This window comes from Falco biarmicus, chromosome 14 (assembly GCF_023638135.1).
Source record: "Falco biarmicus isolate bFalBia1 chromosome 14, bFalBia1.pri, whole genome shotgun sequence".
In the NCBI taxonomy this organism is placed as follows: domain Eukaryota; kingdom Metazoa; phylum Chordata; class Aves; order Falconiformes; family Falconidae; genus Falco; species Falco biarmicus.
The window spans coordinates 23,047,540-23,305,029 of NC_079301.1; the positions used below are offsets into that span (position 1 = coordinate 23,047,540).

The 257,490-nt window shown below is 50.9% G+C and overlaps 11 protein-coding genes and 1 long non-coding RNA gene across 38 annotated transcripts; 2 read left to right on the forward strand and 10 right to left on the reverse strand.

The window, feature by feature from the left end:
* Positions 1 to 3,062: 3,062 nt before the first annotated feature.
* On the reverse strand, positions 3,063 to 47,023 carry LOC130158692 (H(+)/Cl(-) exchange transporter 5). Of its 19 annotated transcripts, none has more exons than XM_056359587.1 (15): positions 46,916 to 47,023; positions 46,276 to 46,335; positions 46,074 to 46,123; positions 29,486 to 29,635; positions 19,416 to 19,570; positions 17,055 to 17,154; positions 15,190 to 15,374; positions 14,457 to 14,579; positions 13,763 to 13,969; positions 12,720 to 12,800; positions 11,277 to 11,819; positions 9,822 to 10,008; positions 7,998 to 8,396; positions 5,182 to 5,398; positions 3,063 to 4,353 (listed from the first exon to the last, which is right to left on the reverse strand). In XM_056359587.1, exons 4-15 carry the CDS (start codon positions 29,616 to 29,618, stop codon positions 4,263 to 4,265), a joined length of 2,421 nt encoding a protein of 806 aa, XP_056215562.1. In that variant the 5' UTR covers positions 29,619 to 29,635; positions 46,074 to 46,123; positions 46,276 to 46,335; positions 46,916 to 47,023; the 3' UTR covers positions 3,063 to 4,262. The 19 variants fall into 19 exon arrangements, with proteins under 19 accessions (XP_056215562.1, XP_056215555.1, XP_056215558.1 ...); XM_056359580.1 differs by having other exon boundaries at positions 46,050 to 46,123; XM_056359583.1 differs by having other exon boundaries at positions 46,050 to 46,126.
* A 10,925-nt stretch (positions 47,024 to 57,948) lies between these two features.
* LOC130158865 (regulator of cell cycle RGCC-like) lies at positions 57,949 to 62,472 on the reverse strand. Of its 2 annotated transcripts, XM_056359958.1 has the most exons (6): positions 62,382 to 62,472; positions 62,182 to 62,204; positions 61,309 to 61,464; positions 60,706 to 60,786; positions 59,960 to 60,022; positions 57,949 to 58,624 (listed from the first exon to the last, which is right to left on the reverse strand). In XM_056359958.1, the coding sequence occupies exons 3-6, from the start codon at positions 61,460 to 61,462 to the stop codon at positions 58,617 to 58,619; spliced, it is 306 nt and encodes a 101-aa protein (XP_056215933.1). In that variant the 5' UTR covers positions 61,463 to 61,464; positions 62,182 to 62,204; positions 62,382 to 62,472; the 3' UTR covers positions 57,949 to 58,616. The 2 variants fall into 2 exon arrangements, with proteins under 2 accessions (XP_056215933.1, XP_056215932.1); XM_056359957.1 differs by lacking the exon at positions 62,382 to 62,472 and having other exon boundaries at positions 62,116 to 62,199.
* A 7,443-nt stretch (positions 62,473 to 69,915) lies between these two features.
* Positions 69,916 to 89,395, reverse strand: ARHGAP36 (Rho GTPase activating protein 36). Of its 2 annotated transcripts, none has more exons than XM_056360016.1 (11): positions 88,215 to 89,395; positions 84,242 to 84,398; positions 80,799 to 80,861; positions 79,348 to 79,604; positions 78,092 to 78,284; positions 77,556 to 77,611; positions 76,949 to 77,099; positions 74,703 to 74,851; positions 73,874 to 74,044; positions 72,053 to 72,150; positions 69,916 to 71,092 (listed from the first exon to the last, which is right to left on the reverse strand). In XM_056360016.1, the coding sequence occupies exons 2-11, from the start codon at positions 84,354 to 84,356 to the stop codon at positions 70,954 to 70,956; spliced, it is 1,392 nt and encodes a 463-aa protein (XP_056215991.1). In that variant the 5' UTR covers positions 84,357 to 84,398; positions 88,215 to 89,395; the 3' UTR covers positions 69,916 to 70,953. The 2 variants fall into 2 exon arrangements, with proteins under 2 accessions (XP_056215991.1, XP_056215990.1); XM_056360015.1 differs by lacking the exon at positions 88,215 to 89,395 and adding an exon at positions 87,473 to 87,627.
* A 3,615-nt stretch (positions 89,396 to 93,010) lies between these two features.
* Positions 93,011 to 143,144, reverse strand: ENOX2 (ecto-NOX disulfide-thiol exchanger 2). Of its 4 annotated transcripts, none has more exons than XM_056359439.1 (15): positions 143,030 to 143,144; positions 130,911 to 131,054; positions 126,955 to 127,086; positions 121,975 to 122,130; positions 117,262 to 117,468; positions 115,364 to 115,597; positions 114,546 to 114,758; positions 112,851 to 112,957; positions 105,313 to 105,427; positions 103,457 to 103,638; positions 101,386 to 101,493; positions 100,509 to 100,565; positions 99,212 to 99,320; positions 97,593 to 97,678; positions 93,011 to 93,612 (listed from the first exon to the last, which is right to left on the reverse strand). In XM_056359439.1, the coding sequence occupies exons 3-15, from the start codon at positions 127,049 to 127,051 to the stop codon at positions 93,481 to 93,483; spliced, it is 1,803 nt and encodes a 600-aa protein (XP_056215414.1). In that variant the 5' UTR covers positions 127,052 to 127,086; positions 130,911 to 131,054; positions 143,030 to 143,144; the 3' UTR covers positions 93,011 to 93,480. The 4 variants fall into 4 exon arrangements, with proteins under 4 accessions (XP_056215414.1, XP_056215413.1, XP_056215412.1 ...); XM_056359438.1 differs by having other exon boundaries at positions 143,035 to 143,105; XM_056359437.1 differs by lacking the exon at positions 143,030 to 143,144 and adding an exon at positions 141,254 to 141,276.
* Positions 143,145 to 144,875: 1,731 nt separating this feature from the next.
* On the reverse strand, positions 144,876 to 147,012 carry GPR119 (G protein-coupled receptor 119). Its single transcript, XM_056359844.1, has one exon. The coding sequence runs from the start codon at positions 147,010 to 147,012 to the stop codon at positions 146,032 to 146,034; it is 981 nt and encodes a 326-aa protein (XP_056215819.1). The 3' UTR covers positions 144,876 to 146,031.
* Positions 147,013 to 152,015: 5,003 nt separating this feature from the next.
* Positions 152,016 to 160,163, reverse strand: SLC25A14 (solute carrier family 25 member 14). The gene is made up of 9 exons (XM_056359896.1): positions 160,020 to 160,163; positions 159,803 to 159,950; positions 159,364 to 159,458; positions 157,695 to 157,780; positions 156,849 to 156,944; positions 154,955 to 155,079; positions 153,759 to 153,894; positions 153,275 to 153,355; positions 152,016 to 152,480 (listed from the first exon to the last, which is right to left on the reverse strand). The coding sequence occupies exons 1-9, from the start codon at positions 160,081 to 160,083 to the stop codon at positions 152,439 to 152,441; spliced, it is 873 nt and encodes a 290-aa protein (XP_056215871.1). The 5' UTR covers positions 160,084 to 160,163; the 3' UTR covers positions 152,016 to 152,438.
* A 446-nt stretch (positions 160,164 to 160,609) lies between these two features.
* On the reverse strand, positions 160,610 to 164,141 carry RBMX2 (RNA binding motif protein X-linked 2). 2 transcript variants are annotated; one of them, XM_056359357.1, is made up of 6 exons: positions 164,049 to 164,141; positions 163,846 to 163,961; positions 163,691 to 163,742; positions 163,493 to 163,622; positions 163,163 to 163,343; positions 160,610 to 161,550 (listed from the first exon to the last, which is right to left on the reverse strand). In XM_056359357.1, exons 1-6 carry the CDS (start codon positions 164,051 to 164,053, stop codon positions 161,108 to 161,110), a joined length of 927 nt encoding a protein of 308 aa, XP_056215332.1. In that variant the 5' UTR covers positions 164,054 to 164,141; the 3' UTR covers positions 160,610 to 161,107. The 2 variants fall into 2 exon arrangements, with proteins under 2 accessions (XP_056215332.1, XP_056215331.1); XM_056359356.1 differs by lacking the exon at positions 163,691 to 163,742 and having other exon boundaries at positions 163,493 to 163,689.
* Positions 164,142 to 164,202: 61 nt separating this feature from the next.
* Positions 164,203 to 168,459, reverse strand: RAB33A (RAB33A, member RAS oncogene family). The gene is made up of 2 exons (XM_056359358.1): positions 168,126 to 168,459; positions 164,203 to 164,714 (listed from the first exon to the last, which is right to left on the reverse strand). Exons 1-2 carry the CDS (start codon positions 168,345 to 168,347, stop codon positions 164,259 to 164,261), a joined length of 678 nt encoding a protein of 225 aa, XP_056215333.1. The 5' UTR covers positions 168,348 to 168,459; the 3' UTR covers positions 164,203 to 164,258.
* A 2,090-nt stretch (positions 168,460 to 170,549) lies between these two features.
* On the reverse strand, positions 170,550 to 175,816 carry MARS2 (methionyl-tRNA synthetase 2, mitochondrial). Its single transcript, XM_056359354.1, has one exon. The coding sequence runs from the start codon at positions 171,749 to 171,751 to the stop codon at positions 170,600 to 170,602; it is 1,152 nt and encodes a 383-aa protein (XP_056215329.1). The 5' UTR covers positions 171,752 to 175,816; the 3' UTR covers positions 170,550 to 170,599.
* A 580-nt stretch (positions 175,817 to 176,396) lies between these two features.
* Positions 176,397 to 195,100, forward strand: AIFM1 (apoptosis inducing factor mitochondria associated 1). Of its 3 annotated transcripts, none has more exons than XM_056359353.1 (17): positions 176,397 to 176,857; positions 179,377 to 179,504; positions 181,517 to 181,610; positions 182,589 to 182,618; positions 183,740 to 183,852; positions 183,984 to 184,114; positions 184,914 to 185,004; positions 185,753 to 185,837; positions 186,476 to 186,552; positions 187,721 to 187,829; positions 188,509 to 188,616; positions 189,390 to 189,478; positions 189,559 to 189,699; positions 190,247 to 190,389; positions 192,840 to 192,964; positions 193,523 to 193,719; positions 194,865 to 195,100. In XM_056359353.1, exons 1-17 carry the CDS (start codon positions 176,509 to 176,511, stop codon positions 194,934 to 194,936), a joined length of 2,082 nt encoding a protein of 693 aa, XP_056215328.1. In that variant the 5' UTR covers positions 176,397 to 176,508; the 3' UTR covers positions 194,937 to 195,100. The 3 variants fall into 3 exon arrangements, with proteins under 3 accessions (XP_056215328.1, XP_056215326.1, XP_056215327.1); XM_056359351.1 differs by lacking the exon at positions 179,377 to 179,504 and adding an exon at positions 178,355 to 178,497 and having other exon boundaries at positions 176,398 to 176,881; XM_056359352.1 differs by lacking the exon at positions 179,377 to 179,504 and adding an exon at positions 178,355 to 178,497 and having other exon boundaries at positions 176,399 to 176,857.
* Positions 195,101 to 210,828: 15,728 nt separating this feature from the next.
* On the reverse strand, positions 210,829 to 212,191 carry LOC130158768 (uncharacterized). The gene is made up of 2 exons (XR_008825488.1): positions 211,521 to 212,191; positions 210,829 to 210,986 (listed from the first exon to the last, which is right to left on the reverse strand). It is a non-coding gene; the product is annotated as an uncharacterized LOC130158768 (long non-coding RNA).
* A 12,495-nt stretch (positions 212,192 to 224,686) lies between these two features.
* Positions 224,687 to 228,544, forward strand: LOC130158993 (uncharacterized). Its single transcript, XM_056360138.1, has one exon. The coding sequence runs from the start codon at positions 225,764 to 225,766 to the stop codon at positions 228,326 to 228,328; it is 2,565 nt and encodes an 854-aa protein (XP_056216113.1). The 5' UTR covers positions 224,687 to 225,763; the 3' UTR covers positions 228,329 to 228,544.
* Positions 228,545 to 257,490: the final 28,946 nt, after the last annotated feature.

Sequence of the window (257,490 nt, forward strand, 5' to 3'; positions counted from 1 at the left end):
CATCCAGACTCCCAGATCTCACGCACCAAGGACACGCAGTTTGCCCCTTTATTTCCCCAAGCCCGATAAGCTGGAGGTACCAGGAAAAAAATAATTCCACTCACCAAGTGCCTGTAGCACAGGGCAGGCAGGAGCAGCCCAGCCCCTCGCTCGTTCCTGCCCATCCCTGGACATCCACACAAAGCCGGTAAAGCAAGTCCCAACCCACGCAGGAGCCCACCCCACACTGACACCCCTGGGAACCTGGCAGGGTGGAAAGGGATGGCGTTGGGCCCCCTTGCCCACTGCATTTCACAAAGGCAAAGTTCAGAGGATGGGAGCCTCGCCGTGGAGCGGCAGGGAAGATGAGGGGAGCAGCAGAGCACAGGTGAGAGCCCGCTGGCCCAGTACCTCCATAATAAAGCACCTCCTGCACTTTGCGTCCTGTTCGAACCCCAGCACTGGGTTGGGGGAAACGCCAAGTCAAGCACCCCAGGTCGCACCCTGCCCTGAAGAAGGGTGACAGCCAGAGCAGGCACCCAAACCTCTCCCCAGAAGGGTCCCCAATAACGTACTTCAAACTATGATATTGTAACACCCCCCCACCAGGTCCCTTCTTTTTCTGGCGAGGGTGAAGAGGAGGGTGCCCTACGGCCACTCGCACCGAGCATCGCCCCTGGGATTAGATTTTAGCAACAAATAAAAAGGGATTTCCAGGCGCCAGCGCCGGGATCGCAGGCTTGGGGCTCTTTATCAAGTGCATGGCTTGTCTCCAGCTCTGACTTGTACAACCAGCTGTTTGCTGAAGGGAAACCCCAGGGCTCCTCCTGGAGTCCCTCGGAAGGTAAAGCAATGGAAAAGCAAAAGCTGGACCAGGCAAAACCCTCCGAACTGCCCCGGGGAAGGGGAACCCCTTCCCAGCCAGCGCCCTTGGTTAGGGCCAACGGAGAAAAAGCTCCAGCTAAAAAACGAGTACAGTCTCTCTCCTGCACGGGACTTTTGATGAAAGAGTTGAACTTGTTTTTGTCAGAATTAAAGGAATTCAGTAAAAGCAGCCAGGGAGCAGTCAGGAGCTTCTGTCACCCCCATCCTGCTGGGGAGGGGAGGGCACTGGTCCCAGCATGGAGCTGCACTGCTGGACCCGCACAGCCCCCCCGTGCCCGGGCACAGCACAGCGCTGCTGTGGCCACTGCAGCGGGTAGTTCCACTGTGAATTTCCCTACACAGAGAACCACAGCTTAGAAACAAGGCTGGAGCTGAAATGAGCATTTCCTTACACAGACACCATCTATGTTGGTTCATGGGATCAGCAGGTTTTCACGTACAGGCAGCAAAGTCACACTCTGAGCTCCTATTTCCACTTTGACATGTACCAGACCTCCAGCTGTTAAAGCGTGCATCCCCATTTGCAGGAAAATTATCACTTTCCACATTAAAAAGCAGCAAGAGTGGAGAGATCAGCTCAGGCAAGAGGGAGAGGAAGGCCTTATACCATCGCACCGTTTCTCTTTTTCTTGCCCTTCGTGACCTTGTTTGGTTTGGCATCACGAGGACTATAAAACCCGGCTGCACCAAGGACCAAGCCTCTCTGAAGCCCAGCTCCACCAGGCTTTCCCGCAAAGCTAGGGGCCATTGTCCCATACTCTCAACCTTCCTTTGCAGGGTCTTCTCAGGCCAGCCTCCCAAGGACACCTCTCCCACGGCAAAAAAAAGGCACACGATAGGCACACCCGCACACCCGCGGCCGCTGCAAGCGGGGAGCTGCTGAGCAGGTGCTTGCTGCCCCGAGCTCCCGTTTCCAGCGCTCCCGTTTCCAGCGCTCCGACACACAGGCAGGCAGAGCAGCTGCGGTCCCTCTCTGCCGGTGTGCTCCCTGCCCTGCCGCTTCCCCGAGCGCCTCTGGGATAACCGGCCAGCCAGCTGCCATGCTCCAGCCTGCTCACGGGGTTCTCTTTCAGTACCTTTTGTCCTTAGCTTTGCACGGGGCTACTGCAGCCTTCCCCCAAGGGGAGGACCAGGCCCTCATGCATTGCAGATCTAACTGAAGCACAGACCATGTTTTCCAAGGTAGAGTCCTCCTGGGTACCATAAGGTAAGCAGAAAAGTAGAAAAGAAAAGCTTTGTTTTTCTGGTGTCCCAAGCATGCTGCAGGGAGGAGGAGCCTGCCTGCACAGGGCAGGCATCCCCTGGAAGGAGTCCCCGGGGAGGTGGAAGGAGGCAGCTTCGCAGCTTCTTCCCTGGACTTGGACCCAGACACACAGAGCATTCAAGCAGCAAAAGGGGGACAACCCTCTCCACAGAGGACAAAAAAGCACTTAAAGGCAAAGCATCTGCCACCAGCCACAGCAGAACACAAAGCATTTCAAATTGTGAGCAATGCTGTGATCTTTGTTTCAATCTCCTGCTGTAGAAATCCACCACAGACAAAGTCAAGGCATTTATTTTCTAAGCAGAAGGTATCTGATCCATTGGCAACACCCTGGTTTGATTCAGGTTTCAGCTATACAAGAATCCAAGACATCAGCACCTCACTGCCACGTAAAAGCAGTGGCAGCAGGCACTTGCTTTTGGATGGCTTTAGAAAATAAGCAAGCTGGCTTCTGATCCAAGTAGAGATGAAGCATTTTTTTTAATATTTGAGAAGTTTAAAATTGACCAAATTTCCAAGCAACCCTGGCCAGGAGTCCCTGCTCCCCCCCAGAGCAGGTTTATCACAGGCAGCAGCAGCAGCCTTGCACAACCCACCGCCCCCTGCCACCAAGCCTCCACCAGGCTCTGTTGGTGCCTCTGGCAGGGACGAGGGGAGTTGTTACCGTGGCCCCTGCGGCTGGGGCTGTGCAAAGCGCACCACCTGCTCAACTGCCAGAGGTCTGTCCGTCGGGAAGCAGTCAGAGCCCCCACTCCTTAATCCTCAGCCGTTTCTCACCAGCTTGGCTCCCTTCTGCAGCCTCGGTGGTGAGCGGGGGTGAGAGGGAGCTCTCCTGCCACCGAGGAGCCTCAGCCACGCACCGCAAAATGACGTCTGCTACAGACCGAAGCCACGATGAACATCAACCTCCAGAAGCATTCATATACCTTCAAAATTCCAGTCAACAGTCACAATTTTATTAACAGGAAAATAATTTGGTAAGATCTGGACAGGGACTTGAGGAGCACAGACAGGGCATGCGTTAGGGGCTGACAGTGGTCAGGAAGGGCTTTATTGCATAGTTGTTGGCAAAAGGAGACACCGAGCGGTGCACGTACGTAAAGTGGCAGTGCTGCCAATCCTAGAGCCAGGGTCCGGGCCTGAGTTGGGTGCGGGGCTGAGGAGAGGAGAAGGGAACAGCACACACATCCATGTAAACGTCCCGGGCACATGGCTCTCCAGGAGGACATCCTCAGCCACCTAAGACACTGCTGATTAAGGAAGAGGTCAGTTGTGCAATATCTAACACGATCAGAGTCTACTGGGAAGCGCGGTAAAGGTGGGGCAATAACTTAGGACTCAGCCTTTGTGATTTTAATTACATGCTCAAGGGAAATCAAGAAGAAATCCTTAGGGATATATCTAAAATAGGGATCTCTATGAGAATAGAACTGTTAACTCCTTCTGCCTCCTCCTCGGGGTTCTCCTGGCAAGGCAGCATCAGAGTAATTAAATACATTCACAGAAGATTAATCAAAATAAGCTTCTTCCCTATCAGAAACTGGGCCCAGTTTAAGGAGATCTGGTCTTCTCGGGGGTTTGGGTTTGTGGGGCTTTTTCCTTCTTTGCAGCAAAACATACTCAGCTAGAACATTTTTTTTCTGCTCCTCTATTTTGACTTTACAAGGTTCTTATCTTCACCAAGTGGCTAATTGGGAATACATCACCCCTGAGTTACAGCCACATCTTTCTGCCACCACCTGAATGCTGTGTGCAAAAATCATCCTCCTTCAAAATTTCTGAAGGTATAGACCTTGTCTTTTCCTCCACATGTTAGTAACAAGAGTTCAAATAAAATAAGAAGAGGAGATATAATTCTATAGCATTTTGCTTTTACTCCTTCATGGAATCTTTCCAACGCAACTTCACAAAAGCAACGTAAATATAGTCTTTTTTTTTCTTCTAAAAAGAAGATTATGTTCCACAGATTATGTAGTGCAATTGGTTATCTGGTAGAAAAAAAATTATCTTCAGCTCCATGGAAGAAAACGCTGAAAACAGTTCCATGGTCTCAATAAAAATAGGAAAGTATATCCAGGATCATCTATAATAAAGTTTCTTTTGTGTTGAACACACAATACCTACTAGTCTGCCTTTAATTGAAGAGTATAGAGTCTGGGTCCTGGTTAGCCAGCTGTGCAATGTGCTTTAATACATCCTTTTTGGTGATGATTCCAAGTAGCTTCCTGAAAATATGAAAACATGTTTTTTAGTGCATCAGCACCCACAGAAACTATCCTGGCTTAGCTTCACATATTTTAATGCCTTGCAGTTGCTGAAGAGCCTTTTCAGATCACAGTGCTGACACTCCACACAAAGTATGGTACTCGCAAGCCCCAACAGAGAGTCTAAAAAAGGTAAGGAGGTTATAACCAAAAGACAAATATTAATAATTATTAACACCCACCTTCTCTGAAAAGATCAACCTGAATGCCTAGTGCTGCATTTTCAGTCCTGGTACTCCCAATGAGCTTCAAAAAGGTGCCAAAAGGCACGCCAGGAACTAGGGCATTAAGCACGCCCCGTCTGCTGGGGAGTGATGCTGAGCAACGTGGCGCTCTCAGAAGCCAAAAAGATCAGCTGGTCCAACGCACCTCGGCAGGGAACAGGGAGAGAATTCCTGCTGGTGCCACGCTTCAGGGAACAGATCACTTGGTTTCTCTGTGCCCTCATTCCTTCCCACCTCACTTAACACACTCTTTCTGATCGACACCAAAGCAAGTTGTAGTTGTTACACAATAGACACGGCCAGATCTGGATCTGAGGAGACCACAAGCCCTTCCCATCAGTTCGAGAGACCCATCACCATATGGAGCTGTGACTTCACCTCACAGGCTTTATCTTACTGCTTCAACTGGAAGAGGCTCAGGGAGGTCACAACTGCTTTTTTCCAGATAACAATTGCTCCAGGTGATGCTCAGTGCTCTACACCTCAGAACTAGATGGAGAGGACGTTCTGACTCAGGTCTACATGCAACTGTGGGACCCCAGGGCTCTGCCTCCAGCATTCTTACCCGTTGTGAGTAACCAGGCACTGGCGCAATCCCAGCTTGCGGAATATATCCACGACGATTTCCATAGGTGTTTGGTCCGTCACTGTGAAAGGACTGAGGTCCAGGATGCTCCTGAGTTTCAGCATAGAGGGGGAACTTGGAGGCAGTGGAGGAGAGTGGTCAGTGAAATAAATAATTGAAGTGCTCACAATCCCATCCTGCTTCTTCCGGGCATTTTCTGGAAGAAGAAATATTTGATTAAATATCATCCCTCCTTTCCTTTTCCAAACTGAAGAGCATACCCTTTTCTCTCTCTGCCCACACTGAGACGGCCTTCAAAGTCCTTTCCTTCCCTTCACCTGCGCTGTTTCTCAAGGCAACCAATGACCCGAGGAGGGTGTAATCTGTTTCCATCCCACCTTTAATAACCACAGTGCAACCTCTAAGGTCTCCAAAACTTCACCCCAGGGTGAGATCAGCATACGCCTTCCCCAATGTCGAGGCTGCCACGCATCTCAGCGTTTTGCTCTGGCTGTGTAAATGCAAGTTCTGGAGATCTTTAACCTCCCAGTTTTAAGAGGAGGTATTTAAAATGCTTCACACTTCTATCAATCACCGATTTGGGTTCTGTGCAGAGTAGCTAATGAAGTATTTTTAAGCACTTAATGTACTGGCACATGGTCCCTGACCCTAGAAAACAAGTACTTGCCATTACTCAGATATTTACACTAGTGCATCACCCAAACTGCCTGTCTAGCAGGAATGTATCAGCCACATTGCAGCTTCGATCTGTGATTCACATTCCGAGACTCACTGGGGAAGGGGCTAGGCCTGGCAGCCCAAACACCAGACTGGATATTCAGAGCTGGCCATCAAAAGCAAAATCCCATCCTGTGCATATCTTAGGGAAAAGATTACTCTTAATGAGTTCCTGGAGATTCAGAATTACACAAATGCAAGAATTTATGGTCATACCACAAAGCAGCCTTACAGAAGGAAGGCAATGCACACAATCTGACAGTACCCCTTTTTTTTGTTTCATTCCATATTGTCATAAGCATTTGGCCAGATACTTATCAGAAGGAGAGCAACGTCCACATGCTTCAAAAGATGCACTGCACATCCTAGAACTACACTGAAAACTTACCTTGAGAGGGAACTCATGGGGTTGATTCACTGCTGCAGGAAACAGTTATAAGAGCTACTCTAGCTCTGCCACGGGACAAAGCTAGCTCAGGACCAGGCCTTCACACCACCTCTACAGAAAGTCGTAAAGCTTGGGCTAAGACAGTGCATTCAGCCATGTGCTGGAGAATATGCCACAGAGCTCATGTGTCTTCAATCCTCCACGATGACGCTGGTCCCACGATTGCTTTCTGCTTTTGCCAAGGAAGCTGCCACCCCTGGCCCAGGCAGTGTGCTCTCTCCCACTCCCTCACACCAGCGCCTGCGTGCCCTCCCCGAGAGCCAGAAGGGGGGACTGACCTGCAAGAAGCTAACCAAGCAGGGAGGGAAGGTGTGTTTTCAGCTGCCTCAGTTCCCCATCCAGCTCACCACAGGGCTTGCAGGAACGTTGCTGGGTGCCAGCGTAAGGAAGTGCGTGAGCAGCTCCAGCTCACCCCGCTCAGCGTGGATGCTCGGAGCCTGGGCTGCGGCTGGACACAAACCACACTGACTCAACTTGCACCAGAGCGTGGGGCTTGGTACCCCACGGCCAATCTTCGCTCCAGCGCAGGCATAACTTTTAAGGACTTACATGCCCACGTACCCCTCAACCCTAACACAGATTTCTCCTGCTTTACCAAGAGAAGACATACTGTCTTGCTCAAGCCAGCAAGAGACCAGAATTTCTACTTGGGTCTCGTGCTGGGAAACAGCTCTTGCAGGTTTCTAAGGAATTTGAGAGCAAGAAGAACTTAAATGTGCCCTGAGCTGTAACGTGGAAAAGTATCTCCAAAGCAGCTCTGCTCACATCACAGATGGAAACTGCATCTGAGGGATGCCAGCACAGAGTTCACCGAGTCCTGCCGGTACTGCACACCGCCTGCCCCACAGCCACCAACACGGGAGCACAAGTGAAAGACCAGGCTGGCTTTGTGTGGCGAAGAGAGATGGAAGACTAACACCAGTATTGATATTTATAGGTTTGACAGCACCACATCAGTAGTGACCCAACATTCAGTACACAGACCAACCAGACTTTTTTCCTTAATGAAATAAAAGAAGGTTTGAGACATTAACAGTTAAGAAAGCTTTCCATGCCCAGTCATCCACAAAGTCAGGAAGGTTCAGTAAGCCTCACGCTTCACAGCCGTGCCTTAAGGTTAATGAATTCAGCAGAGCCACACTAATTGAACTGAGCAAACCATCCTGTCCTCCTCAGTCCATGCATGCAGACCCCATACTGTTCAGGGATGGAGATGCAGGCACCAGTAAGCATTGTCACCATCACTACTAGGGGTATTCCAACTCATGAAGTAAATTACAACTAGTGCCATTTAAAGCCTCTGATGGCATAGAATCATGGAATCATTTAGGTTGCACAAGACCTTTAAGATCATCAAGTCCAACCATTAACCCAGCACTGCCAAGGCCACCACTAAACCATCTCCTTAAGTGCCACATCTAGAAGTCTTTTAAATCCCTGCAGGGGTGGCGAGTCCATCACTTCCCTGGGCAGCCTGTTCTTGTGCTCGACACCCTTCTGGTCAAGAAATTTTTCCTAATATCCAGTCTAAACCTTCCCTGGCGCAACTTGTGGCTGTTTTCTCTCAAGTAACAAGCAATAGGACAAGAGGAGAGACCTTCACTTATCTGTGCAGTATGTTGCCTCTTACCAATTGAAATGATGAGGTCTCTCCTGAGGACAAATCCAACAAGCCTTTGGGACTCCCGTGACACCACCACCGGATAGCCACTGTATGTGGTTTCATTGATGATGGTCTCGACGTCTTCTACGGTCATGCTGTCCTGAGTAATGACAGTCAGAGGAGGATCGTTCCTCCGTGGCCTCATTACATCCATTGCAAGTGTCTTGTGTGAGAACTCCTCCTTGGCTTCCAAGAATGGGTATCCATTGAGGCGAATGTGGGCATCATAAATCCCTTCCCGCCCAATGGCATCAGCCACCCACTTGCTGGTCATGGCTGCTGCCATCAGAGGAACAATGTATTCCAGTCCACCAGTGAGCTCAAACATAATGACCACTAGTGACACAGTCATTCGGGTAACGCCACCTGCAAACAGAACACAGGAAGACAGACAGCATCAACAGGCAGTTCTGAGGGTTTCCAGGCTGGAGAGCTCTTCTGAGGTTTGCTACAGCCGTCTCCTGCCAACGTATCTAGAGAAGGTCTTGTATCAGCACAAGGTTGTGCTGTTGACTCCCACATCACATTCAGCATCACAGTGGGAGCCAAGCACTTGTGGAGCAGAACACGGTACTGAAACTGTCTGCTCCTTCCACGGAATATCATGCCATGGGCTGGCTTACAATGGTTCGTCACATGGTTTTGATAGTTCTTTCCCTGAACTCAGAAGCAACCTTAAAAGACAGCTAACTTCCATCTCGTGTTACTTAGCAAGCTGCAAAATAGCCTGGCCATGCCATAGAAGGCTCTTACACATACCTCCATAGGCAGATTTATGAAATGTGACCTCTGACAGGCTGTACACAAAAGGCAAGTGTCATCCTGACACCGCTGGTTACCAGCGCTAATTCCCCTAACAGCAAGCCCTTCAGACAACTTACCTTTCAGGTTTACTGGCTTTCAGCCAGACATTTTGACTACTGTTCATTACACTTTTGTAGGTTTTCAACACTAACATAGTTCAGGCATTTCAAGAGAAAATAGATGAGCCTTCCTAAATATTACTTACTTTTTTTTTTTTATAACAGCATTTTATCTCAGTGTATTTTAATTATGCTTTTGAGATTCAAGTCCCAAAGCTACTCCCAAATATTTCAGAGTAGTTTTTCTCCAATAACCATCTCCTAAAGGGGCACATACCCTTCAGCACTGTCCAGTGGTAAAGAGAGCAGTTAATGAAGTGGAACCATATTCATTTTTCATTAATTACATGCAAACAAGAAGGTGCATCCCCTTAAAAAAGGCCAAAGATGGGCTTTGGTAGCATGCTTTCATTGTTCCTGAAACGAGAGTTTCCTGATACAGTAAAGTCATCCCTTAAGAGTTAAGCATATTATTCCGTGGAGGAGAGGACAGGGAATTACAGTGAAAGTGAAGTTCAGTCACGTGCACTCAATTTCTCAAATTCAGCCAAGCAGAACAAGCGTTACCAGAAAGCAGCGTGCTTGAAAGAAGTGTTACTTCGTAAGATTTAAGGCCAGAACAGGAAGCAAAGTGAATTAAAACCCCACAGGAAAACCTGAAGTCCCTGGCCAGTCTCATTTGTTCTAGCTGCCTACTGAGGAGGCTCCCCACTGAAACCTGTCATGTCCAACGATAAGTTGGTGTTGGCAAAAGAACGCAAACAGGATGTGGAACACATTGTGCGTTCTACTACTGAGTTTCCTGCTCTTGAGACGAAGCCAGCTTCTACTGCTGCAAGACCAGCAGTGGCGTTTCACTACGACAGTCCTTTACGTGGCCAACCAAGACCCAAACCACAGCTTGGGCTTCAAAAGACATCTTGCTTACCTAGACACGCTGCAGCCCCAACCATCGCATAGAGGCCAGGAGTGATGCAATCAGCTCCTTGACTGCACCAGCCGCTGAAGATGGCCCAGTCGTGGTGGTAATAGGCCAGCTGCTCCACCGCTACGCCGAGCAACCTGCCTGCTATAGCACCCACCGCCATGCTGGGGATGAAGAGACCTGAAGGCACCTGTGAAAACATGCAGCAGTAAACACACCCTTTCTCAGATATTTCAAAAGACGAGTGACAACAGTTCAAAACTGGACTGAGTTAGAAGTTAAGCTGAAGTTAAAATTGGCAAGGATGCCTTGCTCTGTCACCTCTGTCGTTCCTGCACCCTCATGCTTCAACAGTTTGAATTTACTTCTTTCTGAGCAGGAGAAAGAGCCACACAAGAGGGTAGCGTGGAACAGAACAACCTTTTTTTAAAAGCTTATATCCCAAGAGAATATAACACAAGAGGGTAGCGTGGAACAGAACCACCTTTTTTTAAAAGCTTATTTCCCAAGAGAATATAACAAAGCTTTGCCTGCACACCGCTAACACTCCCCTGGTGCCTTTCCAACCACAGCAGTACATGTTTATTGCAGGCATAGGATTTTCCCGCACTACTGGCTTCCCGTACTGGGAATGGAATCATCTTTCTTCCCTGGCAGAAATTCAGACTCCACCTTGAAAGTGCAGAATTAGCACACACAGCGCAAGTGACACCCAGCAGAGCCACTGCCAGCAAGTTTCACCTCTGCACTTCAGCTGTTCCAGGACTCCAAAAGTTCCTGTTCTTTGAAGTCAGAATCCTCCCCCCTTTCCTTTACACATTTGTCACACAGCTTTCCCACACGTGCATCTTTCACACAGACGGGATGATTGCCTTTGAATGTCAGCAACCACCTCATGGCAACAATGATGCCCAAACCTCTGTGGTGGGGTCACCTTTCTGGATGGACCACTGGAGGACTGGGGGGCAGGGGGAGATGCTCACCCCATGCTGAACACGAAGGCACTGACCCCACTGCAGGAAAGCTCAGGCCTAGGCACTATGTCTTCAGCTGGGAAGGCTGCCCCCAAACAAGTTCAAAACCATCTGACCAAGGAACAGCTATGATAAGGAACCATTTACAACTTAAGATACTTCGCAATTAGCTATTGCACATATATCAAAAAGGCTTAAGGCAGGACAATTCAGAAGCATTCTGTGTCTGGAAAACGGGACACAAATTCCTGAGACGCCAGCTTCAGCAACTGCATCTGGTTCTCACACCCAAGCTAAAAGGTTTCTATTGCCCTCAGTTACAAGCAACAGAACAAATAATTGCAGTCTGTCACCTTACCTTGGCCCCTTCTTAACAGGGCTTGGGGAGGAAAACATGTTTGTTTATTGAGCAAATAAAATTCTAAGACCTGGGGTTCCTGCAACGGATGAGAAGAACATGAGCTCCTTTACAGGTAATTCTCACCTTCATGCCAAAGGTGAAGATCGTGATGAAGACTTTCATTATAAGGGCCAAAGCCAGCTGCCACATAGCAGTGTAAACTCCTGGGCCAGCAGCTCGGTCTGGCAGGTCATCCCCTTTGGTGCTGTTGAAATCATTCACATACTCGCAGAGCTTGGATGAGTCCAAAATCCCACAGTCATTGAAGAGCTCAGAAATTAGCTCGCTGGTGCTCATTCTGGTGTACTCATTGGGGAAGGCCAGAATGGCTGTGATCGCAGTCACCACAAAGACCTCCAGCACAGGGTATTTACCAAGCTTGGTCATCTTGCGTCGCCTGCACCAGGCAATGTTGCTGCGAATGAAGAAAGCTCCCCAAAGCCCACCAAATATTCCCAAAAGAATGAAGGGCACAAGCTCTAGGAGATGCCATGGCATGTGAAACTCCACATAGAAGAGAACCAGGCGACTGTTCCCAAAAGGGTTGATGGAGCGCAGCGTAAACGCAGCGACCAGAGCAGCAAAGAAGGAGCGCCACAGCGTCTTGAGAGGAAAGTAGTAACTGACCTAAAAAGGAAAAACAAAGCAGGTTGTCACTTTAACACTTGTCACCACACCAATCGCTGCGCAGTAACAAAATCACCACCGCACAAAGTAGAAGCCAGGACTGAAACTGATGTGCGCCAGCTACACACCCTCCTCTCCAGCCAAGCACCCCAGGCTTTATTTTGAGCTCCCATCCACTGTGGACCGCAACAGCCAGGATGGGTTCCTGGCCTGCACACTTCCGATGCAGCAAGTGCCCTTTATGATACCTGAAGTGGAGACGACTTACTCTGATAATAAAAGCTGTTACAAATCAGCTGTGAGCTGAACCCAGAGAACTATTTGCCTTGCATGCTCTGCAAGGCCCAGAAGCACCAAACAACAATTCTTGCCATAGCTGCCACCATAACTATTACTCAGCTGAGCAAAACCATCCCATTCCTCCTCTGAGCTAAGCCCTGAAGCAAGCAGCAGTGATCCATTTCATGTCCGAATCAAAAGAACAAGGATTAGAAGTTCCTTGGGAAGAAAAGGGGTTTGATAAGCCAGACAGGTTTGTCCCCAGGTACCCGGGGACACAGCTGTCAGGACAAAGTGGGTGTACAGAAAACATGACAAGAGGCTGTGGCTGTGAGCAGTCAGTGTTGCCGAGCATGGACAGACCTGGGGAAACCAACAGGTTTATTGCAAAGGTACGGATAGACATTATCCAAAATAAACTCTCCAGTAGTCGTAAGGATTACCTGTAACCCCAATAAGCTTTTAGGATGCTTGGCCTTGTAAATACACCACCAATCAGTATTCAACAGGGTCTCCTTTCCACACCCAAGCAGTTATGAGTGGACTGTATTTTTAAACCAGCAGGATCAGTTCTTGCAATAAAACAGCTCGTCAAGAGCTAACAGAAAATGCTGATGTTACCTCTTCCAGGCTAAAGAGCACTCCTCCGATCGGTGCACCAAAAGCTACAGACACACCAGCAGCTGCAGCTGCTGATAAAACCTAAGGGAGGAACCAAAGACAGTCAGACATTTTCAGCCCCCCCGCAACCTTCCTCCTTTTATTGATTGTCTTTACCTAAATTTGTACAATTTTTATCTCCAGTGAGTGCACAGTAAGCCAGGGTCTGACCTGTTTTAAAGGCAGCAGGGAAAAGGTGGAGCAAGCCAGTTCCCTAGGGAGAAGGGCTGCAAGTAGCTACATAGTGTTTCAACAGTCTCAACCCCAAATTAGTAGAAGAGGCATCGCTGGCAATTACCTTCTTCTGTTTCAGCTGATTTCATGCTATATGCTTTCAGCTTATATAAAACATCAGTAAACCAGAAAAGCAGTAATTTCACCTCCCAGAACACACTGACTTTCCCACATTTGCCTGTCTCCTGTTCATACGATTTCTCAGAACAGAGTAACACAGGGCAACTAGAGGTGCTGTGGGGCCACCCCAAACCCTGCCAGCCCACTGCATGGATTCTGATTTGGTTTACCAGAAGGTAAACTGGCCAATGTGGTACTACGCATCCCACACCGATCGTTATCCAGTGACTTGTCCAGAGAAAAGCTTTACGGCACTGTGACAAAACACTCATGGGCTTCATGTTAGACATTAGCTTGGTTCTTACACTACACCCATTGCTGCTTCCCTGAAGGCAAAGCCCTTCGTTCTACTCCTACGGTCCCTCAAACAGTCCCAACAAAACTCATGGAGGTGCGCAGCAAACAAACAAGTGTGGCAGAACTGGGTCTGCAGCAGGTTAGTGCCAGTGAACGCTCCCATCACAAATGAGATGATGACCTGCGCTGGGGTGTCACTTTCTAACTGAGATGGCTTTTACTCCAACAAGGTGTTACGCTGAGACACACCAAGAATATGCCAAACCAGAACAATTTCCACCCAGGGCAAAGCACCAGACCCACCGCTCTCCCCCAGACCTCAGTGGTTTGACAGCATCACTGTCTCTCCGTACCTCTCTGCGCTTCGCTTCATTCTTCCTGTATTTGGTGAAGAGATGACACAAGATGTTTCCACAGCAGCAGGCAACGTGCACCAAGGGCCCCTCTTTGCCCAGGCTCAGCCCAGAGGACACTGCCAACACTAAGGTGATGGTTTTGATGATCAGCGTCCACTTGCCCAGGTAGCCTCTAATGATGAAACCACTTAAGATAGTTTTGATCTGGAAGTCAAGCACACAAAGCTCTACAGGCCTTCATTCAAGCCCTGGTCAGAGCTCCTTTTTTACTACACGGTCCTAATCCTGCCCCCAACTTTCTCCTACAGCTTTCAGAATCCCTCTCCAGCTATCAAAAGTAACGTAGAGTCAGTAAAAACATCCCTCCATGCAAAGGCTGCCATTTGAGTCCCTCCTTCAGGGCCACTAACCCTGCTGAAGAAAAATCTGAGGCTAGCTTTTGTAGCCTTACACAGGCAGTGTGCTTTTGTTCATACCTCCTGCAGTAAATGCCAAAACATTGTGGTTTTTAAAGGGATTGCACAGAGACTTAAGTACTAGACATGTTTCAGGAATAGCTTGGGAAAAAACCCATATATTAAGCCACCATCTGAAGTGCAAGAAACTACTATTCCACAGCAGGCATGCATAGTCTTTGGATGGTGGATCTACCCCACCTTAAAAAACTCAGCCCACTTTCATTCTCACTCACCTCTGGGATCCCTGAGCCACAGGCATAAGGAGCAAACCCCTTCACAAGTAACACAGCAAGAAGGGAGAATAACAACGCCCAGATAACGTACATGAAGTAGTTGAGAATATATGCAAAAGCCCCCTGAAACGCAGAGAAAGTCACCCACTTTAGATAATTTCAACTGACATCACATCAGATCTGCACACTGAAGCAAGCCCACAGAAACAGCAGGTAATCTCACATACAGTTATCAGCCAAAAATGAAGAGAACTACAGTTAAGTCTGAGGTTTCAAGGACAAACTACATTTCCTGGGTTACAGGAACATAAACCAATCATCTCTCCAAAGCCCATTGTATAAAACAGCAAACAAGGTACACGAGTAGCTTGGTACTGGGACAAATTTTGTCCCAGTCAAGCTGGCTGCTCCACTGGACAGAGCTGCCAAAAACACAAGACTTGAGCTCATCTGGCATTCCTCTAAAACGCTCATGGGCAAAATATCCTCCAAGCAGCAAGTCTCAGACACGTGACTAAAACAGTGCACTTGAAAATGTGTCAGTTTTGCTTACCCCCTCCAAGGAAAACTCAAACAAGTAACTTAGGTGTTGATTTACACCCTTGGAAGCCCCCAATGATGAACGATAAACCACTGAACCACTTAGAGCCTGTACTTCTGGTACTAGCAAGGGATGATACAGGCTGGGTAAACAGGAGATTCAGCAGCAAAACCAGCTGTAGGGACACATCACCTCTCCATGGCCAAGGATCAGTTGGGACCAGCTCTTCCACTCAGGACACTTGTCTCTGTCTGTAAAGGTTGTGTTTGATTTCCAGCAGCAGTGCTCGTGGTTAAACCAGAAGCCTGCTAAACACACTCCTTCTTTCAAATCTGTCATCCAGTGGGCAGAAATGTCTATCAGACCCGCTAAGGAACCTAGTTTAAAGAAGGAAAAAAAAAAAAAAAAGAAAATTTAATAATCGCTTTTATTCAGACTCAAACATCTGAAGGTTACAGTCTGCCCTACTAATTTTTGACTTGCCTACCAACAAATAGAGCAGTACTGATATTTTTGCCTACAGTTAACTTTTATTCTACAGAGAGCTAAATGGGAAGATTTGCTTAAATGTACACATATTGAAAAGAGCAGATCAGGAAACAAAGCATGCCTAGTAATATTCCGAAGGTTGACCATCACAAACTGTTCAAATCCACCCTACATCACTAGAAATTATCTGTTCTTAGTTACGCTGAAAGAGCACTTACTAAACAGCACAGCAAGCAGGTGGTGGAATCACCATCCTTGCAGGTGTTTAAAAAAAATGCGTAGATGCCGTGCTTAGGGACATGGTTTAGCAATGGACTTGGCAGTGCTGGGTTAACTGTTGGACCTGATGATCTCAAAGGTCTTTTCCAACCTAAATGATTTTATGATTTTAAGTAGCCTGAGAGGCAGAGAGGGGCATGCTGCATTTCTGGAGGACGCAGACAAAACATGTCACCAGTCTCCAGCACAAGAGCTGGAATCCAGGAGTTACATTAACAATGGCAAGACTGTGACACGAATAACTTTGAACTTGAAGAAAACATTTCCAATTCCAATTTAAAATAAATTCTAAAAAAAAAATAAATAAAAAAGGGGAAGTTACAACTGTGCCAAGTGAAACAACGCAAGCAGTGAGCCAGTACAGAAAGTAATTCAGATTTTAAAAGAGGAATGATCAAGCAGTTTCTTATTTTTCTGTTCAGAATAACTCCTACAATCCCCAAAGATAAATGCTGCAGTCGGCACTGTTCTTAACTGAAATGCCACATCAACACAGAGGCCAGGAACAGAGACCTCTGATCTGTAGAGACAAGAGCTAGCACGAGCTCCAGAGGTAACAATAATCAGTTAGCAAATCTTCCAAGTTAATGAAAAACTGGCTAGCAGCTTTCCTATGTAAATATTAACAGAAGATTTAATTTCATTCCTTGTGATGAACGTTCAGATGCTTTCTGTCGGGAAGTTCCGTATGCAACTGATTTACTTCTGCTGCACTGGGTCCAAAGTTTGCCTCTGAAGTAATTTAAAAGGTCTCAGCCAGCCAGCCTCTGAAAGAAGCCTGACTCCCCAAGAAACGTCTCTCACTTTTTCTAAGTACAGTAGGAAAAAGAAAAGAGGAGGAAGAAAATCTTGCTAGCAGTCCTCAGCATTAACTTCTCTAGTGCCAACAAAGAGCATTCAGCAAAGATGATGTACAGCATGACACACTCCTCTGACCCAGCATTTTGATCAGCTCTGCTTTGAATTTTTTTTTTTTTTTTTTTTTTTTTTTTTTTTTTTTTTTGAGCTTTGTACCAGCAGCAGATCCAGAGCAGTGTCCAGGACAGCTCTAAGTCTCAGTTTTGTATCTGGGTATTTACACAAACACAGCCTCAAAGAATTTAAAAAATAATTCTCATAAATTTCAAAGCAGTGGCAGAGCCATCAACCTCAGTGCAGCCCCTCACACAGCCCTTGCTCCAGGGCCAAAATTTCCTGCTCCAGCGATCTGCCAGGGTTTGTGGGAGGAATTGATACTGATGCTGCAGTGCAGAACCAGGACTCAGTTTCAAATGGAGGTTTGCTCTTACCTGCCAACAACCCAATGAGAAGCATCAACAACCAGCCAGAAAAGGCATCGCTCACGCTGTGTATCAGTGCCCAGGTGGACTCTTTACTTCTACTGGTGATCTAGGGAAGTTTTTTCGAAAAAGAAAACAAACAAAACCAATCCCTTAAGATGTCAATCTATGTTGGTGTAAATGCTCTAAAAACTACATGGGGATGCTGTTAGTGGAAGATTAGCCCCTTATGTTTAAAGTAACAGCTATCGTGGCGTTCTGCTTTGAGGGGCAAGTGAAAAAAGTATCAGGCAGCGGCTGCTGTTACAGCTGGTAAAGTAAATGCAGCTCTGGTTAGATGTACAAGAACTGATCAAAGATACTTCCCTCTTTCCCAGTAAAAAAGAAAACATTCAAGTAATGCTTTCCTCCTAGCTGTCTTCTCCATCAAAACAACCCCAACAAACCAAAGACAAAACTCATCCCTTTATCTTTTAAAGCCATTACTTGTTAGCAATGCCAGGTTACCAATATCCTGATGCCACAAGCAAATCTGAACACTGAAGAAAGCGTGCAAGCACTTTGCCCCCAGCAGTTTATCAATACCGCCTGGTGGGTATTGACACCCACCAACCGTGACAGCAAACAGAAGCTGTCGCCAGCATTTCTTAGTCTCCAGTGACTGTCTCAACACCCGTAATACAAACCCGGCATGGCTTTGAGCAGAAGAGACTCTGCCAAGCGCTGCTCAGCCAGACATGAGGTGGGACACAGGTTTAATACCAACACAGAGGAACAGTCAGGCTGGGAACCAGGCTATACTGGTGGCACTGGAAGGCGGGACTGGGAGCCATCCGAGACGCCCCAGGAGGGTGAGCTTCTCAGGGGCGCTGGTCCCGTCTGCCTGCGCCTGGCAGGGACAGCTGAAGCCTGTCAGTCTCACTGCTCCTGACAGGCAGACAAAAGGGTGACAGAACAGCTACTGTGTGCCCTGATCACTCTGGCTGCCTCTCCCAAGGGAAACATTCCAGTACACCACTATTATTTCCCAGATAAAAAGGCACATTGATGCAAATAACTAATACTAAATGAGGAATAAATAAAGTAAGAACACTTTCTGCCTGAACAAGCATAATCTGTTTTTTTCTCTGGATTTTTGTCTTTCAAATGCCATACTAGAACTGCTACTGAATCAAGGCAGGGGTTGGGGTGGGTGCCAAAATTATTTCCTTTATATTTCTGTTTTTGGACCAACCCTACATCTCTTTGGCCAGCAGTAACTTCTGCCTTGACCCAATTTCAACTTCTTTCAATAAATACAGACATGGTCTTTTTATACAAGCATCTCTGCAGACAGGAAATAGATTGTCCTGTTCCACACTGATGGGCATCATCTTTGTATACATGCATGTGCGCATGGGGGCATATGTGTGAGATGGTTTTTGGGTTTGTACTCTTAATCCACAGACAGGAATAGTTTTTTGGGCAAGAGGTAGTGAAGGCACGCAGCCCTTAATTGGGTCTGTACTAGCCTAAGTTTAGGCATTTTTCTATATTGTATGTACTCACAACACAGAGCAGGGACTGTGTTCAGTTTGTGCACCATTATTGAGACCCAAGTTGTTTTGTAAGGCTCAGGAAAAAAAGAAAAAAAATAATCGAAGAATATTTTGGCAAGCAAATAGACAAGTTGAGTTCAGTCATCACCCTACAAGACTTCTGCCGGCAAGGGTTTCTTGTAAATCAGGAGCATGCTGGGGACAGTGGTACTTTATTTAAAGCATCCCTTGCTTTCCAAGCAGATTCCTTTAATTGCAGAGTGCACTGAAGTCCTGGGAACAAATTCTGAATGAATTGCACGTAGTTTTCTCAAACACGCAGCACAAAAAAATTCCAGTAGAAAGAACATCATTCACAAGTGCAATTGCATGAGCAGAAAAAGAGCCTGTTTCTTTATCAATAAAGATCTTTAGTAAATCTTTAGCAATGTAATTCTTCCAGATAACGCATGCACCTTACATGAGTAGGACTGCAAGTTTTGCTATGCTTCAGTCTCCAGCAAATTTAACATGACCTAAGAAACTGTGCCATTAAGGCATTTAAGACATGCACCAGAAATCCACTGAAGCTTTTTTTAAATAAAAAAAAATAATTCAAAACCTTCAGAAGAGAAGCAGCAATTGATAAACTGCAACACGTTCAGTTTAGTGTTCCTTTTCCTCAAACTAAAGTTCCTGTGGAGAGGCTCTCTGTTCCTATCCCAAGGGCAATCCTTCCGTCCCAGCTGTGTCTCTAGTGTGCCTCCCTAGCCTAGCAATCAGAACTGAGATTAGCTCCAGCAGGTTAATTATTCTGTCTTCTATGCCAGCAAGGAGTAGTAGGAAATTTTACCTCTCTGTGCCTGTCCCGGTCCCTGGACTTCTCTCGCACCCAATCTATAGTGTTAAAATCTTCATAGGTGCCCACACCAGGAAGAGGTTCCTCCAGGAAATCCATCATTGTGCTTGTGCCATTCATCCCTCCTCCATTATATGAGGAAAATCCTGGTGGAGGAGGAAGGGGGAAAATTGAGCATTTCTTAGTTTTCCCCCTTTTTAGAAAAAAAACCCAACCAACAAACATACATCACCAAAACACTAACTTAGGGGGAAAACCACAGATTTCAGTGGAAGCTGAGAACTAATGAGCTCTTCCTTGAGCTAAATAGTGCAAGCAAGCCTCCTAGGGATGACCTGGGCAGCACAGGGATGTCCTTCCCCAGCTTCAGCAGTTCTCGTAGAGATGAGGTCATTCCTGGAACTGTTCAGGAACCAAAGTAAATCAACACCAGCATCTAGATATTAACTTCTCCCCTAAATCCAGGACTTGCCATGATATTTTGCCACTTGAGGAAAGCAGAGGGGAGAGGGAGAGAAGGTGAATATTGAGACCCGCAGCAGAGCTGATCGGAGTCCCAGGTGGATCTAGCAAAGGCAAAAGCAGGAAGGGCTATGGATGGGAGCAGCAGATGGGGCAAGCAAAGCATCTGACCCCCCATCACTGGTGGAGGGGCCAGGAGAGGAGGGCTAGAAAAGCAGAAAGAAAAGCAGTACCAAGTGGGGGCTTGGAAGGTATCAAATCGGGGCTCACAGCCTCAGGAGAAACAAACTCAGCCAAACCACTTGAACTTCTGTCTAACCTGCTCCAGCCCATGGAAAACAATGCTTAGTGTGGATGTACATTCCCAAAATTTTGGTCACATGACAGTCTCTTCAGTTAGAGGCACAGACTGAGGGTGTGAGGCAGGGTCATGCAGGAGCCTACAGAAAACTGTTAACCTACAGCACAACGAGGGCTGGCCAGGTCCATCTGAAGGCCACGCTCCCTAGCAAAGCCTCCAAAGCATCATTCCCCCTGCTTCCACCATCCTCCTCCAAGAAAATAAAATCCATTAATCACAGAATCATTGAATGATTTAGGTTGAAAGGTACCTTTAAAGATCATCTAGTCCAACCTCCTCTAGTCCTGAACCCCAGTGTAGAAAATGGGTCAGATCTACTGAATTAATGTTCTCTCCATGTCCCCAGGAGCCCAGTTTACAGCCAGTTCCCAGCCGAGCTGATGTTCAGCCCCTGCCTCCTTCCAGTCCATCTGTCTGCTGTGCTAGCTCCCCACTGCAGCACCCAGTTGCACTCCAGGACCCCAAAGGAGCAGGTGGCTGAGCAGCAGAGCTCAGCCTGCCCTTGTGGCATCTGAAGCAGAAGCCTTGGACCCCAGTGGATGTTACCTGTCCTGCAAAATAGGCATTTAAAACTCCTCCACTTGGAAAACTTCCACAAATCTGTTCCTGTTTTCATGTAGTCCTAGAACAAAACATTGAGCATCTTTGATCTGAAAAGATGGTTTAAAACCCCCATTCATGTAACACTGATTCCTTGGGCTCCTTTAAAAACAGGTTTTCTAAAGCCCCTTACAAGCAGTTTGAGGAAGGTGTTGAAATGCATTGAGGGAAAAACATAACAAAAGGTCTTTTAAACCTTATCCAAGGAAATAAAGCCATTTTCTTGACAGATTAATTGACATGGAACAAGTTTTTTCTGTGCAATTCAGCCCCAGCTTCATTCCTTTGCTTGTGCAAGCACTGAGACTCCTGCTCCAAGTCAACACCACCAGAATCCTTCAGTAATTACTCCATGTATTTTTCTTTTAAGCCACTGAATACTCAAAGGGCAAAAATTATCCAGGTTACTCCAAGAAACAAATTTCAGTAGAGGTGAAAGGTGCCCTGCAGTCTATTACCCACTATGCAAAAGCATCCTCAGAACACATACGTCACACTACCTTACACGCTGAATACTAGTTCTGAAACTCCCTTAAGAAGCACTTCATGCTACTGTCACTCCCAGAGGTGCCCTCAACAGCCCTAGCACTTCCTAAACGGAGATTACACCTTCTACAGGCTATCTGGGTTTTGGGGTTTTTTTCCACTTCTCAAAGCACACTGAAGGGAAATCACCATTACAAAAGCTCACGAATCAGAGAGGGCTGCTGAGAGCTGCTAGCTGACAGTCTCCTCCTTTGCAGGACCTGAGCAGCTCTGCACATCAGCCTTCCCATGCTGACACAGCCAAGACCCAAACCAAGCTCAGGTGAAGACCTCCTTTTCTGTTATAAGCAAACTGGAGTCAGTTTTCTAAATTGAGCCCAGCTGATTACAAACGCCTATTCTGGAGTTGTCTGATACCCACCAAGCTACACAAACATCTTTAGCAGACTTGGTCGCCACTATTTGTACTTTGACAGCTCTACAAGAAGCCAGCAGTGACCTACCAGACTAGCTGCTGTGCACAATCCTTCCGTTTAAGAAATGGAGGAGGAAAGGATGTGACCAGTGTACGTGAAGGAGGGAAGGATGCAACTGATAACCCCTCTTTTTGCACCTGCAGCCTGCCTCTACTTTCAGCGTCTGGGAAGGTAACACAACAGTGAGACACAGTCGCTGTACTCCGCATTTGGAGGGGGCAGAGAATGGAGCTGTGCAACAAGCTGTAAAGCAGTAGGGTGTTGCACAGATGAACTCCCTGACATCCCAGCTCTGAAGACCATTTTAAAATAATAGTCTTGTACAACACATATTGCTGGTTGGAAAAAGGAGAAGAGTAAGGTGCTGCCAGCCAGCTCACATGCAAGTCGAGCAGTCTCAGTAAGCGGTTGCCAGCCAGCAACAAACCAAAGAGAAGTGGATACAGAAGATATACCAGAAGGCAGTAAGAGACCGAAGTCCTCTGTAGCCCATTTCTCACCTGAGTTGCAAACCCCAGCCTTACATAATCACCCATCAATGAGATCAGGGTCATTCCTTGCTCACTCTTCTGGAATAACTGCCCAGACCAGCAAGTTTTAGCTGTCCTGGGAACACACTCCCAGCTCAGAGCTGCCACAGAGCAACATGAACAAGACCTCAAGGGCACACACTGCCCCACAATGCAAGAGGGGCTGCAGGTCTTGTCATCCTCAGCAATACCCTGATATACAGCACCAAAATCCCACAGGTACCAACCCGCATGATCCCATCTGTACCACAACCACGGGATCTCGTGATGAGGCCAAGCACAGAAGGAATGGTCTGACTTGACTTACACACTCAGGACCAGCCAGGTGCAGTTTGGAGACTGATCCTGCTCTCCAGACACCGACCCGTCCAGCCCAGCCTGCCGCCCCTGCAGCAGCAGGGTTTGTGTTAGGAAACCAGAACCCCAAGGTCTCCAGCCATGCACAGCACTTTCACAGCAGCAGATAAGCTGTCCATTTGGCAGAAGACAATAAAAAAAGCGTTCTTTTTTCCCAAATATAAGATGGCTGACAGCCATAAATATTTATCAAGATCCTATTTCCTGCCTCAGCTTGTTGCAAATCAAGGATTCTAGGATAACCAGATAGGAATAAAGGAAGAAAATGAGCTCAATAATGCCTTGCCAAAACACAATCAAGATGATTGTACAGATCTCTAAATCAGTATTTAACACCTACAGGCAGCAAGTTAAATGCAACTCTGTTAAGAGAAGCACAGTTCATTTTGAAAACACAGATTTGTTAGCATTTTGATCACCTCTTCTCCCCAAAATGGGTTAATGCTCCACTTCAGAGAGTCTGCCTGGCTTGGAGGAAAAAAAAAAAAAAAAAAAAAAAAAAGCCTTGCTCGTTAAAGCTACAGGCATCTGTCTGTCATTTGCAACACAGTACACCCCCAGGATTTGGTTAATTGTCCTGCCCGTACAGCAAGACAACAGCACCAGCACCTGGAAGAGGTCTGCCTGCACGCTGCTTCCCTTGCTCCAGCAAATCTGGAGCAAGAAGGGTTTTGCAGACAAAAGGAAGCCTGGCAGCGAACAACCAACCATGACACGGCACAAACCCCGCAGACCACCCCGGCTGTCGCCCTGCCCAGCCACCCCTCCACCCCAGCAGCTCCAGAGCCACCACCGTCGCAACACGCGCCCGCAGCCAGACACGGTCCCCCCCGCCCCCCCGGGGGGGGTGTCTCCTCACCCTGGCTCAGCCGCTCCTCCGCCCGCGGGGGCACCCCGGGGACCCGGCGGCCCCATGGCAGCGCACCGAGGGCCGGCAGCCGCTCCCCTCGCGGCGCCGCTGGCCGCAGCCCGTTCCTCCGCGCCGGGCGAAGCGGGGCCCGCAGCGCCGGGCCCTCCCCGCACCCCGCGTGTCGTCACCCGGCGTCACGCGCCGGCCGCTGCAGCAGCCGCGGCGCCCCGCTGGAGGGGCCGGCAGGCGAGGCCAGAGCGAGCTGGCTGCACCCAGCGACCGGGACTGCCGGCGCGCCCGGAACGGAGGCTGCGCCTCGGAGCTGCTCAGGCAGCACGTTTTATCTGGCAAAATATATTCCCCGGGAGTAAAATCTGCCCCTTTGCTGCGCAGCACGGCCTCGGTATTGCAGGCAGCCGAAGCTGACTGAGCAAGGGCTTTAGGATGGAGAACAACTTGATGCCGATGCAGTTTGCCCTCATAAGCGCTACAAGTCGGGCAGGTTAAGGCTGTGTGCCCAGACCTCCAGATCCCCTTCACCCTGACACGCCAACCCCAAAGATACGGCAAACTCCACACTGGGCCACCTCCCCCACAGTCTGTCAGTGGAGGGACGCCCCAGACTCGAGCACCCAGGTAACCATGCCAGACCAGGGATGCTCTGGTACATGCTCTGCTCTGCAGCCGCATGTTTTCAAAGGTCTGGACCAAGTCAAGCATCGCCACAGGAAAACATGCATTTAGCAATGGAGTTTCCTGACGGTGGCGGGTCAGTTACAGATGTACCAAAATAAACCCTTTTTCCACCAAGCTGACATTTTGCTTGCTAAATAGCTGATAGCAATGCTCCTTACTCGCTGTCTTTCCAGGAGGCAGGCAGGCAGGCACTGGAATTTTCTTGTCCTCTCTGCACAGGCAATACTTCAGAGCACTCTCCCCAACCCCCCAGGGCCCCAGGAGCACTCTTTATCTTGCCGTTCAATATACATAAGAGCTCAAAGGGGTTGATGATTAAGTTCTTCTGGCTTCAATTTGCTAGCGATAGCTTGTCATTTAAACGTCGTCTGGCAAGTCTGAAACACTACACCCTAGCAAGCGTTGACTTTGGTCTCACCTGATATGCTGGCTGGAGGCTGCTGGGTTTCTGTCTGCAGGTCAAGGAGGAAGGCTGGTGAAGAACCAAACCAAGGGAGATATCTGCCAGCTCAGGGATTGATCTCAAGGGTTGGCCATTCAGCACTTTAACGGGTGGGTCAATTAGTCTAACCTGCCAGAGGTGCAGCAGTTTAGTGAAATCCCCTGGCTAGCAAACCAAGCAAAGGTATTTAATCCTTCAAGAGCAGCAGCCAGCTGGGCATCCCCAATATTGCAGCTAGCTACACTGCATGGAGCAAGTGTGTCTGGAGAGCATAGACAAGGACAAGGCTAGCGGATAAAAACAAAAACCCGTATGACACCCAAGCTTCAATAAACCCTGCTGCACCTTTGGGCATTATTTGCTACCGTTGCAATTCTCAATTCTAGCCCTTAGAGATCAAAAAGAAAAAACCTTCTTAAAACCTACAGCAAAAAGGAGACTTTCCAGTCCCGGAAACATTTTTATGTCTTCTTGTAAAAGAAGCGGGGAACACAGTCCTGCCTTTGCTCCCTGCAATTTAAAGCACATCCAGAGACTGCCATGATCCCAGGCATCACATTTTGTTCCTCCCGAGCCCAGTGTCTGCCTCACCGCTGCAAAAAGCGGAGAAAGGGTCACTAAAGAAAAGCACAAAATAAGTCAGCATCACTGCCTAACTTATACACCCAACCAGAACTACTTTGACCTGTTCAGAGAAAACCATTTTTATTTTAATAGTTGCAGAAAGGGATATCAAGGAATGAGAAATCAGTACAACTTACCTCATAACGAACTACTTGACACAAGCAACCCCTTGTCTAGGGGATCTTACAGCTGTTCCAATAGATTTTGCTAAAGGAATCAGGCCTTGTAAATTTTGTATTTCTCCCAAAAAATAAAAAAAATCAACAGGACTGAGACATAATCTAACTGACCATGTATTTGTGTATCCATGAAATTTTGGGCAGAATTTTCTTTAGAAGGTCTTAAGCAAATTAAGCTCTTGGCGAGTAACAGGGAAAGTTTTCCCACAGAAAAGCAACTGGCTAAAGATGCAGGATTTTTAAGGGATAAATTCCTATGTTTTCAAAACAGGAGGAAGGTGACAGTGGAATCCCATTCATTTCTGCTTGTACTAACTATTCAACATATTTCTAAGTGATCTGGAGAAGTGGTGGCTACAGTTACAGTAACATGTGCTGTGTAACCAGCATCTCTTCGGCTGGCTTCGAAGGACTACAGCTGGGCTACAAGAGAGCAGAAGAAAGTCAATGCCAAAGCAAGGCATACAGGGAGGAGGAAAAGACAGCAGCTGCAAACAATGTCATGCTTAAAGTGTGTCCAACTTAAAAATTCAGGTGCCTATGGATAATGCTCTGCAAGCCACTGATCAATACTTGACAGCAGTCAACAAAGAAATTTGTTTTGTTTTTTAAACCCCTTAAACTAAGAAGCAGAAAAGACTTAGTGCTGTACCAATGCACTTTGAACATCACGCATAGTTCTGGTCACCTTTACTGTGGCACAGAAAGGAGGCAATGCCAATAAGACAAGACAACTTCTGGGAAGCATGACTGTATCCTTAAAAAGACTGCGCCACCCTATCAACCCTTCGGCAAAGATTAAAATCTACACTTTGACAACATTTTTGAGAAAGCGCTACTAAGATTCACTGGCTGCCGGCTGTAACACCGCTACCTTAGTACCAAGACTACAAGGAAAACTAGAAAAGTATCAGGGGATTTTATTAAAAAGTCAAGTCTGATTCCCAAGCACAACTTAACAGTGTATGTGTGTGTGTGGAAATAAATTAAATCGAGGAAAGTCTTATCTGTCACTTTTGTTGGCAAAATGCTTAAGTCCAAACCAGAGAAGATAAGAGAGAATGCACTACTCTCTGAATTTTCAGTAACACACAACAGCGGAGTAGCAACCCTGAAACATCACTGCACTCCATTTCAAACCATTTTGACTGAAACAAGCTTGAAGCATTCAGCACATCTACATTTTGGCTCAAGCTCTTGAAGAGCTCCAGCCTTTGGGAAGCAGGTGCATTCTTGCAAGTACCAATTAGGAACAAAGTTTCATAGTCAGTCTAGATCTTAGGGGAAGGTATTTTTCAACACAAGCACGCTGCGCTCCAGGCAGCAGGCAAGGCTGGCTCCCACTGGAGACCTGACACAGCACGAAAGTGCTGTCACTCATTAGTCAGGGATGCGTAAGGGAAGCACGGAGCAGCACTGGCTGCCAAACGCACTCCAGATTTACAAGTCTACCAAGCAGCAGGGTGATGTTTCCTCCTCTGGTCACTTGACAGGATCTATAAGCTCCAGTTGTGGCTGGTTTTTCAATCTGAGATGCTACCAGTCTTGTGGGAGAATTTGACAGTCTTGGAGAAGGCGGTAAGGGAGGGCCAGGTTCTGGTTGCAAAAGGATATCATTAATGCACTTCCGTCTGACAACACACCAGACAGCAAAAACAGCAAGTCCCAGCCAGAGGTTTGCAGCCGGCTCCACCACAGAAGAACCTCAGTTACCACCTTTCGAGCTCCAGTTAAGCCTGTACCACCACATCTTCAGGTTGCATGACTGGCACCCAAGCATTTGCCAGCAAACATTTCGTGAAGTCAACAGGGGAAATTTGTAGAGTGAACTGAAACCAGTATTTGGGCAAGCAACTCTTTCCCCTTTTAGATTTTTCTCTTTTATTTCTGTGTCAACCCCTCTGCTCCACACTTGAGCATCCTGCTGACAGAAGTGCCTCTTTCAGGGGAGCTGCTCCTCTGCCACCCGGTTCAGGGCAGCCCCCCCGATGCACCGCTGCCACCATTGCTCCACGCCGCACATGCCAGCAGGGCAGACCCCCACTTTTTTCATGTACATAGCCACAGGTCCTCAAACACCCTGAGCAGAGATGGGAAAAGCCTATTTAAGCAAGGAGGGAAACAACCAAGTGCTGTTGCAGGCCAGCAGCAAAACTAAACTCAGCTTGAGCTACCCACCGCTGCTTCTAAGCTCCACAGAATAATAATTTCCTTACAAGATGTTAAAGAATTCAGCTGCTTCTCTCTAAATATTAAACATGAGCACACATTTAACTTCGGACAGCTGATACCCTAACGGCTATAGAAAAAGCAGTTCTCACCAGCTGGTAAAACAACATGAATTTACAATTCCATTACCAACATGCACAATGTGTGTGCTTCTATGTACCTAATTCTGCAGACACTAGTAATTAATCAATCTTCAGAAGTAAATTGGGCCACAAGCCATTATTTCAAGCTCTGCATGAGGAGTTTTGAAGTGGACTCCCAGACGTGCCCAGTTCTAAAAGTCACTTCTACCGCCAGGTCAGGCTGGAGCGAGCACACTGCCCGATGTCAGCACCACAGCCCACCCTGACATAGCAGCCACTCTGTTTCACATTAGATGGAACCTAGCAAACACCACAGTCTGGGCATAAATCCTGTACACATCCTCTTTGTGCACAGACAGAGTTTTTTTAACCATAAACCAATGCCTATCACTCAGACTTAGTGCAACGACCACAAAAACAGCGATACTTCCTCCACTTCAGCCTGAAAGTGGTGAGAGGGCCCAAGCCAAGTAGAAAACAATCGCATGCTCCCTATAGGATCTCCCGCAGCATTAGAGCTGATGGTTTCAGCTACTGACAGGTGACATTTGAGGAAGTCTGACTTCATTTGCACTACCTAGAAGCAGACCACATAGCTGAGAAGCAAACCAGAAGGATTTCTTTTTATTTTTTGCCCTACAGTAAACTGGGGTAGGGGACAAGCAGCATAAGGTGACTTATAGGAAGTCATGGCAACTTGCAGTATGCTGCCCAAAATGACATATTTTTGCTTTTAAACTAACTTACGATAATTCCCAGAAGACAAAAATCAGACAGATCTTGCTTGTCCAGTGCCAAAGTCACTGCAGCAAATCGGCAAAACCGTGCACAGACATCTCTCCCCCACTAATTTCAGAACTTTAGGCTCAGACTAGAGGAGGCAGCAACAGACTGTCCCTGGACAGACGACTGGTAGCAGGAGAGGCACCTCAGGCTGTGTGCGAGCTTAGCACCAAACCCTTTTGTGTTGTTCCATTTTGAGATTCTCTACACAACGGAAAATCTCTAAAATTATAGGTAAAGATGAAGGGAAGGGAAGGGAAGGAGAAAGTCTCTACTTTATCACAAACCCCTAGGAATTGCTTTGCACTGTCATCCTTGCCTGTTGCATTGATGATACCTCCCTCCCTCATGGCAAAGCCAGCTCTTCCCTATGGCAGCTATTTTGGAAAACTCCAGAAAGGACTATCCAGAAACCCTAAAAGTGAAGCAGTGGAAGCGGATATGCTACGTTTAACAGCAAAGTAACGACACAGACTGCGAAGAGAGCAGTCTTCCCCCCTGACAGGTTACTGGATGCACACAGCCTGAGATCAGGCAGCTCAGTTGCTAGAGACAGACAAGCAGTGCCTCTCCACCACAACAAAGCCACTCACATGCTTCTTGCTACTGCCATTTATTTTAAGGACATTTTCTACTTTGCACAGAACACACACCACCCACCAGCCTCCATTACAAAACAACACTGGAAGCCAAATGTGGCACATCAGCAAGCGTTCAGCTGTTCTGCTGAAGTCTATTCAGGGATGCAATGCTGTGCAGAATCCTGCAAGCTATTCACATTGGTGCTGTGAAATGCAAGACCCATCCTAGGCAGAGACCAGTGGGACCCACTCAGAAAATATTAACATGAAATCCTAACAAAAGCCATTACAAAAAACTGAAAGCAGAAAGATGCATGGGTATTACCTCCCATCTCCCTGTCGAGTGGTGGGTCATCGTCTGCCATGGAGAAGTCCAGAGAGGCTCCTGCTATTTCCAGCATATCTTCATCACTAGTGCTGCTCTGGAAACTCCCCCGTCGATAGCCTTTCTGATCCATGGCCAGAGCTTCCAAACCTGAGAGCGAAAGGAAATTTTTTAGAGCACAAGTATGAAGATGAAAACTCATTTTCTAAGCCAACTGTACTGATGCCTGCACTTGACACTTTGTCCTAAAGACCAGGAGGCCACACTGCTCTTCCCTTGCGAAGGAGAAATGCAGCAAAACCGCCTGAAGTTCAGGCCAAAACTGGATGCTTACAATTCCAAGTAAATCTCTTGCACTAGATTTCATATTGCCACATGCCAGAAACAAGCACTGGGTCCCAGTATGACATCTGAACTCAACAGGAAAGACAAACAGACACGACAGCAATAAGGTGCCCAAGTTCTTAAAAAAGAACAAGTGTTGAAAACTTTGTGTGGCCAAGCCAAGCCCCACAGAGGAAAATCCTTCTGTAATCAGGGATCCTACACACACGCACTCTCTACTCCTTAGTCCACTGCCTGCTGGAAAAGGACTCAAACTGGGTTTTGAATTATTGGCTGCCAGCCACAAGACGAGCTTGATCAAGGCTATGAGACACACAAACTACAAGCAACTACCCCAAAACCAAGGAACAGCCCCATCTCAGCTGCCCATAGCTCAGGTGCACTGTCCCAGTTCACCCACTACCACTGCCTGTGCTCCAGTGATCCAACTACGACCTCTAACACAAGAGCAGTCCAAATGCCTCAGATAATGTTTTTCTCTATAGAAAGCCAATTATATTTCTATGTTATTGGTCTAAAAAGCCTCTCAAAGCACTTCTATTTTCCCCTTTCTATTTCCCACGAGGACTGTGAATCAATTTCTATCTGCTGATCACTACCAGACAGAGCAATCGGAAATCCACTCTAACAGCAGGCAGAAAATGACTCGGGTCAACACCATGTTCGACAAGGCAGGTGCCATCCACTGATGTATTTTTAAAATAATCTCCATGTGTGCTTTCAACAGGTTTGCAATTACTTCTTTTTCTTCTTTTTTTGGTCCTTTCACCTCCCATGATATCCTTGCATTTGCTGCTAAAGCACTGTGCAAACCGATCATGGAGGAAGGATCCTCACAGCAGAGATGCAGCTATGATGCTCTCCAGATGTGCCAAGTTCACCTACCTGCCCTTCTCCAAAACACAGGCAACTACCAAAACAATCCAAGTGAATGATGATTCTTATCCACCCACACATGAAGCTGCAAAATGCAATCTGGAAGAGTGCTACTAAACTTCATAAATTATCTGAAGTACCCTTGACTTGCTGCCAGACCTAGCCATCTCAAGGAGCTGCCCATACCAGACCACAATATAAAACCCATCATCTCTCCTCCTCTTCTCCAGGATGGCAGGAACTACAAAAGCACAAGCTCTGAAAGCATAAAAATAAACTGAACTGAAAGAAAATATCGAGGTCTCAGCCTCAAAAATAGCTCTTACAACCTGAAAGCAGGGATCTTTTCATCTTAACAAGAAGATAGGCTGTGTTTGCTTTTCTCTTGCAAACATACGTATTTTTCAAGAGAATTAGAGGAACCAAATATGCAGCTCAGCCTTATTTCAGGAAGGGAAAAAGCCAGCCAGCACTTGCAAACAGTACGAATTACACACACTGCAGAAAACACTTCCTATTACAAAAAAAAAAAAAAAAAAAAAAGAGCCACACCACACAAAAAAACCCTCAACCTTGGCATTTTACAAAGTGATGCACTGGGCTCTTCCATGAGCCTTACTCTGTGGAGCAAATGTTTCTTAACTTTTAAGCTCTGTTTACTCATTAAACTAGTGCAGAACACACCAGTAAAGAAAGCGCTGAGCACTGGCCAAGGGGAACCGGGTGCTTCAGGAAGGCGCGTGAGCTGCTGCACGCCACCCTGCCAGCAGCGATGCTTTTAGCACGCTCTGAAAGCACAAAGACTGCGTGGGCTGCAGTCCTCCATCAGCATGCAGGGAGGACTGAAGGCAGGAGAAACTGAGGAGTACAAAGCAATTATTTGCCAACTAACCATAAAAATAACTAAATTTCATTAGTGCTGTAGTGCACTTCCACTAAGCTGCTTCCAGGGAGCACAGTGGATGCCAGCTCCCAGCCCTTGAGGCTGGGACAACCCCTTCACCCTGGCAAAGAACTGAAGAAACTCTGCTCGTGTCTCACAGGGCCTGTCTGCAGCATAATATGGTTTTATAGGTATTTTACAGTAAGACTCATGTGTGTGTATATGTGGGAGGGGAGGTTTAAAATACGTTTGCATTCACATTTTTGCTTTGCACAAAAAGTGTAAATTCATAGCCCTGCCAGTCTGTTCCTCAGCCAACATGACACTGCCAGCACAGGCAGCCAACAAGTCCCTGTTTGAAGAGCAGAAACTGGAGCAATGTTACCTCCTGGCCCCCCAACCCATCCCTAAGTTTGTTCTCATTTACAGTTTTAAAAACCAAAACCAAAGCAACAAGCACAGTACCCTCCAGTCACAGAAGAGACCAGGTAACACCCAGCATGTACGCAGCACAAAAAGGACACAGATGATGGTAATTCTGCACTTGCTTCTCCCCCAAGTCCTACAGCAATCTCTGGAGACACGGGTTTAAGTCCCTTTTTCTAACAAGAACGCTCCCTCTATGGGCGAGCAATGCCTTTCCAGGTTAAACTATGAGCACAAAGAGAAAAAAAAAAAAAAAAAAAGACTGTTCCCATGCTTATCTATGTTGTTAATTTACCACAATACATCAGGCAACAGCTGCTCCTTTCCTACCAGGCCACAGGTGCCGCCCAGACCATCCCCGCAGCAGGCGTACGTACCAAAGGGCTCCTGATGCACCCAACGCTTTCCGGGGGGAGAAGCCATCATCCTCCAGTTGCTCCCATTCACCTCCTCTGCCTGTCTCTGTCCCTGCTCGTCTTTCCCATCGCAGCCAGGCAAAGGGAAGCAACGAAGCAAAACCCGACCCAGGGGTCGGCCCCGACGGCTGGGAGTGACTCAGATGACAGCACTCACAACCAGGAAGCCAGAGCACCCGGCTGCCAGCCTGCCCAGCAAACCCAGCCCAGCCTCTGCCGCGACGCCGGCTGCAGCCCTCAAAGCCCTTTTCAGTCAGCACCAGACGTTGCAGCTCCTCATGCTTCGACATCACCAGTACACCCAGCAAATCTGCTCCCCCAGCCGCAGCACCCGGCCTCGTGCCAGCATAGTCACCCCTTCCTTGCTGTAAGGAGTGGGACCAGCAAGCCATGGCACTGGTGAGCTCCGGCACTGCCACCACCACCCCGCACCGAGCCCTGGGCGAGCAAGGCATGGGCTCAGACCAGCCCTTCCAGCGTGCAGCTTCAACGCTTTCCAAGACAGAGCGCAGTAAAAGTTCCCACAGCATTTTTGTCCCCGCCGGCAGATGGGAGGCTTGGCTGCGGCTCCACCAGCACCACAAGGACATTGCACCAGAATGGGACTTCAAAACAGGCAAGGAGCATCCCTGACCTGCTGCCTTCACGAGTCCTGCCTGCTGCGGGGGAAGGAGCGAGCTTACCACCTAGCGACTGTTCCATGTGAAAACCCAAGGTCACAGGACTGCCTTCCCCCCACCCCGCAAGATCAGCAAATCTAAGCGGTACTTTGGTAGTTCAGGACACTTCTTCCTCCCTGTCCCCACAGCATCTCTTCACAGGAGCAGGCACATCCCCTCCCATGATTACCAGTGGTATTACCACGATTTCAGTGGCACAGAAATAAGAAAAAAAAAAAAAATAGAGTAAGCCAATTGTAACTGAAAAACCAAAGGAAAGGAGAGAAAAATATATCATTTAGCTGTTATGTCAATGCTCCTGGCACCTAGCTGGGAGCTAGCAGAGCAGGGCTTTCCTGCAGCATCCTCATCCAGAGGCTCACAGTGCCATTAAAAAAAACAAACAAACATTTCCAGAGCAGAGGGGGTTACTCCACAACAGAGAAATTTCAGTCTACTGTAAACTAAGTGAGGTGGTTTGGATTTTGCTGTATTCCGGCCCACGACACATGTAATCCTACCAGGCCCAGGCTTGATGTGCAGAATTCAAGTGGACGGCACAAGGGCTGGACACTGACCTTAATCAAGGAGGAAAAAAAACCCCCAACCACCACACAACACCAAAAAAACCCAAACCACCCCCAAAAAAACCCCAACTGTCTGTAATTTCTTCTTTAACGGCTCAAAATCAAACCAACGTGCATTCAAAACTGGAGGCAGCAACCTCGGAGGAGCTCCATGTGTGCTGCTCGTGCTTCCCCCAGCTACACATACTGATGAAAAGGCAACGCCGGGCAGCAGCTCCCGATGAAGGCAGGGTACAGCGGAGGTGACTGTGAAGGCCTGCTGTAACACACAGCCTCCCAGCCGTACAGGATGACTGGAACCGAGAAGCCCTGTACACAGCTGCAGTGCCAAATCAAATACCCCAGGGAGAAGGGCAAGACCTGTCATTATACAGTGACTAAAAAGCCGAATGACTTGCAGCAGGAGGATTTGGGGCACCCGAGGTGCTGCCACACCAGGCTGCCCCGCCGAGCCCCTCGTCAGCACTCGGAGCACATGAGAGGGATTTTACCACCACTGTACAAAGTACAAACAGCACAAGGCAAGAGGAACTCTCCACTTTTAAGTATTTCCTGGCAAGAATAGCATCCTTTGAGGCCTAGAAGGTCTGCCCTCATGTGAAAACAAATCAGGGTTCAGATCCCAGCGGAACCCTTAAAAGTATAATTTCATAGCTGTAAAGAAGCGACTATGCTTTTCCAAGCCATTCCTTTCTCGTTCCCTGTGCCATCTGAAGTGACTACAAGCAATCTCGCCTTCTGCACAGATGAAGCTACAGAAACAGGTGAGCTGAGAACAGAGGGTGTTGTGGTTTTTACACCATCCAAGTTCCCTTCAGGTGCAGTATGTGGCATACAAGTATCTTCAAAGGAAAATGAATGTCGCTGTTCCCAATGGCCTGGTTTCACAAACAGCACATAAATCACTTAAGGGTTTAGTGGCTCAATTAATTATCAACGTGCCTTTTGCATTTTAAGCATATGATCATGAAAGCATTTATTTACCTACTTGCCCTGCTTGCAGACAGCTGCTTCATTCTTGAGCATCAGTCCACTTCTCCCGCTCCCCTCCTCTCCCCATCGGAGAGGGCAGCTCCCTTCCTGGGGTGCCCGAGGAGTCAGCACTGGAGCAGGAGCCTGGAGAAGCCCTTTTGGCCTGCAGCAAGCAGCTTGGAGCGACGACAGGGAGTGGTCCCAGTGCAAGGCTGACTAGAGCAGCAGGGATCTGCCGCTCCACCCCACAGCTCCACAAAGCATCTCCTCCTCAGCAGCCACTTGATCAAAGGCAAACAAACACCAGGCGAGCTGTTTGCGTTAGGTAAGGACTGTATGGCTGGACTGAAACAATAGATGGTTTTAGAGAAACTGGGAAACCTACCAACACAAGCTGAACACAAACACTTGAATTGTTTTAGTGCTTGTTTAGGGTTCTTTTGTTCTTCTTTGGCACATGCTCACACGGGCCCCAGGCAAATGATATTCCATGTTCCAGTCTGACATCCTTCCAGCAAGGTAACGCACACCATCATGTTTCACCAGGTAACACCACATCGCAGCGTACGAATCCTGCGATGTTTCCTTGGCACTTTTGTATGTCAGGCTGATACAGCATGTTAATGGACTCACCACCACAGGATGCTCATTCATTGACAGACACAGACACTTAGAGCTGAGGTCCTTAAGTCTGCATTAGTATCACCTCTTCATGAATAATTCGTCATTCCACATAGCTTAAGCCACTCAGCCCTGCAAAGTGGAAAACTCAAGTGGAGGCAAAACATCAATCACCGCTGATTTCATCTTCAGCTCATGAGTAACTGCACTTGGCTTCTGAATAAAACCTTGTTTCTGGAAGTGTTGCTAATAGAATCGCATATACTTGCCAGGAAAAGCGTATCTCCAGAAGCAAGATGTTCCAGTGTTTTATTTATTAGATTAGCAATGACCCACAATCATCCACCGCTGATTAAAGAAATGGTTTAGCTGCTGCAGATGCTTTACATAAAAGGGATTTCTAAAAATAATAAGAAAAAAAAGCAGCAGCCCATTTCTCCTGCTTTACCAGGAATTTCCACAGCTCACCTCAGGGAAGCAAAACATACTCATATGGCACACTGCAGGAAAGCTCCTTGGGTTTGTCACAAAGGCAGCTCAGGGCAGATTTTTTTGGGTTTGTTTTCCTGGAGGAGGAAGAGGAAAGAGGCCTTCAGCTGCATGCTCTCTTTCCTGGAATTTTCCACACAATACACATGAAAACACTTAACACCTACAATGCAAGAAGTCTTAATGGCTTTGAACTGTTCAGGTCACTGAAGAAATCACAATTTATTTCCAGCAGATCCAATGAGAACAGGGTGCTGTGTCTTGTGAAGATAAAGACCTCATTACTCAGATCATAATCAAGCGAGTGCTGAGCTGTTCCATCCCCACTTCTAATTTACAACTACATTTCCCCATCGGTACCTGGAAGGCATACACCTCAGTAAAGGCCTTGTACAACTTTCCAAAACTAATATTTTTGAGGCAAGTTTTGACAGCCGTCATAGGCACACACGCTGTGCATGCTGCTCCCAGTCCCTGGGTACATGCACAGTGAAACAAAAATCAAGTAGGAACGTGCTTTCCAAGTGCTTTGGGGAGAAAAAAGAACAGCAAGACACAGTGGCATGGGAACTCTGGAAACATCTGGCTTCCCGATGAGAGAACAAAGGCTGAGGATATCCAAAGTGCCTGCCTTGTTAGTGTTACTACAGAGCCTGAGCCAGCCCAGCCGCCACACATGGACCTCATGGGTTGCACAGGAGGCGAGATGGAAAAAAAGCAGAGAGAAGCCAAAGTCCTGGGGAAGATCTGCTCCTGAGAGCCACCCCATGAACAAAAGGCTTTAAGGAAACAGCTGATTCTCACTCCTGCACTGTTCTTTCCTTTCTGACAAAGCCCACTGTCGCATCCTGCGGTACTGACAAGCAGAAAGATATTATGAGCCAAGGTCATGCAGGCAGACCTTAGACCAGGAGCCAACAGCCGCAGGGCTGTATCCCCATCCTGCAAAGCATCTTGTGGTTTCAGCTAAGTAATATTATGTGCTGTGGTGTCTACATCCTTATAGCAGACCTTACAGCAGCCTTCCAATACCTAAAGGGGGCCAACAAGAAAGCTGCAGAGGGACTTTTTACAAAGGCATGTAGTGACAGGACAAGGGGCAATGGCTTTACACTAAACATGGGTTGATTTAGGTTAGGTACAAGGCAGAAGTTCTTCACCATGAGGGTGGTGAGACATTGGCCCAGGCTGCCCAGAGCAGCTGTGGGTGCCCCATCCCTGGCAGTGTCCAAGGCCAGGCTGGACGGGGTTTTGAGCAACCTGGTCCAGAGGAAGGTGTCCCTGCCCACGGCAGGGTTTGGAACTAGATGGTCTTTAATTTTCCTTCCAACCCAAACCGTTCTATCATCCATGAAACAGGAGAAAAGCTTATTTACTTCTTGCAGGAAGTTGTTGGTTTTGAACTACTTGCATGAAGAGTACCTTGGGTCCAGGCTAGCGGCACGGGTAATTCACACTGCACGCGTTCACTCAAAACAGCCCTCTTGGTGAAGAGAAAGAAATTCCAAAAGAACTGCTGTGTTCACGCTCCCCATCCTAAAACCGCACTGGGAGCTTTTCCACTGCCACAGCCATACCCCCAGGCATGACTTGAAGCAGGTACCAACAGAGACGAGCTGCTCTGGCAGCACGAAGTGGCAAGCGCACAACTGCAACCAAAAGCACTGCCAGCCCTGTACAAGACCGGTGCCAGTCCTCCAAAAGCTAAAAGCAGCGTTGTTTAGCACAAGTTCAGCTCAGCTGTCACTGGCAGCATCAGTAAATCACAGCTCACTATTAGAAACTTATTTTCTTTGGTTACTTCCTCTCAGTTATCTGCTGCATCAATTGGCTCCTCCAGGAAACATCATTCTCCCTCCCTCTTCACGGGCGTGCTCCAGTTCTTTGCAATATTAATCACATCAGGTATAGCTAAGGAATTGTGTTAAAACAAGCCAAGTCACATTGAAGAGTCAGCAAACAAGACTGTTTACAACATTACTGGACTTGCCAATTGTTAGGTTGCTAAATCACCTCTGGCAAACCAGGTCCTGTTTTGGATAGGGACAAATTCCCATTAAAAACTTCTTATATTGACATGGGACAGCAACAAGGAAAGCTCTTGCACAGAGAGGAGTTATCAGCAAGTTTCAGTGCCCCAAAGTGATGCACAGACCAGGGGAAGCAAATGCACCAATATCAGGCACCAACACGTACACAGGATTCACGTTTCCTACAAATTCAGCAGGGAAACAGGTTTCTAAGCAGTCACTGGCAAGGCAGTGTTAACTCCCCAGTCAACACAGATCCCTTCTTACCTTCAGGGCCTTTCCTGTTATTTGAAGGGGAATTCAGAAGCAGAAGCAGTCCTACAACTGCTTGCAGGTTGAAAGCAGGTTACATTTCCAACAGATAGCATCTTTTCAGTGTTCTACACCACTACTTCCTAACAGCCAAGAAGCAGTTATTCCTGGTAATTATCAACATGCAACCACAGCTCTCAAACCAACCCACCAACCCCTAAAGCAGTAAACTCCCGTTTAATCATCTTCGTTGATAATTGCCTTTGTTTTTGTTGATACTGCCTTTGTTTTTTCCTACAGTGGACTACAACTACAAGCTGGGTCATACAGGTTCTGGCTGTTGGAAGCAAACAGCTGCGTGGGAGACAGGAACAGACAGGAAAGCCGGTACACCAGCATACTGGAGATGCAGAGCCAGGCATGCCACCCCTGCCTGCAGACACCCAAGGATGACTGTCGGAAGATGCATGCAGCCAGGCTGACCCCGAAGTCCCTCTGAACAGCCATGCTGCTCTTCTCTGGTGGTTTGATTTTTTTTCCCGTTTCGCTTGAGCAGGTATCTGTGACGCTTCAGATAACTGGCTATTCAGAGAGACAGACTATACCTTGGACTTCCCAATACCCACTCCTGTTTCCACAGTTACGTGCTGCTTCTCTCTTCTTCCAGGCTAGACACCTCTGCCTCCGACCCCTGGAGGCATGCCCAACACGAGCCAGCTGGCGTTCAGGAGAGGACCAGCAGCAAGGCCAGCCTGGGTCCTGCACAATCGCCATCCACATTACCAAACAACATTTCGATATGCATCCCTCTTGTGATGCTGACCATGGGCTGCAGACAGATCTCAGGACCAGGCTCATGTCCTAGTCACCCAGCTTTCTCCAGAGGGTTTGCTTTTTTAATCCCCTTGTACAGTATCACCCCTATTGTCGCTTTACTCAATTTTCCAATCAAAGCAGCCTGACTGATGTGTTTACTGGGATGACAGACATTTCAGTGCTTTTCTCCAGCAACCCCTGCCTTTTTTAAGATGCTTCAACATACAGAAACGCAGTAAGTGCCGAGATGCAAGTCAGACCATCTTGCTTTTGCTGGGTTGATTTTTTCTTCTCCTTCTAAACTTTTTGTAATTTCCATTTTAAATTCCAGTTAAAAATCCACAGTCTTAGCTCAGACACCTCTTCCCAAGAGCTTCTTCACAAATGCTTCTCGCTTCTTTTCAGGTTAATGTTTTGACAAAAAGCAGCCTAACTTGAAAATGCAAAACACCAAATTTACAGACTGTTTGTGATTGTGCCATGCAACAGACAGTTAAAGGGATTTTGCTACTGGCTTTTAAGCTTTCTGTATTTTCCAGACTAAATTCAGTTATTTACAGCAGTTTCCATGCTGAAACACAACCAACAGTTTCTCTGCCATTACCACCCTCTTTGGAAATTCACGATGGTGAAAATGGTTGACTAGCACAGTTCTGCATAGGAGTACCAGCTGAGCTAGGGCCTTGTTTTTAAAACATACCTGTGTAGCTGGTAAGCAATGACTCCAAAGTGTCTACAGGCCATTCTCAGTTTAGCAAATCTTCAACAACAGAGCCAGATGTCACTCCATTTATCCAGTCTTCCCAACTCAAGTGGGAAGAGCGTGAAGTGGGATTAACACATGACCCAGCATGAAACAGCCAGAATAGATGCAGGTGGTTTTCATTACGGAGACTGCTTCAGCATTCAGAACAGACCTGACACAGTTTTCATCCAGAAAACATCAAAAACTTGGATGAAGACTCTAAAGCCACCTCCTGCCAAAATCTTTAGTCTTAAAATGGATCACAAGCAAAGCTGTCCTCACAGCCAACTCCTTCCCTAGGGGAGCTCTGGGAAGCAGCATATCTCTGTGGGCCCCGTTTTCGTTAAGGAGGCAGGCTTCTTCTTGGATGGCAGTTTCCAAGGTGAGATGGCCACAGACTGTGCTCAAGGAGCTATGGCCAAAGTCCACACCCACAAGAAGTGGAGTTAGGGGCTCCCAAGACACACGGCAGCGAAGTCACTGAAGCGGCCAAAGGCTGTAGGACCTCCCTCCATCCTCTCCCCATGATGGGATCCACAGGGACCAGTCCCACGACCTGCAGCTTCGGTCCAGCATGGCACAACCTGCAGCAGTTCACAGCAGCGTACCAAGCACAGCACATCCACCCCAAAAGCCAGTGGAAAAATAACCTGGATGCAAGATGAGAAGATCTTAATACAGAACAGTCTTCAAGGCAGTATGAAAAACAGCAGTACTGGCCAAATATGGTTTTTACAAAAAGTGTTCTTTCCACTTTATAGTAGGGAAGCACACAGAGTACACATGCCAGCTTCATTTAAACCCAGACACCCTTCAAGGCTCAGTAGCATTTCCGCAATGAGATTCCTGATATTGTTGTGAGGAGATCCCAGGAACTCATCTAGCAAGAGGCTTGTATTCTCTCCCCCATTCCCAAAAATATATCATTACATGGTCACCCAAGCAGCATAGCTCCTCAAACCTCACTCAGCCAGTGCTCTACAGTCATATTCACCCATGGATGACAGCAGCACCCACAGACACCCAGCACACACACACGGGTCCCCCACACCACACAACACTCCAGACAGTTTCACACGTCACGCAGAACCACTTGCCAGACAGCAGTGTTTTTAAATACTGTTGGGGTAAACACAAAAGGACAAGGCAAATGAGAAAATAAGTCAATTTAATAAAGGTATAGATAATTTTCTACTTCCCAACTAAAACAAGTTACTGCAGCCACAGAACTAGTGTGTTGTAAACTCATTTCCACTTTTCAGGTTAAAAATGTAACTCCTCATAGCCACACACTATTCATACACCATAATCAGTAGCTGTGTGACACTAACACAGAGGATCTTTACTTTTGGATTACATGACTTACAATCATCCTACTCTTTCCACATGTGTTACATTTAGTTATTCTACTGAAATTCAAAAAAGGACAAGATTTTGCTGTTACAGAACTGAAGTCCTTCAGATCTAATGGAGAAAGCTTATGCCCAAAACTGTATCAGACAAAAAAAAAAAAAAAGCCAGATAACTACTGATGAAATATCATCTCTCCTCAAACACCACCACTTTTTTCTTCCCCTTTTCCTTTCATTTTTCTCCCCCTCACCCCCCACCCAATAGTAAGGACCATCATGGCTAAAATATCAAGATTTCAACAAATATTTATAATTATATTTTACAGTCCAGCTTAGTTTCAAGCTTGCATAAAGCTTCAGCTAGAAACCTGTCATTTCATACTCTTCTTAAGTGCCAAGTACTGTATCTCTTCCAGCAGAGCAACTCATCTTTTTTTGTTTGTTTTATGAGACACTTCACAGCACACCCCAAGATGCAAACATCACACAAATGTGATATTGGATTAAGACATATTTTGGGGAGACTGCAGTTTTGCTTCTTGCTTGACAAGGTAGAAAACACCCAAATTACTGAAATATAGGCTACAACGAACCTAACAGGGGATTTTCTAAGGCACAAAGAGAATGTAAAGCACTCAACTTGCACAAAATCTTCAGTGAGAAAAGCCTCCTTAAAGCCTCCCTGTCCCGATGGTAAAGGGGTTACGGGAGGAGAACCAAAGCCCTGGCAAGAACTACTGCCAAGTTTCCCCAGGGAGGTGGCATTAATAATCCAAAGAGATGCTGCCAAATTGCAGCAAGAATTACAGCTGGTACACACTGAATGCTATGAAGCAGCCAGGCCCCAAGCGTTGTGCACGCAAGTTACCTTTCCAGCATCTCCCTCTTCACAAAATCCACCTGAGCTGCTTGGCACACATGATGCAGCTGATTTTATGTATTTTTGTCAAAGCAATGGATTTCATCCTGCTCACAGAGTCCTCCTCAGACTGACTGTTTATTTGACCCAAAGTATACACACTCTTTCTGTATACAGTCTCTAGATATTTAAAAAACCAGACATTTCTGAAGAGGGGCACAATAAAAATGGCATTTTGGAAGTACTGAATTGCAGCCCAACAGGTCTGAAAGCCATTGCATGGAACCACAACAAGCTAGCACACAAACAACAGGGCAAACTGGTTGACTGCAATATTGAAGCACCTCTTGGGACTCTCTGAATTTCTACAGATAGTTCAGCTTCCTACAAAACCAGGACACACATTCAATAGCTCACCTTCTACCCTCCAACAGCAGAAGCCACAACGTTTTGGTGTCAAAGTGTTCTGTAGCTACCCACAATAACAGCACTCTCAAAATACAATGAGGTTCTTCCTTTGGGAAAAGTGCAATTTGGCTAGAGAGCAAAGCACCTATGGCCACTGAAATAAGCAGTCTGGACCCTCTACTTAGTTTCCAGCCAGGTTTTCAAGTTTTCCTTTAGGAGTCGAGCCTCTGTGGTGGCACACCGACCTCATCCACAGCAGGCAGAGTCACCATGATGGCTTCAGACCCTCTGTGAATAGATACCTTCTATGCTCATCGTTGTAAAGTGTTCCGGAAAATGCAACTGCATATATATTTCATCAGGAACTGTTCTAACGTATTGTCCTGCAGCACCTAGGAGATCACAGACCCTGCATACCCACACACAAAGGATTTTCCCTTTATCAATAATGGTCCTTACAGTCACAAAGAACAACAGAAATGGACTGCCACTGACTGCAGCAGTATCTCTTTTATTTAAACTTTTTTAAAAAGTTATATTGTAGCAAGTGTCATTAAAAAAGAAAAAAAAATCCAAAGTAATTTTACATATCCTGTGTAGGTCTCACTACAGTACTTAAACTTCTTGAGAATTTTCTGCTTAAAACAAAAACCAATGAAAAGGCAAAAGGACTATAAAATGAAAATCAGGGGCATGATTAAGACCTCCCACCCCCCAAAAAGCCACCAGATGTCTCTATCTGACCAAAGCAGTCATCTGGATTGCCCAAGTGTGCCTGTAGGGTCCCTTTGTCCGAATAAAACACATATACATCCACTACAGATAAATCCAAAGTTCAGTCAGTTGGCTGCTGAAGTTTGACTGAAAGAGCCACACAGAGACAGAGAGCTTCCGCAGCAGCCTGCTCTGCCCGGGAGACAACCTGATTCTGCCCTACAGCACGACTACTTCTTTCTTCTCCAGATTGCAACAGCATGCTGCGACAGTCAGCCTCCCTGGAGACAGTCTCACCCATTCCTCAGCCCTGCGAAACAAATGGCTGCTGCGGAAATCCCTGAAGGTTCCACCCCGAGGATGCAGGGACACACAGTCAACATCCCACCTTCCACAACAGAGCCATGCAGAAAAGGAATGACTATAAAACACCCCCAGCGTCACCACAAGCCCCAAAATGCTAGTTTTGGTGTTTCCACAGCACTCTGGAGTATCTGAGTATTGGCCTCAAGCCAAAAGCACAACACAAACAGCTGCAGCGTGACAGTAACGGGTACGCAGCACCACACAAGTCCAAATTATCTGGCTTTGTAGCTTCTCCTATCAAGCAGGGATGCACCCAGGGTTACCTGGCTCTGCCTTCTGATGCTGCCCAAGCTACACCAAGGAGATGGGTGAGCTACCACACTTGAGAGACTCATCCAAGAAAGAGTCTTTCAAAACCAGAGCTTGCAGTCCTTCACAAACAACTGCACATGAAACTGTGCTGCATAGCCAAGAGTGACTTGTTATTCCAGAAGGAATAATTAAAAGCATGATGCAAGATGCACATAAATATTCAAACCCACGCTGTCAGTTCTGCACCCAGACTTGAATCTAAACTCCTGGATAAACCCGCTGGATGAGTCTAAGACCAGATGATTGTAATGTCAGCCACCACCAGCCCTTGCCCGGCTGCGCACGCAATCTGGGATGCCAGCCACCTGGCTGGACTTCACCCGACCAAATGACCTGTGATAGTACATGAATGAGCACTACTTCTGTGTAAGCATGCTCAAGGTGAGGAATTTTGAGGGGCAGGTTTGCCTTCCTTCACTAGTGACCAGATCCAGCTGCAGACACAGCTGGTGCCACCTTCCACATCAAGGATGGAAGAAGAAAATGAGGAACCGTGACAGAGGGAAAGACATGTATGGGTGTTGGGGAAGGAGGAGGTAGATGAAGACAGAAGCAGGGCAAAAGAGCAGAAGCAGCAGGCAAGGCTTCAGAACCTATGGAGCTGCAGCAAGCACCTCAGTCTGAGGAGGCGATGCCGCCATCACCACACAGGCACATCCTCGAAAATGCAATTCCCAGGTAAAAAAGGAAAATTTGTATACATTACCCAGCACTTAAAACCCTCATACCAAATCTAGGAGGCAGCCGCACAAACCTAGGTGCTGCAGGTTTCCAGGCATCTCAGCAGCAGGACACCCTCCACAAGCACTAAACCACCTACCACCACCCCATGCCAGAGCCACTTCCCCTCTGCACCGTCGGCTTTTCCTGATTTTTGCTGAACTTCACTGCCAACAGCTCGCATGACAGTAACAACTGCCAACCTAAGAGCTCACTCCATGATTCCTCGCATTAAACCAGTTGATCATGAAGCACAGCTCTTCATCCAGAACACAAGTGACTCCATGTTCTAATTGCACGCTGCAACATGACAACTGCACAATCAGCTTCTTGCCTTGCCAAGACATCTAAAGCCAAAAGAATAATGTATCATTAACTGATATTTCCTGAAAGAATGGTGTTACAGCCACATTTCTTACTCAATTACGAGCTTCAAGGCTTTTTTTTTTTTAAGAAAAACAACACCCAAACAAGAAACCGGATCAAACACAAATCAGACAATGACTGCAGGAAAGTATTTAGATGAAAGAAAATCTTGCCTCACAGTGTTACCCAGTCCCGAAGTGCAGTGGGGATGGCAAGAGCACATGGCAGCAGAAAGCAGCAGCACGGCTGTATGGCAAGGGACATGAGAGAAAAGTACATCTGTGTGGCACAAATTCCCAAGAACCTCCTACAAAACATGTCAGGAGAAGAGAAATAAGCTTCAGTGGTTTTGGGCCCATGGTGATTTTCTAACTTCTGCAGCTTTCTGGCAGCTGAAGATCATGACTTACTGAGTCCACAGGGAGACCAAAGGAAATTTGCCATTATGTTTTCAAGTGTGTGCAGTGCACAGGGTGGGTTAGAAGGTGCAGGTACAACACAGCTCTATTAAAAAACCACTTTTGGTTAGGTGCCCCTCCCAGACCATTTTGGCTTCTACAGTTTAAGGGAGAACAACTGTTAGTGTCAAGGCCACAAAATCTTGGCAAACCAAAACCAAACCTCAAAAGATATTTTGGTACAACCAAGTTTAAGGTCATATACCAAAGACCTTCAGCTATCACTGAGCAGACAGTGGGAGGCCATTTCAGAAAGGAGCAGCTCAGCAAGGCTCCAGCTTGGGCTGGGAAAATGACAATTTGGCCATTGCGTCCCAAAGCATTAAAAACAATTTGCTCTTTTATACAACCATAATTAATTTAAGCCATATTTTAAAAACAAAAAAATAATACTGGTTTTGAGTTCTTCTGGGAACAAAGGGAGTCAGAGGCATAGCACTGTCTGCCAGTGTCCCGGCTGCCTCCCAGGTGCTAGCACTCACAGTCCTGCCCCACAGCCACCCAGAACAGAACCACCAACACCTGGGAAACTACAAAGTGTGCATTTCACAAACACCTGCTCTGCAGAAGTGTAAAAAGTTAAATCATTCCTTTCGTTCTGGCTGCAAAACAAAACTGATTAATTCAAGATTAATGAAGGCTTTAAAACTTGGGCAAATGAAAGCTCACAACATCCAGAAGCTGGTAACGCACACTGTATTAAGGATTCCCAGGCTCCGGCCACCCTAATTCTTGCACCACCTATTCCTAAAGGTGGACGGAAAGAAAAGTAGGTGGCATGCCCGCAGCAGCTCATTGCATTGCTGTATGCTGCCCAGTCCCAGTTCTCTGCATTTCGCACCAGCGCTCACCCACAGGAGAGGTCAATCGCGATTACGAGAGGATCATTTACCCATCCAACAAGCGGCATCGGTACCTTCGCCCAAGGCTCAGCTGTTCCTGCCTTCACTCCGAAGCTTCTTAGAGCTGCTGGAAGAGAAAGAGTGACTTGCTCGGGCGAGGAAGCTCAGGCAGGACACACAGCCTTCCCAGCACCACGCTGCGGGGGGAAGCCCCGGCCCTGTGCCCCAGGCGTGCCAGGCACCGCACTCCTGCCAAGCGCATGGGGAACAACCTGCCTGGCACAGGTGATGTAAGATGAAACACTGCACAGGTCAAGAAAACCATCAGAAGGTTATCTGTCAAAACAAGATAGGAATTGGTTACCTATGAAGAAGAACGTAAAAGACCAGGCCTGGAGGCAGGGCCTGAGTCTGCTGAACCTAGCGACAAACCATGACGTTTGGCAGGAACAGTAAAACCCTTCGAGCTTTAAGTGAACCACCCTCATTATATGCTAATTTTAATAGAAAAAACACAGCTCCTGGTCGAAGGCCACCCGCCTCTAGGAGCGCCCCCCCCCCCCCCCGACCGGCGGTACCTTTGACCTACGGGAGGCGGGCGGTACCAAGAACATGGAAGGGGTGCGGAGGCACCTACACAAACCCCGTGGGCACTGCCCGCCCTGCGCACATTTGTAAAATAAACAAATACCCGGGCTCGGGTATGCCCGGACACTTCCTCCCCCGGGGCAGCCCCCACCGCGGCCCGGCCCGGGACGACACGGGGCCCCGGGAATTCTCCGGGATTCTCCTCAGCGTCCCATGCCGGCCCTGCCCAAAGCTCCCGGTTCCCAGCCGCGACGCCGCGTCCCTCCCCACCCTGAGACGGGCGCTGCGGCCCAGCCGCTCGGCCCTAGCCCCTGCCCCCGGCCCGCACCTCGGCCGCCTGGGCCGCTCCGCCGCCGCTGAGGCCGAGCCTGGCGCCGGCCGCCCCGCGCCGCTGCACTGCGCGCTGGGAGGCCCCGCCCACCGGCCGCGGGCCGGGCAGGGCTCGTGCGCAGGCGCACTGCCGCGCGGGTGAAGCCCAGACACCCTTTGCCGGCGCCATCTTGAGTGTGGGCGCCGGGCTCTTAAAGCAGTATGCTCCCTGTTCTGCAAGGGCGGGGGGAAGCGAGGGGAGAGGGTCCCTGCGTGAGGCCACAGCGCGTATCGCACCTCCCCCCTGCCCCTGTCCCCATTGCTGGCACGTCGCACCGCAGACACCCCCATTGTTGATCCCCCTATCGCTGAGCCCCCATCACTGACCCCCCCTATCATGGACCCCCCCATCGCTGCTCTGCCCTCTGCCTCCACCTCGAGCCCCACTGGGACCCCCCATGCTGACATTCTTGGGGAAATGGTGGACCGAACCTAAACTCCTCTTGTTTTTCCCCAAGCTCAGCTCTCCCAACACCATGCAGGCCTGGGCTGGGACATCCCCGCTGCCAAACTGTGTCGGGGGGCGTTTTTCATCCAGCCTTAACAGTCAGCATCCCTCCCTCCCTTGCCTGCGGTCGGGGCACACAGAGTTTTTCTCCCTAAATGCTTCCAACTGAAGGACAAATCCCTACATGCGGTGGGGCAGTTCCCAGCCCCCAAAGTGCCGCTGTGCTGGGATGCCAGTGGGAAAATGTTCAGGGGAAAGGCAAAATTCTCCAGCCCCAGGAATACTTTTTCCCTCTCAATTCACTAAATAGGTACAAAGGATGTCAGCGCTTGCTGTGACCCACGGGCAGCCCATCCCTCGGGACCGGCTCGCTCACCTCCGTGCCCCCGCCCTGCTGAAGGGCAGCCAGCCGGCACTCGGGGGGGTCCCTCGGGGTAGAAGATGTGTAAAATGAAATAAAGGTGGATGTAAAGCAAAGGCTCAATGTCAGCTTTTTACCTCCAGGTCTGCTTCTGGCTTGTGGTGTGGACTGTGGCCACTGACGACAACCTCTGGGCCCCTGGCCAGGGCAGAACTGGGGGCTGGGGGCTCTCCCTGCCCCCCCAGACGGGCTCCATCCCTCCTCTCCTCCAAAGCACACAAGTCTGGAGGTGAAAAGGCAGCCCTAAAAAACCCAGCATCCCTCCGCTTCCACCCACCCCTGCCCCACTAGGTGGGTACCTCAGGGCTCAGGGAGCTAAACCCAGCTCCCCCCCAGCCCAGACCCCCCGGGCTCTCCCGGGACGCTCCCCGTGATCCCCCTTCCACCCTTGTACCAAACCGGGCGCACGGTCGGAGCGGAGCGCTGGGCTGCTGTGTGAGCCGGGGCAAGGAGAGCCGCCGTGCCTCAGTTTCCTTTCTCCCACCTGTCCCCATGGGCCAAGCACCTTGACGAGGACTCAAGGGCAGCGGATTCTCCGAGGACACACACACACACCCCGGCACACGAGCACCCTCAGCAGCACCGAGCTCCTGGGAGCAGCCGCCGCGGCGGTTATGGGTGGTGCCCCCAGCAGATGCCAGCCCCCCGCCCGCAGCCCTGCCACCGGCGCCCACCTCCCAGTCGGGCACCAGTCCCGCCAGCGCGCTGGGGACAGGCAGGGGTGCTGGCAGCGCTAGAGGGCAGCAGCGGTGCGGGAGGAGCCCCGGCCAGGCAGAGTCCGCCACCAGTCGACAGCATCTTGCTGGAGCATCCCTGTTACCCCTCGGTGCCCTTGGACGTGTCTTCCCCTCCTCCCACGGAGGCTGGCTCAGAGCCTGGCTGGTTTCTTCTCTGAGCCTGGAAGCGTGGCCGGTCCCTGCCAGGAGCCAGGGCAGCAGAGCACGGAGCGGTGCTGAGGGCACGGCTGGGTGGTGCTGCTGGAAGGGGAGCAGGACCCTGCCCCATTCCTGGCCAGAGGCCTGGGGGAGGCCGCCCTGCGGGCGCGGGGGACCCCAGCCTCTGGCTCATCCTTGTCCTGGGAGCAGAGGTTCACCTGGCTGGGAAGTCGCTGCAAGCTCCCAGCTCCTGCTCAGGACAGAGATGCACAGATGGGTTTGCCTCCCCAAGGAATGTCTCCTCCAAGGGCATGTGGGAAGATGGCTCTGCAGCTCATCATGGAAAGGCTTCACCTGGTGCCCAGCGCCCTGGCACCCCCGGACCACCCGCGTCCCACCAGGAGAGGCAGCAAAGAGGGTACATGTCATGGTGAGGCTGGCGACACTCCTGTTTTCAGAATGTGGGTGAAGAGGTACCTTATTTTTACCATAACAGCGATGCTAGAAGGTTACACCGCAATCATGCTACAGAAGCGAAACACCTTTAGAAGAGGAAGACCCTGCCACAAGTCCTGATGAGGTAAACCCCTGGCTTCACCTGCTCATCTCTGTCATCACCTGGCTCGGCTGGGCTCCCCCAGGGATTTGGGCCCAGAACTGAGAACCAGCTCCTCTGGCCTCAGCCCCAGGCAGCTCTGCTGGGCGCAGCCAGCCCCACCACATCCTGGTGCATGGTGCGGTGCTCCCACCCTTCAGCTATGCACCGAGCTGAGACGTGCTCCCAGTGCCCCCCCCTGCCTCCCTGGGAGCAGGGGCTGCTGGATTTTGCCTTCCATCTTTCTCCCCACTGTGCTCAGGGCATGGGGGCTGATGGAGCGGGCAGGTGGGCAGCAGGTTCCTCCCCAGGCATGGCAAGTACCCATCCTCTGCCCAGAGGTGCGGCACACACAGCAGCAAAGGGGTCTCTCCTACCCTGCACGCTAGTTTGGCCCTTTCTGGTTCCCTTCTCCAGGTGTGGGAAATGCCATGCACCTCACAGAGGTCCTTGCCCCCAGCACTGCCATGTCCAGCTCCAGCAGGGCTGACAGCCCCACCATTTTCCCATTAAATGAATGTCTTCCACCCCCACCCCCGACCCCTGGAAAATCACCACTTATTTTCTCAGTTGCATAGCATGCAAAAGGCTTGAAAGAACCAGAAATAAACAGGATAGGGAAGTGCAACTGGGAAACCTCGGCAGAAAGCACTTTCTGTGAAGCAGTGGTCTTTGGAAGGGGGGAACAGGACTGTGGGGCTGGAGAGAGAGGGCTCTGCTCTGCTCCACGGCTGTCCTGCTCAGCCCAATAGTGACAACCACTGCTGCGGTGACTGGGCTGCTCCATGGGGAAACTTTAGGAAGAGAAACCTGGACCTGGAGGTATTTGCAGACACTCCACGGGCAGAGCTGCCAGGACCGGGAAGGCAGACCCCATCCCCGATTTCCTGCCAATTGTTTTCTATGCTGCTTGCCCAGAAGCTTCATCAGAAGAAAGAAGAATATCGCCCTGGCTGAATGTGAAAGTCAGACACATCATGTGAAGGCAACAACAGCCCCGGGGCCGCCTGCCTTGTCCCCAGCCTGCCAGGAAGTCGCTGGGTTCAGGGAAACAGGAAGCCCCGAAATAGCAGAAGCTGGAAACATGTGGTGGGTGGGAGCAGAGCTGGGAGCATCCAGCATCCCACCACCTCATCTGCACAGCCCCTGGTTTGCCCCTTGGCATAATTTTGGGATGAGCCCACTGCCCTTTGCCTCTCCTGCCACTACAGTTTCCTCATCCACCCACCTCATCCCAGCAGACCCCAGTCCGGAAGACTGGGTGCTCCGGGACCTGTCCCTGCACCCAAAGAGAGGTCCCAGTAATGGGCGCAGCTTGCAGAAGGCATGGCCTTGTCCTGCTGCTAACAGAGAGCTCAGCCCCATACCCTCCCGGGGTGGCAAGAAAAACAGAGGTGATCCTCAGAAAGCAAGCAACCAGCTTCTTGTCCAACCCTACCTGTAACCAAGCAGGGAAGGAGCCGCTGCCCCTGTGTGCTGACCTGGAGGGAGCAGTAGGACCTAGAGCCAGGTCTGAGCCCACTGCTCAGAGAGCGAGCAGGAGGGAGGGGGTGCTCTGGTCCACAGGAGGCTGCAGGGAGGATGCTGCTCCCTCATCCACCTGCTATTTACACTCAGTGGCTACTGGCGATATCCACCCAGCATTGGCCTTCCAAGTACAGCCAGCACGGAGCTGGGAAACAACAGATAGCAAGGAACACCCCACCCCACCCCCACCCCCCCAAACACAAATAAATATCATAGCAAAATGGGAAAAGAGTTGAACTTTAAAATCTAAACATGCCCTACAGCAGTAGGATGGGCAGGACAGGACACCAAAACTCATGAGACACAGTGAGGAAAGGAGCGTGTGGCTGGGCATCATGTTAACGAAACCATAAAGAATTACAGGGAGGTGTGAGGGGGAAGATATTTCAAGTCCAAAGATCATTGCATGACTGGACTGCTAGCTAGAAAATCAGGGGTGATTATGTCGAAGAGGGTTATTTGCAGGCTTAGCTTCCCGCTTGAATGCAGGCTTGGTGCGGAGGAATGGTGACACAGGGCTGGACCCTCCTGGTACTAGTTTAATTCGTTTAATTATGAGGTTAATGCTGGCTAAGCCAGCAGGGAGCCCCAGCCCCGATCAGCTGTGTTCCTCTGCTCTCCCCTCAGCTCGCCCCAAGCTGGGCCAGTCTCAGCAACGTCAGCCCTTTGGAAATGGAGCTCCGACCCCGCAGCCCAGGGCTGCCCAGCGCTGCTGCTGGTGGGGGCTGCAGGAGGGCAGCTCCTAACAACCCGAGGGGAAGGCTGCAGGAGAAAGCCCAGAGAGGCAGGACAACCTTTCCCCGCTGCTATCCCGTGCCTCAGACGTGCTCTGCCGCTGAATGAAATACCACCGGCTGAGAGGCACGTGAGGCTCGTCCGTTCCCAGTCCCCGCGGACCGCCAGCAGCCAGCGCCTGTCCGAGCAGAGCAGAACAATCCCGGGAAGTGACCCGGGGAGGCGAGGGGACAGGATGCCGCGCTGGCCGCCACTGCCAGCATTGTCTATTTGGATACCTGGGGGATGAAGTCAGAGCCCAGCTCCCTGCGGAGGAGCAGGTGGTGGGGGTGGCGTGGGGAACAGCAGCCAGGGGAAAAAATCACTAAACCCCTCTGATCGCTGGCACCCGCCTCGGTCTCCACTTCGGTGAAACCTCAGCAAGGACCTGGAGGAACTTGTCTGCTCTCATCCAGGGGTGCTGGCATCCCTGGGGGGAAGCACCCACTCCCCACTGACCCACGCTGTGGAGCTCTCCTGTTCTCTGGACAATAGGGGGGTCACACAGACATTCCTTGGGGGCTTTTTCAGGAGTCAGAAAGAGTAGTTAGTTGCACCACTGCTAAGGAAATCTCACAGCCTTGTTCTGCAGCCCGATCTGAAGACACAAGCCTGCCAGCTACCCTGGACAAACCTGGCCCACTGCCGGTTCCGTAGCTCTTAAAGATAGTGTGCTGTCTCCATGGACTGCCAGTCTACTGCTGACCTTCCCAGGGGTTCCCCCACGGCACCCAGAGGTGGGGAGCATCCTTGGGGCACTGGTGGTGGAAATCAGCACGGAGGATGTAAAACAGGAGCAAGACCCCCAGCTCTCGTTGCCACCAAGTACTCCCTGCAGCCCGGAGGGACACAGTTTGCTGCAGGGATGGATTTGAGCACTGAAAGGGTTCACACTGAGGCAGTCCCTCAGGCACTGGTTGGAGCCAGGCTGCAGCTCACAGACCTTAACACATCCTGAATGATGGTCCAGCAGAGACTCGCTCCTCTTGGAGAAGACCCTGCTGAGGGCTGGTGAAGCTGGGGACTCCATGGGGGCTGTACAGGATGGAGAGGCATGCTCAACCTGGCTCTCTGAACAGCCAGTACAGGACAGAGACCTCCCTCCATCCCATCTCATCGCAACTTGGCTAACTTCATCCTTGCACCATTCTTCTGTGGGGGTAGCCTGAGCCCATCATGGCTCCTGAAGCCCCTAACCTCTTACCTGGCCTATAAGGGCCGTGTTGCCATGTTCCAGACACTCTCAGTCAGGATCTGGGGCTGCTCAGCTGAACTACAGCTCTCCCTGCAGCCCTGTGCCAGCCAGCCTCTCTCCATCCTGCTGTTCCCTCCAGCAGCCAGACTGGCCACCCTGGGGACTCCCCCAGCACAACCATGACCTGGAACAGCCCAAGTCTCCTTTGTTGTCATGGGATCCCACCATGGTTTCACATCCCTCCATGGCATCACAGCTGAAGTCCGCTGTTTCTTTGCTGGAAGCTGTGGGCAAGGACAGTAGAGAGGTGGGGGATGGGACCAGTGACACGGGGCTGTGTCACCCCTTTCAGGTCTGGGAAGGAAGTTTGTTTCTGGGCAGTAGTTTCAACAGAGAGGAGCCGTGAAAGCCTGCGTGCGTTCCTGCCTTGCCTAAGTGCGGCCCTCCCTTGGAGGAGGCAAAGCCACCCCACGTAATGCAGCGCGTGTCTCCCGTCCGTGGTGGCTGAATGCAAGAACCCATGTTTCAAGAGCTGAGAGATGGCTGGGTTTGTTATGTCAGGGGGCAGGCAGGGTCACTGTGTCCATCCTTCCTTGGTCCCCAAAATCAAGATGCCCCCAGAGCCTGTGTCTAGCTGCACTGGCAAAGTGGTGAAAGGCAGCAGAGGGGAGCCAGTTGATGTTTGGGGCATCGGGGATCTGCACCCCCAAGGAAAACATCTTAAGCTCTCCTCTGTGGTCCTGCTGGTCCTCTGTCCCCTTGCAGGCATCACCAGGGCTGTTCTCGGGCAGGGATTCGGGTGGTGGAGACTTTGGTCTTCCCAGGTCCTGCACTGATACCTGCTTTGCTACCTCCCACAGGCAGGACCCCAGTCGGTCCAATCGCAGGTCAAAGCCCAGGCTGGGGACAGCAGCCCCCAGGCAGGCGGACAGGGCAGGGAGGGAAGGGCTCAAGAGCTGAGCTGCTCAGCACAGCTGGGGACTGTCTCACATAAACCCATCAGGAGGAGGACCAGCTGATGAGGACCCAGAGCCAGCATCATGGCCAGGTCCCAGAGACCATGCTCCTGCCTGCTCACCCCAGGATGGTACCTCCACAGGTGCTCCCCTTGCTGCTGCTGGCCGACCAGCCCCTGGGGGCCAGGCACCCTCAAAGCAGCACGGGATGAGCTGGCATCTGGGTGGGCAAGGGGTGATAAGCCAGGCTTTTGGAGGGGAAACGTGACCTATGATGAGAGCTGTGCCTGCCCCCATGCAGCTCTCCAGCTCAAGCTAAAAACCATGCTGGAAAATAGGCTTGTAAGTCAGGACCTGAAAGGGCTCCACTTCTCCCTTTCCCATAAATGTGGAAAGATCCCCCAAAAAACATGAGAGGGCTTGTTGAGAAAAAAAGGCAGCAGCAGACGGCATCCCCAGCATTAGTTTATCTCCCAAAATAGATACAGGCTGTTGCATTACCACGGCCAGACTGTCTGGGCAGCCAGGGACTTCCCTCCCGCAGAAGGATGTGGTCCCTCTCTGAAGCAGTGTGCCACAGATGCCCCGCGCACGCAGCCCCGGGCAGCACCACACCAGTGTCCTGGCTGCCGGAGGGGATCGCACCGGCTGGAGCTGCCGGCGCTCAGCAGTCCGGAGAGGACCAAAAAGCCACAGTCACATGGGGATGAAGGAGAACTTTTGGTGGGACGACTGAGGTTCTGATCTAAATCTTTCTGCAGTTAGAAATTGAGCCCTTCCTCCTACTGTGTTTTAAGCTCAGCGAGAGCAGCAGCTCCTTGTTGTGGTGTTTTGGTGGAGGAATACCTCGCCTTGTATGCCTTTCTCCAAGCTGACCTGGTCAGCAGGGTGTGATGAAGGAAATACAACCTAGAATTTTTTTAGGGGAACTTTGGTAACTCTTCTTACTCCCACAGAGATCCCTCCAGGTGGGAGCAACTTCATCAAGGAACATCAAGCCTGGGTAGGCTGAGGGAGCATGTCCAGCTCCCCCAGCCTCCAACACAGCCAGAAGCCCTGACATTCTCACGTTTGTCCTGCCTCCCCACAAGCCTGGGGGGATGCCTCCAGCCAGCCAAAGGCACCCCATCCCTTCTTCCTGCAGATTCTAGAAAGGGGAAAAGCAAGAGGGCCTGTGAATACAGTGGGACACAGACATCATCTACCCTCTGTAGGTGGTGGTCCCTACGGCAGTGGCCACCAAGGGAGGGTGCTGGCTGCCCTCCATGCAGCAAGGCAGGGGGATGGCTGGTGGCCAGCCAGCCCCATGTGGTTACAGGTCACCTCTGCTAGAGCTCTCACCTCCTGGCTGTTCAGGTCCCCGACACGCCAGGAGATGTGCTCCTCTGCAAGCTGGCATCGCAGCCGGAGCTGAATGCCACCAGCCTGGAGGAGGGGGCTTGCTGAAGACCCTGTGAAAAAAGTGTATGGGACCCACTGCTGGAGCAATAACCACCGTGATCTCCAGAAAACCTGGCTTTGCATCTGAACTTGAAGGAAAAGATGTAGGCAGGAGGCCTGTGCAGTTGCCTCGGTGCTGGTTAGCCACTTCCCGTCCCTCAGTAGCTCCACATGTGCTGCTCTTGCTTCTAAGAAAACAAGCAAGCCCTCAGCAGGCAGCAGCCTGCAGGGTGGTGAATGTGTGGCTGGAAGTGGTGGCAGCTTTGCAGGTGGCCCCGTGCAGGCACCGCGTGCCTCCTCCAGCCTGGCTAGGGCTGGGGTTCTCCGCTATGGCAGGCTGGGGGGCTGCAGTCTGCTTTTCCTGCCTGCACCCCAACCAGCCGGGACCAGCAGCTCCCAGATGATTCTGGGGGCTCCAGCATCCCCTGGGCAGCGCTGCTCAGGGGCTGACCATCGCCGGCTCCTCCAGCACCCTCAGCTCCTAGTGCCTCCAGAGGGTTGGTTCCCACTTTGGCAGATCCAAAGCACACTCAAGACTCTGCAGAGCACAACAGAGTCCAGCCCAGCCCTGCTGCTCCCAGGGCTCCTTGGCCCTGATCCAGCCTCCTCTGAGCTGCCGCAGGAAGAGGGGCCACAGGGAGGAACTGGTGTGTTGCTGGACGTGCCTGTTCACACTGATTATTTTTGCAGCACCTCCACTGCACGTGCATGCAACTCCCCACTGACTGTCTCCATCAGCCTCAGCCCTCCCTGCTCTTGGGTTTTCAGCCACCCCCGGAGCATGGCCAGGAGGCAGTGGTCCTCAAGGGCTGCAAAATGGCTCTTGGACAACCGTCCCACCATGGGCCAGAGGATGCCGTAGCCCCCATCTCAGTACCACCCCGCCACCCAGGAGTGTTCCCAACCCCTGCCCAGGGTCTCCAGGAAAAAAAGTCCCACATCCTGTCCCAGCAGAGAACCTGCCAGAGCCCCTGTGCCCAAAAGAGTCTGCTTACAGCGATGTGCACGAGTCTGTCCTGGGGAGCTAGGCTGAGCATCACCATTGCTGCTGTTGTTGGTGCAGGCTGGGCAGGACAGTGCTGGTATTAGGTCCCATGTCACCTTGTCACCCACACATAGCACCAGCACTGTGGAGCACCCAGCACCAGCCAAAGCAGATGCTGACAGCTATATCACTGGGTGCAGGAGGTACCACGAGCCTTGGAGAGGATCCTGTGCAACATGGGACAGCTTGGCCTCGTGGTGCTGGCAGCACCCATGTAGCCTGCCTGATTCCAGGGGCTGGAGGAAACACATGTTGGAACCCAAACCCCTCTCCTGGCAACGCTCACAACAAACAACCTCTCTGAAGCTTCAAGTCTGTTACTTTGCTGCAGGGGCGTATCAGCCACAGCAGATTTGGGACTTGAAAGTATTTATATCTGCAGCTGCTTAGTAACGTTTGCAGACACTGCACGGTTGTAAACTGGCACGCGGTGCCCAGGGAAGGTGATGCCATGGGACTCCACAGCCCAACACCAAGCATCGTCATGACCCAGACAGAGACCGTGCTGTTGGGTGGGTTGGGGGTGGTCTGTTAAAAATCCCCATCCCACACAGGCTGGTAAGGGGCTTGTGACACCCAGAGGCAGAAAGGGACCATGGGTGGAACAAATACCAGAGTCAGAAGTAGACTGCGAGGGCAAAAAGCCTTCATGCAATGACTCAGAAGGGAAAAAACATCCCGAGTGGTTGGCGTGGCTGCCATTACCAATGTGCATAGCAGGGACAGTCCCCACAGCTCCTGCTGCCTCAGCCCCATTGATGTGGGCTGAGCCTCCCCACAGAGCAGGGTCCTCCAGCCCCCATATCACAGCCAAGCATCATGGGCAGAGCTCCGAGCATCACTGCCACCCCTGGCCGCACCACACAGCTCTCGCCCCCATCTTCTGGCTGCCCCTTGACGGGGCCACCGGGTCTTTTTGGGAGCAGATCTACAGCCACGTCACACAGCACGGGGAGAGCGACAGCGGAAGTGTCCCCATGCATGATCTGCCCTGCACAGGGCTCTGCTGGGCTGCTCAGAAGCCCCCACCACTCTCCTGTCCTCCCTCCTGAGCACTTGAGTTTGCAGGATTAATGTGTGTTCAGCAGATTTCTGCAACAGCACTAAAACCCAGGCTGGCAGATTAGATGACCAACATCCTCCTGACCAGCACCCCATAGACCAAGGGGTGAGGGGAGAAGCTAAAACCCTCGTTTCCTGCTTAGACAGTTACAACAGAGCCGCACGCACGTGGCCCTGACCCACGTGGGCAGCACTGCCAGCCCAGAGACGTGCAGAGCCCCAGGTTCCTCCACTCTCCTGATCTCCCAGTCATCCCACTGCTCACGGGGCAGCTTCCAGGGAGGGCAAACCCCAGGGGTGAACTGAGCATCCATCCCAACTGCCAAACCTCACTCCAAGCTCAGCTGCCCCCAGCTTGATCTCGTATCTAGGCTGTTCCCCCATCAACAGCACCTTCTGCCTGCCCCACCAAGCCACCCACCTGGCAGGGACCCTGCAAGGCAGGGAGCCCCCCCAGCCCACCCGAGGCAGAGGGCTGCAAACCCACACCCCCTGTGGACTTGTTCCAGGGGGTTGCCTACCCCTCTTCAGGCAGACAAATGTTTAATTTGCTCCCCTGAGGCCTCTCCCCCCTCTCTGATGCCCAACCCTGGTGCCCGGCAGCTGCAGGGAAGAGAGGAGCCCACAGGAAAAGCCTGGACACACACACAGAGACAAGCGCAAAGCCTTAAAATCCTGTTCATAAAAACACACCCCCTCTGTACAGTGCACAGCATCCTTTTTACAGTATTTACCGTAGCAGCCGAGGCAGAGGCACTCCGGCGCAGGCAGGGCCTTATTTGCGGCTCCCCGTGCAAAGCAAAGGGCCAGCAGCGACAGTCACCACCTGCAACAGATGCTACTGTGGGAACAGTCTTTTCTGACACAGGAGGGGACACCAAGCTCTCACTGATGTACTGCAAGCTGATCTTCCCTAAACTCACCAAGGGTTTCTCCTCTGGCTTCAACAGCGGCATGGATACCCCCTCCAAAACCCCCCAAACCCACTCAGTCACAAGCGCTGCCAGCCCCCCTCAGAGGGCAGAGCCTGGTGCCCTCACTGAGAGCTCTTCTCATCTCAGCGCTGGCAGAGTCCGGCCCCGCATGCGGGAGCAGAGCAAGTCCCAGCCACCGTCTCAGCCCAGCTGCCGGTCCCATCACCGGATCAGTCCCCACATGTGGCTGGCACTGCCCTTCCCCGGCACGGAGCAGCGTGGCACAGGAAAGCTGTCACCCATGCCGGCGGCAGGTGGCAGGGGCACAGAAGCAGAGGGTGCATCAGGGAGGCATGGAGCTCATCTGCTGCGGGTCCTCCTCCCCAAACTTGCTACCAAAACCACATCTCACATCTCTGCAGAGCAATCAATGGGGAAAAAAAAAAAAAAGGAAAAAAAAATAATTGGTCAGATGACTGCTGGGGGGGAGGAGGGCTGTACAGTGCACTGGAACCCCCCCCGCCCCAGGCACCACCAGCAGCAGGGTTAGAGCAGAAATCTTCTGGGGGACTCTGGCCCCCTTCCTGCTCCGCTCCTGCCCAGCATGGCTTGGCATCAGCAGAAGCAACGTTCCCACCAGCCACCTCATTTTGGACACTCGAAAGGGAAGGGAACAGATACTGAGAACTGCCTGGGGGAAGTATTTAGTTTTTTTTTTTTTAAATCAAGTTCTCTCTGCCTCCAGCCTGTCACCCAGGGACCCCTCTGAAAGGGAAGTCTGGCCTCTGCCTCAGTTTTCCCAGAAAAGAAGCTACTGGGGACCAGACAACCTCACAGGACTGCAGAGCTGCCTGGGTAAAGCTGCCAGAGATGCCCAGCATAGCAACACCACCTTCCCTAGGAGTACCCACAGCCAAGCCCTCCACCAGGAGAAAAACATCTGCAGGAGACCACAACCTGTCTGTGCTCCCCGAGGGCTGGAATTCCCTTCTCTGCCACTGCACAGGCAGTCTGAAGCAGTTCTCACTCCACAGATGCAGAAGTCTCACTCCGAGACCTGCCCGGTGCCAACACACCCCAAGGGGCACCTCCACGGGCACGCGTTCGGTGGTACTGATTGAGTCTGAACCCTCACTTTCCTCCCGCCAAATGGGACATTTCCACAGGGCTGATTTTTTCCACACTGGGATACACCACAAGGAAAAATACTCTTTTCCTGCTGCTCACCTTCCCACCCTGCAAGAAAAGCTTTTGAGCAGCAGCTGGAGGAATGCTGTAGGCAGAGGGCCACAAGCATCCATACATCTTCCCAAAAACATCAATAGCTCTGCAGGTTGCGCTGTTTGGCCACCTTTCTTGCAGGCCTTTTGCAGGACCGACCTGGCCTCCACATCCCCCATCCCTTCCACCAGGACAGCACCACCAGCTCCACTTCACCAGCTTGGGGAAACTGAGGCACCAGAGAGGGAATTCACTCAAGCAATGGGATTTCTGCCCCAGCTGAAAGAGCTTCAAGAGGGATGGGGGTGTGATATCCAGATAAGCCCCTCGCCAAAAGAAAAGACAGAAGGATTCCACTCTTGCAGCCAAACCTGGGCTCTAAGCCCCTGCAGTGGGAGCCCCAGCTAGGAGGGGTGGTAGGCCAGGCTCTGCTGAGCCAGAGGCAATGGAAAAGCCCCAGGCCGGGTGTTCTGCCACACTGGATGCAGCCTGGGGCTCGGGAAGCACCAGGATCAGAGCTGTGTACTTACCCTCCAGCACTTTATCCAGATCTGCAATGAACTCCTCCAGCTCCTGTGTGTCACCGAGTTTAGCTGGCAGAAAGGCACACACTGTCAGGTCTCATTTGCAAGAAAAAAGATCCCTACCCCTTGCTTCTAACTTCTAACCACAATTGCTCCAGCTGCCTGCTGTTTCTGTCCCAGCCAGGTGCTGTCTGGGAGCAACAGAGGGTGGCTGGGGCTGAGCTGCATGTGCAACAGGGGCAGATCACTGCACAGCTCAGGAATAACCTCAGTCAAACACCCCCGAGCACAGTGTCCCCCAGGGTCGAAGCATCTCCATGGGATTACAGCCCACACTTGCACCCAGCTGCTGAAGGCGTCAAAAGAGCAGCACTGAAGCTTTCCAAGCAGTTGCCCAGCCCCCACCTGGATCTGGAGTCCCACACTCACATGGGGCTTAAGGGCAGCTGTAGCGTCACCCACCCCCACGTCCGCCAGGGCAGGGGGCTGGAAGTTACAGGGCAGAGGAGCAAGGGGTTTCACCAAGGATGCTGCTTGAGGGCAGCTTTGGCAAGAAAACAAGCCAATCCAACCTCATACTTTTTCCAGGATCCAGCCAGGACCCCAGGGCTCATTCCCACCTCCAAATCCTGGAGGGTCCCATTGGCACCCCCCAACCCCCGCCCGCAGGCGGCCCATCACTGCTGAGCCGAGCCAGGCATGCAGAAGGAAGCCCCGGGAAGCAGCCCTGGGGACAGCTCTCTCAGCCTCACCTTTGGAGGAGCAAGCATTGGCAGGGGTGTTGAGGTCCTCCTCACTGGAGTTGAGACTGCTTCTCGGGGACGTGCTGGTACCTGCGCATGCAAAGCATTACTCACTGCCCACAGCCACAGGCACCTTATAAACAAGTTATAGAACCAGGGACCCATCATGTGGGTGGCATAGGGTCCCTGATCCACCCTGGCTCTTGGCCAGCCCATCTGTTCTTCCCCTGCTGCAAGGAATGCTTGGAAAAAGGGAACTAGAGCTTCTCTGCCAGGCCAAACAGCACCGGGGTTGCCTGGGCATGGCCATGGGGACTCCTCGGGGTTAGAGCGAAGTGGCTCCCTTTGAGCCCCCAGTTATCTCAAGCCTTGTGCAGCCCTGCAGCAGCCAACCCAGCAGGAGCCCCTGCACATGCTGGGCCAGGATCCAGGGGTCATCACCTCATGCTACTCATCCAGCCCGCAAGAGATGAGTCAGGTGGGCAACTGCAAGGCCGGATCAGCTAGAAACTCAGTGGTTTACCATGGAGGAATGCCAGAGCTCCCAAAGCAACTCCATCCGCACGGACACTGTCCTCCCAAAGGGCTCCTCATTCCCCAGCCCCAACTCACTCTCCAGCTCATCAATGCCGCTGTCGTACACACTGTGTCCCGCTTTCTTCTTCAGCTCCTCCAAGTGCTGCTCGTATTGACATGCAGTGCCTCTGTCAAAGTCCTCCATCACCTCGTCAAACTCCCGCAGCAGGTCACTGAGCTCATCAGCCATTGCTGGGGGCAAGAAGCCAGTGGAGGGAGGCGTTGGGGGCACACACCAGGCAGGCAGCCCCAGAAAAAGCCTCTCGGGAGCAGAACCAGGCTGGGGCCGGGGCAGCCCCCTTGCCACCTCCCTGCAGGCAGGCTGCCAGTGCCCACTCCGTGCGGGGCTGACATCGCCCCCGAGCCCCCCGCAGAGCTCTGAACCTCCTCCCCCGCCCCTCGGGCAGCTGGGCCATCCTTCCAGCGCATCCCACAGCCCAGCAGGGGCCCAGCCCAGTAAGAGCTGGTCCGAAGCAAGGCAAGGGTCTCGACCCAGCTTCTGCCCCTGCCTTCAGGCGAGGTGCGGTAGGGCTGCCCGGGGGTCCCGGCCCATCCCCGGCCCCGGGATGAGCCGCCTGCTCCGGCCCCGAGGGAGGTACCAGCAGGGTCGGCGGCGGGGAGAGGGCCAGGGCCGGCCCCGAGCACCCCCGAGCCCCCGGCTCCGCGGAGTGGGCCGGCCGATGCGAAGGCAGGGAACGAGCCCGGGAGCGGCGGGCAGCACATGGCGGGCGGGGGGGGTCACCCCGGCAGCCGCCACCTCCGTCCCGCGGGCGGCAAACCCCGTCCTGCTCCCGGGGACCTCCCGACGGGAGCCCCGCCGGCACGGCACGGCACGGCACTCACCGGCGAGCGGGGAGCTCCGGCACGGCGGGGGGCTCCGGGGAGGCACGGCACGGCTCCAGCACTCACCGGCGGGCGGGGGGCTCCGGGGAGGCACGGCTCGGCAGTCAGCGGGGGGCTCCGGGGAGGCTCGGCACGGCTCGGCACTCAGCGGCGGGCAGGGGGCTCCGGCACGGCGGCGGGCTCCGGGGAGGCTCGGCACGGCACGGCACGGCTCGGTACTCAGCGGCGGGCGGGGGGCTCCGGGGAGGCTCGGCACGGCACGGCACGGCACGGCACGGCTCGGCACTCAGCGGCGGGCAGGGGGCTCCGGCACGGCGGCGGGCTCCGGGGAGGCTCGGCACGGCACGGCTCGGTACTCAGCGGGGGGCTCCGGGGAGGCTCGGCACGGCACGGCACGGCTCGGCACTCAGCGGCGGGCCCGGGCGCGGCGGTTTTAGCGCCGGTGCGGGCGGCGGGCGGGACGCTCTGTGGGCGCCACCCCTCGCGGCGGGACGCGCGTCCCTGCGGGGGTGCCAGGGGGGTGCCCCGTGGGACCCGTCCCCGCCGCCTCCGCGGGCCGCCCCCTGCCACTCCGGGCCGCCCCCCCGCCCCGTCCGAGGGCTGCCCTGGAGCCGCGGGGTGCGGGTGGCCGGGGCGTCCGCTGTCCCCCGCGGGACCGGGACCGGGACCGGCCCTCCGCCCCGCGCGGTGCAGCCCGTCCCCACGCTCCGGGGGGGCTGGGTGATGCGCGGGGCCTGGGGTCAGCGGGCGGGGACGTTCGGCCCGTGGAGCCAAACCCCTTCCACACATAGCAGCCGAGGGGAGCTCTCCCGAGAGGGAAAGCCTCCTGCACACCCCTCCAGCCCACCCCTCCCTCCCCCCCCCGGCGCTGCTCTCTCTGTCCCCAGGCTGAGTATGTTCTCGAGATCTTCGGGTTTCCTCCCGGTGCCCTGTTTCCTCCCCTGCATCCATCCATCCACCCACCCAGCACCTGAAGCCCCCCGGATGAGGTTTCTGCTTGTGTTCACTTTCCTTCAGCTGAGCTTTGCCTCCTCTCGGAGTTCCCCTCTCCTTCACCTCCTTCATGCTTCCCACTGTCATGGGCTCTGCCATGGATTTTTTTCTCCCATGTTTTAGCCACTTGGATGTCGGCTCACCCAAGGTGGGCACAGCTGCACAGTATCACTCTGTCATCCAAAATCACTCCCACCTTTGTGTCTTCTGCTGAGGCCTCCCCTCCTCATCACAGAGCTTGAGACAAGAGGCCCCAGACAAGTTACTTCTCCACACTGACGAGCTGTACCTCTTCTGCCTGGCCATGAATAAAAAGCCAGCGGATCTGTGGCAGTGACTGTCCGGGTGGCAAGGAGGAGGGCGACGCAAGCAGATGCTCCTCACTCTCATCTCCTGGCTTGGAAAAGGCAGATTCCAGCTGCACTTGCTTTTTATGGAGCCCCTAACTGCCAAAAATATCTTCAGACCATCTCAAGTATTTATTTGATTTTTTTGGTAGAGGGATGTGCCTATTAAAGATAGCTGTATGGAAAGCCTCAGGTGTTTTAAGCCCTGTTCAGATTTAAGGACCAATATGTAATGAGGGAGCTGACAGCTGGTTTGTGCTCTCCAGGTTTAGGATGGTGGGTGGTTTCTCTCGGCAGGCAGTTTCAATCCACACTGCCTTGGTGGATTCAGGAGCCCACCACGAGCTCTGCCTGCCTTTTGCCAGTGCTGCATCAGCCCAAGCAAGCATCCTCCGAGTGGGTGAGTGGGCAGGGGGAGACTACAGCGTCTGGAGGACACAGGGGCACTCATGTGCTTTCTAGCTGTGCTGGCCCAGGGTTTTCTTTAGCTCTTACTCTTCCTAGCACCTAACCACCAGTGAATGCTGACACCTTGGTAGCTCCAGGAGTGAGCTTCGTTCCTTCAGCTTTAGTAGCGAGTTCTCGAGTCAAGAGGTCTGTGTCTGGGCAACACTCTACAACATGCTCCCATGACTGACCGCTGCAGCGAGCACCACCGCTCAGCCCAGCACCAAGTGATTCCAGCACCGACAGCTGGTGAACAAAGGGGCCCTCCACCGATAAACACTCGCCTCACCTCAGCTGTCTTGGAGAACAAATACTGGAACGTCAGCCAGAGACCTTGGCCTGGCAATCCTGAGCTGTGCTGGGGACACTTCAATCTTTCCCCCAGAGTGGGGAAGGCATGCGCTGACCCTTGCCATTAGCTGCTGGCTTGTGCATGGGGACAGCATCCCCTCATGGGGTTTCAATTTCATAGAACAGAATCATAGAATTGTTTAGGTTGGAAAAGACCTTTAATATCACCGAGTCCAACCCTTAACCCAGCGCTGCCAAGCCCACCACTAAACCACATCCCTAAGTGGCACATCTACACATCTTTCAAATCCCTCCGGGGTGGTGACTCCACCACTTCCCTGGGCAGCCTGTTCCAGGGCTTGACAACCCTTTCAGTGAAGAAATTTTTCCTAATACCCAATTTTAACAAAACCTGGCTGCCTGCGTGTACTCCCATAGGTACAGGAGGCCAGGCATTACCAGGGAGAAAGGTCTAGTTATTATGTTATTGCAGATGGGAAGTACCTTTACTGTTCATCTCCATTTATTTCATGTTCTGGCTAACCATACCGATTGACCGATGCCAGCAGCATTTGGCAGCATCCCTTGGTTTTCCCAGGTCGGGGTGGTGCAGAACATGATCTCACCCCTTGCGATGCAGGACCTAGATTTAGCAGACATTGCATGTCTGATGGCAGCTGAGATGCCATCAGGAAGCAGTGGTATCAGAGCAAGCTGACCCACCATAGTGGGAGGGACCCAGCTCTGGTTTGTCATGCCTTGGTCTGGGGTTTTCCACCATGACTGGCACAGCCCAGCCCAGCAAGGGCTGGGAACCCCCAGTAACCCCCAGTATTATCTGTCAGGTGTGTCTGATACCTTTCTTCTCTGGATTTAACCCTTTGGGCAGTTTCTCTGCTCTCAAAAATGCAAATAAAGCAAAGCTTTGCTTAGAAGTGGAGTAACTTACTTTGAGTCATTTATGTTCTTTCAGTTTACCATGGGAACTTGAGTGGATAAAGTGTTACGTGATGCCATTCAATGTGTTTATGCATGTATATATCCTAATCAGCGGTCTAAGAGAGACACATGGGATAAAAAAAAGAAAAAAGATCCTACTTTCTTTGCTGTTGACTGTAAAATCGCTCACTTGCTCATGAATCTGAGTAACTGGTCCTCCTGCTGCAAGATACTTCCTGTTGTATCCTTTACCCTCCTTAAGACCTCTAAGCTTGGCTCTAGCTGTAAAAACAGCTCCAGTGCTGAGTGGCCTGAGGTGGTTTCGGTGGTGGTGGTGCCAACAACCAGCCTTTAACCGCCCTGCACTGGCACTGGGGGTCTAGAAACATCGACAGGCACTTTCAGATTATTTCAAAAGGCGCAGTCATGGAGGCTTGCAGGTTCAGCTTGGGGAGAAGGGGAGAAGAGCCCAACAATAAATCTGAAGCATAACAAAAGCTAACCAGCTTTTTCACAGCAGCTCTGGAGTGATGTTAATGCTTCATAAATGATGGTGCTTTGCAACTGATTTGTAAAGTGGGGGTTATTTTGTGAGGCTGAAATAAAACAAGCTGTAAGCAAATACTCATGCATGACAGGCAGTGACAGCCCATGTGCTTCTGAGAGAGAAAAAAGTCTCGTACTGCTCAGAGGAGGCTGCTGCGAGAGCGCGGCGGCGGCTGCTGCCGGGCTGCCCTCAAGTGGAGTTTTTTGCAATATCCCATTGGCAGTGACAGCCGCCCTTGAGCAGTTTTCAACTCTTGCGATGCAGTGGTAGAAAGACCCACAGTGATTTTTGTATTCTCTATGGTAAATGGAGGAAAAGAGCATGCTTCCCAGCGAGCCCCCAGTGTCCCCAGTGCCCACCACCACGCCGCTGCGAAAGTAAACTTCAAAGGGACTTTTTTTTTGCAAAGCAAAGCAAATAGCTGCCTGGTATTTCAGCATCCTTGTCCCGTTCAGATTATTGCAAGCTGGTTGGTGATTCGATGTGTAGTGGTATTTCTGAACTTCTTCCCACCACCCAGCGGGAATGGTATAAAACAGAGTGTAATTGGGGAATGGATGGATAAGGCTCACCGGGTGCAGTGGGTGACAAGCCATCCTGGAGACACCTGTCCTACATGTGTGTTGTATGTTGGATCCCTTGGGGTGTAAAACACAGAGTCCAGTGAGAAACTGGAGGGCAGCCAGCCCGGCTGGCAGGAAGCCTTCATAGGGGTGACCTGATGCTCTTGTATGTGCCTGTTGTAACATTCAATGGTGACCACAAACCTTTCAGTCACTTTTTAAATCCTTGTGTGGCTTCCAAGGGGGCAACACACACAGACAGCCCAACACTATAGTCCTGTGTAGACCTGTTGACCACTGCCCCCTCCCATCCCCAAATGTGGCATAGCTCTGCGGTGCGTATCACCCAGTAGGTGCTATGGTTTGGTGTTCTGCTGGTATCAGAGTTCCTGTGGTATCCACTATAATCGCTCAGGGCTTAGTTCTTAAGGACAGGTATATGGCAAAAGCAGTGGGAGAACAAATTAAAGCTCAGAGGAATCAAGGGAGAGAAGCCAAAGTGACGTTGGTGGCATTAATCAATGCTGCAGTCGCTCTCAGAGTGACTTACTGTGGCAATGGGGAATGTGGAAATGTTCACTCGGCTTGGGATTTTCTTTTTTGATACTGAAAAATTTGATCAAAACCATGAGATGTGTGGACTTCTCACCATTGACCTCTGTGCCGGATCTGTTGCTCTTGGTAGAAACAAGTCAAAGCTACACCTAGAAGCAGGGGCATCAGGTAGAGCTCTGGCTGGGACAAGGCATGAAGCACTTCGCTGGGTTTGTGTTCTGCTTGAGATCTTAATGTCAGCCTTGATGCTTCTGGCTTCCTCCTGTATGAGCAGGCCAGTGGCTGCAGCTGCTGAAATGTTTGGGCAGCAAAGTGCTCGTCATGTTCTAACAATGCGCTAAAGACGAGGGATGAAGGTTTGTGCCATCTCTATCCTCTGCCTGTGGCCATCAGTTCTCTTCAGTCCCCAAGGAATCCAACATACAACACACTTGTAGGACAGGTGTCTCCTGGATGGCCTGTCACCCACTGCACCCAGTGAGCCTTATCCATCCATTCTCTGTGCACCCAGGACTCCAACACTTCATGTCCTCCCATGATGACAAAGAAGCTGATGTGCAGCCCAGGTTTCAGGTTGGCAAAATGATTTGAGTGCCCTTTTGTCCACGTGAAGACACAAAGATTACTTGCTTTTTCTTGGTTTAAAATTCTTGGTGAACATTTGTAGCAACTCCTCCCAGCCTGAGGATCTGCCCCCTTCCCAGTGCTCCCCCACAGTGGGGACACAGAAAGATCCACCATCAAGTTGTGACCAAGAGTTACCAGAACATCTTGTCCTCGTTCGCGCGTTACTGTTAACGGACTGAAGCCGTTACCACTAACAGGAGATAACTAGTGACATGGGAACAGTAAGATCAACACCAGCTGTTGACTGAGAGCGGGGTCGTGCAGACATGCCAGAGGCTTCTAGGAAGAAATATGGAAGGTATCCCAGAGGGTCTGCTCTTGCAGATCCTGCAGCCTGTCCTGCACAGAGCAGCCACTGCCTCCTTGGATATGGCGTTGGTTACACAGAGGGTGCTCGAGTATGCTGGTGACCTCAGAAACCTTCAGTGGTCTTATGGTATCCTGAGTTTATCCACTCCTGCAGACTCCAAAGCACTGTTCGTTTCTGGAGCTTATCAGTTCTTGGGAGGCTTTTACCAGCTATCTCTCAGCACACACTTCTCTCTTCATGCTGTTCTCCAGGAACTACCTCTCCACCCATCCCAACTGTACCCATCCACAGGGAAGGGACCTTTACAAAATAAGAGCTCAGCCCTGAGCAGCACAGTTGAGAAGGTGCAGTACCTCCAGACAGGCACCATCCACCAGACAGATGCAGCTGAGCCTACGTTGGAACCCCTCCTCCCTCTCAGGCTGAGGGGCACAGCGAGGCTCAAGCATTTGTTAATAATCTTATTGATGCTACATGGCACAGGCCAAAGCTGTGACACTGTTAGGGTAGCGAGGCACACGAGCCAAGCCACGGCCACAGCCCTGCTCCAACTGCCCAGGCAACACATGCTGTCGGAGCCTGCATCTCAGGCCAGACTCTGACCTGCATCCCCCCTCCCCTGGACGGAGCTGGTACCCAGCCCCGAGCAGCACCCGCCGCTCCCCCACGCAGGAGCATCCTGCCAGCCCAAAGCTTCCCAGGGCGCCGGTCCCAGCTGCGATCCCCCATTCCACCTCTCATGGACTGACTCTGGATGTGAACGTAGGAAAACCCACATGGAGCGAACCACTGATGGAGCTTCCGTCCTCCTTTAAACACCCCAGTTCCTCCTTGTCCTCCCTGAGCCACAGTTCTGCCAAACGCTCCAGCTTGGTTTTGTTTTCAAGAATACTTTTTCATTTTTCAGCCACTCTGGGGAGGCAAAGGGCTGTCAAGTCCTTCAGCTTCTACTCAACATGCCAGTGTAAACAGAAACATTTTAAATCACAAGAAAAAAACCCAACTATGCCCACATGTCAGCGTATGGCAGCTGTGATGAGGAGCTCATAGCAACAGGCTGGGAACTTATGCAGACATGAATTTCAATCAGTCCTCTGCTAAGGTTGAGGTTGGGGGAGTTTCAGAGTCATACATGAAACAGGACAATTAAATCTATCGTGGAACAGACATTTCTATCACACGTGAGAAACCCTGCTGTCTAATACAACCCAAAGTGACAGACAGATGGAGACCTACAGAGCAACAAAAGGAAGCAACTACAAAGCCAAACCCTGCCTGCCCTGAATTATAAAGCCAGACATTTTTGCCACGATTCATGGAGAACAAACACTGTTGTAATCATCAGTGTGTATCTCATCGTTTCTCCAGAATAAAGTCATGGATTTACAGCCAATGTCAGGTAATCCAAAGAAGAGGAGCTGTGACACCAGATCCATCTGCCCCAAACACTAAAAAGTCCTGGTTTAGCTCATTCCTGTCTTCTTTCTGCCCAGCTGCTTGCCAGCATTAACCGCCTTCCTTTCTTACCTGTCTGCCCTGGTTTTCTACACCAGTACTGCTCTGGGCACCAGTTCTCCTCCCATCACATTCCTTACCAGCTTCCTACCCACCTGCCCTCTTCTCGGCTCTCCAACTGCATTTCCTTGGAAGTAAGATCTAAACTGTGAATGTGACCATTGACATGTCAAGACAAGAATATAAATTACATCATCTCAGAAGACAGATGAAAGGCAAAAAGACATTGCATGCAAAATTCACAGATGCCTCTTTTGCTGTCCCTTTGCCTTTGACTTCCCCCTCCACGAACGCTGTTGACCCTGCACCGTGCTGGCTGTGGCTCACTGTGCCAGCCTAGCCCACCGGAGCTGCCTGTGGATGGCTGCCAGAGCATCCCTCCCTGTGCCGCTGCTTCACCCAGAGACAACCCAGCCCACAGGGGTTACCGAGTAAGGGGCAGCCAGGCCACGTCCGGCAGAGTAAAGGGAAAGAAAACAACAGAAAATATTTGCTGATAACTTTCATTCTGCCAGATCAGCTAAAAACATATATTTGCATGTAACCGGCAGTGAATTCCAGCGCCTGAGCAGCAGGAATACCCCAAACCGGACAGTTCTCAGCCAAAGATCATGAAAAGATGCTGTAATCTGTAAAATATATTAGGTCTACTTACTGAACATTAACTCGAGGAAAACAGAAGTTTATAATCTTCAGAGATTATTGCTCCCTCTTACTACACCAGCCATACGTTTTGGGTTCAATACAGTGTTTTCTGTCTATAAAATGAGTGGTTTGAAACCTGGGTTCAAGCAAAGCAGCAAGCTGTGAATCTGGAGGTGGCAGGCCAGGGTCTTTGCAACGATGGTGCTGTTGCTTTGGCTCCAAGAGAGCTTTCCCTCCGCACGAGCCTGGGATAAAACACCACGCAGTAACAGGGATCCCAAAGCACCAAGGGCACAAAGCTGAACTGCACTTTCCACCCTCACTGCCCTGCTAAGAGGCACCATCCCGTGCTGTCTCAGGCCAGGCTCCTCCCTGCCAGCACAGGGGGTCCCAGCCCCAGGCTGCTGCTGTCCCCTGCTGTCCCCGTAAGCAGCCAGCCCCACCAGCGCCCAGCGGACGCCTGGAGGGATGCCAGCTGGAGGTCATTTTAGAACTCCGAGTCCTGTCTGCTGAGCATGGCACGAGCCATTGGACACCTGCTTGCTGCTCCCCAGTCTGCACCAGTTCACTGTCCCAGTGCACGGGCTGGCGGTCATTCGGAGGGGAGAGGCTGTCCTCCCCAGGCTGGGGCAGAAACCTCAGGGCCCGAAGCGCAGTGAAGCGGAGGAGGGCACTGCGGCACCTCAGCCCTGCAGGCAGGCTGCGGCCCACGGCTGTCTGGTGCTCCCAGAGCACGCTTGCCTCGGCACACCGCTGCCCACACAGCCGGGCCTGCACAGCCACTGCACAAGCACACCGATTTATTGGTTGCCATCTAGCAACAAACCCACGTGTGGAAAGCTTTTCTGCTGGCAACCCACAAACGCCTCTCCAGTGGTGGGTCTGCCTGCACCAGAACCACTTGGCACATCTACTGGTAGCAAAAGATGCTCCCACAGACGTTCATACTCCTTTCACTTCTCCACTCCTCCAAAGCAAGATAGAGGGCTTCTTTTTTACTGGGGAGAGGTTGCCCGGATTTGTCTGCAGAAGGCAGTGTGAGGACCTGGCCCAGCCTTGCTAGATGCCGATGTCCAGGTTTAGGAATGAGATGCTGCTGTACAGCTCTGATGAGACCGAGCTGCTCTCCAGGGTGCGGGTCCAACCAGGCAGTGCAGATGGAGCATGCTCCTCTGTTGAATCCTCACTCTCTGTGCTCCTAAGAAAACAAAAAAAGAGAGAGATGCTGTTTGCAAACTGCTTCTGTTGCCAACTGCACACCTGAATGGCCTCTAGCAGCCAGCTCAAAGATTTGCCAACTCTTTGGACAGTCCAAAAGGAATGTAGAGACAGACAAGGAACAGTAGCATAGATGACTCGTAAAGTCTGTGATCCAGGAAACCATTTCACACCGGACAGCCCATGTTTGCAGAAGGAGTCAGCAGCTCTACAAGGAGATCGAAGGCTGCCAGACGTGTCGTGCTTCAGACCACAGGGGAACAAAATACCTCCAGTGTTATGTGCCATGGTCGTGGACCCAGATTATGGGACACATGGCCTTTTTACCCAACTTTCTTTAATCACAGGGAAAGGCATGAACACAGATTCTGAGCCTCTGTGGGTCGATCCCACCTTGCCACCAAAAGCAGATGCACAGACATAGCTGGCAGTCACACGCAGACACATGCGCACACAGGATAGGCAAAATCCCCACAGAAGCGCCGACAACACCAAGGGTGGTGAAAATTTGGAGAAAGCTGGTGATGGAGCTGAAAATGGAGCAGGCATCAGTGTGCAATCCTGAGAGGCTGGAGCAGCAGAGGAGTCTGGGGTAAGTACGCACACAGAAAGATGTGCACAGCGCCGGAGCCCTGATACAGGGCAGATTTGGGTAAAGGAGAGAGCGTGGCACAGGCTGGGGAGGAAAAAAGGAGAACAGGGAGCTCCAAGGGACGGAAAAGGTGGGGTGTTTCAGCTGTTAGGTGTTAGCACAGAAAGTGAAGGATTTTAGCCAGGGAGCTCATGACCGAAAGTGATAGCAGGAACAGGGAAGACGGGCAGAACGATCAGCAGGATCTGTCCATCGCTTGCCAGCAACGCGGTGAGCGTTGCTGCAGGTGGGCTTTGCCCCCGTGCCGCGAGATGCCCTCCAGCAGCACTGTGCCTCGCGGGGACTTACGGCACGGCGTTGAACTTCCTGCGCAGAAGGTAGTCAATGACATCGGGGTCAGTCTGAAACAGCCTCCTTAGGACGCCACATTGCATTTCTGGAGAGACCTGGGAGGGATACAGAGACATGCTCACTCGTGCCATCTCCTCCTCTCTGGAGGAAGATGAACAGAGGCAGCCAAGGACAGCAAAAGGACTCCAGGTCAATTGTGCTCACAGACCCTTCGTGCTGGTGCCGTGTCCCACACACCTGCCAGGAGGCTGAGCAGGATCTTAGCCCCTGCTTTTCCCACACTAACCCCGCTCCTTTGGCTGCCTGCAGACAATTGCTACAAGGCTTGTTGGGGACCTGAAATGTCACATTCCCATAGACCTGTAGGAAATGGACAATTCTCGGGAATTTTCCCAGGTCCTCTCCTAAAACCAGGGCCAGGAGGATTGCTCAGTGTATGCTGCTGCTGATCCAGGGGGGTTCTGCCAGGGTTTCAAACACAGCCTCCGCTGGGTTGTCCACAAGAAGAGCAGCCACTTGAGCTATATGACTGCCTGCCGCCCACCTACATCGCATCCCTGGGGGACTGCTTCAGAGTGCCCGAGCCCACATGAAGCATCAGTGGCCCTCGCGCCAGCACCTTGCTGTGCACCCTCAGCGGCTCTCCCACTCAACCACCATACCTGCCTCTGAGCAACCCTGCCTGCGCTCAGGTACCGCACTGCACAGCGCTTGCCCTTTCCACGAGCATCTCCCAGAGCGGCAAAGGGAAGCGCAGAGCCTGGAGAGGCGACCCCAGTCTGCCATGCCTCCCTGGCACCCGTGCTGCAGCAGGGCAGAGTGCAGAGTGCAACAGCGAAGGCTTGAAGCCCAGCTGGACAACCATGCAGAGCAAGATTCTGCCAGGAGAAAACACAGGGGGTCTGTAGGAGGTTGGAGAGAGGATAAAGCCAGACCCTTCCCAGAGGTGCCTAAGCACAGACCGAGCTGCAGCAGGGATGAGCTGCAGCAGAAACACTTCTGACAAGGAGAAAATTCTTCCCCCGAGGCTGGTGCAGCCCTGGGGCAGGATGCAGAGAGGTCACAGTCTCCATCCCTGGAAATAAGCAAACCCCAGCTGGATGTAGCTCTGATCTAACTTTGAATTGAGCCCTGATCTGGTTGGCCTGGAGGTCCCAGAGCTCTCTGTCCATATGAACCTTTACCTGACCCTAAAAGATGCTTTTGGGAACCCCAGGTCGATGCATCCCCTAGGACAGGATAAGCCCTCCCTGCCTCGCACTGATGGTCTGAGTCACCCGCTGAAGAGTAGACCTGAAGCGATCCCATCCTTCGCTGCCCTCACTAGCTCTCCCCACTGTGCTCTCCCTCACTAGCTCTCCCCATATCTGCCTAAGGCTGTGGCATCTCCACCCCAACACCACTGCCTTCCAGCTCCTTCCCTTTTCCAGGATCTCCTGTTTTCTCCTGTTCTTCCCCCTCCCTCCCCTCACTGGGACTTTAGGGAAGAAACAGCACTGAGGTACCACTCCTGCAGTTGCTGTTGGCCAGCTGATTCCTGTCCCAAATGAGGCCAGTCAGGCATCACTGGGGTGAAAAGCGACAAGAGGGAACCTGTTCATGGCGTGACCCTCAGCTCTGCCTTTACGATGCCAGTAACAAGCCATCCCAAAGTAACAATTACACCTGCCATGAGGAATGAATCACATCTTCATAAGCTAACTTGATTAATCTGCTGCTAAGTGGGGCTGTGAATTCATCCTTCCTCCTGCTGCCATTAGGAGAGTTCAGAGAGGAAGGCAGGGTCTAGAGAAGCTGCCCTGAGAAAGCCTCACCTACCATGAACAAGGTCTGGTAGTGCTCAATCAGCTTCTGGAGTACCAGTATGATGGCAGCACTGTCTTCAAAGTTCACGGCACCAGCGTCTTTCTCTCCAGGCTTCTCCTTCTGCAGGATGTTGGGACCAAAGACTGTGGCCAAGTTTGAAACTGTCATTTTATTCCCAGGAATCTAGCAAGCAAACATAAAAGGAAATTGCAGATTATAGATGCACCGGCATCCCAGGATAGCCTCACCCACCCCAGGACAGGAACACAAGCTGCTGAGTGAGGCCAGGGTGTTGATCTGGGTCCCATTTGGTCCTCTCTGAGCTGGTGGCAAGGCCAGCGTGAAGGGTTGTGGTGCTGGAGCACACGCTCATCCCCTCCATGCATCAGGGTCTCCATTCCCATCTACCTTGCTTTCACAACCCCCACAAAAAGGTAACAATCAATATTTCTGTATCATCTTACAATATGGGACAAAGACAGTCTCTGAATCATGGAAAGACTTGGAGCTTGAATTGTCCAGAGAAGTCAAAATCAGCCCTGATGCACAATCCTAAGTCCTTCATGAAAGATGGATGTGGAAAACCAGAATTATTCCACCAAAAATGCCCCTTGTGCTGCCTACGGACACACAGCCAGGTCTCTCTGGGGTTACTGCAACTCAGAAAAATCACTCAGCTGGTCCAAGAGCAATGCAGATCTGGCAAGGACAAGGGGATTTATCAGCAAATTGGTTTTGCCAAAGGATTCACCCAGGCTTTCAAAAAGCCCTGCTTGGTTTAAACCAACGAAGTCTGAGCGATCCCTTCTTCATGCAGTCGACCAGTTTGGGCCAGCCTTACCTCCTGACCATCAGGGCCCCAGGAGCTCTCGGCGTGCCGGGCCACCTCGCTGAGGAACCGCAGGAGCCGGTGCAGCGTGTCGCTGTGGCAGGGGGGCAGCAGGAAGAGCAGCAGCTGGAGGGTGGCCAGCTGCGCCGGACCCTGCATGGCTAGGCAGAGAGCAGCCCGTTAATTAACGTGGTTCCCAGCCCACTAGGCACTTCCAGCTGGACAGCCCTCATTTACATCCACAGTAACGAGCTCTGAAGGGAGCCAGACTGGTGTCTTACCCCTTATCCCATCCATGCAGGGAGCATATAATTAATCCCACTGCTGTCAAGTGGTTTTGGCAAAGAAGGGTGGTGAGGAAGGATCTGGGAGCCAAATGTTTGAAAAATTTTACGTGGTGTGGTGTGAATTTTCATGGATTCACCCTAGAATCCACACGCGGTCCAGGGCCATTCAGCCTTTTTATTAACAGTATCAGCAAGGGGAAAAAGTCACCTCTCTGCAGTGACAGTGACACCGAGCTGGCAAGGGAGAAGGACAGGGGGACAGCAAACAGCCAGCCAGCCAAGGCTGGAGAAAGTACCTAAAAACATAACAAGGAGGGTATGACGCAAGGGGGACGTTCAAAGCTCTGTGTGATGGATGGCTGTGAGGAAGGAGCAGCGGATGGGGGGTGCATGGTCCCATATCCTGCTTGGTGCTGGCTGCGCGGGGGGCTCCTCAGGTCACTTCTATAAGGAGAACTGGCAAGATCTTCTGGTTCAGGATCACAAAGCCAGTGTGAGCTGAAGATCTGCTCAGATCACACACGCTGGCAGCAGCAAGAAAGCAGGTGATGGCACTTAGCCTGTAATGGAGCATGTAACTAAACCGCAGCCCTGCAACCTGCTGAAGGCCGTGCCCAGCACACAGCTGGGTGGGCTCAAACCACAGCTGGGCAAGCAGATGGAAGAGAAATCCACTCCAGGCTATAAAACATTAACAAGACTTCAGGCTCAGGTTACTTGAAGACCACCAGGAGGTGGAATATTGGAGAAAACAGCACTAAAGTTTTTACACAATCCTCTAAGAGATCCCGGCTGCTCCTGGAAATGGGATAGTGGTCCAGAACAACCTGGCTCTAGCCACAGGTGCTCGCCCTGATGTTAAGCCTGGAAGACACGGCTGTAGCCTGTATGCATCACTCCAAAAAAAGATGTATTTCAGTACTGTGAATATTCTGCAGTTCTGCTTGGCTTTGGGGGGCAAACAGCAATGATCTTTATTAACTTTCTCATCCCACATGAAGCCCATCTTTATCTAAAGTAACACCAGTTTCCACTGGGAAGGCATACAGAAGGTAATTCACTTGACAGTTCCCAGCCATTTGCTTTACCCTGTGCCCTAAAAGTCCTTGTATATGACAAAGGTGTATCATTTATTCTCCTGTATTTTAGGATGCAGACTTGTATGAGAGATACTGTCACTTCATATGCAGCAAGAGATGAAAATACAAACAGAAGTAACAGCTTAGCAGATCTGGACAAGGGTTAGAGGCTGCTGACCCATAGGGAGAACACGTGACATTGCTGGGGAAGGGTGAAAGGTGGGACTGGCAGTGACCCTGACCCTTGCAGGGGCTGACTGCAGGCCCAGGGACAGTGCTGCAGGGCAGCAACCCAGGTCCTGCCACTCCTTCACTGCCACCCGCGGTGACTTCAGCAAGGACAGGCTGGCTTACGCTCCTGCTTTGCAGCGCAGGTGTGCTGTATGCTCAAATACCTGAGCCTGGGGGCAGATTTGCCTTATACATTCCCTTAAATCCCTGTACACCTCTGCTCCCCCCACCCACATGCCCCGTCTTCCTCCCTGGCATGGCACACAGCCATCAGCAAGCCCACTGGTGTGGAGCTGCTCATTTTTGACGTGGAAGCGGGGATTCAAGGATCTGAAGAATCAAATCTGAGGAGAGAAGGATGGCAAAAGGGAAGCAAAGACATGGTGAAGGAGACTAAGGTAAAGTGATGCTGGAAGCTGTGAAGACTGCTTAAAAACTCAGTCACCTGAAATATGGATGGCAGGGGGACCTGGGCAGAGGATTTGCAAAGATGCCTGTACAGGCAGTGCAAACTGCTGGGCTGAGCTCCTGCGCAGCACGCCAAATTGTGCTGAGACCTGGTACTTGCATAAGAAGAAAATTCCCTTTGTTTTTTTTTTTCCTTACAAACCCAAGTGTGATGGGTGGGTGGTGCAGAGTGAGTCTCTGCCAGGGTACTCACAGGCTGTGCTGAGGAAGGCTGCATAGAGCTCTCTGGGTATCAGTGAATCTGGCATGTCCCGAAGAAACTCTTTCAGCAGAGCAGCCACATCATGAACACTTTGATGCTCATCCAAGAAAACATCCACCCCTCGGTCAAACTCCTCCCTCAGCTTAAAGATGGAAGAAATAAGAATAAAAGCAACAGTCAGTTCTTCCTCTTTATATGACTCATGCTGCCAGGATCTGTCCCTGTACAGAGCTACTGCAAAGGCAGGACACAAGGGCTGGCTACTTCTGACATCCCTCCGACTCAGGGCACCCCCAAGAAAAGGCACACCAGAGCCCAGCAGCCTCCTGCTGCCTTGAGGATGGGCCATGGGACCAGAAGGAGCCCCTGGCTCTGAATGGCCAACCAGGGCGTGGAAGCTTGGCTAATGGCAGCTTGGAGAGATGAAGCCTGCTCCCTGTGGCTGGGAGAAGGACCCAGCAGCGGGTTAAGGCTATCTGTGATCCAGCATGTGCCTGTGATATCTTAGACCTCTCCGCACCAATGTCTGCTTTATTCATTCCCCACCCACACATGCATCTGCCCTTCGCATGCAGTACTGCCACAGAGGATGCTTCACCTGCTGAACTCTTTTCTTGGAACTCCCAACCCGGAAGATGCCCACCGTGTGGAGACCTGGGGGACAGACAGGTTAGTGCGCTCGTTCCCACAGCCCCCTGCCACCCCGACCAGCTCTGGGAGCACCTCAGCATCATGGAAGTGGTTCTCTTGCACTGCAAGGCAGCGTGTCCTTCCCTGCTTCTGGCAGAGGGGTTAAAAAGAAAGGTTTCAGAGCTGTAAGGTTTTCGGGGGCTACCTGTGGGCCAGGGAGATCTCATCCGTGCAGACACTCTGAGCTGGGTGCTGTGTTGCAGGGGGAGTTAAGGCCAGAGCACTCCAGGAGATGGGTCGCTGACACGCAGTGACATTCACTTCTCAGCCCAGATGCTGCACCCAGCCCGGCAGACTCTCCCCGGTGGCTTTTCGGGAGTGTGCCCTGCCCCAGGACTCGTCTGCCTCCTCCGTCTCGGGAGCAGCTGGGCTGGAATCCCCAGGAGGGGTTTTACCGACCTACCGCGGGACACGCGGTCCGGCTGGAGGGGCATGCGCATTTACCGTGCGTCTCAATGTGTTTGCAACATCTGTCCACAATCCGCGGGACCTGCCAGGTGATGGGGTTGAGGCTCAACATCTTTTTCTTGCCCAGGCTTCTCTGTGGGTCCAGCTCGTGGGGGTGTGACAACTGCAGCGCCTCCAGCAGCTTGGAAGCGTCTCTCAGGTCAGTGATGGAGTCCACGGACATGGCCCCCTGAGGTGGAGCAGAGGTGATTCTCAGGGTGGCAGGAACTACCCTACAAGATCCCAGTACACCGTCAATGCTGTGACCTCAGGAGTTTGTGGGAAGTGGAGGCATCACCTCTGAACAAATGCTGAGGTCTACAGAGCCTGTCTGGGGTTGCAGGAGAACCACAGAGATGCCTTCCATCTCCCAAGTGCTCATTTAAGTGCACTGCTCCTGGTGGGAGGTGTTCCTAAATGCAGCCTTCCCACTGAGGCAGCCCCTACACCACGTGCAGTCATGGGGAAAGAGCAAATTTCCCCACATCTTTCACCTCTGACTGCACAACATGCTACACTGAGTTACCTGTTCTGGAGCTGCTTTACACCAGGGGTTACAGGCACTTCGCAAGAGGCAGGCGTGGGTCTCTGCTCCAGAGAGATGAGGCAAACCAAACCCAGCCCAATACCCACCTCCTCTTGCAGGAAACAGGACTAAGGCCAGGAGGGTGGCCAGGCTGCCCGGGCACACCGCCTTCCACCCGCTTTGATGCAAGGCTAGTCAATGCAGAGCAGCTGGGCCGCACAGCCACTGGCCCCACAGCAACGAGGGGTCCGTCCCTGCCACGTGGCCAGGGAGCCAACATGGCCACCACCAATGGCAGCAACTTCTGGTGGGAATTTCACAAGTGCGAGGCCCCATCTCCAACTGCAACATTGCCAAAAACGTGACATTGTTTCATGGAAAAGTCATAGCTGTTCACAGTGCTTCTCACCAAGATGTAATGCAACAAAGGAGTAGAAAAATCCCTGCCACTGATGAATGTCCTCCTATCCCTCTCTGCCTTTGGCTGCCTGGCCACGTCCTTCTGGTAACCTTGGCTCCGTAAGAGCTGAGCTAGTAAAGAGTGTCCCACGCCTCGCCACCCAACTCTTGGGGGAAGCAGGGACACCCCATTTCCCTGAGGGCAGGCTGGGACCAACCCAGCGCACAGCACTGATAACTCACATTCATCAAGAACAGACCCTGCCGAGGTCGGAGCCTCCCCCAGCCTGCAGCACCATCACAGTGCAGCCCACTTTTCCAATCGTACCCTTCGCTGGCTCCAGGAGCTGTTGTCAAGAAGAGTTGGGGAAAGCGGCTCCTCCGGGAAGACCCCACAGGGTACCAGGCCACAGCTCCTGCCCACTGGGGACTTCTTCTGCCTCTGAGCCCGAAACCTTGTCACTGTCTCTTCCACCTCCAGGCACAGCCGGCGACTCTTCTTCACTGCGTCCTGCAGTTGCCTGTAGGCACGGTCATTGGTGATGACCTGGAAGAGCGGGATCCCGAAGGTCTGAGGAGAGCAGTCTAGGGAAGAACATGGCAGAAATAAGAAAGTATCACTAGCAGGGAAAAGGGAGGGGGAGCTGCACTAGCACAGCTCAACTGCCAGGGGCACGCGTGCATGCCTGGATAAAGTGATTGACCAACAGAAGGGAGTACCAGGATACTGTAAAGGTACCGCCAGCAGGAGAGTGAAAAGGACAATAAAATCCTCTTCAGAGTTTATAAAGAGTTTCAGAGAGTATAAAACCAATTCAATGCATGACAAGGAGATCTGTAGCTTGAATCTGGGACAGCAGTCCTGTAACTACCAGTGTCCTTGCATGCTCTGTCCCCTCCTGCTCCCTTCTCCAGCTCCCCAGGAGTGCCTGGGCAGGTGGGAAGAGCATCTCCAGTGACCCTGGGCAAACCCAAAGGAGAGCTGCTGCCCTGGAAAGCTGCAGGACACTGTGTGGTGGGACTCAGGGTGCAGTGCCATCAGAGAGCTGAGCAGCGAGGGCATGGTGTGGGAGACAGTGTCCTGGAGGAAGGGGAAGGAGGTGCAGGGGAGCTGGGAAGGCAGCAGGAAAACTGGCCTCCATCAACATGCTTGTTGCAACCTGTCCCAGTTTTTCCTGAACTTCCCTTCCTTGTATTGGTTACAGCCTCACAAAGATGCCATAGCATCTATGAAGTGGAAACTTCATAAAGGAGATGCAAAGAGAGCTCTCCTTACTTCCAGCCTCCCCACCACCCTGGGCCAAGTGGGTTTGCAACTGAAGTACAAGCCACAAATCCAATTAGTAAAATATCAGACTGCTGCTCAATAATTTCCTTAAGTGAACTTTGTACAAAATTAGTAAGGGCTCATTCCCAGCTGGCTGTGCTCTACAGTTCTGGTTTTCCCAGGTTTGTGGCTGATGTCCTTCAAGGGACAATAAAACAGAACTCAAAGTAGCAAGACCAGGGCTAAAACAGGCAGGCAGAAATATTCACGTGTGTGCATCTTTACAAATGCATGTTCATGTGCACACATATTTTGTCCACACGCACACGCATCTCTTCCAGACTCCCTCAGGCTCATGCACGTACTGTTACAGCCCATGCTGGAGAACTGCAGAACAACACGGGACAAAGCACCTGGCTGAATTCAGGGACCTCCCAGCTCAGCTTCATCAAAAATCACCAATTCTGTTTGAGAGCAGGGACCAAAACCTGGGGAAAAGGGAGGCTGCTCACCTTTCTTATCCTTGGAAAAGCTCTCCAGTTTCTGGCGGATAGATTTACTGCCTTTAGGTCCAACTATGAGGAGAAAAGAAAGCAAAGGTCCTCCATCATCAGGCTGTTTTAGCACGGTCTCCCCTTAAAGACATTTACCTTTCTGTACACTTGTGAGCGGAGCATGGCCACAGGCAGCTCCCGTGGGCAGAGGGACACTGGGGGCCTGAGGTGGCCATGGACCAGAGAGGGATGAGGCCATGAGGCCACATGGGATGGCATGGGATGGCATGGTGGGTATCACCTACCTGGGGGAAACAGCCCCAGAGATGGGCCACCATCCTCTCCAAGCGGAGGAGGGGACCCCTCCAAGCTCAGGCACCTGGACCCCATGGCACCAAACCGTAGCCATGGGTTAAAGACACCCCAGCTGTGGGACTCACCCCACGTGCCTCAGACCACAGCCCTGTAAACCTCTCTCCATCAGGGCTTACTGATGCCTTGCTATCCAGATGTGCAATCCGGCAATGCAGAAAACTGCAGGTCAGAGCATATGAACCATCAGCGGGGCAGCAAATTAACTGGGATTACAAAATGGAGAACACATGAAAGAGCAGCAGAAAACCTTCAGCTGTCCAAAGGCTGTAGCTTAAAACTGTTCTGGCCACCTTTAAATTCTACATACATGTTATACACGACTGTATTAATTATGATGTCCTAGAAATGACTCAGAAAGCTACCCTAATTTATCCTCAGAAGTCTGGTCTTGACACTGGAAAAAGGCATGCAGCCCCAGAAAAGCTTTTGCCAATGTTTTACAGAGCACAGACAAATAAAGTCAGACAAAACACACATCGCCAGATATCCTGCAGTGGGCCGAGAGAGGCAAGCCCTGCTCCTAATTATTCCCCACGTTGCGCTTCCAGAGACAGCAGCTCAGCAGCAATGAATTGAAAAACGAATTCACTGCCCACCCTAAATCCTTCCAAGAGACATCGCCCCTGTTCTGGCTTGTGCTCCTTACTCCTGAGGAATTCTTTTCCTAGAAACAGCTTATACAATTGTTTGGGTTATTTTTGTAAGATTAAGAAGAAAGCTATGAAAGTTGGTATGAGCAACACGTGCATAAATCACATTAACTATTCTGCAGCGCCATATGTGTTGTTTCATTCAAATGACCAGATAGCGGGAAGATGAACAACAACCTGGAGACAAAACCCACTCAGTCAAGGAAACAAAAGGCCAGCAAAACGCTGCTGTTAGGAGGGGTGACACAACGTGCTGAGGCTGAGCATCTGCTTAACTCTCCACTCCTAAAGCTGTGCAGATGTTCCTAAGGGAAACAAACCACAAGGCAGGAGATAAAAGAAATTGTCAGGATCCCCCGTCCAGAAGCCCAAGCTGATATCTCCCTCACAGAGGAACGCATATGATCCACTACAAACCTAGGAGACAAGGACAACTTCTTTTCACCAATGCATGACAGCAAGCCTGGTGCTGTGCATCCTTCAAAGATTTCATCTTTCCTGGTCATCTCCTGCTCGAACTGCAGACTTGGCCAAAATGAGATGTGACCCATGACTTGTTTGCTCTGTAGCCCAGGAGGGTCATCTTGAAGGAGGCTGTTTGCTGTAAGGGCTGAGATGCTGGAGAAGTTTGTTGGGATTGAATGAGGTAAGGACTGATGGAAGGAAGAGAGGATACTGAGGCTGAAGGTTGCCCCAAAGGATGGTTGGCAAGGGGAAGCATACCCTGTGATCCTCATTGTCTAGGTATCTGGAGATACAAGGATCAAAAGAGGTGCTGAACACCTTTTCCTCGCGGAAAAATCATCACAACTGTGCAATGGCTGTTCATTAAAGGCGGCAGGAATTTCTTATGGGGAGATGCTGGGGAGCAAGTACAGACAGGTGGATGGACCCAAAGGGAGACTGCGCAGCCCAGATTCAGGCATTTCCAAACATTATGAACTTCCCTTTAAAACGCTGGGACAAGAAAATGGTGTTTCAGGCAGAATAGTTTCATAGCTAATGCTCAGCATCTCACATCGACTCCCAGCCAGCTAACTGCCAAAACAGCAATTAGCAGGTAGAAATCTAAAGGATATAAAGATGGACAAAAGGAAGGAGGGATTCCCTGACAGCAGCTGTTTCCTTCAAAAAACAAGTGAGCATGAGAGTCATGTCCAAAATACACAGAAGGATGAGATCAGAACTTTGCAGTCCCCTGCACTTACCCGCAGGAAGAGAGGAGCCATCAGACAAAATGCAGCACATTTAACAGCAAGGAAGGAAATATGTTTTGGGGGTTTTTTTGGTTGTTTTTTTTTTTTTTTTTTTTGCATTGCGCTCTTCCCTAGAGAAGCTACTGCTGCAGGATAACACTGAAAATGGGATCACAACAGTTCAAAATAGAAAAAAAAATTAAAAGGAACCAGGATGTTTGTGGTCAGATAAAGGCAGCCTGTTGTGGCTGGTGCTGGAGCCCTAGAGCAACTGGGAGTTTCGTGACGAGAGGGAAGCCATCTCTCTTTTACTCTTCTTGAAGCCATTTCACTGCATGAAGCCTTCCAGATATTAAGAGAGGAAGCCATACTCGGATAGCACCCTGAGTAAGTACTTGCTGCCCAGTATGAGGTTGAATTTGGGCGTTAGGAAACGCTCCTTCCCTGGGATATGTCCCCAGAGGCATGGGGGGCTCCATGCTTGGGCTGGAGATGCTTCAGCTCCCTTTGCACCCGCACTGCTGGTACCACTCAAGCCTAGGGCTGCTGAGCCGCAGGCATCTCCTGCCCTGCTGGCATGCCAGAATACACCCCAGGACAGAGGAGCCATTTCAAGGTGGCCTGTCCACTCTTGATTTTACTCCCATGAGTAAATGTGGGAAGGATTCAGCTGATCCCCAACTCATTGCACTTGCCTGGTTAGATGTGTAGGCATCGGGGGAGACAGGCAGCTGTGGGAACCCTGAGAATGCCTATGTGTCTGTGTAGGCTAGGACAGAGAAGCGCAGTCCCTGTGGAGCTTCTATATTTATCTGCCCATTAATTTCAGTAGCACGTCTTCTAGCCTTGCATAAACCCCACCCCAGCATCAGGACTTTGTGCTGGACATGAACCCAAAACGCAAAGTTTGTCCCATCCCAACGGCATTAAGATAGTCCCAGCAGAAGGCCTTGCCAAATCATATTTAATCTGGTTTGGATTAGGGGGATCAGAGGCAGGCAACAGGCAAGGTCACATTCTCACACTCCTATGGACACACACACCCTCCTCAGAAGGCCAAATAGGCCTTCGAGGCTCAGACCAAAGCAGGGAACAAAAAATAAATTGGACCAAAATGTGTTTCAAATGTCTTTCCATAAACATCGCCCTGTGTTATGAAGTGTGGGCGTGGGGATGAGTAGCAGTAACAGCTCAGCCCCGAGCCCTCCCGCACCAGCAGCCACCCTCTCCCATCCTCTACCTTTAGCCAGGCTGACATCTCCAACAAGCAGCTTCTCCTGCAGCTGGTAGAGAGCAATCTCTTGCAGACTGGCTCTTTCCAACTCCGAAAGGCTGTGCAGGGGCACAGGCTGCATTTTGGTGTTCTGTCCTGGCAGAAGGGCTCAGATAAATGTCCTCTGTAAAACATATGTATGAAAATAAAAGAATCGCACATCACAGAGATGCCTGCTTTAGGAGAGAAGCTGCTGAAAATGCCACAGGGTGTCTGCAAGTGCCGGAGACACTTGCCCCTCCTTCACCTCTCCCAAGAGCCAGCTGATCAGCAGGTGCCCCAACCACAGCATCTCCCTTTGACCATCCACGCAAAGGCCTTGGAGGCATCAGGGAGTACATGAGGGACCTCAGCCCTGGATGCCAAAACCTCACAGGCTCCCTGAGGCACCTGTGCTTGGCAGAGAGTTTCCTTCCTTCTGATTCTAGCTGCCATCAGTTTTCACATGAAACCCAACACCATCAGGTTCACGTACACAAGACAGGACACATCCTGGTTAGCCAGAGTAGGGACTGTGGTCCTGATGCTGGGACTTGGCCATTCTTCACCACGGGAATATAGTTCCTGGCTGGCATCAGCCTCAAGACCACATTCCATATGACCAAAGTCAGGATGGAGACAAGCCCGACCATCTCCTTACCAAACCTGGAAGGTACAACATGTTCCAAAACACAACAAAAACCCGTGTGAGAGGACCAAAGCCAGCAGCGCTTTGTCCTGCTTGGTCTGACACTATCTAACACGCTTCTCTTCCCACCTGGGAGCTCCTCAGCAAACAACAACCCACGGAGCCAGGGGCTCCATCCCAACATGTCCTCACCTTGTGCCCGCAGACCTAACCTTCAGCTGCAGCTACAGGCAGCTCTGTTGGGATTGACTCCGGATACATTCAGACTTAAACTTTCATCATCCCCCTGCCCCACTAAGAAGTGGCACCCGGCAAAAAGCCCGTCCTGGCTGCTGGGACAGCCTGAGCATTTTGCAGCTCCCTCCAGACACCCACCTCGCTTCACCCCTGCCATCCAATGATCTCCACCAAGTCAGGGGGCCCAAGGCTTTTGGCATTAACAGCTCCTGGCAGCCCATCTTCATACAAATCAGCTGAACTCTGCTTCTGGCCAGCCCCCGACTGCAGCTCAATGCAAGCAAAACCATGGGCTCTGGGTGGAAAGGGCTTGGGACAAGATGCCAGACTCGGACTGGTCTTGGGAGGATGCTGTGCAGATGTGCGCCCCTCCTCTCCTTCACCCACATCCCACCATGTGCTGGATGCTGAGGCGCAAGGGATAACTGCGGAGTGGTGGCCTCCTGAGAGAGCCTTGGCTGTTCAGTGTGGGGACACGGGGGCTGCGCGCTCGCTGCCGCTCCCTCTCTGCTCCTGCAGCGTGCTCACCGGGCCGGAGGGGCTGGGCAGCTGCTTCCCACGCTGCAAGGAGGTGGGTGTAGCAGCTTTGCTCCAGTGTGAGTGAAGAGAAGACAGCTTTGGGGGTTTGGATTTTTTCAGTGATAAGAACCTTCTAAAAACTAAAAAGCAGCACACAACCCACTAAACGAGACTTACAGCCCCCTTTTATTCACAAGCTTTTCTTCTCTGCCTCCCCCCCCCCCCCATTTTAAATTGGTTTATTTCTTATTTTAACACCTAACACTAGGCTTCATCTCTTGTAAGACTTCCAGCACCAACCAGTGCTTGCCAAAACCTCACCAACACCTGTACCCCTAGCACAGGCTGGACTGCAGCCCACAGCCCTTTGTGGGTCACAGCCAGATGCCGAATGCCCCATCCCATCTCCTGCATCCTTGGGGAGCTCTCCCTGTTGCCTGCAGCCTCCTGGAGATGCCACGCAGGGCCACTGCACCCAGCTCCTCACCTTGCACTAACCTGGGTGCCCCCAGCCTCCCGCGACACCTCGCTGGCACCCAGCAAACCCTGCCATGGTCCAAATAGCAAAAAGCAGCAGTAAACAGAAGAAAGGACTGAGGTTATGAGCGTGTGCACAGAGTACAGGCTGCGAAAGGAGCCTTCCCAAAGAAAGCTTTAAGGCAATAATGAAAAACAAACACGTGGAAATCTCCTAGAGCCAGCTGTGACAAGGCAGCCTCACAGGCTCTTGTACCAGCCTTCAGCGCAGCCCTGCCTGCCCACCTCCACCCCCTGTGCCCGGGGCAGTGTTTCTTTTGGCCAGGTTTCCAATATCTAAAGATACTTAGAGTTATTTAAATTTTTTAAAAAAAGAAAAAAGTTACACACTACCCAGTGGGGCACACCAAAAAAGGAATTCAGCTAAAGACAAAGATATTCTTGAAATGTTTGATGTTTATTACAAAAATTACGTGCCTCAGCACAGACGTGGTGACAAATGTGAGATGCAGCACAGCCAAGCTGCCTGGCACAGCTCAGCACCTCAGGGTGATTACCTGTGCAGGTGCCTACAACTGCCTCATACACTGGACTCAGGGGTAAACCACCCAGGAAAAGCTGGTGCAATTCCACTTACATGGCAGCTAATTCTGCAGGCAGCTTGATGCAGCACCGACCCCTACCCAGAGCCTCCCAGTCAGGGGATGCATTAGCAAAGGGGCCAGAAAATCACAATACCGTTGAGTTTTAGGTGAGGCACAGCCCACAGAGGCATTCATGTCTTGTTTTAAAAGGTGGGTGTTTTTTTTTTTTTTTCATTATTAAATTATTAAAAAACACCAGGAGCTGTTCTTTAGGCTCTGCAGCTTGTTTGGCCACCCCTCAGCCTTCTGCCCCTCCACGTGCTCCCTCCAAGGCAAGCTCAGCAGTCAGCCTTGAAAGTCATACATGGTTGTTTATAACTTTCATCCCACAAGAAAAAAAGTGTGTGGAAGGAAGAAGCAGCCCTTTAGGAATGTATTTTATTTACTGTCTCAACGGGGCTGCATGCAAGAGGCCAGTCTTAAAGTAAAGTAAGTAACTGGTGCTACCAAGCTTTGAAAACAGAGATGCTCGGCCAGGAGCTCCCCTGGGATGGCAGCCGGGGTGCAAGAAGGGGGTGCAGATAAAACATCGGCTTTGATGGGCAAGAACATCTCCCCTCGCCAGCAACAGCTCATGCGTTTCTGCCATGCCCAGAAATGAGGGATGAGCAGACGCGGTGGCCGAGCAGGAGCCTCCCAGCAGCGCGGGATGGACAGATGAGTCCCCAAGACAGACACACTGAAGGGAATTACCTTCCTGCAGGCGAAGCTCGCAGCCGCCACAGATCCCACATCCACAGCCCCTGCCCGAGTGGGAGGGACAGAGCCGAGTCACCGAGGATGCAGCTGCCCTGGGTCAGGGCGGAGGAAACCCGATTAGGAGAGGGAGCAGAACAGAGGGAGAGCAGGAGGGCAAGCTGCTGCTTATCTGGCCCTACCCATAAGGGCTGTGAGAACAGCCCCATAAAGCACCCTCACCGGCTTTCTGACAAACTCCTGCTTCATCTGTTAACTCCAAAAACCCTGGCCTTACTTGTTGCAGCAAGCATGTATTTCTGCTCATGGGAGCAGCTAGGCCACCGACACCTCCGACCACCCCGAGGGCAGCCCCGCAGAGCCCCGCATGGCAGCGCGGTGGGCGGCAGGACAGCCCCTCCGGCCGGGCACTGGTGCTCCGCGCGAGGGGCACGCCGGTACACAGTAGGGGCAAAAAAACAGAGTACTGCAAATCCTCTCGTCGAGGGGGATGCTGTAGAAGGAATCTCACTAACTCGAAAACAAAAATAAAATGCCTTTCGCTGGGAGTGTTAACACAGCACTTCCTCTCCGCAATGACTTTCCCCGCTTATTTTTAGGACCAGGGCTTATTTAAGGAGATCTCATGGGAAAAGCCCAGTCCAGCTGCCCCTTCCATTCCCAAGGAGCTGCAGTTGCTCCCCCATTTTCAGCACCGAAGTTAACCTCTTCCCAGCTAGAACAAAGGGCTGACATTTACCTTCCTTCCTCCTCACAGCACAGCCAGGAGCAGCGCAGGCTCCCTTCTCTTCCTTCAAGGTGATGGTTTTCAGAGCAGTGTCTTGCGCAGCCCCGAAGAGCTGGTGGGGGAACCTTCCCTGCCTGCTGGCAGGAGGAGAAGCAGAGAAGTGACAGAGAGGAGATGCTGCAGCTGAACACAGCTGAGGGGAGGAGAGGGGTGATGAGAACATGAAATTTCTGCCAAAAAAAACGAGAGCCAGAAACGCTGTGTGGAGAGAGAGAGAGAGAGCAGGGTTAGATGGGAAGGAGCAGCACTTCCCACGCCTGACAGTGTTTGTGCCTTGGCAGGGCATCGATCATGGCTCAGTTGATCTCCTCTGTCCCCATGCTTTCCCCTCTCCTACCTACCAGTAACTAGGACACCTACCAAAGCATCAGCTGTTCTGCCAGGTGAAACCTGGAAAGGAAATTTGCTGCCTGGGTGCTGGTCAATGAGGGCCCGTGGATGGTCTTCACGTTGGCTGCCCAGGCAGACCCCCCAGCTGCCCCATCACAGCACCTTCACAAGGACCGAGTCTCCAGGGCGGGCAGGCACGGGCAGGCTGGGCCAGGCACACGGCTGCGCTCCGCACCCATGATGGGCCTGAGGGGCTGCAGGGGTCCCCCGCAAAGCTCTGCTGTTAAAGTGCCCACAGACCCGACAGGACAGCTACCGTCTCGCACAACGTGCTGTACGTGGAGGGCTAGACCCCAGAGAGACTTACAAATCTACGGCAACCCACAAGCCACCCAAAACTGGCACCTCCTTGCGCATTAACACGCCGATGAGCACCTTGGGGACCGCAGCTGGGCTCGTGGTCCATGACGTGGTGATGGCAGCGGTGCCACAACATGTTCCCTGGGCAGAGCCGTGCTGCCCCAGCTCTGCCCCAGTCCCACTGCAGGAAGCCGAGCTGAGGACATGGCGCAGAACCCCGGGAAGCCATCCAGCGCCTGCTCTGCGGGGGCCCACGTGCAGTACAGAAGTGGGTGACCGCCCGCATGAGGTTTAATGAAGGACCATCCCTGCACCCGTGCCCAAAGAGAGGGGAAACATCTGCAGCCCCTGCTTTCACTCCAGGTTTGCCCGCTAAGATGCACAGCTGGTCACAGCAGGTCACAGCACCGGGGTGACAGGCCTCATCTGGGGCTTGTCTCGCTGCTGCTGCTACTAATGGGACAGCTTTCCTCTTAGCAAAGGGCCCCCCAGCCCCCTCGCCCCCTCCGGAGGACTCAGCTGACAGTGCCCCAGCGCCAGGCAGTCCTGAACGGCATGCCCATCCACTGGTGGCCCTCCTGTCCCCCATGGGATTGCTAACACCAGCTTCCATGCAGCAATTCAAACCTCGGGATGTTCAGATGTGCTCACCGATGAGCGCGAGGAGATTCCTGGCTCACTCCTGGCCATCCACAGGCTCCCCTTTAAACCAGACATCTGCCGTTCCGTTGGGACCCAGCTCTGCCACTGCCCGAGGGAGCTCTGCATCTCCCGAGGGAGCAGGCACCGGCTGCCACCAGCCAACTCGCTTCCCTCCCCGCAGCAGCTGCGCCTTGAGAGGCCACAGCCAGGCTGGCAGCCCCCTCCAGCACAGCCCCTGCGCGGGAAGCCCCTCTGCAGGCTGCTGCACCTCTGTGGAGGCTGCGCGGTTCCCACTCCCTCCGTGCATCGCCTCACTGCCCGTCTGTGCCAGCAAGTATAAACTGGTGTTACCCACCCCAAAACCCACCATAAGCATCAGCCTCCACCTGCTTTGAAGAGGGAAGGAGGAGGTCTCGGACCTTGCAGTCGCTGCCCATTGCATCTGAAGAGGCTGCAGAGGAAGCAGGGAGCATTTTGCAGCCATTTGCTATGGATGCCCTGCTGGCCCAATGTTTGTGAATGCCCTTGAAACATACTACGACAGTGCAGCCCCACGTTGGTAGAGGACTTGGGGTGGTGCACCCCCTTTCCTGCAGCAGGCAATGTAAGCTAGGTGAGAAAAAGGAAGCAGCAGGGACAAGATTTGCCCATAAAAAATGTTTATTCCTTAAAAATACAACGTTCACCTGCAGTGACACTATTCAGAACATTTCTTTAGAAGGGTTTTCATCTGCTTCCAGTGTAGCAAGTGCCAGGAGCAAGGAGGGCAGGCAGCCTGGTTCCGACAGACAGGTTTTATCACCTGTTCCTGTTGCCTGCACCCAAGCCTGGAGGGCCCTCACCAGCTGCTCCAGCTCCAGGAGGCACCCACTGCCAGGGCTCTCCCTGGAGGCAGGGAGGGTTTGATTACCTGCACCAGCATGTCCCTTCCATCCTCGCTGTCCAGGGAGCCCATCTGTAGAACAGGTTTCTCCTGGTGGCAAAGAGCACAGGGCGGTTCGGGGAAACCTCAGTCCCTCTGGAAGGGCACTGGTAAAGAAAGCTTGGAGAGGGGAAGGAGCAGGACCCAGGACTCCTCTGGCCCTTGCTTTTACAGCAGGGAGCCATCGTTCTGTAGGTCCCAGCTCCACTCCCTTCCGCTGCCCCACAGAACAACCTGCCTGCTCCACCATGACACTGCAGAAGACCGTCTCGGCCACACCAGCTCCCACAGGACGGGCCTTTTGCTGGCCAAGATGGCCTTTCCCAGTTACCCCTTCCACCCTGCAGCTGATACTCTGGAGGACTGGAGCATCATGAGTCCTTCTGCTGCATGAGCTTTCACGTTTTAGGTTAAATCCAGGCACCATGCCTCGTTCGCCCAGCTGATCTCCTCTGGATGCAGAGTCCAAGGTACATGCCTTTCCTGACTCCTCTGTGCTCTGACCATGTCTGACCTCTCCGCTCTAAAAGTCTCATTTTCTGAAGTTTCTTTCCTCATTTTCCAAAGGAGAGGTCTCTGCCGAACACAGACTGCTACCCTGTCCCCTCTCCACCTGGCTGGACTGAAGGGACAGGGCAATGGCAATGAGTTCCTGCAGGCACATCTCCTCCACAACCACCCCAACTTCCCGCTGCCCTTGCAGAACAGGTATGGGGCTCTGCAACTGGAACCAACAATGATGAGGACAATGGTTCATCTAGGCTGCAGGAGCTGCCAAGGTTAAGTCAGCTTACGCCCCATGTCAAACCACTTCCATAAAGAACAGATGGGTCATTCTGATACCAGACTCCTCTGAGAGGAACAGAAGGCCCAATACGCAGAGTGGACCTGCTGCGTCCCTGGGGCCTGGGTTAAAGATGTGAAGGGACAGCTGCCTACCCTGGTACAGCCCTCAGATTATTATCCATTATTGAATTTTCCAGCAGACGGCAGTGAAGTTGCAAGAAGCCCAAGGGCAATCAAGAGAGACTTCAGGGCACTGGGACAACTGGTTAAGGGATCAGGAGCACAAGTGGTGTTCTCCTCTATCCTTCCAGTTGCAGGGAAGGATGAGAGGAGAAACAGGAACACCCAGCAGATCAATACCTGCCTCCAAGCCTGGTGTAACCAGAATTTTTGGGTTTTTTGATCATGGATTGGTCTACATAACAGAAAGGCTGCTGGTGACAGATGGGGTACATCTGTCTCAAAGGGGGAAAAGGATCCTTGTGCAGGACTTAGCAGGGCTCACTGAAAGCCCTGAAAAGGAACGGCATGAAACCAGGCCTGCCAGAGATAAGCCAGGGGGTGGCACACCAGTGTTGGAGGGACAGTGCACTAGTGAGGTCCTCCACTCTGCTCCACAATATGCTGAGTACACTGGAGCACATACGAAATGTCCCTGCACTAACACGCGCAGCACCGTAGCCATCTCACTGGAGGCAGGGGATGGAGATCCACACAGCAGCAAAGACACAAGGGTTGTTGATGTGCTAGAAACTGTGGAAGTGTCTGAGAACAGTCACATAGGAATTAGGGCTTCTCCCCCAAAAAGGTGGCGAGATCAATAGTCCAACTGACATGCATCGACACCAATGCACACAGCACCAGCAACAAACAGGAGGAGCTGGAAGCCACTGTGCAGCTGACAAACTATGATATAGTTGCCACCACAGAAACACAGTGGGATGACCCACACAACTGCAGTGCTACAGTGGATGGCTATAAACTCTTCAGAAGGGACAGGCAAGGAGGCAGAGGTGGTGGAGTAGTCCTGTGTGTTTGGGAGAGTTTTGACTGTCTAGAGCTTGACAGTCCAGTTGGCAGCCGGTCACACATGGTGTTCCCCAGGGCTTGGTACTGGGGACGGTTCTCTTTAATATCTTTATCAGTGATCTGGACACTGGATGGAGCGCACCCTCAGTAAGTTTGCAGAGGACACCAGGCTAGGCAGGAGTGTTGATCTGCTGGAGGGCAGGAAGGCTCTACAGAGCGATCTGATCAGGTTGGACTAACAGGCTGAGGCATTTTACCCTACAGCTTACTAACCTGCTGCAGAGAGTTGGGGAGGAGGCTGCCATTTACTGAGAACATGAGGAACAGCCTTTAGGAAGATCCAGCAGGAGAAAAGTCTGTGCTGCTTGTAGCGCTTCTTGAAGTTCAGTCTCCAAAGCAAAGTGGGTGGAGAAATTTGGTGGTAAGCCATCACTAAAACAGGGGTTGGATGTAGGCTCCCTGCTCCACCCAAATCAATGGAAAACTAAATAACCTTCCCATGTAAAAAATTATTTACAGACTGACTCTATGATGCACAGACCACCAGTGGCCCTGCCATAATCAAACACGGCTCCTAGAGACACTGCCTTCATCTTAGCTTAACTGTTAAACCATTAGTAGAGAAAACAGCATGAAAAAGAACCAACTGTTTGGCTTAGAGAACTCTGAGCCACCCAAATCTGTTTAAACATACCCGGTTTTAATCATAGAAATGTCTAAAAAAATTGCTTCCCCCCCGTGCTTTTGGTGGTTCTAGAAACCAGAAAATGCATCTTTGTTGTTGCTTCAGAGGACAGTCTATGGCTGTTCCTACCAGCAAAAAGAAGGTGCAGGATGAGAAATTTGGGCACACAAAACACATACAACATTAGCAAAACATACAGTCAACACACTGTGCTTAAAAATATCAGACATGAACTTCTTTCACAAAATATATTGAACAGCACTTGCCTGTTAACAAATAACTGATCAAAGAAGCTACAGAACTTGAAGTTTCTTCCAGTGCTGCTCTGGACTTAGTTTCACTTACATCTTACACCACCCAAGTCCGTGATGCGTGCAAGATAATCATCACAAACAGAGGAAAGAGGCATCCCAGGTTTTCTTGATGTACATATCTTGCTGCTGCTTTCAGTGTTAAGTCAAAGCTCAAGTCATTTTCAATCCATCAAAGCCACAAAACTTCCACCTTTTCTCTAGACTGGCCCCAACCCCACTCAGCTCCTGCCTGAACGTGTTCTGGAGTCGAGTCATGAGAACTTCCACTTCTGCAGTGCAAATCTGTGAAAACAAAAGGAAAGCTTCACTAAAAATGAACTCTTTTGGTTATGGAAGCCCTGTAATGACTGGCGATATTCAAGCTCAAACACATTTAATTGCTAAAGTACACCACGGCTTTCCCTAGACACACTGTCCAAACACGGTGATAACCTTGGGGCGGCATGAATTGTGCTACTGTCACTTTTTGGGCCAAGATGGCTGCAGACGTAACACTAGAAACAAGGGTAAAAGGACTGTCCTTGTTTTTTCCACTGTGAAATGCAAGATAAAGAATTAAAAACTCCCAAGCATTTAAGTAACTGAACACTGAGTACTTTTACCACTGCTTCAAGAACAGAATTCTCAGTTACTAGGTATAGAAATTAGGGACAGAGGGAATTTACATTCACGTTCTGAACAGTCACAAGCCTTCCTGTACAGCGCAGCTACCATGCCCCTAACAGCACAGGAGTTGCTCAAACAGAGCTAAGACACAAGATCTGGACAATACATCGCTGCAGAAAAAAAACTAAACGGAGAAGATGGACAGATTTGCTAGAGGAGGTCAGACTAAAGGCTTGTCAAGCCAGACTCTTGTTTCAGAGAGTGACCCATGGTGGAGGATGATCCACCCAATTCCTGTCCTGAACCAGACCAGAGGGTTGGCACAGCCCCAGGGATGTCACCCTGCCGCTGTTCAAGATGACTGGTGTGGCACCTTTCTTCAGGGAGCGCTCTCTGTGGTAGCTTTTTAAGCTTCTGTAACACTGCAAGAGGTAGGAAGCATAACGTGTTACACCATTATCTCATACAACTGAATCTTACTTCTAAAAACATTGACAAAATTACATGTTTTCTCAACACTGAGCTGCAACTAAAGCCTCTGTAGTGTTTTGGTGGGGTTGAAGCAGGGCATGTGCCTGCCAGCATCTTTACCCAGTCACACACCAGCTATAGAATCTCCATCAAAAGTCACACATCGGCAGGAAGGCCTGTAAATTTGACTGCTCAGGCATATACTACATACAATTAAAGTTCAGCATGTGAATAAACTTTAAGATGCTGCACACTAACAGTTACAGGACATATAAAGAGCACAAGGACCATGTCCACCTTATATTCAATTGCCTGCAACGGTTTTCTTATGGCAGCAGAAAAATTAAAACCTTATTTATTATACTCACAAGAATTCACGATTGCTTCTGCTGTGCATTTGAGACTGCTTTGACATGTGTTCAGAGCTTTCCCTGCACAATAAACTCATCTACCTCCTGGTTAGGTAGAGCATCAGGATGTATTTTTGAATAAGAACATTGATATTTTCCAAGAACGCAGCACAATGTAACATCTTCTGTTGACCTACCACAGTCACTGTCTCTTATTTTTAATTCCCTTTACAGTCTGCAGAGTTTTTGTAGCTCTGGACTTGCAGCACTGTGCGTTTCCAAGGACTGTACTTTAAGCTAGGTGTGTACTGATTGCATACCTCAGCAGTGCTTCCTTCCTGCTGGTTTCGTTTTCACCCCTGCCACGGTGGATTCAGCTTGAACGTTCTGTAATGTCCAGCCTGATCCCACTTCACTGTCTCCAATACAATGCATCACTGGATTTTCCAGAAGATAATCTTGAGTCACTGCCCCTACCATGCTTCCAAACTGATGTTCCACTCTGACCTTCCCAAGGCAGCATTACATTGCTCTTTTGATTCACGTACTTTCTGTGTATGCCAGCACGAATTACAGTTTTGAGCTAGCACTTAGCCAGGGAGAAAAGATTTTTACTTCCAAAGCACAGGGTACCATTTACCACTGGGAAGACAACATACACAGAGAGGAGAATGTTCACTCTTAAGCCCTCATTAGTGCACAGGTGCATTCCTCTGAAAGCCCTTTGGCAGTAATTGCAGGTCCACAGTTTTCAAAGTGTGCCCAACGTGACAAAGATCAAAAGCATCTGCTTTGCAAGAAGGATTTGCATTTGGTGGATGCACTTTTGTCATCGTGCTGTTCTGGTATCAGGCAAAAACAACAGTCCACATTTTGACAGAGGCAGAGAAAGAGCACAAGCTCACGCCGGCACTAAGTCTGGTAAGGCAGAGGTCCAACCTAAGACATGAAACAGAGTGGACACCCTGGGAGAAACATCACCTACACTGCCCGGCACCCGCGATGCCCAGAGTGTTGCAGACGGTTTCTGTAAGGACTGTTTCATGGCTTCAAACCACCCTCTATTTTAATTTCTGCACTGTCTGCTGGCCTTCTTGGTGAGAATGGTGGGCAGGGAACAGGGAAAAAACATTCCTCTTCCTCTCCTGCTGGCAGCATCAAAAAACCTGGTTCGGCTTTCAAGTGCTCCTCCTGAACTTCTACCTCACCTCAAGCCCAAAGATCTGCTAGACATTATAAGCAACACTCCTAGCTAATACCTAGCTCCTGCAATAACCAAGAGGGAGAGAACAGAGCTAAGATGCAACCTGGAGAAGAAATGGGAAGACCTCCTTTCAAAAGACCAGGCACAAAAGACCTGGGCAAGTCAGCAGCCTGCTGTGTTTACCTGAGTGTCAGCAAACAATAAAAAGACCAGATGCCATTGCAGAGATTAAAGGATATACTTTTCACAGGGCTTTTCTGCCAAGCTTATTGTAGAAACTTCTAGTAGCCCTTTTCTGTGCTGTAGATTCCAGAGAGGAAGTGTCAGAAGTCAGATCAATGATACAATGGCATTTCCTTAGGAGTTCTAAAGAAAAATAAAGGCAGCTGTTTGCAAAACAAATTCAGAACTAGAATGAGAAGACAGATTATTAGATGTCTTTAAAAGGCTGGAGTGAGCCTGGAAAACACAGGCCAGAGAGTTGCTCTTTCTTTGAATGGGGTAAAATAAACAGTAAGTTATAAACAAAAGCAGCTGAAAAAGAAGAAATGATTCCCACACTGTAAGTAAGACTCCTGTTCCTGGGACACTTTGAGGAAGACAACTGAAGAACAGTATAGTAGAGGAGCAAGACGTAACTTCCTTGAACATTCAATAGCCTTTGCACAGTTCCTCCCCGTTTACTCTGAACAGGAGTCTGAAGCCAGCAATACACAGAAATACTGCAGGGAACAGCAGCTTCTGGTTGTACTAAGGAAAATGCACGAGCACTGCTTTTTTTTATTATTGCCCTTCTTGACCCCTGCATGCAGGGCTTGATCCCTCCACTTAGCACAGACCCCTGTAAGCAGGGACTGTGATTCAGTGTTTGTGCTTTTGTAGTGTAAGGCCCTTGCACAGCACCCTCCTAAAAATTACTTCACTGACAGTATCAAAACAGAGACAGAAAAGGCTCAGTGAAGGGCCACAAGATCAGAGATACTGAAAAACTTTGCTCAGAGACACAAAAACAATATGACTGTCCAGTTTAGAGAGAATATATAAACAGTGGCATGGCAGATGTAAGATAATAAACAGTATGCAAGAGGTGGGTTGTTTGCTCTTTTCCTTAGAGGTCATAAGGATAAGGCAAACAGAGGCAGCAAACTTAAAACAGAATAAACAAAAATATGTTTTAGATGGAGATTGTAAAGATGGAATTCACTGCTGCAGAACACAGCTACTACCATCAAAGTGTTCTTGAATTACAAGCATGAATATCTGCAGTAAGAACATCATCCTCTACTCTGTATTTAGGTTAACATAAAGTTGCATAAGGGCTAAGCCAGAAGCTGGGCTGCTTTGAGAACCCTGATCTAGTGAAAGAGGTCCCCTGCCTACAGCAGGGGGTGGACTAGGTGATCTTTAAAGGTCCCTCCCAATGCAACCCATTCTGTAACTCTAAGTTCACCCCCTCCCTTGTCCTCTCCCAGCAAATTATTGCAGTTAATCGACACCAGTTATTAGTGTCCAACTCCAGCACCATTCCCAGGGAGCTCCCTCCCAGCCACAGAGCGGACACACCTGGGGCACAAACATATCGCCCAGGCTGGCTCAGGGAACTGGAAGTGCCGGTACGTCGGTACACCTACTTTGCTGTCCAGACGCTGCAGGTAGGAACAGATGTACTCTATGCTTGCTCCAAATGGGTGCACATGAAGAAATGTTGAAATTATTCCTGGGGAAAGGAACACATCAAACATTATTTCATGAGACGAACCAGCTGAGAACACCAGCTCTCTGCTACAGCTGGCTCAGCACAGAGGGACCTAATTGAGCATTTTTGGTTGTAAGTACAGTGAGGTTTGGCTCGTAGTCTGTAAAGGAAACAACAGGTAACCAACACAGCTGGTTAGTGCTTAAAACAGACCTCACCACTCTCACTCCTCGCTGAGTACTGGTAACACGCCCAGTGATGAACCACACAGATTACCATACCTGTAGGGAAGCAAGGCCCAAGGAGAGGGAAAGCAGAGCTCTCCTCCAGCTATACTATCAAAGGTCAAGGAGCAGGAACTGACAGAAGGCAAATGGGGAAAGCAGCAGTGGCACGTGTGTCCCACCCCAGCAGTTTTGCAGCACTCAGCTAAACAGAGCAAACCACATTTGCACCCTGTCATGAAGAGGGTCCTTTCCAGCTCATGGCCAGCACTGCATATCAAAAAGGCTGACTTGCATTTCTGACCATCACCTGCAGAAAAAGGTGTTCCCCAAAGTCTCCTCCTTCCCAATGCAGAAACCAGCCCATGACCTGGCACAAACAGATCCACCTGCACAACAATAAATGATTTATTGTTATTCTCAAATCAGATGTAGAGGGATGGCTAAGGAGAACTTGGCTGAGTGACAATGAACTAAAGAAAATGCCTTGTCCCACCCAGCAAGGCAAGGACTTCTGTTTCTCCTTTGCAATGCTCCAGAAAATCCTCAACTACCCAGTGCTTTGGGCCAAAAAGTTGTAGCATGCCACATTAGGTTATTTTTCAATATTACTAGGAATAGGCAAGGGGAGAGGAAATAAAAAGGGTAGCAGACACACCTGTGCTGTAAATCAGAGGTCACCAATCCCTTTGTGAGCACCACTTGAAAATGCTGGCAATATTTCTCATTCCGTTGAGCCTGGACTTCTCTCCCTGCCACCTTTCTCCAACCCCTCATTCCTCTCTGGCTATATCTTCTAACACTAGTTGAGCTTATCTGCTGGGGATCCGCAGCACACCACGCCTGACCTAACGGTGTGCCTTACTGCTGTGTGGGTCCACAAGTGCCATCCACACTGTAAGGTGCTGCAGCACTCGAGGTGATTAAAGTCTTTGAGCCTTTGACGCTGCTTAGGATCCTGTAAGGTCAATTAGGCTCTAACTGAATGAAGACAGACCCTCTAACTTACTACCTTCAGCGATGCCTCCCAGAACAGCAACTTGCACTCCAATACATGCTGACCTGGACTGTCACTACACACAAGCCCACTTCACACGTGTGTGGTTTTGACTGAAAGGGGTACAGCACAAGATTTCCACATGGGCAATACATTAGGTGAAATCCTGACCCCTGCACAGCTTGAGGCTTTCCTTGGTTCCAGGACTCCTGCCTCCATTGGCATGACCAAAGGAACAAGGGGTGTCCAGAGGGAGCTGTGAGGCCACCTTGAAGTAAGTCCCACTCAGTTCAGGTCTCCAGCATTGTCACCAAGCCCATCGAAAGAACTTACCAACTAACAGAACTTCTCGTTCAGATTTCACAGGACTATTGCTCAACGTCTTCTCAGCTGGACACTCCTTCTCCTGGCTGCATGCACAAACTCTGGATGTACTGCTCTCCTGCAAAAAAACCACAGGGCCTGTTCCACGCACCAACGGCACAGCAGGCACTCTTACACATCAAGCAGCAGCCCAGTCAGACTTGACAGAGTCTGTATCTTTGTTTTCCCATTTCTGTGAGTCACTGCATTCATCGCATTGCTGTATCTACTGTTTATTTTGCAAAATGCTTCCAACAAGGCACAGCTGTGTTCATGCTGCTGTGACTGAATTATCAAGTTATATTAAAAGCCCACAAAGTTAAGTAAGATGCAACAAAGATGCTGATAAACACACTTTATCAGCCCTGTTTGCTGGTATGACGTCTGCTCTAGAAGGGCTTTATTATAAATAATAAAAGAAAACACAGACTAGAAAGCAAGCCTTACAGTGACTAATTCAGATGCAGATGCTTATTTTTCAGATGCCTAAACGGAGGCAATATGATCAACTAAGTGGCCAACGGCTGCAAAGAGTTTAGGATCAGAATGTCCTTGACCAGAGTTTGTGGTACTGAATTAAAACAAAATTTTGCATAATTTATTATCCCAAGAAAAAACACAAGACTGGCAGTGATGTAAAGACTTGGTGGGTGCACTAAAAGCAGTACTTTCTTTTATTCCCGAGTTTTATGCAAAATCCCAGTGGTCTGAGAGCTACAGACAGTTATAATTGGAAATAGCCTCCAGTCACCAGGACTGAACTTGGGCCAGTAACAGAGACAGAATTAAATGAGCCCTTTGGTTCACTTAGCTTCTTATGCCAGTGCAGTTCTCAACTACACAGGACTGAACCTCTGCAGTCCTGGCCTAAGCAGGCTATAATTTGCTTCTACAGGAGATAAAGGTCTGCACTGTGGAAATGGAACTAGCTTCAGGCTAGCACAGGGACCACAGTTCAGCCAGCAGCGTTATACTGGAAATGCACTGCCTACTTTCTCTTGGAAGTCCAACAGATACTTTTGAAGGCTAGTTGAAATAACAGTGCAACAAATTATCTTTCACACCAACACCTACTGTTCTTCCAGCCACATGTTGCTAGCAATGGATAACTTGATGATTTTAATTTGTACTTAAGGACAGCCTGTATGTAGCATGCTTAGAGACTTCACAACAAACCAAACTTTAAGAGATTGCTCATTTTACAATGAGGTGTCATTACTTCCCCCAGTAAGAATTCTGAGTGAAGCAGCAGAAAATAACCACTTACATTCCCTTGACCATCAATTGCATCTCTCTCCTTGTCCTCTTCATCTGCTATGCTTTGCTATATATAGGTAAAGAAAAGGAAAGATTACTGATGATAGTCTGTTATTTCTGTTCCTTGATATCAGGCACTGAAGCTCCTGCGCTGAAGATTACTGGAATACAAAGCCAGTTTTAGTAACTAGAAAGACATTATCTTCCCTAGCTCGTGGCACAAAACGATGGGGCTACAGATTGAAAATCTGAGACAAGACCTAGCACTTGGCACTACGGTCCTCAGTGGGAAGTGCCACATAATGTTCCTTGTCTATCCCATATAATTGTGTCTGTGCTATAGAGAGGACCACGCAAGTTTAGATTCCTACACGTATCCACAATCAAGAGACACAGTGGATCACACCTGAGAAGAAACAGTATGCATTTCTGTTCAGAATAAATCCAACAAGCATAAAAATATTACAGCACTGACAATAGTGTTTTATGGAGATCAAATCAAAACACCATCCCTAAAATGCAAGTCTAAAAATTAATGTTTGATAATTGAGACATTTTTTCTTATCATTTAAAGCTCAGGTTACAGAAAAGCACATTATAAGTACTGTATACTATAAATGAAAGTTAATCTTTTATTTATACAGTTGCTTACGTAGATTGTCTCACTGGTACATGAAGCAATCAGCAAGTTCATTACTGACACACATCCTCCAATTTGGCAGGTACTTTTTTCTAGCTTTCCAAAGACAACTGCTCCTAAGACAGTGTTAGGCATCTTCTACAAGAGTGCAGAAGGACAGAGGTCCATCACTGCGCTCGTGACGGACCACAAAATCTAAGGAGTACATTTACTACTGAGAATATGGAAGCACTGGGATGGCACGTACCTGCTCCTTCAGGCTTTCTAATAATGTTTCCATTTTTACTTTTTCTTCTCTCACTTTTTCTAACTCAGCTTCTCTCTTTTTGTATTCATCTTGCACTTTCAAAAGATGCTGGAACAGAAAAGATAAACTCAGTTCTTAACCACCTTTTACCTCCTACTATTTAAGGAATATAAAATAAATAAGGGCTTTTTCATGAAGACGGATCATATTCAGAACAATTAAAAGATTGTGCATAACAAGCAGAAATTGTTTCTACAATGTACCTTAGAAATGTCTTTGCCTGTAAGCATACAAAAAAAGCATGACTTTGCAAACATGGGGCAGTAATTCCATCATCAACAAACCTTCATTGTCCCTGAAATAACACGTGTTGTGCACTAGACTGTGGGCCTGACCCCTGTTGAAGCCAATTCCTCCTCTCCCCCACTCTGGTTCACACTATGGCCGTACCATCAGGACACGAGAAATAGCAGCACAGACACAAGTGACCTGGAGAAGTCACTTTAAAGTCCTCCTACATCTCCAGCCCCACATTAATACAGAGGTGTCTTGCAATTTAAGAAAATACTCTGAAACAGCTACTAGTAAGGAGATTTTCACTATTATTTGCACAAGTCCACGCTGCAGAAAAATGTGATGACTGCTCCTTGCCCTGGGCATCAGCCCAGTGGGGCAAGGTGCTTGCGACAAACACCACAGCAAGCTGTGTGATCCCTTGAGTAGCAAAGCTCAGGAGAAAGGCTGGGCAGGGAATCACAACCCACACCTCAGAGGTGAGCAGAATGAAATTCTAAGGCCCAACCCCGTGCCTATCAACAAGAACCAAGCCGTGGTTGTGGATGTAACAGTCTGCTTTCAGAGCAAATTTGTACTCCTGAATGCGTCCACAGGGAAAGCAGATGAGTACAAAACCCTAACTGAACAAACCAACACAGGCAACAGAGGGAAAATATGATTCATCTCCCAGTAGAGGCAGAAGAAAACAGTGCTCAAACTGCTAACAGCACTGGGCCTCTCAGAAACAGGCAAGATCAAGTCACCAGGAAGAGAAAAGCTTAAACGCTAATATGGTAAAGGCACTAGCCTAGCAGCTTTCCTAAATCAAATGAAGATACATATATATCTATTTCAGTGAATGCTTTCTTCATGCTTAAAACATCCCCATTCAGTTGTTTACTTTAGTATTTTCCTCCCTCAACTAGAAAAAAAGAGAAGAAGAAAAAATATTCATGTTATTCCTTAATAGTTACAAACAAATAGCATCTTTTTTCACCAAGGCAGTTCCCTCCAGAGTATTCTCCCAGCACCATTCATCCTGGCAGCAGTGTAAATAGAAACTTGACCTGCCTGACACCTGCAAAACGGGAAATCTGTTGTCCTGCAATTCCTGCCATTTCCTCCTGCACTGAAGATGGAGACTACAGTAGGCTTTTCCTGCCAGCTCCAACATCACAAACACCAGTGCCATCATATTCATCCAAAGGATAACCACAGCCTTCACAGCATTGCTGCAGGTTCTTATTTTAACAAGATGCTTACGTGAACTATTATATGCTCCATGTGCTTGGCTATCAGTTTGGCTTAATATCTCAAGGGCTACTGTTAAGGTTTACGAGGACCCAAGCCACTCAACATTCAGCACAGGGAAATCCCAAACAAGAAGGTAAGCCCTACACATTTCCATGAAAATAAAAGCCCAGTGAAGTTCAGAAAAGGTGTCAAAGCAAGCCTGGCATTTCCCGCTTTCTTGCTTATGCTGGTAACCAGGATCTCACATGGTTATGGAGCTGGTAAGCACAGACACAGTATTTGGGGAGTCACAGTGTGGTCAAGCAAAGAGCACACAAGGAATCCATAAACTACAGATTAGTTCCATGTGACTTATGAGTTCATACACAATCACTGTTTTGAATGGTTGGTTGGCTGGCTTTTTTTTGGCAACACTGGAAGTGATAGAAAGTTGCACCCATTTGCACTGAAAACCAAAAAACCTTTGTTTGTGTTTCTGCTCCACATCACAGCCCATCTGCCTTGGAAGCAAGGCCATAACTATATAAAAGTCTGGGCCCACCTTCTGCATCCCCTGCAGAGCCTGCTGGAGAAGCTTCATCTGCTGTTCCTTGGTTGTGTCTTCATCCCTGCTCGCTTTGCCTTGCTCCTGCTTTAGAAGTTCCACCTCATTCCGGTAGGCATCCAGTTGCCAGCGCAGACTGTCATTTTCTTCTTTCAGTGCTTCCACCTGTGATACCAGCGCTGAAGAAGAAGGCAGGTAGGGATCAAAAGTCAAAGAACTGCGGGAAAGTCGTCCTTGGGTGCTCTCCCTCAGCACCCAGTTACAAATCCAGAGTACCAAAATGAATTCTCCCGACGACCGTTTGCAGTATCTGTTTAGAAAACAAGCTCCTCTGGACAAACAGCAACACTCAGTAGCGAATGCAGTTAAGTTGGAAGGAAAAAAAAAAGCCGCAAAAGAACATATTGGGGTGAAATGACCATGCTGGCAAGGAAGCAGGTTTCCTAACCAGCAAAGCTGAAAGACTCTGGGACAGGCTCCACTGGCACCTTCATCTAGAAGAATGTCTCCATCAGGTCATGGGTTGAAACACCTGCATCAGTCTGGTGTCTATACACGGCTTGATGAATCCAGGAATGAGATTATCTAACACGACAGCTTCAAAGAGAGCTTCAGCAGGTTTCAAAACATACCCATGATGTGGAGAGCATAGCTTAACATCCCATAGCCTTGCTTGCTGTTAACCTTTGGTACTTGGGCCATGGCCAAAGCATGTGAAAGTTATGTTTGCCTGGGAATGGCACACTGTACTTGGAAGACAGGGAAGACAGACAAGACACGCTGCATGGGAAGAAGGTGGGGTTTGGGTGGGTTTTATCTAATCATCCCTGCTCATTCTCCCAGCCAGTGAGTATGTGTTGGATCCCACTCTGCACAGCTACACATTTCACAAAGAAAGAACAGTTAGCAATATTCAGCAGATGAAAAACTGCTTTCCTCATACCAGAAAAACAAGGTGGGAATGAATTAACTCCTTAGAATGGATCTGGACAAAAAAAAAAAAGACAGATTCCAGGGTGAACCCCTGCTCCTTATGACTGCAAAGAATGGAAATTTTGCCTGGTCATTTGGTCATTGCGTCTGCTCTTTGCTGCCATTCATCATCTGGCCGCAAAGAGCAGGGTCAGGCAAGAGTCTCTAAGCTTCTACTACAGCTGAAAGAGATGCACATGCAAACATGCTTGTACACTGCACTGGCAAGTTTAGGAACAGTGAGGGGGATGTGGGACCACCATCAGGCAAGAAAAGCCTTCCAATGACAGCTGATAAACAGCCCATGGCAGTGGGAAATGTACCTGAACATCACTGAAACACTCACACAGTTAACAAGATTTGTGCCTGTTTGCCAGTGAAATGCTCAGAGCACCACTGAAACCCAGCACTTTTGAGGTGGGGACCTGCTGCTGTGTAAATGTGTCCCCAGTGCTGGGCAGACATCAGCGGTGCACTGAAATGGGACACCTCAGGTCAACAGTGGTGTAGCTGCAAAAGCAGGGCACTCTGCACAGAGCAGCTGTGCAGATGAGCTCAGCTGAGCACCACTGCGCCTGTGCCGTTACCTGCACACGTGGCAGGGAGCTTACAGCTCCTCCACGTGCACCTCCATGAACGCCATGTGTCTCGCTAGGGACTAGCTTTAGACACAGCTTTAGGTTACCCTCACCATCGCAGGGAGGAGTGACAAACACTGGCTACAGAACCAGACACCGAGAGGAAAACAACTCCAGGTAACCGCAGTTGATTTTGCTCTGCCTGTGACAATGCTGGGGTACAAAACAGTCAGAATGAGGCTTCTGAAAGAAACCACTGAAGAGACAAGTACTTTGTTTATGAGCTGTAAAAAGTGATTTTACCTGATTCTTCTGTTTCTTTCATCTCTGATGGATCTTCTATTTCTTCGTCAGACATTTCCATTTCTTCCTCTCTTCGAATACCCATTAGTTCATCATTATGAATGTTACGAATTTCCTAAGGTTCAGAAAGTAGAGTGTTTTTTTAAAATACAGATTACAAGGAACAGATTGGTTGGGTAAAAAGATGCCGAAATCTAAGTCTGCAAAACACGACTCCATGATACAAGGAAGGGGAAACAATTAAAAAAAAATAAATTAGCACAGACTTAGATCAAAGACAATATCCAGCATGAGTCAATCTGTCAGTGCTACTGGTTTTACTGACTCTTCCATCTCCCTTTTACTCTTTCCCCCAGGGCAGGCACCCAGCCTTGTCCACAGTGTAGCTTCTCGGTGAACCCTCTCCCCACATCTGCCCTGCCTGACATCCACGCGCCTGTCCTACATTCAGCTGCTGAACCTGGTAAGCTCCACTGGACCACTACCTCATGTCTCCTTGCTCCTTGCATCTAGATCAGTAACCCACTGCCACCACAAACTGCTGTCAGTGCCACCCCCAGCTCCACACACCCAAGGGCGGTACCACTCTTACCCTTCCCTGATGCCATTCTGCCCTGCCTCTTCCCTGCTGGGCTCCTACCCCACACTCTCCAGCTCAGCGCCCGCGATGCGTGCACCCACCGAGTGGGTTCAGCCATCGCAGACACATATGCCTGACTGAAGTCAGCCCAGCTGCGTGAGCTGTGAGAAATTGTGCTAAGCCGTGCCTTCTCAGGAGCTAACAGTGCCAGCCTGAGCTGGGACTAGACCAAACTAGAACGGCTACAGCTGCACCCCTGCGCTTACACCAAGGGGGTGTTTGACTACGAGTCCATCACTTGACACTACAAACACCTGTAACCCCCCGCAAGCCCACTGAGCTCTCCTGAATGGCAGAGGCTGCACAGCAGTGATCTCCCTTGAGCAGGGATGCCTCTCAGGGTGACCCATCAAGGCTGAGGGACCCTTTACCCAGCATCTAATATCTATAACAAGTTAAATGACATTTTACATTATGTCTAAAAGTATACTATAAGCTAGCAACACTTTTAATGTATATCTACATATCCAGCTATAGCTGAATTATGAGGTGTGTAGTAAGTAGTAGAGCGTTTGACTGCTGTCTAACCGCTGTCAAACTGCCACTGTCAAACTGCTGTTTAATTACAATTCAATTATTGCTTAATTGCCATTTGGTTACCATTTAATTATTCAATCATTGATTAATTATCATTTGATCATCATTTAATCATCAATAAAACCCTTTTAGTTAACCTCACAACAATGACTTCTCTTAATAATTCACCTGCGACAGCACCTGCACCGGTGATGTCCCCTCCCGACCCACGTAGCTGCTAGGTGACACGTCTCCCTGGCATTTCCTTCTCCTGCCACACAACATATCCTGCACCTTCCAAGCACTGGCCTACATGGCAGCTGGTACGACCCCACACACCTCTCTTGCCCCACTGCAGCATGACCATACCCATGACCCACCGTGCTGCCCAGTCCATTCCTCTCAGCTCCATGCCTCCTCCATGCAGCTGCACAGCTACAACAAAACCTACCAGACAGAGGTCATGCCAGTTAGAAGCAAAAATTGTGAGTACGCAGACAGAGGCCAAAGACAGCCCAGCCACCTCCCGACTCTTACAAATTCTGGTGCGCTTTGAAGCTTCTCTCCCTCTGTGCCAATCACTGGCACTTAGCCTCCACCACAGGGACTCTCCCTCTGGCTGCTGGGTTCCTCTCCACTCTCGGCCAGAGCCTTGGCTCACATTAGGGATCAGAAAGGAACAGGGATGCTACCTCCTATGCTAGTCCCTGAGCTACCGCAGCTCCTGCCTGTGTGCGTTGTTCTGCTCCATTCACCTCGTCCAGGCAGAGCCAGCCAGCCTCCCCTGCTCCTCCAGACAAGATCCCCTGCCACAGCCAGCTCACACTGGGCAAAGGCAGAGCTCTGCACAGACACGCATCAGCCTGTTTGCAAGGCAAGGAAACACCTAGTGCAGCCTCTCCATCCTCTCTGCAGAGCAGGACAAGCAACATTCAGAAACCAACGGTCAGTTACTCGAGGAGATGGAGATGTCAAGAATACTTACTAGAGGCTAGCACAGGCAGCCAAGTGTCCCTACCCGCTGTCAATTTACCACAACTTCACTTGGATTATACCACCCCAGAAACAACCATAGGATAAAAGATATAGAAGATTTACTTATGAAATAAAATTAATGTCCACCTCTTACTCTAATGGCCTGAAACTTTCAAAAACTCTGCTGGCCAGCACCAAGCACACATCCAACAATCCCCCAAACAGAGATAACAACCATTCTTTCAGCTTGGATGGACAGCTTGGGGACAGTGACGTGGAACAGGCAAGAACAAGGCAGGTCCCAGTGTGATGGGCAGCACTGGCTACACTTGCAAAGCAACTGCTGCCTGCCCTAAAATAATCCATAAAACAGCAGCTGGGTTGAAGATCAAAGGAAAATCTTCCCACTGTCTTTAACTGACCCAGTACAACAGCCGAAAGCCTAAAGCATCCTTGAAGCTGGAGAAGGCTGTGCAGAGCACAGCACCCAGCGGGGCCAGGCTTGGCCGGGCTGCACAGCAGCTATACCACAGTTCACCAGCACCCTGACTGCGCCCAAGGGGGAACCCTGGATGGGAGAGGAAAAAGCATCTGAGAAGCCAAATAGTGGAATGAGGCCCTTCCTAAGCTAGGAACATGCTGGCCGATAGCTACCGTATCACCAGGTCTCAAGCTTCCGTGGCTTCTTAAGGAGCTGCCTGCAGCTACAGGACATGCTGGCACTGCCTGGGAAAACCACCTTAAGTCATCACTGATAAAAATAAAACCCTGGCCTAACCTAACAACTCCCCAACACATCCCCATTCCCTGAGTTGCCCACCAGGCTTTCCTCCAATGCAGGGACCCACAGGATTAAATTCTGCCCAAAGCTGTACCAAGAAGATGCATCTTGTGGGTCCACCTTCATTTAAGAGAAGACCCTATGCTGGGGGAGACCATCAGGCTGAGCTGAGCAGCAAGTACTCCTGGAAGAGGCATCACCAATGGTCTCACAGCTTCTTCCCACCGGGAGAACTTACCTTGGAACAAAAGACAGCTCCAAATGGAGAGAGTGCTCCCACCCCAGTCACGGTAAGCAATCTCAATAAGCAGGATAGAGCACGAGCACTAGGGCTCTAAGCAGAGGTATGGTCTGAATCAGACTCCACCTGGTTTATCAGGTATAAAACAAAACTTTACCTACTACAAAAGGTTTGATTCAGTGGGATTTGGGAAGTCCCAGAAGTGCAGTTTCATGCAGAGATCACAGCCTGAAACTTCCCGCAAAGACAAAATCATTTAGAGTTTTCCAACATGGAGAATGATCACCTATACTTTATGAGAAGGCCACTGGCTGGGTATTATACAACCCTACAGATATTTTCAGGCTGCAGCTATATAGGAAGGCAGCCTGCATATACCCAACCGAGGGGTGATCACAGATCACCAGCCTGTCAGCTTTGCCCAGATTTACTTTTGATGTTAAATAATCTTAAAGGTGAAAGACAACTTCTGGCTTTGCTGGGATAGACTTGTTTTCCAAGTCTGTAATACGGAACTCAACACCTGAGAAAAAACACTGAACCACAGGAAGATTTACACTGATTAGACAGAATATTACACAGAAGCTTCACCTATGGGCAGACACACCACGTAGGAATTTTCCCAGTTACTGAGAGACTCCTGGTGCTGGCTACAACGGGGCTCCCCAGCTGAAGTGTGGGCATGGATGATGTCAAGGTGGCGAGTGGTGGTTGATCCTTTTCTTAGTCTCAGCAACGCTCTGCAGTAATGATCCGATTCTTTGCCCCTACTGCTCTTTTATCATATCGTGCATAATAACTAGTACTGTTTCCTTTTATCATAGTGCTTGCTGGTTTTCTTTTATTGTAGTGTAATATAATAAACTGCATTTATTCTTGTATTTGATTTGGAATTCATTTTTGCTTAGCATCCAGTCAATCAGCAAGACAGCCAGGGCAAGGGGCACTGTTTTTTAAACTAAAAAAGGGCACATTTAGCCGAAACATAAAGAAGAAATTATTTATTATGAGAGTGGTGAGACACTGGAACAGGTTGACCAGAGAAGTTGTGGATGCCCCATCCCTGGAAGTGTTCAGGGTCAGGTCAGGTTGAGGTTGCTAAAAGCCCCATCCATCTAGTGAAAGATGTCCCTGCCCAGGTAAGGGGTGTTGGCCTAAATGGTCTTTGAAGGTCCTTCCCAACCCAAACCCTTCTGTGATTCTGTGGCTCTATGTATAAGCAGTCTGGAAGTCAAATCTCATAAGTAGCCACATGAAAGTTCCTGACATATAACCTAGCAGAACCAAACAGAAAACTCTGTCTGCAAAGCAGAAACGTGATGAAGTTCAATGTTCTTTATTGCTATATCATGAAGGTAAAGAAAGCAAAGCTCATATAGCTCTTATACGTGACCTCTTTCTCTACAGAAAGAATGACACATGTACAATCTCTTTCCAGAAAATCAGTTTCTCCTGTCTATAAATCACGTTCTCATCTCAAATCTGTCATTTATGCCTTTGCAGGTGAGATCTATGGACAAGAGGTTTAATCAGCTACTTGATGTACTTTTTTGTTGGCTAACACTACACATGCATTGGAATATTAATGCATCATCATTTCAATAAAGATTAATGTTAACATACACTAGATAATGATAATGTACATCACCAACATTTTGCACTAACATACAAGCGTGCTGAATTAATTACTGTTTCACCAAAAGCAACCCAACCCTATAAGACCCCCTCCTACACGGAAGTATATGGTGATCTGCTTCTTTCATTTCCATGCACTGAATGAGACAACCCTATGTCTTTCACAGAATAATACGCCTCAGAATAAGATTTCTTTTTAGACACTTGTTATTACAGGCTCAGTTAAAAAAAGATGTTAGCCTTAATCATATTAAAATACCAATCCAAAATAATGTTTTCAGAGGTGTTTTAAGCAAACCTCCTCTGCTTCACACTGGGACAAGACCAGGAGGATCCACGTAGGTCTCAGGAGACACAGTGCCTAGCACTGCAAGAGGAAATGGTGAAAACATAAAGACACCCCCAGAGCTATCATAAGTAATGCTCTGGGAGCTTGGTGTTCTTGCAGAGTCATGGCTACCTAAAGAAATCACTAGACACATCTAACATTTTCATTACCCAATACAGATGTATTGGAAATTGAATAGTTTAAAATATTTCCATGCCATTTCGTCTTCCTGTTCTGAGCATTGTCAGAAAAGAAATGATGATGGAAGTCATTTCTTCCAGATGCATGAGGATACCCCACGTGGCACTGATATACTGCACAGGCAACTTCAGTCTAACCTATCCCTCAAATCCCCAGTAGAAATCTGTGTACATGCCTGATGGAATGGCATAATGTGGGGATTTGGGTAGAATATATGTGCTGTCTGCTCTGAGGCTCTACTTTTGAGGCAGACATCTGCTTACTGCAGAGTAGGGATCTGAGAAAGAGTAGCTGAGCAGGATTTCAGCATCATGTTGAAAGATTAACTGAACAAGATGCTGTGGTTGAAAGCTCATCTCGCTCTTCATTTGCTACTCTACAGCTTGCATGTCAGAATCCTTTTTCCTAGGAATAAACAAGCCCTTCAGAAAACACTAGCCTTTTACCACTGCTTTCACCTAGGTGGGTGTCATGAAGGATGTCCAGACTTTCAGCTCTAACCTACACAGACACCGGCACGCTCCTGCACAGTGGTTGTGTGCTAGAAGGACTGAGTGCAATCCACAACTGGAAGCCAAAAACTGGTCTTCCAGAGAATTACTGGGCAACATCAGGCAAACACTTCTTCAGTCAGTGCCTTCCCTTTCCCCATCTCAAGATGGTACATTCACTACTGGCTGCACAGGGCTCTGGAAAGCCACACAACGAGGTCCAACAGTCGGCAACCTTTGCTTTCCAAGTAAGGGTACTGAAACAAAGAAAAAAATCCAAAGCTATCAGGCAGAGTAGGGTTTCTCGCCCAAACGTGACTAATTGACAGTGCATGCAGACAAGACCCTCTCAGCTGTTTACACATCTGTCACGGGAACACTTAGACAACAGTGCCAAATGCCCAACTCCTTTCCAGTCCCTCAACCACAGCATCCAAATTGATAATTCCCAGCATGGCTTTGCTGAACACTGGCAACCCACTGGAAACCTTCTTAAGGTTATACTGAGATGGAAAAGCATCTGCTTTGCTTGATTTCTGACATACAAATGACAGGGTCAGCTCCAAACTGCTAGTGTTTCTGCAGTGAATAAAGAATATTTCCAAACGCAGCAGTGTCTCCCTGGATTAGGTTAAAAGGCAGGTATTTTTCACAGTGGTTCTTTTCTACACTTTAGATCTGGGTCCTACTACTTTGGGGAAGTCTTTATTGTCAGTGGTAAAAACGGATTCAAGCTCCAGCCTACTTTAAAAGCTCAATTAGCAAGAAAAATACCATTTCTTGCTCTTCCCTTCAAGACTATTCATACCTCAGGGTGACAATACTTCTGTTACCATTTTGAGCACTAAAGTTCCCAGGGAAGGGACACAGAAGTGAGACTCCAGGGGAGACTAGCTCTGACTAGGAGACCCACCACGGGGCTCTTCTGCTACTCTTGGTAGCCCTCCACGTGGTCAGGAGCACAGCTATCTCCTCCCTTCTTCCTCAGGCCAGACAAACATGAAGATGGGCTGCGCTGCCAGATGCAGCCAAGCAGTGTGACATCCCTACTATGCAGGCAACAGAAGGCAGCATGCATTTCATCACAGATTCCAGTACAAACATCTCCCAAAAGCATCACTTTCCCAAGAGACAGCCTTTCTTTACCTTAGCTTTCTTTTTTCTGACATTGTGCCTGACTGCAATAAGATTTGATAAGATCAGATAAGGGACTGAGAACTATTCTTCCTCTCGAAGGAAGAGTGGTTTGAGTGACATGCCTTCTTCCATCAACCCCATCCTCTTCGCCACCTTTAAATCCTGGATTTTGCTAGTGTTGTTGCTGCATGGGATACATACACAAATATGAGAACATCCTCCCTCAACTCCATCAATAAAAACGTGATAAAATAGATCTCTGATGATGCTTAGGGTTTGTTGGTTGGATGTGGGGTTTTTTAACATCTTTTTAGAAATCCCTTGGCTTTAACATTAAAAACAGCAGAAAACAGAACAATAATTATTACTGTACACAACTTCAATCAGTATACACAACTCAATGTATTGCTACTAGTAACACTAATACCAAGAAAATTTATTACCTGTAATACAAGAGACGCCTTCAGTAATTCCCATCTTACACTGTGAATTAAGGTGGTGTTATGCACGTGAGCATTGTGCAAACTTAACATCAATATCCTGACAAGAAAGAGACTGTGCTGGAGGATCTAACACAATAAAAAATTACCAACCTCTGCTTGTTTGCACCACACGCTGATGTTCTTACGCTGAGCTTTCGTGAAATGGTCCCAAGCCTTTTGTTTGGAGGCAGAATGGTACACGGCCACTATCTGCTCGACTGTAGTATCAAATCAGCAGTCAAATCAGGCCAGAATATCATCCAGAGAGGGCGAACAAGAGGAGTAAAGGAGTAAAAAAGTGGAATCAGGCAGGTGGTTTAGCTAACCTTTTCTTATAACACTGTACTGTGCTGAAGCTATGCTCAGGAAAGGGACTCTGTGGCTGGAAAGAAGAGAGTGGACCTCATCAGGCCAGTGTCAAAACGCTCACAGAGTAACGATCAACTGGGAAAACAGCATCTGCTCTTAAGTGGAAAAAATGCAGGCACATGTTGTGCTGAAAAAAAATATTCAAATAACTGCACAAGGCTGCCTAGGAGTGTAACAAGTACACCCAGGTAGCACTTGCTCTCTTAAGTGGGATGATTAAGTACAAATGTGAAAGCTGGCACTTTGGATGTTCTTCTGCCCAGCGGGTGCAGTCCCAAAACAGTGCCTCAGCCTGAGCATGGCCACATCCTGCCTGCATGCACTACAGAAGAAGGATTCTGGCATCAGGTATCAACTTTTTTTGTTCCTGAGATTTATTCCTTCTATTTCTCTAGAAAATTTGCAGAGGTTTTTGGAAATACAAAGTGCCTCTCCTTGGATGAGAGCTAATCCTACAGCAGAAAGCACATCTACCTGTGGTTTTTTTTTAAAATGCTTTTGATGTTGTAGTAGGCATCATTCTTAGGAAACAAAATCAGCTTTCTGCTACTCAGATTAATCTAAGAGTGGCTGAGATCAACAGCTGTTTTACAGAGTGGAGTTGCATGCTACTGTCTATTACTACTTACTCTGCAGTGCTTACTGTATTTCGCTCTGGACCGTGTGCCCATATTTTTTACCATCAATTGAATTTAATAATAATAAAAAAATAATCAAGTATCAAACAAATAACAGCCAAAACTATTGAATATAAAACCAAAAGTTAAGAATGTTCACAACCTAGCCAAGGGGCTCAAGGAGACTTAGTGCAATTGTGGAAAAGATACCCTGAAAGGTACTCTAAAAAAAAAAGTTAAAAATAATTCAGACTTACTAAAGGATGTGTAAGAGGCAATGAGTGTTTGAGGAAAAGTCACATCCTAGAACTAATACAGCCCATGCCTCTTCCTTGATTTCATGGTTTAATAAAGTACTAGGATTTGAAAGACCCAGATTCAAAATGCTGTTCTGCAACAGGTTTTCATCTGTGACTGAGAACTGGGTGTTAGGAACACTGCTACATCCTACCTTTGGCGAGTAAATCCTGTACACTTCGCTGAGGCACCAGATTACCAGGAACTTACCTTGTCTGTACATAGAAGTGGAGCTGAAAAGATGACGGAACTACTAACAGACTATAATTAAAAGAGGGAAAAAAATTAAGAATTCATATTCTCCTCCCCTCCACCCCATGCGAACTCTTACTCCAGTAAAAAGTACCACAAGAAACTTCTGCCAAGTTAATGATATATGCTTATAAATTAACTGTAGCTGCACAGAAGTGATTGCTACTTCTTTTCCTGGAACCCTTTCAACAAGGCCTCTCCAGACTCTAGAAATTAAGTGTCTTCCCTACAACAACAGACAACCAACATTCAGCCCAGAAGCACTACTCACACTGAACCAGAATCCCTGAGAGAGCAAGTTTGAATTTCTCTTTAGCTTCTTCCATCTCTTTCTCATGAGCTGCTTTCTCATTCACCAGTCTGCGAATGTGGCTGTTGGCCGACTGGATCATGGAGTAGAAGTTGTTGGCGGTCCTCCTGTTCACTTCTCCACGCTCTATCCAGGTCAGCAAGGTCTGGATGGCTTCTGAGAACTTTGTGTCATCTGCAGCAAGAAAGGACACCTTTACACCAAGAAGTGCAGGGTCACTTGTGCAGCTTTCAGACCCCTTCCCTAGCACTGCTGAAGAGCTCTTTCAAGGTCAACTTACTTCAGGCAGCTAATCACAGTTCTTGAAAGCACAGCGTTATCTGAATACAAGGCTATACAAACGAAGGTAAGTCTAATGTCAAGCTGAGGTGCAACAAGAGGAGGACCAGCTGCTAGAAACCTGCTGGAAAACTTCGTATGCCTATTCAGATGCATTCCTTCATGAAACAAAATAGCCTACAGCTTCAAAAGAATGAGGCCATACAGGGGTCTTAGGCTTCAAAGAAGGTCTTAGGACTTAACACTAGCCCTTTTAACATGAACAAAAGTGGTTTGGAAGAAACTGTTGTACTCAAGTATGTTTTTACAAAAAACACAATTCTGAAAAAAAGAGATGGCTAGGAGAGCTGCTGTGCGCAGGCTGCGCACTCAGTCTGAATGGGCTCTGCAAGGTCTGGATGGCACTGTCATTTCAGTTCAGCAAGACAACCACTGGAGAATCCAAATCTCTGTCCCTGCATCCACGCAGAAGAGTGGCTGTGACCTACAGAACAACTTACCTTTCAGTTTCTCAGCAATAATGCTGCACTCATGGTCGGAGTAATGGACGACAGGAGGTGGGGAGGGTGGGCGGAAGCGCTCCTCTTCCAGCCTCCTGCGATGGCGCTCCTCTCTTGCCAGCATCCGCTGCTTACATTCCCACTCATACAGATCATCCCGAGCCTGAGCAAAATCTACATGCAGGCGCCCAGTATCCTTCTTGTCAGTGCTGGAGCCCAGCCTGATGCGATAGCCTGGCAGTGATGACAACAGTGTTCAGACAAGACAGGTGACTCACCCTGGGCTCCAGCCACCCACCAGTGCCCATCTCATTCCTACAGAGCCAGAAAGCTCCTAATCAGAAGAGTTTCACGCACAGAGAGTGATGCTGGAAAAGGAGACATTGTTAGGGGGTCTGCTGCTATCTGCCTGTGTTTTGCACATGCTAGGCAAGATCTTACATGTATTGTTCCTCTTCTAAACACTAGCAGGTACTGGGTCTCAAGTAGCAACTGTTTAACTTCACATAACCTCTCAGGCTGTGGGACTATGCCCAGCTGTTCACATGGGGAAGGCAGAACTGCTTTAGGTTCTTCCACATTTTCAAACTCCAGAAGCTGGGGATAGGAAGAGGGGCATGAGACATGAGGTGCAGCAAAGACGGCAGCAGGTAGATGGTTGTAATCTTCGGAAAGCCCCCATCATCCAGTGGGAGCAGGAATAAGGTTGGCAAATGTGCCTGTCCAATGTACGGAAACTCTTCTCACCAACATGGTTTGCAGGACTCCTTTCCTGGAGTTTCACAACAAACATGCTAGAAGGTTCTCCTTTATGATTAAGAAAAGCACAGGTGGGATATATGGAAGAAAATATGAACTACAGAGAGACTTGGTACAAAGAACAAACCCAGAAGCAATGCCTGCATGTGGAAAACACTAACGCCTGTGCGTATGACCATGGCTTTGAGCAGGAGAAGCTATAAGCAGAGAACGCCTGCAGCTAAAGAGGCTGTACTGGCTATGTAGAAGCGGCAACCACAGAGACATACAGCTAACGGGGCACTGCAAGTCTAACTGACTTCCACAGTCTCTGGAATGAAACACAATGTTTACAGTCAGTCAAAACAGACTACAGAAAAGTTTCCACTACTTTAAACAGCAATCTTATCTTATCTTGACAATCTCATCTCTGGGGAAAGAGTACAAGCTTTGGAGGCAGTACCCTGGTTTATTAATATACTGAAAGAACACATTTGGAAGGGATTCTAGCATGGAAATAGGAAGTACGACTGTATTTTTCTAGAATGGTAGAGTGAGGTGGAAAGCCCAGGCTGCTCAGGGCAGATGTAACCAGCAGAGCAAATGTGGGCTTGGCTGGAAACGCACAGTCTGCCAGCTACACAGTCTGTGAACACCATCTATGTGGTCTCTCACCTCCATGAAACAAACCTCTTAAAACCCTACAGATGCAGAGCAGGGGCTCCCTAGGCAAAAGAAGCCCAGGTGTCTCAGCTCTGATGACTAAAAGAGAGAGAAAAAAGTACTGATAGAAGTCAAGCAGACTATCCAATTAACAAGCAATTGAGAGCAACTGCAAATTTTGATAGGACTCTTAAGCACTATCTACATAATCTGCTGGACATTTATCCAGGTAAGATGAGGATGGACACTGACTGTACCTCATCCCAGTATTTTGTAGAGGTTTGCAGTACCCAAGGTCATAAAGCATTATTATATTTCCTATCAAGAGCAGTTCTCATGTATTCAAGCAGAAATGCAATAGCAGCAGAAAAAGAGGCAAACTGACACGTTACTCAAGTCTTCCAATTACAACAAAGCCTATTATTGCAACTACAAAGAAGTCACTACATCTCTGTCCCAGAATTTTAAGCTGCCACCTGAGACAGAAATTCACCTACCAGAAAGATAAAGTGCCTTGTCCACCATGAACTCCTCAGCAAAGCGGATATGACAGAAATTCTTCTTACTCTTCCGAATAGCTATGACTTCCCCGCACTGCTCAAACACCTCCATAATGATCTGCTCTGTTCCGTTTTCCGGCAGTCCTCCAACAAACACTGTCTTACACCCTGGAGGCCTCTCTCTTGTTGCTGGAGGAGGAAGATCTGAAGAGAGCAAGAGAAGACAGATCAGGTTAGTTTTTGGTTTGTCACCACGATTCCTTTCATTTGCCCACCCCTCCTGAGATGACCACACCTTCTTGGCTTCCTTCAAACATATACCCAGCCACACCGCGTTCGACTTCACCAAGCAGCACATCTATAGCACTGCTGAGGTACTATACAAGAATAAGTATGTTTACCAGCCTGTTTCCAAACAAAAGGTCTCAAAGCCTGAAGCCCTCCAAACACTCTCCCTAGCACAAGCAAGCCCCTTGAGCTCCTGTTGTAGAACATGAGCAGCACCAGGACCTCAAAACTTTATCATGGGAGGTGCTACACAAGCACAGCTTAAAGGATTGTCCTAACATAAAGAATACATAGAAAACATATAGCGAGGATCCTAAAGGGTAAAAAACTATACAGCAGTCTGTAAAGGGTACAAAAATGTTACTGTTAAGGGAAGGTCATGAACCAAATTTAGACTAAAAGATATTACAGAAGGAAGAGATGAAGGAAATAGTATAGCACCAAGAGGTATAGAAAGAATTAACGTGGTTTTTTACCTGTATGGCTAAAATGAACCACAGAACACAAAAGCAGGCTGAAAGCTAAGCCTAGTTTGCCAGAAGCAGGTTGCCGAGTACACTCACTTCCCCACCTGGTAACCCTACAGCACACAAAAGAGACTGCATGAGACAGCTGTGATGTGGAGAAGTGTTTTTCCAGTACCAAACTCATTTCATGCCCAGGTGCCCACCTGGCAAGTGCAGTGAAACCCTCCCCAACTCAGCACATGAAGGCTGAGAAGGATTATGCACTTGTTACCTGGTGTCTTCTAACATTTGGAAAATCCTAAATTAATTTCAGTGCTGAGATCCATTGCTCCAGTTAAGTTCACAGAACTATACTACTTAAACATCTATTTAACAAAACAGCTGTATTACATTCTTTTAATTCTTTGGCATATTTCCAGCAAAGTTCTTACAAAAGCAATTAGGAGGTTTATTTTCTTTTTGTTTGGAAATGGCTCCTTTTGGTTCCCACACCGAGCCTGACCACTGACTTGCTACAGCCTTATGAAACAACAGCCTTAACCTTTTCTGTAAACCCCAATTCTGCGCCAACAGTTGCTTTTAATGTCCTACTCTTACTTTACAAGAACGGAAGCTGCAAGGCAGTACCCAGCCAGGAGCTCATCCAGTCCAGTGCCAGCTCATAGCAAGGGCCTCCAGGAACGACTCACAAGCTCTGTGAGATGCTGAGGTTCCCCTCTCAGAGTAACACTGACCACAACTGCTAGGTTTTCCCCAAGAACCTGAAATCCAAGTTTAATTCTCTTTCCAGTACACCTTCATAATCTTATCAAATATTCCCTCTGTCTACTTTGCTATCAATATGCATTTTTCTTGGAAACTTCCTAATTTACCAGCCCTGATCACGCCTCAAGAGCCATCCCCGCAGTCTAACATTTATTTGTACTGAACAGTTTTGCACAGATCGTGTCTCAGATCATAGGTTAGGTCTGTCATAAGTACATAAAACACAAGATAACAGCTGTAACAGAAGGTGCTGAACCCACGCTATCTGCATTTTGCAAAAAACAGGTTTTTAAGTTGAAGGGTTGTCAAACACTGGAACAGGCTGCCCAGAGAAGTGGTGGAGTCACCACCCCTGGAGGGATTTGAAAGACTAGTAGATGTGGCACTTAGGGATGTGGTTTAGCGGTGGGCTTGGCAGCGCTGGGTTAACAGTTGGACTCGATCCTAAAGAGCTTTTCCAATCTAAACCATTCTATGATTCTTTAAGTCTTTAGCAAAATAATGGCAATAGGAGTTCTTGTAAAGTTTTCTGCTAGGCTGGCTCAGAGGAAGAGAAATACCTCCCCTGGCAAATATCCCTGACAGATATTTACCAGGAATTAACGTTTCAGACTACATCTGTTCACAAGGCCACACTAAAGGAGGGATTAAAACAGCAGGAGAACCAGAAGAGGACAAAAGTCCCAGGAAAACAGGACCAAGCACATTCCATGCAGTCAAGGACAGAAATGCATAGGCCTGGATGAAGTCGAAGAGCCAGTCTGTTACAAGAAGGGAAGGTTACAAGGAGGGACAGTTCTTCAAAGTAGATAAACCATTACTACAAGCAATCCACAGCACCAAGAAATGCTAGCAGCCCTGATGAATGAGAAACAGAGAGTATGGAGAGTTACAAACACAGGAGAAGGGGAGCGGAAGACATGCATGCAGGAGCACCCTGGTGCAAGTTCCGCCTACACAGCATATGCAGACCTCAGGCTGAAAAACTACCGTGTGGCTAGAAGAAATTGAGAACACATACCTCGAAAGCTGTGTCCAATTGTTTCTGTGTTTGTTATTTATCCGCATGGAGATGCACTCTTGTTACATGTTTGGAGGCCAGGAAAGGACTAACAGTGCATCTTCCTTCTAACACAGCATGCAGAATTCTTGAACTGGCTTGTCAATGAGTATTTAATTTTTTAAAAACGCAACAAAAAAACCCAACCCCAAAACTGTTTCCAGGACAAAAAGAAAAATGGAGAAGCAACTGCACTTGCTTCAGTTAGGAACCTAAACAAGAGTACTTAAACCTGCTGAAGCAGGACACATAACAAAATTGTTGGAAGAAAAATGGGCAACCTCCAAATGAAGTAGGCATGGCTATGTGCAGGAAGGACCAAAATTAGCCGTAGAGCTTTGTGGGTCAATTGTGAGACAGTGAAAAGAAGAATACCATAGATAAAATCAGAAATTACTTGGACCACAGTGCGCTTAAGGAGAGAATTTGGCTAAGACTAGAAATTTTTACATATTTTTAAGTATTATTTTAGAGTATTTTTAATGTTCTAAAACAGGGGTCCTCAAACTATGGCCCGCGGGCCGGATATGCACCACCCCCCCTGGTTCCTCAATCTGGCCCCCGGTATTTACAGAACCTCCCGCCCTCCCTTGCCCGCCCCAAGCAAGGGGTTGGGGGGGGGGGGGGGGGAACCAAGCAGCTGCAGATGACTGCCCACCCCTTCATCCGCGTGCCGGCCCCCTGGTTAAAAAGTTTGAGGACCCCTGTTCTAAAAAGACATTGCTATGGTATGCTTCATGTGCTATGAAGAACTCTATGACACTAAGTTTCTCAGATAAAAGCTGAAGAACAAATGCATTGATAACGATGTTGCAAATGACAAGTCAATGCATTTCATCAGGTAGTTCTTAAGCCAATAAGACGTGACACTTGAAATCCAAGGGGCAGTAATTTATAAACATTGCAGACACCATCTAGGACTAAAACAAACAATCTTGATGGAGCAACTACAAGTCGATATGCTTTAACTGAAATGAAAAGCTAAAAAAGCAATGCTTTTGCTGTGGGTTTTGTAACTGAAGATGCTTTTATTTCATAGCAGCAACCTTAAGAAATTAAAGAACTGGTCTGAAAAGTTCTAAGGACTCAAATTTAATCAAAGCTTCCAATAAATAAGCTGGAGCCTGTATGTCAAAGAAAAAAAAAAAAAAAAAAAGGCCTCACCCTGCAAGCCTAACTGGATGAGTAGTCACTCAAAACCAGATTTCAGAAATACATACGCAGAGTCTGCAAGAAACAGGGAAGGAACTGATTACCATAGAAATGTACAGGTTTGAGGCAGAAAGAGTGAGGGCAAAGTAAGATTTGACCAAAAAACGTAACCAAGACAATCTAGAATCTTTTAATGGAAATTAATACAAGTACCAGTAAGCTCCTCAACCAGAAAAATCCCAAACTAACACAAAGAACTGGAACAGACTGGATGCGAAGTACATAACTGATAAATATCTGTTCTAACAGCAATGGCTAAAGATACCCTCCAAACCCTTCCACACCTACATTTTGTTAGCTATTTCATCATCTTCATCTTTCCCTGCACAAGCCCAGCCAACTGACAGGTACCAATGGTTTTCCCCGCTGTTTTATTTTATTATGAAAGTGAGGAGAAAGGGTCAGTCAGCTAGTTTGAAGGGAATAATTGTTTCTTGCTACAGCCTGGTGAGCCCTGACTGTCTGTTTCTTAAAGTTTTCTTACTTCCAACTGCCTCTGCTCTCCTGCCATCACATTCCACAAAACCCAGAGCATGCCCATCTCTCAGCATGGACCACACTGGCTGATCCAGTGCTCTTACTTCCAAGAGCTCACTGTCTTTGAAGTCTTAGATAACATATGCAAGAATCACACTGTGAAGATTAGAGCTGAAATATCTAGAGACTTGATATGCTTTCTTCCCCAGTCCTTATCAATCTAACAACTGAAAAGGCTATTTACAGAAACGGCAGACATTCAGTGACAAGAACTTTTCCTATTGTCACCTGCTTGCTGCATCTCATCATAGTGCTCACCGCACAGCTGCTATGTCCAGGCAATGTAATGGCTCTTCTCTTACATACAGGTTTTGTAGAAAAAATATACACACACAGTATTCCTATGTAGACAGACAGAAACAGGACAAAACAGACAGTTACGTGGGTTAGGTGGGAAGAGAGTGCAGCTTTTGCAGTGAATGATCTCCTTCACAGCAGGCATGTCTGGTGGGATGGGAGGTGGGACTATCCCCAAGCCTGGCATCATGGGGTTGATCGGAGGGATTCCAGTCATCATTCCAAGAGCAGGATCAAAATCTAAATGGCAGAAAGAATAAGGGAGTCAGGTAGTGGTTTGGACTCATACAGTAACCGTTTACTCAGACAGAAAATACAGTAGTCCCCCCACACGTGTCAGTGAAAATTAGCTGAATAAAGAACAATCAAGAGAGAACATTAGTGTTCATTGCGCCTTAGATCACTAGAACGTCACTAGATCTGTGCCCTGACAACAACTTTTTAAACACCAGTTCATTGTGGTTGCCTCAACCAAATAAATTTTCCCTGTTCAAATAAACTACTGCCTTTTCCACTCTGTGGACACCATCTCCCATCTAGTATCAAAACCTTCCCCAGTGAGGTTTATCCACAAAGAAGTGTGGCATATGGAAACTAATGAAACCAAACTGGGTTAGGTTTTAAGTACTTTAGTAGTGCAGACAGCTTAAGTGCATCACCTTGCAAACTAGACAACTGTACCAATTTCAGCAGCTAAGAACATGTCAGAATAATACTGGGTAAAACATACGCAGAAGAGAAGCATTTAAGGAAACACTTTTTCCTGCACCTTACCCTGATTAAATTGTTCCTAGGCTTTAGTCAGCACTCTGACTATATCCAAGTAGCATTTTGCTTTAGTTTTACTTGGCATTGGAAGCAAAATCCAAAAAGAGCAAAATCAAACAGAGCCGTCAAAGGAGGGGTATTTTACCCATTCAGAAGTTGTGAACCCTGAGGAAGCAATACCTTTAAGCAACTCAAATGGGAACGGTACGACTAGATGCCTTATGGAGAAGGCTCATGGGTTTGAGAATGTCAGCAGCTGAGCTGTGAAGCCAACCAGTACCAGAAGGGCCAGCTGGTACTACCAGTGTGAGATCTTGGAAAGAACTCCCTCCTGCAAGCACATGACATCCTCTCTACCCTCTAGCACCACAAGTCTTTTTACAGCAGCAGCAGCTCTGAAGACCCAGGCAATCCCAAAATACCACAGGACACTACCACAGAATACACACTCCTGAGCACTACAGTCTTTGAATCTGGCTGCCTGTTTCAGATGTACACAGATAAAATTAATCTTGCAAGGTACAGACAAACTTACAAATAGGCAGAACTGAGTGGTACAGAGGCAACATTTTCGTTTTGTCCTAAGCTGGCATCATTTCAGATGCTATTCATATCCCTAAGGCTACATTTTTACATTCGTCTCTTCACAGCCACTACTTACAGTAATTCAGATGCAAGACAGCTTTCAGTGCCCAGACTGGATGTTTGGGTTTGGTAGCTGAACTTTATTTTCCTTTGTATTTTGAAATATTTTACTTGGACTACATTTCTATACAGTTTATGTATGTTGTTTTGCTGGCCTAATTTGGATTTCCTTGCACTTGGTACATATGGACGGCCACAGTAAAAACACAGATCTGAAGCAAATGCTCTGCCAGGAAACAAGCATTTCAGAGGAACGTGCAAGAAATCTTCTTGTAGCCAACTGTGAAATATGGATGTAGGAATACATGTGAACTGTATCTTTATCCATGGCCAGCTGATGCTGGGATGGCCTGGTCTATGACATCTGGCTTGGAAAGCATGACATTAAAGCTGCACATTTATGTTCCTTAGTAGATTTCAGAGATGATACCGTCAAAAAGATCAGGCAGACATCACTGTTTTCAGCTTTTTTAAATAGTATTTTCACTTACCTTAAAAAGATTTAAATACGGTGCAATTTAAATTACTGCTCCCTATGATGGTGCTACATGACTCCCCAGAATGCACTGCGCACAGATTTCCAGAAGAAGTGGGTTGTGCGGAGTGACAAGGGCTGGCCTCAGTGACTGAGGCTATACCTGTACAACTGCTGTCTTGAGACACAGAGGTGGGCCTTGACTCACAGATTTGGACCAGGGAAGAGAGGATGGGGAGAGGCAACCCCATCCCAGATCCCTGCATATTCACATATTGCCAATTTGAAGTTCAACATAAAGGTCACCTCATGGATGGCTGTGACCTTCAATGACAAAACTCACTGAAGATACGAGACAGCTGAAGAAAAATTGCAGGACTTAGTCCTAAGCAAACAACAACCTGATCCAACCTGAGATGAGGGTATTGCCACAGAAGTGCAACAAGCACAGGACAGCCCATTTCCCGAAGGGCTAGAAGAACACTTACCAAAACCAGCATCCTGGCCTCCAACTTACTAATACATCTTTTGGATTTCCTAGGTTTAGGCTGGGATGCCTATTACTTCCCTCCCTTTTGGCAACACCTGTGCCAGCAAACTCAATCCCAGCTGTGAAGCATTAGACTTGTCTCACCAATGCTGCTGGACTGGGCCAGCCAGCCCCTGGGCACGCAGCAGGTACCACAGGGACGTGAAGGACCCCCCTAAGCAGCACAGAAGTCACTCCAGGACACCAGCTCTCCACAGCCTGTGCCCTGCTACACACAGGCTTGGTATTCTCCTGTTAAAGCACTCTTGAGATAGTAAAGCAACTCTTCAGTTTCTTGGAGCTGTACCCCAAAACACCAGCAGGGAGCAATCTGGACCTTGCCCAGTGGTGCCTATCAATTGAAACTGGAAGAAGAGGAATAGCCAAAGCTCTCACTGCTGAGACAGCACAGAGGATGGGAGATACACAGAGCACACGGCATCTGCTGGAAAACACAGAGACCATTCAAAACGTCTATGTGTTAAGAGTCCAAGATCCCATTTGAATTGCCAGCATAGTCTGATATAGGTACACCCAAGAGATCAAGAGTACGACCTCAGCACTGGCAGCAAGAGGGGCAAAACAAGGTGCATTTCAGCCACCTCCCCACCATCCTTGACAGTGTGGTGGCTGTTCTTCCTGTCCCTACAGCCAGTGCCAGGGGCCGCATGTCAAGGACAGGCAAGTGAACCCACTGCTACAATTTTTGCAAGCCTCTAAATTCAGTCCCTTCACATTTTATAATTCTTCATGCTAATGACAGCAGTCTCACCTTGTCCTGGTAATTTGTTGCTGCTTCCAGGTTAGCCGACAGCAACGTGCATGGATGCTAATTATAGAAAATCCTTAATGTGGGTAACAGAGGAGCTTGGGGAATCCGAGAGAGGGGACAGCTTTCTAAAAGCGTGAACAGATACAATTATTAGAAGCAAAAGAACTAGCAGGGCAATGAACTATCTTCTCACAACGAAAGGTAGAAAGTGCATGTGCAAGCAAGGGCAAACAGAACATGTGTCTGCTGGATTTGTGGTGAGCATTGCTGTTTTATGGCTCAAACCAGCAATGTGCAAGACAACTTGCCAGCTTGCAGAGAGACCTGCTTCTTCTGTTAAGAAGCTGAGCCCATGGCTACAGGCCAGCATCCAAGAGGCTTAAAAAGCAGATTCAGAAGAGCCACTCTCCGTTTTTAAGAAGAAAAAAAGAAGAAAAAAGTCCTCAAGGACTCTAGAGTTGAAAAACATCAGGCCTGCCAGGTACTTTTTGATGAAAGCTATGAAAACCTTTTTTACACAAAGCTTGGATGGAGCAAAAGGTGCTGTGCATTCATTTTAGACCCAAGGTCCTCTAAAGCATCTCACAACTATATACTTTACTTCCTCCGTAGGGAACAGAAATTGGTTGATGAATTCTTCAGCATTTTTAGAACTTTTTTTTTTACTGTGACCCAAAACTTTAGTCCCACCTAGCTTTCAGCAAAGATGATCCACACAGCACATCAAGCTTCCCTTACCTCTCATCTTTAATAAATACTATAGATATGTCTGGTCTGAACTTCAGATCATCACAGTGCTTGGGAACTGATCCATATTCACCAGAGCATCCTGCTTTCTTATAGCTTTATCAGAATGGTTTAGAAAAAACAGTGCTTTTAAGTTGTTTGTGTTGGGTGCAGACCTCCTGATCTCAAAAGGATCAAAACAATCACTCAGAAGCCTTCCCCTAGTCTTACAGCAGGGAATGGGAGGCTCGCTTCAAACTTGTGTGTTCTCCTAGGATGTTTTTATTTGACAGAAGCATATAAACAGAAGAATGACACTAAAAAAACACCCCTACAGGAAAGATAAATGTGAAACAAGGCCTAGGGGACAGAATAGTACAGCCTGCAAAACTTAGAGCAAGTTAAGTGATGCTGTTAGTTAAATATAGTATCAGCTGCACAGCAAACTATCTGCTCTGTGCCAGAAGAGCAGAAATAGGACTGTGGAGTGCTGCCAATGCAGAGACTCTCTCCCCAGGTGAGCAGACAATTATTCAGGCAGGAGACAGCATCCTTCTCAAGCACTTAATGCAGTAAAGCACAGAGTAATTTCATTCCAGGAGTTTGATCCTGCACTACTGAGAAACCAGGTACAGCAGAGCTCTTTTCCTACAGGAGCTCTTTAATAAATCCTGGATAGGATGACTCACCCATGCACATGTACTCTGGACTACAAGGTGTTCAGTTCTGGAGCAGAATCGTCCATTAATTTCTGCCATATCCATTTTACTGCCCTATTGCTTTCTCCTTCATCTCTCTCCCACACTTCCTCTTAAGCAGTTCCAGTTCAGCTTAGAATGATGTGTTACTTGGTATCACTGGTTTCCTGAGCTCTCCGTGGGACCTTCCTTCCGTTAGTCCACTGCAGAGTATATCTAGAGGTACCTCACAATAATCATTGTTTGCATCAAAAAACATGTATTCTCATTTTCTATTAAATCAGTTTTAAACCACTGGTCTCTAAATAAATCACTTGCAGACACTAATGCATTTCAAACACAGCTTATTAGTGGTTTTTATATGCAGTAGGCATTTATCTAACTCAACTGAAACAGATTCTTCCCCAAGACACCCTTGAAAGAAAAGCCAAGTCTAGATGAGCTCACATACCAGGCAGGAGGGGTTGTCCTGTCATCCCCATGGGAGCCATCCCCAGATTGTTCATTGCAGTGGCCCAGGCAGTCGGGTCTGACATTGGCAAGCCCATCAGAATGGAGTCAAGGCTTAGATTTCTGCTACCATCTGCCAAGAGGAAAAAAGTGATTACAAGCTTAGTGCGTATCCCAACTCTTCTGCAGGGCATACGAGGCCCAGTGAGGCTCTACAGCATCAACATCCAAAACCAGATTTGAACCTAACACACAAGAAAGGCAAATGAAAGAAAAAAACCCCACCAACCAAAAAAAAAAATAAAAATCAGTGCTGCCCTTCTTGAGCAGACGACATTTTACAGAAGCAAGGTCTATGAAAACACTGCTTTCCAAGAGCATCTAAATTACAGTTGATCCACTACAATGCACAGCTCTAAGGGGCCTTTAAGAAACATAGATTAAAGAGGAGGAATCAAAGTATACTCCTTACAAGACATTTATGAACTAGGGACAAACATTCAGCAAGCATGAATTGTCATAACTGCACTGAATTTAACAGAGATGGCCAGACTGTTCCAGCAGAGAGTACTTCCATTGCCATTTAAAGACATTTCGCTTTCATGCTAAAAAGGGAAAGAAAGCAAAGTACATCACCATGCTGCTGACAGCAGCAGTACCAGTGTGATTTGTTCAAGGTCCAGCAGTTACCTGGCAGTCCAGGTAGAATCATTGACATTGTATAAACATGTGGCTTAATTAAACACTCAGACCTTCAGTGATTTAGCTGGGTCAACCATGCCTTTAGCTGGTTAATCCCATCACCACCAAGACATATGCTTGTTCTTTTTGTTTGCACAGGTTTAACTAGAGATGCTCAAATGCAAAAAAAATATATCTGATTTCAAAAAGGAAAAAAAAATATGCTTAGCACAAAATTAGCTCTGTACGGGGGGGGAAAAAAAAAGAAAAAAACACCACCAAAACACAAACCCCACACAACCTTTTTGTCTTGTGGAAAAACACAGAATGACTCATCCAGTTCAAAAAAGCCAACAACCAGCACCCAGGGCATTCTGTGCATTCAGACCAGATATAAGGAAGACACTTTTTATGACGAGGGTAGTAAAACACTGGCAAGGGTTGTTCAGAGAGGTTGTCAATACCCCATCCCTGGAAACATTCAAGGTCAGGTTGGATGGGGCTCTGAGCAACCTGATCTAGTTGAAGAAGTCCCTGCTCATGGCAGGGGGGTTGGACTAGGTAGACTACACCTTTAAAGGTCCCTTCCAAATCAAACTATTCTGTGATTTCCCTCAGTTGTGTTTCAATCAGCTTTTGCAACCTATGGCCCTCCTCTCCTGAACAAAATACAAAACTGGGACAGCTCAGCATTTAACTCATTTGTTTCAGGAGATCTGGGACAAGCCTGAACTTTAGTTATCACCATTCATCTGTCAGTGTCAGACCATACAGGCTACCAGGTCAGGCACAAAGAGAGAGAAACAGAGGATACAGGAGAAATGAGATCACTGAGTTTGTAGTGGCTAGTTTAAAGGAAAGAAATGAAATCAAAGATGAAAAAGGAAGCACCGACATAGAAGCCAAAATATGCAGAGAAAGGCAGCAATGCAGTGAGATCACAGATCATCACACTGCACAAGAGTGAAAAGCTGAGAGCTCCCTCACTGTCCCATAAGCATCTATCCAGAAGACACTGCACTGGGATGGCACGCAAAACAGTGCTTCACCTACCTATCCCAAGCATACCTGGACTATTCCAGTCCAGAACCATACGTATTATTGAACAAATAATCAACAAATTCAAGTTGTGCAAGGTCCTGGTCTCACATCTCTGCATCCAGGTGTCCAAAAAAACCAACATTTGGATTTCATGATGACAGTGTGGGCAGCCAAAGGTTGTGCCAGAACAACCCACAGCCCTCTGCAAGCCTGCTCTGATGGCAGAAATCCTGACAGCTGGATCAGGGCACTGAAAGCTGCCCTGTTACAGTGCACTGCACAGCTCAGCCTGAAGAACTTGGATATTCACAGTTTCCAAGAGTAATGATCAGATTTTGATGCTTAAAAAGCAGATCTGCACCGAAACAATCCAGTACAGGAGAGATGCAGGTGGTCTGTGTATCCACCATGCACAAGACAAACTTACAACATTTAAGGACCTCCAGGTGTATAAAGGAAACATGCAAAATAATGAAAGGAACAAGATATACCCCTGACTCCATCCACTTCCAACAGTCCTAGACTCCTCCTTTGGGACGGGTAGGTTTAGCCCCTGGGACTGTCACATTATCTGTACTCGCAAGCTGACTTAAGTCTCCCATCAGTTGTGATGCATCTCATAGCACAGAGCCAAAACCCACCACCTTCTTCCCAGAGGAAGAATGGAGGTATCCTCCTCCACCTGCTCCTCTGAGCCAGCCCCACATCTGCTTCATACACCATCTCCAGGAACAGTACCCAAGCACAAGGTACAATTACCTTGAAGGCAAGGTACTAACATACCATCAGTAGGTTACCCGAATCCCAAGGGGAACACTCAGGCTATCATGCCTCCAAGGGACCCCTGACATTCAATATCTTCTTGGTACAGAACAGAGAGATCACAATTGTGTAGTACATTACACTACACATCACAAAACCAGAGTCACAGTTACGTCTTGTTCCACAGTTGGACAAAGTCTCTACAAGGAGATGAGAACGCGATATTGTTGCCAACTGTGTGACAGAGACAACAGGAACAAGTCCTTCTTTGGCTGCAAGGAGGTATCTTAGGGTAGTTCATCTTAGTTGAATCAAGAAATGAGGCTGCAGAAGAGTGATCACAGCAGAGACTGGTAACCAAAAAAACCTTATCAGAGTTAATCTAGATAGAAAAATAGAGAGCCGTTGCAAAAAAAAAAATTCTCAAGAGATTATAAAGGAGAGAATTCAGTCAAACACAATGAGAAGGGGAAGGACAGGGAAGGAGACACACTAGAAGGACAGGATAAGCGCTCAGTCAGGAGGTTAAGCTCCACACTCCCAGTGGAGCTCTCCTGTGCTCTACCAGCATTTCAAAATCATCCTTAAACTGTGCTGGACTATTATCTGTAAAGTTCCAGATTTTTCTTCAAGTTTCCTTTAAAGTATTTTTCTCTTCAGGGAAACAGAATTGGACAATTACATTTCAATCTCTCTTTCCGCAACTATACGCTTTGCACATCACCTCCCCTCAGCAAGATGGCACCTCTACCTCTGGTCCAGTCTAGACCTCCTCCTCCTCCTGCACCTGGCACCTCTCTACAGAAAAGTTACACAACTAATTCCCACAGACTGCTATCTACACGAGGTACTTAACATCTCATCTTCATGGCTTGAGCAGATGCCATGTTTCCACAGTCACCCTGGTGGGATTGTGGTTTTCAATCACAATAAAATCTGCAAACACACTTTTCAGTCTGTTTCTTTCCCAATCAGTCTGTGAGAAATACAAGGAAAATTTCTTAGATACCAGCTTCAGTAAGGCTCCTAGATCTGGTATTACAACATCATAAGCTATTATGGCTCATTTAACAATTTGATGTTTAAGATGTCATAAAATCAATGTCTCCAGTCACTCAGGCTGATCTGCCTTATTAAGCTTTTCGTTATGGTCATGATTTTAGTATTGAGGTATCGTCCAATTAGAAGAAAAGGATAAATCAACTGGGACAGATATAGAGAGATTCCATAATGACTAAAAAAAATAATACAGAAGTTGCTTTTGTTTTGCACAGAAACAACAACGAGCACTCACCCAAAGCCACACAAGCATGGAACTGCAAACACCAGCCTGACTGCAAGCGGTACCAAACCAGAGCTTCACTTCCATCTGTCCACCTTCTGCATTAACACCTCGGCACAGCAGCTGGTTTCGGTCTATGCTTACATGGATGCCTTCTCTATGGCCAGCTGCAGAGCTGCTACTTGGCTCACCTGCAGGAGCATTTGCTCTCTTCCTCTTCTTGCCCGGATCACTTCCATTCTTGGCTGGGCTTTCTGACACCCGCAAGCCAGCAGCGCTGCCAAGCTGCAGAGATTCGTTGCTGTTGCCAGGATCAAAGGACAGATGGTTTAAGCCTAAAAGAGAAAAATACACTCAGAAACTTTCTTTAAATTCGTTTGCGATGCTTCGGGATCACAGCAATAAGACAAACGCCCAGTCGAAGGTACAAGATGCCCTGCAGGTCCCTGATGGATCCCAGGAAGGATTCTGATGGAGACACCAAGGCCCAAACAGGCCCAGGAAGACCAGAATTAGGTTTCAAAAACAGTGCAACCTTTAAAATATTCACTAACTATAAAACACACTGAAATATCAAGTAACCAATAGCCTGAATATGACTCAAAAATTACTTACCTGATTACTCAAAGGTTTTTGTTCCCTAGAAGTTTTGAGGTTTTCCTTTCATTCACAAACATTCCCATCCCTACACAGGGCAAACCTTCCTCTAGACACAGTGCAGTGTCATGGTTTCTATTCTCGAGGATTACACTTCCAAGAACTTGTTAACAAACATGGTTGCTGTGTACAGCTGTAAATAGACAAGAGTGGACACGGAGAGCCTGAAGGGACTCTTCTCTTAGCTACTGAAAGGTGAGAACACAAGAAGCAGCCAAAAAAATAAGTACTATTCGGCTGGCAACAACAATAGTCACGCCCGACTATGCAAGATGCCTACAATGCTGTTTCTTAAATACCCCAAAGTTAAAATATCACTGAGGTCATGAGGGCTCAGGAAAACAAATCTCAAATGCAGCAGGTTAAAAATAGAAAGAGACCATGCGCAGCAAAGAAATAGAGAGCGCAGAAAAGAAGCTATTATAAGTTTTACCTCTATTATTATCCAGCTGACGGAAAAGGCAACGCTAAACTTCAAAGTGTGTTTTCCCATGCTTGGGCGTAGGGAAGGATGCTGACAAGCAGCAATACAGCCAGACACTTGTACTGCCAGGCCTGAAACCGATAGATGTCCTACCCTGGATGAAGATGACATGCCACGCAGACATTCAGCATTAACCTACACCTGAACATTTATGCACACCACCACTCAGGTGTTTACTTTCTAACCCACTGAAGAGCAAAGGCAGCTACTCACTCCAATTATCTCCATCATCAGTTTGAGCTGGGACACAATTACGCTCTATGGTATAGGAGTACTTGGATGCTGCATCTGCTCTAATGACTGTGCTGGAGAGGGAAGCAGCTGTCTCCAGCAGAGCTGAGCTAACAAGAAATGAAAAACTACTTGTGTTCTTTAAAAAAAAATATTTATTAATGTATTTAAAAAAAAACAAAACAAAACACAGATTCCTTAGCTACTGGATAAACGCTAGGGTCTACAGGATGCAAAGGAAGTTCTCGCAGCTGTACAGCCAAGCACCCCTACCAGTTAGGTCATGAGTTAAGCCATAAGAAATGGCCGGAACTGACAGAACAGTTCATGCCAGTCCAGAGGGGAGGCAGCACCGCCCCGAGCTGCCCAACACTCCCCACACACCTGTGCCAGCCCTGGAGACCTCCTGTGATCTGATTCTGCTCATGCTCCAGGCAGAAACTAAAGCAGCTCCAGGCAGAAACTAAAGCAGCTCCAGGCAGAAACTAAAGCAGCTCCAGGCAGAAACTAAAGCAGCTCCAGGCAGAAACTAAAGCAGCTCCTGGGAAGCGGGTGATGTTCTGCTAGGATTAGTACTGCTCACAGGAGCTGCTGTGCATGCCTGAGGACCAACAGCAGAGCCTGGAAAGCACCCTCCAAAATGACTACTGCAAGTTTGAATCGGGACCAGTTGCCTCAAAGGATGAAGTTCACCACATACAAGAGGATGAGGTGGGCATGAGTAGCAATCTGACAAGGAACATGGAGACTTCAGTTCACCTTGTTATCGGCCAGCACCCCGAGCTGAGCAGCAGGTCAGGAATAACTGGGTCCCCACCCACAAAGTTGACTTTTTGTCCTAGTTTCAGCTGGGCTAGTTAATCTTCATAGTACCCAGTACGGGGCTATGTTTCGGATTTAGGATAAGAATGATACAAAATTATTTAAAGATAAAAAGAGAGAATTTAAAAAAGAGGCTGTTAATAACTCTTACAGTAAAACAGTTAACAAGACATGGCCTTGGGAGAAGGAATAGATCCCAGAAAAAACCTCAAGCTAAGAAATGACAAGCTCAAGGAAAACCAAACAGTTAATGAGAACAGAAAACTACTTCGACTACACGTGAACTACCCTAGTTAGCATACTAGAAGATCCACCCTCAGCAGAGTCCCCTACTAACAAAGCCCCTTCCCCACAGAACATGCATGGTGAAAGAATACTCTACATGGAAGCTTGTAAGAACCCATGAGAATTAAGTGCAACTAAACATACTTGTAAACAATTGTTCAAAGTGTATGAAATGTTTCACCATGTGTTAAGAGGTGTGCTAGCTTTCTGGATTTACCACCTAGCACCCACTCCTGTGCAGACATGCTTCTAAGCTAGGGGTTTTTTTGTTGTTTGTTTTTTTGGTTTAGGGTTTTAAGTTTTCTGATCTTGGATGAAAACAAAGATCCAGAGCTCTGCAGTTAGATGGTTGTCTGCTCTTCTTGACTGACATTTTGTGGGCCTACAACTCTTCCAAGATCATGTGAACTTTGACACCTTAAAGCCAGCCACTGAAAACTCGTACAAGCCACATGTTGCAGCATTCCTGCATATTCTCTTTGCAAAGAACACTGCTGTCCCACACACCTCTGAAGAACAGTAAGAAATGGTTTGCTAGCACTTGGACCAAGGCTTCAACTGCCAGCTTATGAAGCTGAGTTTTAGTTTGCTACTTAATAGGCAGCAAATATAAAGAATGCTAAACAGGCGTAATACGATCACAGTGCACCATGCCAGGAATGCAACCTGCTGCTGCAGTCCATGCAAGCCATGGGCAAGAGTCCTGCTGAAAGCTCCCATGAGCTTTATCAAGTTATGCCATCAAAAAGAGATGCACTCACGATGGCTGCAACACTGACAGACAGGAGAAATCGAACAACAACCTGAACATGTCATACAGCTGGAGCTTTCAGAGCCACATGTAGACATTGGAAAGAGACAGATCTCACATGACAACTGCAGAACAAAAAGCAAGACTCTTACCCAACGGTCACAGAAGGGGATTCAACCAACAAGTGACGATGTTGCAGCAGAGGACAGGGTCACCCTAAGCTCCCTTTAGAGGGGGAAGAACAGTTACCCACACAGCCAACAGCTATCTGCATATCCACAGTTCAGAGCACAATTCCTCTCACCTAGGAACACCTCAAATCAAACTGTATTTGGTCACAGGAATCATGCCACTGGCTGCTGGTGACACTCTTCATTCACTACAGACAAAAGTACAGCCGGCCAGCTCAGACTTGCTACCTCAGGGAGAAATGAATCCCACACCTACAGTCAGGCACCTCACAACAGCAAAGCTGCTGAAGGACATACCAGCTGTGATGCACGATGTAGAGCTTATCAGCCCCAGACTTCTACCTGCTTGATATGAATGTCAGTAGGATACAACACTGCCAGTAATGTTCCAATTGCTCACCAAGAAATGCAAAGCACAATCCATGGGGCAAGAAATACACATGGCAAAAATGACAAAGAATTACCCCTGGTGTCATTCTTTGATAAAGAGGGAAAGCTGAGCAGAATATTTTGGATCACATTACAATATCTTGCACTCCATCAATTAACTTTTGTGTTCAAAATAGACTGGAAACTACTCTGAATATCACTAGCAGGTTCAAAACTATCTCAAAGTAAAACTCTGCTCAAGTATTCAGATCAGAACAGAGAGGCGAGTGGGAACTTGCTGGGAAACCCAACCATTCTCTTCTCTAAAAGCAATTCACAGACTTTCTCACTGGAAGGGGTCTCTAGCAATCATCTAGTCCAGCCCCCCACTCAAAATAGTGCCAGCTCCTGCAGCTTGCTCAGCACTGTCCCATTGGGTCCCAAACGACTCCAAGGACAGACTCCACCACCTCTCCAGGCAATCTGTTCCAGTGCTTAACCACCTTACCAGCAAGCAAAGTTTTATCATGCTTAGTTGAATTTCCTGTGTTTTGATGTGTGCCCTTTAAGCTTTCACGGGGCCCCTCTGAGAAAACTCTGGCTTCATCTTTTTCACACTTTTCCATCAACGTGCATTTGAACACACTGATAAGACTCCCCCTGCCCCAACTCCAAGCCTTCTCTTCTCCCAGTTAAACAATTCCAGCTGCCTCAGCCTCTAATTAGCAGATACCCTAACCCCTTCATCACACTAATTACCCTTCATCAGGCTCACTCCAGAACGTCTGTGACTCGTACTGGGGAGGCAGAACCGGACACAGCAGTACTGGTATGACCTCACCGGTGCCGAGGGGAAGGATCCCCTCCCTCGGCCTGCTGGCAGCGCTCAACCTAATGCAGCCCAGGATGCTGCCGGCCTCCTTTGCCGCCAGGCTAAATTGTTGACTCGTGTTCAACTTATGTGAACCAGAACACTGAAGACTTTTTCCACAAAGCTTCTTTTCAGCAGTTTGTTCTCAGCATGTACCAGCACATGGAGATCATTCCTCTCCAGCATGGGGGACTGTCACCGTAGGAACTAAAGGTAACAGTAACATCAGAAGTTCAGTGGTGTATTTTTTTGAAGGAAAGTCAGGGGAAGTCTAGTATGAGATCAATGACTACCTAGAGGATGCGCTCAGTTCAGCATTACTTCAACAAAAGCAGTTCTACCTACCAATGCGCATGCACTACCTGTGAGAGATGTGGGCAAAACCCAGCAAAAGCATCATGAAGACAACCAGAGTCACCCCTGGGATAACAGCCTGTGGACTTGGCTCAAGCCACTTCATGAACATCCCACTTCCAAAAAATTTATTATTTATGGGCTCTCCATTAAATGTAATCAGATATGGTCTCTAACAGATGCAACGCATGATCCTCTGACGTGAATGCAGCAACATTTTTTTGTGCTGGTACAAATTCATGGTGTCAGATTAAATGCTCAAAGGTGACCACACAGGGTGTGATTAAGGCACCAGTACCAGGAATCCAGATCCAGGTTCACTGTCTCATCAAGCCATGGCTTAGGCCATCCTACTTGAGAGACCACACCAAGATCAGCAAAGAGGTCAGAGCTAAAACCCTCATTCTGCTCCCACTGGAGGATTTGGACTTGTTTTCAACCTCAAGCCATGTAACCACAGTCATGTCTTACATACCAATACTAAAACAGCCACACCAGTAAGCAAGGGCACAAGAATATACACAAAACCAAAAATTATATTGCTCTCAGATTTCCAGAATAAGCAACTGACTTTCTTCTAGCCTTTTTTCCAACTGATACCTCACAGGCCAACGATGCACTTTGACACAGTGCTGAGACACCAAAGTCTTTCCCGTGATTCTCTGCATTAGGATCTAAGACAAAGCTAAAATGGACTGCTTCAAAATAAAGCTTTGTGTCTGAAAACATTACCAAACTGCGGGGGGAAGGAAGAAACTTTGCATCCCTGCCGTGAAACTTAATTTCAATTTACAGGTTGGGGTTTTTTTATTCCAAGCCAACTATTTCTCAACACAAGAACTGGTTTAGAGCTACCCTTCTCATTCCATAGACTCCTCCACAGTGCCTAAACCTCTTCAAAAGGTAGAAATACGACTTTCTTGATTGTAAAGCTAATACTCTGCATTTACAACTTCACTGCAGCATGCAGAACACATGGTACAAGTGCTTTGGAAGAAAAACCCGCTGCTGTCCTTATACAGCCTTGGACTAGAATTCCACAAGTCAGAAACAGTCACAATTTATAGAAAATGGAAGTTGATGAGATCATGAACTGCAACATACTTTTCTTTGCAGGCACAGGCTTGAAATTGAGTAGCTCCTTCACAAGCCAAAACCAAAAACTGATGTATTTTCTGGGTAGTGTTGTCTAGAAACAGTGCTAGAGAGGATGCAGTTACTCTTAGTCTACTCAGACAAGAGATCCTGGTAGCTCCTCCAAAAAGGACTTCCAGGATTCCAAGACCTACTTCCACACGCACTTTTCCTTGTTTTGCTCCAGGCTCTGTGAGCAGAGAAAGCCAGGAGCTATTGCCAAGTGTCACCAAGTTGCCTTCCTCTCAAAAACCTGTTATTTACTTAATTGCGTAAGTCCAGACCTCTGCAAAGGTAACATGGAAAGCATAAAAGTCCCTGTGCAGAGCTGCCTGTCCCAGGAGCCTGCCCACAGCCAGGAACAAGGCACCTGTCAGCTACGAGCCCGAAGGCTCTGGGTGGAGGCACCCACACCACTTGGAGCAGGCAGCCTTGCCCTTGCCTGAGGGCCTCCAGGGCCCACCGAGACAGGATGAGCTACCATCCACAGGCACATTATGGCACACTCAGTATGGAGAAGCAAAACATCTTGGGAAAGCTTTACTCTCACTTCCCCAAGATGGAGAAAGAATAAATGACCCATGAAAGAAAAGGGTAGTACTGAAAAGCTGGCAACAGAAGCAATAAAAAAAACCTAGGCACCTTGTTCACTGCTCTCCTGCAGTTTGCTCCAAGAATTAAACCAAGCCAGAGAAAAGACTTACAATGCGTTTTAGAGTAAGAAAGCCCTCATTATGTCAGCTTTTCCACCCTGCAACTGCTGCATGCCATGGACAGCAGCCACCTTCAGAACAGATTGCCTCTCTTCTACCATTTCAGCAACCTAACGTTCAGCTTGAGCTCCAACCACATCCCACCAGATACACAGAATGTACACAGAAGAAAGCTGAAGCTGCAGAAAAGCTTCTTCCCTGGGTACAAAGCAGGATAAAAGCTGACAGAATCAGCCAGTAAAATTGTGAGGCACAAACATTTTTCCTTTGCGCTGCCCTTAACAAAGCATCCTTGGCCATTTTGAGCTGGTCCACTCAAGAACGAATGGATCGCCAGCACAAGAGCAAGACTCAAGAGTTTTACTCAGTTTTACTGTAGTCCACCAGGAAAGCAAGAAATGAGATTTCTGCATTTGCAGTGAAGTACTATGCAGAAGAAAAGGGGAGGGAGGAGGAGAAAAATTAGTGCTTTCAGCGAGCCTCAGACCAGTGTCAGAATTTCTAGAGAGCCCTACATGGCACAGGCGTTAGCGTGCCTCCAAGCACACCCAGTATGTATGTATCTCCATGGATTTTCAGAAAAGTGAATTTTTAGGAGCAAGATAACCAGGAGCTGCCATAATGCAGTGACTAACAAACTAAAAATTAAAAAAAAAAATCAACTTGGACTAGAAGATTCCTCACTAGAAAAATGGACTGGGGAAAAAAGTGAAGATGCTTAAAGATGAGCAGAAAATTACTATCAGCAAGTCTTCTCACACAACAGCAGCAGGTTCCTGCAGGTGGTCTTCACTTCTGAAAATAGATGCCGAGTTGTGTCTTATGGGAAGACATGCAGCAGTTTCCCACTGTCCTAAATAGCATTAACAATGCACCGCCCCGCCTGTCCCTTTGGGTAAGTATTGATTTGGGTCTGTGCTGACGCTATATATGGCTGTAGCTTTCACAGCACACATTTAAAAAGGGCCTGGATAGAGATAGGAGAGATCTCAATGTTCCAGGCATAAATCAAGGGAAGTATCTACCATCACTGGGTCCCATGCCAGACCCTGGGCGGGACTTCATTTTCCAACCACCAGTTCCTGCTAACAGAGCTTGGTCATTTGCTGTAACGAACAGTGAAAAACAAGAAATCACAAATACTCAACAACATGAACTGAAAAGCACAGGTTTACAGATCACTCCTATTGCCAAGAGCTGAACATGCTGACAACACTTCTACCCAAGACAGAGGTTTGTGCAGCTCACTGTGCAAGGCTACGATTGTACATGAAAACAGCCCCCAAACAGGGCTTCCACTTCAAGATCTTTGTAAAATCTTCCCTACTGGGTTTACTAATGTTCAATCAAATGACAACAGGAGCTTTGACTGCAAGCCTAGCACTGCTTCAAAGGCAAGCAAACCAGCTCGCCCAGGGCCAAGCAAGTGAACCGCATGCTCTGACAGCAACCTCGCGCTGCAGCTGGTCAGACATTTGAATGGTTTTCTTGACATCCAACTATTTAATAAGAAGCAGGTACACTAATCTCTGCCCCATAACTCAAAGAAAAAAAAACAACTAGCAACAGGTACTCTGACACTTTCACATGCCTAAAAGCATTTTAATGATAGACTTAAAAAGCCCATGTAGATTACGCCTGCTCATCAAACTTTCTTACCCAGCATCAAGAGGAACTTAAGAAATGGGCTGACACAGGCTTTACTATAAATATGGATTTACCTTTTGCCAACGTTGGCAAATATATGAAGTATTGCTCAGCCTGAACAGGCGTCCCTCTTTTTTTGTGTTCAGAAATGCAATTTAGAAATAAACTGGATTCCAGGATACAATCTGCCATCTGATTACACAGTAATCATTTTAAAAATCTAAAGAAATGCACTTTAGGAGAAACCCAAAGTACACAGCATCTGCAGTAATCAATTAGAAAACAGCAAGAAAGGGAAAGGGAAAAGATACCAAGGCTTTGAAGTGACACTTTGATACCAACCAACATTTGCTTTCCAAGACTAGTTCCCAGGTTCAAAAACTACTGCTGGCCTCGTGCATGCTTGTCTACTGTACTACTGCCTTAAGCATCATGGTTAGAGCTTTAAAACTCTTTTTTTTGATCTAGAAGCCAGCTAGGCACACTGATGAGACCAGCAGGCTTTTGACAGTTACTTCTGTCAACTCCATATAATCCTGTATGCTAACAACACTAACAAGACATTATCAGAGAAATGCACTTTCAAGAAAAGCACACAAAACATGTACTTTACCTGCATACTGCATGAGAAACATGGCAAGATGATGATCATATTTCAGTATTTCAGCCAGTTTTCCCACTGCTCCCAGCTTTATTTGTTTAAAAGATGGGAGTCCAGGGTTGAGCTCTCACACTCAGTGCAAGTCCATACAAGAATCCAAGCACAAAAGGAAAGTTGGGTTGTAATGACAGTAAAATTACCACTGCACTGCCACGTGGGTTGGAAGTGACAACCCAGACGTTGAGAGCATGGGTTGGGACTGGAGCTGGCAACCGGTGGCTGCACGTGTCACTATCAGTCTCCAGTAACTGACGCTGATGGGCGGATGGGGGACAGAGGTGGAGAAGCGATTAGCAGCAAGTATATCTGAGTTTGCAAGGGATTTTATACATCAATGCTTTTAAGCACTGGTGCAGTTAAATAAACCCTGTTTGAATGCCTGAGATTAGCTGCCTTTGCAGAGAAAGATTAAGTTCTAGTAATCCTTGATGGTAAGAGGCACATCCCTCACTTTCTTCTTGTACTCACAAGAAATACTAACTTCAGACAAGTTAATTATTCTAGGAGGGCACTGTAAAGAGAAAAGAGGGGAAAAAACCCACACCAAAAAGAAAGAGACACACACAGAGTCCCTTTCTTCTTTGACCCTAAAAACAAGGCATTCAGGAATACCAAAGGACTATTTGCAATGCTTTCAAGCGAATGCATATTTTCACATATATCCACAGCAACAAAACCAGAGACTTGATCAAGTCATGTATGACCTGTGCTGTTTAGTTACCACTGTAACCCAAAACAAAGGAAAAATATTATTACCTGTGTGTGTATGCACATATGTGTGTATGCTGGCACAGACACACAACCCTTGTTGCTTCCCACAGGCAGTCCTCACCAGCCACCCTAGCCATCACACCAAACTACTAAATATTCCACGTAGTGCTCTGGGGATGCTCACATGGCTCTGTGAAACCACCTTCCCTCTCAACACAGCATTTCTAAATTGTTTTGCATTAACACTGGAATTTACAGGGGACAAGCAGCTTGTCCTCCATCGCCTGGGGTGCAGAGCAGGTGACTCCAGGCTCAGAGGGGACATGCCCCACTCCATGCAGCTCATCAGTCACATCCCTCCCCATCCTAACCTCACTCACTGCACCCCCAAAGGGCAACACATGCTACTGCATAGCAAATGCTCAAAAGCTCACATTTTCAAAAATACATTTTTGAAAGGCTAGGAGAAGAAATCTGTCAGGCAAAGGGACACAGGCTAATGGCACAGAGCTACGGGCGGTGTGGGGTGGGAATTAAAAATAAAAAAAAAAAGAGGAAGAAAAAAAGCAGTGGTGAGGGAGAAGAGCAAAGTCCCAAAGACAAGTCCAGCACAGCCAGCAATCAGGACCATTCAAAAATCCTAGTGCAAAAACCTGGACACAGAAGTGAGTGCTGCTCCCCAGACAAGAGCCTCGCAGAAGGGCAGCACCAGCACAAGGACCTGAACAGCTTCATCCTGGCCAAGAGCAGAGCAGTAGGAAGGCACTGCTTTGGGATGGACACATTGGCACCAGAAGAATGTCTACAGAAAAATTGAGGATTAGGGGAGAAATCTCACACCATCTTCGGAAGGTGCACAGAATGCCTCTCTAGCAACACCTTATCTTTGAAATTACTCTGAGATTGAAATTCACCCCTTCTACAAGCTCAAGTCACCCATAACAAAAACATGACCTTAAACTAAGAAACCTGACCTTACAGTGGCTCTGACAGAGCTTTCAACAACTCTGTATAGGGGGCTCTTTAATTAGATATTATGAAATCCCCTCAAAGTAAACACTAAGAAACAGAAAAATCAATGAGTCAGCTTCCACAGCAGAGAAAAGGTGAAAAGCCACAGTATGAAGGCATGCAAGTTTGCTGGGCAAACTCCTCCCCCAGGCTGTCTTAGCATTTTACCAGTCATCTCACAGCTCTGCTGCAATGGTCTGCAAGCTCGAAAATATGGTGCCTAATTATTGCAGCTGTGCAAGTGAAGTACGGAGGAGTCAAAGTGTATGGACTAACACATTTGTGTGAAAAACACGTGGCAGTAAAGAACAAAAGCATTTCTACTCAGCATGATCTGAATATACATTGCTGTTAATGCCTGGACTTCACACACACGACCAAAATAATTAAGGCAGTAAGAAACACACAAATATAAAGAAACTTAAGAAACCAAATAAATGCGTGTATGCATACATATATGAATCATAGTCAAAGGATCCCTATGGAGTGGGGCTGTGGGAGAGTTACAGCCCACTGGTAGCTGTGGTTACTGGTATGAGTGTGCACGAACCTAACAGTGCTTCCTACGTACGGTCTGGCTGTAGCAGAACAGATCCAGCACAAGCTGAATTACACGAGTGGGCACAGCCAAGACTGCCCAGTGTTCAGAAGAGAACTCAACCAGTTACACCCAACTAGTTACACACAGGAGGCAAGAAGCTGCTGCCACCTTCAACCACCCCCCTTGCAAACCAACCACTTTGGAGCATCAGAAGAGGCCTAAAAGTCAGTTCAATAATTTCTTCAAATGCAACAAATTTCTCCCTCCCCCTTGTACTACCTTGGTGACATTTTAACTACCGCTGAACCCAAAAGGTAGCCTGGTGACTTTCCACACAGAGTAAGTCTTTTAGAACAGCTTCCCCACCGCCCACAGGGCCAGCAGCACACTAGGGACGCCACCACCAGCTCTCCCGATGCCCTCCAGACTGCTATAAGGCTGTTGTTAATGTAAGGACCCCCCGCTGGCGAGGGCCACCCGCGCCATACAGGCCTAACCGCGCCGACCGGGAGGCCAACACCTCGGCCACCCTCCCTAGAGGCCGGCTGGGCCTGGCGCGGCGGGGCGGCCCGGAAGGAGAGCCGGCAGGCCCGGCCGGCCCGGCGATCCAGCGCCACGGGCCGCCGCAGCCTGAGAAGCGGAGGAGGCCGAGAGCTAGCACCGCTGCCGCCCCCCCTCCGCTCTGCAAACGGGGGCCTGGCCGGAGAGGCCCCGCCGCCCCTGGCCCCATCCGCAGCCGTGCCTCACTCCCCACAGCCTCCCGCGGCGCGCAACCTAGGCCGGCCCCGAGCCGCCGCTCGGCCGCTCCCACTGGGGCTGTCCGCAGGCGGGAGCGGGACCCCCCGGCCCGGCCCGGCCCGGCCCGGCCCGCACTCACCTCACCGCCCGGCCCGGCCCGGCCCGCCGCGGCCGCCCCGCACATGCGCACCGCCCACCAGCTTCCGCGTGCTCCGCTGCGCCCGCCCATTGGCTGCCACCTCACCGGGAGGCGGGGCGCTGCGCGCACGGCGCGACGGGACGGTGGCGGCGTCCGCAGGCGCGGAGGCGGAGGGGCGCGTTGTGTGGCCTTGGCCCCGCAGCCGTTCCCCGCCTGCCTCCGGGCCCGCCGTGTGCACGGCAGCGTTGTCCTCCCGTCCCCCGGCGCCACGTGGGCCCTCTGCAGCCCCCAGCGCTCTCGGGGCGCCGCCGGCCGCCCGCCCCCGGGCGAGCGCAGCACCGCGGTCTCGGGCGGGCGGGATTGCCCCGGCGAGGGCCCTGCCAGGGGAAGCAGCCCGGCAGCCCCGACCCCCCACGGGTCGGTAGGAACAGAGACAGCCTGTCAGGAATGCCGTTTATTCCGGTGAAGGACAGCAAGTGGGGGAAGGGCTCCTTGTCTTTCCCTCTTTCTCCCTTGTGGCAGGATTAATTCGTCATTCCTCGCCCCGTGGCCTCACATGTGCCCACTCATTCCTCGCCCCGTGGCCTCACATGTGCCCACTCGTGTCCAGCCACGCTCCGGCAGCTCCCCAGAGCGCCTGGCCTGGGTGCCCAGTACCCACAGATACGCACAGCAGCAGTGGCGGAGCAGGGGGACGTGGTCTCTGGGACAAAAGATGGAAGCCGGCACGGTCTCACAAGGAGGGGCTGCTGTGCTGTCCCGGTGGGATCTGGAGGTGTCTTCCAGGAATGGAGCCCCAACTACTCCAGCCTGTGAGCACCCCCCTCGAGGGAGACGCACAGGTCAGCACGAGAGTGCAGATGCTTAGCAAGGGACCCTCCACTGTTCAGGGAGGTGCTCTGCTTCCAGCTGCACTGTGTCTTCCAGCTGCACATAAGCTTGGCAGAAGTGTCTCCTTTCCCATCCAAGCCACCTCCCTGTGTCTCTGTGGCACCAAGAAGGCTGCCTGAGCCCCTCTGTGGAGTGGGATGTCATGGTCACTACAGGCCAACACAGCCAGTGCTCCGGCTTCTGTTGCTCACGCTGTTCCAGATCTGCAGCCTCACCCAGTTCTGTGCTTGGGCACAAACACTGCCGATGGCTGGCCCCACTCCAGGGCCGTGGGTGACAGAATCACAGCAGAGGCAGCAGTCAGCAAGCTCAGGAAGTGGCAAGAGGCCCACATGGAAAACGTCTCTGTTCACACTGGATACCCACCTGCGACGCTCACTGCAGAAAGCATGCTGGAGGGAGGCAGAGGACGGCTTTGGCGTGATCAGAAGTAAGGATGGCTTGGCTTTGAAAAACAACATCGGGTGGAGCTCAGGCTCCACTGAGAACAGGCAGCAAGCAGCTCATCATATAGACAGATACTGTGTTGATCCCCAGAACTGAATCAGACTGTATCCACCTCCTAGATCCACCTACGAGGTGTCAGCCCACCCACAGAGCCAGAACTGCTCTGTAGAGGCCTCCTCTCAGGCTCATTCCATGCTGTGCAGCTAGGAACAGCATTTGCCATGTGATATTTGGTCTCAGGCCTTTCCCAGGCAGAGGTGAATGCTACAGAGGACCTTTTTTAAGGGCATTTTTATTTTTGCCTCTTACTCTAGGATGGGGAAGGCCTCAGGACCAAGGCAGGTTCTGGACACATACTGGATATGGCCTTGAGCCTTCATGTCTACCAGTGGGGCAAATGACAGAGGTGGAAACAACTGCTATTTTATGCATAGCAGCCTCATTTTCAGATTAGGGTATCTTCTCAGATAATAAACCTCTTTTAAATGACATTTTCTTGCCATGTGGATTAAATGGACATAATTTTATGAGAAGCAATTAAATATCATCATAGCCTCTGGCAAGGTCAGCAGTCTGGCCACCAATGCTATGTGGCAGGGCATGCAGACGTGTGCTCCTGGGATGAGTTGGTGTGTAGGGACCCTTGCAGTCCCAAATCCAGCCCTACAGCCCTGATAGGACAAAGCAACCCTCCTGCATGGGGCTTTCCCTGGCTCTGAGGCAGCCGTTCCTCCAGCTCCTTTGCCACAGCTCGGCATTCAGCCAGTCACTCATTAACTCACTTTACAGCCCAGGCCAAACAGCAACAGCTCAGTCTGTGCTGCCCTGCACCTCTCCCTGGTGTGCAGTGTCTGCAGCTGCTCTGCGCTTGCCATGCTAGCTCCTGGGCAGACACGGCAGCAGCCGAGGAACAGCAGGAGCCCTCTGTGTGGTCCCAGTGGCACGGCAGCAAGCTCAGACCCCTACCCCCTGCCTCTGCCTTGGGTGGGCACAACCCAGAGTGGGGACGACCCTGCCACCTCTCTGGCTGCAGGTTTGACTGCAGCAGGAGACAGGTTTAGGGGGTGGCTCAGCCAGCAGCTGTAGGATCATGAGTTTGATTTAGGAAGGGCAGTGACTGGGAGCGCTTGTGGTCCCAGATGGATTTAGGACTTGTGCACACCTCCCAGCCTCCGCCACCTGGGCCAGGAGCCAAAGGTGACAGAGCCAGTGCTGTGTGAGCAGCCCTGCCCCAGGTGCCTGGGGCTCATCACCTGGAGAGCTGGCACTGTGGGCAGAGGGGAGGGCAGGTGGATCCCAGGGCTGGGCAGGGGAAGCCAGGCAGTGACAGGTAAAGGATCTCAGCCTGTGGAATGAGTGCTGAGGGCTTGGTCCCAAGAGGCAGAAGGCTGCTCTTGCCAAGGCTCTCCAGGCAAAAACCTAATGTGTGCCACACACCTGCAATTTGGGGTGCCTGGGGCTGGTGCAAAACAGGCTGTGCTGTGCCCCTGTGAGGCTGTGGGCTGGCTGGAATTTGGCCACGCTGATGTCTGGGAGTTAGCATCCAGGTAGGTTCCACCCTGTCTGTGGTCTCCTCCACAGCTTGTGGGCCCCGAGTTCATGGTCGCAATGCAGGAGATAAGCTGGAAAGCTTGGAAAGCTGGTGGCAGCCGCTCCTTACCGTGTCAGTCCTGAAGCTGCAGGCAGGACACAGTGGGGAGAGGTTTGGTGCCTCTGCCAGGGAAACAGCGGCCGTTCCCCAGGTGAAAGAGAACTCTTCTTTTCACACCTGCAGCCAGCTGGGAGAGCTGCAGCCGCACGTCCTTCTGCCAGCAGGAGTAGAGCAGGGGGTTCAGGAGAGAGTTGCAGAGTCCCAGCAGCCAGAGGTAGTTCTCAATGACTTTGTAGGGGAAGCACTCAGTGCAGACAGTTTGCACGATGCTGGCAATGAAGAATGGCAACCAGGAGAGCGTGAAGCACCCGATGAGCACAGCCACGGTTCGCATGGCCTTCATGTCGCTGGTGGTGCGGGATGGGGGGCAGCTGCGCGCCAGCCCTGCATGCTCCACTTCCTGGATGTGCTGCACGTGCACCGAGGCAATTTTCAGCATGTCGCAGTAGAGATAAATGAAGAGAAAGAGCGCTGGGAAGAAGCCGACGCAGAAGACGGTGAGCATGTAGGTGGGGTGGAAGACCCCGAAGAAGGAGCACTTCCCATCAGCAGAGACCTTCTGAAAACCTGGGGAGAGGACTGGGAGGAAGCCGATGATGGCAGCGAGCAGCCAGAGCCCCACCAAGCGCACTCCGACCCGCAGGCCTGTCACCAGCTGGAAATAGTGGAAAGGCTTCCTGATTGCCAGGTGCCTGTCACATGCAACCAGAATCAGGGATAGGATAGAGGCAGCAGAAGAGGAGGTCACAAAAGCCATTCTCAGGACGCAGAAGATCTGGGGTCGATATAAGGGCTGGGAAAACTCATCCATGACCAGACCCATGACTGTAAAGCCAACCATGGCATCCGCAACAGCAAGATTAAGGACAAAATAGAGCCCCTTGAAGCCGCTCTTCTGGATGAGGCGAAGGAGCGCAACAGCCACCAGTGCATTGGCAGTGATGATGAGCGAGGCCAGCACAGCGAGGATGGCTCCCAGGGCCGAGCTAGCCATGGCTGTCCCCTGTGGGGCACAGCCTAAGGATGACGTGTCCCCAGCACGATTCAAGGGCATCCCTCACCTGGGGTTTCGTGGCATGTACAGCTCAGTAGCCAGGCAGCAGCGAGTGCAGCCCCTCACCCTCCAGGTGATGCAGCAAAAGCACGGGGTGTAGCGGTGTCCCTCCAGGTGGGGAGCAGAGCTCTCCTGAGCAGCTGCCTGCCGGAAGGGATGGGCGCACTCACAGCACCCGTCGTGCCCACAGAGGTCCCTCCCCTCCAGCCACGTTTCCAGACAACCCTGGAGCAGGGGTTGAGCAGCAAGCACCTGAGCAGGAAGCTGCCAGGATGGCACACGGGGTGGTGGCCATCCCCCAGCCGAGCACCAAGGAGCCAAGCAGAGGCAGTTCCCTGCTTTGGCACGGGTGCTGGAAATAGGGAACAAGCAAAGAGGGCTCCCAGCTCCCAGCCCCATGGGCATGTGTAGGTGCACAGCTCATGGGGCTCCTGCAGCGTCACTGCCAGACCCAGGGCAGCCTCTTCCCGCAGAGACCAAGGGAACAACACTGATCCCTTGTCAGAGCAGCAGCCATAAAGGTGACCTGGTTACAATGGGGAAAAGTACTGACAAAGCGATGTCTGCTGAAGGAGAAAATGTTTGCCAGCTTGGGCACCCAGCGCGTCCTTGGCAGGTGCAGGTGGGAGACTGCAGTGCCCTTGGTAAGTGCAGCCGGGAGCCCAGGGCATCCCCCAATAAGCCCAAAACAAGGAAACTGCCATAACCTACAATGGGGCCTCCTAAGCAAGCAGAAGCCAGCAACAGATGTTCCAGGAGGAGGTGTCCTCTGCCCACTCACAGACCCACATAAAAGTAACTACCCACCTACCCCAAACGAGCCCCTCTCTCCTGAGAGCTCCCCCTGCGTGAATTTCTCTGCCCAATCTTCCAGACTGGCTGGGATGCCTGGCTGCGGCCAGGCTCTAAGATTGCAGATCATCTCCAGAGAGAAACTTCATCCATCATCGACTGACCTCACTCCTGGGAGCAGTTTAATGAACCGTACCATAATACTTTGAATGAAATACATATACTTGCTACTAATACTAAAATAAATAAATAATTATATATACACGTACTTGCTTTACTAATCATAATTGTATTTACCTTACTAAAAGTAACTTGTAATGAAGAAATTCACAGCAACAAAGCCTCCGTCCTTGTGTATTACAGAATCCTACGAACCCAATGTCATGCCCTTTACGCTCCCACAGGTAGGTCACCCTCCAGACTGTGACCACAACTGCTCCATCCCTTTAAACAAAGTGCCACAAGCCACCTCTCCTGCCTCATGAGCCGGAAAAAAATCAGAGCTGCCTGGAAACGGGGCAGGTTCAAGCCTTCCTCTGTCAAACAGTAACCTGAGGAGCGCAGGTGGATGGGGAGAGGCTGAGAGCAGGGCCAGGGCACGACATGGGCATTGCACTGGGGAGGAAAGATGCAGCAGACACAGGAATTGTGGCTGCTGTGGATGCAGCTGTGGAGTGGGGAAGCCCCTGGGATGTACCCTGGGTCTGCACCACGGGTGGCCATAGGAAGGGCTCTGGTGGCCTTACACCCTTACAACTCCTCCTGTTTTGTTTGCCCAGGGAGACATTTGGGGAGCAAGTCCAAACCCCATGGTATAAGACTGAGGTGGAGGGGAGGTTAGGCAGAGAGGAGTGGCAGGACAGCTGGGGAGTAAAGCACAAATACAAAATGGAATCGGTGCCTTCCTGTTAGCACATCCTTGCCCCGTCCCATACATAACGGTGCAGTAGCTCACCATGACAGGGCAGTCCTCTGCAGCAGCTCCTCTGTCCTACTCACCAGAACAAGTATTCTCACAGGACCATTGCTCAGCAGCAGCCATGTCCAAGTTGCGAGACCACAGCTGGTTCAGCAGCCATCATGGGCAGCAACTCCTCCTTCCCACCATGTCACTTCATATTTCTACTCCACCATGCCCCTCTGCAGCAGCTCATGCTGCCTGCTTTTGCAGTTACAATGCTGAATACTTCAAATCATGACCTTTATTAGACCCCAACAGACATTGCCCTTTTATCCTGCATCAGTTTAGCTGCTTTGATGGCTTTCATAAAGGACTTAACATCAAAAGCCTTCTGAAAACCCAAACAGGCTAGATTAACTCCATCGTCCTGGTCCACGCACTTGCTGACTCCTTCAGAAACCTCCCAGCAGATTTGAAGTCTGGATTACTCCTCTTCTTCATCTGTCAGCCATTGGCCCTTCCAGCACACCACAGTCATCTATGCCTCAAGTCTTCATTAGACTTTCTACCAGTATGGCAAAGACATCGCGGTCACTGGCTGGTGGTTGCCTGAAAAAAACCCTTTCAAACCCTGTCCACACTTTTTGACGCTTCTGTAATGCGGGGAGAACTTCAAGGAAGAGGCTAAAGGGAAGAGCTTTGGCCTTTTCATCCTTGGGTCCCCTGACAATTTGGGGTGCAGGCCCAGCTCCGTGCTTACGCTCACTGAACACCCTGTCCTACCACCTCCTCTGCCCATGTTTCAGCTTGAGACTTACCCCCAAGCCTCCCAATCAGATATCTCCAACAGAGAAAGCCCTCTGAGCTCTTCTAAGTAAAACCAGGCAACCTTCAGCTTGTCTACTACAGTCTTTGCTTTTTTGAGTGGTCCTTTCATTCCTCAACTGCCCACCAGCCCCAAGGACTCCCTGGAAGGCTTCTCCTTTCTGTCTGAAAGAGGACATACCCTCAGATTTGGGATTTTATCTTGGTAAGTGGGTGCCCACCGTCCCTTTTTCAGTTTTTATGTGGATTTTTTTATATTTAAGGTATTTTTATGTGCCATTTTTATATTTAAGGTATCAGGGACCACGCAGATTTCTACTTTCCACGTTTGGGTATGACTTGTTTTCCAGGGTGCCTTGAATACCATCTCAGAGTTAAACCACATGGACCTTTCTGTGGGTGCCTGGGGAAGGTCCCTTCCAGTGTCCATCTTCCACGGGATATATATTTACCCTGTAGACTGCACACTCTAACATCCATGCCTACACTGCCTTCACACTGCTTGCAATCACTTTTTCAGCTGCTGAAGGTTGCCAGATGTTAATGGCTTCGGGGCACAAACAGAGCCCACGCCACTGACACTGGGGCAGCACTGGCTACAGAAGCTGGGGCACCACTGCCACCTGGGACAGGATCTGCGTCCTGCTCAGCTACACTCTCACACGTTACTTGGCACGGCACAGAAAAAGTTAGAAACAGGTAAGCCTGAGCGCATGAGACAAACAGATGTTTAGGGAACGCTTCTGGGAAGGACATCCCGAGGCAATGAGCCTCTTTGGAACGCACCAGGACTCCAGCAGGGCTCCCCCCTCGGACAAGTGGTTACAATGCCGTTTACGGGCTGGGATTTTAGTTTTTTAAAAACACCTAGCAAAATAGTAATCTACCAACTGAGAAACCTGAAGTGACTCAGCTTTTCCTTCCCTGTCAGCTGCAAAGGTGAGCTGCTCTTGGGATGAAGGAAATGCCTGGCACGGCACCAAGGTGTGCTCACAACCAGCCACCGCCTCCCTGTCACATCCGCAGAGATCACCATCGCCACACGTTTACTTGCAGTTTCTATTGACAAAGTAAGGCAGAGTGACATGTGGCAACATTTATGACAGCCAGCGCAATCAAAGCTCAGGTAAGGGACATCTCCAGGGTCTGGGGTCCACTTGGGCAAGCAGAAGAAACATCCCCAAAGCCACACAAGGGAGCTGATCCAATGGGAGGAAGAAGAGGGGAAAGAAGAGCCCCTCGCCAGCACCTTACAGCTGAGAAATGCACACAGTGAAGTGGCAGTCGTCACACTCTTCCAGCATTGCTGGGGAGCTCCCTGTAGCAGCCTGAAGAACACTGGGAGGATAGGAACTGCAAATACCAAAGAACTGTCAGGGGATTGCTCCAAAAATTAAGAGCGGCAGCAACATCCCATGGAGCTGCACAGAAGAAATGGCTCCAGTACTAAAGTTATAGAAACACTGAAGAAAACCAAAAGAATGTAATGAACTGCAGTTAAAATACATCTCTCAAATAGACTCATATTCATCCACCACATATTTATTTATGCTGTAATATTTAGAAATCCTCTTCCAGAGTGAAGCCAGGTGAGGCATATTAACCTTGTCCACTTTAAATCCACTGCTCCCGGTTTCTGGTAGCTTGTAAGCATAGCTTAACTCTGAAAATGATTGTCGCAGCCTACTGACCTGTGGCCCTGTAGCAATACCTCTGTTCAAGGCATGATTTAAGTTCAAGAGTTTATTTGAATCACTTTCCTTATGCACGTAGCTGGTAAAGGCAGCTATGGCTTTGCAAAACCACAGCGAATAATTATCTCTAATTTGTCTGGGCTGGATTTGGCTGAATTTTCCCTGTGCAATCTGCAGAAGAAACGTCAGCTTATGGCACTCCCAGGCAGGACGTGCTGCTGTGTGTCACAAGGGACCTTCATCCAAGCTAAAGCCACCCCACAAAGGAGTAGGAACATAAAAGCTGTTTGCTTTCGTAGCCATAACATTTAAAGAAACAAAAAAACAGAAGAGGATGACCAAAATGTCTCCTTAATGTTCTGCTTAGCACCCACAATGTTAGAGCCACCATTTTAATGTAGTGGGACACCCGAGTTCAGCTTTACATCACCTCAATTTAAAAATAATAGAAGCAAAAATAATATAAGTATTAAGGTTAAGAGACTGAAGTTTTACAAAACTGAGCTGAGAGTGCAACACCATAATTTTCTGATACTAAAAAACTGTGTTTTAGAAACATTTCTATTGTAATGAATCTTAAAGAGTGCTTTTATACACAGGTAGATCTATTTGGAGAAAAAAAGATCTATGTAGTGTGCTGAAAAAATAGCTTCTGTTCTCTCCAAGGACAGACACACTATCTGCTCTGGAATATACCTGCAGCAAATCTGCACAAACACAAACTCAAGTAATCCAGTCAATAAATAATTTAATGAGATTACAGTTCTGCAAGAAAACATGACAGCACCCCTTCCCAGCCTCCAGCCTCACCCTGCAGGCATGGCAGGAAAATGCACACAAGCCAAACAAACCACAGCTGCACCAAAAGGCCACTGGAATGCACAGGTCTTCACAGAAGATATTGCTTCAGGCCCAGAAACTTGCACATTAATACTTGCCTCTGTGTGAAAAAACATGCGGCACCTGCCATCAGTCTCCCAGTTATACTTCAGCCAGATCATGCTCCAGGGACCATGCATTTGGGCGAGGGGGAGAGCCCAGACCCACATGTACCAAAACATCAAAACATGGGGATAGTGAAATGAAGAGGAAGGCTGCAGCAAAGCTCTCTGCTGCAAGTCCTGAAGATGACGCTCATGAAATGGAGGCAGCTGTCAGAATGGAAGTCGCTTCAACTGCTCGTATGTGATAAAAAACTGAAAGGAACGTCAAGGAATTGGGCCAAACACCTAAGGCAGCTGCACCTGGCCTCCCAACATGACCAGGCTGTGCCTGGCAGGGTAAGGCAAGGCAGGGAGAGCATCAGCACAGTACAGCTGAAGACCAATGTGGGGATGTCTCTCCTCCAGACAGCATAAACTGATCCACACAGGTAGAAGAGAGCACTGTGGGACAAGAGCTACCAGGAGAGGTAAGAGACAGACCCAGAAATAGGCCCAGGCTTGCCTAGACCACTGAGAAAGCGAGGTGGCTCTAGCCCCAGACTGGGTCTTCTTTAAAATAAATTATGTGCACAGTTTCAGAGGCCAAGAAGGATCTAGTACAGCAACGCAGCAGTGCTGGTTCTGCAGAGCAGGTCAGCACCTGTCTCAGTGCAGCAGAACATTCCCCAGGCTTCCAACAGGAGCCAATCCAGAAATCGCAGCACCTCCAGGAGCTCAGGCCAAAGGGAAAGTCTCAAATGAAGCACTTGAGAGCACTCACTTTACAGCAGACCACCCATGCTGCTGCACTGGAAGTCCCTGCACCGGCCACCTACGGAGTTGTTAGAAGCAGCAGTCACAATCAGTGGCATTGTTTGGCACTTGAGCCATCAGCAGCCACATCACAGCATATGGCTGTCCAAGCAGCACAGGGAGTCTGCTTTGGGCTGCCACAGGCAAGACAAAGGGGTGCCCCATCAGCGTGTTGGCTCTGCTCTTTGCTTTACAGTTTGGTTTTCCCCTGCCTGTCCATACCCACGACTCTCCAGCAGCACACTGAAGGATACAATGATGTTCCAGGGACCAAGCCGAAGCCAGTTGGGCCAGAAACCTTTATAGAGTGCAAAGAAGCCCTCACTCTTCCACGTCTGTGAGGAGAGAAGAGACATATCAATTGTGAGACACACCAGGCCCACGCTCTGCCCATCTCCCTAATGCCACACGTGATATAATGGGACCTTTAGCACTGCTGCAGTAAGCAGGCTGACCGGCAGAGATGCAGTTAAGTTGCATGAAGTGTGACTTACAATATATGAACCTAATCAAACTGCATCACTGACAAAGTTTTGTCCCAGGAGGTTGGTAGGATGCTCAAGCTGATGGTGACCTCAAGGGAGTGACTCTAGGCCCTGCTCTGGCTTGTCTGAAACATGCACTGACAAGCACGTTCTGTCACTGTAGAATCTAAATGCTCTTATCAGTGGCGTATGGTGCTGGAATCTGGCCAGCCTCCTAAAGCCAGGGATTTGTCCACCTCTCTCACCTCCTTACCTTCACAAGGCCATCCAGAGTGCCCTTATAGAGCTCCGTACTGCCCACTATTGCCCGCTGGTTCATCATCCGTGTCCGCACTACGTCCACAGGGTTGGAGGCAATGGCCCCAGCCAGTCCACATGTAAAACTGGAGCTACGCATACACGAAAACAGGAGAGAGGAACAGCTCTGAACATGGCCATTCTGGCTCGGACAGGCCTTGACATAAGCACAGGAGAGTATCTTTTGCTGAGCTTTATGAAAGGCATTTAGCATAAGCATTAGCTGCACTACCTGTTCCCACCCAGAAAACAGGCAGAGGCAGGAACCATCCACCTCAGGACCCCAGAGAGCTAGGGGAAGGAAAACGCTCAGCTTTTTCAAATTAAGACCCTCATCAGAGCCCACTGCTGGATCTCTGTAGGTGCTGTCAAGGTGACACAGACCTGAAGGCAGCCTCTTAGAAGCGCACATCCTTCCCACCAGAGCAAACATTTCTTTGGGGCAGGGAAGGAGGGAGGAACACAAAAGGCAGCAAAAGGGAGCATGCAGCTGCCAGTCTCCTCCCTCCACGTATGGTCTAGTGCTTGTCACCTTCAGCCCACCACAGGCAAACCCAACAGAAGCACCCCAGCTCCTCCAGTTAAAGTGTCTGTCAGAAGAATAGGAAAATGTAGGTGAAAAAAGACTTTGGGAGGTCTCTAACCTAACCCCTGCTCAAAGCAGGCTGACTTAAAAACCTGGTCAGATTGCTCAGGGTCTTGTTAGCTTTGCAAGTCTTGATTCATCTCACAAAGCTCTTACAGCAATGGCTGCAAGCAAACAGTGTCTGTACAGGTGAGGACCTAGGACCAGAGCAGCTCTTTCAATTGATTGCTACAGCTAGTCACACGCCTGGAGCTCCTGCCTTGTTCATACCAGGGCACAGACATGGACAAACAGCATTTCTGGTCATAAGTGAGCTGAAATCAAGCTGACATTTCATGTCACCGAAGGATTTCTGCCAGGCTCCTTCTCCAGAAAGGTCTCCCTGGGTATATTTGCTGGTCATTCTGAGCTGCTCCAGTCAATGTAGCAGATCCCTCAGAAGTACCAAGCCTATTCTCTGCAGCTCCCGAGTGCTTGCTCTGTAAACAGGTCTCACCCCAAATCCCACCTTGCTACACACACCCCTGCCAAGCCTGGAGGGTGCAGCAGCTGTAGCAGATACTCACACGAAGTGGGCAAAGATGGTGTCACCCATCAGGCCTGACAGAATTAAGTGCTTCTTGGTGATGTCGTAGACTGGCAGCTCCACCCCCACCACGATGGCAGCTCTCTGAGCTGTTGGGACAACACCCTGCAGAGCACAAACATCAGCTGCTAGTGCAAGCTGCTGCCTGGGGATTGCTGGTGTAATATATGCCCACAGCTTCCTCTTAGGGGCCTTTCGCTGACAATCTACCTTATATCCTCCTTGTCCTGTCTCGCAGCTGCAGCTTTTCAGGTAGACCAGCTCCCCATCTCCCAACTTGACTCCAAATCTAAGGAAGATTCCTCCACCTTGGCAGCGTTACTCCAGCTAGATTAATTACATGCTGCTGCTCTCCCCCCAGCCACTAGCACACAGGAATCAGGTTATAATCCACTCATCTTCCCCCACTGAATAGTACCCACTAATGTCAATATCAGAAAAGACTGCACGACGAGAACAGCAGCTGTTTGGGACTGGCCCTTCAGCGTGGCTGAATTATGAGCCAGCACACCAGGATAGCCAGCTTTCTCACCGCACAGAACCAAAGCAATTGTAAGAAGTCAAAGTACCTTTTCAGCCTTGTGGCTCCTGCCATCCCCGTCCCACCGTGCTACTGACAGTACCTGACAGTCTCCTCCGGGGTTCCTGCCTAACATAATCCTGGCACAGCCAGCTCAGACATCCCCCCAAGGTGAGTGCTAGAACTGGTGAGCACAAATGTCTTTCCCTCAACACGGTGGAAGACCGGAGGGACGAGACAGTGGTTGTCCCAGACCAGAGAGCAGTAAGGCTAGCTTGATCACTGGAACCCATCTCTAGACTGATCTTTCTCTGCACCATGTCCTGCCTGCAGCACACATCAGCAAAATAGGTTTAATTTCTTTTCTAGTCTCTCTTCCCCTCTGGTGTGTCTTTGCCTAGAGAGCAGAAATAATCTCAAAGTAAATATTGTGTCAACACTGGCAGTTGATTGATGACTCCCCCCCGTCCCACACAGGACACTAACAGCTATCTTTCTGTAAAAGATTTCAGTGACCTTAAGAAGGAGAAATTGGACTGTTGCTTAGAAAAGAACATTGGGATTCTGTAGCTCCCATACCCGAGCTTGCGACTCAGCAGACTGCTGGTTAACTGAATGTATGGAAGACTTGTGACCTTGTGACAGAAGGACACAAGTTCTCTAACAAAAGCCAAAGAACCACTGCTAAAATCCATCCAAATGGTAAAGCTTGCACATGGCTTAACTCTTCAAGCCCAAGAGCCTTACACCACTAGCCTCCCCAACACCCACCACTCTGTCCTACTCTTTGCATGCTCAGAGGGCAAGTTTCAAGGGGTCTAACATGGGGCAGGTGGAGACACAGGGCAAACCTGTCCCTTTGGACCTTCAGAAAGTTACTGTATGTCCTTAGTGTTGCCCAGGTTACTTGGAAGAGTTCCTCTTCCCCCACGTGAGGAGGTGCTCAGCCACTCATATTCAGAGGTAGGTAAACTCCCCTGCTCACTCTGTGTGCGATGTCACCTCCAACTGACTCCAAGATACATCAGGCTGAGCGTCCTTCCTAAGGCAGGCCACTGAGAGGATCCAGCCCCAGACACTCGTCCGTTCAAGGCACACACATGTATCTGAAACTTTACACACACCAGCTTCAGTCCTGGAAACCAGGTCTGCCTGGCTCAGTGCTGATGCCACCATAGCACAGACTCCATCTCCACCACAGACATGCTTCTGTTTGTCCAATAACCAGAAGCGGAACTTTGCTACTACCCTTGGTTGACAGTTCTCTTCCAGAGCTGCACCTGGGTGTGGCAAATGAGTTGAGGAAACCATTAGTTCTGCTACTAGTGGGGGGGTTCCAGCAACTGGTGCTTACCCTCCAGAGGCCTCGGGTACCCTCTTGTTGGTAGATGTCTATGAAGCTGCCAATCATGCCACCCTGGAATAAACTGCCTTGAGCCTGCATTCGAATCTGAAAGAAATGTGAGAGTCAGAGGGACGACATCAGTGCCAGGGCGGCAGAGATGCCAGCTCAGTGGACCTCTTGATAGAAAGAGCAACTCAGAGCAGACACTGCTATCCGTATGCCCTCTCCCTGCAAACTGTGTGGCAAATGATGATGCCAGGCAAGGAGCAGGGACAGCAACAGGGCGGAAGCACAGTACTAAACCCAGAAAAGACAACAGAAGTGATGGGCAAGACCTTCCCACTCTGACAGCAGTCTGAGAGGGTTAACTACAGAAGGAGAAGCAAGGGAAGGTTCTCCACACTCTCTTTGCTCAGAGCAGAGCTCCCTTGACCCCAGTAAGCCTGCAGCAGGGAATGGAGGGGACCAGGTGATCCCCACTGGGCTCTGGTCACTCCGCATAGCAGGTAGGACTCAGCAGCAGTATCAGCAAAGCACAGCACCGTGACTAAAAGGAGGTCTGAAGAATAGCTGGTAGCACCCCACTCACATTTCCCAGTTAAGGTAACACAGCCTCCACCCCCTGCCATAACAGATTTCATGATCTTTAAGAGCTGCATTTTAAAAAATCTGTTTATTGCTCTGGGCTTCTACTCCCACTCATAAAAACCTCAAATCAGCAGAACTGATGCCAGCAGTGGCTGAGAGAGCACCTCACTGCAGCGGGGAGAGAGGCATCTTCACTGGAAAGCAGCAGCTTCTACATGTCAAATCACAGCCAGCCAGGAGCTGTTTCTGGCCAGAGATGCTTCTTACCTTCAGCACATCTGTTGGATTGGCAAGTGCCGAGGAGATCACCCCTGAAACCACTCCACAGATTACATTGATTAGCAACGTTTCATCTGCAACCAAGAAAAGAAAGTCAGATCCTAAAGATCTAAAGAGAAGGTGCATGGGTTATACTAAACAAGCGAGAAGCTCTGGGAAGAGTAGAGAAGCTCGGTTTGCAAATCACATGGTGAAGCGGCATGGGCAGAGGCTGGCCAGCTACCATTAGCTCATGGCAGATCTGTCCCCACACCTGCCAGAGACAGAAAGCCATAGCTGAAACACTCAGCAACACATTCTCAGGGAGAAGCGGGTCTTACTGGTGAGTCTAGCTGATCAGACAAGGAAAAGACTGTGATACGTGAAAATTTTGAACAATTATCTGAGATTTCAGTGTCCAGTGATACATTTCTCATGATGGAGACAAGCTAAGATAAAGGGAGACAACCCGACAGTTTTCAAGGCAACATGATACCAATTTGTTTTGATCTGGAGCCCCAGCTGGCTGCACTCAGAATATGCAGCCACTTTGAGAAAACTGAGAATACGCAACCCAGGCAGAGAAAGTTAGACGCAATTAGTTCCAGGGAGCAGGCGGAATAATCCAAGGCTTCCAGACCCAGTATTAGGGTGATGGTTATGTTGGGAAAAGGCACAGCCCTTTGCTGGTACTGACCACAGCACTTCCCAGAGGAGACCAGGCCACTGGCTGCCCCAGGCCTGTAGGGAAACAAACATTCAGACAATGGTACTCACAACTGGAAACACTGCAACAGCAAGTGAGGAGAGACATGCTGCCCAGCGTACATGCACAGCACCATGCACAGGGAGAGGTGTTAGTAGAGAACAGAGCAGGCCCTGGAAGGAAGCTCTAGTGTGCTGCACTCCCCAGTCCTCTCGCTGGTCTGCTGACCGGCCCACCCATCTCACTCTCCCAGGCTGGAACGGCGTTGCAACATTTACTCATGTCACACCAGGGTTTAAAACCACACGTGTAGATCTTGATGCTCCTTCAGTGAACACGTACCAGACTTCTGCTGCTCCATTCTCTAAGCAAGAGCCGCAGAGGCCCTCACCACCAGAGGTGCACAGGTCAAGAGCGTTGATGGTATCCCATCTCTGTGGTTAGAGCCAAAGCTAAAAAGCTGGACAGTACAATTCCTGTCCAGCCATGCTGAGTTCAGGCACAATGACTCAAAGGCTCCAGCACAAAGACAAGACAGACTCGCTACTGAAGCTTTCAATCTATGTAACACATCTAATGTACAGATGGGATGTGATATCTTCCCTGAGGCTAACCAGAAAAGAGAGCCAAGCTCAGGGCAGCGACACCTTATTTTTTTTCCTCTGAGGCTGCAAAACAGAGATAACAGTTGGGGAAAGAAAGACCTGGCTAGCAGGGGAAGGTGTCTGGCTACGGACTGTGGGCAGTGCCAGGCACAGTGGGAGTCACATCTGTATCGAAACCCAGCCTTGTTACTGTACAAGCAAAACCATGGTGTGACGCAACAAGAACTCCTGTTTCTGCGGTAATCTATAGCTGGGAAGGACAGAGAAAAGAATGAGCAGAACGGCACAGCACAGAGAACATGAGATTTCACACTGCACCTCTGGTGAGACAAGAGGTGCCTGCGCTGACACATTTACTGGCACTGACCTTCCATGCGATCTACAAAGAGCCGCTTCAAGCTCTGGTAAATGCCAATCTTTATGGTGCCGTAAGACGCTTGCCTCAGCAACGCGGGGGCAATCCTGAGAGGGGGAACAAATGAAACTGTTGAGCCCCGCCAGCACGGCAGCCCCCCTTGCAGGCCCGGCACAGATCCCTCCTCATCACCCCCCGGTCCGCAGGGGACAGCTCGGTCAGGCGCTCAGGACAACCACCCCGAGCAGCACCTCGGGATGCCCCCCACGCCCCCTCAGCGCGGGGGGCTGGCACCCACGCAGCCCTTGGCCTTGCCGCGCAAGTCCTCGCCCCCCCCTCGGGAAAGCCGGGAGTCTCCGGGCTGCGTGGCAGAACGGCCGCCCCGGCCCCCTCCCTCCCTGCGGGGCCCAGGGCCGGCCGGGGCCGGGGCCGGGGCGGGCCCGGCGCTTACCCCGAGTAGAGGGCGCGGCCGCCCTCCTCACGGCAGATGCGGAAGAGCGCGTGGAACATGCCGCGGTAGCGGACCTCGCGGAAGCGCGCATCGGCGCTCTGGCCCTGCACCTGCAGGCGCGTCTTGGTGAGGTCCACGGGGAAGGTGCCTGCGGGGAGAGCGGCCGTCAGCGCCCCGCCGGGCCCGCCCCGCCGCCCCGTGCCCCCCGCCGCCTCACCGAACTCGGCCACGATGGAGGCGAGCCCGCCGTACACGAAGGGTTTCCAGTTCAGCGCGGACATGGCATGGCGGAGCGGGGCCGGCGCGCCCCGGGCCGGACACCTGCCTCGCCGCCGTGCGCCGACCCGGAACCGGAACCGCAGCGCCGGCGCCCCCTGGTGGCGCGCACCGCCCCCCCGCCGGTATACCCCGCCGCACGGCCGCCGGGCGCTGCCACCCCGGGGGTAGCGGCAGCAGTGCGGGCACTGGGCTCCGCGCCTGCGGACGACGGGGTCGGGACCCGGCCCCAGGGCAGCCCCCGCAGCCCCCCGCCAGCCTCCAGGGGCTGCTCCCCACGGCCCCGGGGGCAAGTCCCCCTCCGCCCCCTCGAGAAAGCGACATCGACTCCCCCCCCCGACCACCATCAGTCCTTGCAGCAACCCCATCTGGCTAAAAACCACCCGCCACCCCGGCCGCCACGCAGCCCCCTTTCCTCACCAACCCCCCGCCGTGGTTTTCGGGTCAAACCAGCCCGAACGAAGCGTTTGGGGAACCACGCGCCATCTGCCATCACCGAGAGGTGGAAACACCATGCCCAGGGCACGCTGCTAAACAGGTAACTTTTTATTAAGAAGCATTTAAAAAAATCCACAACAAACAAAAACGAGTAAATCACCCTGACACGGCAGCACAGCTCACCAGGTCCATCGCAGAAGCCAGGAGACATGCTGGGATTGACTCAAGACCCAAAGGTGGGAGGCCAACAAGGCACTCGCCGGTATCTCCCTGCAGTGCAAGAGCGGAACACCCCCACCATGACTGATGGGACAGGGTGGTTTTGGGAAGGAGACGTCCTGCCGCTCCCAGCTTCAAGCCACAGCAGTGTCCCAGCAACCCTGCGAGCCCAACACTGCATGGAGGCAACAAAACTCACACCCTGGTGCACAGCATGGGCAGTGAGGACAGCCCCATCCAAGGATGGAACAAGAAATCCCACGGAAGCTGCAGGAGGCGAACAGTCCAGCCATGGTGCCCACCAAGAGGCACAGGGATGCTCCAAGTGGGATTCTGGGCAGGCTTGGGGCCTCTCCCGGCCCCCAAGAGTACTCAGCAGCGGCTGGAGCCTCTCACAGAGCCCCGCTCCCTGTGCTTGGGATGGGGCTCTCTGGCACTGCGCTCCCAGGATCTGCCTCCTTCGGGACACTCTTCTCGCCAGCTGCTGTGCCCCCCGCCCTTCCTACCAGCCTCCTCTCTCTTCTCCCTCTCTTCCCACAAACCACTTTGTCCCCTCTGGTTCTGGCAGCTCTTTTCCCCTCTTCTCTCAGAAGGCCTCTGGTGCCTCCGCTCTTCATCTTCTCGCTGCATCTTGCTCACAGGCTTTCTCTCAGAGCCCTTCCAGGGCTGCTGGCTCCCACTGGCGTAGCGATCATAGGCAGGGTCCTCCTTCTCCTTCTTAATCTTGATTCTGGGATGTGCCTCCTCTGCGGACACCACCCTCTTCACAGCCTGTGAGCTCTGCTTGCGCTGCTCCTGTCTGCTTTTCTCCTTATCTGAAATACAAGGTTTGTCTTTTGGGATGGACAGTCCTGCAAGCACCACCTCAGCTTGCCACCCTCCACCCAAGCCTCACAGCCTGTTTCCCCCCCTCAGAGAGATCCTATCTCGCTTCCAACCCTAACACTTTCCTCCTCCAGCTTCAGCCATTCATCTTTAACATTCACATCATCTTCCTCCCAGCCAGGCTGCCCTTGTGCACTTCAACACAGCCCCGAGTATTGAACACCTTCCTTTCATTCTCTTTCCTCAGTAACACCCACACAGTAAGAACATCGTGATCCATCCACCCTATGGAAATCCTCTTCTCCAGATCCAATGATTCTTTTCCCTCTTCACTCTGTTCCCTCTCTCATTTTTGTGCATCTCTTCAGCACTTTGGAGCAACAACTTATCCCCACCCTTAGTTTTGTTGCCAATTTTCTTTCCTCCAACCCTCCTCTCAAACCAGGACCCTAGCTGTACTGGCAGGCCCCACCACCCCATGCTAAGTACCCATCCATCCTGTGTCCTCCACGCACAGTGCCGAGCTCCTCTCAACAAAGCACAGTCAAGACAGGTCTCAAACCCCAATGGCACAAGGGCTCAGTTGTAGCTCCAAATACCTGCTGCTAATCCCCACTCGTCACAGGCAGAGCCCAGGCTGCAGGAGGGATGGTTGCTCTGCATGCCATGCAGTGAGCTCCAAGCTGATTTCAGAACAGACCCCCCCCACCCCACCTAACTGGCTCATCCTGGGATTTACAACCCATCTTGTCAGCAAGCCATAGTAAGCAGCTCCTACTGCAAGTCACTGCTTCTATCACCCTTTTGGCTCTGACTAGTGCAACTTTCCAAGATCTCTGCTACACAGGTGGAAAAAACCCTGTCTTCTTAAAAATCCATCAGTATAGCTGCACAGGCTGGTCCTTTAAACAGCACATTCCAAGACCACTTTGGATATATTTTACAGCTTTATGTTTTCTTCTGAAAGATGTAGAGCAACAAATCCTGCTGCATCCGCTGAGAACATGAGATATTCAGGCACTCAGATTGTTTATTTTATGCTGCACTTTTAGGTCTGCCTTTCACAGAATCATGCAGTTGGGGTTGGAAGGGACCTTTAAGGGTCACCTAGTCCAAGGCCCTACTGACCTCCTCTGCCTTTAGTTTCCAAAGAATCTCATCTAGACCAGCCTGGTTTACGTTCTATTCAATTTGCATAGGCCACATGATGGTCATTGCATCATCTACAGTGCTCTACTCCTCCAGCAGCATCATCCAGATTTTCAGACTAAGTGATACTTTTCCTAAGCCTTCCCTCTTCCCATTTACCCACAACACTGCTCCCCCCCTGCAGCCTGGCAGGCTTTTTTCCAGGAAAAGTGCTACTGTCTGCAAGATACAGCTCTTCAGAGGCTGGGGAAGGATATTCATGGATAAGGGCTAAACACAGGCACTCAGATACCCCCCAGGAGATCACAAAGTAAAGTCTGGTCAATAGGACTGTGGCTCTTTTCAAGAGCACACCTGTCCTTGGCACTCCCCTGAGCAAATGGCCCCTGCAAGGCAGAGGGCTCTGCGCAGACACTCCCACCTAGGATCAAGACTAGCAGGAACACACCTCACCTTTTTGCTTTTTTATGGGCACATCATCATCTTCCGACAAGGAATCGGATGACGTATGAGGTGGCGTTTTAACTCCACAACCCTTTGCATGCAGGGCTTTTGTCACATCATCCAAGTCATCGGACTCTTTGGGGGGGCGATAGTTGGCCACGTGGTCCACTCGAATCGTCCTTCCTTTGATCTACAAGAGGAGTCATGCTGTTATCAATGGCACACACCAACCTCCTGCAGGCTGCCAGCAGCCCACGCAATTGGGGCTCCCATTTGATGTGAGGCAGCACCTGGGGAGTCACAGCAGGCAGGACTTGCATCCCAGGCTGCTTCGCTCACCTTGATCCCATTGAAGTTATCAACTGCCAGAATGGTGCTCCTCTGGTCCTCATAGCACAGAAAGCAAAAGCCTTTGGACTTTCCAGTCTTCTTGTCCCGCACCAGGTTAATGTTGACAACCTCCCCGTACCTGCAACACACTCTTAGCACCCGAGGCAGCGGCAGGGGCACATCGGGCCGGGGGGCTGCGGTACTTACTGCGAAAACACACAGATGACATCCCCCTCCGTCAGCTCGTAGTGCAGCCCACCTGCGGGGAGAGGGTGAGGAGGGAAGGGGGCCCCGGCCCCGGCCAGGCCCAGGCCCAGGCCTGGCCACGGCCCCACCACCCCGCGCGCCGGCCCGGCCCGTACCGACGAAGATCCAGGCGCTGTCCTTGTACTCCGCGTGCCACGAGACCGCCTCCTGCACGCCCAGCTCCGCCTCCCGCGCGTTCAGCTCGTTGATCAGCTTCACCTTCGTCAGGGGGCTGAGGGCGAGGGCACCGTCAGCACCGGGAGGGCCGCGGCCGGACCCACCGGCCGGCCTCCCCTCCCTCCGCGTCCCTCAGACCTACTTCATAGCGGCGGGGCACGCTGCGCGTGCGCGCGGCTCCGCGCATGCGCGCCACGCTCCGCCCCTCCCCCCAGCCGAGCCGAGCCGAGCCGAGCCGAGCGTTCCGGACGGAGCCGAGCCGGGCCGAGCCGCGCAAAGCAACACCCAGAGCTGACTGGAGCCGCAGAGACTTTATTGGGGTGACCGTGACAGAGGCCGGCGGGAGCCCCGCTCAGCACGGGCAGGAGTTTTTACCGCTGGCGTTGTGCGTTGGCTCCAGCCTGCGGGCCTGGCCCGGCCACCCCTCCAGGTCCCGGCAGGGCAGTGACCGCTGGGCCTTCAGCCGGCAGGCCAGACACATGAAAATGGCATCTACGTTCTGGCTCTCCTTAGGGTCCTTGGCCGAGGTCTCAAATAAAAGCATGTTGTGAGCGTCAGCAAACTTCAGGGCCATGCTGGATGGCACTTGGATCAGGTCTTTCAAGTCACACTTATTCCCAACAAGCACCCTGGGGACAAGGGGGGGCACTGCGTGCCCGTTGCACTCCTCGATCCATGTCTTGAGGTTGGTGAAGGAGGTCATCTTTGTGACATCATAAACGAAGACGACAGCATGCACGTTGCGGTAGTAGTGCTCTACCATGCTCTTCCGAAACCTCTCCTGGCCAGCTGTGTCCCACACTTGCACCTAGGAAACAAGAAAGAAGGCTGCAGGAGCACCCACCCCGGGGCAGGGCCTGCTGCGTGAGGCGCGGGCTGGCTTCTCCAGTTCCCTGCAGGAAGATGCAGGGGGGCTTCTGGCTGCTCTGTCTCTGATAGCGGTGCCACTGCCCTCAGGCAGGGTGCAGGCAAGGTGAGCCTTGCAGAGAGAGGCAATCTCTTATTAGACAAACCTGGATCCACAGATGAGTTCCACAAGCTTTTGGGCCTAAACTGACAGTGCCCAAGGCTGTGTGTGGCAGTGCATGTGCCTGTGTGATGCAACCAAGCAAGCCCACCTTATCTAGCAAGAGAGATCATGTCAGCACTTTCATTCAGGGAGCACTGCTCCAGCTTCTCATCCTCATCCCAATGTACTTTAACCACCATCCCCACCACAGAAACAAAACACACAAAGCGCTTCTCATTTCACAAACATTCTTAAGCCAGATCAGGACATTTGTCCACCTAATCCTACACCATATGAGAGAGCCCTGACTATTACACAGTGGTATGTACAGAGAAGTCAGGGCAAAGAGAAGATGAGGAGGGGGAGGAACCCTTTGTGTGAGAGAGCAGCAGGAAGGCACAATGTTCTATGTGGCGATGGGTGAGAAGCCAAATGAGGGCTGGTGGGTGAAGATTAAAGAGCAGACCGGTATGGGTGATATTTTAGGGGGTGTCTGCTATAGGCCACCTGACCAGGAAGAACAAGCAGATGAGGCGCTCCATAGACAGAGAGGAGCAGCCTCACATTTGCAGGCCCTGGTCCTCATGGAGGACTTGAACAACCCTTACAGCTGCTGGAAGGACAATGCAGCAGGGCACAAGCAATCCAGGAGGTTCATGGAAAACACTGATGGCCACTTCCCAACCCAGGTGACAGAGGAGACAAGCTCCTGGCCTGGATGAGCAGACAGCGAGGTGGACTGGAAACTGGCTGAATGTCTGGGCCTAGAAAGTTGTGATCAGAGACAAAGTCTAGTTGAACACTGGTAACTAACTAGCAATGTACCCAAGGGGTCAATAGTGGAGCCAGTCCTGTTCAACACCTTCATTTGTGATCGGGATGGCAGGACAGACTGCACCCTCAGCAAGCGTTCCATGACACCACTCTGGGAGGAGCATGGCTAGGATGAGGGATGGTTGTGCTGCCATCCAGAGGAACCTCAACAGGCTGGAGAAATGCACTAACAGGAAAGTCATGAAGCTCAACACAGAAACGCCAAGTCCTGCCCCTGGGGAGGAACAACTCCAGGCACCAGTGTGTGCTGGGGACCACCCAGCTGGAAAGCAGCTTTGCAGAAAAAGGACTTGGGGGCCCTGATGGACACCAGGCTGAACACGAGCCAGCAGCATGCCCTTGCAGCAAGGGCGGTGAATGGTATCCTGGGCTGCATTAAACAAAGTATTGCCAGCAGGCCAAAGGAGGTGATGCATCCTCTTTATTCAGTGCTGGTGAGGCTGCACCTGGAGTGCTGTGTTCAGTTCTGGGCTTCCCGGTACAGAAGAGGCATGGACTGGAGAGAGTCTAGTGAAGGGCCACAAAAATGATGAAGGAACTGGAGTGTCTCTCGTATTGGTGAAAGACTGAGAGAGCTAGGACTATTGAGCCTGAAGAAGAGAAGGCTCGGGGTGGAGGGAAATCTTACCAATGTGTATAGATACCTGAAGGGAGACTACAAAGAGGATGGAGCCTGGCTCTTTTCAGTGGTGCCCAATGCCAAGACCAGAGGCCATGGGCACACACTGAAACACAGCAGGTTGCCTCCAAACATCAGGAAACACCTCTCACTGTGAGGACGACCAAGGACTGGCACAGGCTGCCCAGGGAGGCTGTGGAGCCTCCATCCTTAGAGATATTCAAAAGCCATCAAGCCATGGTCCTGGGCACTCAGCTCTGGATTGCCCTGCTTCAGCAGGGAGGCTGGAGCAACTTACTTCCAGAGGTGCCTTCCAACCCACACTTCACTGTTAGTCTGTGACTCTACAAGTTCTAGTGGCCCTTGTAGGTAACGTCTTGAAGCCTGGAACTGACAATTTCCAAACAAGTGTCTGAAGTTAATCCAAATCATCCTGTATCCCACAGAGACAGTGCCTGCCCCAGAGTCTTTCAGAGTGGAAAAAAATGCTGGCAAGGAAGAGCTGTTCCTCACTCATTTCCCTGCTGGTCTCTCCTGGGCTCTTCCACCTGAGCACAGCAGGAGAAGGAGGGCACTTCTCCCAGTGATCACCTCCCCTCCTGGATGTGTGGTCCCAGGAAAAGGCCAATTTGCTGCACTGCCTCCCACTCCTGCCTGCTGGAGCACAAATAATATCTAAAGGTAGCAAGCCTGGCAACCTTTTCAGACCAGTGGCAGTAAGACAGGCTTCATGCCAGCCTGCACAACAGCTTACAATAACATACCTGTGTGCTGTTGGATAGGGCTGGGGAAGGCGGCGGGGTGGTGGAGGGGTGAGTGTGTGTGTGTGTGTGGAGTTGAGCACCTCTCCTCTTACAGGAGAGAGAGAGAATAACGTTCATGGGCAGTTTAAAAGCACAACGGAAGTTCTTACCCATCAACAGTCGCTCTAATTCCATTATGATTAGTCCCTCAACTTTTGATCACCCATCTGTCAGCAAAATAACAATATTTGCTTCTTCTGGCAGTCAGTCTTGCATACAGATGGCTGTAAGTGCTGATCCACCTAACCGGGGAGGCCAAACTCAGTTGCAGACTGTCTCCCCAGGCCGCTTCCTACCAGCTGCTGTTGATCTGCAGATTTACTCTGACATATCAGCCAGCTCTTCATTTTGGGCTGATGCATTTCTTAGAGGTGTCATGCTGGCCTTTGCACAACAAATTCATCCTACTCTAGTTCTGCTGAAATAGCACCCTCCCAGTACTCGCTGACAGCATTTCTCAGCGTTAATATCACAGCTGCCAAGCCCGCTGCAACCAGCTCATGCAAGCTCCCAGCCTTCCAGTGCAGCCACTGCCAGCCTACCACCATCTGCTCCCCTGAAAATGCATTGGTTTCTGCATGCAGCTCCTTCGCCCAGCTCCCCTGCAGCTTTGCCTCTTACAGCCCAGCTCCTGAAGCTGGAGGCCACCCTGATGCTTTCAGGACCCGGTTATGTTGGGAGAGCAGGAAGACAGCAGCGTTTCACCCCAAACTATCGTTTCAGGCTACCTGCAGGCTCCAGCAAACCCCATAAATAGCGACAGTGCAGCAGCGACGGGTTAAGAAAGCGTCTCTGCAGCACGGGGACCAGAAGCCTCCCCCGGTTCCCCACCCTCGGCGTGAGCTGGAGACAGAAAAGCTGCCGAGAGGCGCTGGCAGGGGCTGGGGCTGGGGCAGGGGCAGGGGCAGGCTGCCTTGGCTACCCAGGCCCGCTGCGGGTGCTGCCGCGGCCCACCTTTATACGCTCCCCCTCGATCTCCACCGTCTTCTCGCGGAAGTCCACGCCGATGGTGGCCTCGGTCTTGTCGGGGAAGGTGCCCCCGCAGAAGCGGAAAGTCAGGCACGTCTTGCCCACGTTGGAGTCTCCGATCACGATGATCTTAAAGATGCGGGTCTGCACGTAGGGCTCCAGCGAGGAGTCGGGGCCCGGCGGCCGCCCGCCGCCGCCCGCCGCCATCCCGCGCCGCCGCCGCCCTCACCGCCTCATGGGGCCGCACCGCCCCGCGCCCCGGCACCGGCACCGGCACGGCCCCGCCCCGCGCCCCGGCACCGGCACGGCCCCGCCCCGCGGCACAACGCCACCTGCTGTCCCCGACGGGCCCTGGGCTGCGGGGACCCGCCGGGGCACGGGGGGGGGTGACACGGCCATGGGCTCGGCACCGCAGCCTGCGGGCACAGACTGGCCCCGCAGGCGGGCAGGGATCGGGCTCCTCCCGGGAGGGCCGAGGCCAGCCCGAGGGCGCTGGTGGGAGCAATGCGGGGCGGGACCCGGCACCGGGGGACACGAGCGCCCACACGCCCAAAGTCGGGCTCTGCCAGTGCGCTCGCTGCCACCGCGATGTGCGACTCCGGGGCCACTCTCGGGCTCCTGCCGTATGCCGTGGGGGCACGCCGGCGTGCAGAGCAGCCCCGTGCGGGCAGCGCGTGGGTACTCTGGCACCGATGGGGCTGCCCGCGCTGGCAGCGGGATGCGCAGCAGCTCCTGCTTCGAGATGAGTTGGGCCTCCACTCCCGGCTGCCCGGGGCTGCGATGGCGCTGCCGCCTGCTGCTGCCAGCACCAGACATGATGGGGAACAGGATGGGGTCTCTCTCTTGTCCCTGTCCCTCATGGGTGGAGCAGGGCAGCAGGTGCCTCTGCCTGCACTGGGAGCCAGCACCCACGGCACAAGGGCATGGTGGCCTGTAGTGTGAAACATGCACGCAGGCGGGAGGGGGTACCAGGGTAACACCACCCAGGGGAGGAGGATTACCCCCGCAGGAAGGGACTGAGGGGGCCGTCTTTCTTCTCGTGGGCAACCTCAAACAGTCCAGCCAGCATGCTGCCAGCACAGGATAGGCATCGAGGAGAACCAGAAGAGCAACACGAGGGAGAAGCGGCACATTCTGCCCTTCACTGTGTCTGCAGAACCTCACAGAGCTCCGAGGGGGCCCGTGCTGCTCCTGCTGCCCCTGGTGACACAGCCCCCCAAAACTGCCTCCTGATACAAGAGGACTCCTACAGTGCAGGCACTTGATAGGAACTGGAGCAGCCAAAAGCTGGGAAGGATTTACCAGAGGTCCCCACATAGTCACAACTGCCCCAGGGTACCAGGGCCCAGCTGCCTCCTTCCAGCAGCACTGAAATGAAACAAAGAGGATGCAATAAATCATGCAGCAGGTGGAAAAGCCTCATAAAGCTGAGTTTGGGCCTGAAACAGATCCTCCCTTCCCAGTTTTTGCTCGTCTGCAGGTCTACACAGCTGAGTGAGACCACCCATTCAACTGCTGAACCACCCTGGGTCACTGGAGCACCTCCAGCATAAAGAGCAGTCACACAGAAGGGATCCTCTCCAAGGCACACATAGACATCAGCTGGACTAAAGTTTTGGCCCACAAAGGAAGCTCACCTGATGGACCCGACAGATCCATTTGGACTGTCCCCCAAAGACGTTACCAGGAAACCATTTCTGACTGTCCCCAGCTACTTCTGGCCTGGCCAAAACCCCACGGGGCGAAGTTGAGACCAGGACAGCAGCTGCAGAACTGCTGCTCAGCCCTTTCTCTGTGGGATTAGGAACACTGAGAAGGCCCTTGAAAGAAAGACCCTGTCCTTCCTCAGGGGTGGTTTGATCCTACTGGAGACTCAGCCTTGAAGGGTAGGGAGGGATCGCAAGCAGGCAAGCTCGGGAGCTGCTGTCTCTGGAAGAGACTGCTAAGCAGACTGGCTGCCACATTCATGTTTAAAATGCTTTCAGTAGAGCACCTGACGCACTCCTTATATCAGAAAAGACAAGGTAAAGGGGCCAGGAAGGAAGGTAGGAGACAGGCAAGATGGCTCTCTATTACAGAGCTGCATGATAAATATTTGCCTCAGCCACTTTTTATATCCCGTAAAATACATCAGGGAAAAAAAGCAGCAATATTAAAATCCTAGGCTGTGTCTTCAGTTCATTCTGTTACCAGCTTAACTAATTAGGTGTTACCCAAGCTTTCCTAGCTCTTAGCCCCGCACATGCAACCAATCTGCCCCAGTGTGTATGTGTCCCACATCAGGCAGAGACCTACAATGGTCACCTAGGCAGGACAGCACAGCCCTGCCCAGTCCAGTCCAGTCTTCCACTCACTCACTTCATACTACTACTGAGAGATGGGAGGAACATGCTTTTAACAAAGACAACATTTTCTGGGAGTTCCCAGAGGCTTTTATTTACAGAAGCTGTTGTCAGAGACTACAGCTTCTTGGTTTCTATCTGCTGCTGTCTTGGCTTCTCTACTCTGTGAAATAAGATGCCGGTGTCAGGTCCAAGCTGTCTGCCTTCAAAGGGACATAGCTTCCCACTGTAGCGTGGCAGAAATGTCAAACTTGAGAGATCTCTCTCTTCTGGCTCAACACCCAGCCTGGAAAGCAACCTGTCTGCAGTGTGTGGGATCACGGGCTGGAGGAGAGTCCCATAGACACGCAGACATTCCAGCGTAATGTGGATGATGGTGTCAAGCCACAGCTGCTCTGCAGGGTCTTTTCGGTTGAGTTTCCAAGGCCTGTGTCTCTGGAAGAAACTGTTGGTCTGCCTTACACACAGGGCAATACATTCTAAAGCCTTGTAGATCTGGAAACCTTCAAAATAACTAGCCACCTGCAGAGGCAGGGAAGCCACAGATGCCACGAACTCATAGTCTTCAGCAGAAGCCCTGCCCATGCCTTTTGTCTCCCTGTAATCCAAGACATTTGGAAAACAAGACTGTGAGAAACAAGGGTAAGTGTTGCTGGGGTTAATGCTGAGGGCCGTTGACCGATTCAGAAGCCCCCCAAGTGCATCTGCCAGTTCTGAATTCACTAGCTTAACAACCTTCTCATCATAATAGTCACAATCCCGTTCAGGGACACCCTGCCTTAGCAGGAAGTACCTAAATCCATCTACTGTGTACTGTCTGATACAAGCAAAAGGATCAATCACGTTGCCCAGGCTTTTGGACATCTTCTGCCCATGGACAGTCCAGTGGGAGTGCACAAAGATTCGCTCAGGGGGAGCCAGCCCTGCTGCTATCAGCAGCGCTGGCCAGTAGACAGCGTGAAACTTGAGGATGTCCTTGCCCACAACATGGTGTGCAGCAGGCCACCACTCGCCGTGTGTCTCGGGGTAGCCCACCACGCTCAGATAGTTCACCAAGGCATCTACCCATACATAAATAGTTTGTGTTGAGTCACTGGGGACAGGGATACCCCACTGCAGCCGGCTTCTCTCACGAGAGACAGACAAGTCTGGCAAGTCCTCTTCCAGCCAGTGAAGCACGAGCTGGTAGAAAGGGTCAGGGGAAATGGTGCGTGGGTTATCCCGGAGCCAATTCCGCAATGGATCCTGGAACGCTGAGAGCCTGAACATATAATTCTCCTCTTTGGTCCAGTGCACCTGAGAAGGTAGGAGAGAAAAGAATTACAGCCCAAATGCTCTGCAAAGTTTTACAATCTGAATACAGCATTCTCAGCGTGGAGTTTGTCACATGCTCCCTCTGCATTTGGGTGTGCTCCCTGCCATGTGTAAAGCCCCCGGGATCTTTCTGTGACTAGCTGAAACTTCCTCTCCTCAGACACCACCTCACTGGGCTCCCCAGGACTCAGGCATTTGGGATGGCTCATCACTCTGCTTTTAAAGATGCTTATTCCCCAGGGAAAGCAATATCTTTCTACCTGCCAGATTTATCTTTCAGCAGGCAAGAATTAGGGAGACGAGAATACACCTTCGTAAGGATTTTTTTTGCAGTAATAGTAGAAAATAATAAAAAGACAAAATGATAATTGTTAATTACTGCCTTACTAACAATCCTGGTGCATGCCTTTGCTTTTCTTCTAGGTGCTGTGCTCCTCTTTTTCCTCTTTTGAAGCATCAGTGCATCTTAGTTACTAACTTTGGTAGCCTATAATCATGTTAATGTACTGGCAGCACTTCTCCCATACATTCAAATTCATTAAACAACACATTTAGCTACATTAATGAAAAATTTCTGCATAGATATGGTATAAGTGAGCTGTGTAAAGGCACTCAAGAGATCTATGGCTAGGTCAAGAATTCTTACCTTTTAAAGCTAAATAAGGCTCTAAGATAAGAAAGTTTAGGCTTTGGCATCACGCAGGAGAGTTTCAGTGTCTGACACTGAACCCAGTAACTTCTGACCGAGCCAGAAAGCACTTCACTCTCAACAAAAGCAGTAAAGAGCCTACCTCACCTCAAGCTGAGATGCCCTAAGGAATAGTTAGTCCTAATGGTACAACACTGCTTTACAATGTAGTTTAATTTATCTAATTTCAGTAGCAGCCAGTAGCAAATACCACCTTTGCTTACTTGATTAGAAGGTCACCCCAAAAGAAATACTCTTCTCTACACAAATCATAAACAAGTTAGACAAAAATGTTTTGGTCCCACCCCCTAAATTCTTTGTTTTTCTGTAACCTTTTTCAGTCTCTGGGTACCAGCTCTCAGGGTTCTGTCCCGTAGTAATGCTTCACACAGAGCCAGTGCCAGTGCCATGTCCTCCCTCCAACATGCCCTTTTACACAATCCAGTGATCCTTTTGGTAACAAGTCAGGACACAAAAGCCAACTCAAAGTGGGATCTGCAATTTTGTCCAAAACTCTGACCAAGTCTGGTGTTTAGCTCTGAAGAGCTCACGTTGCGTCATCTGCTCAGTGACAAGAGCTGGGCTACCTATCAGCTAGCCACCTGCAGGAAAGGTGGTTCACAAGTGAGTAGAAAACTCCTCAGTGGGAAGGGCAAAAGAGACTAGAAATAGGCTGTCTCCTGAGAGCTAGTAAGTTAGAACTTGGAGCATACAGACAGGTTGATAAAGGGCAGAGTAATTATAACAACCTGCAAACCCATTGTCTTCATTCAGGGCTTGCCTGTGAACAGTTACTGGAATATCTGCTCTGCAGAGAAATCTGTGAGCCATCTCTCCTGACCTTCAAACAGGCCTGACCTTAGGAGCCCAGCCTCCTACTCACAGCAGTTACCTGTGGGGTTAGAACAGGTTACTCAGGGATTTAGCCAGGCATGTCTTGAAAACCTCTAAGGATGCAGGACTGCAGAACCTCCCCAGGCAGCCTGTTCTGCTGCCTGGCTCTCATGGGAAAGAAGTTTCTCTGTAAATCCAGTCTAAGCCTCTCGAGTTTCAACTTAAGCCCATTTTCTCATCCTCCTGCCATGTACCATTAAAAGAACCTGGCTCCATCTCCTTGATGACCTCCTCGTAGCTATTGGGGAGCTTCTGCCACTAGGGCCTCCCAAAATTTTGTCTTCTCTATGGATGAAGAAGCCGGTTCCCTCAGCCTCTCCCCAAAAGGCAAGTGCTCCAGCATCCTAACCATCATGGTGGCCCTCCACTGAACTTCTTCCAGTTTCTAAACTGTTTCCTGTATTGCGGGCTGGAAAACTGGATGCAGAAACTAGACATGCTCATTAGAGTGCTGAGCAGAGGGGGACAATCACATCCCTTGAACAGGCATTGCTCCTGTTCATATAGCTCAGGATTATTCCGCTGGCTGGCTTTGCTGCCTCATGGTTCAGCTTCTTCACCAACCTCCCCAGGGCTTTCTCAGTATGCTCTGTGGACAGTTAGTTCCCAGCTCGTTTCCTCACTGGAAAGAGAATTCCTGCAGCGCCACATGCACCAACTGTCTCCTGGCTGGACCTGAGCAATGACTTCAACAAATACAGCTCCCCTTCCAGTGAATACAGAACAGTGCAGTTCCTGGTCCCGCAAAGGAGCATCTGCTCACTCTACAGGTAAACTAATCCACCTCTCCACACCAGAATGAATCCATAAAATGAGAGCAGCAAAGGTGGGGTGGGCCCTCCACCTCTCTCCAGCCCCACAGCCTGCTCACAGCAGGGCTGGCACCAGCCAAGGTGACTGGAGCTTTACCCAGCCAAGACTGGACACCCCAAGGCTGGGGCTCCCCCACATTGCTGGGGACCTGCTCCATGACTGCACCACCCTCCTGGGGGAAGAGCTTATCCTAATGCTCAGCCTGACTGCGCAGCACAGCTTGTGGCAGCATTACTTTGGTCTAGCACCTGGCACCCCCGACAAGCATAGGGCTTTGGGCTCTTTGTAACTGCCCTGTGCATAGGTGCAGTCTGCTATTAGCTTGTCCCTTCGCATCCTGTCTGCCAAATTAAACTGGTGCAGTTCCCTCTACCTCTTGTAGGCCTGCGCTCCATACCCTGACCACATTGGGGGTTTGCTCCTCTCTAGCTTCTCTGCACATTAAAGGACACAAAAGCACATAAGCAGAGTGAAGAAGGGAGATGATTTTCTACAAAACAGACTCTGATCTCTCTGGGTTCAAGGAAGTCCTGAAGAACATCATTTAAAGATGAGCTTTTCACCCCCAGGCTCTACTGGACACCAAAAACCAGACACTTGACAGAAGTACAGGTTTTATGGCATGTTGTAAGCTCCCCCTTTTCCTTCACAAAACCCTCAAGCAGTGTCTCAAGCAACCCAATTGTCTTTGGATGGAGATAAACACCTACCATCTCTTTCCACCACCCTGCAAGATTTTCTCTGTACCACGTATGCTACTGTTTCTCTTGGACAGTTTGCTATGCAGCTAAGGCAAGTAACTGTTCTCAGGTATATTTAACTTTGAAGCTTCACTTACTATTTTAGTTCTAAAGAATTATTTCTTTGCCTGGAAATTTCTCTTTCCCCTAAACCACATTAGCTGCTTTATCAAGAGACATTATTTGCCAACATACCCCCTTCTGCGTGAATCAATACTCCAACGCCCCAGCCCCATAGAAATATCACAAGAGCATAACCTCTGCTCAGCTCTGAGGCACAACTATCTGCAACTACTGGATTAAATCATGTAACTCCCAACACCTGACAGAAAATGCAGCAGTGGAGAGACTCTTGGTCAGGTACCACACTCCTGGTTGCACTGCTATTCAGTCATTGGGCTAGACCACAGGCAGACCATGTTATGGTGTTTTATGTAGGGCTGAAACCCATGCAGCAAGATTGATGAAAAGCATCCAGAGGCCAAACCGAATTGTCTCACCAAATAGGTCTGAAACTCCAGACACGCAACAACTACCTCAGTTTTATCTTTTATCCTTCTGCACAGCCAACTTATTTCATTATGGCTTTAAAACGCTGCTTCTAGGCCACCAGCCCATGGAACGCAGCAGCAGCTGAGCCCCTCCCATAGCACACGGCTGAACTGTGCATCTACCGGTTGGGGTTTTGGCACCTCTCCCTTGCATAGCCACATACCACTGTAAACACGGAAGAGACATTCTGTGAAATACTGGCGAGTCTCTGCTGAGATAACTACAAAAGGCTACAGGAAGCATTAAACCCCCCCAAATATGGCCAGACCAGAGTGACAGATGAGCGTGCAGTGCCTCCCACAAGCGTGGCTGCCCTTGACCGGGATGGTGCACATGCTGTTACCTGATGGCCGGTCTCCAAAGACACCCTGCACAGGCGTCCCTGGGCATCCCTGCGCTCAGCGAGCTGGCTCTCAGGCAGGAAGCACTCCTCGGGAGTGCAGTACCAGCCCTCGTAAGACCCTTTGTAGAGTGCCCCGCCATCCTGGAGGGCACCCCAGAAATGGCGCACTGCCTGCTGGTGGTGGGGCTCGCTCGTGCGGGTGAAGTCGGTGAAGGAGACGGCGGCCTGGGTCAAGGCCTGGCGGAAGAGGCCCGAGGCCCGCTCACAGAGCTCCGAGGGCGACGTTCCTGCCGCGGTCGCGGCCTGTTGGATCTTCATCCCGTGCTCATCGGTCCCTGAAACGGCAGAGAGGCCTGGGTGCCGCGGGGGCCGTGGCGGGGGGCGCGGGGCCTGCCCCCCCGCCCCCGCGGGGACACGGGCCTTGGGGACGACCTGGCGACACAGGGAACGGCGACAGACTCATGGCCCCGGGGACAGCCCCGGGGGAGGCGGCTCAGCCCCAGGGCCGGGCTGGGCCGGAGGCTGTGTGCCAGGCGCGGGGCCGCGGCGCCTGGCGGGCCCATACTCACCCGTGGAGAGGCGGCCCGGGCCGGCTCTGCGGAGGCCGCGGTAGCGGTGCAGCGCGTCGGCCAAGAGAGCGGAGTAGAGATGCCCGATGTGCGGCGGCCCGTTAGCGTAGAAGATGGGCGTGGAGAGCAGGAGACGGTGGCCGGACCCGGCGACGGTGGCGGTGGCGCGGCGAAGCGGGCGCGGGAGGCGGCGGGGCGGCCGCAACATTGCGGCGCCACCACAGAGACGGCGGGGCAGAGCGGCCGCCCGGAAGGGCCGGCGGAGGCGCGGCGCCGGCGGCCAATGGGGAGCGGGCGGCGGCGCACGCGCAGTGCGGGCGGTGGGGTCGGGCCGGCGGGAGCGAGTGCGGCGTGAGGCGACCGGCGACATGTTCCGCTGCCGCATGGCCGCCGCCGCCGCGGGGGGCCTGGTGTGTGCCCTGCGCCCTCTCAGTCCTGCGCCGCGGGGCCGCGCTGCCGCCGGTGAGTCGGGGCCGGCCGCTTCTGGTACGGAGGCGCGCTGGTACGGCAGGCCCGGGTCTGGGGTGGGGGCTCGCTCGGGGCGGCGGGCCCGGGGCTCTGCGCGGGGGGGCGGGCGGGTTCCCTGCCGCTGGCTTCCTCTCACAGGCGGGTCGGGGCGTCCCTCCCCGTGGGGCTGGGCCTGTGTGCCCGGGCTTGGCGGCGGCCCGGCCTAGAGCCCCCATCCTGCTGGGTCGCTGCCCGGGGGGGCGGGTGCGGTCGGGAGCCGCGATTTCCCAAAGCTGCAGCTTGCTCGGCGGCCCTCGGCTCCCGTCAGCCGGGGAAAGGGCACCCGGACCGCGATTCCAGCGGCGCTGGGCGGGAATTTCACAGGAAGGCTTTTGGCGGCGGGACGGGAGCGGGGCGCTGCGCTGCCCTCGGTGCACTGGCAGCTCGGCTCCGCCGCCCCGGGCGAGGCTTGTGGGTAACGGGTGCAGGGAGGTGCCGGTGCTCCGCTCCCGGGAGTGGGAAGGGAAACTTCTGTGTTTTGGAAACCGTAAGTTCGATGGGGCTATTTGGCGTATCCATATCTATTTGGATGCTGGTGACTTTGCTGCTGGTTTATATCACAAATATGTGCGTTTAGGCAAAGAGATCAAAGGGGTGTAGCAGCCGGCGTGTCGGCTGAGGCTCGGAGGAGGGTGGAAGGTGTTTCCTGCGTGGTGGGAATAAGTTCTGCAGAAAGGCCCAACCACTTCTGCAAGCTTCAGCTGGCTGGCTGGGGTGTAAACACAGTGCTCAAAGCCATCACTATTTAGCGATCTAATTGGGACAGGCAAGAGTCTGTGATTAAACTATAGTAAAATAAAATATTATGTAGCTGTTCAGCTACATGCACTCTTTGTCTTGCTTGCCTGCTGGTGGATGCCTTCATCTGGATTGGCAAGCATTGCTACTCCTTTTCATTTGGAATGCCCTTTTTGTCAGCAGAAGCCTCTTTCTGCTGGTAGTTTACCTCAGTGGAATAATCTTTGTCAGCAAAGGGATTTTTTTTTTCCTTGTATAACCATACCTACTGCTTGTCCTGACAAGGTTACACTAGCCTCTGCTCGCACATGGTGGAGCAGAGCGCATCATTAGACCAGTCCCTGCCTCTGAGAGAAGTGGCCTGAAGAAAGGCATAAGAACAGCAGACATGCAGTACGTGCGCATCTCTGATGAATCTCCCAGTGCTGTGCGGCTTGAAGGCTTCTTCAGCTGGAGATAGTCTTTCTAGCTTCCTCATAGACGTTCCTGCTATTAACATGTTCAGTTACTCTTTGATCTTACAGATGGCTTTGGTATCCACAGCTGCCTGGAGCAGTTTGTTGTGGCAGAGAATAATTCACTAGTCACTCTGATGTGGTCCTGGGCTTTTCAAACAAATAGCTTGTTTACATGGGTGCAGAAATTACTTGGTCTCTAAATTTCAAAACATAACTTTGTATTTTGTGTTTTTCTCTAATGAATTGTATTCTTTAGGCAACTTGTTGCAGCGCTGGAATGTTCCCATAAAACTGCAGATGAGCAGACAAGTGGCTAGCTCTGGTGTGCCTGGGGGCAAAGGCGATAGTTCTGTTTTTGTCCTTATTGTGGGCTTATCAACATTAGGAGCGGGTGCCTATGTAAGTAGAAAGGTAGTTCATGGAAAAAAGCTGCGATACATCTCTCCTATCAGGCATTTGCAGTATTTTGGCTGACTTCACGTAGCTTTTTACCTCTGTAACTATTTCTTCCTTCAGAAACCTTCAAGGGGAGCTAACTGAGCTGGCTGGAAATTAACTTCAATAATTTTTTTAACTGTAATTTCAGTTACCTTTTAGGTTTCTTTACTGTGAAGTCACACCCCCCTTTTTTTTTCCACATATTATGATCAACCACAGCTGTCTGTTGCCTTGTGTATGATAGTAGCATATACTTGAGGGAGACTTGGATGGTACATGCTTTTGATACCAAAGTAAACCATTGTTTGCTAAATCTCAGTTCAAAACATTAGCATTTAGCTTGTGTAAGTATGCCAAATCAACCCAAAGTTTGCCAGCATACCTTTATGCCCTACTTGAAAGATTGAAAAGGATAAAGCTTTTCAGCCCAACTTAGAGAGTAAATCACATTCCCAGACAGCTGAAGGGTAGCAGCATTACCTAGGAGTGAATGGGTCCTAAGTTTACATCATACAAATACTTGTTTCAAATTCTTTCTCTGAGGGTCATATTCATTGAAAGTTCTGAGTCCTTATTTTCTGCTAATGAAACTCTTCACATGCAGAAGGCTCCTGGGAGATAAATTCAAAATAGTGCATAGAGGAAAAGTCTTTTGCTAGTCCCTTTAAATACGCTTTAGTGTGCCCTGCTGTACTGTACTTTTTTTTTTTTTTTTTTTTACAAACAAGGTAACTGAAATTACAAAGCACATTCTGCTTTTCCCAGGATCTGTTTAATCAAAAGTCCTTAATGTTCAGCTCTTTCCTTCTCTTCTCTTTCATTGCCTGTCTTCAACTACAGTTTTGCAATGTCATCATCTAAGATGCCCTTCTAGATCACTGACGTCCTCAGGTGTTCCTGGCAAAGCTGGCAGCAACCTGTTGTTGTACTTAATTGTAGGAGGAACAGTCACTGGGACAGGAGCTTATGTAAGATGCTTAAATGTGTTCTAATGGGTGAGAGGGTGGACGGAGGGTACTTTTCTGTATGTCTATGTACTTTAACTAAACTTTGTGCTTCCTGGCCTCAGGAAATTAAGGATACTTAATTTCAAGGGATACTGTCAAATAATTTACGTTTACAGATTTGATATTCTCAAACAGTGTTGTTGTTAGTGGGAAAAATTGTCTTAGAATTAACTTTTCCACATTAAAGCTAAAAGCAATTGGCCATCCTCAATGTGTGACCATCTGAAAGGCACAAATTAATGCATCTATTCTGATATCAGCAGTGTTGGTATGCGAAAAAAGGAAATCAACTAAATGTAAATATGCTAGAGGAAAGAAAAGAAAACATGTCTAGCTTTGATTTCTTCAGAGAAGAGCACTGAAATATTGCTCCATTAGCTGGCAAAGTACACAGCTGTGTTTCTGATTAGAAAGAATTTGGCATTGTCCCTTTGGAAAAAACTATTCTGAAGACGTGACTTGTTTTTTGCCTGTATGTAGTAGTCACTTTTTTCTAAGGGATCAGATATAATTTGCTGTATGCAGCCCTTCAGACTCACTTAAAATAAATCTTCATGGTTCTGCTTGCAAAAGCAGAGGTAGTTTTGTTTACCGTGACTTTTATATGTTTAAGCAAAAGGCTTTAAAATTATTTTAATTCTTTTTAATGCTAATAAGTTCTTGTTTTCTGGTATTTTTGACAATTGTTTCAGTTCCCTGGATATGCTTTTGTCTGCCTGTGCTTTTTTCATGTCTGGCATTAAATTAATCAGTTCTTGTTTTAGACTGTTGGCTGTTATAAAGCACCTAATTGTGGGAATTGATAAAATGCATAATATGTAGGAAGTAAAAGAGATTTCAGTTCCCCAAAGGAATTAACTTCTGGTCAAACATAGTTTGGATGTCATAACACTCAGTTAGCTAACAGTACGTGGTTTGGCATTGGCTGCAGGAGGCTTTTATTTCTTGCTGGAAATGTTCCAGTTTTAATATTCTTTCACAATTCAAAATACAGCCATTGGATAGATGGTTGTGTTTCAGACTGTCTTGATGGACTTCCTCCCTTTTATAAACAATGCAAAATGAAAGTTAAATGTCTTGTACATGTGATACAGATTAGTAGCAAGACTAGTTTTGACTTAAAAAATTGTTTGCTTCCCTCTAATTAATCAGCTGTGGGGGCAAATACTATACTTCGACCTGCTTCCAGCAGTCTCATTGTCTTTTGCTTCTCTACATTACTTCTCTACATAACTTGGAAGTTAACATGATGTCTTAAAGGATGTTCCCTCCTTGTCTGTTTCACTAAATTCTGTCCCCAGAACATGCAGGCTATACTCGTACTATATCCTGAATTTAACAGACAAATAAACAGAAGGTCAGCGTTCAGGCTTGGGAATCTCTTCCAGCTGAAGGCAGTTGCTAGAACAGCCATGCTCCTGTGTTTGAAAAGCACTAACATCATGCCGGTAACATCTGGCCTGAGGAAATCCATTAAGGTCGTTTGCTTGTTCTGTCCAGCTGCTCTAGGCTTTTGAAGCTGGAGTTGCTTTTTTGCCTCGAATTTGCCTTCCTTTTTTGCAGCCTTGCATTGTGCCATGTTGCATGGCCTAGCTTGCAAATAGGCTTGGGGTTTGTTTGTCTGCGTTTCCTTTGTTGTATCTGGTTCCTCTTGAAACAGGTCTGCAGCCCAAAAACATCTGCAGAAAGGTTGCTTGCTTGCTTATGGAAAGCAACCAGACAACTTGAGATTCATGACATCATATGAAGAGCAGATAGTTTTCTGAGTGCATTCATCTTGTAGATACATATATACACACACACACACACCCCCCTTTATGGACACTTTTCCCAGTGAGATATATTTGGGTCTGTATGCTTTAATTGAAAGCAGATGGATTTTCGCAGGATAGACAAAAGCCTGTCAGGGGGTAGGAGCAGAGTGGTGGCTTGATGCTGTAAGATATACAGGGTAAATATTTCTTTGTCTCCAGGTATACAAGACGTTGAGAGAAAACAAAGAGCGATTCACCAGCCGTGTCACAACAGTAACTAAGCGATCTCAAGAAAACGAATCATCTCCTTCTGGTGGGTACTAGCCTGCTAATTGTAGGTTTGGGTCTGTTCTTCAAAAGCTGCTAACTTGAGACCTCTAAAACAAACGGAACAGGGCCCTTCTGAAAACACAGTTTAACATAACATGCGCATTCACAGCATTGGCACTTCTTGGTGCATTCTGTTGTTTGTGAATTCCAGTGTGTTCCCAGCATAGAAGATGGTGCTAGCTTTCCATGACCCAGAACAAGGCTCTATTTTACAGATAAGCATGAGGATAACGTAGGTCATCTCCTGCGGCTCCTTTCTGCTGTTTATGCCTTCTGTGATAAAAAGAGGAAAGAGTTTAAAGAGTTTGTGCTGCTTTTGGCCTTTTACCCTTATGCAGTCTGGTAAAGACACTGTGGTTCTAAAGGGATAATATGATCTGTCAGCACAAAATCCTTTGTGCTGTGCTATGTCCCTGTCCCATGCATAGTGGGCTGGGCATGTGAGAAATACTGTGCTTGGGCCACATGTAGAAGGAAGGAATCGGGACAATTAGTGAGGCTTTTGATGATGCTTTTGCAGAGTGTGTGTGGACCACAAGTTGCTCATTGAAGATCGCTTAATTTATGAGATCTCCAACTGCAGTGTCTGAATTACTGAGCCAAAGGATGATATATTTTGTAGTAACAGTGGTTTTAGGTCATAGAAGATAGGTCTGTTATGTCACTTTACTTAGGAAATCAACAAAAAGAATATCCTGCAGACAGAACAGACAACTGGTTGCTTTGGTTTGAGGAAGAGGATAAAACATGTTTATCAGGTTGAGACTGGAGGGCAGAGAGTAAGCCTAGATGCTGAAGCAGAGGCCTTGGTAAGTCTGTACTTCTGGAGAAACTGTCCCTTTATAGTGGAGAGCAGCCTGTTAATCCTATGGTCTCCTTGAGTCAGCCCTGAATTGCATCTTCCAAACTGCAATATCCTTGATAGCCTGTGCTTTGCTGAATTGAGTGTCTTCTCTTTCAGATACAGATGCTGCTTCTCAAGGCACAGCAGGTGAGTCTTGATGGTAATATTTAACTGTTCTATTCCTGCATGCGGTTTAACTGCATGTTGTTTAGAAACAGGACCTGCATGTAGGAAAAAATGCATTCTGGTAGGAAGTCAACAGTTGGTCTCCTTTCAGAATACAATTACAGAAAAATATGCCTTGGCATTTTAGGGAACTTTGCTTTCTTATAAACTGTTCACTGAATGGCCAGTGCAGAGTTTTGGTCTTGCTCACGAGTTGATTTGTGTCCTTAAGCTAGATTTGTGTCCACACAGCTAGATCAAACACTTTCCAGTTCGTATTTTCCAAATTTTGAAAATCATGTTCTGACTTGCATGACACCCAGCTCATATATCTTTTCCTGGTGTTTTCAATAATTTTTTGGCTATGTCCCTCTTGCTAGCTCAGCAAACTGTCACTTACTGTAAAAACTGAATGTTGGATCTCCAGTGCGTTGTTTGGCCAGAGCAGAGGCTGAGCATGTTTTTGCTGTCCTGAATCTGCTGTGCAGTAGATGTCCTGGCCTTGCATCGGTCTTCTGAAATTGTGTATTGAATGCTGGAATCAAACTTTGGGGGTCTCTGACTTTGCAGTCACTTCACCCAGCTGTGCGAATGTAGATCAATTTCTGCAATTAAGCTCTTTGAGGGTCTACTGGACTAGTAGCACCTGTTCAGAGTATAGCTTGAAACCTGCTAATAGCCTGTGTGCATAGTGGTATTTCAAATTTGTTAACATAGATCATTCTTACTCTTAACATCTTAAACGAGAAAAGTAGATCTGTAATAGAGGAGCTAAAGCCACACGATTAAAGCTGTGCTCCTGGCCTGTTCCAAAACTCTGCAATTGCCATTGAGCTTGGCTGTGCAGATCTAGCTTAGGAAAAATAATTTGGTGAAATCTGACAGCTGGATTTATGCAGGGAGCCAGCTTTGAGTGAAGCAGCAGCATGGTTCCTGGGGGGAATGCATTGGGGTGGAAAGGAAGGGGAGGAGAAGTTTATTGAAGAGCAGTTTTCCAAAGGAAGTCTGTATGTGAAAGGCATCTGGTGACGTACTCTGTTCTTTGGGGCTGGGCTGTTTTCCCTGCTGTGTCTGCAGTAAGCTGTCCAATCTGTCACCTGCAGCTCCGGGAGCTCGTCCTGAGGTCCCATCTCATGTTCCTTTCCTGCTGATCGGTGGAGGAACTGCTGCTTTTGCTGCTGCCAGATCCATTCGGGCTCGTGACCCTGGTGCCCGGGTAAGAGCTGCCCTGTTCCAGAGCAGACTTGTGTGGATGACTGAATGCTGTGCTTGCTTCAGAGCCTCTGTCACGTGTTTTGCCATTTGCCTGGCATTGGTACAGCTGATGTGTTTAATGACCAATTAAAGGTGCTGATTGTGTCTGAAGATCCTGCCCTGCCCTATATGCGTCCACCTCTTTCCAAAGAACTCTGGTTTTCAGATGATCCAAATGTGACAGAGACTCTGCGCTTCAAACAGTGGAATGGCAAGGAGAGGAGGTATGTGTCACTTAGGGGTAGCAAGAATGGAGAGTGTTTAATGAAAAGTTGACAATGATCAAACTGTTCTTGTGAGAGACCTGCTGCAGAGCTTTGAAGGATCCCCAGAGTGCTGTGTGGACAAAAAACTTAGTAGGTTTCTGTGTTTGTCTGATACAAAGAGGGCTCTGGGATGTGCATGTGTCTTGTGTACGTTGTTGCTGTGCTGATCAAAGAAGAGACAGAGCACTGTCTGCTGCATGCAGAGCTTGTGTGTTATTTTGCACTGGAGTAGCTAACTGACTACCTTGTGGAGTCCATGGGACTCCATGATGTAAGCTGCGGACTCCTGGAGTGTGGCTTCCCAGAGATGCCAAGAGGTTACAGACAAGTCAGTCGAGCACTAAAGAGCAGACTGAAAGGTGTGGCTGTGCTGGCAGTTGTCAAGATGAACGCTGCTTCGCACATGAGTTAGCTCGGTACTCAACACCTCTTGAATCTTGCTGTGATTCCCTTAGACATACACCACCACAGGCAGCAATCCTGTGAAATATGTTAATAGTTAAGGTGAGGGTATAGCTTCACGGTTTAGAGCAGAGCCCCAGGGGCCCTGGATCACACTTGAGTCTTGTGACTTGTGTGATAAAGCCTTACTGACCAACACCCTTGAACTTCAGTAGTATGAAGACCCTAATTCTTAAAAATAGTTAAGTAAGAATTCTGGAGCTTGTTATGGATGCACAGAGTTGTCTTTGTATCATTGGTGATAGCTGGTATCACAAAGAAAGTAGAACCCATTTGATAATGGAGATTTTTTCAGTATATATTTCCAGCCGCCGTCATTCTATGTGCCTGTTCGTGATCTGCCTTTTGTAGAAAATGGTGGAGTAGCAGTTCTCTGTGGCAAGAAGGTGGGTACAGCATCAGTTGTTCTAGCATCATACAGTTCTTCCCAAGCAGAGCCTGTACTGTAAGCTGAAACTAAACTGTCGATGGTGGTGTGGAGGGTTGGCTGAGGAGGAGAATGTGTACAAGGCTGGGAAAAGTATATATGATGAAGCAGGGATCTTAAGGATAGCATGAGTGACATTTGAGAACGGAAGAAGCTATGAGGAATAGTAATGAGCTGAGGGAAAATGAGGAAGGGGGAAGGATATATCTAGAGTGTGGGCATGGGAGAAGAATATGTAGAGCTTGGAGACAGGGTGTGACAAAATGGGAACGAGGCTATATATCAGAGGGTTAGGTAAGGAGAATAGGGTGATCTGAGTAGTGGGTTATGCTGTGAGCAAGAGCATTGCGCAGAAGCAGCAGGAAGGTGGAAAAGTTAATGGTGAAGTTTCTAATATATATGCTTCCTTATTTATATGTTGCTAAAATAATATTTGTGTGACTCCTTGTACTACTGAGCTACACCAGGTATTGGAGTCCATTTCTTAGATCAGGTTGATCTTTGCAGGATCTGAGTCTGTGATGGCTACCAAAGAACTTGTCTCAATTCCTACTTCCAATCTTCTCCCTTACCCCCTCCCACCCCCCTAAATTTAAAGGTGTGAGAATGTTACTTCCAAGTTTGCTTCTCTAATCAATAGTTCATGCAGTTTCAAAAGGCCTACAGTGCATGGAAAGTTGAGCTCTCCTGCTTGTTTAATTTTGCAGGTTGTGCATATGGATGTTAGAGGCAACATAGTGAAACTCAGTGATGGTACCCAGATATCCTATGACAAATGTCTAATTGCCACTGGTAAGTTGTTGGGTTTTTTCTCTTTGTTCTTTGTCTTGTGCCAGGCCAGAAACAAGGAAGTTTCTGCAGTATGTGTCAGATGCTTGGTAGAGCAGTCAGATGAAGGACAGTCATATGGACAACCATGCCGTTGGGTTTTGCATCTGCCTCACATCAGCCAGCTTGTCCAGGACATTCAAAGTTTTGCCCTGTGAAGATCAGTAGGGAAAGAGGAAAAGGTGGCTTTATTCCTAGGAATAAATAAAGGAACTTCTGTACAGGCCAGCCTCTGAATCCTGCCTGTAGCGTTAGTGAGCAGAACCACCAGCTCTTGCTTGGACAGAGCACTGCTCCAGCATCTAACCTTAGCACTTCTGTTCACTTCTATGCTTAAAGTGGAAATGGCTGTCTCCAGTCAGTGGAGCAAGGTGTACAGCACTAGATCTTTTTCCCCTGGGTGACTGTTGGATCATCTACTGCTTTCATGTTAAAAACCCAGACAGCAACAGGGAATAGGGCATATTGTAACAGTTTGGAGAGCACAGTCAAGATTAAAGATAGCTTTGCATTGTCTGGATAGCCAGTGATGTGGCTGTGGTATCATTAGTCTCTCTCTCTCCCCCCTTCTCCTTCCCTCCCTCCCTCCCTGCTGTCCTCAGGTGGTACCCCAAGGAACCTGTCTGCCATTGAAAGAGCAGGAAAAGATGTACAACAAAGGCTGACGTTGTTCCGAAAGGTAATCTTGAGGTGCTGCTGGACCTGGGGTGAGGCTGAAATAATCGGAGCCAGTACCACTACTTTCAGCTTTTTAACTCTTCTGCTTTGGGTCTAGGACAGCTTGGCAACTGCTTCTCTCAGCTGATAACCAGGAATCCATTTGCTGTTTATTCCTTTTCCCCAAGTGGGTAAACAGGGTAGGGTCTACTAGACCACTCATGTTTGCCTCAGGCCTGAGAGCTGTAATGTGGTTTTTTAGTTTCCCTTCTGTATGACTTTGTTGTGCCTTCCAGGCCTTGTAAAAACACAAGCAATGTAAGCTCTGCAAGTCAGTTTGGCCTGTAAGCAGTGTGTGCCTTCAGGACCTTGAGTAGACACAGGAAGCTAGCTTAGTGCTCCAGCCTGACACCCATCTTGATTATGTGTGCGCCACAGTTTTGCAGCACATGGGCAAGAGGTTGGCCTTGGGCCTGAGACAAGACAAACTGCTCTCGTGCTCTGAAATTTTGGCTGAGAATGAAGTTGAGTGTTTATGTCAGCTCTTGAATTAGCTGAGATTGTTTTCTGATGAACAAATAAACTGATATCTGTGCCTCATACATGGCATTTCTTGACCTTCATCCTGTGCCTTGGCACAGAATGAATAAGACATGGAAGTTGGTCAGCGGTCTTCTGGTTTTCACTATAGAGTTGCTTTTTGTTGACAAATTCCACTTTTCTTGAAAACGACGGATTTTAAACAGGCATGCAACAGTCTCCTTAGTCTAGTTCAGGGAATGAATCAGGAGTAAGAAGCTGTATGGGAACTTTCTGCTCTGCTGGATTTCCCCTAGGGTCAGATCTGCTTAGCTGTGGAAAGGGAAAGATGGATGACATGAGCTGTGGCATCCTTATAGTACTGTATGTGCTATAGTATATTTGCATCTAGAAATTTCTTTGTAATTGCCCTTGAAAGTTAAGGGAAAATGCAGGAAAGTCAGATTGCCTGGACAGGGAAGAGCTTGCAGAAATGTTAGGAAGCCAGAGGGTTTTTTCTGTGCAATAGACAAACAGGAGGAAGGAGAAACATGTTTCTTTTTCTAAGCTGGGGAGAGAGTTGCTCTTGGTTCAAAGGGAGAAATCGGAGGAAAATATCTTCTGCTGCTCTTCCTGTTTGAGGATATTTGAAATAGGAATAAATCTTTCAGATCGAGGACTTCAAATGTCTGGAGAAGATTTCAAGAGAAGTCAAGTCTGTCACAATTATTGGTGGTGGTTTTCTTGGCAGTGAACTGGCCTGTGCTCTGGGAAGAAGAGGTAAGTGTGCTTCTGCAGGCAGCTTGTCTTCAGCTGGCACCTTGACGGAAGTGATAGACGTTGAATGTAAGCAGCCTGACATCATAAGCTTCTTTTTGATTCCCCAGCTGCTGAGATTTTGCACAGACTTGTGGTTTGCCTGAAATAACCTTAGTGCACCTGTGTTTGGTTGGCTATATGGCATGATGTGGTTTGCCATTTTTTCTCTCATTAGCTCTCAAGCAGCCCCTGACTACAAAGGGATTTGTAAGTTGGGCTCCCTGGAAGCTTTGCAGGCTTGTGCATGTTGCAAAGCCGTTGCACTCTGTAAAAAGTTACGTTTACTCTCTCAGTGCTAAAAGCCACCCTAAAACTTATTTCAAAGGGGTTGGGAAGAACTGGATTCTTTACTGTCAAGTGCGTGCAGCTTTTTGAGTAGTGTCTCTATGGTAATTTTTCTAGTAAGGGAAGTTTTCTTCAACATACTAAGCATTTTACTTAAAGTTGGCTCTGTAGGTGTATGCAAAACAGTGGTCAGTCACTGTGACACCTGTAGAAAATCTGGGAGACCAAACTCCCAGTTTTGGAAACTTCTGTCAAGCTCCTCATGTAAAGTGAAAGCATTTGCGTATGTCCTGAAGTCTGTGCTGCTGCTCTTTCTCCATGGGTTATAAGAAGCCTGCTCTTGCTTTCCTTTCAGCACAAACCAGAGGCCTGGAGGTGATTCAGCTGTTTCCAGAGAGTGGCAATATGGGCAAAGTCTTGCCTGAATATCTGAGCAACTGGACCACAGAGAAAGTCAGAAAAGGTAAAGCTGCACTTCGATGCTCTTCCTCTGCAAGTGGCAGAGCTGTGGTGTTTAGGCCAGTGGCTGTTGCATAGCTCTTCCTTGTGACATACAGCGCTCTGCTTGTTTTGTCAGTGGAGCCTTGGGAAGACTGGGTCCCATGTGAGGTGGCCCAGGTGCAGAATGGAACAAGTTGAAGTTCAGACAGCTTGGGTAGCACAGAGCTGCTGTGAATCTGTGGCTTCTTAGCAGCTCTGAGAAAGCCAACCAAATATGCATGCTGATGCCAGTGAGGTTTTCCCTCTGGCTGTTCCTGCACAGAATGATCCCTGCTACCATACTTGCAAGTTACTTTTAGTGCCCTCTAATTTGGAACCAGAATTGTCTTACGATAACTGCCTGTTCTCTTCTGAGTTGTTCTAGTGTCAAATAATTTTACTTCTTACAGCCTAATGCAGTCACTTTGCAAGAAGGGCTGTATAGCCCCATGCCTTATGCATACACCTTTGTAAGGCCACCTGCTGTAGTGTTTAGCTGACAAAGTTGGTAAGATCTGAGATACCTTTTTCCATTTGCTATATTAAATGCAGAATATATTTATGCGCATAAGTGGAGTGGGGATAGAGGGAGGAGGGATATAGTTGGGGGTGCAGACAGCAGGGCCTGATAACCCACGGGTCTGAGTTACTTCCTTTTGCTGGCCCCTGCTTTGTCTGCATCTGCACCAAAGATGCCTGCTTCAGCTGAAATCTCTGCCCCTAAGCAGGAGCTATGTTTCCTGTGTTTGTTTCCAGAGGGTGTCAATGTCATGCCTAATGCTGTGGTCAAGTCTGTCTCTGTCTGTGGCAATCGGCTGATGATTAAACTGAAAGATGGCCGAAAGGTAAATGTAAAAGCAGGGAAAGGGTAACGTTTGCAGGGGCTTTGAGAGAATTAAGATAATAATTATGAAATCCCAAACAGGTGGAGACTGATCATATTGTGGCTGCAGTAGGGCTGGAGCCTAACGTGGAATTAGCAAAGTCAGCTGGGCTGGAGGTGGACTCTGACTTTGGAGGGTTCAGGGTGAACGCGGAGCTGCAGGCACGCTCCAATATCTGGGTGGTGAGTATGTGCAGAGGAGTTTCCTGTCTGCTGGTTATGCTGATGCAATCAGAATACACAGAGTTACGGGGGCTGATATACCTTGATTAGGTGAATGGGGTGAAAAGTAGCACATAATGAGACTAATTGCAGTGCAGATCCTGCTGGCAGCTCTGGAGTCTGTTCATGCACCACAGCACACATTGTTGCTGTGGTAACGACTGTGCAAGTTTTTGAATATTTATGCTGTGTAAGAGGAGTTGGGGTAACCTAAAGATAGCATGGATTACTATTGTGTAAGAGTCCCTTTGGTGGGAGTTGAGACTTTGATCCCTCCGGAAAAATATACCTGATACTGTCTTATTTTTAAAAAAATTGGTGAAAAATGCTGAGACACTGGGACTTGTGTAGCCTGGGGAATGGGATGTTAGTGATGGCATTTGGGGTTTGTAAGGAAAACTCAGTTCATAGCTCCACTTTGTTCTCTTCCCAATGCCTGTTTTGTTTGTACATTAATTTTAAGCTTTTGATTTTAATGTTTAGTCTGCACTGAATGATTCTTTTTAAGGCCGGGGATGCTGCCTGCTTCTATGATATCAAACTAGGTAGGAGACGTGTAGAGCACCATGATCATGCTGTTGTGAGTGGAAGACTAGCTGGAGAAAACATGACAGGCGCTGCGAAGCCCTACTGGCATCAGTCCATGTTCTGGTAACATTGATTTCTTCTTTTGGTATTTCTTATTTGGTCACATTGCAGGAGCTATGAAAAGATACACCTTGTAAAGGTTTCTGTTTCCTGAGTGTAGTGAAGCTACTTTAGCAAATACTTGCTCCCAGAAGCTCGGGGCGTGGGAAGGCATTTGAGCATCTGCTGCTCTGCCTTGACTTCTGAAATGTTTTTCCTTCCTGCAGATCCCAGTTTCTCCTTGAATGAGTGCCATTCGGCAAAGCAAGTAGTGATAAAGAGCAGCCCCTTTCCTCATAGCAGGCCAGCTTACAGGTTGAACTCAGCAGCAGCTTGTGCTGAGGAACTTCAGATGATCTTAACAGAAAATCTGTTGGTTTCAGTTGTGTTGTGTCTTTGCTGATTAGCTGAACTGAGGCTTTAGTAGCAATGCGTCACTGCATCCAGGAGTGTATGTGAAAGTCTGTTGTTTTCCAGAGGAGAGGTATCAAGAAAACGGGCAGTTTTGCTGTATCTTTTCAAAGTTCTTTTTTAAATGAAACAAACAAAAAACCCCAGTGAAAAAAATAATCCCAAAGCCTGTTAGCTCAAGATCAGGAATTTGAAGTTAGCAGACTTTAAATATGGAGGAAAGAGTTTTACTTTTCTTGGAGAAAACCCCTCAAAAATAGTTATTTATGACTTGCCATCACTTACCTGAACACTTGGTCTGTACTGCATGGACTTGGGACCCAGAAGAGTTTCTTCACTTTTGAATAAGGACACAGAACCATCTGTTTCAATTGTGTGTTTTTCTTCAGGATATACTTTACCATGATGCAGATGCAGATGGCTAGGGGGCTGTGAGTTGCAGTCTTGTGTTTTGTTGAAAAGTGTTAACTCCAGGGGTTTGCCAGCCCTCACTGAGTGAGACTTCCTTCTCCTGTGCTAAAAAGCTGGCAAATGGCAGGAACTCATCTTACATTTTCTTCAGGATGTTTGGGATCCCTCCTGAGCTCTGACTTGCTCACTGCTGGGTGCCTTGTCTGCTTAGCTGACGTATTCCCTTCAGTAACCTGAGTCTGTGATGAAGGATTCTGGCTGGGAAGGTAGTGCTGTACATGTAGTGATGTACATACAGAGATTTCCAAATTGTTTGGTGTGTATTGTGGTTTTAACTCCAGCCGGTTACTAAGTACTACGCAGTTGCTCGCTCACTCTTCCCCGAGTCCGTGTTGCCCCCCGCCCTGCTCCCCAGGATGGGAAGGAAAATTGGGAAGGAATGTAAAACTTGAGGGTTGAGATAAGAACAATTTAACAGTTGAAATAAAATAAATTTAAAAATAATAATAATAGCAATTGTAATAAAAAGAAGGGAGAAGGGTAGAGGAATGAAGTCCAAAGGGAAGGGAGAAACCAAGTGATAACCACTACAGTTGCTCACCCTCTGCTGAGCAATGCCCACCCAGCTAGTCCCCAAGCATTGATTAGCCAGCTCCAGCCACCCCCCCCCCCCAGTTTGTATGCCAAGCATGACATCCCATGGTATGGAATACCTCTTTGGTTTGTTCAGGCCAGCTGTCCTGGCTGTGTCCCCTCCCAGTTTCTTGTGCCCCTGCAGCCCTCTTAACTGGCAAGGCCTGGGAAACCGAAAAGTCCTTGACTTGGTATAAATGTTATGTAGCAACAACTAAAACAACCTGTGTGTTATCAACATTGTTCTCATGCCAAATCTAAAACAGCACTGCACCAGCTACTAAGGAGAAAATTAACCCAGCTGAAACCAGGACAGCATGATGTATCAATTTCCTCTGCATAGATGGGAATATTTTTGACCTGTTATGCTTACTGGGCCCCAAACCACAGCTGCTTTGACTTCTATAAGCACCCCAGTTCAAAGTCAGCAGGTACTCGGTTCAAGGAGGTGTTACAGTAATGTGTCCTCTTTGATCTTCTTTAAATGCTCTTTGAAACATACACTAAATTTTCTGTGCTGCAAAGTCTAGTGCTTATAACTCAGCAGTGCCGGAAGTTTGGTCAAATGGTCTTGCCAGGACCCGGAGGAACACTTGCTTCTGCCCCAACTCTGTCTCCAAGTCACTTGGTACTAAGCCAGGAATATAGAAGATTTTTACAAGTACCTAACAACTGCAAACTCATGTTTGAATGCTGAGGTCAGATGTATGAGTTTCGAAAGACTCAAGATACCTGCAGTTCTTGGAAGCCAGCCAGCTTCCTTCAAGGGAGCAGGCCTTAAGTATTTTAACTTTTTGTTCATTGTCCTGCTTTCTTCTGAAACTGATGGCCTTAGACTTGCTGTGCTTTGACTCCTTGTTCCACCATAACGTATGCAGAAGAGTCTAATTATGTCAGTCAGCCTGCATACCATAATCACTCTCTTGGACAATACTCATTAAGGGTTTGGGGATGGATGGAATTGCCTTGTATTTGTCTCAGTAATGCTACAAATTATTTTTTCCCCACTTTATTCCTAGGAGTGATCTGGGTCCTAATGTAGGGTACGAAGCCATTGGCCTTGTTGACAGTAGTTTGCCAACAGTAGGAGTCTTTGCTAAAGCAACAGCAAAAGACACACCGAAAAGTGCAACGGAGCAATCAGGTAGGCTATAGTCCTGCTTGGGAGCTGACTGGGTGCATGAAGGTTTTTGTGTCTCTTAACTCTTTGTAGTGGCTGCAGAGTTGGTCTGATCTCATTGCAGAGCACTAGGAGACACCAATCTGCTTCTTTTCTAGACCAAGCTTTAAAGGCTGGTTTTGATATTAAAATGTGATTAAAAAATAACGTTCCTCCAAGAAGACCTAGTGTAACTCAGTTACCAAACTTTTTTTTCCTTAGTGAAACTTAATTTCCTCCACAGCAATAAAACAATCATTTTTTGCTGATTGTGTAGATCTAAGCATATTGATTCTGTATATACTGCCTGGAAGAAGTAGACTCTTCTTTTGTGTTTGGTGATGGGAGTTGTCAGTATTGTGCTTCATGTTAGGATTACTTCATTCTAGTGTTACTAAAACTTAACTTTTGCTGCATGCATCTCGAAGGAAAACACCTCAGTCTGTTGTAGAACCCCGCTCTTCAGTCTGCTTTCACCATCACGGGCAAACAGCTGCTGCTTTTTCTGCATGGGACGTTTGATATCTTGTATCTTTGCATTAGGGACAGGTATTCGATCAGAGAGTGAAACAGAAGCAGAAGCCTCAGAAGTTCACATTTCTCCAAGCTTTTCACCAACACCTCAAGTTCCAAAGCAAGGAGAAGATTATGGCAAAGGTGTAATTTTCTACCTCAGGGATAAAGTTGTGGTAGGAATCGTATTATGGAACATCTTCAACAGGATGCCTATTGCTCGAAAGGTCAGTACAGGACTAGTATGCTGAACAGTGAGGCTTGCTTAGATTGAGGATTTTCTTGTGGAAAACTCAATCTACCAATTTTAAATGAGGATAAATAAATGCACATGCTCTGTATGGAGCAGAGCTGTGCAATACCCATGCTAGCCCTGTCTTAGGTAAATTATGGGAGATGTCCTTGTGCTTTTCTGCATGTTTGTTCAAAATTCTTACAGAAACAACTTGAATTAAGTTTATACTTCAAGACTTGCCTTTGCATGGCTGGAATTTTGGGTCTGTACTAAGTACAAGCAAGAATCACACGTGACTGAGCATCAGAGCGAAATGTCCTATTTTTGTGCTACTTTGTCTAAAGTAACAGTCTTAAACATATATTATCCTAGATACACAGCCACAAAAGGTCAGGGTTAGAAGCAGCCTTGAGTAGGTGCTTATTCTGTCTTCATACTCCAAGGTAAGATCATCTATACTTAGGTCATTTTTTTAACATCTTTGGAGAATTTTGGCAGTTTGAGTGTGATTCCACACAATCACAGGTGATCTGTCCCAAAATGAACTGTTCTTATTGTTGGAAGTTTCGGTTGGTTATTTAACCTGAAGCTTTCATGATGCAGTTTAAACTTGTTACTTTTCCCATCCCTGTGAAAGAGACATTCTTCCTTCTCTTAGCCGCCCTTCCTCTAAATCAGAGAGCCAAGTATGTACAAGGATCCTTGGCCTTAGTCTCATTGTCTAAAAGATAAGTTGCTCAAACTTGCAAACTTACACTAGCTCCTTTAAGACAGTGCAGAGAGACTGGCTCATCTTCTTGGAGTTGAGATGAATCAGTTCTGAAGATACTTGTTCCCCCCCACTGTAAAGGGAAACTCAGACATCAGAAATAAATCCTATAGGGACAGCGAGGTTGGTTTTAACTCCAGCCATTCCTGTAGGGAGATAATGCTGCATTTAACACTTCCTTATAAGTTGTGGCTGTAGTAAGTATTGTTGTCATGTTGTGGACTGCCTAAGTTGGTGAGTTGTCATCAGCAGAGCTTCAGAGAGGATCTAAGACATTCATCACATTGGCTGGTGACCATGTCCAGTCTTGCAGCGCTGGATTTTTATAGTATGTGTGTCGGGTTTTAACACATTCTTCCTTTCTTCAGATCATCAAAGATGGGGAGGAGCACGATGATCTCAACGAAGTAGCGAAGCTTTTCAACATCCACGAAGACTAAACTCCAGAATTGGAACGTCACAAGAGGAGTGAGTAGGGCAGCAGAGGCCACTGGCTGTGTGCACCCCTTCATCTCAGACTACTTCTTCTGAGTACTTGTGAATATTTCTGATCATGTAGCGTTCTAATGTTTGCACCAATAAAATCAGATTATTCTAAGTTAAATGTCTTCTTCCTGCACCTCTGCATTGCTAGTTTTGAGAGGGGAGCGAGCTGCCTGCTGTTGTCAGTTTTTCCCCTTTTATCAACAATGGAGACACCTGCAGAGCTACCTCTTTTCATGCAGCACTTCCCGGCTGGTGAGCTTGCAGTCCTGCTGCGCAGAGGGCTGTGCCATTCGCAGCAAGAGCTGCCTGTGTAGGAAAACCACATCCCTGATGGAATGAAAAAAATGGGATGCAGTGGCTCCCATGAAAGCTTGTATTTGAAGCCAGGTGTGTGCTCCAACCTGGTGATCAGTGTAAGATGGGGTATTGAAGGGATGGGAAAAATAAGGAGAGGGGCTTACCGTTCGTTGCTAGGACAGGAGGTAAGGGACTGAACTATCAGAGTGATGGAGGAAGTGTGCTAATGCATATTTGGAGAGCACAGGATGAAGTGGGTTGGGAGAACCAGTCACTGGTGATGCAGGACACAGGGGGCATGATGATGTCAGGAGCATGTTATTAGTTCTCTGGCCGCCATGGGTGAATTTGAGTCCTTTCTAATCACACTCAGCTCTTGGCTGTGTGTGCCAGGTAAAATGGGATGCAGGAACGGCATATAACACGACAGAGTGGGTTGGGAGTCAGAGAGGGAGGTAGTATATCCATGGAGACAGGTTGATGCTTTTGGCATGTGAGGGGAAGGGTGTTCAACTGCCCCTGCTTCCCCTGCCTCAAGAAGTGCTCCAGTGTTGCCAAAAAGTTCATCCCATGGTCTGCAATTGTTTCTGCTTATGTTGGAGCTGTTCCTCAGCATGAAAAACTAGTATGTCAGCTGCAGGGAAGGCAGTGCCTTCAGCCACCAGGCCAAGACATCTGGCTCGCATCCTCCCAGGGCCTACACACTTAACATGGACGAAGACATCAGCCTCCAGCCTTGCTCCGTTTCAGGATGAGCTACAACTGTAAATGTGAGGAGTCCAGGGCGGCTGCTGCTGCAGGGAGGGAGAACTGGGTAGAAAATCATGACTGAGCTGGATTCCAGGAACCACGGTCCAGGCTTGGAGCTTGAGCAAGCGTGTGGCATGTTGGGAGATGAACCTCTTGACATCATCCCGGCAGCAGAGTCTTACTTCCAACTGTGCTGTGCCTGCGTGGTCCTTCTCTTATAAAACATTGCCAAGGGAAAAGTGTCGTCTTCCTGGAGCCAGGGAGTTGACTCTCCCTCGGCTGCTACTAAAATTTCTCATCTGTTGTGGGAAAAAAACTGACACTAATGGCGTCAGTTGTGTGCAGCAGATTCTCATTCTTTCCTGCTCCTCTTGCAAATGCAAGCACTGGCATAATAGAGGGAAAAGCTAACCGTGTTTTCCAGAACCAGAAGTGTTGGAAGAAGGGTTCGCCGGAGTCAAGAAGTCGCTCAATAAAGTTGAGCAAGATGCATAACTCATATTAGTTTCTAACACTACTTATATAGAATTGATACACATGCATATTTGTAAAGCAAAAATATAATTGGTTAGTAGTCTCTAAGCGCGTGTGGTTCTCACACCCCTAATTACCATGACTAAAAGACCATGTAGCTAATTGTGTTGCTGTGCTTCAGCCTTGTAGTTTGTTACTCCCTATATTCCCATACCGCTCCCTATCTTCCTTGGCCCTGCACCTGCTTTCCCAGCAGCTGTAGCTTGTTACAGCCACGGCCTGTTGGCACAACATAATTACTTGGTCTCAGGATTCAAGAATAGCTCAAGGCTACCTTTCTTGTTAACTTCAGCACAATTCTGATTACAGGCCTATTCTAATACCAGGCCTGGATTGTGCAGATCTTCAGAGATTATAAGTCCACGCTTCTGCAGACATTCTTCTACACAGAAGGAAGCAGGAAGTAGACGGGTGATCCTGCTCGCTCAACCCCTACCCATCCTGCAGCCTCCAAGCCGCTGAGCACTGGGCTTCTTGAAGGGTGGCCATGGGTCTGTGGAGCTGCAGAAGAGGAAGAACTGAGGTGGGCCCGGGCTGAGAGCATCTAGATGGGAGGAACATGGGCACAGCTCTTCTTTCCTAGATGGGGATGGGAAAACACGAGTGGGACTGCCCTTGCTTCCCAGGCACACTTCCCACCCCTGCCCACCTTGGCCTCCAGAGCCTTTCCCACAGATGCTGCAGCTCTCCAGCCATGCAGACTCACATCCAGACGTTAAATGATTTAATGAATACACTGGAAGGACCAGAGCTGGCCCAAGCTGGACTTCAGATGTTGCTCTACTTGGCAGACAGTCTCCAGTCAATCTCATCAGTACTGCTCAGGTGGATGCCCTTTCCACGGAGCAGAGATCCACGGCTTGTTGCACTGCAGCAAGGGAGAAAAAGCCACCACCAACCAGAAAACATGGACAGGGGCACAACTCTCCCTGTCAGAGAGGAAAAGCGGTGGAAGTTGGCCAGCACAAGCCCCTTAGGAAGGTGCTGAAGGCGTACAGGCCTACATCTGCCCCTTCTGGTCGCGTCCATCAATTACGCACTTCAGCCAAGACAGAAACGCCACCCCCTTCCAACCTGGCAGGAGAGCCCATGGCAGACAGCGAGACAGCAGAGGCATCGCAGGGGAAGGGCGCTCTCAGCCAGAGCAGCTGCCCCGGGCACACCCAGAGCCCAGCGCTGCTCGGCTCCCAGTACTCAGAAGGTTTAGAAAACCACAGGGCTGCTCCTCGGAAACATCCCCATTCCTACACTCATGGATGCTTCCCCTTCCCCGAGCGCTCAGCCCGGAGCAGGCAGAACCACCAGGAGCAGAGCCACAGCTGATGCCAGTGCTGAAGCTTCACCGTGTGGGAAGGCAGCTGCCCACGGACAACACCCACGCCTCTCGGTGTCAGCCAGCAGCCCCCAGCAACGGGAGAGAACCCACCCGCATCGTGTCCGTGCAGGCTTACTTTGCCAAAAAACAAAGATGCTGGAGAGCCTGGTGGCAAAGCTATTGCCATTGGCGTCCCTCACCAAGTGAGACACTTCAAAAGGGGCGCAGGTGCTCACGGGTGGGGCGTGGGCATCTCCACAGCCATTGCCCAGGGCTTTGTGATGCAGGCAGCGCATCATGCCCAGAGGCCAATGTGATGCGGGTCTCCACGGTGACCGTGGGGGTATTTAAGGGGCGAGAGCCCTGGGGTGTCCACTCCCAGAAGAGCGACTCCCTCAGGAGGCAGCATCTCCCCTGGGTGACCATGGCAGGTCAGCGGCAGACGCCGCCAAAGATGCCCACGCATGAGGAGGCGAACACCCGCCCCCAGCACCAGAGCAGGCTGCCCAGGCTGCAGACCCTGCACCAGGTGAGAGATGGGGCAGGAGGGGTGGTGGCGGTGGGACGGGGCCACATGGATCTTTCTTGGTGCTGCGGCTGGGCTTGCCAGCACTGGGGGGGCCGCTGTGCCAATGTAGCCACCTCCATCACCTGACTCATGCTCTTCCTGCCCACAGGTGGGCCATGGGCAGCCGCAGGCAGCAGCACCTTCCGAATCTTCTTCCCAGAGCAGGGAAGCTGCCAGCAGACCCCGACAGCTTGTCCCATCTCCTCGGGTCTGCTGTGGTGAGTGGGATGCAGCCGGCAGGATGCAGAGCTGCAGGCGTGCCCCATGCAGCCCCACAGCCAACACCACAGCTGCACAGGAGACAAACCGGTGCCTTTTGAGGGATTCAGAAAGCAGCATGATGCTGCTGAAAAGGACAAGAAGAGATCAGGTCCGGGCAGCCAGGAGCAGCAAGGCCCCTGCACCTAAGCCCGTGCATGATCCCCATGAACATGGGAGCACCAGTGCTGCTGGCAGGGTGTCTGTGCCAGCTTCCATGGGTACGAGGCATGTGGGGCCAGGGCACCAGGCACAAGCAGTACAGCAAGGCTCCAAAGCACCAGTGGGACGCTACAAGTGCATCCTCATAGGCAAGTCGGTGCGGAGCCAACGGAGGGCTCTTAGGAAGCCGGAGGATGTGACACGTGTGGCACACTGCTCCAGGAAGGAGGAAGATCTGCCAGAGCTGGAGTGGAGAGAGCTGGCCCGCAGGCAGCACCCGAGGAGGGGAACTCCTGCAAGCATGGCAGCCCATGTCCACGGGAAGCACTGGGCGACGGCCGAAAGGGCCTTAGTCCCACAAGTGCCAAAGAACCACCCAGGGGCCCTGGCCAAGCTTGATAGCTGGGAAGATATCAGCACCAAAGAACTGTCCCAAGAAGAGGACATCAAGATCCACAGCATCTGGGTCAACCCTTTGTTCCCAGAGCTTTTGGAGGGGTCCTGCCGTCCCAGCAGCTCTGGCACACACGTGGCAGGAGTCACAGCTGGGCACCTGCAGGATGCGTCTGCTGACCCGGCACATTCCACAAACACCGAGCCAGCAGCTGCTGCCCTGGCTGCAGCTGCTGAGGAAGAGGAGCAGCGCTCGCCACTCGCTCCCACAGAACAGGAGGCGGCAAAGGCAGCGGCTTCTCTCTTCAGCAAGCAGGGCACAGCAGCACAGACAGGGAGCCAGGCACCTGCCCCACACAGCCCCACAGCCCACACCGTGGCTCTGCAGGACGCAGCTCAGTGGGACGTAAGTGAGGTGCGGCACAAGAGGCCAGCGGAAAAGCAGGACTCAAAAAGCAGCATGATGCTGGTGGAAAGGGCAAGAAGAGATGAGGTCCAGGCAGCCAGGAGCAGCAAGGCCCCTGCACCTAAGCCCGTGCATGACCCCCATGAACACGGGAGCACCAGTGCTGCTGGCAGGGTGTCTGTGCCAGCTTCCATGGGTACGAGGCATGTGGGGCCAGGGCACCAGGCACGAGCAGTACAGCAAGGCTCCAAAGCACCAGTGGGACGCTACAAGTGCATCCTCATAGGCAAGCCGGTGCGGAGCCAACGGAGGGCCCGTAGGAAGCCTGAGGTTATTTCACATGTGGCAGACTGCTCCAGGAAGGAGGAGGATCTGCAGAAGCTGAAGTCGAGATTCCTGGCCCACAGCCAGCACAGGAGGAGGGGAAGTCCTGCAGGAAGTCCTGCAAGCATGGCAGCCCATGTCCGCGGGAAGCACTGGGCGAAGGCAGAAAGGGCCTTAGTCCCACAAGTGCCAAAGAACCACCCAGGGGCCCTGGCCAAGCTTGATAGCTGGGAAGATATCAGCACCAAAGAACTGTCCCAAGAAGAGGACATCAAGATCCACAGCATCTGGGTCAACCCTTTGTTCCCAGAGCTTTTGGAGGGGTCCTGCCGTCCCAGCAGCTCTGGCACACACGCGGCAGGAGTCACAGCTGGGCACCTGCAGGATGCGTCTGCTGACCCGGCACATTCCACAAACACCGAGCCAGCAGCTGCTGCCCTGGCTGCAGCTGCTGAGGAAGAGGAGCAGCGCTCGCCACTCGCTCCCACAGAACAGGAGGCGGCAAAGGCACCGGCTTCTCTCTTCAGCAAGCAGGGCACAGCAGCACAGACAGGGAGCCAGGCACCTGCCCCACACAGCCCCACAGCCCACACCGTGGCTCTGCAGGACGCAGCTTGGTGGGACATGAGTGATGTCCTGCACGAGCTTGAGGCTGTGATCCAAGAACGCAGCCAGCAGCCGGTGGAACAGCGGCACTCGGCACAAAGCATGGGTGCGGCGATGGCAGTAAAACCACGTGCAGCAACTGAGGATAGCGAGTCTACATTGGCTGCAGAGCCTCGGGGAGAGCCCAGCACAGCCTCTCCTGTCCCAGACGAACGCCAGGATGGAGAACACATGGCTTCTCCCATGTCTGGAGACCCTCCAGGAGAGGCTAGTGCAGCCATCGTCTCCCCGGCAGCACATGATCATGAAGGGGCTTTTTTGTTGCCTGAAAATGCTGTGGACAACACCGCCACACCACACCTTGCCCCAGCAGCAGAGAACGGAGACAATGAGACAGCTTGTCCCCTGCCTTGGGAGCCTTGGCACCAGGTGAGCCAGGGGTGCGTGGCCAGCACCGAGCATCCCCAGGTACCGGAGGCAGGCGCGGCGCCCGGGGCATGTGTGGCAGGGACATGGCTGGTGGACATCCTCTCCATCTCCTCCCCACCACCACCACCCCCGCGGCCCCCGCCCCCGCCTTTAGTCTTGCTCTCCCCATGCAGGCGACCTCCCAGCACAGAGGCGACATGCGGCCCTCCTCTGGCTGCAGGACCGTAAGCCCAGCCAACCTGACACCTAACACTGCCAAGCCTACCACGAAACCCCATCCCCAAGCGCCGGTTTCTCCCCGCATCCAGTGACGGATGCTTAGCTCTCCCTTTGTTGTTCCTGTTTTTATAGGAGGCGCCAGGGGTCTTGGCCAAGGAGGACGACAAGTGGGAAGACAGCCTGGAGCTCTTCCAGGACCCCCACGCTGATCCCCCGGAGGGCCAGGCAGCCTCCGAGCAGAGTGGTAACACATCGCCCTGCTCCGGCTCCAGGGATGAGCCCGAGGATGAGCCAGGTACGTCCGAGTCGAGCGCTGCCTCGGCCAGGGCAGGCCCGGTCCGGCTGTCCCGGCGCCCTGCACCCAGGCCAGGGCGGCAGGACTGCGTGCAGAGGGGCTGGCCGTTCCCTGGACACCCCTCCCTGGGGAAAGCCCTCGGTGGTGGGGAGCAGGCAGGACCTTGCCCATTACCTGCCCAGCCCCTTGCCTACAGCTCTCCTTCTTCCACAGGCATCGCCGCCCTGCCGCACACCCCAGCTCGACGGCGACGGCCCTCCCTCTTCCGCAGGGTGCTCAGGGCTCTGCGCAGGGCTTTCTCCTGTACCTGCATCACGGCACAGCGAGAGCAGCAGCGCCCTGCTGCCAGCGGGGCCCATGAAGGTGCCGGCTGCCCCTGAGCCCGTGCTGCATGCGGAAGGTGCAGTGCAGGGAGGCACTGGAGGGATGGCTGCCGGGACTGCGCCCCACGCATTCAGCTGCCCTGAGGACATCGTGGCGCCAGCCTCTGCTGGCCCCTGCATGCTTTCTGAGGCCAATAAAAGCTGACCATTTTCCCCCAGGGCTCATGTGTGCCTGCTCCACCCTGGCAGAAAGACCCGCGCAGGCAAGGCCCACGCCAGCAGGCAGAGCTGGAGAGCCGCTGTGCTCCCTCTTCTCCACGCTGAGCAGAGCCTGTGCCCTCGGCCTCTGCCCATGCCGCTGGCATTCCAGCTCCCAACCAGATGGGGCCTCCGCTGGCCTCGCCCCACGGGGCCCGTGTCTGCCCGGACTCGCGCAGCCGCAGCCCGCACCCAGTGCCCGGGCACGCACTGCCCTGTGCCCATGGCACAGAGGAACCCCTTCCCCGCAGTGCCGCCTGTGCCCTCGCTAGCGCAGCCCGGGCTGCGGAACTGCCCTTGCTGCCCGGGCACGCCGCACGCCCCTGCCCACCTTGGCCTCTGGGGCCTTTCCCACAGGCACTGCTGCTCTCCAGCCACCCGGCCACAGCCACAGCCCCTGGGCAGGGGGCATCAGCCCATCCCCGAGCCGCTGCTCAGCACCTGCCTTTGCTGGACTTCCTGGGGCCCGCAGCAGCCCATGCTTCTGGCCTGGCCAACTCCCTCCCGAGAGCTGCCAAGCCTCCACCACTGCCACTGCCACCCGCAGTGCGGGGGCCTCCCCTACCCCTGCTGTCATTGTGATTCCTCACACGCTCCACTGTGGCGACGCAAGGCGAGACAGACATAAAAACACTGTATCTACGTGGCTGGGTTCAGACAAAATGGCCAGAATGGCCTTTATTATCTGTACAGATTGCTTATATATCTTAGATAGTACATGTGTCAGACCCTGATAGGCTTGTTGTCGTCCTCCTCTTGCTTGCTCTTTGCTCTTGCTGTAGGTGCCCGTTTGCTGCGGTTCTAAGCTCCGGTTCTACACATCCTGTTCACATACTTGTCATTTTTGTGACTGTCTTAAAGGAACACGACTTTAAGACAAGTCTTTAAAGTCAACTAACTCATCTGCAGTCGCGCTGCAGACCCCAAAAAACCCCCCTTTTTGGTTTTGAACAGCTAGTACCAGGTTTGCTGTGTGCTGCAGGGTCCTTTGCAAACACAATGGCAAACAAGGCAATAGCAAACAATCAATCCTGCCAGTCGAGTGAATCGATGCCAAAAGCCCGGCATTTTCTCAGATTTTGGTAACATGTTGCTGCAATGGGGCGCCTACAATCAATGCAGCACATGCCACCAAAATACTCTCAGCCATGTCCCTGAGTCAACAACAAAAAGTCAATAGTTGCTCTGTTTTGTAAAACTGCGTGTTGTACTCGGGGCAAATCATCAGCTAACAATCCCAGAACACTAGAGGTTTGACTCACATTCTTAACTACCTAACAAAGAAGGTGATTTAACTCTTTTAATGCTTTCCCTGCTGCTGCTCCGGGTAAGCGAAGAGCTGCTGCAATATGTTCCCATCGGTTCCATAAATCAACTACGTCATTACACGCTTCATCTAAAGCTATATGGCGTTTAAGCGCATTATGCTTATCAACATGTTCACGGGTTGATTTATGCGGGTGTCATGGTCCCATCATGGCCTCCTACTACATTAGCATCTACAGAAAAACAACTGTCGGCATTCAAAGTGCCAACAATATCAACTTCTTGCGGTTTAACGTTATACAGAGGTAACCGATTATCCCAAATATCGGAAGGCTTTCAGTAAGGTCCTTCATTCCCCAAAGTCTTTGTCAAAATCGTACGTTTGCTTTTACGCAATGATGTCTGTTAACACACGTTGCAAGTTTTGAGGAAGGCCACATCGATCAGACATGTGTGGAAAGGTTGACTGCCTTGCACCACAGACACACCAAACCAGGACGGGTTCAGTTGCTGTGCTAAGGAGACCGCACATTAGCTGTTGGGTTGACTGGCGGCAGCGGTGCTCCCACGATCCGGCACGCTAAGCTCAGGCCGCACACAGCCAGCAGGTATCCATCGCGGACCTTCATCTGTAGAAACACAAGCATAACCTCTCCCCCAGGTTAACAATCCATGCGGTCCTGACGAAATGCCCGGTACAAGGGTCTTTCAGGCGTACTAAGACGCCTTTGTGCTTTTGCTGCTTAGCACCAATTGACACAAAGTGCCGCACAATGGGAGGCACCGCACGGTCGGCAGAGATTTTCAAAAAGATCAAAACGTAGCGTGCTTTCTCTAAACGTGCCTCTGGGGTCATTCCCTTCATTCCTCCTCCCTGTTTTTCAAGCAGGCGTTTGAGAGTACCATTCATGCGTTCAACGATGGCTTGGCCCGGGAGGAATGGGGAAGAGCAAATTTGGGGGAGATCCCTCACAGGGAAAGGAACTGACTGAACGGACTTAGAGCTATAGGCAGGTCCATTGACCGTTTTGATCGCAAGGGGGACGCCGAGCACAGACAAAGCACGTTGCCAGGGCCGAATGACCTCACGAGTGGTCTCACCTGTGCGGGCAGGAGCAATCATTGCAGAAGAATATGCATCTGTTGTAACATGGACATGTTTTTGTCTGCCAAACTCGTTGTAATGAGTTACATCTGTTTGCCAAAGCGGTAAAGCTTGAAGGCCTCTAGGATTAACTCCATAATCGGGCACGGAGGTAACATTTTGACAGTCTGCACAGGCTGCAACAGTACTGCCTGCAGCAGCCTGAGAGAGACCCTTTTGACCAAACTGATGATACAAGGATCGCCAATTCTGATGATAAAATTGGTGGGCTAACACAGCCTGCTGGTGGACATCAGGAACAGGCACCAACAGAGCCACAGAAACCAGAGCATCAACTCTAGCATTGCCTTCAATTACAAAACCGGGTAGGGAAGCATGGCTGTTAACATGCGTAACATAAAATGGAGAATGGCGTTTCCGAATCTCTTCCCAAACTAAAGTCAAAAGTGCAAAAAGCTTGGGATTGTTGACATGGCCAAGGACAGCCATCTCTAACTTGGGAAGGAGGGCTGCCACACAGGCTGAATCAGTAACGAGATTAAGAGGGCCTGGGAAGGATTGAAATGCCAAGGCCGCAGCCCGCAACCCTACAGCTTGCGGGCATCCTTCCCGATACACAATTTGGGAATGCCATTGCCCATTCTGTTTGCAAGCAACTACGGCTTTCCCCGTTTTTTCCAGACCCGTCTGCAAATACTGTGCCACCTTTGACTGGTCGTCTCTGACTCAGTTGCCGTGGCTGCAAAGTTAGATCTACAGTCATTTTCAAAAGTGGGTGAGGTGGATGATGGTACTGAACTTGCCCTTGAATATTGGCAAGAGCCACTTGGAGGGCAGTAGAGTTTGACAGCGCCCATTCAAAAGAGAATTGTTGTACGGGGCTAATCACAGCTGACGCATCAACTCCAGTCCACTCTAAACATCACTTTGGGATTTTTATGATCAAATCGGCAACAAGTTTGTACCATCCAACAGCGGTTTTCTTAGGCTGCAAAGGCAGAACCAACCACTCAAGCACATGCAGTGGATCTTCCCAAGCCTGGTTCCACTGGGCCAGCATAGCATAAGGAGAAGACTGGTCCATTAAAATAAAACCACTTAAAGGAAGCGTGATATCTACACGCCACACATGTCGTGCAGAGATCAACTGTTTGACTTCTTTCACAAGTGCCAAGGCTGCAGGTGTTAAATGCCTTGGGGCTAAAAGATCTGTGTCTCCTTTTAAAAGTTGCAAAAAAGGTTGCCTTTGTTCATTAGTAAGGCCTAAATAATAAGGCTGTAGCCAATTCGGCATTCCTGCAAGCTTTTGGACATCGCTCAAGGCCTTTACGTCCAGTTTCAATTTGATAGGTTGTGGAGACACAGTTCTCTTCAGCACATTCATGCCCAGATATTTCCAGGGCCCTTGCCTCTGAACTTCTTCAGGAGCTACAGTCAATCCAAACTCTGCTAAACTGTGCCTGGCATCCTTCTCAACTGTCTCCAGCAGCTCTTTTGACGGTGCTGCTAGCAAAATGTCATCCGTGTAATGATAACAGTAAACATCTTGGTATTTGTCTCTCACTGAGCTCAGGGCTTGGGCTACAAACCATTGACAAATGGTTGGCAGGTTTCTCATGCCTTGAGGCAGCACGGTCCAGTGGTAGCTTTTTGTGGGCTCAGAGCTACTTCTAGTTGGTACTGTAAGGGCCAACTTGGCTTTGTCTTTTGGATCTAAAGGAATGGTAAGAAAACAATCTTTCAGATCAGTAACTAAAATGTCTCACTCCACTGGTGTCACGGTGGCAGACGGCAATCCTGGCTGCAAGGCCCCCATAGAGGCCGTCACTGCATTGACTTTACGCAGGTCACGCAACAATCGCCATTTACCTGATTTCTTTTTTACCACAAATACAGGGGTCTTCCACGGCCTATGGGATTCTTCAGCCTGGCCCGCGTCTAATTGCTCCTTGACTAATCCATGCAGGGCACACAGCTTTTCCTGGGGCAGGGGCCACTGATCTACCCATACTGGTTTATCGGTTAACCAAGTGAGACCAAGGCTAGGCTGTTTCGCTCCCTGTAGCACGTTGGTCCCAGTTAAAAATCCGTGGTGATACAAACTCCCCATTTGACGTGCGGAATTAAACTCTGTAACTCAGCATAGGCTATAAAGCAGGCACGTTTAATTCACCGGCGGGCATCAGGGTGGATAATTCCAAAAGCACCTGCTGCCCCGACCTCTTTGTGCACGTGTGATTTCAAGTATACATTCATACATATCCAATAGATGCCCAAGAAGAGGTTGGGTTAGGATAATGAGTCTACCCAGAAGTCACTAACATAAGTTTCCTCCCATTTGCACTTGCTCACTGCCTCCTGGTGGTGCTCGCGGGGGGTCGTTGAGGATGAAGGCTTAGTAGCCTCCCTCGCTCTGAACTTTTCACCTTCACTCTTCGCGCAGACTCAGTCGTGTCTTGAGTTTCTTCCGATCCATAAAACGGGACAGATCCGGTTTTCCTACCTCAAGGCACAGAGGTTCGCATACCGGTGTCTTCTTATCGGCACACAGAGCATCCCAGGTCCACCTTATCAGTACAAAGGGCCCCAGGACCGGGCCTAATTTGCCAAGTCCTACTGTGAAGCTCCTCGCCTCATTTGCCAAGTCACACTGTGAAGCTCCTCTTTGTGCAGACAATGAGAATTTTAATTATTCTAAGTTTTCCATCTCCTGTTAATCTAGTTATTTCTAAGCTTTCTGTCACATTGTCCTAAGCAATCTCGGCCCCACAAAGTGAGTGGTGCGGTGGTAACATATGGCCAGACGGAGGCAGTCTGTCCATTTGTGTTTTGATCTGTATAGGTTTTACAGACAAGCAGCTAGTAGTCATGCCCCCCAGACCTACAACTCCCGCTGCGTTATTTACCAAAGCCCTTTGAGGCGGCAGTCTTTGCTCCATATGACAGTTACGTCTGCTCCGGTATCCAGAAGACCGACCGCTCAACTTCACTTGTGCAGGAGTACCTCCCGATGACGCCACAGTGCAGGTCAGGTTAGGTCGTTGTGGAGATAGTTCTTGCGTCCAACACGCTTGAGGTATTCCTGTGGAGCCGAATCCTTCATCACCCCGCCATGCGGGCTCTGTTGGGGAAACACAACTCACAAAAAGCACAAGTTGAGCAAGGCCTGTATTTTTCGGAATTGTAACAGGAGGCACCCGTGTGGAAACTAAGGCACATATTTAACCTGTGAAGTCTGCATCAATAACACCAACATGGACTTGGATCTTGTGTAAAGTAGTACTAGATCGACCTATCAGTAAGGCACTAAGGCCCTTCCCTGTTGGCCCCTGAGCATTCAGAGGGACCTTAAACACTCCATGGCTGGCTAGAGTTACCGATTCACTGGTGCATCCATCCATCCCTGCTGATCCTTGGGTCCTCCCTGATAATTGCTCACATGAGGCTGGCTGGCTGGTTGGTGTGGCAGCCAGAGGTACTTGTGTCATTGCGCGCCTCCTCGCGCTCTTGTGAGCGTTTCCCTGGCCCGGTGCGTGGAATCCTTCTCTATCAAAACGAGAATGACATTGCTTTGCAAAATGTCCTTTCTTTCCACAGTGGAAACAAGGAATTTCTGACGTGGACAGTCTAGGTTTTGCCACGCATTGTTTTTTGGAGGGGCAGCCCTGTTTAAGGCGTGCTGACTTACCGCAAGAGTAACATTGCATTTGCACAGCAGCCATTACTGCTATTTTGCGTTCCAAGGCACCTACCTTGGCACAGGCTGATATCACAGTTTCTAAGCTGGGTCCTCCTGGCAATCCTTCTATTATTTTTTGACAATCAGCATTAGCACGATTGCCTTACTAGCATGGCACGCAGGTGAGGGTCAAACACTTGAGAGGCAACAGCATGTTGCAACTTTTCCACAAATGGCAAAAATGGTTCTTTTGGGCCTTGCTTAATTGCTGGATAACGCTCATTGACTCTGCTAATTGTGCAGTTTTTATTATTGCTTGCATGCCTATATTTTTTATTTGATCGAATACTGGGGGGGGGGCACTGAGCCTGATGTTGAGGGTTGGCATACTGCCCAGTACCCACCAACACATCAGGCCCATTACCAACCCGGGGATCATCTTGCGGAAGGTTTCGATTCGGCAGCCCTTGCTGTTGCGCAGCTACCCGCCAGGTTGCGTGGAAGACCGCTAGTTGCACAGGCTGGGACATGATCTGTGCCGTCTGAGAACTATCAAAAGGAGTCCAAGTGTCCGTGGTAAGCACACGCAAGAATTGCATTGTAGCCGGCGAATTCACCCCGTACTGAGAAACAGTGTTTTGCAAGTCCTGCACTATTTTCCAAGCAAACGGTGTATGAACATTAGGATTACCAGCAGCCCCGCATCTCCTGTCATAACAGGATATGCATGCGGCGCAGCGGTGGAAGGAGTAGTAACATCAAGGAGCGGTCCGTCTATATGTCCTACTAAATCCCAGTTCTCCTCTTGTAGTGCCCCATCTTTTACAGCCTGCCAAAATTGCCAAGGGTTGCGCGGCGTTACCGTAACGTTGGATACTGGATTTCTACCACCTCCACATTCTTCACCGCCTCTGACTGATAACCTTGTCATAGCTGGGCACGATTCGGGATTTTTGGCGTTTCCATCCTGTGGAGGCAGGGGAGGAGCTGAGGGGGCAGGCGGGAAAGGAGAAGAAGCTGGGGGAGGGGGGAGTGTGGGCTGGCACAAATGCCGTTGGGACTCAGGGGGGCAGGGATCGGTCCACCGAGGTTTCTCCTTGTTGTCCTTGTCCTCGGAATCGCTACCGAACATAGGTCAATGCTGCTGGGCTTATTTAGGGGCTTTGGGACATTGAGGAGTGGCGTCTGGTAAGGGGCACGGACTCTCCCCCTCCCCCTCCCCCTCCCCCTCCCCCTCCCCCTCCTGTCTGTAGTTGGAGGGGGATCCAGGGCAGGTTTGGGTGATACACCCCCGCTCACGTCTTGCTGACTTTTCAAGCCCCTACTCACATCTTGCTCATTTTTTAAGCCCCCCACAGCATCTCTAAGCAGTCCCCGTGTAGCCAAATGCCCCGACGCCTCTTTGTCCTCTTTCATCACAGCTTCCGACAGTGTTGATCCTAAATTGTCACAGGTCAACACACTAAGAGCAGTCACGGTGGACGTTTCTACTCCGTGTCTCTTGGCCCTCAATACCATACTGCCTAACCGCAGCCCATCTAAAGTAGCTCCACATTTCTGTAACACTAACTTCCACATTGACAGCACAGTGGTATCTTCCTTAGAGAACTTAGTCCCCATGCTGTCCCTGGTGGCTCACCTTACCGGCGTCACGTTCTCCCGGGATCTAGCAGCCGCCTGCTGTGCTATTCCGCTTCACCAGGCTCCACCTCCCCAGCAACCCGCTGGTCACAGCCTCAGGATCTGCTCCTGACACCCCTTATCGGGGGCACAGTCTCAGGGTCTCCTCCTGATACCCCTTACTGGGATCATATCGGCACGTCAAGGTGACGCAAGTCAAGACGGACATAAAAACACTATATCTACGTGGCTGGGTTCAGACAAAATGGCCAGAGTGGCCTTTATTATCTGTACAGATTGCTTATATATCTTAGATAGTACGTGTGTCAGACCCTGATAGGCTTGCTGTCGTCTTCTTCTTGCTTGCTCTTTGCTCTTGCTGTAGGTGCCCGTTTGCTGCGGTTCTAAGCTCCGGTTCTACACATCCTGTTCACATACTTGTCATTTTTGTGGCTGTTTTAAAGGAACACGACTAAGTCTTTAAAGTCAACTAACTCATCTGCAGACACGCTGCAGACCCCAACACTCCACCTCCAGAGGAAAGGCACTGAAGAGCAGCCCATGAGGGACCATCCATGCCAGTAAGCAGCTGTCAGCTGGGCTCAGGATGCTGAGCACCGCCCCCCGCCAAAGCCCAACTCACCGGCCAATGCACCACCCACCCCTGGCACTGGTCACGGAGCCTCCCCTCTCTGCTCAGTCCCGCGGCCAGGGGCAATCCCAGAGAGCCTCAAGCCTGTCTGGCACCACTGGCCCCAGGGAGAGCCCAGCTGGCTCTTCCAGAGCCCTGCTCCTCCAGCATGGCCCTGGGAACGGTGTCCAGGAGCGTTTCTGCCAGCACCTTCCCAGGAACGGACCAGCCTGGAGGGTCTCCTACCGCTCCCCCTTGCCCTTCTGGAAGTTGGTTCTGGTGATTGCTCAGGTCACCAGGAGTCTCCCCGCATCAGCAGGCCCTTCTAGAGAGCGGAGTGTGGCTTCACACTGGCACAGCACGGCTCCCTCCAGCCCTTGGATGCTCCTCAGCCACTCACACCGCCACTTGGCAAACGGTATAATTAATACACTGAAAGGACCACGGCTGACCCGAGCTGGAGGTCACCCACTGCTCTGCTTGGCTGCCAGTCTCTTGTCTCTTTCTTCAGCAATGGTCAGGCGGATACCCTTTCCATGGGGCGGGGAGATCCACGGCTTGTTGCCCTGCAGCAAGAGACAAGAAGCCACCTCACATCATGAAACACAGGCTCTACGTCTTTGTGGGGGGAAAGCAGCACAAGCCCCTTAGGAAGGTGCTGAAGGCGTACAGGCCTACATCTGCCCCTTCTGGTCGCGTCCATCAATTACGCACTTCAGCCAAGACAGAAACGCCACCCCCTTCCAACCTGGCAGGAGAGCCCATGGCAGACAGCGAGACAGCAGAGGCATCGCAGGGGAAGGGCGCTCTCAGCCAGAGCAGCTGCCCCGGGCACACCCAGAGCCCAGCGCTGCTCGGCTCCCAGTACTCAGAAGGTTTAGAAAACCACAGGGCTGCTCCTCGGAAACATCCCCATTCCTACACTCATGGATGCTTCCCCTTCCCCGAGCGCTCAGCCCGGAGCAGGCAGAACCACCAGGAGCAGAGCCACAGCTGATGCCAGTGCTGAAGCTTCACCGTGTGGGAAGGCAGCTGCCCACGGACAACACCCACGCCTCTCGGTGTCAGCCAGCAGCCCCCAGCAACGGGAGAGAACCCACCCGCATCGTGTCCGTGCAGGCTTACTTTGCCAAAAAACAAAGATGCTGGAGAGCCTGGTGGCAAAGCTATTGCCATTGGCGTCCCTCACCAAGTGAGACACTTCAAAAGGGGCGCAGGTGCTCACGGGTGGGGCGTGGGCATCTCCACAGCCATTGCCCAGGGCTTTGTGATGCAGGCAGCGCATCATGCCCAGAGGCCAATGTGATGCGGGTCTCCACGGTGACCGTGGGGGTATTTAAGGGGCGAGAGCCCTGGGGTGTCCACTCCCAGAAGAGCGACTCCCTCAGGAGGCAGCATCTCCCCTGGGTGACCATGGCAGGTCAGCGGCAGACGCCGCCAAAGATGCCCACGCATGAGGAGGCGAACACCCGCCCCCAGCACCAGAGCAGGCTGCCCAGGCTGCAGACCCTGCACCAGGTGAGAGATGGGGCAGGACGGGGTGGTGGCGGTGGGACGGGGCCACATGGATCTTTCTTGGTGCTGCGGCTGGGCTTGCCAGCACTGGGGGGGCCGCTGTGCCAATGTAGCCACCTCCATCACCTGACTCATGCTCTTCCTGCCCACAGGTGGGCCATGGGCAGCCGCAGGCAGCAGCACCTTCCAAATCTTCTTCCCAGAGCAGGGAAGCTGCCAGCAGACCCCGACAGCTTGTCCCATCTCCTCGGGTCTACTGTGGTGAGTGGGATGCAGCCGGCAGGATGCAGAGCTGCAGGCCTGCCCCATGCAGCCCCACAGCCAACACCGCAGCTGCACAGGAGACAAACCGGTGCCTTTTGAGGGATTCAGAAAGCAGCATGATGCTGCTGAAAAGGACAAGAAGAGATCAGGTCCGGGCAGCCAGGAGCAGCAAGGCCCCTGCACCTAAGCCCGTGCATGACCCCCATGAACACGGGAGCACCAGTGCTGCTGGCAGGGTGTCTGTGCCAGCTTCCATGGGTACGAGGCATGTGGGGCCAGGGCACCAGGCACAAGCAGTACAGCAAGGCTCCAAAGCACCAGTGGGACGCTACAAGTGCATCCTCATAGGCAAGTCGGTGCGGAGCCAACGGAGGGCTCTTAGGAAGCCGGAGGATGTGACACGTGTGGCACACTGCTCCAGGAAGGAGGAAGATCTGCCAGAGCTGGAGTGGAGAGAGCTGGCCCGCAGGCAGCACCCGAGGAGGGGAACTCCTGCAAGCATGGCAGCCCATGTCCACGGGAAGCACTGGGCGACGGCCGAAAGGGCCTTAGTCCCACAAGTGCCAAAGAACCACCCAGGGGCCCTGGCCAAGCTTGATAGCTGGGAAGATATCAGCACCAAAGAACTGTCCCAAGAAGAGGACATCAAGATCCACAGCATCTGGGTCAACCCTTTGTTCCCAGAGCTTTTGGAGGGGTCCTGCCGTCCCAGCAGCTCTGGAACACACGCGGCAGGAGTCACAGCTGGGCACCTGCAGGATGCGTCTGCTGACCCGGCACATTCCACAAACACCGAGCCAGCAGCTGCTGCCCTGGCTGCAGCTGCTGAGGAAGAGGAGCAGCGCTCGCCACTCGCTCCCACAGAACAGGAGGCGGCAAAGGCAGCGGCTTCTCTCTTCAGCAAGCAGGGCACAGCAGCACAGACAGGGAGCCAGGCACCTGCCCCACACAGCCCCACAGCCCACACCGTGGCTCTGCAGGACGCAGCTCAGTGGGACGTAAGTGAGGTGCGGCACAAGAGGCCAGCGGAAAAGCAGGACTCAAAAAGCAGCATGATGCTGGTGGAAAGGGCAAGAAGAGATGAGGTCCAGGCAGCCAGGAGCAGCAAGGCCCCTGCACCTAAGCCCGTGCATGACCCCCATGAACACGGGAGCACCAGTGCTGCTGGCAGGGTGTCTGTGCCAGCTTCCATGGGTGGGAGGCATGTGGGGCCAGGGCACCAGGCACGAGCAGTACAGCAAGGCTCCAAAGCACCAGTGGGACGCTACAAGTGCATCCTCATAGGCAAGCCGGTGCGGAGCCAACGGAGGGCCCGTAGGAAGCCTGAGGTTATTTCACATGTGGCAGACTGCTCCAGGAAGGAGGAGGATCTGCAGAAGCTGAAGTCGAGATTCCTGGCCCACAGCCAGCACAGGAGGAGGGGAAGTCCTGCAGGAAGTCCTGCAAGCATGGCAGCCCATGTCCACGGGAAGCACTGGGCGAAGGCAGAAAGGGCCTTAGTCCCACAAGTGCCAAAGAACCACCCAGGGGCCCTGGCCAAGCTTGATAGCTGGGAAGATATCAGCACCAAAGAACTGTCCCAAGAAGAGGACATCAAGATCCACAGCATCTGGGTCAACCCTTTGTTCCCAGAGCTTTTGGAGGGGTCCTGCCGTCCCAGCAGCTCTGGAACACACGCGGCAGGAGTCACAGCTGGGCACCTGCAGGATGCGTCTGCTGACCCGGCACATTCCACAAACACCGAGCCAGCAGCTGCTGCCCTGGCTGCAGCTGCTGAGGAAGAGGAGCAGCGCTCGCCACTCGCTCCCACAGAACAGGAGGCGGCAAAGGCACCGGCTTCTCTCTTCAGCAAGCAGGGCACAGCAGCACAGACAGGGAGCCAGGCACCTGCCCCACACAGCCCCACAGCCCACACCGTGGCTCTGCAGGACGCAGCTTGGTGGGACATGAGTGATGTCCTGCACGAGCTTGAGGCTGTGATCCAAGAACGCAGCCAGCAGCTGGTGGAACAGCGGCACTCGGCACAAAGCATGGATGCGGCGATGGCAGTAAAACCACGTGCAGCAACTGAGGATAGCGAGTCTACATTGGCTGCAGAGCCTCGGGGAGAGCCCAGCACAGCCTCTCCTGTCCCAGACGAACGCCAGGATGGAGAACACATGGCTTCTCCCATGTCTGGAGACCCTCCAGGAGAGGCTAGTGCAGCCATCGTCTCCCCGGCAGCACACGATCATGAAGGGGCTTTTTTGTTGCCTGAAAATGCTGTGGACAACACCGCCACACCACACCTTGCCCCAGCAGCAGAGAACGGAGACAATGAGACAGCTTGTCCCCTGCCTTGGGAGCCTTGGCACCAGGTGAGCCAGGGGTGCGTGGCCAGCACCGAGCATCCCCAGGTACCGGAGGCAGGCGCGGCGCCCGGGGCATGTGTGGCAGGGACATGGCTGGTGGACATCCTCTCCATCTCCTCCCCACCACCACCACCCCCCCGGCCCCCGCCCCCGCCTTTAGTCTTGCTCTCCCCATGCAGGCGACCTCCCAGCACAGAGGCGACACGCAGCCCTCCTCTGGCTGCAGGACCGTAAGCCCAGCCAACCCGACACCTAACACTGCCAAGCCTACCACGAAACCCCATCCCCAAGCGCCGGTTTCTCCCCGCATCCAGTGACGGATGCTTAGCTCTCCCTTTGTTGTTCCTGTTTTTATAGGAGGCGCCAGGGGTCTTGGCCAAGGAGGACGACAAGTGGGAAGACAGCCTGGAGCTCTTCCAGGACCCCCACGCTGATCCCCCGGAGGGCCAGGCAGCCTCCGAGCAGAGTGGTAACACATCGCCCTGCTCCGGCTCCAGGGATGAGCCCGAGGATGAGCCAGGTACGTCCGAGTCGAGCGCTGCCTCGGCCAGGGCAGGCCCGGTCCGGCTGTCCCGGCGCCCTGCACCCAGGCCAGGGCGGCAGGACTGCGTGCAGAGGGGCTGGCCGTTCCCTGGACACCCCTCCCTGGGGAAAGCCCTCGGTGGTGGGGAGCAGGCAGGACCTTGCCCATTACCTGCCCAGCCCCTTGCCTACAGCTCTCCTTCTTCCACAGGCATCGCCGCCCTGCCGCACACCCCAGCTCGACGGCGACGGCCCTCCCTCTTCCGCAGGGTGCTCAGGGCTCTGCGCAGGGCTTTCTCCTGTACCTGCATCACGGCACAGCGAGAGCAGCAGCGCCCTGCTGCCAGCGGGGCCCATGAAGGTGCCGGCTGCCCCTGAGCCCGTGCTGCATGCGGAAGGTGCAGCGCAGGGAGGCACTGGAGGGATGGCTGCCGGGACTGCGCCCCACGCATTCAGCTGCCCTGAGGACATCGTGGCGCCAGCCTCTGCTGGCCCCTGCATGCTTTCTGAGGCCAATAAAAGCTGACCATTTTCCCCCAGGGCTCATGTGTGCCTGCTCCACCCTGGCAGAAAGACCCGTGCAGGCAAGGCCCACGCCAGCAGGCAGAGCTGGAGAGCCGCTGTGCTCCCTCTTCTCCACGCTGAGCAGAGCCTGTGCCCTCGGCCTCTGCCCATGCCGCTGGCATTCCAGCTCCCAACCAGATGGGGCCTCCGCTGGCCTCGCCCCACGGGGCCCGTGTCTGCCCGGACTCGCGCAGCCGCAGCCCGCACCCAGTGCCCGGGCACGCACTGCCCTGTGCCCATGGCACAGAGGAACCCCTTCCCCGCAGTGCCGCCTGTGCCCTCGCTAGCGCAGCCCGGGCTGCGGAACTGCCCTTGCTGCCCGGGCACGCCGCACGCCCCTGCCCACCTTGGCCTCTGGGGCCTTTCCCACAGGCACTGCTGCTCTCCAGCCACCCGGCCACAGCCACAGCCCCTGGGCAGGGGGCATCAGCCCATCCCCGAGCCGCTGCTCAGCACCTGCCTTTGCTGGACTTCCTGGGGCCCGCAGCAGCCCATGCTTCTGGCCTGGCCAACTCCCTCCCGAGAGCTGCCAAGCCTCCACCACTGCCACTGCCACCCGCAGTGCGGGGGCCTCCCCTACCCCTGCTGTCATTGTGATTCCTCACACGCTCCACTGTGGCGACGCAAGGCGAGACGGACATAAAAACACTGTATCTACGTGGCTGGGTTCAGACAAAATGGCCAGAATGGCCTTTATTATCTGTACAGATTGCTTATATATCTTAGATAGTACATGTGTCAGACCCTGATAGGCTTGCTGTCGTCCTCCTCTTGCTTGCTCTTTGCTCTTGCTGTAGGTGCCCGTTTGCTGCGGTTCTAAGCTCCGGTTCTACACATCCTGTTCACATACTTGTCATTTTTGTGACTGTCTTAAAGGAACACGACTTTAAGACAAGTCTTTAAAGTCAACTAACTCATCTGCAGTCGCGCTGCAGACCCCAAAAAATCCCCCTTTTTGGTTTTGAACAGCTAGTACCAGGTTTGCTGTGTGCTGCAGGGTCCTTTGCAAACACAATGGCAAACAAGGCAATAGCAAACAATCAGTCCTGCCAGTCGAGTGAATCGATGCCAAAAGCCCGGCATTTTCTCAGATTTTGGTAACATGTTGCTGCAATGGGGCGCCTACAATCAATGCAGCACATGCCACCAAAATACTCTCAGCCATGTCCCTGAGTCAACAACAAAAAGTCAATAGTTGCTCTGTTTTGTAAAACTGCGTGTTGTACTCCTGGCAAATCATCAGCTAACAATCCCAGAACACTAGAGGTTTGACTCACATTCTTAACTACCTAACAAAGAAGGTGATTTAACTCTTTTAATGCTTTCCCTGCTGCTGCTCCGGGTAAGCGAAGAGCTGCTGCAATATGTTCCCATCGGTTCCATAAATCAACTACGTCATTACACGCTTCATCTAAAGCTATATGGCGTTTAAGCGCATTATGCTTATCAACATGTTCACGGGTTGATTTATGCAGGTGTCATGGTCCCATCATGGCCTCCTACTACATTAGCATCTACAGAAAAACAACTGTCGGCATTCAAAGTGCCAACAATATCAACTTCTTGCGGTTTAACGTTATACAGAGGTAACCGATTATCCCATTTATCGGAAGGCTTTCAGTAAGGTCCTTCATTCCCCAAAGTCTTTGTCAAAATCGTACGTTTGCTTTTACGCAATGATGTCTGTTAACACACGTTGCAAGTTTTGAGGAAGGCCACATCGATCAGACATGTGTGGAAAGGTTGACTGCCTTGCACCACAGACACACCAAACCAGGACGGGTTCAGTTGCTGTGCTAAGGAGACCGCACATTAGCTGTTGGGTTGACTGGCAGCAGCGGTGCTCCCACGATCCGGCACGCTAAGCTCAGGCCGCACACAGCCAGCAGGTATCCATCGCGGACCTTCATCTGTAGAAACACAAGCATAACCTCTCCCCCAGGTTAACAATCCATGCGGTCCTGACGAAATGCCCGGTACAAGGGTCTTTCAGGCGTACTAAGACGCCTTTGTGCTTTTGCTGCTTAGCACCAATTGACACAAAGTGCCGCACAATGGGAGGCACCGCACGGTCGGCAGAGATTTTCAAAAAGATCAAAACGTAGCGTGCTTTCTCTAAACGTGCCTCTGGGGTCATTCCCTTCATTCCTCCTCCCTGTTTTTCAAGCAGGCGTTTGAGAGTACCATTCATGCGTTCAACGATGGCTTGGCCCGGGAGGAATGGGGAAGAGCAAATTTGGGGGAGATCCCTCACAGGGAAAGGAACTGACTGAACGGACTTAGAGCTATAGGCAGGTCCATTGACCGTTTTGATCGCAAGGGGGACGCCGAGCACAGACAAAGCACGTTGCCAGGGCCGAATGACCTCACGAGTGGTCTCACCTGTGCGGGCAGGAGCAATCATTGCAGAAGAATATGTATCTGTTGTAACATGGACATGTTTTTGTCTGCCAAACTCGTTGTAATGAGTTACATCTGTTTGCCAAAGCGGTAAAGCTTGAAGGCCTCTAGGATTAACTCCATAATCGGGCATGGAGGTAACATTTTGACAGTCTGCACAGGCTGCAACAGTACTGCCTGCAGCAGCCTGAGAGAGACCCTTTTGACCAAACTGATGATACAAGGATCGCCAATTCTGATGATAAAATTGGTGGGCTAACACAGCCTGCTGGTGGACATCAGGAACAGGCACCAACAGAGCCACAGAAACCAGAGCATCAACTCTAGCATTGCCTTCAATTACAAAACCGGGTAGGGAAGCATGGCTGTTAACATGCGTAACATAAAATGGAGAATGGCGTTTCCGAATCTCTTCCCAAACTAAAGTCAAAAGTGCAAAAAGCTTGGGATTGTTGACATGGCCAAGGACAGCCATCTCTAACTTGGGAAGGAGGGCTGCCACACAGGCTGAATCAGTAACGAGATTAAGAGGGCCTGGGAAGGATTGAAATGCCAAGGCCGCAGCCCGCAACCCTACAGCTTGCGGGCATCCTTCCCGATACACAATTTGGGAATGCCATTGCCCATTCTGTTTGCAAGCAACTACGGCTTTCCCCGTTTTTTCCAGACCCGTCTGCAAATACTGTGCCACCTTTGACTGGTCGTCTCTGACTCAGTTGCCGTGGCTGCAAAGTTAGATCTACAGTCATTTTCAAAAGTGGGTGAGGTGGATGATGGTACTGAACTTGCCCTTGAATATTGGCAAGAGCCACTTGGAGGGCAGTAGAGTTTGACAGCGCCCATTCAAAAGAGAATTGTTGTACGGGGCTAATCACAGCTGACGCATCAACTCCAGTCCACTCTAAACATCACTTTGGGATTTTTATGATCAAATCGGCAACAAGTTTGTACCATCCAACAGCGGTTTTCTTAGGCTGCAAAGGCAGAACCAACCACTCAAGCACATGCAGTGGATCTTCCCAAGCCTGGTTCCACTGGGCCAGCATAGCATAAGGAGAAGACTGGTCCATTAAAATAAAACCACTTAAAGGAAGCGTGATATCTACACGCCACACATGTCGTGCAGAGATCAACTGTTTGACTTCTTTCACAAGTGCCAAGGCTGCAGGTGTTAAATGCCTTGGGGCTAAAAGATCTGTGTCTCCTTTTAAAAGTTGCAAAAAAGGTTGCCTTTGTTCATTAGTAAGGCCTAAATAATAAGGCTGTAGCCAATTCGGCATTCCTGCAAGCTTTTGGACATCGCTCAAGGCCTTTACGTCCAGTTTCAATTTGATAGGTTGTGGAGACACAGTTCTCTTCAGCACATTCATGCCCAGATATTTCCAGGGCCCTTGCCTCTGAACTTCTTCAGGAGCTACAGTCAATCCAAACTCTGCTAAACTGTGCCTGGCATCCTTCTCAACTGTCTCCAGCAGCTCTTTTGACGGTGCTGCTAGCAAAATGTCATCCGTGTAATGATAACAGTAAACATCTTGGTATTTGTCTCTCACTGAGCTCAGGGCTTGGGCTACAAACCATTGACAAATGGTTGGCAGGTTTCTCATGCCTTGAGGCAGCACGGTCCAGTGGTAGCTTTTTGTGGGCTCAGAGCTACTTCTAGTTGGTACTGTAAGGGCCAACTTGGCTTTGTCTTTTGGATCTAAAGGAATGGTAAGAAAACAATCTTTCAGATCAGTAACTAAAATGTCTCACTCCACTGGTGTCACGGTGGCAGACGGCAATCCTGGCTGCAAGGCCCCCATAGAGGCCGTCACTGCATTGACTTTACGCAGGTCACGCAACAATCGCCATTTACCTGATTTCTTTTTTACCACAAATACAGGGGTCTTCCACGGCCTATGGGATTCTTCAGCCTGGCCCGCGTCTAATTGCTCCTTGACTAATCCATGCAGGGCACACAGCTTTTCCTGGGGCAGGGGCCACTGATCTACCCATACTGGTTTATCGGTTAACCAAGTGAGACCAAGGCTAGGCTGTTTCGCTCCCTGTAGCACGTTGGTCCCAGTTAAAAATCCGTGGTGATACAAACTCCCCATTTGACGTGCGGAATTAAACTCTGTAACTCAGCATAGGCTATAAAGCAGGCACGTTTAATTCACCGGCGGGCATCAGGGTGGATAATTCCAAAAGCACCTGCTGCCCCGACCTCTTTGTGCACGTGTGATTTCAAGTATACATTCATACATATCCAATAGATGCCCAAGAAGAGGTTGGGTTAGGATAATGAGTCTACCCAGAAGTCACTAACATAAGTTTCCTCCCATTTGCACTTGCTCACTGCCTCCTGGTGGTGCTCGCGGGGGGTCGTTGAGGATGAAGGCTTAGTAGCCTCCCTCGCTCTGAACTTTTCACCTTCACTCTTCGCGCAGACTCAGTCGTGTCTTGAGTTTCTTCCGATCCATAAAACGGGACAGATCCGGTTTTCCTACCTCAAGGCACAGAGGTTCGCATACCGGTGTCTTCTTATCGGCACACAGAGCATCCCAGGTCCACCTTATCAGTACAAAGGGCCCCAGGACCGGGCCTAATTTGCCAAGTCCTACTGTGAAGCTCCTCGCCTCATTTGCCAAGTCACACTGTGAAGCTCCTCTTTGTGCAGACAATGAGAATTTTAATTATTCTAAGTTTTCCATCTCCTGTTAATCTAGTTATTTCTAAGCTTTCTGTCACATTGTCCTAAGCAATCTCGGCCCCACAAAGTGAGTGGTGCGGTGGTAACATATGGCCAGACGGAGGCAGTCTGTCCATTTGTGTTTTGATCTGTATAGGTTTTACAGACAAGCAGCTAGTAGTCATGCCCCCCAGACCTACAACTCCCGCTGCGTTATTTACCAAAGCCCTTTGAGGCGGCAGTCTTTGCTCCATATGACAGTTACGTCTGCTCCGGTATCCAGAAGACCGACCGCTCAACTTCACTTGTGCAGGAGTACCTCCCGATGACGCCACAGTGCAGGTCAGGTTAGGTCGTTGTGGAGATAGTTCTTGCGTCCAACACGCTTGAGGTATTCCTGTGGAGCCGAATCCTTCATCACCCCGCCATGCGGGCTCTGTTGGGGAAACACAACTCACAAAAAGCACAAGTTGAGCAAGGCCTGTATTTTTCGGAATTGTAACAGGAGGCACCCGTGTGGAAACTAAGGCACATATTTAACCTGTGAAGTCTGCATCAATAACACCAACATGGACTTGGATCTTGTGTAAAGTAGTACTAGATCGACCTATCAGTAAGGCACTAAGGCCCTTCCCTGTTGGCCCCTGAGCATTCAGAGGGACCTTAAACACTCCATGGCTGGCTAGAGTTACCGATTCACTGGTGCATCCATCCATCCCTGCTGATCCTTGGGTCCTCCCTGATAATTGCTCACATGAGGCTGGCTGGCTGGTTGGTGTGGCAGCCAGAGGTACTTGTGTCATTGCGCGCCTCCTCGCGCTCTTGTGAGCGTTTCCCTGGCCCGGTGCGTGGAATCCTTCTCTATCAAAACGAGAATGACATTGCTTTGCAAAATGTCCTTTCTTTCCACAGTGGAAACAAGGAATTTCTGACGTGGACAGTCTAGGTTTTGCCACGCATTGTTTTTTGGAGGGGCAGCCCTGTTTAAGGCGTGCTGACTTACCGCAAGAGTAACATTGCATTTGCACAGCAGCCATTACTGCTATTTTGCGTTCCAAGGCACCTACCTTGGCACAGGCTGATATCACAGTTTCTAAGCTGGGTCCTCCTGGCAATCCTTCTATTATTTTTTGACAATCAGCATTAGCACGATCTTTGGCTAATTGCCTTACTAGCATGGCACGCAGGTGAGGGTCAAACACTTGAGAGGCAACAGCATGTTGCAACTTTTCCACAAATGGCAAAAATGGTTCTTTTGGGCCTTGCTTAATTGCTGGATAACGCTCATTTGACTCTGCTAATTGTGCAGTTTTCATTATTGCTTGCGTGCCTATATTTTTTATTTGATCGAATACTGGGGGGGGGGCACTGAGCCTGATGTTGAGGGTTGGCATACTGCCCAGTACCCACCAACACATCAGGCCCATTACCAACCCGGGGATCATCTTGCGGAAGGTTTCGATTCGGCAGCCCTTGCTGTTGCGCAGCTACCCGCCAGGTTGCGTGGAAGACCGCTAGTTGCACAGGCTGGGACATGATCTGTGCCATCTGAGAACTATCAAAAGGAGTCCAAGTGTCCGTGGTAAGCACACGCAAGAATTGCATTGTAGCCGGCGAATTCACCCCGTACTGAGAAACAGTGTTTTGCAAGTCCTGCACTATTTTCCAAGCAAACGGTGTATGAACATTAGGATTACCAGCAGCCCCGCATCTCCTGTCATAACAGGATATGCATGCGGCGCAGCGGTGGAAGGAGTAGTAACATCAAGGAGCGGTCCGTCTATATGTCCTACTAAATCCCAGTTCTCCTCTTGTAGTGCCCCATCTTTTACAGCCTGCCAAAATTGCCAAGGGTTGCGCGGCGTTACCGTAACGTTGGATACTGGATTTCTACCACCTCCACATTCTTCACCGCCTCTGACTGATAACCTTGTCATAGCTGGGCACGATTCGGGATTTTTGGCGTTTCCATCCTGTGGAGGCAGGGGAGGAGCTGAGGGGGCAGGCGGGAAAGGAGAAGAAGCTGGGGGAGGGGGGAGTGTGGGCTGGCACAAATGCCGTTGGGACTCAGGGGGGCAGGGATCGGTCCACCGAGGTTTCTCCTTGTTGTCCTTGTCCTCGGAATCGCTACCGAACATAGGTCAATGCTGCTGGGCTTATTTAGGGGCTTTGGGACATTGAGGAGTGGCGTCTGGTAAGGGGCACGGACTCTCCCCCTCCCCCTCCCCCTCCCCCCTCCCCCTCCCCCTCCTGTCTGTAGTTGGAGGGGGATCCAGGGCAGGTTTGGGTGATACACCCCCGCTCACGTCTTGCTGACTTTTCAAGCCCCTACTCACATCTTGCTCATTTTTTAAGCCCCCCACAGCATCTCTAAGCAGTCCCCGTGTAGCCAAATGCCCCGACGCCTCTTTGTCCTCTTTCATCACAGCTTCCGACAGTGTTGATCCTAAATTGTCACAGGTCAACACACTAAGAGCAGTCACGGTGGACGTTTCTACTCCGTGTCTCTTGGCCCTCAATACCATACTGCCTAACCGCAGCCCATCTAAAGTAGCTCCACATTTCTGTAACACTAACTTCCACATTGACAGCACAGTGGTATCTTCCTTAGAGAACTTAGTCCCCATGCTGTCCCTGGTGGCTCACCTTACCGGCGTCACGTTCTCCCGGGATCTAGCAGCCGCCTGCTGTGCTATTCCGCTTCACCAGGCTCCACCTCCCCAGCAACCCGCTGGTCACAGCCTCAGGATCTGCTCCTGACACCCCTTATCGGGGGCACAGTCTCAGGGTCTCCTCCTGATACCCCTTACTGGGATCATATCGGCACGTCGAGGTGACGCAAGTCAAGACGGACATAAAAACACTATATCTACGTGGCTGGGTTCAGACAAAATGGCCAGAATGGCCTTTATTATCTGTACAGATTGCTTATATATCTTAGATAGTACGTGTGTCAGACCCTGATAGGCTTGCTGTTGTCTTCTTCTTGCTTGCTCTTTGCTCTTGCTGTAGGTGCCCGTTTGCTGCGGTTCTAAGCTCCGGTTCTACACATCCTGTTCACATACTTGTCATTTTTGTGGCTGTCTTAAAGGAACACGACTAAGTCTTTAAAGTCAACTAACTCATCTGCAGACACGCTGCAGACCCCAACACTCCACCTCCAGAGGAAAGGCACTGAAGAGCAGCCCATGAGGGACCATCCATCCCAGTAAGCAGCTGTCAGCTGGGCTCAGGATGCTGAGCACCGCCCCCCGCCAAAGCCCAACTCACCGGCCAATGCACCACCCACCCCTGGCACTGGTCACGGAGCCTCCCCTCTCTGCTCAGTCCCGCGGCCAGGGGCAATCCCAGAGAGCCTCAAGCCTGTCTGGCACCACTGGCCCCAGGGAGAGCCCAGCTGGCTCTTCCAGAGCCCTGCTCCTCCAGCATGGCCCTGGGAACGGTGTCCAGGAGCGTTTCTGCCAGCACCTTCCCAGGAACGGACCAGCCTGGAGGGTCTCCTACCGCTCCCCCTTGCCCTTCTGGAAGTTGGTTCTGGTGATTGCTCGGTCACCAGGAGTCTCCCCGCATCAGCAGGCCCTTCTAGAGAGCGGAGTGTGGCTTCACACTGGCACAGCACGGCTCCCTCCAGCCCTTGGATGCTCCTCAGCCACTCACACCGCCACTTGGCAAACGGTATAATTAATACACTGAAAGGACCACGGCTGACCCGAGCTGGAGGTCACCCACTGCTCTGCTTGGCTGCCAGTCTCTTGTCTCTTTCTTCAGCAATGGTCAGGCGGATACCCTTTCCATGGGGCGGGGAGATCCACGGCTTGTTGCCCTGCGGCAAGAGACAAGAAGCCACCTCACATCATGAAACACAGGCTCTCCCTCTTTGTGGGGGGAAAGCAGCACAAGCCCCTTAGGAAGGTGCTGAAGGCGTACAGGCCTACATCTGCCCCTTCTGGTCGCGTCCATCAATTACACACTTCAGCCAAGACAGAAACGCCACCCCCTTCCAACCTGGCAGGAGAGCCCATGGCAGACAGCGAGACAGCAGAGGCATCGCAGGGGAAGGGCGCTCTCAGCCAGAGCAGCTGCCCCGGGCACACCCAGAGCCCAGCGCTGCTCGGCTCCCAGTACTCAGAAGGTTTAGAAAACCACAGGGCTGCTCCTCGGAAACATCCCCATTCCTACACTCATGGATGCTTCCCCTTCCCCGAGCGCTCAGCCCGGAGCAGGCAGAACCACCAGGAGCAGAGCCACAGCTGATGCCAGTGCTGAAGCTTCACCGTGTGGGAAGGCAGCTGCCCACGGACAACACCCACGCCTCTCGGTGTCAGCCAGCAGCCCCCAGCAACGGGAGAGAACCCACCCGCATCGTGTCCGTGCAGGCTTACTTTGCCAAAAAACAAAGATGCTGGAGAGCCTGGTGGCAAAGCTATTGCCATTGGCGTCCCTCACCAAGTGAGACACTTCAAAAGGGGCGCAGGTGCTCACGGGTGGGGCGTGGGCATCTCCACAGCCATTGCCCAGGGCTTTGTGATGCAGGCAGCGCATCATGCCCAGAGGCCAATGTGATGCGGGTCTCCACGGTGACCGTGGGGGTATTTAAGGGGCGAGAGCCCTGGGGTGTCCACTCCCAGAAGAGCGACTCCCTCAGGAGGCAGCATCTCCCCTGGGTGACCATGGCAGGTCAGCGGCAGACGCCGCCAAAGATGCCCACGCATGAGGAGGCGAACACCCGCCCCCAGCACCAGAGCAGGCTGCCCAGGCTGCAGACCCTGCACCAGGTGAGAGATGGGGCAGGACGGGGTGGTGGCGGTGGGACGGGGCCACATGGATCTTTCTTGGTGCTGCGGCTGGGCTTGCCAGCACTGGGGGGGCCGCTGTGCCAATGTAGCCACCTCCATCACCTGACTCATGCTCTTCCTGCCCACAGGTGGGCCATGGGCAGCCGCAGGCAGCAGCACCTTCCAAATCTTCTTCCCAGAGCAGGGAAGCTGCCAGCAGACCCCGACAGCTTGTCCCATCTCCTCGGGTCTGCTGTGGTGAGTGGGATGCAGCCGGCAGGATGCAGAGCTGCAGGCGTGCCCCATGCAGCCCCACAGCCAACACCACAGCTGCACAGGAGACAAACCGGTGCCTTTTGAGGGATTCAGAAAGCAGCATGATGCTGCTGAAAAGGACAAGAAGAGATCAGGTCCGGGCAGCCAGGAGCAGCAAGGCCCCTGCACCTAAGCCCGTGCATGACCCCCATGAACATGGGAGCACCAGTGCTGCTGGCAGGGTGTCTGTGCCAGCTTCCATGGGTACGAGGCATGTGGGGCCAGGGCACCAGGCACAAGCAGTACAGCAAGGCTCCAAAGCACCAGTGGGACGCTACAAGTGCATCCTCATAGGCAAGTCGGTGCGGAGCCAACGGAGGGCTCTTAGGAAGCCGGAGGATGTGACACGTGTGGCACACTGCTCCAGGAAGGAGGAAGATCTGCCAGAGCTGGAGTGGAGAGAGCTGGCCCGCAGGCAGCACCCGAGGAGGGGAACTCCTGCAAGCATGGCAGCCCATGTCCACGGGAAGCACTGGGCGACGGCCGAAAGGGCCTTAGTCCCACAAGTGCCAAAGAACCACCCAGGGGCCCTGGCCAAGCTTGATAGCTGGGAAGATATCAGCACCAAAGAACTGTCCCAAGAAGAGGACATCAAGATCCACAGCATCTGGGTCAACCCTTTGTTCCCAGAGCTTTTGGAGGGGTCCTGCCGTCCCAGCAGCTCTGGAACACACGCGGCAGGAGTCACAGCTGGGCACCTGCAGGATGCGTCTGCTGACCCGGCACATTCCACAAACACCGAGCCAGCAGCTGCTGCCCTGGCTGCAGCTGCTGAGGAAGAGGAGCAGCGCTCGCCACTCGCTCCCACAGAACAGGAGGCGGCAAAGGCACCGGCTTCTCTCTTCAGCAAGCAGGGCACAGCAGCACAGACAGGGAGCCAGGCACCTGCCCCACACAGCCCCACAGCCCACACCGTGGCTCTGCAGGACGCAGCTCAGTGGGACGTAAGTGAGGTGCGGCACAAGAGGCCAGCGGAAAAGCAGGACTCAAAAAGCAGCATGATGCTGCTGAAAAGGGCAAGAAGAGATGAGGTCCAGGCAGCCAGGAGCAGCAAGGCCCCTGCACCTAAGCCCGTGCATGACCCCCATGAACACGGGAGCACCAGTGCTGCTGGCAGGGTGTCTGTGCCAGCTTCCATGGGTACGAGGCATGTGGGGCCAGGGCACCAGGCACGAGCAGTACAGCAAGGCTCCAAAGCACCAGTGGGACGCTACAAGTGCATCCTCATAGGCAAGCCGGTGCGGAGCCAACGGAGGGCCCGTAGGAAGCCTGAGGTTATTTCACATGTGGCAGACTGCTCCAGGAAGGAGGAGGATCTGCAGAAGCTGAAGTCGAGATTCCTGGCCCACAGCCAGCACAGGAGGAGGGGAAGTCCTGCAGGAAGTCCTGCAAGCATGGCAGCCCATGTCCGCGGGAAGCACTGGGCGAAGGCAGAAAGGGCCTTAGTCCCACAAGTGCCAAAGAACCACCCAGGGGCCCTGGCCAAGCTTGATAGCTGGGAAGATATCAGCACCAAAGAACTGTCCCAAGAAGAGGACATCAAGATCCACAGCATCTGGGTCAACCCTTTGTTCCCAGAGCTTTTGGAGGGGTCCTGCCGTCCCAGCAGCTCTGGCACACACGCGGCAGGAGTCACAGCTGGGCACCTGCAGGATGCGTCTGCTGACCCGGCACATTCCACAAACACCGAGCCAGCAGCTGCTGCCCTGGCTGCAGCTGCTGAGGAAGAGGAGCAGCGCTCGCCACTCGCTCCCACAGAACAGGAGGCGGCAAAGGCACCGGCTTCTCTCTTCAGCAAGCAGGGCACAGCAGCACAGACAGGGAGCCAGGCACCTGCCCCACACAGCCCCACAGCCCACACCGTGGCTCTGCAGGACGCAGCTTGGTGGGACATGAGTGATGTCCTGCACGAGCTTGAGGCTGTGATCCAAGAACGCAGCCAGCAGCCGGTGGAACAGCGGCACTCGGCACAAAGCATGGATGCGGCGATGGCAGTAAAACCACGTGCAGCAACTGAGGATAGCGAGTCTACATTGGCTGCAGAGCCTCGGGGAGAGCCCAGCACAGCCTCTCCTGTCCCAGACGAACGCCAGGATGGAGAACACATGGCTTCTCCCATGTCTGGAGACCCTCCAGGAGAGGCTAGTGCAGCCATCGTCTCCCCGGCAGCACACGATCATGAAGGGGCTTTTTTGTTGCCTGAAAATGCTGTGGACAACACCGCCACACCACACCTTGCCCCAGCAGCAGAGAACGGAGACAATGAGACAGCTTGTCCCCTGCCTTGGGAGCCTTGGCACCAGGTGAGCCAGGGGTGCGTGGCCAGCACCGAGCATCCCCAGGTACCGGAGGCAGGCGCGGCGCCCAGGGCATGTGTGGCAGGGACATGGCTGGTGGACATCCTCTCCATCTCCTCCCCACCACCACCACCCCCCCGGCCCCCGCCCCCGCCTTTAGTCTTGCTCTCCCCATGCAGGCGACCTCCCAGCACAGAGGCGACACGCAGCCCTCCTCTGGCTGCAGGACCGTAAGCCCAGCCAACCCGACACCTAACACTGCCAAGCCTACCACGAAACCCCATCCCCAAGCGCCGGTTTCTCCCCGCATCCAGTGACGGATGCTTAGCTCTCCCTTTGTTGTTCCTGTTTTTATAGGAGGCGCCAGGGGTCTTGGCCAAGGAGGACGACAAGTGGGAAGACAGCCTGGAGCTCTTCCAGGACCCCCACGCTGATCCCCCGGAGGGCCAGGCAGCCTCCGAGCAGAGTGGTAACACATTGCCCTGCTCCGGCTCCAGGGATGAGCCCGAGGATGAGCCAGGTACGTCCGAGTCGAGCGCTGCCTCGGCCAGGGCAGGCCCGGTCCGGCTGTCCCGGCGCCCTGCACCCAGGCCAGGGCGGCAGGACTGCGTGCAGAGGGGCTGGCCGTTCCCTGGACACCCCTCCCTGGGGAAAGCCCTCGGTGGTGGGGAGCAGGCAGGACCTTGCCCATTACCTGCCCAGCCCCTTGCCTACAGCTCTCCTTCTTCCACAGGCATCGCCGCCCTGCCGCACAGCCCAGCTCGACGGCGACGGCCCTCCCTCTTCCGCAGGGTGCTCAGGGCTCTGCGCAGGGCTTTCTCCTGTACCTGCATCACGGCACAGCGAGAGCAGCAGCGCCCTGCTGCCAGCGGGGCCCATGAAGGTGCCGGCTGCCCCTGAGCCCGTGCTGCATGCGGAAGGTGCAGTGCAGGGAGGCACTGGAGGGATGGCTGCCGGGACTGCGCCTCACGCATTCAGCTGCCCTGAGGACATCGTGGCGCCAGCCTCTGCTGGGCCCTGCATGCTTTCTGAGGCCAATAAAAGCTGACCATTTTCCCCCAGGGCTCATGTGTGCCTGCTCCACCCTGGCAGAAAGACCCGCGCAGGCAAGGCCCACGCCAGCAGGCAGAGCTGGAGAGCCGCTGTGCTCCCTCTTCTCCACGCTGAGCAGAGCCTGTGCCCTCGGCCTCTGCCCATGCCGCTGGCATTCCAGCTCCCAACCAGATGGGGCCTCCGCTGGCCTCGCCCCACGGGGCCCGTGTCTGCCCGGACTCGCGCAGCCGCAGCCCGCACCCAGTGCCCGGGCACGCACTGCCCTGTGCCCATGGCACAGAGGAACCCCTTCCCCGCAGTGCCGCCTGTGCCCTCGCTAGCGCAGCCCGGGCTGCGGAACTGCCCTTGCTGCCCGGGCACGCCGCACGCCCCTGCCCACCTTGGCCTCTGGGGCCTTTCCCACAGGCACTGCTGCTCTCCAGCCACCCGGCCACAGCCACAGCCCCTGGGCAGGGGGCATCAGCCCATCCCCGAGCCGCTGCTCAGCACCTGCCTTTGCTGGACTTCCTGGGGCCCGCAGCAGCCCATGCTTCTGGCCTGGCCAACTCCCTCCCGAGAGCTGCCAAGCCTCCACCACTGCCACTGCCACCCGCAGTGCGGGGGCCTCCCCTACCCCTGCTGTCATTGTGATTCCTCACACGCTCCACTGTGGCGACGCAAGGCGAGACGGACATAAAAACACTGTATCTACGTGGCTGGGTTCAGACAAAATGGCCAGAATGGCCTTTATTATCTGTACAGATTGCTTATATATCTTAGATAGTACATGTGTCAGACCCTGATAGGCTTGCTGTCGTCCTCCTCTTGCTTGCTCTTTGCTCTTGCTGTAGGTGCCCGTTTGCTGCGGTTCTAAGCTCCGGTTCTACACATCCTGTTCACATACTTGTCATTTTTGTGACTGTCTTAAAGGAACACGACTTTAAGACAAGTCTTTAAAGTCAACTAACTCATCTGCAGTCGCGCTGCAGACCCCAAAAAATCCCCCTTTTTGGTTTTGAACAGCTAGTACCAGGTTTGCTGTGTGCTGCAGGGTCCTTTGCAAACACAATGGCAAACAAGGCAATAGCAAACAATCAGTCCTGCCAGTCGAGTGAATCGATGCCAAAAGCCCGGCATTTTCTCAGATTTTGGTAACATGTTGCTGCAATGGGGCGCCTACAATCAATGCAGCACATGCCACCAAAATACTCTCAGCCATGTCCCTGAGTCAACAACAAAAAGTCAATAGTTGCTCTGTTTTGTAAAACTGCGTGTTGTACTCCTGGCAAATCATCAGCTAACAATCCCAGAACACTAGAGGTTTGACTCACATTCTTAACTACCTAACAAAGAAGGTGATTTAACTCTTTTAATGCTTTCCCTGCTGCTGCTCCGGGTAAGCGAAGAGCTGCTGCAATATGTTCCCATCGGTTCCATAAATCAACTACGTCATTACACGCTTCATCTAAAGCTATATGGCGTTTAAGCGCATTATGCTTATCAACATGTTCACGGGTTGATTTATGCGGGTGTCATGGTCCCATCATGGCCTCCTACTACATTAGCATCTACAGAAAAACAACTGTCGGCATTCAAAGTGCCAACAATATCAACTTCTTGCGGTTTAACGTTATACAGAGGTAACCGATTATCCCAAATATCGGAAGGCTTTCAGTAAGGTCCTTCATTCCCCAAAGTCTTTGTCAAAATCGTACGTTTGCTTTTACGCAATGATGTCTGTTAACACACGTTGCAAGTTTTGAGGAAGGCCACATCGATCAGACATGTGTGGAAAGGTTGACTGCCTTGCACCACAGACACACCAAACCAGGACGGGTTCAGTTGCTGTGCTAAGGAGACCGCACATTAGCTGTTGGGTTGACTGGCGGCAGCGGTGCTCCCACGATCCGGCACGCTAAGCTCAGGCCGCACACAGCCAGCAGGTATCCATCGCGGACCTTCATCTGTAGAAACACAAGCATAACCTCTCCCCCAGGTTAACAATCCATGCGGTCCTGACGAATGCCTTTGTGTACAAGGTACAAGGGTCTTTCAGGCGTACTAAGACGCCTTTGTGCTTTTGCTGCTTAGCACCAATTGACACAAAGTGCCGCACAATGGGAGGCACCGCACGGTCAGCAGAGATTTTCAAAAAGATCAAAACGTAGCGTGCTTTCTCTAAACGTGCCTCTGGGGTCATTCCCTTCATTCCTCCTCCCTGTTTTTCAAGCAGGCGTTTGAGAGTACCATTCATGCGTTCAACGATGGCTTGGCCCGGGAGGAATGGGGAAGAGCAAATTTGGGGGAGATCCCTCACAGGGAAAGGAACTGACTGAACGGACTTAGAGCTATAGGCAGGTCCATTGTCCGTTTTGATCGCAAGGGGGACGCCGAGCACAGACAAAGCACGTTGCCAGGGCCGAATGACGTCACGAGTGGTCTCACCTGTGCGGGCAGGAGCAATCATTGCAGAAGAATATGCATCTATTGTAACATGGACATGTTTTTGTCTGCCAGACTCGTTGTAATGAGTTACATCTGTTTGCCAAAGCGGTAAAGCTTGAAGGCCTCTAGGATTAACTCCATAATCGGGCACGGAGGTAACATTTTGACAGTCTGCACAGGCTGCAACAGTACTGCCTGCAGCAGCCTGAGAGAGACCCTTTTGACCAAACTGATGATACAAGGATCGCCAATTCTGATGATAAAATTGGTGGGCTAACACAGCCTGCTGGTGGACATCAGGAACAGGCACCAACAGAGCCACAGAAACCAGAGCATCAACTCTAGCATTGCCTTCAATTACAAAACCGGGTAGGGAAGCATGGCTGTTAACATGCGTAACATAAAATGGAGAATGGTGTTTCCGAATCTCTTCCCAAACTAAAGTCAAAAGTGCAAAAAGCTTGGGATTGTTGACATGGCCAAGGACAGCCATCTCTAACTTGGGAAGGAGGGCTGCCACACAGGCTGAATCAGTAACGAGATTAAGAGGGCCTGGGAAGGATTGAAATGCCAAGGCCGCAGCCCGCAACCCTACAGCTTGCGGGCATCCTTCCCGATACACAATTTGGGAATGCCATTGCCCATTCTGTTTGCAAGCAACTACGGCTTTCCCCGTTTTTTCCAGACCCGTCTGCAAATACTGTGCCACCTTTGACTGGTCGTCTCTGACTCAGTTGCCGTGGCTGCAAAGTTAGATCTACAGTCATTTTCAAAAGTGGGTGAGGTGGATGATGGTACTGAACTTGCCCTTGAATATTGGCAAGAGCCACTTGGAGGGCAGTAGAGTTTGACAGCGCCCATTCAAAAGAGAATTGTTGTACGGGGCTAATCACAGCTGACGCATCAACTCCAGTCCACTCTAAACATCACTTTGGGATTTTTATGATCAAATCGGCAACAAGTTTGTACCATCCAACAGCGGTTTTCTTAGGCTGCAAAGGCAGAACCAACCACTCAAGCACATGCAGTGGATCTTCCCAAGCCTGGTTCCACTGGGCCAGCATAGCATAAGGAGAAGACTGGTCCATTAAAATAAAACCACTTAAAGGAAGCGTGATATCTACACGCCACACATGTCGTGCAGAGATCAACTGTTTGACTTCTTTCACAAGTGCCAAGGCTGCAGGTGTTAAATGCCTTGGGGCTAAAAGATCTGTGTCTCCTTTTAAAAGTTGCCAAAAAGGTTGCCTTTGTTCATTAGTAAGGCCTAAATAATAAGGCTGTAGCCAATTCGGCATTCCTGCAAGCTTTTGGACATCGCTCAAGGCCTTTACGTCCAGTTTCAATTTGATAGGTTGTGGAGACACAGTTCTCTTCAGCACATTCATGCCCAGATATTTCCAGGGCCCTTGCCTCTGAACTTCTTCAGGAGCTACAGTCAATCCAAACTCTGCTAAACTGTGCCTGGCATCCTTCTCAACTGTCTCCAGCAGCTCTTTTGACGGTGCTGCTAGCAAAATGTCATCCGTGTAATGATAACAGTAAACATCTTGGTATTTGTCTCTCACTGAGCTCAGGGCTTGGGCTACAAACCATTGACAAATGGTTGGCAGGTTTCTCATGCCTTGAGGCAGCACGGTCCAGTGGTAGCTTTTTGTGGGCTCAGAGCTACTTCTAGTTGGTACTGTAAGGGCCAACTTGGCTTTGTCTTTTGGATCTAAAGGAATGGTAAGAAAACAATCTTTCAGATCAGTAACTAAAATGTCTCACTCCACTGGTGTCACGGTGGCAGACGGCAATCCTGGCTGCAAGGCCCCCATAGAGGCCGTCACTGCATTGACTTTACGCAGGTCACGCAACAATCGCCATTTACCTGATTTCTTTTTTACCACAAATACAGGGGTCTTCCACGGCCTATGGGATTCTTCAGCCTGGCCCGCGTCTAATTGCTCCTTGACTAATCCATGCAGGGCACACAGCTTTTCCTGGGGCAGGGGCCACTGATCTACCCATACTGGTTTATCGGTTAACCAAGTGAGACCAAGGCTAGGCTGTTTCGCTCCCTGTAGCACGTTGGTCCCAGTTAAAATTCCGTGGTGATACAAACTCCCCATTTGACGTGCGGAATTAAACTCTGTAACTCAGCATAGGCTATAAAGCAGGCACGTTTAATTCACCGGCGGGCATCAGGGTGGATAATTCCAAAAGCACCTGCTGCCCCGACCTCTTTGTGCACGTGTGATTTCAAGTATACATTCATACATATTCAATAGATGCCCAAGAAGAGGTTGGGTTAGGATAATGAGTCTACCCAGAAGTCACTAACGTAAGTTTCCTCCCATTTGCACTTGCTCACTGCCTCCTGGTGGTGCTCGCAGGGGGTCGTTGAGGATGAAGGCTTAGTAGTCTCCCTCGCTCTGAACTTTTCACCTTCACTCTTCGCGCAGACTCAGTCGTGTCTTGAATTTTTTCCAATCCATAAAACAGGACAGATCCAGTTTTCCTACTTCAAGGCACAGAGGTTCGCATACCGGTGTCTTCTTATCGGCACACAGAGCATCCCAGGTCCACCTTATCAGTACAAAGGGCCCCAGGACCGGGCCTAATTTGCCAAGTCCTACTGTGAAGCTCCTCGCCTCATTTGCCAAGTCACACTGTGAAGCTCCTCTTTGTGCATACAGTGAGAATTTTAATTATTCTAAGTTTCCCATCTCCTGTTAATCTAGTTATTTCTAAGCTTTCTGTCACATTGTCCTAAGCAATCTCGGCCCCACAAAGTGAGTGGTGCGGTGGTAACATATGGCCAGACGGAGGCAGTCTGTCCATTTGTGTTTTGATCTGTATAGGTTTTACAGACAAGCAGCTAGTAGTCATGCCCCCCAGACCTACAACTCCCGTTGCGTTATTTACCAAAGCCCTTTGAGGCGGCAGTCTTTGCTCCATATGACAGTTACGTCTGCTCCGGTATCCAGAAGACCGACCGCTCAACTTCACTTGTGCAGGAGTACCTCCCGATGACGCCACAGTGCAGGTCAGGTTAGGTCGTTGTGGAGATAGTTCTTGCGTCCAACACGCTTGAGGTATTCCTGTGGAGCCGAATCCTTCATCACCCCGCCATGCGGGCTCTGTTGGGGAAACACAACTCACAAAAGGCACAAGTTGAGCAAGGCCTGTATTTTTCGGAATTGTAACAGGAGGCACCCGTGTGGAAACTAAGGCACATATTTAACCTGTGAAGTCTGCATCAATAACACCAACATGGACTTGGAACTTGTGTAAAGTAGTACTAGATCGACCTATCAGTAAGGCACTAAGGCCCTTCCCTGTTGGCCCCTGAGCATTCAGAGGGACCTTAAACACTCCATGGCTGGCTAGAGTTACCGATTCACTGGTGCATCCATCCATCCCTGCTGATCCTTGGGTCCTCCCTGATAATTGCTCACATGAGGCTGGCTGGCTGGTTGGTGTGGCAGCCAGAGGTACTTGTGTCATTGCGCGCCTCCTCGCGCTCTTGTGAGCGTTTCCCTGGCCCGGTGCGTGGAATCCTTCTCTATCAAAACGAGAATGACATTGCTTTGCAAAATGTCCTTTCTTTCCACAGTGGAAACAAGGAATTTCTGACGTGGACAGTCTAGGTTTTGCCACGCATTGTTTTTTGGAGGGGCAGCCCTGTTTAAGGCGTGCTGACTTACCGCAAGAGTAACATTGCATTTGCACAGCAGCCATTACTGCTATTTTGCGTTCCAAGGCACCTACCTTGGCACAGGCTGATATCACAGTTTCTAAGCTGGGTCCTCCTGGCAATCCTTCTATTATTTTTTGACAATCAGCATTAGCACGATCTTTGGCTAATTGCCTTACTAGCATGGCACACAGGTGAGGGTCAAACACTTGAGAGGCAACAGCATGTTGCAACTTTTCCACAAATGGCAAAAATGGTTCTTTTGGGCCTTGCTTAATTGCTGGATAACGCTCATTTGACTCTGCTAATTGTGCAGTTTTCATTATTGCTTGCGTGCCTATATTTTTTATTTGATCGAATACTGGGGGGGGGGCACTGAGCCTGATGTTGAGGGTTGGCATACTGCCCAGTACCCACCAACACATCAGGCCCATTACCAACCCGGGGATCATCTTGCGGAAGGTTTCGATTCGGCAGCCCTTGCTGTTGCGCAGCTACCCGCCAGGTTGCGTGGAAGACCGCTAGTTGCACAGGCTGGGACATGATCTGTGCCATCTGAGAACTATCAAAAGGAGTCCAAGTGTCCGTGGTAAGCACACGCAAGAATTGCATTGTAGCCGGCGAATTCACCCCGTACTGAGAAACAGTGTTTTGCAAGTCCTGCACTATTTTCCAAGCAAACGGTGTATGAACATTAGGATTACCAGCAGCCCCGCATCTCCTGTCATAACAGGATATGCATGCGGCGCAGCGGTGGAAGGAGTAGTAACATCAAGGAGCGGTCCGTCTATATGTCCTACTAAATCCCAGTTCTCCTCTTGTAGTGCCCCATCTTTTACAGCCTGCCAAAATTGCCAAGGGTTGCGCGGCGTTACCGTAACGTTGGATACTGGATTTCTACCACCTCCACATTCTTCACCGCCTCTGACTGATAACCTTGTCATAGCTGGGCACGATTCGGGATTTTTGGCGTTTCCATCCTGTGGAGGCAGGGGAGGAGCTGAGGGGGCAGGCGGGAAAGGAGAAGAAGCTGGGGGAGGGGGGAGTGTGGGCTGGCACAAATGCCGTTGGGACTCAGGGGGGCAGGGATCGGTCCACCGAGGTTTCTCCTTGTTGTCCTTGTCCTCGGAATCGCTACCGAACATAGGTCAATGCTGCTGGGCTTATTTAGGGGCTTTGGGACATTGAGGAGTGGCGTCTGGTAAGGGGCACGGACTCTCCCCCTCCCCCTCCCCCTCCCCCTCCTGTCTGTAGTTGGAGGGGGATCCAGGGCAGGTTTGGGTGATACACCCCCGCTCACGTCTTGCTGACTTTTCAAGCCCCTACTCACATCTTGCTCATTTTTTAAGCCCCCCACAGCATCTCTAAGCAGTCCCCGTGTAGCCAAATGCCCCGACGCCTCTTTGTCCTCTTTCATCACAGCTTCCGACAGTGTTGATCCTAAATTGTCACAGGTCAACACACTAAGAGCAGTCACGGTGGACGTTTCTACTCCGTGTCTCTTGGCCCTCAATACCATACTGCCTAACCGCAGCCCATCTAAAGTAGCTCCACATTTCTGTAACACTAACTTCCACATTGACAGCACAGTGGTATCTTCCTTAGAGAACTTAGTCCCCATGCTGTCCCTGGTGGCTCACCTTACCGGCGTCACGTTCTCCCGGGATCTAGCAGCCGCCTGCTGTGCTATTCCGCTTCACCAGGCTCCACCTCCCCAGCAACCCGCTGGTCACAGCCTCAGGATCTGCTCCTGACACCCCTTATCGGGGGCACAGTCTCAGGGTCTCCTCCTGATACCCCTTACTGGGATCATATCAGCACGTCAAGGTGACGCAAGTCAAGACGGACATAAAAACACTATATCTACGTGGCTGGGTTCAGACAAAATGGCCAGAGTGGCCTTTATTATCTGTACAGATTGCTTATATATCTTAGATAGTACGTGTGTCAGACCCTGATAGGCTTGCTGTTGTCTTCTTCTTGCTTGCTCTTTGCTCTTGCTGTAGGTGCCCGTTTGCTGCGGTTCTAAGCTCCGGTTCTACACATCCTGTTCACATACTTGTCATTTTTGTGGCTGTCTTAAAGGAACACGACTAAGTCTTTAAAGTCAACTAACTCATCTGCAGACACGCTGCAGACCCCAACACTCCACCTCCAGAGGAAAGGCACTGAAGAGCAGCCCGTGAGGGACCATCCATGCCAGTAAGCAGCTGTCAGCTGGGCTCAGGATGCTGAGCACCGCCCCCCGCCAAAGCCCAACTCACCGGCCAATGCACCACCCACCCCTGGCACTGGTCACGGAGCCTCCCCTCTCTGCTCAGTCCCGCGGCCAGGGGCAATCCCAGAGAGCCTCAAGCCTGTCTGGCACCACTGGCCCCAGGGAGAGCCCAGCTGGCTCTTCCAGAGCCCTGCTCCTCCAGCATGGCCCTGGGAACGGTGTCCAGGAGCGTTTCTGCCAGCACCTTCCCAGGAACGGACCAGCCTGGAGGGTCTCCTACCGCTCCCCCTTGCCCTTCTGGAAGTTGGTTCTGGTGATTGCTCGGTCACCAGGAGTCTCCCCGCATCAGCAGGCCCTTCTAGAGAGCGGAGTGTGGCTTCACACTGGCACAGCACGGCTCCCTCCAGCCCTTGGATGCTCCTCAGCCACTCACACCGCCACTTGGCAAACGGTATAATTAATACACTGAAAGGACCACGGCTGACCCGAGCTGGAGGTCACCCACTGCTCTGCTTGGCTGCCAGTCTCTTGTCTCTTTCTTCAGCAATGGTCAGGCGGATACCCTTTCCATGGGGCGGGGAGATCCACGGCTTGTTGCCCTGCGGCAAGAGACAAGAAGCCACCTCACATCATGAAACACAGGCTCTCCCTCTTTGTGGGGGGAAAGCAGCACAAGCCCCTTAGGAAGGTGCTGAAGGCGTACAGGCCTACATCTGCCCCTTCTGGTCGCGTCCATCAATTACACACTTCAGCCAAGACAGAAACGCCACCCCCTTCCAACCTGGCAGGAGAGCCCATGGCAGACAGCGAGACAGCAGAGGCATCGCAGGGGAAGGGCGCTCTCAGCCAGAGCAGCTGCCCCGGGCACACCCAGAGCCCAGCGCTGCTCGGCTCCCAGTACTCAGAAGGTTTAGAAAACCACAGGGCTGCTCCTCGGAAACATCCCCATTCCTACACTCATGGATGCTTCCCCTTCCCCGAGCGCTCAGCCCGGAGCAGGCAGAACCACCAGGAGCAGAGCCACAGCTGATGCCAGTGCTGAAGCTTCACCGTGTGGGAAGGCAGCTGCCCACGGACAACACCCACGCCTCTCGGTGTCAGCCAGCAGCCCCCAGCAACGGGAGAGAACCCACCCGCATCGTGTCCGTGCAGGCTTACTTTGCCAAAAAACAAAGATGCTGGAGAGCCTGGTGGCAAAGCTATTGCCATTGGCGTCCCTCACCAAGTGAGACACTTCAAAAGGGGCGCAGGTGCTCACGGGTGGGGCGTGGGCATCTCCACAGCCATTGCCCAGGGCTTTGTGATGCAGGCAGCGCATCATGCCCAGAGGCCAATGTGATGCGGGTCTCCACGGTGACCGTGGGGGTATTTAAGGGGCGAGAGCCCTGGGGTGTCCACTCCCAGAAGAGCGACTCCCTCAGGAGGCAGCATCTCCCCTGGGTGACCATGGCAGGTCAGCGGCAGACGCCGCCAAAGATGCCCACGCATGAGGAGGCGAACACCCGCCCCCAGCACCAGAGCAGGCTGCCCAGGCTGCAGACCCTGCACCAGGTGAGAGATGGGGCAGGACGGGGTGGTGGCGGTGGGACGGGGCCACATGGATCTTTCTTGGTGCTGCGGCTGGGCTTGCCAGCACTGGGGGGGCCGCTGTGCCAATGTAGCCACCTCCATCACCTGACTCATGCTCTTCCTGCCCACAGGTGGGCCATGGGCAGCCGCAGGCAGCAGCACCTTCCAAATCTTCTTCCCAGAGCAGGGAAGCTGCCAGCAGACCCCGACAGCTTGTCCCATCTCCTCGGGTCTGCTGTGGTGAGTGGGATGCAGCCGGCAGGATGCAGAGCTGCAGGCGTGCCCCATGCAGCCCCACAGCCAACACCACAGCTGCACAGGAGACAAACCGGTGCCTTTTGAGGGATTCAGAAAGCAGCATGATGCTGCTGAAAAGGACAAGAAGAGATCAGGTCCGGGCAGCCAGGAGCAGCAAGGCCCCTGCACCTAAGCCCGTGCATGACCCCCATGAACATGGGAGCACCAGTGCTGCTGGCAGGGTGTCTGTGCCAGCTTCCATGGGTACGAGGCATGTGGGGCCAGGGCACCAGGCACAAGCAGTACAGCAAGGCTCCAAAGCACCAGTGGGACGCTACAAGTGCATCCTCATAGGCAAGTCGGTGCGGAGCCAACGGAGGGCTCTTAGGAAGCCGGAGGATGTGACACGTGTGGCACACTGCTCCAGGAAGGAGGAAGATCTGCCAGAGCTGGAGTGGAGAGAGCTGGCCCGCAGGCAGCACCCGAGGAGGGGAACTCCTGCAAGCATGGCAGCCCATGTCCACGGGAAGCACTGGGCGACGGCCGAAAGGGCCTTAGTCCCACAAGTGCCAAAGAACCACCCAGGGGCCCTGGCCAAGCTTGATAGCTGGGAAGATATCAGCACCAAAGAACTGTCCCAAGAAGAGGACATCAAGATCCACAGCATCTGGGTCAACCCTTTGTTCCCAGAGCTTTTGGAGGGGTCCTGCCGTCCCAGCAGCTCTGGCACACACGCGGCAGGAGTCACAGCTGGGCACCAGCAGGATGCGTCTGCTGACCCGGCACATTCCACAAACACCGAGCCAGCAGCTGCTGCCCTGGCTGCAGCTGCTGAGGAAGAGGAGCAGCGCTCGCCACTCGCTCCCACAGAACAGGAGGCGGCAAAGGCACCGGCTTCTCTCTTCAGCAAGCAGGGCACAGCAGCACAGACAGGGAGCCAGGCACCTGCCCCACACAGCCCCACAGCCCACACCGTGGCTCTGCAGGACGCAGCTCAGTGGGACGTAAGTGAGGTGCGGCACAAGAGGCCAGCGGAAAAGCAGGACTCAAAAAGCAGCATGATGCTGGTGGAAAGGGCAAGAAGAGATGAGGTCCAGGCAGCCAGGAGCAGCAAGGCCCCTGCACCTAAGCCCGTGCATGACCCCCATGAACACGGGAGCACCAGTGCTGCTGGCAGGGTGTCTGTGCCAGCTTCCATGGGTACGAGGCATGTGGGGCCAGGGCACCAGGCACGAGCAGTACAGCAAGGCTCCAAAGCACCAGTGGGACGCTACAAGTGCATCCTCATAGGCAAGCCGGTGCGGAGCCAACGGAGGGCCCGTAGGAAGCCTGAGGTTATTTCACATGTGGCAGACTGCTCCAGGAAGGAGGAGGATCTGCAGAAGCTGAAGTCGAGATTCCTGGCCCACAGCCAGCACAGGAGGAGGGGAAGTCCTGCAGGAAGTCCTGCAAGCATGGCAGCCCATGTCCGCGGGAAGCACTGGGCGAAGGCAGAAAGGGCCTTAGTCCCACAAGTGCCAAAGAACCACCCAGGGGCCCTGGCCAAGCTTGATAGCTGGGAAGATATCAGCACCAAAGAACTGTCCCAAGAAGAGGACATCAAGATCCACAGCATCTGGGTCAACCCTTTGTTCCCAGAGCTTTTGGAGGGGTCCTGCCGTCCCAGCAGCTCTGGCACACACGCGGCAGGAGTCACAGCTGGGCACCTGCAGGATGCGTCTGCTGACCCGGCACATTCCACAAACACCGAGCCAGCAGCTGCTGCCCTGGCTGCAGCTGCTGAGGAAGAGGAGCAGCGCTCGCCACTCGCTCCCACAGAACAGGAGGCGGCAAAGGCACCGGCTTCTCTCTTCAGCAAGCAGGGCACAGCAGCACAGACAGGGAGCCAGGCACCTGCCCCACACAGCCCCACAGCCCACACCGTGGCTCTGCAGGACGCAGCTTGGTGGGACATGAGTGATGTCCTGCACGAGCTTGAGGCTGTGATCCAAGAACGCAGCCAGCAGCCGGTGGAACAGCGGCACTCGGCACAAAGCATGGATGCGGCGATGGCAGTAAAACCACGTGCAGCAACTGAGGATAGCGAGTCTACATTGGCTGCAGAGCCTCGGGGAGAGCCCAGCACAGCCTCTCCTGTCCCAGACGAACGCCAGGATGGAGAACACATGGCTTCTCCCATGTCTGGAGACCCTCCAGGAGAGGCTAGTGCAGCCATCGTCTCCCCGGCAGCACACGATCATGAAGGGGCTTTTTTGTTGCCTGAAAATGCTGTGGACAACACCGCCACACCACACCTTGCCCCAGCAGCAGAGAACGGAGACAATGAGACAGCTTGTCCCCTGCCTTGGGAGCCTTGGCACCAGGTGAGCCAGGGGTGCGTGGCCAGCACCGAGCATCCCCAGGTACCGGAGGCAGGCGCGGCGCCCAGGGCATGTGTGGCAGGGACATGGCTGGTGGACATCCTCTCCATCTCCTCCCCACCACCACCACCCCCCCGGCCCCCGCCCCCGCCTTTAGTCTTGCTCTCCCCATGCAGGCGACCTCCCAGCACAGAGGCGACACGCAGCCCTCCTCTGGCTGCAGGACCGTAAGCCCAGCCAACCCGACACCTAACACTGCCAAGCCTACCACGAAACCCCATCCCCAAGCGCCGGTTTCTCCCCGCATCCAGTGACGGATGCTTAGCTCTCCCTTTGTTGTTCCTGTTTTTATAGGAGGCGCCAGGGGTCTTGGCCAAGGAGGACGACAAGTGGGAAGACAGCCTGGAGCTCTTCCAGGACCCCCACGCTGATCCCCCGGAGGGCCAGGCAGCCTCCGAGCAGAGTGGTAACACATTGCCCTGCTCCGGCTCCAGGGATGAGCCCGAGGATGAGCCAGGTACGTCCGAGTCGAGCGCTGCCTCGGCCAGGGCAGGCCCGGTCCGGCTGTCCCGGCGCCCTGCACCCAGGCCAGGGCGGCAGGACTGCGTGCAGAGGGGCTGGCCGTTCCCTGGACACCCCTCCCTGGGGAAAGCCCTCGGTGGTGGGGAGCAGGCAGGACCTTGCCCATTACCTGCCCAGCCCCTTGCCTACAGCTCTCCTTCTTCCACAGGCATCGCCGCCCTGCCGCACAGCCCAGCTCGACGGCGACGGCCCTCCCTCTTCCGCAGGGTGCTCAGGGCTCTGCGCAGGGCTTTCTCCTGTACCTGCATCACGGCACAGCGAGAGCAGCAGCGCCCTGCTGCCAGCGGGGCCCATGAAGGTGCCGGCTGCCCCTGAGCCCGTGCTGCATGCGGAAGGTGCAGCGCAGGGAGGCACTGGAGGGATGGCTGCCGGGACTGCGCCCCACGCATTCAGCTGCCCTGAGGACATCGTGGCGCCAGCCTCTGCTGGGCCCTGCATGCTTTCTGAGGCCAATAAAAGCTGACCATTTTCCCCCAGGGCTCATGTGTGCCTGCTCCACCCTGGCAGAAAGACCCGCGCAGGCAAGGCCCACGCCAGCAGGCAGAGCTGGAGAGCCGCTGTGCTCCCTCTTCTCCACGCTGAGCAGAGCCTGTGCCCTCGGCCTCTGCCCATGCCGCTGGCATTCCAGCTCCCAACCAGATGGGGCCTCCGCTGGCCTCGCCCCACGGGGCCCGTGTCTGCCCGGACTCGCGCAGCCGCAGCCCGCACCCAGTGCCCGGGCACGCACTGCCCTGTGCCCATGGCACAGAGGAACCCCTTCCCCGCAGTGCCGCCTGTGCCCTCGCTAGCGCAGCCCGGGCTGCGGAACTGCCCTTGCTGCCCGGGCACGCCGCACGCCCCTGCCCACCTTGGCCTCTGGGGCCTTTCCCACAGGCACTGCTGCTCTCCAGCCACCCGGCCACAGCCACAGCCCCTGGGCAGGGGGCATCAGCCCATCCCCGAGCCGCTGCTCAGCACCTGCCTTTGCTGGACTTCCTGGGGCCCGCAGCAGCCCATGCTTCTGGCCTGGCCAACTCCCTCCCGAGAGCTGCCAAGCCTCCACCACTGCCACTGCCACCCGCAGTGCGGGGGCCTCCCCTACCCCTGCTGTCATTGTGATTCCTCACACGCTCCACTGTGGCGACGCAAGGCGAGACGGACATAAAAACACTGTATCTACGTGGCTGGGTTCAGACAAAATGGCCAGAATGGCCTTTATTATCTGTACAGATTGCTTATATATCTTAGATAGTACATGTGTCAGACCCTGATAGGCTTGCTGTCGTCCTCCTCTTGCTTGCTCTTTGCTCTTGCTGTAGGTGCCCGTTTGCTGCGGTTCTAAGCTCCGGTTCTACACATCCTGTTCACATACTTGTCATTTTTGTGACTGTCTTAAAGGAACACGACTTTAAGACAAGTCTTTAAAGTCAACTAACTCATCTGCAGTCGCGCTGCAGACCCCAAAAAATCCCCCTTTTTGGTTTTGAACAGCTAGTACCAGGTTTGCTGTGTGCTGCAGGGTCCTTTGCAAACACAATGGCAAACAAGGCAATAGCAAACAATCAGTCCTGCCAGTCGAGTGAATCGATGCCAAAAGCCCGGCATTTTCTCAGATTTTGGTAACATGTTGCTGCAATGGGGCGCCTACAATCAATGCAGCACATGCCACCAAAATACTCTCAGCCATGTCCCTGAGTCAACAACAAAAAGTCAATAGTTGCTCTGTTTTGTAAAACTGCGTGTTGTACTCCTGGCAAATCATCAGCTAACAATCCCAGAACACTAGAGGTTTGACTCACATTCTTAACTACCTAACAAAGAAGGTGATTTAACTCTTTTAATGCTTTCCCTGCTGCTGCTCCGGGTAAGCGAAGAGCTGCTGCAATATGTTCCCATCGGTTCCATAAATCAACTACGTCATTACACGCTTCATCTAAAGCTATATGGCGTTTAAGCGCATTATGCTTATCAACATGTTCACGGGTTGATTTATGCGGGTGTCATGGTCCCATCATGGCCTCCTACTACATTAGCATCTACAGAAAAACAACTGTCGGCATTCAAAGTGCCAACAATATCAACTTCTTGCGGTTTAACGTTATACAGAGGTAACCGATTATCCCAAATATCGGAAGGCTTTCAGTAAGGTCCTTCATTCCCCAAAGTCTTTGTCAAAATCGTACGTTTGCTTTTACGCAATGATGTCTGTTAACACACGTTGCAAGTTTTGAGGAAGGCCACATCGATCAGACATGTGTGGAAAGGTTGACTGCCTTGCACCACAGACACACCAAACCAGGACGGGTTCAGTTGCTGTGCTAAGGAGACCGCACATTAGCTGTTGGGTTGACTGGCGGCAGCGGTGCTCCCACGATCCGGCACGCTAAGCTCAGGCCGCACACAGCCAGCAGGTATCCATCGCGGACCTTCATCTGTAGAAACACAAGCATAACCTCTCCCCCAGGTTAACAATCCATGCGGTCCTGACGAATGCCTTTGTGTACAAGGTACAAGGGTCTTTCAGGCGTACTAAGACGCCTTTGTGCTTTTGCTGCTTAGCACCAATTGACACAAAGTGCCGCACAATGGGAGGCACCGCACGGTCAGCAGAGATTTTCAAAAAGATCAAAACGTAGCGTGCTTTCTCTAAACGTGCCTCTGGGGTCATTCCCTTCATTCCTCCTCCCTGTTTTTCAAGCAGGCGTTTGAGAGTACCATTCATGCGTTCAACGATGGCTTGGCCCGGGAGGAATGGGGAAGAGCAAATTTGGGGGAGATCCCTCACAGGGAAAGGAACTGACTGAACGGACTTAGAGCTATAGGCAGGTCCATTGTCCGTTTTGATCGCAAGGGGGACGCCGAGCACAGACAAAGCACGTTGCCAGGGCCGAATGACGTCACGAGTGGTCTCACCTGTGCGGGCAGGAGCAATCATTGCAGAAGAATATGCATCTATTGTAACATGGACATGTTTTTGTCTGCCAAACTCGTTGTAATGAGTTACATCTGTTTGCCAAAGCGGTAAAGCTTGAAGGCCTCTAGGATTAACTCCATAATCGGGCACGGAGGTAACATTTTGACAGTCTGCACAGGCTGCAACAGTACTGCCTGCAGCAGCCTGAGAGAGACCCTTTTGACCAAACTGATGATACAAGGATCGCCAATTCTGATGATAAAATTGGTGGGCTAACACAGCCTGCTGGTGGACATCAGGAACAGGCACCAACAGAGCCACAGAAACCAGAGCATCAACTCTAGCATTGCCTTCAATTACAAAACCGGGTAGGGAAGCATGGCTGTTAACATGCGTAACATAAAATGGAGAATGGCGTTTCCGAATCTCTTCCCAAACTAAAGTCAAAAGTGCAAAAAGCTTGGGATTGTTGACATGGCCAAGGACAGCCATCTCTAACTTGGGAAGGAGGGCTGCCACACAGGCTGAATCAGTAACGAGATTAAGAGGGCCTGGGAAGGATTGAAATGCCAAGGCCGCAGCCCGCAACCCTACAGCTTGCGGGCATCCTTCCCGATACACAATTTGGGAATGCCATTGCCCATTCTGTTTGCAAGCAACTACGGCTTTCCCCGTTTTTTCCAGACCCGTCTGCAAATACTGTGCCACCTTTGACTGGTCGTCTCTGACTCAGTTGCCGTGGCTGCAAAGTTAGATCTACAGTCATTTTCAAAAGTGGGTGAGGTGGATGATGGTACTGAACTTGCCCTTGAATATTGGCAAGAGCCACTTGGAGGGCAGTAGAGTTTGACAGCGCCCATTCAAAAGAGAATTGTTGTACGGGGCTAATCACAGCTGACGCATCAACTCCAGTCCACTCTAAACATCACTTTGGGATTTTTATGATCAAATCGGCAACAAGTTTGTACCATCCAACAGCGGTTTTCTTAGGCTGCAAAGGCAGAACCAACCACTCAAGCACATGCAGTGGATCTTCCCAAGCCTGGTTCCACTGGGCCAGCATAGCATAAGGAGAAGACTGGTCCATTAAAATAAAACCACTTAAAGGAAGCGTGATATCTACACGCCACACATGTCGTGCAGAGATCAACTGTTTGACTTCTTTCACAAGTGCCAAGGCTGCAGGTGTTAAATGCCTTGGGGCTAAAAGATCTGTGTCTCCTTTTAAAAGTTGCAAAAAAGGTTGCCTTTGTTCATTAGTAAGGCCTAAATAATAAGGCTGTAGCCAATTCGGCATTCCTGCAAGCTTTTGGACATCGCTCAAGGCCTTTACGTCCAGTTTCAATTTGATAGGTTGTGGAGACACAGTTCTCTTCAGCACATTCATGCCCAGATATTTCCAGGGCCCTTGCCTCTGAACTTCTTCAGGAGCTACAGTCAATCCAAACTCTGCTAAACTGTGCCTGGCATCCTTCTCAACTGTCTCCAGCAGCTCTTTTGACGGTGCTGCTAGCAAAATGTCATCCGTGTAATGATAACAGTAAACATCTTGGTATTTGTCTCTCACTGAGCTCAGGGCTTGGGCTACAAACCATTGACAAATGGTTGGCAGGTTTCTCATGCCTTGAGGCAGCACGGTCCAGTGGTAGCTTTTTGTGGGCTCAGAGCTACTTCTAGTTGGTACTGTAAGGGCCAACTTGGCTTTGTCTTTTGGATCTAAAGGAATGGTAAGAAAACAATCTTTCAGATCAGTAACTAAAATGTCTCACTCCACTGGTGTCACGGTGGCAGACGGCAATCCTGGCTGCAAGGCCCCCATAGAGGCCGTCACTGCATTGACTTTACGCAGGTCACGCAACAATCGCCATTTACCTGATTTCTTTTTTACCACAAATACAGGGGTCTTCCACGGCCTATGGGATTCTTCAGCCTGGCCCGCGTCTAATTGCTCCTTGACTAATCCATGCAGGGCACACAGCTTTTCCTGGGGCAGGGGCCACTGATCTACCCATACTGGTTTATCGGTTAACCAAGTGAGACCAAGGCTAGGCTGTTTCGCTCCCTGTAGCACGTTGGTCCCAGTTAAAATTCCGTGGTGATACAAACTCCCCATTTGACGTGCGGAATTAAACTCTGTAACTCAGCATAGGCTATAAAGCAGGCACGTTTAATTCACCGGCGGGCATCAGGGTGGATAATTCCAAAAGCACCTGCTGCCCCGACCTCTTTGTGCACGTGTGATTTCAAGTATACATTCATACATATTCAATAGATGCCCAAGAAGAGGTTGGGTTAGGATAATGAGTCTACCCAGAAGTCACTAACATAAGTTTCCTCCCATTTGCACTTGCTCACTGCCTCCTGGTGGTGCTCGCGGGGGGTCGTTGAGGATGAAGGCTTAGTAGCCTCCCTCGCTCTGAACTTTTCACCTTCACTCTTCGCGCAGACTCAGTCGTGTCTTGAATTTTTTCCAATCCATAAAACAGGACAGATCCAGTTTTCCTACTTCAAGGCACAGAGGTTCGCATACCGGTGTCTTCTTATCGGCACACAGAGCATCCCAGGTCCACCTTATCAGTACAAAGGGCCCCAGGACCGGGCCTAATTTGCCAAGTCCTACTGTGAAGCTCCTCGCCTCATTTGCCAAGTCACACTGTGAAGCTCCTCTTTGTGCATACAGTGAGAATTTTAATTATTCTAAGTTTCCCATCTCCTGTTAATCTAGTTATTTCTAAGCTTTCTGTCACATTGTCCTAAGCAATCTCGGCCCCACAAAGTGAGTGGTGCGGTGGTAACATATGGCCAGACGGAGGCAGTCTGTCCATTTGTGTTTTGATCTGTATAGGTTTTACAGACAAGCAGCTAGTAGTCATGCCCCCCAGACCTACAACTCCCGCTGCGTTATTTACCAAAGCCCTTTGAGGCGGCAGTCTTTGCTCCATATGACAGTTACGTCTGCTCCGGTATCCAGAAGACCGACCGCTCAACTTCACTTGTGCAGGAGTACCTCCCGATGACGCCACAGTGCAGGTCAGGTTAGGTCGTTGTGGAGATAGTTCTTGCGTCCAACACGCTTGAGGTATTCCTGTGGAGCCGAATCCTTCATCACCCCGCCATGCGGGCTCTGTTGGGGAAACACAACTCACAAAAAGCACAAGTTGAGCAAGGCCTGTATTTTTCGGAATTGTAACAGGAGGCACCCGTGTGGAAACTAAGGCACATATTTAACCTGTGAAGTCTGCATCAATAACACCAACATGGACTTGGATCTTGTGTAAAGTAGTACTAGATCGACCTATCAGTAAGGCACTAAGGCCCTTCCCTGTTGGCCCCTGAGCATTCAGAGGGACCTTAAACACTCCATGGCTGGCTAGAGTTACCGATTCACTGGTGCATCCATCCATCCCTGCTGATCCTTGGGTCCTCCCTGATAATTGCTCACATGAGGCTGGCTGGCTGGTTGGTGTGGCAGCCAGAGGTACTTGTGTCATTGCGCGCCTCCTCGCGCTCTTGTGAGCGTTTCCCTGGCCCGGTGCGTGGAATCCTTCTCTATCAAAACGAGAATGACATTGCTTTGCAAAATGTCCTTTCTTTCCACAGTGGAAACAAGGAATTTCTGACGTGGACAGTCTAGGTTTTGCCACGCATTGTTTTTTGGAGGGGCAGCCCTGTTTAAGGCGTGCTGACTTACCGCAAGAGTAACATTGCATTTGCACAGCAGCCATTACTGCTATTTTGCGTTCCAAGGCACCTACCTTGGCACAGGCTGATATCACAGTTTCTAAGCTGGGTCCTCCTGGCAATCCTTCTATTATTTTTTGACAATCAGCATTAGCACGATCTTTGGCTAATTGCCTTACTAGCATGGCACGCAGGTGAGGGTCAAACACTTGAGAGGCAACAGCATGTTGCAACTTTTCCACAAATGGCAAAAATGGTTCTTTTGGGCCTTGCTTAATTGCTGGATAACGCTCATTTGACTCTGCTAATTGTGCAGTTTTCATTATTGCTTGCGTGCCTATATTTTTTATTTGATCGAATACTGGGGGGGGGGCACTGAGCCTGATGTTGAGGGTTGGCATACTGCCCAGTACCCACCAACACATCAGGCCCATTACCAACCCGGGGATCATCTTGCGGAAGGTTTCGATTCGGCAGCCCTTGCTGTTGCGCAGCTACCCGCCAGGTTGCGTGGAAGACCGCTAGTTGCACAGGCTGGGACATGATCTGTGCCATCTGAGAACTATCAAAAGGAGTCCAAGTGTCCGTGGTAAGCACACGCAAGAATTGCATTGTAGCCGGCGAATTCACCCCGTACTGAGAAACAGTGTTTTGCAAGTCCTGCACTATTTTCCAAGCAAACGGTGTATGAACATTAGGATTACCAGCAGCCCCGCATCTCCTGTCATAACAGGATATGCATGCGGCGCAGCGGTGGAAGGAGTAGTAACATCAAGGAGCGGTCCGTCTATATGTCCTACTAAATCCCAGTTCTCCTCTTGTAGTGCCCCATCTTTTACAGCCTGCCAAAATTGCCAAGGGTTGCGCGGCGTTACCGTAACGTTGGATACTGGATTTCTACCACCTCCACATTCTTCACCGCCTCTGACTGATAACCTTGTCATAGCTGGGCACGATTCGGGATTTTTGGCGTTTCCATCCTGTGGAGGCAGGGGAGGAGCTGAGGGGGCAGGCGGGAAAGGAGAAGAAGCTGGGGGAGGGGGGAGTGTGGGCTGGCACAAATGCCGTTGGGACTCAGGGGGGCAGGGATCGGTCCACCGAGGTTTCTCCTTGTTGTCCTTGTCCTCGGAATCGCTACCGAACATAGGTCAATGCTGCTGGGCTTATTTAGGGGCTTTGGGACATTGAGGAGTGGCGTCTGGTAAGGGGCACGGACTCTCCCCCTCCCCCTCCCCCTCCCCCTCCCCCTCCCCCTCCTGTCTGTAGTTGGAGGGGGATCCAGGGCAGGTTTGGGTGATACACCCCCGCTCACGTCTTGCTGACTTTTCAAGCCCCTACTCACATCTTGCTCATTTTTTAAGCCCCCCACAGCATCTCTAAGCAGTCCCCGTGTAGCCAAATGCCCCGACGCCTCTTTGTCCTCTTTCATCACAGCTTCCGACAGTGTTGATCCTAAATTGTCACAGGTCAACACACTAAGAGCAGTCACGGTGGACGTTTCTACTCCGTGTCTCTTGGCCCTCAATACCATACTGCCTAACCGCAGCCCATCTAAAGTAGCTCCACATTTCTGTAACACTAACTTCCACATTGACAGCACAGTGGTATCTTCCTTAGAGAACTTAGTCCCCATGCTGTCCCTGGTGGCTCACCTTACCGGCGTCACGTTCTCCCGGGATCTAGCAGCCGCCTGCTGTGCTATTCCGCTTCACCAGGCTCCACCTCCCCAGCAACCCGCTGGTCACAGCCTCAGGATCTGCTCCTGACACCCCTTATCGGGGGCACAGTCTCAGGGTCTCCTCCTGATACCCCTTACTGGGATCATATCGGCACGTCGAGGTGACGCAAGTCAAGACGGACATAAAAACACTATATCTACGTGGCTGGGTTCAGACAAAATGGCCAGAATGGCCTTTATTATCTGTACAGATTGCTTATATATCTTAGATAGTACGTGTGTCAGACCCTGATAGGCTTGCTGTCGTCTTCTTCTTGCTTGCTCTTTGCTCTTGCTGTAGGTGCCCGTTTGCTGCGGTTCTAAGCTCCGGTTCTACACATCCTGTTCACATACTTGTCATTTTTGTGGCTGTCTTAAAGGAACACGACTAAGTCTTTAAAGTCAACTAACTCGTCTGCAGACATGCTGCAGACCCCAACACTCCACCTCCAGAGGAAAGGCACTGAAGAGCAGCCCGTGAGGGACCATCCATGCCAGTAAGCAGCTGTCAGCTGGGCTCAGGATGCTGAGCACCGCCCCCCGCCAAAGCCCAACTCACCGGCCAATGCACCACCCACCCCTGGCACTGGTCACGGAGCCTCCCCTCTCTGCTCAGTCCCGCGGCCAGGGGCAATCCCAGAGAGCCTCAAGCCTGTCTGGCACCACTGGCCCCAGGGAGAGCCCAGCCGGCTCTTCCAGAGCCCTGCTCCTCCAGCATGGCCCTGGGAACGGTGTCCAGGAGCGTTTCTGCCAGCACCTTCCCAGGAACGGACCAGCCTGGAGGGTCTCCTACCGCTCCCCCTTGCCCTTCTGGAAGTTGGTTCTGGTGATTGCTCAGGTCACCAGGAGTCTCCCCGCATCAGCAGGCCCTTCTAGAGAGCGGAGTGTGGCTTCACACTGGCACAGCACGGCTCCCTCCAGCCCTTGGATGCTCCTCAGCCACTCACACCGCCACTTGGCAAACGGTATAATTAATACACTGAAAGGACCACGGCTGACCCGAGCTGGAGGTCACCCACTGCTCTGCTTGGCTGCCAGTCTCTTGTCTCTTTCTTCAGCAATGGTCAGGCGGATACCCTTTCCATGGGGCGGGGAGATCCACGGCTTGTTGCCCTGCGGCAAGAGACAAGAAGCCACCTCACATCATGAAACACAGGCTCTCCCTCTTTGTGGGGGGAAAGCAGCACAAGCCCCTTAGGAAGGTGCTGAAGGCGTACAGGCCTACATCTGCCCCTTCTGGTCGCGTCCATCAATTACGCACTTCAGCCAAGACAGAAACGCCACCCCCTTCCAACCTGGCAGGAGAGCCCATGGCAGACAGCGAGACAGCAGAGGCATCGCAGGGGAAGGGCGCTCTCAGCCAGAGCAGCTGCCCCGGGCACACCCAGAGCCCAGCGCTGCTCGGCTCCCAGTACTCAGAAGGTTTAGAAAACCACAGGGCTGCTCCTCGGAAACATCCCCATTCCTACACTCATGGATGCTTCCCCTTCCCAGAGCGCTCAGCCCGGAGCAGGCAGAACCACCAGGAGCAGAGCCACAGCTGATGCCAGTGCTGAAGCTTCACCGTGTGGGAAGGCAGCTGCCCACGGACAACACCCACGCCTCTCGGTGTCAGCCAGCAGCCCCCAGCAACGGGAGAGAACCCACCCGCATCGTGTCCGTGCAGGCTTACTTTGCCAAAAAACAAAGATGCTGGAGAGCCTGGTGGCAAAGCTATTGCCATTGGCGTCCCTCACCAAGTGAGACACTTCAAAAGGGGCGCAGGTGCTCACGGGTGGGGCGTGGGCATCTCCACAGCCATTGCCCAGGGCTTTGTGATGCAGGCAGCGCATCATGCCCAGAGGCCAATGTGATGCGGGTCTCCACGGTGACCGTGGGGGTATTTAAGGGGCGAGAGCCCTGGGGTGTCCACTCCCAGAAGAGCGACTCCCTCAGGAGGCAGCATCTCCCCTGGGTGACCATGGCAGGTCAGCGGCAGACGCCGCCAAAGATGCCCACGCATGAGGAGGCGAACACCCGCCCCCAGCACCAGAGCAGGCTGCCCAGGCTGCAGACCCTGCACCAGGTGAGAGATGGGGCAGGACGGGGGTGGTGGCGGTGGGACGGGGCCACATGGATCTTTCTTGGTGCTGCGGCTGGGCTTGCCAGCACTGGGGGGGCCGCTGTGCCAATGTAGCCACCTCCATCACCTGACTCATGCTCTTCCTGCCCACAGGTGGGCCATGGGCAGCCGCAGGCAGCAGCACCTTCCAAATCTTCTTCCCAGAGCAGGGAAGCTGCCAGCAGACCCCGACAGCTTGTCCCATCTCCTCGGGTCTGCTGTGGTGAGTGGGATGCAGCCGGCAGGATGCAGAGCTGCAGGCGTGCCCCATGCAGCCCCACAGCCAACACCACAGCTGCACAGGAGACAAACCGGTGCCTTTTGAGGGATTCAGAAAGCAGCATGATGCTGCTGAAAAGGACAAGAAGAGATCAGGTCCGGGCAGCCAGGAGCAGCAAGGCCCCTGCACCTAAGCCCGTGCATGACCCCCATGAACATGGGAGCACCAGTGCTGCTGGCAGGGTGTCTGTGCCAGCTTCCATGGGTACGAGGCATGTGGGGCCAGGGCACCAGGCACAAGCAGTACAGCAAGGCTCCAAAGCACCAGTGGGACGCTACAAGTGCATCCTCATAGGCAAGTCGGTGCGGAGCCAACGGAGGGCTCTTAGGAAGCCGGAGGATGTGACACGTGTGGCACACTGCTCCAGGAAGGAGGAAGATCTGCCAGAGCTGGAGTGGAGAGAGCTGGCCCGCAGGCAGCACCCGAGGAGGGGAACTCCTGCAAGCATGGCAGCCCATGTCCACGGGAAGCACTGGGCGACGGCCGAAAGGGCCTTAGTCCCACAAGTGCCAAAGAACCACCCAGGGGCCCTGGCCAAGCTTGATAGCTGGGAAGATATCAGCACCAAAGAACTGTCCCAAGAAGAGGACATCAAGATCCACAGCATCTGGGTCAACCCTTTGTTCCCAGAGCTTTTGGAGGGGTCCTGCCGTCCCAGCAGCTCTGGAACACACGCGGCAGGAGTCACAGCTGGGCACCTGCAGGATGCGTCTGCTGACCCGGCACATTCCACAAACACCGAGCCAGCAGCTGCTGCCCTGGCTGCAGCTGCTGAGGAAGAGGAGCAGCGCTCGCCACTCGCTCCCACAGAACAGGAGGCGGCAAAGGCACCGGCTTCTCTCTTCAGCAAGCAGGGCACAGCAGCACAGACAGGGAGCCAGGCACCTGCCCCACACAGCCCCACAGCCCACACCGTGGCTCTGCAGGACGCAGCTCAGTGGGACGTAAGTGAGGTGCGGCACAAGAGGCCAGCGGAAAAGCAGGACTCAAAAAGCAGCATGATGCTGCTGAAAAGGGCAAGAAGAGATCAGGTCCAGGCAGCCAGGAGCAGCAAGGCCCCTGCACCTAAGCCCGTGCATGACCCCCATGAACACGGGAGCACCAGTGCTGCTGGCAGGGTGTCTGTGCCAGCTTCCATGGGTGGGAGGCATGTGGGGCCAGGGCACCAGGCACGAGCAGTACAGCAAGGCTCCAAAGCACCAGTGGGACGCTACAAGTGCATCCTCATAGGCAAGCCGGTGCGGAGCCAACGGAGGGCCCGTAGGAAGCCTGAGGTTATTTCACATGTGGCAGACTGCTCCAGGAAGGAGGAGGATCTGCAGAAGCTGAAGTCGAGATTCCTGGCCCACAGCCAGCACAGGAGGAAGGGAAGTCCTGCAGGAAGTCCTGCAAGCATGGCAGCCCATGTCCGCGGGAAGCACTGGGCGAAGGCAGAAAGGGCCTTAGTCCCACAAGTGCCAAAGAACCACCCAGGGGCCCTGGCCAAGCTTGATAGCTGGGAAGATATCAGCACCAAAGAACTGTCCCAAGAAGAGGACATCAAGATCCACAGCATCTGGGTCAACCCTTTGTTCCCAGAGCTTTTGGAGGGGTCCTGCCGTCCCAGCAGCTCTGGCACACACGCGGCAGGAGTCACAGCTGGGCACCTGCAGGATGCGTCTGCTGACCCGGCACATTCCACAAACACCGAGCCAGCAGCTGCTGCCCTGGCTGCAGCTGCTGAGGAAGAGGAGCAGCGCTCGCCACTCGCTCCCACAGAACAGGAGGCGGTGAAGGCAGCGGCTTCTCTCTTCAGCAAGCAGGGCACAGCAGCACAGACAGGGAGCCAGGCACCTGCCCCACACAGCCCCACAGCCCACACCGTGGCTCTGCAGGACGCAGCTTGGTGGGACATGAGTGATGTCCTGCACGAGCTTGAGGCTGTGATCCAAGAATGCAGCCAGCAGCTGGTGGAACAGCGGCACTCGGCACAAAGCATGGATGCGGCGATGGCAGTAAAACCACGTGCAGCAACTGAGGATAGCGAGTCTACATTGGCTGCAGAGCCTCGGGGAGAGCCCAGCACAGCCTCTCCTGTCCCAGACGAACGCCAGGATGGAGAACACATGGCTTCTCCCATGTCTGGAGACCCTCCAGGAGAGGCTAGTGCAGCCATCGTCTCCCCGGCAGCACACGATCATGAAGGGGCTTTTTTGTTGCCTGAAAATGCTGTGGACAACACCGCCACACCACACCTTGCCCCAGCAGCAGAGAACGGAGACAATGAGACAGCTTGTCCCCTGCCTTGGGAGCCTTGGCACCAGGTAAGCCAGGGGCGCGTGGCCAGCACCGAGCATCCCCAGGTACCGGAGGCAGGCGCGGCGCCCGGGGCATGTGTGGCAGGGACATGGCTGGTGGACATCCTCTCCATCTCCTCCCCACCACCACCACCCCCCCGGCCCCCCGCCCCCGCCTTTAGTCTTGCTCTCCCCATGCAGGCGACCTCCCAGCACAGAGGCGACACGCAGCCCTCCTCTGGCTGCAGGACCGTAAGCCCAGCCAACCCGACACCTAACACTGCCAAGCCTACCACGAAACCCAAGCGCCGGTTTCTCCCCGCATCCAGTGACGGATGCTTAGCTCTCCCTTTGTTGTTCCTGTTTTTATAGGAGGCGCCAGGGGTCTTGGCCAAGGAGGACGACAAGTGGGAAGACAGCCTGGAGCTCTTCCAGGACCCCCACGCTGATCCCCCGGAGGGCCAGGCAGCCTCCGAGCAGAGTGGTAACACATCGCCCTGCTCCGGCTCCAGGGATGAGCCCGAGGATGAGCCAGGTACGTCCGAGTCGAGCGCTGCCTCGGCCAGGGCAGGCCCGGTCCGGCTGTCCCGGTGCCCTGCACCCAGGCCAGGGCGGCAGGACTGCGTGCAGAGGGGCTGGCCGTTCCCTGGACACCCCTCCCTGGGGAAAGCCCTCGGTGGTGGGGAGCAGGCAGGACCTTGCCCATTACCTGCCCAGCCCCTTGCCTACAGCTCTCCTTCTTCCACAGGCATCGCCGCCCTGCCGCACACCCCAGCTCGACGGCGACGGCCCTCCCTCTTCCGCAGGGTGCTCAGGGCTCTGCGCAGGGCTTTCTCCTGTACCTGCATCACGGCACAGCGAGAGCAGCAGCGCCCTGCTGCCAGCGGGGCCCATGAAGGTGCCGGCTGCCCCTGAGCCCGTGCTGCATGCGGAAGGTGCAGCGCAGGGAGGCACTGGAGGGATGGCTGCCGGGACTGCGCCTCACGCATTCAGCTGCCCTGAGGACATCGTGGCGCCAGCCTCTGCTGGGCCCTGCATGCTTTCTGAGGCCAATAAAAGCTGACCATTTTCCCCCAGGGCTCATGTGTGCCTGCTCCACCCTGGCAGAAAGACCCGCGCAGGCAAGGCCCACGCCAGCAGGCAGAGCTGGAGAGCCCCTGTGCTCCCTCTTCTCCACGCTGAGCAGAGCCTGTGCCCTCGGCCTCTGCCCATGCCGCTGGCATTCCAGCTCCCAACCAGATGGGGCCTCCGCTGGCCTCGCTCCTTGGGATCCGTTTTTTGAGTCAACGTGTCACCAGGGTGTCCCAGCACTGGCTGGGGCAAGCCCTGGGCTGGTGCTGGCAGCAAGCCGGCTGTCTGGCTTGACTACCTCAAGCTCCCTTCCCACTCACCTCTCTGCTATTCAAGCCAAGGACTTTGAGCATTTCATTTGTATCGTAATCTTAAGTCTGTTTTACCTAATGCTTGCCCCATGCCTCATCACCTTGGTATCCCAGGGAACCTCCCCATTGTAGGGGGGGGTGGGAGCATGTACATTAGCCACTTGCCCCTCCATTTATAAGACCCTCCTCCCCTGCTCTAATGCTCACCTGTCATTAGCAGCAAGTGCAGTGCTGCACCCCATCTGTGGTCAAGTCCGTCCCCCCCCAAGTGGTGCGTGATCAAGACTTTCCTTCTACTCCCACTGCCAGGGCACTCCTGCTGCCCTTGGTCTCTTCTTCTACAGCCATGTGAATGACCTGCCAGAAGCAATCACAGGCCTTGTGCCTCTCATTCTGAAAGTCATACCCAGGCAATGCTTTGCTTGCAGGGATCAAAACAGGTTTTGTATCCCTGGACCAGCAGCTCTTTTCGTCAGGCTGGAGTACATTCAGGTACCAGCCTGGTGCTTTGCTGCGAGGCTCTCAGAAATCTTGCTGGCTCTGCTGTGTGGCTCTCGGGCTCCTCGTATCAGCACCACTTTGCCTGCAGTATATCAAAAAGCTGAGCTGGCATCCTGCGCACTGCTATGGTCAAGGCAGGGGTAGGTAACAACCGAGTTGCTCAGCCGTGTTACTTCCCATTGCTAAATGTCTGCTGCTGACCTGGATATCTAGTTTTGGTTTGGGGCTTTCTGCTCTCACCAGCCAACACAGTTGGGCCATTTTCTACTCAGTTTTGCCTTTGCCTTTTCCTTTAGCCTCCTGTTGTGACCTTTGGACTTCCAGTCTTCTGAAGTGGCTTTGATCGGCACCAGTACCCACATGGACCTAGTTATAAATCCACGGCTTATTTCTTGCACTCCAGCTTCCCATCTCATTCCCTGTTCCCTTCTTTAAAGCCT

Bases quoted from the DNA above. Each gene is read 5' to 3' on its own strand.
- LOC130158993 (XM_056360138.1), top strand. From the start codon at position 225,764: ATGCAGAGCTGCAGGCGTGCCCCATGCAGCCCCACAGCCAACACCACA.
- GPR119 (XM_056359844.1), bottom strand. From the start codon at position 147,012: ATGGCTAGCTCGGCCCTGGGAGCCATCCTCGCTGTGCTGGCCTCGCTC.
- LOC130158692 (XM_056359574.1), bottom strand. From the start codon at position 32,441: ATGATGGCTTCTCCCCCCGGAAAGCGTTGGGTGCATCAGGAGCCCTTT. The intron at 29,636-32,392 runs GTACGTACGCCT...TTTCGCTCTCAG, and splicing joins GGTGCATCAGGAGCCCTTTG to GTTTGGAAGCTCTGGCCATG. The intron at 10,009-11,276 runs GTGAGAATTACC...ATGTTTTCACAG, and splicing joins TCTTCACCTTTGGCATGAAG to GTGCCTTCAGGTCTCTTCAT.
- AIFM1 (XM_056359351.1), top strand. From the start codon at position 176,509: ATGGGCGTGGAGAGCAGGAGACGGTGGCCGGACCCGGCGACGGTGGCG. The intron at 182,619-183,739 runs GTGAGTCTTGAT...TGTCACCTGCAG, and splicing joins TGCTTCTCAAGGCACAGCAG to CTCCGGGAGCTCGTCCTGAG. The intron at 190,390-192,839 runs GTAACATTGATT...CTTTATTCCTAG, and splicing joins TGGCATCAGTCCATGTTCTG to GAGTGATCTGGGTCCTAATG.
- ARHGAP36 (XM_056360016.1), bottom strand. From the start codon at position 84,356: ATGCAGCCTGTGCCCCTGCACAGCCTTTCGGAGTTGGAAAGAGCCAGT. The intron at 80,862-84,241 runs GTAGAGGATGGG...TTCTCCTCATAG, and splicing joins AGATGTCAGCCTGGCTAAAG to TTGGACCTAAAGGCAGTAAA. The intron at 74,852-76,948 runs GTGAGTACCCTG...CTCTCTGCCTAG, and splicing joins AGCCTTCCTCAGCACAGCCT to CCATGCAGGGTCCGGCGCAG.
- RAB33A (XM_056359358.1), bottom strand. From the start codon at position 168,347: ATGGCGGCGGGCGGCGGCGGGCGGCCGCCGGGCCCCGACTCCTCGCTG. The intron at 164,715-168,125 runs GTGGGCCGCGGC...CTTGTTTCCTAG, and splicing joins TCGAGGGGGAGCGTATAAAG to GTGCAAGTGTGGGACACAGC.
- MARS2 (XM_056359354.1), bottom strand. From the start codon at position 171,751: ATGTTCAGGCTCTCAGCGTTCCAGGATCCATTGCGGAATTGGCTCCGG.
- RBMX2 (XM_056359356.1), bottom strand. The intron at 163,344-163,492 runs GTGAGCGAAGCA...CTCCTCTTGTAG, and splicing joins ATAACTTCAATGGGATCAAG to ATCAAAGGAAGGACGATTCG. The intron at 161,551-163,162 runs GTGAGGTGTGTT...CTTGTATTTCAG, and splicing joins GCCCATAAAAAAGCAAAAAG to ATAAGGAGAAAAGCAGACAG.
- ENOX2 (XM_056359438.1), bottom strand. From the start codon at position 143,074: ATGTGCGGGGCGGCCGCGGCGGGCCGGGCCGGGCCGGGCG. The intron at 103,639-105,312 runs GTAAAATCACTT...CTTCTTCTTCAG, and splicing joins GAAAGAAACAGAAGAATCAG to CGCTGGTATCACAGGTGGAA. The intron at 99,321-100,508 runs GTAAGTGGTTAT...GTTTTTTTGCAG, and splicing joins CAATTGATGGTCAAGGGAAT to GAGAGCAGTACATCCAGAGT.
- SLC25A14 (XM_056359896.1), bottom strand. From the start codon at position 160,083: ATGTCCGCGCTGAACTGGAAACCCTTCGTGTACGGCGGGCTCGCCTCC. The intron at 159,951-160,019 runs GTGAGGCGGCGG...CTCTCCCCGCAG, and splicing joins CTCCATCGTGGCCGAGTTCG to GCACCTTCCCCGTGGACCTC. The intron at 156,945-157,694 runs GTAAGAAGCATC...CATTTCTTTCAG, and splicing joins ATCCAACAGATGTGCTGAAG to ATTCGAATGCAGGCTCAAGG.
- LOC130158865 (XM_056359958.1), bottom strand. From the start codon at position 61,462: ATGGCTGATGAGCTCAGTGACCTGCTGCGGGAGTTTGACGAGGTGATG. The intron at 60,787-61,308 runs GTGAGTTGGGGC...TTGCATGCGCAG, and splicing joins CGGCATTGATGAGCTGGAGA to GTACCAGCACGTCCCCGAGA. The intron at 60,023-60,705 runs GTGAGGCTGAGA...CCTTTCTGCCAG, and splicing joins CAATGCTTGCTCCTCCAAAG to CTAAACTCGGTGACACACAG.